The sequence below is a fragment of the Chiloscyllium punctatum genome, chromosome 18, assembly GCF_047496795.1.
Source record: "Chiloscyllium punctatum isolate Juve2018m chromosome 18, sChiPun1.3, whole genome shotgun sequence".
NCBI classification, from domain to species: domain Eukaryota; kingdom Metazoa; phylum Chordata; class Chondrichthyes; order Orectolobiformes; family Hemiscylliidae; genus Chiloscyllium; species Chiloscyllium punctatum.
The window spans coordinates 99887880-100176237 of record NC_092756.1 but is presented as its reverse complement, the minus strand read 5'-3'; the positions used below and the strand labels follow the sequence as shown (position 1 = coordinate 100176237).

General features: G+C 43.1%; 9 protein-coding genes and 3 non-coding genes across 29 annotated transcripts in view; 8 read left to right on the top strand and 4 right to left on the bottom strand.

The window, feature by feature from the left end:
* The window catches only part of LOC140489423 (RNA binding protein fox-1 homolog 2-like), a 370713-nt gene extending 357933 nt beyond the window's left edge, over nt 1–12780 (top strand). For 9 of the 10 annotated variants that reach the window (XR_011963127.1, XM_072588967.1, XM_072588965.1 and 6 more), the window contains 2 exons: nt 2917–2989; nt 9528–12780. Coding sequence is in view for 8 of the 10 variants with exons in the window: in XM_072588967.1 (XP_072445068.1) it covers nt 2917–2989; nt 9528–9572 (118 nt within the window). In the remaining 2 variants the exon portion in view is untranslated. Of the gene's footprint in view, nt 1–2916; nt 2996–9527 lie in introns of those variants that run through there. The other variant, XR_011963128.1, reaches the window with a different exon arrangement.
* A 9646-nt stretch (nt 12781–22426) lies between these two features.
* On the top strand, nt 22427–27693 carry fmc1 (formation of mitochondrial complex V assembly factor 1 homolog). The gene is made up of 2 exons (XM_072588962.1): nt 22427–22620; nt 27296–27693. Exons 1-2 carry the CDS (start codon nt 22483–22485, stop codon nt 27497–27499), a joined length of 342 nt encoding a protein of 113 aa, XP_072445063.1. The 5' UTR covers nt 22427–22482; the 3' UTR covers nt 27500–27693.
* Nucleotides 27694–32226: 4533 nt separating this feature from the next.
* On the bottom strand, nt 32227–32308 carry trnal-aag (transfer RNA leucine (anticodon AAG)). Its single transcript has one exon. It is a non-coding gene; the product is annotated as a tRNA-Leu (tRNA).
* A 172-nt stretch (nt 32309–32480) lies between these two features.
* On the bottom strand, nt 32481–32562 carry trnal-uag (transfer RNA leucine (anticodon UAG)). Its single transcript has one exon. It is a non-coding gene; the product is annotated as a tRNA-Leu (tRNA).
* A 233-nt stretch (nt 32563–32795) lies between these two features.
* Nucleotides 32796–32877, top strand: trnal-aag (transfer RNA leucine (anticodon AAG)). The gene has a single exon. It is a non-coding gene; the product is annotated as a tRNA-Leu (tRNA).
* Nucleotides 32878–33681: 804 nt separating this feature from the next.
* LOC140489421 (heme-binding protein 1-like) lies at nt 33682–42651 on the top strand. The gene is made up of 4 exons (XM_072588961.1): nt 33682–33887; nt 35001–35139; nt 37675–37855; nt 42331–42651. Exons 1-4 carry the CDS (start codon nt 33810–33812, stop codon nt 42506–42508), a joined length of 576 nt encoding a protein of 191 aa, XP_072445062.1. The 5' UTR covers nt 33682–33809; the 3' UTR covers nt 42509–42651.
* A 42260-nt stretch (nt 42652–84911) lies between these two features.
* Nucleotides 84912–93552, top strand: LOC140489021 (Fc receptor-like protein 3). The gene is made up of 4 exons (XM_072588260.1): nt 84912–85008; nt 86895–86930; nt 88080–88361; nt 92457–93552. Exons 1-4 carry the CDS (start codon nt 84981–84983, stop codon nt 92651–92653), a joined length of 543 nt encoding a protein of 180 aa, XP_072444361.1. The 5' UTR covers nt 84912–84980; the 3' UTR covers nt 92654–93552.
* A 10361-nt stretch (nt 93553–103913) lies between these two features.
* Nucleotides 103914–123034, top strand: wbp11 (WW domain binding protein 11). Its single transcript, XM_072588960.1, has 11 exons — nt 103914–104114; nt 104504–104535; nt 106366–106459; nt 107408–107604; nt 110234–110367; nt 113648–113847; nt 113998–114204; nt 114593–114697; nt 116327–116608; nt 118483–118665; nt 122044–123034. Exons 1-11 carry the CDS (start codon nt 104051–104053, stop codon nt 122457–122459), a joined length of 1914 nt encoding a protein of 637 aa, XP_072445061.1. The 5' UTR covers nt 103914–104050; the 3' UTR covers nt 122460–123034.
* A 1699-nt stretch (nt 123035–124733) lies between these two features.
* cfap184 (cilia and flagella associated protein 184) lies at nt 124734–148551 on the top strand. Of its 2 annotated transcripts, XM_072588956.1 has the most exons (12): nt 124734–124797; nt 126594–126630; nt 128435–128557; nt 128957–129094; nt 130056–130087; nt 132748–132934; nt 133757–133845; nt 134248–134401; nt 135943–136136; nt 138101–138313; nt 146019–146156; nt 148297–148551. In XM_072588956.1, the coding sequence occupies exons 1-12, from the start codon at nt 124780–124782 to the stop codon at nt 148549–148551; spliced, it is 1578 nt and encodes a 525-aa protein (XP_072445057.1). In that variant the 5' UTR covers nt 124734–124779. The 2 variants fall into 2 exon arrangements, with proteins under 2 accessions (XP_072445057.1, XP_072445058.1); XM_072588957.1 differs by lacking the exons at nt 124734–124797; nt 126594–126630 and adding an exon at nt 127888–128221.
* A 994-nt stretch (nt 148552–149545) lies between these two features.
* LOC140489419 (retinal rod rhodopsin-sensitive cGMP 3',5'-cyclic phosphodiesterase subunit gamma-like) lies at nt 149546–158459 on the bottom strand. The gene is made up of 4 exons (XM_072588958.1): nt 158362–158459; nt 152050–152208; nt 150132–150172; nt 149546–149655 (listed from the first exon to the last, which is right to left on the bottom strand). The coding sequence occupies exons 2-4, from the start codon at nt 152169–152171 to the stop codon at nt 149579–149581; spliced, it is 240 nt and encodes a 79-aa protein (XP_072445059.1). The 5' UTR covers nt 152172–152208; nt 158362–158459; the 3' UTR covers nt 149546–149578.
* Nucleotides 158460–162082: 3623 nt separating this feature from the next.
* Nucleotides 162083–248646, top strand: LOC140489417 (CCR4-NOT transcription complex subunit 3-like). 8 transcript variants are annotated; one of them, XM_072588951.1, is made up of 20 exons: nt 162083–162155; nt 204163–204230; nt 206010–206077; nt 208305–208379; nt 211922–212011; nt 214027–214155; nt 215837–215881; nt 215995–216063; nt 217981–218200; nt 219464–219606; nt 220388–220441; nt 222389–222561; nt 229032–229174; nt 229616–229724; nt 230364–230520; nt 237282–237384; nt 239872–240070; nt 242862–242994; nt 245585–245710; nt 248177–248646. In XM_072588951.1, the coding sequence occupies exons 2-20, from the start codon at nt 204206–204208 to the stop codon at nt 248294–248296; spliced, it is 2181 nt and encodes a 726-aa protein (XP_072445052.1). In that variant the 5' UTR covers nt 162083–162155; nt 204163–204205; the 3' UTR covers nt 248297–248646. The 8 variants fall into 8 exon arrangements, with proteins under 8 accessions (XP_072445052.1, XP_072445054.1, XP_072445055.1 ...); XM_072588953.1 differs by having other exon boundaries at nt 162132–162258; XM_072588952.1 differs by lacking the exon at nt 162083–162155 and adding an exon at nt 172990–173097.
* Nucleotides 248647–271268: 22622 nt separating this feature from the next.
* On the bottom strand, nt 271269–278909 carry LOC140489416 (G-protein coupled receptor family C group 5 member B-like). Its single transcript, XM_072588946.1, has 4 exons — nt 278762–278909; nt 275440–276413; nt 273994–274064; nt 271269–272638 (listed from the first exon to the last, which is right to left on the bottom strand). The coding sequence occupies exons 2-4, from the start codon at nt 276410–276412 to the stop codon at nt 272519–272521; spliced, it is 1164 nt and encodes a 387-aa protein (XP_072445047.1). The 5' UTR covers nt 276413; nt 278762–278909; the 3' UTR covers nt 271269–272518.
* Nucleotides 278910–288358: the final 9449 nt, after the last annotated feature.

Below are 288358 nucleotides of genomic sequence, written 5' to 3'. Positions count from 1 at the left end.
ACACATACAGATGACAAGCAACATGAGTTCAACTGGGACAACACTACTATTATAGGACAAGCCAAACAGAGAACAGCCAAAGAATTCCTAGAGGCATGGCACTCATCCACAGATTCAATCAATAAGCACATCGACCTGGACCCAATATACCGGCCACTACAGCAGACAGCTGGAACTGACAACCGAAAGCGGCAGATTCAAACCACTATAAATGCCGGAGGAAACATCACAGAAGCGCTTCACAGGAGGCTCCCAAGCACTGAGGATGTCACCTAGACAGGGGACGAAACGTCTGCAACACAAATTCTCAGCTCGGTGAACAGAACCACAACAACCTCCAATCCAGGCTGTCATCATTGGCTCCCAGTAAAGCAACACCTTTTAACTTTTATATGACTCAAAATTTGCATAATTTCAGAGCCACTCAATTTGAAGGGTCTCTTAATTCTGCTTTTTACAAGAAAGCTTTCCGTCTCTTTGTGGCCTATATATTTACGTATAATACTTGCTTCGGTTATGATGCCTTTCAGCATGCCTTTCCTAGAATAAAACAATGGAATCAAGGATTATCAGGGGAGATAGGAACGTGAAATTCTAAACAAACCGATCAGTCATGATTTTACTGAGTAACAGAGGAGGCTCGAGGGACCGAATGTCCACCTTTTGCTCCTAATTATATAAATCACAACACAAGACGTGGCTTACAAAAATGGTGAAAGAATCCTTCTCACATGCCCTGTTGTCATGATCCTCCTGATTTCAATTAAGTAATTTTTTTAAAAATTTAGAATGGAGTCTAATGGTGACCATGAAACCATTGTTGATTGTCAGAAAAAACCCATCTTGTCCACTAATGTCCTTCATGGTAGGAAATCTACCTTCCTTGCCTGGTCTGACCTTCATGTGACTCCAGACCCAAAGCTGTGTGATTGACTCTTAACTGCCATCTGGGGAATTAGGGGTGGGCAATAAATGCTGGTCTAGCCAGGAACATTCTCATCCCTGGATGAATTTTTAAAATGGCGTCAATGGCTTGGCCAACATTTGTTTACCATCCATAATTGCCCTTATGAAGATGGTGGGGAGCTGCCCTCTTACCCTGCTGGGCCATGTGGTGTAGGGACATCCACAGTGCTGTGAGGAAGTGTGTCCCATGAGTTTGACAGCGAGGGAACGGCAATGTATTTCCAGTCAGGATGATGAGTGGTTTGAAGGAGAACTTATAGGTGGTTGTGTGTCCTTGTTTTTCTAGATGGTAGTGGTTGTAGGTTTGGAAGAAACTGTTGAAAATCATTGGTGTACCAAGCAGAGAACCAGCTTTCGTTATTTATTCTCTCAAAACCTTTCATACTTTGAAACCTCAATGAAATATTCCCTTACTCATCTTTGTTCAGGTGGAAAAAGCTGTAATACTTTTGAAAGCATTTATTCATGATGCTCTAATTAATCCTTACTGTATCCTTCCAGTGATTCTAATCCTATGTTGTGGTGCCCAGAAATGCATTCAAAGCACCAGTTGTGGCCTCAACTTGCATATAGGTTTTTCCACATTGAACATGCTACCAAAAGATGTTATCAGGCAGAAGGTTGTTCTTCACTTCCTTGTCTTTGGCACACACCTAGAGTCATCAAGTCATATTACATAGAAACAGGCCCATTGTCTGTATTTGATCTGTAGCCTACAACATGCCCTGGCATTTTAAATATTCATCCAGGCACTACTTAAATGCTGCAGGAGCACCTGCCTCCACCACCTTCTCAGGTAGCACATTCCAACTTTCTACCACTCTTTGGGAAGAAAGATTTTACTTCAGATTCCCTCTAAATCACTTACTGCTCACCTTAAACTTATACCCTCTGGTCTGTCATGGGGAAAGATTTTCACAATCTATCTTATCTATGCCTTTCATAATTTTGTAGACTTTAATCAGATACCCCTTCAGCCCACATAAATGAAACCCCAGATCTTATTTTTGTTTCTGTTGTTTTCTATTTGTAGTGTATAAAGATTTCCATTCATTTAAATAAAATATCTTGAGTGGAAAAGTCATATCAGGCCAATTTGATTTAAGTTAAAGCCATAAGAAAGTTTGCAGACCATTGATAATGAAATGCCCTGCTCTGATTAGGTGTAACTACAAAGTGAACTACATTTTTATCTTGGATTTTTTTTTCCCCCTGTTAGATCCTTTTACTTGCTGCTGCTGGGAAACCAAATAAACTGTAAAAGTATTTTGTTGCCTGCTTATGCTCTCTGAAATCAAGCTAATTCTTTATAACTTATTGGGAAAGCCATTTTTTTTAACACCTGTCTGGTGAATGATGCATTGCATTTTTTACTTTTCCTCCTCAGCATAAAAACCTTCCTATTTCGTCAAGAGAGATTGTACTATTTCATTTGTGACTTTTTGGGTACATTTCAAACGGGTCTTTGTTGAAAGTATCAATTTCAAGTAACTTGCATACCTTTATAAACCACCATTGTTGGGACTTCCTGTCAAGGATGATGTATAGCTTAGCAGGTCACTGCTGGTTGCAGCCATTAATCCAGGGTGAAGGACCATCCTCTCTGATTGTGTTATTACTGACTGATTTTTCAATGGCATATAAGCATTTTGTTCCATGATGAAAGATTACCCATTTAAAGAGGCATGTTAAGTCTTGAAGCCTGCTTATAGCAAGAACCCACACTATCATTCCTGCAGACTCTTGTGGAGGGATTTCTTGCTGATATCTGGCTATTCATTTATGAGATCCATTGTGTAGTATGCACATGACACAGACATTGTCGGAGTTTTAGGATTGAGAGGGTAACATCTGATTGCTGTTGTGCAGCAGTGGATATGGGTATAACTGTGTCTCAAATAATTTTCCTTGTCCCTGAAACTGATGCATATTTTGTTATTTTGCTTGCAGCTATGGGCGTGTTTACACTGCGGATCCCTATCACACACTCGCTCCTGCTCCCACCTATGGAGTTAGCGCTGTGGTGAGTAATCTGTGACCTTTTTTAAAAATTACCTCTTTAATGTAGTTCTAAGGAATCTGTCAGAAGTACCGAGTGCCTCAATGGACTTTAAGCCAAAGAAGGAGGTTTTAAGTTAAGCAATGGTCTAAAGCTTGATCAGGCAGGTGAGTTTTAACAAGAGTAATACAGAGAATGGGAGGAAATTGCAGATTGAGGTCTGGATTGTCAAAAATAAAACTGGGGAGCAGCACAACACGTGGCCAGTACTGGAGGAATGAGAAATCTGGAGGGCTGTAGGATTAAAGAATGTTTGTGCTAATGAAGGCCTAGACACTGTAAGGTTTTAAACATCAAGACAATGTATTGGAGGACTGAAAACCAATGGTAAGTCAAAGAGTCTTTAGATGCTGTATGAGTGAGAAATTGTACTGGTGTACAATAGCCTGCATGAAGTGGAGTGTTGCTTGAGGTAAAATTTAGAGTGTAGAGGATGACGAGAAGGGCACTGGGGGAGTATCAGATCAGAGACCATGATGGCAAGGATGACATTTTCAGCAGCAGATGACAGAAATAGAACGGCGAAGGAAGACATCATGGCAATGCAAGTCTGTAGTTATGTTATGGAGACAACATCGGTCATAATCTCAGATCAGGGTTTGAGAAAGTTTGCAAGCACTCAGATGCAACTCCTGACCATCACCGTGTCAACTGCCTTAAGTTGGTGGCAAATGTGTGGAGTATGTAGTTGGTACTTCAGACTTCACAGTGCTCAGATATTCATTGAGATGGTTTTTAAATGTTGCAGGAGTATCACCACCACACACACTCAGGGAGCACATTCCAACTTTCTACCACTCAGGCTGAAAACACTCTTACAAGACACACGACTGGGGTATGAGGGATTTGTGTTGAATCTGCATTGGCTGTGTGTAATTGAGACATGATAAACCATTCTGCAAAAAATATTGTGCACAGTCTAAATGTCTGAAGTTGCACCAATGTTAAAGCAGTCTAGGAAAAAGAGAGGCAGAATATGGGGATACGGGTACTTGTAGGTTGAAATTTCTTGGGCTGGTGGCTCAGGACTGGAATCACACGTGGGCCATGATAACGTTATCTCTATTGGACTGGGCCGGTGAATATTTAAATGCTTGACCCCTCTTTTGTTTGTACATAACATGGTAACCTAAAGGTAGGTTGTAAAGCAGCTGCTGAGTTGACTTGGTCAGGGAGTTTGCAGGGAATATGAGGCCAAACTGGAAGAAAGGCAGGTCCTTTCCTTAAGGATGTGAGTGAGACATTGCAGGTTTTGCAGCAATCACTATCTAGCCTGCAGTGAGCCAAGTTAGTGAAATCAGTTGCCATGGTGAGGTTTGAGCTGTCCCCCTCTGACTTGGTTGCTTGTACCATATTCACTCAGCACAGTAAAGTGGTAGTGAAAAGTAATCTGGTACAGTACTTGAGATGCTGGTAGCACGCCACTTCAATACTCTGACATGCTGTGCTCCAAGTGGGTGGAATGTCGCTTGCCTTGCCGCACCTTTTCTCCCACTTTACACGTTTCTTTCCCATACAGCTATCCCTGTATAGACCAGGACATTGAGGGTCGTTGAGTACTGTTTAGGAGGGTGTGAGGCACCATACTAGAGTTTGATTCAGCCTCATGATGACCAAGATGTGCATTTTCCTATGGAGAATACGAGATAGCAAATAGGGCAAGAGATCTTGCTGATTTCCCTTTCCCTTTTCCAGGCAAATGGCTTTCAACCAATTGTAACAGCTTCTTTGCCATCTTTTGGCTGAGATCAGCCATCTCCAAACTCACCAGGAATAGAGTCTGGAATCTTGTGACCTACGTAGGTCAGTGCTGTGGTGAATTCTGGAGTTGATTCCTTCAAGGCTGATGAATATTCTGAGATGGTCTCTACGTATCTTATGACTGAAGGACACAAAGCTATCAAGCTGCTCTCATTTCACAGATTGTGTATATCAGAGATACGCAAACTTGGAGAATTCAGAGTGAAATTAAAGTTTTGAAAACTTTACATTGACTAGGCTGAGCAAATTATTGTTGCTGTTTGCCTAATAAAAGCAGTCATCTCTCTGCTGTTGGTGGAATTCTCTGGCAAGCAGGAAGTTGATAAACAGTCAGTATATGAAATTGTTCATATTTAATGTGACTGCTGCCAGAACTCCATCCATCCTCCTTAATTGAATCTGTCTGCAGACACACACCCTGCTAGTGTTATCAGGCAAGCTGAGAAATGTTTTAATTTCACCATATCTGTGTGGCTGATGTCCACTCGTGCCTATCTGATCAGCAAATCTGAAACATACGAACAAGCGCTAAGTTCAATTAATGTGATTGATTAGTTTCTGATGGGTTAATACATCACTCCAAGATTCAATTGGATCTCCATGCTCCTGATTGATGAGGTGGCCTAGAACAAAGTGTTTATTTCTGCTTCTCTATAAATAAACAGGACAGATCTGAAAACTTTATACTAGCCTGCCATCAGTTCTTTGATTCCTCTCTTAAACTTCATTTAACATCTCTTGTTTGCGAGCAAGCTGACATAACAGTCAACAGGCTGATGATACGCACAATGTACATTTCAAACATCACAGCTCAGGCTGAGAAATGTGAGGTTCCTACCTGTACTTCCACCCTCCTATGGGTTTTATTGCTGTGTGCCCATATAGAGGCAAGGGGCTTCCTGAATGTATTGACCTGAGACAAAAGCATCAGGGACAAAGGAGCAAGAGACTGTTGCCTTTTGGGGAATGACTCATCCCTTTGATCAGAAAGTTCTTTAACACAGCAATACCTGAGACAGGAAATGCAGGTCGCTTTTTAAACTGCTTTACTGCAGTAGTCATTGCAGATTTAACTGGCAATCACTGCTGTATCCACCCCAGTTGATTGTTGGTGTTTCTGTGAATAAGCAGTCATCAGATCTTTTTTGATATAAACAAATAAAGGTTTCTCTCCCTTCCTTTCCTGAAGGTGCTGGTTCCACAGGCACCTGTTCCGTTTAATGGCCAATGAGACGTAACCCGAGACAATGAATGTTACCGGGCTATTTAAACATGGAAGTTACACAGTAACTGTTGTCCAGTATGCACACTTCCTAAACTGACCATTGGTTCATGTGGAGTGGGATCATTGTTCCATTCCACAGGTCCAGTGCATGAGGGCAGCTGTTAAAATCTTCCAAGTACACCATCTTATTAGTTCCTAACCAACAGCCTCCTCATATTCCAACAAAGCCACATTTGCAGTTGGCTGTTACCTTCTCATCTGTTTCCAAACCTCTTGCCAATCCCACACACCAACCAGATAAAGAGCCATTAGAACCATCTTTACTGGTAAAGGTCTTGCAACTTTTAGCAGTGAGCATTTAGACTGCCTGTATTTTGTGTTCCGTTTATATGATACTCAGGGCTCATAAACCTACTGTAGTATCAATAGGAGTTAAAATAATCTCTAGCACAGACAAAATTGAGAAGAATTCACATTTTGTTTGGAATTGTCTAAAATCTCTCTCTGATCTGGCTCGATGGGTAGGATCAGCAACAAGTTTATGAACTGCTTTCTAAATGAAGCAGTGAAAGGGAAGATTAACTGGTGTGCTGCATCTGTTAGCTCAAGGGACAAAAGGCTTCATGTTTCCAATTCTGTTGTCACAACTGTTTACATTGCAACTCATCATTTTTTAAGATAATAAAATGTTACCTGAAGTTCAGAGCTAAAGTATAAAATTCTGAATTTAGACCAATAAAGATGTGAGATTTATCCAAATCCTCTATTGGGACCCAAAATGATCAGAATTGGAAGAGGTCCTAAAAAAAATAAATCAAATAAAATCTATAAGTTTGAAAAAACTTCAAAAAGGTGAAAACAATCATAGTTGGAAGTAATCGATTTAAGAAATGGGAGTGAAGGTTGAAGTGGTTCCTGATATTGTACAGCTGGCGGAGTGATAGGAACAGGGCATCAGTGTTGTTTTTCTTTCATGGGGTGAGGGTGGTGTTGACAAGAATGGCAGTTTTTGCCCTTGAGCTGAGTCAATAGGTAACTTCAGAGAACATTGAGGCAACCACGTTGCTGTAAGTTCAGAGTACCATCTCGGCTGACTGGGTAAGGATGGTAGATTTTCTTCTCCAAAGGCCATTGCTGCACTAAATTGTTTTTAGATAACTCATCATAGTTTTCATATCCACCATCAAGAAAACTAGCTTTATAATGTGGATTTCTGAATAGGTTTAGTGAAGGCACAGAAATGTGCCAAATAGATTTCAATGTTGGCAAATAAGAGATAATTCACTTTGGATCTGAAAGTGATAAAGCTAGCATACTTTCTCAATGCTGCAAGGCTTCTAACCGATTTCATGCAGCTTGGGAGGTTGGGATAAACAAATCATTAAAATATCAGGACAGGTAAAATAATAAAAAGGTTAATGGAATGTTGCTCTTTTATATGCAGGGCATGTGGAATTCTTAAGAGGGTTGTTGAGGCTGTGCCATTAAGCATATTCAGGGCTGAAATAGATAGATGGGTTTCAAATCAGTAAGAGAATCAAAGGTTATAGGGAAAAGGCAGGAATGTGGGATTGAGGATTTGATGGGACGACTGTTTACTCTCCTACTTCTGCTCATGCTTCAAAACCTTTTTCCCACTGTGACCCCATTTTGAAGTGTTAAATTGTTGTGACTCCTCAGTGAGAATGGGAACTGAGAGTAAGTGGGGGACAAGCCTTTGAGCACAGCTGGATTTCAGAGCAAGGGCATGGCTTTTCTAACTCAGTCAGAGCTTGCTACATTAGAGCTGATGGTCCCACATTCCTGACCCCCACTTCAGAAAGCCCTGATGTCCGGTACAAGGAAATAAATAGGAGTCATACTTCAGCTGGGCAAAGACCTTGTTAGACCACACCAGTACTAATATGAGTTGTTTGGAAGGATATATTGGCCGCTGAAAATGTGTTGCTGGAAAGGCGCAGCAGGTCAGGCAGCATCCAAGGAGCTGGAGAATCGACGTTTCGGGCATGAACCCTTCTTCAGGAATCGGGCATGAACCCTTCCTGAAGAAGGGATTATGCCCAAAACATCGATTCTCTTGTTCCTTGGATGCTGCCTGACCTGCTGCGCTTTTCCAGCAACACATTTTCAGCTCTGATCTCCAGCATCTGCAGTCCTCACTTTCTCCTAGAGGATATATTTGCCACCAGGCAAGTTGATCATAACCTGATCAGCATCCTGTTCCTCCTTCCATCTTTATATATATTTTTCAGCAAAACCATTTGGATTGAGTGTAAAAAGCAGAAATGTAAGACTCTTTTTGATTGAGAGTCAAATTTGGGATATTTGGAGGTAAGCAGTTAACAATTAAATCATGGCATAGTAGTTCTGCAGCTGTCTGTTTGCACGATGCTATTCAAATATTAATGAGAGGAAGCTCAAGGATATTGAGTTTGAGGAGCTAGAAATTGTAATGAAGCTGCATTAACTGCAAACAGCTGGAACTCTGTTTACTTGAGGTTGATTCTCTGCTGTTTAGCTCCATGGTACTGGTGAACTTTGAAACTTATTTAAATCTCCACCTATGATTCCATCACAGTGCGATGCATTTTTCACAAAATGAAATAGTAATATTTTGTTTCAGGCTTTTTGCTGAAGATTTGTATGTTCATAGCCAAAGGCAATTTTCTTAAGCAGACTGAATCACCCTAGAACAAGAACTGTGCCTTTGTACATAATGCACACATGGTGACTTGTGTTGAATATCCTGACCACATTCTGCTGTCCATCCTGGAGACAATAATATGATGCTAATATATTACGTATTGCCTAAAATTTGTAAGATATATTTGCAGCTTATTTGAAGGCAAGTGTCAACTGAAAGAGTGGCTTAGTCAATTTGCGCTGTGCTGAAAAATGTGAAATAAAGATAAGCCCTTGTAAGCAGCTGCTTAAGCATCTAAATATCATTTTTTGGAGGCCTCCCACAATCATTGTAGATCAACAGTGTCAGTCTCACTTCACGCTCCTGCCAGAACTAAAAAGCATTTCAGAACTCACCTTTAATTCCATTACCCCTGAGATCTGAGGTGTATTTATACATTGCAGAAGAAGTAATTATTTGGAATACTCATATGTCACTTATTTTGGTCCTAAGTCCTCATGGTATCATGACCATGTACAACTCACTTTTTGCCAAAGTTGAAGTAGCTTAAGCAGCTTTTATCTTCTGACCTTTATCTTTTAGGTTGATTGTTCTTAACTTTTTTTAATACAGTAACTCCTCCAGTTAGCCAGCGTTGTAGAAAATCGTTCTATGTTTGTGCTCCATTAGTTAATTATTTTTGAAATATTTAAAAGAACTAGAAATCAGTCTTGTTATCCATGGGCTGGGCAGCTTAGGATTTGAGAGGATTTCTGCCTTGGCACCTCTCTCGCACATCTGTCTCGGGTTCACCATAGTACTATCAGAAGAAAAAGAAAAAATGTATCGGCCTGTACTTTGCTTGCTTACTTGTTTTTTCCTTCCTTCCTCAGGCTAGTTTATACCGAGGTGGATACAGCCGTTTTGCTCCCTACTGAAAGTGATGTGAACTCCTGCAATGGGAACAGTCCCTTCCCAAGGCCTGGGTGTTGCAATATTACAAGTAGTGGAACTTTATAGCAACTCAACATGAAAAAAAATACACGAGAAAGCGAGGAAATCATTACACAAGAGAGAGAGACCTAATTTTTTATACCTCATTATGTTCTTCTAAACATGTATTTTTTTTCCTTATGTTTCTGCCTTCATTTTTTTTTGTTCCAAAGATTGTGCAAACAGTTTTTAACTGTGGTATAAAAGTGCATTTCTTTGTGTGTGTAGTGACATTTATGAAATCAGCTTCATCCGACAAAAGAGAATCAGAAGAAACTAAAAATATTAGTCACAAAACAAAGTCAGTGAAAGCCAACAGTGAAATTAGGTGCCGATTGGAAGCTGGTCCCAGGTACTGCATTGTGTAGAACAGCAGCAACAAAGGATTGTAGTTACTGAGATTCCCAGAGCCCTGGGTTGATGTGGAATTTCACTACTGAAGATGGGTCAGTGTAGAATGAGGGAGGGAAAGGGAAAGGGATAGGGATGGAAATGACCCATGTACAAGTTGATGGAACCAGTTTGTGCTGCATTTTGTTCTCAGAGGGAGAACAGCAGCTTCCAACAGTTTACCATTTCCAGATTTGGTCAGCCAGCTAAACGGTGTCTATTTGCACCTGTCTAAACAACAGCAAGAGCCAAAAAAAAACTACAATCAAACTCAGTGAATGCATCTTTATCTTGTTTTTTTTTAAATAAGCTCCAGAAGCTGGCCACCCCAATAATGTACATTTATCTGAGTACATTTGTTTTTAAAATTATTGATTTAAATTCATGAGGATCCCAGGAGATTTACCTAGCACATCCAAATGCAGGTAGTAACCATCCTGGTGCAAATGGGATTGCTATTGTACTTAAGCTTCAGTTAGCACAGTAAGAGATACAGTCCAAAGGTGTTGGCACCTTGCATGTTTTAATTGCATCAGTCCAGCATTAGCATACATATATATCCAATTTGTTTGTATCCCTATGTTTTTTAATGTAGCCTAGGATGTGCTCTGATTGACACCCTTGCATTCAGCAGACTTGCAATTTGAAAACTGGTGACTTTTTAATTCAACCATTTTATTGCCCTTAACCATTAGTGCAGATTTAGGTTGCTTTTTATTTGCAGCCTTAATTTCACTTACCTTGGCAGGTAACAACATCAGCAATGGAGATGCTGCACAGAAAATGGTTGCCTGGCAATAGAGAAAGATGGGCCTAGCCCTGATAAAAGGAAAAAGGGTGCGTACTGAAGGAAATGAGAAATGGAGTGGTTGTTTAGTCAAAAAATTGTATTCAAAAAATGATTTAGGAGGACAGTCACCCAGTTTTACCTTGTAAGAAAGCAAGAATTTCACACTCTTTTGGCAAACATTTTAGAGGCATTCATGATGCCATTTCAGATGTTGATTTGTGTTTTTTTAAGTTCAAGTTGAGCTGGTATGTGAGTTAAAATCATTTGTTGAGGCTGTAGCTAATAGCTTATTGTGCGGGCTCAGGACTGGCCCAGACCTTTCTATTCTGCACCAGTGTTCCTGGGGCACTGGTTTATGTTTTCGAACCCCGTTTATATCCTGCACTGGGAGACGTGGATTGAAAGAGAAGTGCACTTTCATGTTTAGGACAAGTGCAGTTGCTGCCAGGGCTTCTGATCATGCAGTATCCAGTAAAAGGTGATGTGTACTGCACCGGCTTAGTAAGCTGTTTTAAAAAAAAGGGACACTAGTCATAGACACCACACTGCCGCCCTTAAATTATGATGTTGTTTTGCAAGCCAAAGCGTGGTTTGTCGCTGTATGACAATTATGTTTTTTGTATATAAAATATTTTAGTTGTCATTGTAATGGGGAAACATTCACAGAAACGTCTCATCACAAAGGAAGGAATTTAAAATGGAAACTTGGTGTAGCACTTGATGGCATCTCTTGGTAGTGCTCCTGTTAGTATAGTCTCGCATGTAAAATGTTATTATAGAGGAAGGAAAACATAGCCACAGGCAGCTTGTATTAGTGTGAGGTGTTGTTTGGTGTCACACCAGGTTTGATAATCACTTTCATTCCTATGACTACAAATCACATTCTTTTACATAGATTCACTTTTATATTATACCAGCAGAGGTTTTAGTAATTTAGCACTACAGCTGCACTCAACTTCTCAACTGCCAAATAATCTATTGGTCATGTTCTTGCAGCAATTATTCTCTTTACTTGATTTTTATTTTTGCTTTTTAAGAGTCTCATAACAGCTGTAGAATAGGCAGAATCTTTGGAGGGAACAATTTCAGGTTAGAACTTTTTTTGGATAAAATTTGTCTTGCTTCAGTCAGCAGCTCACTGTGTGGGTAAATGTCCAACAACGCTGTCCGTCAGGTCAGCTTCTATGGGACTGACGAATTTATTTTGTTTGATTTGTGTTTGTGTGAGAGTGTGTGGTGTTCATTCGGACAGTACCCATGTGCAGCTTGTGGCTGTATCCCGACTGGAATAGGAAACTCACTCTTGGGTATTAGTGACTAGGCGACATTACCACAATGGCACTGCTGATCTTTGTATCATTTGAATTTCCAGCCTTTGAAACACCATTTATTTCTTTCCATTTAATTGTAAAGCAGCTCCTCTACACAATCACTTTCCCAGCCTCCCTGTACTTCCTCCAAATAAAAACAAGAGAAATTGTCAACTTCCATTACACAGATTTTTGTTTACGATCAGTCAGGGAGAGGATTTGACCGCCCAAGCTTGTAGAGGAAAGGAGCAATAAGATGGGAGAGTTGGAATTTATTCTGTGGTGCAAAGCTTTGGAAAGGGAATAAAATAGGAGAAAACACTAAAAAGCATTGAAAAAATGTGCACAGGTGGTATTGAATCCTCCTAGAGAACTAGCATCAACACTGTCCTGACCCTGATCCACTTTGTTTTGTGAACGTTTCCCTGGAAGGTATGATATATCGTATAGTAGCTTCATCACCAAGCAGTATTCATTGGGTTATAATTAGATATAATCATGAATGTTAAGTAGATAGGACATGGACTATTATTCCTTTTGTATTACTTCCCACGTATAAATTATTGATCTTGTTGCTGGCTTTTATAAACTCGAAGGAAGGGGAATCCCTTCCTAACGGTAATAAAGCACTGTTTCTAAAATAAAACAAAAATGGTGAGAACACATTTGGACTCCATTATGTTTGTGCTGACTGGAATCTTTGATCATCAAAGAAATTGAATATTTTTGTTATGCCAAAAGGTAATATATTTGCATTTCCAGAAGGCATTCAGTAAGGTGTCACATTGCTCAAGATGGTCGGAACCTAATGTGCTTTAAGAAATAACATCATGTTACTGTACAAACAATTACGCGTGCTTGCACTCCATCACTTTAAGTATCAACCTCTTATGGAATGAACTAGAGAATTGAAGCAGACCATCATTGGCAAAGCCAGAAGAGGTAGACTTACAGGAGATTTTCAGGCACAGCATATGTAGTCAATTTTTTTAAGATGGCAGTGAAATTACTACTTAGACTATGAGCTGACTTTTACCTGAAATTGACTTAGTGTCATTGTCATTAAATTTCATGGGGGATTCCCCTGTGAAGCTTAGCATCTTTTTTTTTCCTCATGCTATTGTCCCAAACTCATCTCATTAACTGCACATCATACCCCTGTGGTGCTCCACTCGTCCAAAGCAAGCCATAGATACCCCTAGCCCCACCAGAAGAATGTGCCACAATATACTGGGAACCCTGGGGCGATATTTGATGCAAAGCCATACTCCCTGTCAAATGTCAGTCCAGAGGTACCCTTCATGAATGTAGTGGGACATTAGGAACATTCCAGTTTTCTCAGAGCACATGGGTGGTACGGTTGCTACTGCACATTCCTACACCTACTGCAGTACCAGACAACAAAGCTTACCAGGCCTCTGCCACATCCCATCTTACATTCCTAAGTCATTGCTCCAATAAAGATCATGAAATGTAAAAGCAGACGTGGGCCATTGCATGAGGTCACAGCTGATTTGATATTCCTCAACTCCACTATTCTGTCTATTTCTCACAGCTGTTGATTCCCTTACTGATCAAAATTCTGTCTATCCCAGCCTTGAATATATTTAACAACCGAGCCCTGAACCCCTCTCTGGTAAAGAATTCTCAGAAGAAGTTCCTTCTCGTTTCTCTTAAATGAAGGACCCCTTATTCTGAGATTATTCACTCTGCCACAAAAGGAAATAACTTCTATTTCTACCATGGAGAAAGTGAGGACTGCAGATGCTGGAGATCAGAGCTGAAAAATGTGTTGCTGGAAAAGCGCAGCAGGTCAGGCAGCATCAAAGGAGCAGGCGAATCGACGTTTCGGGCATGAACCCTTCTTCAGGAAGAAGGGCTTATGCCCGAAACGTCAATTCTCCTGCTCCTTGGATGCTGCCTGACCTGTGCTTTTCAAGCAACACATTTTTCAGCTCTATTTCTATCATGTCAAGTCCCTTGAGGATGTTTCAATAAGCTTGCTTATCGTTCTTGTAAATTCCCAAGATCATAGGCCTAATTTACTAAATCTCTCTTCATAAGACAGCTAATTCTATATCTGGTATCAACCTCATGAACCTTCTCTGAGCTGCCTCCCATGCTAGTCTATCTTTCCCCAGATAAGGGGCCTGAAACTTCACAGTATTCTAGCTATGGTCTAATTAGTGTCTTGTATAATTTAAGAAAACCCTCCCTACATTCCCTTTGAAATAAAAGCCAACATTCCATTTGCCTTCCCTATTACATGCTCAACTTGGATGCTAGTTTTTTTGTGATTGATCGTCAAGAACTCCCAAAACCCTCTTCTATAACTTTCTGCAGTCTCCCTTCACTCAAATAATATTCAGCTCCTCTATTTTATCTACCAAAGTCGATAACGTCACATTTACTTTGCCCATTCAAACTGTGTCCCTCTGCAGACTAGGTTATGTTCACCACTTGCCTTCCCACCTGTTTTTCTTTTTGACAGTACATTAACTTTTCCCATCTGAGTCATTTATATAATAAATAATTATAGACCCAGCATTGATTCCCTGGGACAGACCACTATACTGAAAATGCTCTTCTTATCCCAACTCTTGTCTGCTGTTATTTAGCTAATCCTCTATCCATACTAGTATAAAATCTCCAACACCATGAACTCTTGTCAAATGCCTTCTGAAAATCCAAACATACTGCATCCATTACTTTCCCATTTACCCTACTTGTTACGTCCTTGAAGAATTCTAGTGATTGTTTTCTGACATTTTCCCTTGCATGCTGACTCTGCTGGATTATATTAATGTTACTAAATGCTCTGCTATTATAGCCAGTTATAACATTTTCCCAATAACAGACTTTAAGCTAACTGGCCTATAGTTACCTTTTTTTAAACTTTGGCAGTTTTCCAGTCCTCTGGAACTGAGGGTAATACAGCATGGAAACTGATCCTTTGGTTCAACTAGACCAGGCTGACAATGTTCCCAAACTAAACGAGTCCCACTTGCCTGCATTTGGCCTATATTCCTCCAAACCTTTCTTATTTAGGTACTTACCCAAATGTCTTTCAAACATTGTAACTATACCTACTTCCTCAGGTGGTTCATTTCACATACGAACACTCTGTATCAATAAAGGTTGCCCCTTTGGGTCCTTTTTAAATCTTTTGCACCTCAGCTTAAAATATGCCTCCCAATTTTGAACTGCCCCACCTTCGAGAAGTGACCCTTGCTGTTCACCTTATCAATGGCCCTCATCATCTTTTAAGCCTCAACCTCTTATGGTCCAGTGAAAGAGGTCCCAGCCCATCCAGCCTATTTTTATATCTCAAACTCACCATTCCCGACAACATCTTGGTAAATCTTTTCTGAACCCTCTCCAATTTAATAATACCTTTCCTCCAGCAGGGCAACCATAACTGGACACTAATCCAGAAGTGGCCTCACCAACTTCCAGTACAACTTCAACATGACATCCCAACTCCTTTACTCAAAGGTCTGAGCAATGAAGCCAAACAAGCTTATTGCTTTCTTAACCATCCTGTCCACATGTGATGCAAATTTCAAAACATTATGTACTGAAGCCCAGCTCTCTTTTCTACAACCCTAGGCCCCAGTATTATTTTTATAAGTCCTGCCCTTGTTATTCTACCAAAATGCAATACCTTGAATTCATTCAAATTAAACTCCATCTGCCACTCCTCAGCCCATTGACCAATTGATCAAGAACTCTTTGTAATCTTAGATAAACTTCTTCACTGTCCACTATCATACCAATTTTGGTGTCATCCACAAACATACAAACCATGTCTTAAATTCTCATCCAAATTGTTTCTATAAATGACAAAGGTGAGCCCAATTGCAATCCCTGTGGAACAGTGCTGGTCACAGGCCTCCAGTCTGAAAATCAATCTTTCACTATCACCCTGTCTCTTAGCATCAAGCCAATTTTGTATCCAATTAGCAAACTCTTCCCAATCACAGAAGATTATTAAAATGTATTCCCATCACGTCCAATGGACTTATCAGTCTTTAGCCGCAGTAGTTTGCCTAACACTTTTTTTTAAAGACGTAAGACCATAAGACATAGGAGCGGAAGTAAGACCATTCGGCCCATCAAGTCCACTCCACTCCACCATTTAATCATGGCTGATGGATATTTCAACTCCACTGAGCTGCATTCTCCCCGTAGTCCTTAATTCCTTATGACATCAAGAATTTATCAATCTCTGCCTTGAAGACATTTAGCGTCCCGGCCTCCACTGCACTCTGTGGCAATGAATTCCACAGGCCCACCACTCTCTAGCTGAAGAAATGTCTCCGCATTTCTGTTCTGAATTTACCCCCTCTAAATTTTAAGGCTGTGCCCACGGGTCCTAGTCTCCCCACCTAATGGAAACAATTTCTTAGCGTCCACCCTTTCCAAGCCATGTAAGTTTCTATTAGATCTCCCCTTAACCTTATAAACTCCAAAGAGTACAATCCCAGAATCCTTAGCTATTCCTCTTATGTTAGACCTACCATTCCAGGGATTATCCGAGTGAATCTCCGCTGGACACGTTCCAGTGCCAGTATGTCCCTCCTGAGGTGTGGGGACCAAAACTGGACACAGTACTCCAAATGAGGCCTAACCAGAGCTTTATAAAGTCTCAGTAGCACATCGCTGCTTTTATATTTCAAATCTCTTGAGATAATTGACCACATTGCATTTGCTTTCTTAATCACAGATTCAACCTGCATGTTTACCTTTTAGAGAATCCTTAACTAGCACTCCCAGATCCCTCTGTACTTTGGCTTTATGAATTTTCTCACCGTTTAGAAAGTAGTCCATGCTTGTATTCTTTTTTCCAAAGTGCAAGATCTCACATTTGCTCACATTGAACTTCATCAGCTATTTCCTGGACCACTCTCTCAAACTGTCTAGATCCTTCTGCAGCCTCCCCACTTCCTCAGTACTACCTGCCTGTCCACCTAACTTCGTATCATCGGCAAATTTCACTAGAATGCCCCCGGTCCCTTCATCCAGATCATTAATATATAACGTGAACAGCTGTGGCCCCAACACCGAACCCTGCGGGACACCGCTTGTCACCGGCTGCCATTCCGAAAAAGAACCTCTTATCCCAACTCTCTGCCTTCTGTCAGACAGCCAATCCTCAATCCATGCCAGTAGCTCACCTTGAACACCATGAGCCCTCACCTTACTCAGCAGCCTCCCGTGTGGCACCTTATCAAAGGCATTTTGGAAGTCTAGATAGACCACATCCACTGGGTTTCCCTGGTCTAACCTACTTGTCACCTCTTCAAAGAATTCTAACAGGTTTGTCAGGCACAACCTCCCCTTACTAAATTCATGTTGACTTGTTCTAATCCGACCCTGCTCTTCCAAGAATTTAGAAACCTCATCCTTAACAATGGATTCTAGAATTTTACCAACAACCGAGGTTAGGCTAATTGGCCTATAATTTTCCATCTTTTGTCTTGATCCTTTCTTGAACAATGGGGTTACAAAAGCGGTCTTCCAATCATCCGGGACTTTCCCTGACTCCAGTGACTTCTGAAAGATCTCAACCAACGCCTCTGCTATTTCCTCAGCCACCTCTCTCAGAACTCTAGGATGTAGCCCATTGGAGCCAGGAGATTTGTCAATTTTAAGACCTTTTAGCTTTTCTAGCACTATCTATTTTGTAATGGCAACCATACTCAACTCAGCCTGTGACACCCTTTAATTTTTGGGATATTACTCATGTCTTCCGCTGTGAAGACTGACACAAAGTACTTATTAAGTTCTCCAGCTATTTCCTTATCTCCCATCATTAGCCTGCCAGCATCAGTTTGAAGTGGCCCAACGCCTACTTTTGCCTGTCATTTGTTTCTTATGTATTGAAAGAAACTTTTACTATAATTTCTAATATTACTGGCTAGCCTACCTTGATATTTGATTTGGAGATCCTGGTGTTGGACTGGGGTGTTAAAAATCACAACACCAGGTTATAGTCCAACAGGTTTAATTGGAAGCACACTAGCTTTCGGAGCGACGCTCCTTCATCAGGTGATTGTGGAGGGCTCGATCTGTGTTACGATCGAGCCCTCCACAATAACCTGGTGTTGTGTGATTTTTAACTTCATATTTGATCCTCTCCTTCCTTATTTCTCTCTTTATTATCCTCTGTTTTTGTAACCTTCCTAATCTTCTGATTTCCCAATGCTCTTGGCCACTTTATAGGATCTCTCTTTTTCTTTGATACATTTCCTGACTTCCTTTGTCAGCCATGGCTGTCTAATCCCTCCCTGGATAATCTTTCTTTTCTTGGGGATGAACCTCTGTACCGTGTCCTCAGTTATACCCACAAACTCCTGCCATTTTTGTTCTACTATCTTCCCCACTAGGCTCTGCTTCTAGTCGATTTTCGTCAGTTCCTCTCTCATACCCTCATAATTACCTTTATTTAACTGTAACACCATTACATCCAATTTTGCCTTCTCTCTTTCAAACTGCAGACTGAACTCTACCATATTATGATCGCTGCTTCCTAAGTGTTCCCTTACTTTGAGATCTTTTATAAAGTCTGGTTCACTACATAGCACTCGGTCCAAAATAGCCTGCTCCCTTGTGGGCTCCATGACAAGCTGTTCCAAAAAGCCACCCTGTAAGCATTCCAAAAATTCCCTTTCCTTGGATCCACTGGCAACATTATTTACCCAGTCCAGCTGCATATTGAAGTCCCCCATGATCACCGTTGGGGATGCCTTTCCAACATGCCTTTTCAAAATTTTGTTCTTAACTAAATTGGCCACCCTGCCCCCCTCTGCCCACCTCCCTGTCTTTTCGATAAGTTGTAAATCTTTGGATATTTAACTGCCAGTCCTGAACCCCTTGCAGCCATGTCTCTGTGATGCCTACCACATCATAATCATTCACGATGATCTGTGCCGTTAGTTCATCTCCTTTGCTCGTAGTATTCGTAACATTCAGGTAAGGTGCCTTAATGCTAACATTCTTATCATTAGAGATATTGGAAGTCATAAGATGTCCTAAGTAATCCTTCCTTTTTATTGCATTCCTAATCTGCTTCAAGGTTAAATCCACCTGCATACATGCTATCCTCCTGCTTATCTTTCCATTTAACTCCATAGTCCCTGTCGCTTTCACTTTCCCTTCCCCCCAACTCAGAAGTTTAAAGTCCTACTGACCAGCCTATTTATCCTCTTCGCTAGAACACTGGTACCTGATCAATTCAGGTGGAGACCATCCCAACGGTACAGATCCCCCCGGTTCCAAAACTGATGCCAATGCCCCATGAAGTGGAATCCCTCTTTCCCACACCAATCCCTTAGCCACGTGTTTACTTCCCTAATTTTCTTATCCCTATGCCAATTGGCACGTGACTCGGGCAGTAATCCGGAGATTATGACCCTTGAAGACCTGTACTTCAATTTCCTTCCTAGTGCTCGATAATCCCCAAACAGGTCCTCCACCCTAGCTTTGCCTATGTTGTTAGTCCCAACGTGGACCACAACAACTGGATCCTCCCCCTCCCGCTCCAATATCCTTTCATGCCAGTCGGAGATGTCCCGCACCCTGGCACCGGGCAGGCAACACACCATGCGAGACTCCCGATCCGGCTTGCAAAGGATTCTATCTGTCCCCCTAATTATAGAATCCCCTGTAACAACTACTTGTCTATTAGCTCCCCCTCTTGAATGGCCTTCTGCACCATGGTGCCTTGGTCAGCTGGCTCATCCTGTCCAGAGCCCTTTTCCTCATCCGAACAGGGAGCAAGAATTTCGTACCTGTTGGACAAGGTCAAGGGCTGAGGCTCCTGCACTCCTGAACTCAGGTTCCCCCTACCTGCCTCACTTACAGTCACACTCTGATGTCCCTGATCACTAACTGAATGTGAATTCCTTAATCTCCCAGGTGTGACTGCCTCCTGTAACAAAGCGTCCAGGTAACTCTCCCCCTCCCGGATGTGCCGCAGTGTTTGAAGCTCAGATTCCAGATCATCAACTCTGATCCGGAGTTCTTCCAGCAACCAACACTTGCTGCAGATGTGGTCACTGCCTTTCACAATGGGATCAGCCAGCTCCCACATCATACAGCTATAGCACATCACCTGCCCAGCCATCTCTGCTTACATAATTACTTTATTACTTTGTATGAGTTTCAGTTAAAATACTTTCTGATACCTCTCTGCTATAGTCTTTTTCTAAAAACCAATTAATAGATAAACCATAAAAAGTAAATTTTTAACCATTCACCGATAAAGAAATAGAAAATCCTTACCTTAACAAACCAGAGTCCTATTTTTGGTTGGGGGGGGGGGGGGGGGAGGGAGACACAACACGTGTAGTGTCTCGGGTTCAGCCACTGCCCAGATATATTACCGGCAGTCCCCTGGTCGTCGCTCCCACTCTTCCTACTTATTAACTAGGTTAGAGGAGGAGGGCGGGTGGGAGACACTACAGTAGTAGAGTCTCTGGTTTAGCCGCCTTGCTGATATATATGGTCATTGCTTTCCTTCCTGGTTGCCCCTCCGGTCCACGTCACGTCCTCCGCTACTCCCGCTCCTTCTGTGAAAGAGAAAAACACCACTGCCCGCTACCAGTAAGTAATTTTAATAAACACTGCCTTGCCTTATCTGCAGTCTTCCGAGTTCGTCCTACCTCCACTGCTGCTCGCACTAAAAATTTTTAGTGGTAGTTGTTGTATTTATTTCCTCTTTGCCTTTTGCATATTTAGTAATTTTGGAATGCTATTAGTGCCTTAGAGTCATAGCATTCTACAGCATGGAGACAGGCCCTTTGGCCCAAACTGGTCCATGCCAACCAAAATGCCCATCCACGTCTATTTCCCTGCACTTGGCCCATATCCTTCTAATCCTTTTCTATCCATGTATTTGTCCAAATACTTTTAAATGTTGTTAGTGTATCTGCCCCAACCACTTCTGCTGGCAGCTCATTCCATATGCATACTACTCTGTGTGTAAAAAAAAAAGTTGCCTCTCAGGTTCCCTTTTATTCTTTTCCCTCTAGTCCACAATTCCCCAACCCTGGGAAAAAGATTAAGTGCATTCACCCTATCCATGCCTCTAATGAACTTATACACTTCTATAAAGGTACCCCCTCAGTCTCCTATGCTCTAAATAAAAAAGTCCTAGCTTGTCCAATCTCTCCCAATAACTCAGACCATTGAGTACAGACAACATCGTTGTAAGTTTCTTCTGCACTTTTTCCAGTTTAGTAATATCATTCCTATAACAAGGTATCCAAAATTGAACACAATACTCCAAGTGTAGCCTCACCAACGTACTGTATAACTGCAACATAACTTCCCAACTTCTATACTCAATGCCATGACTAATTGAAGGCCAGTGTGCCTTCTACTGTGAAGACTGACGTAAAATATTTACTCAACTCTTCTGCAATTTCCTGATTGCCTATCACTTCATCAGCTTCTTTCTCTAAGGCATCTGTTCACTTTGGCTTTTTTTTCATTAAAGAAGCTCTTCCTGTCCATTTTGTTGTTACATGGTAGTTTACCCTTAAATTTTATTTTCTCCCCCTTTTGTTTATAATTTTTATTTTTCTAATCATTTGGCCGACCATTAATTTTTGTCACAGTGCATGATTTTTCTTTTGACTCGATGCTCTCCTTACTTTCTGTGGGTTACTCAAGGTTTATTTATCCCCTTCCTCACTGGGATATATCTCTCCTGTTTCCCTGATGTTCAGTCTGGTCCAGTGTCTTGTTTCTGTTCAATGTGGCCCACGAGGATGCCCTCAAACTGCTTCAAAACATTGACTTTTATTCTCCAAGATCCAAGGCAGACTCTGTCAAACACCCAGAAGCTGGTGTCTGACTCTCAGATTGAGCACCAACAACAATAAATAATCATTTATTTCACCCAGTTCTCACCTCCTGGGACCAGCTGGGACCTCAGTCTTCACAAACACAAACAAACATGACAGGAGAAGCTCTGTGGAGAGAAAGCAGAGTTAACCTTTGGGCCAGTGACCCCGACCCCCGACCCCCGACCCCCGACCCCCGACCCCCGACCTCCGACCCCCGACCCCCGACCTCCATCAGGGGCTGGGACAAGGCGGCGATGACCGTCCGACCCCGGGGCCCCAAGCCCGGCCTGTCCCGTGGAGCGTTGTCGTTTCTATGGATTTGTTTAAACCGGAAGTTCGGCTGGGATTTGAACCCGTGACCCCAGGGCGTTTCCGCTCACGATTCCGAGGCCCCTGTGGCTCCCCCCCCCCCCCCCCCCCCGCGGCAGCGCGCGGGACTGCAGCCCATCGACTGGCTCTCCCTGTGATCGATGGGCGATTGCTCGGGGTTCGATTGCTCGGCCTGAACAAAATGGCGGCGCTGAGGTTGGCGCGGGGCCTCCTGAAGGAGATTCGGAGACAGGGCCCGGGCCCGGCCTCGGCCTCGGGGCACAGTTACCGCGAGTCCGCCGCCTACACCTACATCCTGCAGCAATTCAGGAAGAACCAGGTCATTGAGTGGATCGGGGGGGGGTGTAGAGGGAGCTTTACCGTGTCCCGGGGGAGGGGGAGAGTGTAGAGGGAGCTTTACCGTGTCCCCGGGGAAGGGGAGGGGGGGAGTGTAGAGGGAGCTTTACCGTGTCCCGGGGGGGGGGGGGGAGTGTAGAGTGGGCTTTACCATGTCCCCGGGGAGGGGGGGGAGTGTAGAGGGAGCTTTACCGTGTCCCCGGGGAAGGGGAGGGGGGGAGTGTAGAGGGAGCTTTACCGTGTCCCCGGGGAGGGGGGGGAGTGTAGAGGGAGCTTTACCGTGTCCCCGGGGGGGGGAGGGGGGGAGTGTAGAGGAAGCTTTACCGTGTCCCCGGGGAAGGGGAGGGGGGGAGTGTAGAGGGAGCTTTACTGTGTCCCGGGGGAGGGGGGGGTGTAGAGGGAGCTTTACCGTGTCCCCGGGGAAGGGGAGGGGGGAGTGTAGAGGGAGCTTTACTGTGTCCCGGGGGAGGGGGGAGTGTAGAGGGAGCTTTACCGTGTCCCCGGGGAGGGGGGCGGGGAGAGTAGAGAGGCTTTACCATGTCCCCGGGGAGGGGGAGGGGAGTGTAGAGGGAGCTTTACCGTGTCCCCGGGGAGGGGGGCGGGGAGAGTAGAGGAGGCTTTACCATGTCCCTGGGGAGGGGAGTGTAGAGGGAGCTTTACCGTGTCCCCGGGGAGGGGGAGGGGAGCGTAGAGGGAGCTTTACCGTGTCCCCGGGGAGGGGGGACTGTAGAGGGAGCTTTACCGTGTCCCCGGGGAAGGGGAGGGGGGAGTGTAGAGGGAGCTTTACTGTGTCCCGGGGGAGGGGGGAGTGTAGAGGGAGCTTTACCGTGTCCCCGGGGAGGGGGGCGGGGAGAGTAGAGAGGCTTTACCATGTCCCCGGGGAGGGGGAGGGGAGTGTAGAGGGAGCTTTACCGTGTCCCCGGGGAGGGGGGCGGGGAGAGTAGAGGAGGCTTTACCATGTCCCTGGGGAGGGGAGTGTAGAGGGAGCTTTACCGTGTCCCCGGGGAGGGGGAGGGGAGCGTAGAGGGAGCTTTACCGTGTCCCCGGGGAGGGGGGACTGTAGAGGGAGCTTTACCGTGTCCCCGGGGGGGGGAGGGTGGGAGTGTAGAGGGAGCTTTACCGTGTCCCCGGGGAGGGGGGCGGGGAGAGTAGAGGAGGCTTTACCATGTCCCTGGGGAGGGGAGTGTAGAGGGAGCTTTACCGTGTCCCCGGGGAGGGGGAGGGGAGCGTAGAGGGAGCTTTACCGTGTCCCCGGGGAGGGGGAGGGGGGACTGTAGAGGCAGCTTTACCGTGTCCCCGGGGAGGGGGGACTGTAGAGGGAGCTTTACCCTGTCCCGGGGGGGGGAGGGTGGGAGTGTAGAGGAAGCTTTACCGTGTCCCCGGGGAGGGGGGGAGTGTAGAGGGAGCTTTACCGTGTCCCCGGGGAGGGGGGGAGTGTAGAGGGAGCTTTACCGTGTCCCCGGGGAGAGGGGTGTGTAGAGGGAGCTTTACCGTGTCCCCGGGGAGGGGGAGGGGGGTGTGTAGAGAGAGCTTTACCGTGTCCCCAGGGAGGGGGGGGGAGTGTAGAGGGAGCTTTACCGTGTCCCCGGGGAGGGGGAGGGGTGTGTAGAGGGAGCTTTACCGTGTCCCCGGGGAGGGGGGAGTTTAGAGGTTGCTTTACCGTGTCCCCGGGGAGGGGGGGGGGAGTGTAGAGGGAGCTTTACAGTGTCCCCGGGGAGGGGGAGGGGGAGGGGGGAGGGGAGTGTAGAGGGAGCTTTACCGTGTCCCCGGGGAGGGGGAGGGGTGTGTAGAGGGAGCTTTACCGTGTCCCCGGGGAGGGGGGGGGCTGCTGTAATGGGGAATGGTGAGAGACCGTTAACATGAAGGAACACAAACAAGACCATCTGGGAGTAAGTGAGGACTGCAGATGCTGGAGGTCGGAGTCAAGCACAGCAGGTCAGGCAGCATCAGGGGAGCAGGAGAATCGACCTTTTTGGCATAAACCCTTCATCAGGAATGTAGAGAATGTGAGGTTATGTCACTGAAACATATAAGACGCATGGGGACCTTCACAGGGTAGTTGCTGAGAGTTTGCTTTCCATGTGGTAGAATCGAGGACCAAAGGGAAAACCTGAGAGGAAAGGGTTGCATATTTAAGACAGAAATAGGAGGAATTTGTTCCCTCCGAGGATAATGAATCTGTGGGATTTTTTTACTGCAAAGAGCTGTTGCGGCTGGGTCATTAAGGACATTCAAGACTGAAACAGATTTTTTAATCAGGAAGGGAATCAGGAATTATAAGGAAAAGGGAAGAAAGTGGAAGATTATCAGATCAACCATTCCTGATGAAGGGCTTTTGCCTGAAACATCAATTCTCCTGCACCACACTCTCGATATTCAGCCGGTTGAGTCTACTCCATCATTCTTTAAGATCGTGGCTGATCTGATAATCCTCCAATGAAGCACACGGCAAGCTGCAGGAACAGCACCTCACCTTCTGCTCTGGTATTTGCAGCTGTCAGGACTCAACATTGAGTTCAACAACTTTCTTACATTCTTCTCCCTTTCCCACACCTACAGGCTAGGCTTGTTTTATTTTCTGACCAATCTGTTCAAAGCCATAGAGTCAAACAGCATGGAAACAGACCATATGGTCCATGCCGATCATGATCCCAAACTGAAAAATTCCACTTTCCTGCTTTTGGCCATATCCCTCCAAACATTTCATATTCATGAACTTATCCAAATGACTTTTAAACATTGTAACTGTCTGTGTATCCACAACTTTCTTTGGCAGTTCATTTTACATAAGAACCATTCTCTATCTTTTGCCTCTCACCTTAAAAAAATGCCCCCTAGCCCTGAAATCCCCCACCCTAGGGAATAGACACTTGCCATTCACCTTATCCACATCCCTCATGATTTTATAAACCTCTGTACGGTCACCCCTACGCTCCAGTGGAAAATGTCCCAGCCTTTCCTTATAACTCAAACTCTCCAGTCCTGGCAACATCCAGGTAAATCACTTCTGAACCTTCTCTAATGTAATAATATCCTTCCCATAACAGGGTGACCAGAACTGGACAGTCCTCCAGAAGAGGCCTCACCAACATCCTGTACAACCTCAACCTAACGTCCCAACTCGTACTCAAAGCTGTGAGCAATGAAGGCAAGAGTGCTACACCTTTTCCTTACATGTCACAAACTTTAAGAAATTTTGTACCTGAATCCTGAGGTTTCTCTCTTCTATACACTTCCCATGGCTGTACTTTTAATTGTATAAGTCCTGCCCTTGTTTGTTTTATCAAATAGACAATAGATGCAGGAGTAGGCCATTCAGCCCTTCGAGCCTGCACCGCCATTCAATATGATCATGGCTGATCATTCCCAATCAGTATCCTGTTCCAGCCTTATCTCCATAACCCTTGACTCCACTATCTTTAAGAGCTCTATCCAATTCTTTCTTAAATGAATCCAGAGACTGGGCCTCCACTGCCCTCTGGGGCAGAGCATTCCACATGTTATCAAAATGTTGTTATCACATCTCTGGACCAGGTGGGACTTGTATCTGGGCCTCCAGCAGGATTGTCTTATTTACTTTGCTTTTAGGAGAGAGGAACCATATTCTCCCTTTCACATCTTAACTCACATCAATTTTACATCTCTGTTTATTTTGCAGTACAATTAACAAGTCTTCTACCTTGGGCCTGCACACTGTTTCCCTTGGTCTGTCTTCACCTCAGTCAAACGTATAAAAGTCACCATTTTTCAATCCCTTTCAGTTCTGAAGAAGTCATACCTGACTCAGAACATTAACTCTGCTTCTCTCTTCAGACAATGCCACCAGACCTGCTGAGTTTCTACAGCATTTCGCGTTGTTTCAGGTTTCCTGCATCTGCAACATTTTGCTTTCTATTTGAGAGATTAAATGGCATTTCTATCCAACCCCATCCTCTAGTGCCCACCCCCACCCACATTTCCCAACCATCCAATCCCTCTCTCGTTCTCCACCTGGGTAAAGAGCAGAAAAAGCTGGAAGGATTACTTGCAGTCTTTAAATATGACAAGAATTTCTTGTGTGACAGTGACTGATAAGCTGCTCGTCCAGGTGAGGGGATGTTCAGGAGCTTACCTGTAACAAGTTGCAGAGACCCTGACACCAGACTATTCACAGTTCTCAAGCTGCTTTACCAGGAGACCTGAGATGACACTCCTGGTTCCACCAGTGGGTAGTAATTCACAGCTAAAACACTGCCTTGATCTGATCAGATCAGCATTTTCCTGGGTGTGGGTTCTTTTGGAAATGGATTTGGCCGACAACATTGCTTTGTTAATGGGGATCCTTACTGCAAACTGATTATATGAAATGAAGTTTTCAGCAAAGTTTATTGAACAATGTTACTAGCCATAAACAAAGACAGAAATTGTTGGAAAAGCTCAGCAGGTCTGGCAGCAACTGGGCAGAGAAATCAGCTAACATTTCGGGTCAAGTGGGGAAGCAGTTCTGAGGGAGGTCACCAGACCCAAAACATTGCTTTGATTTCTCTTCACAGATGCTGCCAGACCCGCTGAGCTTTTCCAACAAATTCTGTTTTTGTTTCTGATTTATAGCATCCACAGTTTATTTTTTCGGTTTTTATTGAATGTTAATACCAGTTGCTCACTCTGGTTTGGTACAGGTTACCAGTGAGAAACTGTGCCGGGCTCAGCATGAACTGTATCACCAAGCCTCCACCTACATGTGCCTCCTGCAGAGTGTCCGACAGCACCTAGCTCTACACCAGGAGTACCACAGCAAGGGAGAACGGTCACCCCATGAAGTGGCACAGCTTGTTGGCCTCAAACTGCCACAGCAACCTGGAGGCAAAGGATGGGAAAAGTGAGGAGGAGTAAAAGCATCCTTACTCCTCGAGTACACTGTGTGGACAAACACATTAGTCTAATTCCGATGGTCTTGGTTATTCACTGACGATGTAAATATGGTCCTAGGGCTGTTTGTGTTTCTTGTGTATAGTGCAGCTCCTCAGAATCTCAATGGTTCATGAAGTAATTAAAAAGAGACTCCAATTAAACCCAATTTGTGACTGTCACATTTATTATCATTTGGAGATGCCGGTGTTGGACTGGGGTGTGCAAAATTAAAAATCACACAACGCCAGGTTATAGTCTAACAGGTTTAATTGGAAGCACTAGCTTTCGGAGCGTTGCTGATGAAGGAACAGTGCTCTGAAAGCCAGTGCTTCCAATTAAATCTGTTGGACTATAACCTGATGTTGTGTGGTTTTTAACATTTATTATTGAAACAGAGATTGACCTGAGGACTGGAGGGATGAGATTCAGAATTGCAGCCTTGTATTTGAGGCCTGTTCATTCTGCGGTGATTGAGTTTCTCGGTCTCCTGTCAACTTTGAATGATTCTGTTCAAAGTACCAATCACTGACCCTGTGTCTTTTCCCTCCCCAGCCTGAAAGTGCTGACTCTGTGCTGTACAATCCAGACAGTAATAGCTATCATTCTCTGCTTTGCCTCTGACAATCCAGCAGCTGATTTTCCCAGGCTATTTCATTAGCAATGCCTGTCTGACTCTATCATAGCGTTTCTCCTTTAAAATTCTCCTTAAATGCTCGTAAACCTCCAGCTCCTTACCCTAAACAGATGGATCAGTTTTTGTCTAATGTGTACAGGTGGGTTTCCTGACACAGTATGTCGAGGGGCCAACAAGAGGGGGGGGCCATACTGGATCTGGTGCTTGGTCATGATCCAGGCCAGGTGTTTGATTTAGTTGTAGGTGAGCACTTTGGAGAGAGTGACCATAATTCAGTTACGTTTAGTTTAGCGATGGAAAGGGATAGATACATGCCACAGATCAAGAGTTATCGATGGGGCAAGGGCAATTATAATGCGATTAGGCAAGAATTAGGATGCATAGAATGGGGTAGCAAAATGCAGGGGATGCAGACAATCGAAATGTGGAGCTGGTTTAAGGAACAGATATTGCGTGTCCTTGATAGGTATGTCCCTGTCAGGCAGGGAGGAAGGGATAAGGTAAGGGAACCGTGGTTTACAACAGAACTTGCATAGCTTGTTAAGCAGAAGAAAGAGGCTTATGTGTTGATGAGGCAATGGAGAGTTACAGATCCGCGAGGGAGGATTTAAAGAGAGAGTTAAGAAGAGCAAAGAGAGGAAATGAGCAGTCTTTAGCAAATAGAATAAAGGAGAACCCTAAAGCTTTCTATAGGTATGTGAGGAATAAAAGGATGATTAGGGCCAGTCAAAGACAGAAATGGGAAGTTGAGTGTGGATTCTCTCGAGATCGGAGCGGTGCTAATTGAATATTTCTCACTGGTGAGCACTCAGGAAAAGGAGAATATTGTAGAGGAGAAGAATGAGGTATGAGATATTAGACTAGAAAGGATTGAGGTTAGTTATGCACAGGTGTTATCAATTCTAGAAGGAGTGAAAGTAGACAAGTCCTCTGGGCCAGATGGGATTTATCCAAGGATTCCCTGGGGCTAGGGAGGAGATAGCAGAACCTTTGGCTTTGATATTTGAGTCATCATTGTCTATAGGTTTAGTACCTGAGGATTACAAATGTGCCCTTGTTCAAGAAGGGCAGCAGAGATTACCCAGGTAATTAGAGGAAAGGTTTTGGAAAGGATTATGAGAGATAAGATTTATAATCATCGAGCAAGCAACAATTTGATTTCAGATAGTCAACATGGTTTCGTCAAGGGCAGGTCATGTCTCACAAACTTCATTGAGTTTTTTGAGAAGGTGCCCAAGCATATAGATGAGGGTAGGGCAGTTGACGTGGTATACTTGGACTTCAGTAAAGCCTTTGATAAGGTTCCCCATGGTAAGCTGATGGAGAAAATTTATTCCTGATGAAGGGCTTTTGCCCAAAACGTCGATTTTACTGTTCCTCAGATGCTGCCTGAACTGCTGTGCTCTTCCAGCACCACTAATCCAGAATCTGGTTTCCAGGATCTGCAGTCATTGTCTTTACCCTGATGGAGAAAATGCAGAGGCATGGAATTGGGGGTGATTTAGCAGTTTGGATTAGAAACTGGCTTTCTGGAAGAAGGCAGTGAGTGGTGGTTGATGGAAAATATTCAGTCTGGAGTCCAGTTACTAGTGGTGTGCCACAAGGATCTGTTTTGGGACCACTGCTGTTTGTCATTTTTATAAATGACTTAGTCACCGGCTTAGGTGGATGGATTAGTAAATTTGTAGATGACACTAAAGTCAGTGGAGTAGTGGATAGTTTGGAAGAATGTTACAGGTTGCAGGGGGACTTGGATAAACTGCAGAATTGGGTTGAGAGGTGGCAAATGGAGTTCAATGCAGCTAAATGTGAGGTGATGCACTTTGGGAAGAATAACAGGAAGGCAGAGTACTGGGTCAATGGAAAGATTCTTGATAGTGTGGATGTGCAGAGGGATCTTGGAGTCCATGTACATAGATCCCTGAAAGTTGCCATCCAGGTGGATAGTGCTGTTAAGAAGGCATACAGTGTGTTAGATTTCATTGGTAGAGGGATTGAGTTCCGGAACCGCAATATCATGCAGCAACTATACAAAACGCTGTGCGGCCACACTTGGAATATTGTGTACAGTTCTGGTCCCCATATTTCGGGAAGGACATGGAAGCATTGGAAAAGGTGCAGAGGAGATTTACCAGGATGTTGCCTGGTCTGGAGGGAAGGTCTTATGAGGAAAGGCTGAGGGACTTGGGTCTGTTCTCATTGGAAAGAAGGCAGCTAAGGGGGGATTTGATAGAGACATACAAGATGACCAGAGGATTACTTAGGGTAGACAGACAAAGACTTTTTCCTAGGATGATGACGTCAGCTTGTACGAGGGGGCATAACTACAAATTGAGGGGTGATAGATTTAAGACAGATGTCAGAGACAAGTTCTTTACTCAGAGAGTGGTAAGGGTGTGGAATGCCATACCTGCTAAGGTAGTCAACTCAGCCACATTTGAGAGATTTAAACGATCCTTAGATAAGCACATAGATGATTTTGGGATAGTGTAGGGGGACGAGCAACATCAAGGGCCGAAGGGCCTGTTCTGTGCTGTATTGTTCTATGTTCTAAACCTGTGTGTCTGGCTGTGTGTGTGTGTGTGTCCCAACCTAAGCTATTAATCCCACTGCTAAAGGGAACTATCTATTTCTTTCTGTTATAATTTTGTACTCCTCAGTCAGGTCCCCCTGAGATTTCTCTGTTCCAAGGAAAACAACACCAACTTATCTCTCTTCATAGCTGAAACACTCCTGGTCCAGGCAATATCCTACTGAATCTCCTCTATACCCTCTCTCGTACAACATCCTTTCTATAGAGTGATGATTACGTCAGGCACCTACTTAATGACTTCAGTTCCAACACCATAATTCTAACCAAACTAAACTCCAAACTCTGAGACCTCGGTCTCTGTTCCACCCTCTACAACCCGATCCTCGACTTCCTGACCCATAGACCACAATCAATGAGAATAGGCAACACTTTTTCCACGGGAATTCTCTACACCAGTGCCCTGCAAAACTGTATATTCAACCCCGAACTATACAAACAATCTGACCTAGTCTACCCACATGGATGCTATGGTCAAGAAAACACAACACCTTCCTCAGGAGGTTACAGAAATTTGTCTTGTCTGTAAAGATTCTTTACCAAATGTTATTGAAAGCATTTTATCTCTATTCATAATGACTTGGTACGGCAACTGCTCTTCCCAGGATATAAGAAATTACAGCGAGTTGTGAGCACAGCCCATTCCATCTCACAAACCAACCTTCCATCCATTGACTCCATCTACAGTATACTTTTCGCTGCCTCAGGAAGACAGTCAACATGATCAAAGGCCTTGCCCAACCTGGTCATAACCTTCTATCAGGCAGATGATGCAAAAGCATAAACATACGTGCCAACAAATTCAGGAGCAGCTTCTTCCCCACTGTTATTAGACTTCTAAATGGATTGCTCAAATTTCAAATTTAATGTTGTTCTTGCTCTTTTTTGCACCTTCTCTGCAGCTGTCACATTTCCTTGCTCTGTTCTATTACTCTTGTATGGTATGATCTGCCTGTACTGGATGCAAAACCAAACTTCACTGTTCCTAGGTGCATGTGATAATAATAAAATCAAATGAATTCAAGAACTGCACACAGTGCTTCAGCTGTGGCCTAATTCAGCTCCATCATAACATACCTGCTCTTGTTGTTGTGGTTCTGTTCGCCAAGCTGGGATACCTGCTCTTGTGTTCAATGCTTCAACTATAAAAGGCTATATGCTTTCTCAAGTAATCTTGATCTGTCTTGTTGCCTTCAAGGATCTGTGAACATGTACATCAAAGTCCCTCTGATCCTCTTGTACTTCTGAGGGTCTTGCCATTCATTGATGACCTTGCACTTTTCAGGATTGAATTTCATTGACCATTTTTCTGCCTAGCTGAGTCATCCTGTATGTTCATATTCAGTTCCAAATCAGAATTTAAAATGAAGAAAAAGCGAATTTCTGCAGATTAGTTAAAATTGCAGCAACTGAAATGTCCAGTGGTGAGTCCTGACCTGATCAGGGAAGGGAAACAATTTACAAAAGTCTACATTTGGCAGCGGTGGGATTCGAACCCACGCCCCCGAAGAGACTGGAGCCTTAATCCAGCGCCTTAGACCGCTCGGCCACGCTACCTGCTGAAGTAGCCTGCTCACATAACTAACCTAAAACCTTTTAATATCCTCTGAGGTAAATCAGAATTAAATTTTGGAATCATGAAAGTTAAATTGCATTCTCTCCCAATAAATTGACAATTGAGGAGCCCGGAGGAAATAAAACATAAAATTGAATAAATAAAAGCTAGGGTTGGCAGCGGTGGGATTCGAACCCACGCCCCCGGAGGGACTGGAGCCTAAATCCAGCGCCTTAGACCGCTCGGCCACGCTACCGACACGGAGCCGCTCGCCTCCCGAGGCCCTGCTGCTTTCCGTGACGCCGCGGCAGCCGCTTCATCTCCAGGAGGCGGGTACCGCCCAGAGCCCGGGGCAGCTCCTCCACTCGGCCTGAGCTCTCTGTCGGCCTCGGGCTCCTGGTGAAACTGCCCCCCGCTCTCCCCCCGGGAATCTCGCCGCTTCCTCTTGCAGCTGCCTCTAGTGAGTGTTGGTGGCGCCATCGCTGACGCGGTAGCGTGGCCGAGCGGTCTAAGGCGCTGGATTAAGGCTCCAGTCTCTTCGGGGGCGTGGGTTCGAATCCCACCGCTGCCAGCCCCAAACTTTTCATCATTAACTGAATATTTTAATGTATTTATTGGCGCCCGTTACAATTAAGAGAGCACTTGTGTTGATATTAAATACTTCATACTCAATCAGCCTATTTTATTAAAACAGACAAGATTCAGAGGGATAAACGATGAAATGATTCCACTGGGGACATAATTAGGCCACAGATCATTGAGTGATGGAACAGGCTCAAGGGGATGAATGGCCTACTTCAGTTCCTATGCACTTCAATCACCAGAATAAATTGAAGAATGTAAACTTTCCTCTTTAAAGAAGAAATGGTTGACGAGAAGATTCAATAGAGATGTTCAAACTCATAATAGTTGGAGGGTGGATAAAATTCCAGGGTCAGGAAGGGGAGGACAGCCACATGAAAGGATTATAATGGAATCAGTGAGATTAGGAAATGCTTCTCTACTCAGGCAATGTTCAGAATTGGTGATGCTTCACCTGACATTGAGGTTGAAGTTGATGCAATTCCCTTGAAAATGGAAAGAGAGACATTTGTGCAGGACAGAAAAAGACAGGGGCAGATAGGTTCTTGATTAATAAGGAAATTAAGGCAGGAAAATGGAGTTGAGAAATGTACCAGACATGATTAAATGGTGGAGCAGATTCGATGGGCTGAATGATCTAATTCTGCTCCTAAATTTAATACTAATTTTGTAATTGTTAACCTGCTTCTCCCTTGCCCAGTACTCACTGGTTAGTGATGACGAAAGGGTCAATTCGCAGGCTCCTCCCAGTTAATGACAGTGCATTTTATTAAATTAATCTGATAACCGTCCCAAAGTACTGAACTTTGAATCATTTAACAACTTGGTAGTTCATTCCTGAGTGAAAACTTCACTGAAGGTCGCTTTTGAGAGCACTTCGGATTTCATAACATATTGACTCAAATTTCAATAAGAGCGACCATGTTTGGGATGATAACAAACTCACTGTTCAGTCAAACTGAGAACCGACCCTGTCAGACCCTCAACTCAGAAACCAAGGTAAGATCTTCAGCAAATATTCAACGTCTGATTGAGTCCCTGGGGCAGTAACCGAGGGGGAACACAGACCTCTGGGGTATTGACCCCATTAATCTCCAGTTCTTGGCTACAATGAGACCTATACCTAACTTTATTAAGTAGCCACTCTCCCTGTCTCTGAGGAGTGCGGGGTGTTGTCTGTCTCTGACCAGGAGCAGTTAGAGTGGAACTCTGTACCCTGGTAAAAGTTGCAGTCATTTGGCCTCAGCACCGATAAGGAGGAAAAATAGGCTAGAAATAGAAAGTGAGTGTATGTGCATGTTTCTGAGCGTGTCTGTATCTGGATATGTGACTGTATATGTGTGTAGTTCGGAGTTCAACCCGGCCCGATCAATCCCAAAACTCGGAAAAGTGTGCAACTTTCCAACTGATTAAAATTGGTTTAAATACTGGGGAGGTTAAAGATTTGACGAACCAGAACGGAGTGAATGTGCGATTTATAAATTCTTCGTGTTGCATGGCAGATGTGAATGTGCCTGACAACTTGTCGCCTTGAATTTTAACGATTTATTTTGAAGGATTCATCAGGGCAAAGTTTGTAGGGTCTGTTAAAGATTATTTATTTACACTCGAAGCTGTTATTATTAAGCAGTGCCCCCAGAGGGCAGCAGAGTCCCACAGAATATTCCCATGTCAGCCAAGGACTGTCCAATAATATTAGATAATATACTAGAATACAGCACTGGCATTCCTCACTGCGGCTTGCACTGGTTGGGGGGGGGATGGGGGTGTTTAGGACTGGCATTCCCCACTGGGAGATAAAGCACTGGGATTCTGCATTGTGGCATGCACTAGGATGAAGGGCTCTTGCCCGAAACGTCGATTTCGCTGGTCCTTGGATGCTGCCTGAACTGCTGTGCTCTTCCAGCACCACTAATCCAGAATCTGGGAAATATAGCACTGGCATTCCCCACTGTGCCATGCATTGGGAGGTATAGCACTGGCATTTCCCACTTTATGAAACATTGGAATTTCCTGCTGTACATTAACATTTAACAGTGAAATTTACATACAAATTGTATATTCTACTTCTAAGGGAGTTTTGTGAATGACAGATTTGGATTTTTTTTGCAGGGAGACCTGACCTATGAGGAGCGCAGGTATGAGGGTGGTAATTATGCCAGTGTCACCATAAGTGGGAAACCATTTGATGAGGGGTCAGGAGAAGGGGCACTGAAACTGCTCAAATATGTCGGAGGATCCAATGAGCAAGGTATTGGCATTTTGTGAGAGTCTGATGTATAACATTTAGGAAAGGACAGGGCTTGGGTTTCATGCTTTCCAGACTGCTACCAACCAAGGATCAGCTAACTCACCGCAGTCAGTAACCAAATCCATTAATCCTCACAACACAATAACTAGCACTTACATACCACCTATAATGCATTGAAGCAGTCAAACCTGCTTCTTGAGTGATTACAAAACAAATTGTGAGACTGAGAACTGGTTAAAGAGGTCAATTTTAAGGAACATCATAAAGAACAAAGTAAAGTATAAATACCACCCCTCCAAGCTACTCACCATCCTGACTAAGAAATATATCACCGTTCTTTCACTGTTGCTGGGTCAAAATCCTGGAATTCCCTCCCTAAGGGCACTTTGGGCCAACCCACTGCAGTGGTTCAAGAAGGCAGGTTCACCCCCACCTTCTCAAAGGTCAACCAGGGACCGGCAATAAAAGCTGGCCCCAGAAAGAGACCCCCACACCCTAAGAACAATCTTAAAGTTATAGAGTCATACAGCATGGAAACAGACCCTTTGGCCCAACATGTCCATGCCAATCACTTTTCCCAAAATGAATTAGTCCCGTTTGCCTGCATTTGGTCCATATCCCTCTCAACCCTTCTAATTTATGTATCTCCTCAAATTTTTTTAAATGTTGATGTGTTTAAGGATGTGTTTTAGAGTTAGAGAGGAGCAATGCCATGGAGGGATTTCGAAATGAGGACTAATGTTTAAAATTTAAAAGTGAGGTCATAGAGTCATAGAGATGTACATCATGGAAACAGACCCTTCAGTCCAACCCGTCCATGCCGACCAGATATCCCAACCCAATCTAGTCCCACCTGCCAGCACCTGGCCCATATCCCTTCAAACTCTTCCTATTCATATACCCATCCAAATGCCTTTTAAATGTCACAATTGTACCAGCCTCCACCACTTCCTCTGGCAGCTCATTCCATACACATACCACCCTCTGTGTGAAAAAGTTGCCCCTTAGGTCTCTTTTATATTTTTCCCCTCTCACCCTAAACCTAGTTCTGGATTTCCCCCACCCCAGGGAAAAGATTTTGTCTATTTATCCTATCCATGACCCTCATAATTTTGTAAACCTCTCTAAGGTCACCCCTCAGCCTCCGACACTCCAGGGAAAACAGCCCCAACCTGTTCAGCCTCTCCCTATAGCTCAAATTCTCCAGCCCTGGCAACATCCTTGTAAATCTTTTTTGAATCCTTTCAAGTTTCCGATAGGAAGGAGACCAGAATTGCACTCAATATTCCAACAGTGGTCTAACTAATGTCCTGGAGAGCCGCAACATGACCTCCCAACTCCTGTACTCAATACTCTGAACAATAAAGGAAAGCATACCAAATGCCACCTTCACTATCCTATCTACCTGCAACTCCACTTTCAAGGAGCTATGAACCTGCACTCCAAGGTCTCTTTTTTTTAGCAACACTCCCTAGGACCTTACCATGAAGTGTATAAGTCCTACTAAGATTTGCTTTCCCAAAATGCAGCACCTCGCATTTATCTGAATTAAACTCCATCTGCCACTTCTCAGCCCATTGGCACATCTGGTCCAGATCCTGTTGTAATCTGAGGTAACGTTCTTTGCTGTTCACTACACCTCCAATTTTGATATCATCTGCAAACTTACTAACTGTGCCTCTTATGCTCACATCCAAATCATTTATGTAAATGACAAAAAGTAGAGGACCCAGCACCGATCCTTGTGGCACTCCACTGGTCACAGGCCTCCAGTCTGAAAAACAACCCTCCACCACCACCCTCTGTCTTCTACCTTTGAGCCAGTTCTGTTTCCAAATTGCTAGTTCTTCCTTTATTCCATGAGATCTAACCTTGCTAACCAGTCTCCCATGGCGAACCTTGTCAAATGCCTTACTGAAGTCCATATAGATCACATCTACCGCTCTGCCCCCATCAATCCTCTTTGTTTCTTATTAAAAAATCTTAATCAAGTTTGTGAGACATGATTTCCTATGCACAAAGCCATGTTGACTATCCCAAATCCGTCCTCTCCTTTCCAAATACATGTACATCCTGTACCTCAGGATTCCCTCCAACAACTTGCCCACCACCGAGGTCAGGCTCACTGGTCTATATTTCCCTGGCTTGTCCTTACCACCCTTCTTAAACAGTGGCACCATGTTTGCCAACCTCCAGTCTTCTGGCACCTCACCTGTGACTATCGATGATACAAATGTCTCAGCAAGGGGCCCAGCAATCACTTCTCTAACTTCCCACAGAGTTCTAGGGTACACCTGATCAGGTCCTGGGGATTTATCCCCCTTTATGCGTTTCAAGGTGTTTCCAGATAGGGAGCAAACCTCGGTCAGTCAGCATGAGATTGATGGGCGAATGTAGACTGGTGTGAGTTTAGATCTATGCAGCATTGAGACCCTGTCCAGAATGTTGTCTGGGACGCGGCTGGAGGGAAGGATGGACAGTATCTGTTTCTGAGTAGAGGTGACCCTCGCTGAGTGTGAGGGGTGTTTTTTGCAGGTGTCCAGATGGGGATGACTGCCCCGGTCAGTATGACTGTACAGCCAGGTGAAGGTAACAGCTTGCAACCCAAGGTCGAAGTTCAAATCCGTATCCCCAGCAAATTCCAGGATAACATTCCCAAACCAACAGACGAGAGTATCACAATCAAACATCAGGATGATTTCACCGTCTATTCCACGTAAGTGTTAATGAATCCAGGAAAGGGTTAAACCCAGCGTTGTGGCCATAGCTCAGGCTAAGTCCCATCAGTGAGGAAATTAAACATGGGCTAGCCTGCTATATTCTGTCACCTTGACCCAGCTGCACTGTCAGACTGGGCTCTGATCTCCAGAAAAATTCTCTGTCACTAAGGGGAGGCAATGGCTCCATGGTATTACCACTTGACTATTAATCCATCAACTCGGCTAATGTTCTGGAGACTGTTTGAATCCAATAGATTTAAGAATCTACTGATGACCATTAATCCATTTCTGATTCAGTAAAATCCCATCTGGTTCACTAATGTCTTTCAGGGAAAGAAATCTGCCATCCTCACCTGGTCTGGCCTACATGTGACTCCAGACCCACAGTGATGTGGGTGATTCTGACGACCCTTTGAATGGCCTAACAAACCACTCAGTTGTACCAATCACTACAAAGTCTCAAAGAGATGAAACCAGATGGATCATCTGGCATCAATCTAGGCATCAGAAAAGACAGTGGCAAAAAATGCCTGACGTTGTCATACTCTCAGAATCATAGCTTACAGACAATGTCCCAGACACCACCATCACTGTTCCTGGATATGTTCTGTCCACTGGTAGGACAGACCTGGCAGAGATGGCATCACAGTGGGATATAGTCCGGGTGTTAGCCTGTGGAAATTTGCAGCATTGACTCCAGACCCCATGAAGTCTCATGGCTTCAGGTTAAACATGGGCAAGGAAACCTGCTGCTGATTACCACCTAATGTCCTCCCTCAGCTGGTGAATCCTCCTCCCATGGAAGTACTGAGGGTGACAAGGGCACAAAGTGTATTCTGAGAGAGGGATTTTAATGTCACCACCAAAACTGGATCTGCAGCAGGTGATGAGGAAACCACTGAGCGAAAAGCCTACCTGATCTCATCCTTACCAATCTGCTGGTTGCAGATGCATCTGACCATGACACTATCATTAAGAGTGATCCCCGCACAGTCCTTGTGGAGATGAAGTCCCACCTTCACTGTGAGATTACCTTGCATTGTGTTGCGTGGCATGATCATCATGCTAAATGGGACAGACATCAAACAGATCTCGCAGCTCAAGGCTGGGCATCCATGAGATGGTGTGGGCCATCAACAGCAGCAGAATTATCTTCTAACTCGATCTGTAACTCAGGAAGCCCAGCAAAGCTGGAATCAACGGGTATCAGGGCATACTCTCCAGTTGGAATCAAATCTGGCACATAGAAAGATAGTTGTGGTTGTGGAGGTCAGTCATCTCAGCTCCAGGACATCTCTGCAGGAGTCCCTCTGGGTGGTGTCCGAGGTCCAATCATCTTCAGCTGCTTCATCAATGACCTTCCCTCCATCATAAGGTCAGACAGGGGGATGTCTGCCGATGATTGCACAATGGTCAGGACCACTCGTGACTCCTCAGATACCGAAGCAGTCCATGTTCAAATGAAACAAGATCTGGGCAATGTCCAGGCTTGGGCTGACAAATGGCAAGTAACATTCATGCTACATAAATACCAGGCTATAGTCATCGCCACTAAGAGACAATCTAACCACCGCCCCTTGAAATTCAATGGTATTAATATCACTGAATCCTCCACTAGCAACATCCTGGGAGTTATCAGAAACTCAGCTGGACTCTCCTATTATAAACACAGTGACCACAAGAGCAGATCTGAGACTAGGAATACTGTGGTGAGTAACTCACCTCATGACCCCCCAAAGCCTGTCCACCATCTACAAGGCACAAGTCAGGAGTGTGAGGGAATACTCCCCACTTGCCTGGATGGGGGCAGCTCCAACAGCACTCAAGAATCTTGACACCATTCAGGACAAAGCAGCTCCCCCCACACTCCACCCTTGATTGGCACCATATCCACACATATCCCCTTCCTCCACCACTGATACTCAGTAGCAGCAGTGTATACCATCTACAAGATGACTACAGAAATTCACCAAAGATCCTCAGACAGCACCTTCCAAACCCAGGATCATATTCATCTAGAAGGACAAGGGCAGCAGATACATGGGAACACCACCCCTTGCAAGTTCCCTTCCAAACCACTACCATCCTGACTTGGAAATATTTTGCTGTTCTTTCAGTGTCTCTGGGTCAAAATCTGGGAATTTCTTCCCTGAGGGGATTGTGGGTCTACCTACAGCACATGGACTGCAGCGGTTCAAGAAGGCAGCTCACTCCACCTTCTCAAGGGGCAACTAGGGACAGACAATAAATACTGGCCCAGCCTGTGATGATAACATCTCACACATGAATTTTTTTAAACAAGTCTCCTGGCTGATCCAGTCAGCTTCCCTTATTTTGTGTTGGGATGATACAAACACACATTCAGATCAAGAACACATTGAGGCCACTCAACCCCTTCAGCCTGTTCAGTGAGGTGATGGCTGATCTGACTACTCCATATTCCCACCTAACCCCTGCTCCAAGAACCTTTTACATCTTTTCCACTCCCCCCCCCCCCCCCCCTCCCCCTCCAATTCTGCTACTCCCAGGACAAGTCTGCTGAACTGTCTCCAACACACTGATATTCTTCCTTCGATAAGGAGACCAGTCCTGTACACAGTATTCCAGATGGTGGTCTCTCCAATGTAACCAAAGCATTAGTCCTTTACCGTTTGTTCAATTGATAAATAACAACATTCCATTTGCTTTGTTAATTACTTGCTGCACCTGCACACCAGCAGTGCAACCGTACCCTCAACACTGACCCTCCGACAGTGCAACCGTACCCTCAGGACTGACCCTCCGACAGTGCAACATACCCTCAGGACTGACCCTCCGACAGTGCAGCGCTCCCTCAGGACTGACCCCCCGACAGTGCAACCGTACCCTCAGCACTGACCCTCCGACAGTGCAACCGTACCCTCAGCACTGACCCTCCGACAGTGCAACCGTACCCTCAGCACTGACCCTCCGACAGTGCAACCGTACCCTCAACACTGTCCCTCCAACAGTGCAACGTACCCTCAACACTGACCCTCCAACAGTGCAACCGTACCCTCAGCACTGACCCTCTGACAGTGCGGCACTCTCTCAACACTGTCCCTCCGACAGTGCAACGTACCCTCAGGACTGACCCTCCGACAGTGCAACCGTACACTCAGCACTGACCCTCCGACAGTGCCACCGTACCCTCAGGACTGACCCTCCGACAGTGCAACCGTACCCTCAGGACTGACCCTCCGACAGTGCGGCACTCCCTCAGGACTGACCCTCCAACAGTGCGGCACTCTCTCAACACTGTCCCTCCAACAGTGCAGCGCTCCCTCAGCACTGACCCTCCGACAGTGCAGCGCTCCCTCAGCACTGACCCTCCGACAGTGCGGCACTCCCTCAGGAATGACCCTCCGACAGTGCAGCACTCCCTCAGGAATGACCCTCCGACAGTGCAGCGCTCCCTCAGCACTGACCCTCCGACAGTGCAGCGCTCCCTCAGCACTGACCCTCCGACAGTGCGGCGCTCCCTCAGCACTGACCCTCCGACAGTGCGGCGCTCCCTCAGCACTGACCCTCCGACAGTGCAGCACTCCCTCAGGAATGACCCTCCGACAGTGCAGCGCTCCCTCAGCACTGACCCTCCGACAGTGCGGCGCTCCCTCAGCACTGACCCTCCGACAGTGCGGCGCTCCCTCAGCACTGACCCTCCGACAGTGCGGCGCTCCCTCAGCACTGACCCTCCGACAGTGCGGCGCTCCCTCAGCACTGACCCTCCGACAGTGCAGCGCTCCCTCAGCACTGACCCTCCGACAGTGCGGCGCTCCCTCAGCACTGACCCTCCGACAGTGCGGCGCTCCCTCAGCACTGACCCTCTGACAGTGCGGCACTCCCTCAGCACTGACCCTCTGACAGTGCGGCGCTCCCTCTATATTGAGAATCTATGTTAAGTTTCTGGAATGGAACTTCAGCTGATCAAAGCCAGCTGAGTGAATGAGCTATCCTGAACTGGGGCTGGACAATGAGAGCCTTCTCCAGTGTCTTACACCTGAGCTAGGAATTGGTTATTACGTAAATCTATCGCCCCAATCAAAAAAACAATTGAAGTGTTTTCATGAATCAACTTGTGAATGTTAATGTAACATTTAGTTCCCAAAATTCGAGCTCCATTAACCAGGCTACAAATGACATCAACATTTCAACAGAAGTTGTTGAAGGAGAAACTAGGGTCATTGGGAGTAAATTGGCCATGTCTCAGTGACTGGGTTGTAGTTGTTTTGGCTCAGTTCCCCACTCTCAGCTGGCCACTCTCCTCTTGTAGACAATAAGAATGTGCTGTGCATTGCTCCTGGGACTAGTTATCCAGCCTTCCCCTTGACCATTTTTTCCAATGCTGCCTCTGTGGGTGGGAAATGGGCTGGTGTATGTGATGAAGGGCCAGTAAGATTGGGGCAGCCTTTCAGCTCCATCTCAGTCCTAGTAACATGTTTCCTTCTTGCAGTCAATTTGGAGGCTACGCCAAGGAGGTTAATTGGGTTGAACATGCAGGCAAGTTGCAAGGAGCACTGGGAGAGGCTGTGTCCTATCACCAAGATTTTTACATCTGTGCTGGGTATGATCCACCCATGAAACCTATTGGCCGAAAGAACGAGGTGTGGTTTCTGAAGAAGGAGGAATGAGGGAGCGTCGTGGACCATTCCATTTGCACTATGGACACTGAGACAGAGAGAGAGAGAGAAAGGAAACCTCCATGAAAGCTTCTTGAGTACTTCCTAACAAGAAACCCCTCTCAAATCTGTCATTAAATATTCAATAATTACAACAGCCTCGTCTCATTGTCTGAACAGATGCAGGACAAACCTCTCGCTGTGTTAGCCTGAACCTTCAATCTCAATATTTCTCTCTCTCTCTCTCTCTCTCATATATGAATGTTCCTCTCTTCCCCTGTTTCACAACCTGGCACACACTCCACTGTCATCACACTCTTTCCTCTTGGGAGGAGGAGCTCCCCTAGTGAACTCGTCTCCTCTCTGGTGGCTGGGTTGTTATCGCTGTAAATTCTTTAACCTGTGATTTAACATCTCATAGACTGATTGATGCTAAAAGCCTGTTACACTTCAATTTTAATCTTTAAATTGGTGGAAACAGATCTTCCATCTTTCTCAAAATAATCAGGGTTTGGAAGTGATAAGCCAGGTGTCACCATGCTAAAGTAACACAGGACTCAGTGAATATTTAACCTCTCTTATTGTCAGAATCATCGCACCCAACACATTCATTTGACCAAGTCTGAGGGGTGACGTTATAGAGGTTTATAAAGTCATGAGGGGCATGAATAGGGTAAATAGACAATATATTTTCCTGAGGGTGGGGGGTGGAGTATAAAACTAGAGAGCTTAGGTTTAGGGTGAGAGGGAAAAGATATAAAAGGGACCCAAGGGGCAATTTTTTCACACAGAGGTTGGTGTATGTATGGCATGAGCTGCCAGAGGAAGTGATGGAGGCTGGGACAATTCCAGCATTTAAAAGGTATCTGGATGGGTATATGAATAGGAAAGGTTTTGAGGGATATGGGCCAGGTGTTGGCAAATGGGACTAAGACTAAATTAAGATATCTAGTTGGCATGGACAATTTGGACTGAAGGGTCTGTTTCTGTGCTGTGTATCTCTATGGTTCTCAAGCTCTGCAGCTCTGTCTTAAATTTCTCCATCCTCAACGACTCAGGAGCCCAGTGTGAAGTGCAAATCTCAAGGGATTTCTTCAACATTGACATTTCTAATCTGCTCAGTAATGCTATCACACATCTCTGGAACAGGTGGGACCTGGCCCCAGATCTCCTGACACAGAGGGAGGGATACCAGCAGCGCACCACAATAATCATGAGCTCTTAGCTAAGTGTCCTAAGCCCAACCACCTTCAGCTGCTTCATCAATGACCTTCCCTGCATCGTTAAGGTCAGGAGTGGGGATGTTCGCTGATAATTGCACAATGTTCAGCATCATTCACAACTCCTCAGATACTGAAGCAGCCCAAATCCAAACACAACAAGATCTGGACAATATCCAGGCTTGGGCTGACAAGCGATAAGTAACATTCCCATCTTAAAAATGCCAGGCAATGACCACTTCCAGCAAGAGAGAATCTAATCATCGTCTCTTGATATTCAATGATGTCACGATCACTGAATCCCCCACTATCAGCATCCTGATGGGGGTTACCACTGACCACAAACTGAACTGGACTAGCCCTACACAGTGGCTACAAGAACACATTAGAGGCTGAGAATCCTGATTCTCTGGGTCATGATAGGTTCTGGTGTTTAACAAGGAATTTTTTCCAATACATTGTAATGAAAGGCAAAGAAATAATATGATTTTAATAACTTGTATAAAAAGTGACATGCTAATATTTCTGGATCAGCTGTTAAAACGAGTGTGTGTAGGAGTTGTAATTACATTGTCACATTGCAGCCAGTAGTCAGTCACAGTCAGACATAATGGCCTGCTCTTTGTGGATCCACATTATTCCAGAGATTGTACCTTTCACTAAGACAGATGTGCAGGAGTTTGATAATCAGCAGCTCCATTTTAACAGCAACTTGCAGTTATACAACTCTCCATGACTTTCTCAACCAATCCCACAGTGCCGTATCAACTGTGATTCACAGACAATGCTGTTATCAACATGGCCACTCTTTTTCGGTAAAGGAAGATCCCACAAAAATAGGTGATTGGCTGATCCTGCTGTTGGTAGCATTGGTGATTGTTTAATCTGCTCTCGCTGCTGTGGGTGATTGGTTAATCTGCTCTCTGTGCAGTTGGTGATTGGATAATCTGCTCTTGCTGCTGTTGGTGATTGGTTAATCTGCTCTCTGTGCAGTGGGTGATTAGTTAATCTGCTGTTGGTGATTGGTTAATCTGCTCTCGCTGCTGTTGGTGATTGGTTAATCTGCTCTCTGTGCTGTGAGTGATTAGTTAATCTGCTGTTGGTGATTGGTTAATCTGCTCTCGCTGCTGTTGGTGATTGGTTAATCTGCTCTCTGTGCTGTGGGTGATTAGTTAATCTGCTGTTGGTGATTGGTTAATCTGCTCTCGCTGCTGTTGGTGATTGGTTAATCTGCTCTCTGTGCTGTGGGTGATTAGTTAATCTGCTGTTGGTGATTGGTTAATCTGCTCTCGCTGCTGTTGGTGATTGGTTAGTCTGCTCTCTGTGCTGTGGGTGATTAGTTAATCTGCTGTTGGTGATTGGTTAATCTGCTCTCGCTGCTGTTGGTGATTGGTTAATCTGTTCTCAGTGCAGTGGGTTCTGAATTGAGTGGTGACCAGATGCCAGGCAGGAAATCCTCCTTCCACTGGTGTTCGTGATGGGACCTTTTGCATGGGATGGGCCTGTCATGTGAAGGACAGTATTTCAGGTAAGGCTGGATATGCTTAAAGCTGCTCATGGTGTTAGTTATGAGAGTAGCTGTCCTTGGCTTAAAGAGTAGAGTCTCGGTTGTAATTTTGAGTCAATTTTCTGAAGTGTCAGATTATCTACTCATAGAGTCATAGAGATGTACAGCATGGAAACAGACCCTTCAGTCCAACCTGTCCATTCTGATCAGATATCCCAACCCAATCTAGTCCCACCCACCAGCACCCAGCCCATATCCCTCCAAACCCTTCCTATTCATATACCCATCCAAATGCCCCTTAAATGTTGCAATTGTACCAGCCTCCACCACTTCCTCTGGCAGCTCATTCCATACATATACCACCCTCTGTGTGAAAAAGATGCCCCTTAGGTCTCTTTTATATCTTTCCCCTCTCACCCTAAACCAGGGACTGACCAAAAACCCAAATTCTACTGTCGCTTGTGTCACATATGAAGCCAGTAGCGGACACAGGCAATCTCTTGGAATTGGCTTCTTTCCCTTCATTCCTGCTGGAATCTCCTAGTGTCTATTCTTTGCTCTTTCCTGTTCCTTATTTACCTGCTGCCCTCAGCAACAGCAGCAGATTCTGTGAGCGTTGCAGTTCCCCACCACCATTTTTTGTTGACAGCTCATAGTTTGGATTTATCCAGACCAGTTTTTCCAGGATAAGCAGAATTCTCCTTCAATTAAATATTGTCTCCCGTCCTCATCACAAACTTCATTCTCCAGCAAAGCTCTTCATCCTTCTCCCTGGTTACTGTGTGAGGGCAAACCACACAGTTAACAATCATGGTGTTATACTGGAGCTAGAAATGAACCACTAGGGGGAGTCTGAACAGGCTGGGGCTGTTTTCCCTGGAGTGTCGGAGGCTGAGGGCTGACCTTATAGAGGTTTACAAAATTATGAGGGGCATGGATCGGGTGAATAGACAAAATCTTTTCCCTGGGGTCGGGGAGTCCAGAACTAGAGGGCATAGGTTTAGGGTGAGAGGAGAAAGATATAAAAGAGACCAAAGGGGCAACTTTTTCATGCAGAGGATGGTACGTGTATGGAATAAGCCGCCAGAGGATGTGGTGGAGGCTGGTACAATTGCAACATTAAAGAGGCATTTGGATGGGTATATGAATAGGAAGGGTTTGGATGGATTTGGGCCGGGTGCTGGCAGTGGGACTAGATTGGGTTGGGATCTGGTTGGCATGGACGGGTTGGACCAAAGGGTCTGTTTCCATGCTGTACATCTCTATGAATCCATAACTAGAGTTCAGTTCTGGCCTTGACTCAGCTCATTATGCCAAAATTGGTCCCTGACCTTGACCCTGACCCTGACCTTGACCCTGATCCTCCCCCTGTCCCTGTCAATGTCCCTGAACCTTTCCCTGTCCTGACCCTGTCTGTGACCCTGACCCTGTCTGGGACACTGACCCTAACCGACCCTGACCATGTCCCTGACCGTGTCTGTGACCCTGACCATGACCCTGTCTGTGACCCTGACCCTGTCCCTGACCCTGTCTGTGACCCTAACCCTGTCCCCATTGCTCTCATGTCCAACCATACATTTCCCACCCCCCCATAAATGTAATCTCAGCCAAACCCCTTCTGCCCATATCTTGCACCATGTTCTGGTCTCCTGTCACTCCTGTTCCGGCTATTCCAAATCTGGTCCCAGGCCAAGAATCTTCAATTTAAACATTCACATCTTTATTCTCAAATCCCTCCATGACCTCAGTCTTTTCTCTCTTCAATCTCTTCAATCAAACATTCTGCGATTTCTGTTCTCCTCCAAATCCAGTCTCTGACTGTGTTTGGTTCCCCCATTCAGTGGTGGTGCCTTCAGCTGCTTGGGCCCCAAGTTCTAGAATTCTGATTCTAAACTTTTTTAATCACTCTGCACCTCGCTCTCTCTGCCCCTTTAAGCTGCTCCTTAAGGCCTACCTCTGACTAACTGTATGATGATAAATGTTGGTGGAGAAATGAGAAGCCACACTGAGCTGAAGGTATGAAAAGAAGAAAGCTTACTGAGGATTGAGGAAGCAAGGATCAGACAGGGATTGAGAGAGGTACAAGGTAGCCAGGAAGGAACTGAAGAATGGACTTAGGAGAACTCGAAGGGGGCATGAAAAAGCTTTAGTGGGTAGAATTAAGGAAAACCCTCAGGCATTCTCCACTTATGTGAGGAACAAGAGAATGGCCAGAGTGAGGGTAGGGCTGATCAGGAATAGTGGAGGGAACTTGCACCTGGAGTCGGAGGAAGTAGGGGAGGTCCTTAATGAATACTTTGCTTCAGTATTCACTACTGAGGGACGTTGTCATTTGTGAGGACAGTGTGAAACAGACTGATATGCTCGAACACATTGATGTTAAGAAGGAGGATGTGCTGAAAATTTTGAAAAACATGAGGAGAGATAAATCCTCTGGGCCAGACGGGATATACCCAAGGTTATTGCAGGAATCGAGGAAGAGATTGCTGTAATGATCTTTGCTTCCTCACTGTCCACTGGAGTAGTGCCAGATGATTGGAGGGTGACAAATGTTATTCCCTTGTTCAAGAAAGGGATTAGGGATAATCCTAGGAACTACAGACCAGTCAGTCTTACGCCGGTGGTGGGCAAATTATTGGAGAAGGTTCTGAGAGGCAGGATTTATGATTATTTGGAAAAGCATAGTTTGATTAGAGATAGTCAGCATGGCTTTGTGAGGAGCAGATCATGCCTCACAAACCTTATTGAATTCTTTGAGAATGTGACAAAACACATTGATGAAGGTAGAGCAGTGGATGTGGTGTACATGGATTATAGCAAGGCGTTTGATAAGGCTCCTCATGGTAGGCTCATTCAGAAAGTAAGGAGGCATGGGATACAGGGAAATCTGTCTGTCTGGATACAGAATTGGCTGGCCCATAGAAGATAGAGGGTGGTAGTAGATGGAAAGTATTCAGCCTGGAGCTCGGTGACCTGTGGTGTACCACAGAGATTGGTTCTGGGACCTCTGCTCTTTGTGATTTTTATAAATGACTTGGATGAGGAAGTGGAAGGATGGGTTAGTAAGTTTGCTGATGACATGAAGGTTGGTGGAGTGGTGCATAGTGTGGAGGGCTGTTGTATGTTGCAATGGATACAGAGCTGGGCTGATAAGTGGCAGATGGAGTTCAACCTAGAAAAGTGTGAAGTGAATCACTTTGAATTTGAATGCAGAATACAGGATTAAAAGCAGGATTCTTGGCAGTGTGCAGGAACAGGGGGATCTTGGAGTCACGTCTATAAATTCCTCAAAGTTTCCACCCAGGTTGATAGGGTTGTTAAGAAGCTGTATAGTGTGTTGGCTTTCATTAGCTGGGGGATCGAGTTTAAGAGCCAAGAGGTTATGCTGCAGCTCTACAAAATGCTATTTAGACCACACTTGGAATACTGTGTTCAGTTGTGATCGCTTCATTATAGGAAAGATGTGGAAGCTTTAGAGAGGGTGCAGAGGAGATTTACCAGGATACTGCCTGGATTGGAGGGCAGGTCTTATGAAGAAAAGTTGAGGGAGCTAGGGCTTTTCTCATTGGAGCGAAGAAGGATGAGAGGTGACTTGATAGAGGTGTACAAGATGATGAGGGGCATAGATGGAGTGGTTAGTCAGAGATATATTCCCAGGGCAGAAATGGCTACCATGTGGGGACATAATTTTAAGGTGATTGGAGGAAGGTTTAAGGGAGATGTCAGAGGTAGGTCCTTTACTCAGAGAGTGGTGGGTGTGTGGAATGCACTGTCAGCAGTGGGAGTAGAATCAGAGACATTAGGGACATTTAACTGACTCTTGGATAGACACATGGATGATGGTACAATGAAGGATATGTAGGTTCGTTTGAACTTAGAGTAGGATGAAAGGTTGACACAACATTGAGGTCTGAAGGGCCTGTACTGTGCTGTTCTGTTCTAAGTTCAATGTTCTATTTCAAAAAGGGTACAGGGGCAAGATCAGACGGTGTTTGCATAGAAACCTTTTGAAGGTGATAGGACAAGCAAAGAGCAGATGGGACCCTGGGCTTCATGAATATAAGCATTAAGGTGTAAGTCAGGAAATGATGCAAAACTATTCTGACCCACTGATTCAGGGACCCCTCCCCACTCCACCCACCCCACAATATTGGATTCCATGCTGAGCAGAATGTGCCAACTGCACAGAAAGTTCAGGGATGAGAGACTACAGATCCTTCAGCAGGTTGGAGAAAGCTGTTCCCTTTCAGCGCACAGGGCTGAGAGGTGTCTTGCTACTGAATTGTTTAAAACCATGAAGGCTATGGACAGAGTAAATAATGAAAATCTGTTTCCAATTACATAAGAGTTGACAATAAGCAGAGAAAGTGACACAAGAATGTTAGAATCAGGAGGAGGCCATTTGGCCCTTGGGTCTGTTCACCATTGGGTAAGATTGTGGCTGATCTGGTTGTGGCCTTAATTCTACTATCCTGCCACTCCCCGTAATCCCTTGTATATCGAATATCTGCAGCTCAGTCTGGAGTGTGTGCAATGAGTCAGCCTCTGGCTCAGAGAATCCATAAACGAAACACCCTCTGAGTGTTTTAACAAGAAATGATTTATGCTGACTGAGGATTTGGAGTGTGCTCTCTGATTGGGCAGTGAATACAGATTCAGTGATAACTGAACTAAATACTTCAAGGAGAAAAACTGCCAGGTCATCATATGAAGAAAGAGCAGGAAATCAGAATAACTGGAATGCCACTCAAAAGAGCCAGCAGAGATTTAATAGGTTGAATGGCCTTTTTACACACGAACATTCTATGAACTGCTGGAATATCTCCTGATGTCAAATTTTGGTTGAGTTTCTGTCCTGTGTGCTTTTGGATATGTGATTGTGTGAGATGTGCTATGTAAGTGCAGTGGTTGTTGCAAGGTTTAGACTCGGAAATGTGATTCTAACAGAAGCGTTCAGAGTGGGAGAGGGCAGTTCGTGCATGTCACAGGATCCTGGAACACAATCTGTAGCAGCATCCCCCACTCTCTAGCTCACTGCCTCCTCCTGGATAAGGGCCGCAGTTGTTTGGGGACTGGGATCCGCTGTGGGATCTGGTACACTGATACCTTCCTTGGTGCCTTCCTCATCACCACACGTTTGATCTTCACCGGCTTCCCATATCCGACCTGGCTGAAAACTTTCTCCAGAGCTGCCAAGTTCTCGGTCAAATCTGCAAGTCGCTTCTTCATAGTTCGGATCTCCTTAAACAAATCATCCAGAGCTTCAGAAAGTGGCTGGATCCTGGAGACAGTGAGACAGAGAGTGAGGGGGGAGAGCAGTCAGAGGCTGCTGATACGTTCAGGACCTACCTCTCTCACTTTCTCCCCGTCTCTCTATCTCTGCCTCTCCTCCTCCTCCCAGATCTCTCGCTCTCTCATTTCCTTCCTCCCTCTATCTGCTTTGATTTCTCTCTCTCTCTCTCTCATATATATATATATCGCTGCCATCCTGTGTCTCTCACTTTTTCTTTTTTCTGTCACTCTTTGTTCTTCTGCAGATCTCTCTCCCTGCTGAGGACATCTCTCTGTCCTCCTCTCTCCCTGTTTTTTGTTTACCCTCTGTCTGTATGACTCTCTGTGGTGCTATTACTGTTTCTGTGATTCTGCTGTTAGCCCCCACCGTCTCTGTCCTCTCTACCTGGAATAGTCAGGCAAAACATTGGATGGTTGGTTGATCATTGTATCCTTCACTTGCTTGAAGATTCCATTTCCCCAGTAGTTCAGGAGACGAGTCACACTATAGATCCCATTAATGTTCACTTTGTCTGCTGGCAACAAGAACAGGATACCCGGTCAATACAGGGATTGGGCCCCACTGCATCCAAACATTCCTCGCTCCCAAAACATTCCCCACTCCTATACATTTCCCAGTGCTAAACATTCCCCACTGCATCCAAACATGAATCATTCCCAAGACATGATCCACAAACATCTCCCACACCCCAATTATACCCACATGCACCGCTGACCATGTTGACGGGTCGGTGCTGGTACCAGGTCATTGTTTGGACAAAGTGAAGCTCCCCACTCTCAACCCCACCCCAACCCCACCATTGAAATCTTCCCCCCAGCCAAACCCTATTACCCTGTCCCGCTCCATCCTACCTCCATCCCGGTAGTTCCACCTCCATCGCTCACTGCTGTGAGCCAGGACTAGGAGTACACTCAGGAATCCGAGAGACACATTCATCCTGAGGCCAGAGCCTGAAGGAGCAGATACAGGAGGTCATAGGTAGTACCAGCCAGCTCAGAGGGAGATGACGGGGTGGTGGGGGGGGTGGGGGGGGAAGGGTGGGGGGCGGGTGAGTCCCATCGGGGGGGATAATCAGGGTGGGGTCCGCTCAGAGAGACACAGGGTTCCCATCAGAGAGAGAGGGGGATCCAGTCAGAGAGACACAAGGTTCCTATCAGAGAGAGAGGAGAGTCCAGTCAGAGGGACAAGTAAGAGTCCAGTCAGAGAGAGGGGTCCCATCAGAGAAAAAGAGGGGGGTGGAGGGGTCCCATCAGAGGGCAGGGTTCCTATCCAGGAAGAGAGGTTCCGGTCAGAAATTGGGGGGAGCGGGGTTTAATCATAGAGAGACGATCCCGTCTGTGATGGGGGGTGTCCTGTCAGTGAGAGGAATCCCAGGGTTACGTCAGATAAAACATTTCATATAAAACCATGGTACTGAGGAGGGTGACAGAGTGTAAAGGTGAGTGAGTATGACTGTAAGTGAGGATGTGAGACAATAAGTGAGTGTGTGTGAGTGTGAGGGTGGTGAGAATGAGTGAGTGTGAGTAGGTGAGAGAATGAGTGTGTGTGTGAGTGAATGTGTGAATCAGTGAGTGAGTGAGAATGAGTGTGTGAGTGAGGGTGTGAGAGAATGAGTGAGTGTGTGTGGGTGAGGGTGCGTGAGTATAAATGTGACTGAGTAAGTGAGTGTGACTAAGAGTGTGTGTGTCTGTGAGTGATTGAGTGAGGGTGATGAGAATGAGTGAGTGTGAGTCAGTGAGTGAGTAAGAATGAGTCTGTATGAGTGAGTCAGTGAGTGAGAATGAGTGAGAGTGTGAGTGTGTATGTGAGTTTGAGTGTGTGAGTGTAAGAATGTGTGTGTGACTACAGGAGGCTGTGCCCTTCAGAGTATGGGGTTAATAGGAAAAGCCCAAAAACCTGGAGAGCAATTGCTATCTGGATAAAATCCAACAATTTACGCTTTAAAAAGTTATCAGCTTCTGAATCTTAGTAAATTATAAAATAAAGTTACACATTTTTAAAAGAACCTATTTTCATTTATTGCTCTTAGTAACTAATTACCAGTCACTTTATAAATCCATGCCTAGAGATTGCATATTATGTAACGTTTTAAAACCAAAACTCATTTTCAATTTAAAATTAATTATCAAACAAAATACTTGACATGTCATCATCCAATTATTACTGTGCAGTTTGAGCTGTTTGAACATTTTACCTTTTACTTTTTTGTTGTTTGTTTATTCCAAATGAGAATTCCTTCTGCTCTCCTGTTGCAGTATTCCCAGACAGACGTGTTTCCTCCTCAAGTTTCTTGCTGTTTCTCAACGTTCTCTTCTCGAGAAAGTTTGCTGCCAATTTGATCAAAGTTTGTCCACACTGTTTTTAGCTGCGAGTGACGTGTGAAGCAGTCTGTGTTGTCCAGATGGTGAAAGGACGTGACTATTCATGGAGTTTCAAATTGATGAAAGTGAGGGTGTGTGATTGAGGGTGTGTGAGTGTGATTGAGGGTGTGTGAGTGTGAGTGAGGGTGTATGTATGGTGTGTAAGTGAGGGTGTGTGAGTGAGAGTGAGGGTGTGTGAGTGTGATTGAGGGAGTGTGATTGAGGGAGTGTGATTGAGGGAGGGTGATTGAGGGTGGGTGAGTGAGGGTGTGTAAGTGAGGGTGTGTGAGTGTGATTGAGGGTGAGTGAGGGTGTGTAAGTGAGGGTTAGGGAAGATGAATGTGTGAGGTTCTGTCTGAGTGAGGGGGGAGTGTGAGTGAGGGTCGGTGTGAGTGAGTGTGTGAGGAGGGAGTGTATGAGGGGGAGTGTGATTGAGGGGGAGCAATCAAGCAGTTAAATAAACATGTGAACTGATTGAATATTATTATGTGGATATTTTATAATAATGTCCTCACTGGTGTAGTTTTGTTTAATGCTGTGACTATTTGAATCTGTGCCTATCTTTAGGATGAGATGCAATGATTGGTTGTCTTTTAGTTACATGACAGTCTGGAGGAATTGTGCCATCAATAATTTACTACAATTAATGAAATAAACTACACCCATAATCACAGGAAACAGAATTTCCCAATCAGTGAGTCTTCTTGCAAATATTGGTCCTCATCCAGATTCCAATGTATGATCTTCTCCCTGGGTCTCAGAGTACACATATTGCCCTCACCTTGACATGCTGCTAAATGCACGTGTTAGAGAAATGTCAGTGCCCACAGTTCAGTCTTGGAGAGATAAAGGAATCTCTCACCCTCAGACATAGAGGAGTTGAAGAGCAGCAGGTGTTGGAGACTCTAGAAAAGATTTACAGCTGGATCTGCTTGATCATACCAGATGTTGTAACTGAACAGAGGCAAGAATCTTTCACAACATCAATCATCCAGTACCTTTAAAAAAAACTATCTTTCCATTCTCTTTCATTCAATCACTTCTCCCTCCCACTTCAGTTCTTTTCTACTTTTGCATATCCCATTTCTCTTTATCATATTGTTCCCAACATTTTTGTCAGAAATTCAAACTTTTTTCCCACATTGGCATTTGGGAATAAGCAGCTCCACATAAAACAAGCCTCACCTTTGCTGTTTCAGAACAGTCAACCCTAATAACAGCACAGAGAGCTCATTAACTGCTCAGCTGCAAGGCTCAAGTTTCACATTGGGTGTGTATGTATCACAGAGTATATACAATTCACTTCGCATAGAATCATGGTGAGTTTCTAGTTGCATGTCAGAGTTTACAGATTGAGTGTTTGTGTAGGTGCACATTGTAAGAACATTGAAATTAGGAGCAGGAAGAGGCCATTCAGCCCCTTGAGTCTGCTCTGCCATTCAATTCGATCACAGCTGATTGCATCTTGGCCTTGACTCCACTTTCCTATCCATTCTCCATAACCTTTTAATCCATTATTAATTAAAAATTTGTCTCTCACCTCCTTAAATTTACTCAATGTCCCAGCATCCACCGCACTCTGGGGAAATGAATTCCACAGATTCATGACCCTTTGAGAAAAATAATTTCTCCTCATCTGTTTAAATCTATTGCCCCTTATCCTAAAACTGTGACCTCTAGATTGCCCCACATGAGGAGACATCCTCTCTACATCTACTTTGTCAATCTCTTCAGCACCCTATAGACCACAATTAAACCTCCTCACATTCTCGGCCTGCACTGCTAAATCTGTCCTCACAAAGACCCAGCTGTGGCTGTGTGAAGCCTGGATGGTGAACATTACCTGTTGTTGATGATCAGGTATTCAATGGGCCAGTTCTATGGTTGACTAGTCAATAATATTTGGGAGAGCCCAGAGCCCTCTGCAGTGAGCATAATGATCTATGTTTTGCTCCAAGTAATAATCAGTGACCCAACCTCCAGCATCTTGCAGGAAGAACCTGGACTGTGTAATGGAGGGGGTGATCATTGCTTTTATGTCATAGAAAAATGCACTAATTGGAAATTTTCATTTTAATATTGAGAATTTGAGAAATCAAGAGTGATATTTCAGAGAAGAAGTCATCAGTGAAAACATGATATGTTAGAGTGACAGCACACTGTGGTTACAAGATATCTGACCTTGTCCTACTCTATTCATCTTTCCTGTTTCACTCCCACACACCCCGCAGTGAAGGGGCTGAGGGTTGAATGCAGCTCTTCCAGCAAAGGGCATGGATGGTATTCAGTTGTAAATGTCAGAAAAACAATAGGATAGTGGTCAGCACCCACACTAACCCCATTCTCACCTGGGGTCTGTTCAGTTGCTGCAAAGTGAGCTCTCAGCAGCAGGATGTTTTGTGTGATTACCTTCTTAACCAAGGGGCCTGGGCATAGTGGCCTGGGATCCAACAGTCCCAGCAATCCAGGAGTCAAAGACGGGGTGTAATGTGGAGCTCAGCACAGGCTGGGCAGTACCAACTGGCCCTTTTTGCCATTTGTGTCCAACAACATGTGTTCAGCTTGACAAACAACTGTAGAGATGCCAAGGGTTGTGTCATCATAAAGTCATCCTGGCCAGTGTGGGTAGAACTGTGATATTTTTATATTTTGGACACGTTATTGAAAATTGGAAACAGGCTGTCAGTGAAAAACAACACAAGGAAACATTGATAGAACCCAATAAGCAGGACAGATGTTGTTTACCCAGGGTTAGGATAATTGCAATGATTTCCTTTCCAATAATTCTAAACTTGCAGATTTTTTCATCCTGTTTGAAAAAAACAAAATAAATTTCTGTTGCACTTCCACTATTTCAGATGTCCCAAAACATTAAATGAGACCAAATGTGGGGACAAGGACATTTTTTCAGAATGGCAACCTGTAATTAGTGGAATGCCACAGGGATCATTGATGGGGCCACTGTTATTTACAACAGATATTAATGATTTGGATGAGGAAAGTGAAGGTTGCTACAGGGGACTTTGTGATGACACAAACATTGGTGGGAGGGCAAGTGGTAAGGATGACAGAAAGAGTCTACAGAGAGATATAGACAGGCCAAGTGAATAGGCAAAAACTTGACAGATGGAATATAATGTGGGGAAATGTGAGGTTATGTAGTTTGGCAGGAAGAATAGAGGAGCTGAATATTGTTTAAACAGAGAAAGACTGCAGAAAGCTGTAGAACAGATGGATTTTGAAGTCCTCATTCAATTTCAACAGGTAATAGGGAAGACAAATGAAATGTTGTCCTTTGTATTCCATTCCGTTTTGAAATAGAAGTAGGGAGGTTTTGCTAAACCCATACATGGCAATAATCAGGCCATGGCTGGAATACTGTGAACAGTTTTGGGCCCCTTACTTAGGGCAAGATATATTGGCACAGAAGGTTCACTCAGCTGATACTGGGTATGGACGGACTATTCTGGGGGAATGCTTGTTTATATTGGTCTGTATACAGACCATCTGGTGTTTGAATACAGAAGAATAAGAAGCAACCTTATAGAAATATATAAGATTATTAGGTACTTGAAAGGATAGATGCAGAAACATTGTTTCTCCTTATGGGTGAGAGTTGGACCAGAGGGCATCACCTCAGAGTAAGGGGTCGCTCATTGAAGACAGAGGTGAGGAGGAATTTCTTCTCTCAGGTGCAAGTAAATCTGTAGTTACTTCAAAGAGCTACTAAGGCTGGGACATTGAGTATATTCAAGGCTTGAGGTAGACAGATTGTTTTATCAGTAAAGGAATTAAGGGTTGTTGGGAAATGGCAAGAAAGTGAGGTTGAGGATTATTAGGTCAGCTATGATCTCAATGAATGGTGGACTATTCTGTCAATACTTACTCTCTGACAGTGGGGCACACATTCAGCACAGACCCTCTGACAGTGGGGCACACACTCAGCACCGACCCTCCAACAGTGCGGCACTCCCTTAGCACTGACCCTCTGACAGTGTGGCACTCCCTCAACACCTCGGCACTGACCATCCGACAGTGCAGCACTCCCTCAACACCTCGGCAGTCCCTCCGACAGTGGGGCTCACAGTCAACACAGACCCTCTGACAGTGCGGCGCACATTCAGCACAAACCCTCTGACACTGCAACACTCCCTCAGCACTGACCCTCCGACAGTGCGGTGCTCCCTCAGCACTGATCCTCCAACAGTGCAGCACTCCCTCAGCACTGACCCTCCGACAGTGCCCACTCCCTCCGCACTGACCCTCTGACAGTGCCCACTCCCTCAGGACTGACCCTCCGACAGTGCGGTGCTCCCTCAGCACTGATCCTCCAACAGTGCGGTGCTCCCTCAGCACTGATCCTCCAACAGTGCAGCACTCCCACAGCATTGACCCTCTGACAGTGCAACACTCCCTCAACACCTTGGCACTGACCCTCCGACAGTGTGGCACTCCCTCAGCACTGACCCTCCAACAGTGCGGCGCTCCCTCAGCACTGACCCTCCAACAGTGCGTTGCTCCCTCAGCACTGACCTCCGACAGTGCGGCACTCCTTCAGTACTGACCCTCCAACAGTATGGCACTCACTAAGCACTGACCCTCCAACGGTGCAGCATTCCCTCAGCACTGACCCCCGACAGTGTGGCACTCTCTCAGCAATGACCTCTGACAGTGCGGCACTCTCTCAGTACTGACCCTCCGAAAGTACGGCGCTCCCTCAGCACTGACCTTCCAACAGTGCGGTGCTCCCTCAGCACTGACCCTCCGACAGTGCAGCACTCCCACAGCATTGACCTTCTGACAGTGCAGCACTCCCTCAACACCTTGGCACTGACCCTCCGACAGTGCGGCGCTCCCTCAGCACTGACCCTCCAACAGTGCGGCACTCCCTCAGTACTGACCCTCCGACAGTGCGGCGCTCCCTCAGTACTGACCCTCCGACAGTGCGGCGCTCCCTCAGCACTGACCCTCCGACAGTGCGGCGCTCCCTAAGCCCTGACCCTCCGACAGTGCGACACTCCCTCAGCACTGAACCACCGACAGTGCGGCGCTCCCTCAGCACTGACCTCCGACAGTGCGGCACTCCCTCAGCACTGACCCACCGACAGTGCGGCACTCCCTCAGCACTGACCCACCGACAGTGCGGCACTCCCTCAGCACTGACCCTCCGAGAGTGTGGCTCTCTCTCAGCACTGACCCTCCGACAGTGCGACACTCCCTCAGCACTGACCCTCCAACAGTGCGGCATTCCCTCAGCACTGACCCTCCGACAGTGCGACACTCCCTCAGTACTGACCCTCCGACAGTGCGGCGCTCCCTCAGCACTGACCCTCCGACAGTGCGGCGCTCCCTCAGCACTGACCCTCCGACAGTGCGGCACTCCCTCAGCACTGACCCTCCGAGAGTGCGGCACTCCCTCAGCACTGACCTTCCGAGAGTGCAGCACTCCCTCAGCACTGACCCACCGACAGTACGGCACTCCCTCAGCACTGACTGTCTGACAGGGCAGTGCTTTGTCTGTACTGGGCATGTTAACTGACTCCCAGGAACACAGTAAGCTCTTAATTGCCTATTTACATGCCGTGATTATCCTGACCGTGTGTAAATACAGCCATTATCGTACACACCTTTGTCGACTCTTAACTGGTTTAGTTTTATCCATTTCACTCTGTGGCCATCAGTTAAAGTGGTCAGAGCCAGTTTATTGCGGACTGGAACACCATCAGAGAGGGTGGAAAATGGTCCCAGATGTTTGCAGGAACAGATGGTATTGATTAGGTCTAAATTCCTAGCTTTATTTAGTGAATGTGTAGATGAATTATATTGTCTGCTCTTTACAGACTACATTTCAGATCTTGCTGTGATATATGCTGCTTTGGATGAGGAACATCTGGACACATGTTGCACAGGTGTTGGATGTTTCACGTCAATTGTCAGCCAATCCCTGACATAATGTTCTATCATGTCTTATGAATGGTATCACTCTTCATCGCAATAAAACCTTCTGGAGTTCCTTCAGATTGCAGGGGCACTCACCAGAGGGAGGTCTCACCAGAGAGAGGGTCTTACCAGAGGGAAAGTCTCACCAGAGACATGGTCTTCACAGGGAGAGGGTCTTACTGAAGGGAGGTTCTTACCCGGGATGGTCTTATCAGGGACAGTCCCTTATCCCTCAGGCACACAGTAGTTCAGTTTTCTTTCCACTCATCGAAGTGAGTTGCCTCCTTGACCCTCATCTTGAGCAGACAAGATACAGGAGGTTACGTTTATTATCAACAAGGGTGTGTTTGCAGCTGTTCCAATGTCATGTCCTCATGATCCAAGTCACAGGACACCTTCAGAGAACAATGATCACTGGCCCCAGGTTTTATACTGAGCTTCTGATGGTCAAAATGGAATGGAATAATAGATGGATATATAACTTGGGTCAAGCACAGAAACCATGGTGTTCACTAACTCAAAAACAACACACACTGGACTGGCACTGCTAGCACACATTGAGCACAGTTTGCATACACACTGAGCACTGAGCCACATTGTGAGAACAAGCTTTTGTTTGTCTTGGTCTGTTTATGAAATTTAAAATTTGAACAAATAGAACGATGAGTTTTCTTTCCTTCTTTCCCTGAAAATCCTGAATATTTTCCTTGAATCTGTAACTGACTAATCACCCACTACTTGTTAACTAAGATGGATTTATAGTCATCTTCTTATAGTTTTTCCTCATGTCTCCAATAACAGAACAGCAGCAAATGCCAATTCACATTACCTACAGCTGACTCACCCACTGGCTTCGACACAATGTTGAAATGGAGCTTCAAAGTATTTGAAATAATTTCTTCATGTTCCATGGATTTTCAATCCCACTGACATCAAAAACATTGTTGGATCTGATTTTCATGTTATATACTGGAAGAAAAATGGGAAACTTTGTACTTTCTCACACTCTTTTCTGATGTCACTTGTCATGCAGAGCTAATGAACAAATTCCCAAGAAATCTGAAACATTGATAGCCCACGGATAAAGTGCCAGAAGACTGGAAGCTGGTTAATCTGGTGCCAATATATAAGAAAGGTGGTAAGGAAAAGCCAGGGAACTATAGACCAGTGAGCCTGATGTCAGTGGTGGGCAAGTTGTTGGAGGGATTTCTGAGAGACAGGATTTACGTGCATTTGGAAAGGCAAGGACTGATTAGGGATAGTCAACATGGCTTTATGCCTAGGAAATCATATCTCATGAACTTGATTAAGTTTTTTGAAGAAATGACAAAAGAGATTGAAGGCAGAGCAGTGGATATTGTCTATATGAACTTCAGCAAAGTGTTTAACAAGGTTCTCATGGTAGACTGATTAGCAAGGTTAGATCACATGGGATCCAGGGAGAACTAGCTACTTAGGTACAAAATTGTCTTGAAGGTAGGAGACAGAGGGTGGTGGGGGGGGACTGGAAGGCTGGGACCGGTGGTGTGCCACAAGGATGGGTACTGGGTCCTCTACTTTTCATCATTTATATCAATCTTTTGGATATAAATGTAGGAGGGTTGGTTAGTAATTTTGCAGGTGACACCAAAATTAGTGATGTAGTGCACAGCAAAGAAGGTTAGTTATCAGTACAACAGAACATTGATCAGATGGGTCGATGAGTGGCAGATGGAGTTCCATTTAGATAAATGTAAGGTGCTGCATTTTGGTAAGAAAAATCCAGGCAGGATGGTAAAGTCCTGGAAAGTGTTGTCAAACAAAGAGACCTTGGGGTGCAGGTTCACCTTGGGGTGCAGGTTCATAGAACCCCCTTGAAGTTGAAGTAACAGGTAGACAGGATAGTGAAGAAGGCATTTGGTACGCATGCCCTTATTGGTCAGTGCATTGAGCATAGGAGTTGGGAGATCATGTTGCAGCTGCACATGCCATTGTTTAGGCCATTCCTGATGAAGGGCTTATGCCCGAAACATTTACTCTCCTGCTCCTCGGATGCTGTCTAACATGCTGTGCTTTTCCAGTGCCACACTTTTCGACTGATTCTTCCAGAATCTGCAGTCCTCACTCTCTCCGAATTGTCTCGGCCACTTTTGGAATATTGTGTTCAATTCCAGTTTCCCTGCTCCAGGAAAGATGTGAAACTTGAAAGAGTTCAGAAAAGATTTACAAGGATGTTGCCAGGGTTGGAGGATTTGAGCTAAAGGGAGAGGCTGAATAGGCTGGGGATGTGTTCCATGGAGTGTTGGAGGCTGAGGGGTGACCTTCTAGAGGTTTATAAAATCATGAGGGGCATGGATAGGGTAAATAGACATGGTATTTTCCCCAGGGTGGGGGAGTCCAAAACTAAAGGGCATCAGTTTAAGGTGAGAGGGGAAAAATATAAAAGGGACCTAAGGGGCAGTTTTTTCACACAGAGGGTGGTAATGGTACGTGTGTGGAATGAGCTGCCAGAGGAAGTGGTGGGGCTGGTACAATTACAGCATTTAAAAGGCATCTGGATGGGTATATGAATAGGAAGGGTTTGGAGGGATATGGGTCAAATGCTGGCAAATAGGACTAGATTAATTTCGGATATCTGTTTGGCATGAACAAGTTGGACCGAAGGGTCTGTTTCTGTGCTGTATGAGTCTATGACTCTAAATGTACAAGTGGAAACTGAAATGCAATACTAAGGAACAGGTGATGGGATATATTGCAGCTACAAACGAAATAGTAGCTGGGTCTCCATGCGAAATACAGGTGGTGAGGCCTGGGATTTGTAAGAACCATCCTTAAGTCTGTTCTTGTTGAGCTAGCGGATGCACTGTTTCAGTCTGTTTCACAGAATCAGCAGTCTGCTCCTTCATTGTGCCTGGTTGCTACAGTCTGGTGTTTTGAGATTGACGGAGCTTTAATAAGGAATGTGCTATGGTGACCAGGATCATCCCACTCCTGAAATGAAGGAAATCCTGCTGTACCATCTCTACTAAAACATGCGCATGTCCAGGATTCAATGATATCTATTGGCTAAGGAGTGGAGAACCATAGTGGACATGTCTTCCTGTCTGGACAGAGTGGATTATTACAGGATCTGAATTAGTACCACTGCTTTAAGTAAACTTTGAAAATTTGTGGGTGACCAAAAGCTTGTCAAAGAAGTAAGCCTTTAAGCGTGTCTGAAAGGAGTTTGAGAGGCTTTAACAAAGGACTTCCAGAGCCCCGGATAGCAACTACTGAAGGTAAACCTATCTTTGGAGCATTTAAAATCGAGGGTGGTTGAGAGACTGGAATTGGAGGAGTTCAGATTTCTCAGAGGGCTGTATGGCTGGAGGAGATTACAGAGATGGGGAAAAGTATGAGGCTCTGGAAATAAGGTAAGTTTGCGAGTGAATGTTGGGTGAAGTGAGACATGATGTTGCATGTGATGCCCCTTATGCATAAAGAATTGACTTGCAGTGGGGGGGCGGTGCGCGGGGGGTGCGGAGGCGGGAGTACTTAGCTGTTTGTACATTCTTTTGCTGCAACTGGAGAGAATTGAAATGAGGTCAAAGCTGCTGACCTCCATAAGCACTCACACAATCACAGGAGGAGGCCATTCAGCCCATTATGTCATTCATTCAATCTTTAATTTCCAAACTCCAGCAATGACCTCAAGGTAATTAGTGTCAGATAGATGGCTGTACTGCTTTTTCCCAGATAGGGAGAAGGAACACATACACACACACACACACACAGACAGACACACATATGCATAGTGTAGGACCCTTTACTGCAGATGCTGGAATCAGTAATGAAAACAACACATACTGGAAATCACAACAGGTTAGACAGCATCCAGTGAGAGAGAGCAAGCTAGTGTTTCAAGTCTAGATGACTCTCCCTCAGAGCTGACGTGAAGTGTAGAGGGGGCAGCATTTTATGCTATAGTTTGGGGGTGGTGAGTGTAGGGTGCTGATGGAGAAAAGGTGTTGATAGTGGAGGCTAAGTGATCAGAATGTAAGAATGGCAGAACAATGGTGTGTCTAACTGGCAGACTTGAAAGGACAGAGGCAAAAAAACTGCAGATACTGGAATCCAAAGTAGACAAGCAGGAGGCTGGAAGAACACAGTAAGGCAGGCAGCACCAGGAGGGGGAAAAGGGTTATACCCAAAATATTGACTTTTCCACTTCCTGATGCTGCTGGCCTTGCAGTGTTCTTCCAGCCTCCTGCCTGTCTACTTTCGACCTGAAAGGACGGACAGTCCCACTGGGATGGCAGAGGGGGGGGATATACCAGAAGGTTGTAAAGTGCCTAGTCTGAAGATGAGACATTGTTCCTGCAGTAAATGGTGTGATTCACTGGAACACTGCAGCATGATGAAGCCAGACATGTGGGCGTGTGAGCAGGATACTGTGTTAAAATGACCAGCTACAGGAAGATCGGTGCACATAGACTAGATGTATTGCGCAAAGCAGTCACCCAGTGTAATGTAGAGTAGGCCACACTGGGTACAACAAATACAAGACTGGAGGAGGTACAGGTGAAATGCTGCTTCACCTGGAAACACTGTTTAGGCCCTTGGACGGTGAGCAGGGAGGAGGGGAAGGAGGAGGTGGTGCACCTTCTGTGGTTACACAGGAAGGTGCCGTGGAGATGAAGGGGATGGTGTTAGTGGTTGTGGAATGGACCAGGGTGTCCTGGAGGGAATGATCCCTGCAAAATGCAGACAGGGGGAGTGAGGGGAAGACGTGTTTGGTGGTGCTGTTCAGCTGGAATATCAAAGGATCATTCTCTACCATTTCAGACAATTCCTGTAGAATCCACCACCAAATACATCTTCCCCTCACTCCCCCGTTCAGAAATTGTAGTGATTGATACAACTGAGTGTACACACTCAGCCATTTCAGAGTGAGGTAAGAATCAACCACATTGTGGTGGGTCTGGAGTCACATGTAGGCCAGACCAGGTGAGGATGGCAGATTTGGGCAGTACAGTGGCTCAGTGGTTAGCACTGCTGCCTCACAGTGCCAGGGACCTGGGTTCGATTCCAGACTCAGGCAACTGTCTGTGTGGAGTTTGTACATTCTCCCCGTGTCTGCGTGGGTTTCCTCTAGCAGTCCGAAAATGTGCAGGTCAGATGAATTGACCACGCTAAATTGCCCATAATGTTCAGGGATGCACAGGTTAGGTGCATTAGTTAGGGGTAAATATAAGGTAGGGAATGGGTCTGGGTGGGTTACTCTTCGGAGGGTCGGTGTGGCCTTGTTGGGCCGAAGGGCCTGTTTCCTCACTGTAGTGATTCGAAAATTTCGTTCCCTGAAGGACATTAATAAGTTGAATGAGGGACAGGAAGATAGCCACCTGATGAAGGGGCAGTGCTCCGAAAGCTAGTACTTCCAATTAAACCTGTTGGACTATAATCTGGTGTTGTGTGTTTTTTAACTTTGTCCACCCAGTCCAACACCAGCACCTCCAAATTGTGATTGTGTAAGGGACTGACTGCTCTCCTGCTGTGTTGGGGAATGGTGGTTGAATTTCCTGCTCAGTCCTCCCAGTTTTTAGTGACAAAGTTTGGGTGTAGAAGTGGCACATACAGTTAGCGGAGAAACTCGGCACAGGTGTAAAGCTGGTGTTATTTCTGGGAAAAAGACCAGAGCATCCTGCAGATTTCTCACATTTCTTAGCGAGAGGTGTCACATTGGGGTGAGGCACCAGTTCTTTAGAGAGTTGAATGAATTGCTAATTTCTGCAGGAGGTTCCGCTGTTTCTCTGTCATGGAAGAGCTGGTGAAACTTCAAGAAAGTAGATAAAACAGCGAGTAGACCTGGGCCCTGGTGGAAAGTGTATCCAAACAGTGAGACTGTCTCTTGCCTGCCCAGCGCTCCTCTTGACTGGTGTGAGCTCGATTTTGTCATTTGTGACTCACTCGGGAGCGGTTCTACTCTCCCTGGGACAGGGTGACTTCCCTATGAGTCTGTGTCTCTCTGCGTGAGGTCAAGCAGTGCTCTGTCCCCAGCATCTGGTGACTTCTCTCGGAACTGGATCACTTGGTCACGTTGCTACTTCCCCTTAGTCACCACGTTTACATCCGTCCACATCCTGGACAAACCACACATATACTCCATGTCATTGTATAGAGTATATTGGTGAGCTGTGATGGGTCTCTATGCAGCAGAATGAAGGACCCACCCAATCAGAAGTTGAAACTTCAGGATCTTTGGGGGAGACAGTTGATCAGGAAGTCTCCAATCAGGAGTGAACCCCAAGGAATGATTCAGATGCTGAAGTTGTGCACAGATAAAAATTGGCTCACTGGGGAATTGGCAAATTTCCAACATTTCCCCTGTTTATTGTCCTTCCTGAAATCAGTTAGGAAAGCAGTGTCCTTCCTCCAAGGAGGAAGTAATCCCACCAACTCGCCACTGTCCGGAATGTTGTGGGAAGTAAGAGAAGAAACTAGGAGACCCTTGCAGAAATATTTGCATCGTCTCTAATGACAGAGAAGGTGCCTGATGACTGGAGGGTGGCCAATGTTGTACCTTTGTTTAAGAAAAGTTGTAAGGAGAAACCAAGGAACTATAGACCTGTGAGTCTGACTTCGGTTGTGGATAACTTGTTGGTGACTTTAAAAGATAGGATTTATTGACAGTTAGAGAGGTTAAAATTGATTAACAATAGTCAGCATGGTCTTGTGCAGGGAAAATCGTGTCTCACAAACTTGATTGAGTTTTTTTGAGGAAGTTACCAAACAGATTGATGATGGCAGAGCAGGCAGACGTTGTTTGTTTGGATTTTAGTAAAGCCTTTGACAAGGTTCCACACAAATTCAGGGTAAGCTTGCTGAATGGATACATAATTGGCTTAATGGTGGGAGACAGAGAGTGGTGGTGGAAAGGTGCTTTTTGGGCAGGAGGCATATGATCAATGGTGTTCCACAGAGATCGGTTCTTTTTGTTTGTTACTTATATAAACCTTTATATGTCACTTTTATATAAACCATTTGGATGAGAGTATAGAAGGTATGGTTAGTAAGTTTTTGGATGACACCATAATTGGTGGCATTGTAGACAGTGAAGGAAGTTTTCAAAGATTACAAAGGGATCTTGATCAAATGGGTCAATGGGCTGAAAAATGGCAGATGGAGTTCAATCTGGATAAGTTCAAGGTACTGCATTTTGGTACAACAAAGATAGAACATAGAAACATAGAAGAGTACAGCACAGAACAGGCCCTTTGGCCCACGATGTTGTGTCGAGATTTAATCCTAATGTAAAATATAGTAACTTGACCTACACACCCCTCAACTCACTGCTATCCATGTGCATGTCCAGCAGTCGCTTAAATGCCCCCAATGACTCTGCTTCCACCACCACAGTTGGTAACGCATTCCATACATTCACAACTCTCTGCGTAAAGAACCTAGCTCTGACGTCTCCTTTATAATTTCCTCCTAATACCTTAAAACTATGACTTCTCGTACCAGTCAAACCTGCCCTGGGGAAAAGTCTCTGGCTATTGACTCTATCTATTCCACTCATTAGTTTGTATACCTCGATCAGGTGTCCTCTCTTCCTCCTTCTCTCCAGAGGGAAAAGTCCAAGCTTATTCAACCTTTCTTTATAAAGCAAGCCCTCCAGTCCAGGCATCATCCTGGTAAACCTTCTTTGCACCCTCTCCAAAGCCTCTGTATCCTTCCTATAGTAGGGTGACCACAACTGAACACAATATTCCAAGTGTGGTCTTACCAGGGACTTGTAGAGCTGCAGGTAAAAACAAGGGCTGCAGATGCTGGAAACCAGATTCTCGATTAGAGTGGTGCTGGAAAAGCACAGCAGTTCAGGCAGCATCCGAGGAGCAGGAAAATTGACGTATTCCTGATGAAGGGCCTTTGCCTGAAACATCAAATTTCCTGCTCCTCGGATGCTGCCTGAACTGCTGTGCTTTTCCAGCACCACTCTAATCTAGAATCTTGTAGAGCTGCAGCAAAACCTCCTCATCCAAGTTATTTATAAAAACTACAAAGAGCAGAGGCCCAAGAACAGAGCCCTGCGGGACCCCACTCAATACTGACCATGCAGAATATTTTTCATTTACAACCACTCTCTGCCTTCTGTCAGCCAAACAATTCTGAATTCAGATAGCCAAATCTCCCTGTATCCCATACTTCCTGACTTTATCAATGAGCCTACCATGTGGAACCTTATCAAATGCCTTGCTGAAGTCCACATACACCACATCCACTGATCAACCTATGTCAACCTGTCTTGTCACCTCCTCAAAGAACTCATAAGATTTGTGAGGCGTGACCTGCCCTTCACAAAGCCATGCTGACTGCCTTTAATCACACTGTGCTTTGCCAAATAGTTATAAATCCTATCCTTCAGAATTCTTTCCAAAACTTTGCTGACCACAGATGTAAGACTGACTGGTCTGTAATTGCCAGGGATTTCCCTATTACCCTTCTTGAAAAGAGGAACAACATTTGCCTCCTTCCAATCCTCTGGTACGACTCCATGGAGAGTGAGGAGGCAAATATCCTCGACAGCGGCTTAGCAACCTCCTCTCTCACTTCCCGGAGCAGCCTAAGATAAATCTGGTCTGGCTCTGGGGAATTATCAATCTTAATGCTTTCCAAAATTTCCAGCACATCAATTTCATCAATCTTAATCTGCTCAAGACTGTATCCCAGCTCCTCAAAGTTTTCATTTACAACAAATTCCCTTTCCTTGGTGAAAACCGAAGCAAAAAACTCACTTAGGGCTTCCCCTGTCTGCTCAGACTCCATACACAAGTTCTGTCTGCTATCCCTGATTGGCCCTTCCTTCTCCCTGATCATTCTCTTATTCCTCACGTATGAGTAAAATGCCTTTGGGTTCTCCCTAATCCTTCTTGCCAAGCCTTTCTCGTGCCCCCTCCTGGCTCTCCTCAGTCCATTTCTGAGATCCGTTCTAGCAAGCCTGTAATCCTCTAAAGCTGTGCTAGATCCTTGCTTCCTCCACCTTACGTAAGCTGCTTTCTTCCTTTTGATGAGAAGTTCCTCTGTTCTTGTCATCCAAGGTTCCTTAATCTTACCACTTCTTACCTGTCTCAGAGGAACAAATTTGTGCATCACTCACAACAATTGCTCCTTAAACAGTCTCACATGTCTGCTGTGCCCTTTCTGTGGAACAATTGCTCCCAGTCTGTACTTCCCAACTCCTGTCTGATAGCATCACAATTTCCTTTTCCCCAATTAAATATCTTCGCTTGGTAACTGCTCCTTTCACTCTCCAAGGCTATGCTGAATATGAAGCAGTTGTGATCACTTTCACCAAAGCATTCTCCCACCGTGAGATCTGACACCTGTCCTGACTCGTTGCCGAGTACCAAATCCAAAATGGCCTCTCCCCTCATTGGCTTGTCTACATACTGAGTAAGGAAACCCTCCTGAACACACCTAACAAAAACAGCTCCATCCAAACCATCTGCACTTAGGAGGTTCCAGTCGATATTGGGAAAGTTGAAATCACCCATAACAACAACCCTGCTAAATCTACATTTTTCCAGAATCTGCTCGCCTATGATATCTTCAATCTCTCTACTGCTATTAGATGGTCTGTAGAAAACCCTCAATGCGGTGGCTGTTCCTTTGCTGTTCCTAACTTCCACCCATACTGACTCATAAAACAAACCTTCCTCAACAACCTTGTTTTCTGTAGCTGTGATGCACTCTCTGATTAGCAATGCTACACCCCCTCCTCTTTTTCCACCCTCCCTGTTCTTTTTAAACTTTCTAAACCCTGGAACATCTAGCAACCATTCCTGCCCTGTGAAACCCATGTCTCCGTTATGGCCACAACATTGTAGCCCCGAGTACTGATCCATGCTCTAAGTTCGTCACTCTTATTTCGGACACTCCTTGTGTTAAAGCAGGCTTACTTTAACCGATCCCTTTGTTTCATCGCATGAACAACCTTCCTGATAGATTCAATATATCCTGTCACTGCCCCATCTGCAACTGACCCCCTCTCAGACAAGTGGCTTTATAGAATTCATGGTATGGCCTTAGGTAGTGTAGTAAACAGGGGGACTGGGGCATGCAGGTACATAATTCTTTGAAGTTTGCACCACATATAGACAGGGTGATTAAAAAGGCGTTTAACATGCTTGCCTTCATTGCTTGCCTGTTGGGTATTGAAATTGGGACATTATGTTGAGGTTGTATAGGACATTGGTGAGGCCTCTTCTGATATACAGTATCCAGTTCTGGTCACCCAGTTATAGGAAAGATATTATCAAGCTGGAGAGGGTTCAGAAGAGTTTTACCAGGATGTTGCCAAATGCAGAAGTTATGAAGAAAGGCTGGATGGGCTGGGACTGTTTTCGTTGGAGCATTGGGAATTGAGAGGCGATCTGAAAGGAGCTTATAAAATAATGAGAGGTAATAGTTAGAGTTAATGGTAGTTTCTTTTCTCTAGGATGGGGGATTTCAAGACTAGGAGGCACATTTATTTTATAGGTATTTTTATTGAGAAAAGGAAATTCTTAAAGATTTTTTTACAAAATTACAAAAGTAATACAAGCAAGTATAAACACCAATATAAAATTAAATAAATAAGAACAAAGAAAAGAAATAAGTAATAACCAAAACAAAACAAGAGAAAACCCAACTAACTACTGATCTATCCTACAAACAACCAAATCATAAAATAGGATAGTGATAAACAACAGAATAATTAAATAACTAAGTACACGCTCAAAATAGATTTCCATCAAGTCATAATGAATCCCGTATTTATGCGGGATTCCTCCTCCCGGGGGTCCCCGGACCAGCCAGAACCATTACCACAGCCAGACTAAAGCCCTGGTCAATATGGCCGAAATATCTGTGTCAATATAGTTCAAAAAGGGCTGCCATATTTTATAGAATAATTCAGTTTTTTGGTGCACCATATTTGTGAGTAAATCAAGAGGGATATATTCCATGATTAACCTGTGCCAGTTTGAAACTCCTGGAGGGCCTTCAGCTGCCCAATTCACTAAAATATGTTTCCTTGCACAAAAGGAGAGAATGGCAAATAGTTTCCTCCCATGCACATCCAGGGAGGGAAAATCTGAAAAGCCCAAGAGTAGAGACACTGGATCCAATCTAATCTCCATACCCAAGATCTCTGTCAAGGCATTCGCTACTCTGTCCCAATACCTGCGGATCTTATGGCATGTCTATAGACAAAGCGTGAGAGTGCCCACTTCTATTTTGCATTTAGGACGCATTGGGGATGCTCCTACCTTTAAATTTTGAGAGTCGTTCAGGTGCTATATGAGCCCTGTGGAGTATCTTTAATTGAATAGCTTGGGTTCTATTACAAATAGAGATCTTTCTGACATTTTCCCAGATGTCCTCCCACATTTCTAAAGAGATTTCTAACCCCAATTCTTGGTTCCATGTTTTAAATAATTATTCCATGTCTTTCAATACCTCGTTATATAATGAGTGATAAGGAGTACTGACTGAGGGTGGACCCATCAGCCATAGCACTCTTCTCTCCCTACCTAATTTGTAGGGGTTGTCTGTCAATGTGGTCTTCTTCTGTATATAATCTCATATGTGAAAATACTGAAAATGGTCCCTGTTAGGCAGTCCAAACTTCTGGTGCAACTGCTCAAAAGACATCATAACCTCCCCATCAAACCCCAAGCAAGAGATACCTCTGGACTTCCAAGTTTTAAATGTAGCGTCTGTCAGCCCTGGTTGAAATCCCAATGCTCCCACTATAGGAGTATAAGGGGAGGTTTTTTTGCAGGTTACCCTCATCTTGTCGCATTATCCTCCAGGCTTTAATTGTATTTAATAGAATAGTCCATAATAGCTCTCATCTTATCCATAAATAAAAGATTGATGAGGGGACACTTTGCTTAGGAGGTCGCAATGTCTAACCAAATTGATTGTGGGTCACAAGAGACCCAATCAGTTATATAAGATAATAAAGAGCTCAACTGGTACCTCCTAAAGTCGGGGAAGTCCAGTCCTCCCCTTGCCTGTGGAAGCTGCAGCTTTTCTAATTTGATAAGGGGCCATCTATGATTCCAGATAAAGGAACCAAGCCAGCCATGGAGCTTATGTAACGCCAGTCTCGGCAATATCAGGGGGAGCATTGTCATAGGATATGGAAGACAAGGTAGAATATTCATTTTAACTAGAGCTACTCTGCCTAACCAGGATATTGGGAGATCTCCCCAGCATTGAAGGTCCTGCCTTATTTTCTCTAATAGGTGCACAAAATTGGCTTTATACAGCTGACCAAATACTGAGGTGATAAAAATACCTAAGTATAGAAAACCTTTCAGTGACCACTGAAAGGGAAAGCAAGATCCGTCCGGTAAGTTGGATATTCTGGCGAGACCACACAACGGCATGGCCTCTGATTTCGTAAAATTGATTTTATAGCCTGAAAACCTACTAAATAGATTGATTACTTGAATTAGGCGGGGCACAGATATCAAAGGATCACTTAAGAAAAGGAGGACGTAATTTTTAGATTAGATTACTTACAGTGTGGAAACAGGCCCTTCGGCCCAACAAGTCCACACCGCCCCGCCGAAGCGCAACCCACCCATACCCCGACATCTACCCCTTACCTAACATTACGGGCAATTTAGCATGGCCAATTCACCTGACCTGCACATCTTTGGACTGTGGGAGGAAACCGGAGCACCCGGAGGAAACCCACGCAGACACGGGGAGAATGTGCAAACTCCACACAGTCGGTCGCCTGAGGCGGGAATTGAACCCAGGTCTCTGGCGCTGTGAGGCAGCAGTGCTAACCACTGTGCCACCCAAATTTGCATAGAGAGTAATTTTATGTTTATCTGAACCAACCCTCGAAGCCACTATGTTAGTGTCAGTTCATATAACTTCCGCTAGTGGTTCAATTACTAGCGTGAATAATAATGGTGAGAGAAGACATCCCTGACAACAGCCCCTACCAATACTGAAGCTATCCAAACCTGTTAGGTGAATTGGCCATGCTAAATTGCCCGTAGTGTTAGGTAAGGGGTAGATGTAGGTGTAGGTGTAGATGTAGGGGTATGGGTGGGTTACGCTTTGGCGGGGCGGTGTGGACTTGTTGGGCCGAAGGGCCTGTTTCCACACTGTAAGTAATCTAATCTAATCTAATCTAAACCATTGGTGATCACAGCTGCTTTGGGGTCATTGTATAATACTGAGACCCATTTAGAAAATACCTCCCCGACACCGAACCTTTCCAGGTATAAAAAAAGATATGTCCATTCTACCCGATCAAAACCCTTCTCTGCGTCCAAGGAGACAACTATCCCCAGCATTCTTCCCTGTTGACAGGTTTGTATCATGTTTAAGACCCTTCTAATATTATTAGTTGATCTGCAGCCCTTTATAAACCCCTGTTTGGTCCTATTTTATGCTATATGGTCAGACCCTCTCCAATCTTAATGCTAACATTTTAGAAAGGATTTAAAAATCCACATTTAGCAAGGATATTGGTCTATATGATGAGCAATCTTCTGGGGCCTTTTCTTTTTTAAGAATGAGAGAGATATTTGCTTCTCTCAATGAAGGCGGGAGGCGGCCCTGGCTATGTGAGTAATTATAAAGTCTATCAGTAGCCCAGCCAGTTCCCCTATAAAACTCAACCTGGAATCCGTCTGGTCCAGGCCACTCTGAAGCTGTCTAATTGCGTTGAGTACTTCTTGGGTTGTCAGGGGGGCATTCAAGATCGACACCTGCTCTGAGGTTAAGCCCGGAAAAGCCAAGTTTTAAAAGAAGGACTCCATCTTCTCAGTTCTATCCTCACAGTCCTGTGATTTATACAGTTCAAAATAGAACTTTCTAAAGGCATATTGATCTTTTTATGATCACAAGTCAGTACCAGCACTTTCTCTAATGGATGTAATAGCTTGAGGAGTCTTTTTTTTTCCCTAGCAAGATACGCTAGGTATCTGCCAGGCTTGTCGTTATATTCATATAATCTCTGCTTTGCAAATAATATTTCCCTCTTTGCTGTTTGAGTAAGTGCGGTATTCAAGGCTGCCCTAAGGGCTGTGATCCTTTGTAGCTTAGTAATAGAGGGTCTATCAACATACGCTGTCTCAGCTGCCTTCAAGTGAGCCTCAAGCAGGCGCTGTTTTTCTCCCTTTTGACTTTTCTGGGTTGCAGAATATGAGATGACCAAACCTCGTGCACAAGCCTTAATGGTCTCCCACATCGTCGACAGGTTACTGGCCATACCTGAATTAATTTCCAAAAAGGTTTTGAATTCCTGAGAAAAATATTTTATAAATCTGCTATCCTTCAATAAGAAAGAATCCATATGCCAATGCCAGGGCCTATCCCAATGTCCCTAGTCTTGACTTCCATATATACTGCGGCATGATCAGAAGTACCTATATTACCTATTTTGCAAGACAATATGGAATTCAAAAGGGTCGAGGGAGCAAAAAACATATCAATTCTAGTATGGCACTTGTGTGGGTTAGAGTAGAAAGTAAGGTCTCCACCCTGGGGATAAAGGCACCTCCACACATCTACTAGCCCAAGCTCCTTATTCAGATCCGCCAGTTGTCTAGATCTAAGAGATATACCCAAGTACTCTTAGGTATCCTATCTGTCTCTGGGTCCATAATACAGTTAAAATCTCCACCTATAATTGTATGGCGGACCCCAAAAGCCATCAACTTGGAGAACGCTTCCATTTCAAATTTGAAAGGGTGTGCCGGGGGACAATAAAGATTCAGAATCCCATATTCCTCTCCATGTATTAGGGCTTTGATCAGTATATACCGTCCAGACTCATCTTTCATCTGGCTTAAGATTTGGAAAGGAAGATTCTTCCGAATGAGAATGACTACTCCCCTACTTTTTGAACTGAAAGATGAGAAAAGAGCCTGATCAAAACCACCCTGTTGTAGCTTTAAGTGCTCTTTGTTAAACAGATGTCTCTCCTGTAAGAGAGCTATGTCAACCCTTTCTTTTTTGAGACTTGATAATATTTTTTTCCTTTTTGATTGGTGAATTAGTCCCCTTGACATTCCAGGTGCACCACCTAAGCGAATGGCTAGCCATGATTGTCCAGGCAAGCCTGAGACCCCCCCCAGGAGGAAGAACCCCACTCAGAAAACCTTGAATAAAGACCATAGAAAATTCACGAATGCAAAAATTCTTTAAAACATTTACAACAACACAATTAAAAACTATTCATAAGTTAAAAAAAAACACATTTGAAAGGAGACTTTCCCACTTGCTCCCAGGGGGCATGACTACCTGTCAATAACCCCACCATAACCTCTGCTAACTAGGGCCCTGCCCTCAGCCCCAGCATTATAGAATGGAGTAGACAAATTCAAATATTCTATAAACCAAAGTTAAAAGTGAGTGACTGCAACCACCCCTCCCCTCCAACACCAACACCTAGGTGCGTTTAGCAAGCATAATACAAAATATAAATATATAAACTACAAAGTTACAATCCCAGCAAGTATTAGCTAACTAAATAAAATGACAAAAAGAGAGGCAGAACAAAACAAACCCCCCCTCACACACAAATCGAATAAGCCGCACGTCCTGTAAAAAAGAAACCAAAGAGGGAGTAAAGAATAAGCTCTCCCCCACCCCAGAGAAAGATACTGGAAAAGAGATAAAGAACAAAAAAAGGGTAAATGGGGGAGGGGGCAAAATAAAATCGTTATCCATACGTTTTAAGTCCCGCAATCTATTTAACAGAGTCTAAGAATAGCTTTTTCCAGTGATCCAAAGTTATATACGGATCCTTCATGGCTGAAGCGCAGCATTGCTGAGTAACACAAGGAGTATTTAGGTCTCTTAGATGCTTCTTCGCCTCATCCAATGCCCTCCTGTTGCGGACCACGGCTGGAGAGAAATCCTGAAGTAACGTTATCCTGGAACCCTTGAGCATCATGGCCTGGGGATCCTTCCCCAGGACTCTGGACGCTTCCAGGAGCATTTGTTTTTCTCTATAACATTGCAGTCGGAATAGAACCGGGCGGGGACACTGGTCCGACCCTGGCCTGCGTACAGCAACCCAGTGAGCCCACTCCACCCGCACCTGGCCTGGTCCCGACTCCAACTTTAATATTTGTGGGAGCCATTGCTCCAGAAAGTCTACCAGCTGACCTTACTCTTCCCGTTTGGGAAGGCCCAGCAACTGAATATTTTTTCGACAGCCCCGATTGTCGAGGTCGTTGATGCACTCCTCCAAGGTCTAGATTCGCTGCTCGAGAGCCCAGACCTGACCCACGGATGACTTGGCAGCCGTCTCCGAGGCTGCGGCCTGTTGCTCCACCCCTCCAACGCACTGTTCAAGTTTTTCGATTTCTCAGTCAAGCTTCTGCAGCATGACCGAGAACAACTCCCACCTGGACCTGGACTCCTCAATAAAAGTGTCAATCTTATCTTGAAGTTTGTTGATCCCGGAGATCAGGCTCGCCTCTGCAGGTAAGTCCCCCAAAGCGGCTGCGGAACATCTCTGCTGCTGTGGGAGGGGGTGGGGGAGGGGTCCCTGCCTGTTGCGAACTGTGGGAATTTTGGCCCTTAGTCATTTTAAAAACAACACCAAACTGTCCAAGTTTGAAATAAAATGACTTACTACGCTGGGCAAAAGCTATCTTAAATGGTTTAAAGAGTGAGGTGAAGGCAGGTGCCCTACTTTGCCTGAGTCTTAGGCAGAGCACTACAGACTCAGATTTGCTAGGTCGTCGCCATCTTGAATCTCCCCAAAGGCACATTTTTAAGGTGAGAGGAGAGATTTAAAAAAAGATGTAAGAGACAAATTTTTTACACAGAGTGTACTTCGCATGTGGAATGAACTTCCTGAGGAAGTGATGAATGTGGTTACAATTACAACATTTAAAAGATATTTGGATAGATAAATGAACAGGAAAGGTTTGGAAGGATATGGGCCAGGAGCAGGCAGGTGGGACTAGTTTAGTTTTGGATTATGTTTGGCACGGACTGGTTGGGGCAAAGGGTGTGTTTCCGTGCAGTATGACTCTATGGCCTCGCACACTGGTGTGGGCAAGGAAATGATGCTAGGCCAGAATCCCATCTACGCAATCTAGTGTTAGCATAATGGGAATGAAGCAATACTCCCCATGGTTGTGATGTGAAATGAGAGATACATCTGGACCAGGTCTCCACTCTTCTTCCAGTAGGCACCAGGCACCATTTACACCTCGCGCCATAGACAGTTGTAGTGTCTATACAAAGCAGTGGCATTTTGTATATGAAGTCTACATGAACATCAATGGAATGCATATTTCTGACTGTAAGTACATAAGATCTCAACGCAGGAGTGGGTCAATAGGTCCAACAAGCCAGCTCTCACTCAATGACCACAGCTAAATTTCTGCATTAACTCTCCTCCTTTGTCTTATTCTTCATTCTTTTCAGTGTCCAACAATCTACTAATCTCAGTCTTAACTATAATCATGATCAACTGAGCATCCAGCATCCTGGTTTGAGATCAGTTATTTTCTGATTTCTAAGTGGTTTGAATAACCCCCAGATCCTTGGTTCTGAACATTGGACTTAATAAGGGTCTGCAGAATTAAGAAAGCAGTATACAGAGTTTCAGGCAAAAGAAACTGTGTGTGTATTTAAAACACAAAAGATAAGTATAACACAAGAAAAATAAGTAAATGCAATAAATAGAGAAATTGACAATTAATTATGCAGAGAACAATAGTACTATTAAATATACTTAGCTAGATTAACACTATTCGAACCTTAACTTCTGACACACACAGGAAACAACAGTTTTGATCACACAGTCTTTCATCAGAATTCCTACCCTGGGGTTCCAGTGCACTGTCACCACCTGCTTTCCCTTCCGTGTTAGCTAGGTCAGAACTTTGGGATCTCGGATGTTTATACTCACCACTCAAAATGTGGTTTTGAAGTGCTCCCGTTTGCTGAGGTACTTGCCATCGGTTCTCTTGGTTTGAGATAGGTCTGTGTCTGGTAGCACTTGTTTGGGAAGCTTTGGTTGGCTTCCCCCTTTCAGATGTGTTTTGTTCCCTGTTCTTGGTTCTCGGTTCAGCTTCTGTGGCCCTTGTTGGGGTGGAGGTCGTGGGGAAACTTTGCAAAAGCTTGTTGTTGAAAAAAGGCTCTCCAGTGAGTTCGCGCTGGAAGTTATATTTCTCTTCTGAAGCTAATCAGCTTTCCAATGGTTAGAATATGTGTGAATGTCCAGTATCTCTGTTGGCCCCTTAACTGTCTGTGCTGGGTATCCCAAGGTATAAAAGCTGTCTTGGGCTAGAAACTGTTAGTTTTGGTTGATTGTCCTTTTAGAGAGGAAGTGTAAATTGGAATTCCAGGTTCAACAATTGTCCCAGACAGCACGCTCCATTTTGCTGGCTGGGTTGTGTATTTGACATAGTCCAGGATTTTGCCCAGTATTTTAGATGATGGGATTGTTGCTCAATCTTACAATCTTCTGGGAACTCCATCTCAGTCCAAATTAGATTAGATTCTCTACAGTGTAGAAACAGGCCCTTCGGCCCAACAAGTCCACACCGACCCTCCAAAGGGCAGCCCACCCAACCCACTCCCCTACATTTACCCCTGACTGATGCACCTAATACTATGGGCAATTTAGCATGGCCAATTCACCTAACCTGCACATCTTTGGATTGTGAGAGGAAACCGGAGCACCCGGAGGAAACCCACACAGATATGGAGAGAATGTGCAAACTCCACAAAGACAGTCGCCCAAGGCTGGAATCGAACCTGGGTCCCTGGCGCTGTGAGGGAGCAGTGCTAACCACTGAGCTACCATGCCACCCTAAAAATAGTTGGTGTCTCATCCTGAAAGCATGATTCTTGGCTCTCTAGCCAGATTAGATTCTTTGCAGTATGGAAACAGGCCCTTCGGCTCAACAAGTCCACACCAATCCTCCAAAAAGCAATCCACCCAGACCCATTCCCTGTATTTAATCCTGACTAATACCCCTAACACTATGGGCAATTTAGCATGGCCAATTCACCTGGACAGCACGTCTTTGGATTGTGGGAGGAAACCCATGCAGAAATGGGGAGAATGAGCAAACTCAACACAGATAGTCTCCCAAGGTGGGAATTGAACCCAGGTCCTTGGTGCTGTGAAGCAGCAGTGCTAACCACTGAGCCACCATGCCACTCCAAGCCACTGGTGAATGGTTTGTAGGGAAGCTTAGAGGTGGTGCTGTTCCTATGTTGCCCTTATCCCTGTAGATGGTAAGTGTCATGGGTTTGGAAGGTAGTGTGTAAGGAGCCTTGGTGTATTTCTGCAGCGCATTTTGTGGATGGGACCCACAGATCCAAACCATGTCAAGGCTCCAATGAGATTGCTTCTCATTCTTCCAAACTCCAGAAAGCAGGTCTATTCCCCTCAACCTTGCCTCATAGGACCACTCTCTCATCCTAGCAATAAATTCAATGGTGGGTTAGAGTATTCTCCCTTAGATACAGATATAAACACAGTGCCAAAGATCTATTTAACTGCAGCTGGACTTGCATACTCTTAAGCTCCACCTCCCTTGCAACAAAGACTAGTATGTCATCTTTCCAATTGCTCGCTTACCTTCAGCATCACTGCATCCTCCTCGCATCTCATTTTACAACCAAGTTTCGTATTGTCAGTGAACTTGAATGTGTTGTACTTAGTCCTCCATTTAAGTGAGTGATGCAGATGATAAATAACTGAGGTCCAAGTGCTAAGCCTTGTGGCATTTCCCTAGTTACATGCTGCCATTCTAAAAACATTTTCTTCTTACAGTCTTCTTTCCATTAAATCCACTATCTATGCTTTATATTAGTCACAATCCTATAACACTTAATGTTCAGTAACAATATTTTGTGTGCTTCTTTGTCAAACACCTATTCAATAACCAAGTATGAGATATTCATTCATTCTCTCTTATCTACTCTGTTGTTATTTAAGTCAAAAGGTTTTAATAGATTTGCAAAATACAATTTCCCTTTCATAAAAACCATGTTGACTCTGCCTTTTCATATTTTTCAAGAGCTTGTTATTTTCATGATGTGGAGGAGCTGATGTTGGACTGGGATGGAAAAAAAATCACAATCTTTTTGCATTCCTAACTGCTTTTATAATACTTTTTTGTAACATCTGTATGACTTTACATTTGGGTGATAGGCTATTTCTCAACTTTCCATTGGGGCAATATTTATCAGGAAGGAAACAAATATGACATCAGTTTACTGCGAAATTAGAATTGCTGCTCCAGTAAAAATAATGCAATAAAAACAACATATTGTAGACACAGCAGATTTGATAATAAAAATATCAAGTGCAGGCGAAATACAGCAGGTCTGGCAATATTTGTGTCAAGTCCAATATGACTTAATCAGAACTTTGGACTTCAGAAAATTGTCATGGAACTTTGTATACATGATCTCCTACTCTAAATATACTGTTTTACAGGAAACTTCCTTTTACTGCTGATAACATAAGTGGTTGCTATTTGTACAATCTGGATTAATGCAATGGTTTTATATTCTGTGACCATAACTTTTTCTAATTGTTTCATGGGATTTCTTTTATTCATTAATTGCCCTTGAAGAGCAGTAGTGAACTGCAGCAATCTATATGCTGTAGGGACAGCAGCAGCGAGGGGGTTCTAGCATTTTGCCCAGCAACACTGAAGGAATGTCAATACATTTCCAAGTCAAGACAGTATGTAGCTTTGAGGGGAACTTGTGGTTGTGGTGTCCCCTTGCATCTTCTGCCCTTGTCCTTTAAGGTGCTAGAGGTTGTGAGTTTGGAATTGCTGTTGGATAAGACTTGGTGACTTACTGCAGTGCATCATGTAGTTGGAAATCTGAAATAAAACAGAACTTGTTGGGAAAACTCAACAAGTTGTTTAGTATGCTGGCCTTTATTTGTTACAGCATTGAGTATAGGAGTTGGGAGATCATGGTATGGCTGTACAGGACATTGGTTAGGCCACTTTTGGAATATTGTGTACAATTCTGATCTCCCTCCTATAGGAAGGATGTTGTGAAACTTGAAAGGGTTCATAAAAGATTTACAAGGATGTTGCCAGGGTTGGAGGGTTTGAGCTATAGGGAGAGGCTGAATAGGCTGGGACTGTTTTCTCTGGAGCGGCTGAGGGGTGACCTTATAGAGGTTTATATAATCATAAGAGGCCTGGATAGGGTAAATAAATAAGGTATTTTTCCTGGAGTGGGGTAGTCCAGAACTGGAGGGCATAGATTTAGGGTGAGAGGGGAAAGATTTAAAAGGGACCCAAGGGGCAATTTCTTCATGCAGAGAATCGAGTGTGTATGGAATGAGCTGCCAGAGGAAGTGGTAGAGGCTGGTACAATAACATCATTTAAAAGGCATCTGGGTGGGTACATGAATAGGAAGGGTTTACAGAGATATGGGCCAAGTGCTGGAACATGGGACTAGATTAATTTAGGATATCTGGTCAGCAAGTTGGATCAAAGGATCTGTTTCTGTCCTGTACATCTCTATGAGTCCATGACTCTAGGTCCAGTAGCATTATGAGATCAATATGATTCTTATAGAAAATTTCTATGTCCTCTGGGCTCAGTAAGAGTATTAATGTTCCATTGAGCTTTAAACATTGAAGTTTCTCACCTATATCCTCACGACCTTGCCACTCCCAGTGGTTCTCCAAGATGGAGAGCCACTAATTCATCAGTTCAGGAATAGCTGTACGTGGTAATTGTAATGACATAATGACACCAAAATTGGAGGTGTGGTGGACAGAGAAGAAGGTTACCTCAGAGTAAAACAGGACCTTGATCAGATGGGCCAATGGGCTGAGGAGTGGCAGATGGAGTTTAATTTAGATGAATGAGGGGTGCAGCATTTTGGAAAAGCAAGTCAGAGCAGGACTTATACACTTAATGGTAAGGTCCTGGGGAATGTTGCTAAACAGAGACCTTGGAGTGCAGGTTCATAATTCCTTGAAAGTACAGAAACAGGTGGATAGGATAGTGAAGAAGCCCTTTTGTATGTTTACCTTTATTGGTCAGAGTAATGAGTACAGGAGTTGGGAAGTCATATTGCAGCTGTACGGGACATTGGTTAGGCCACTGTTGGTATATTGTATGCAATTCTGGTCTCCTTCCTATAGGAAGGATGTTGTGAAACTTGAAAGGGTTCAGTAAAGATTTACAAGGATGTTGCCAGGGTTGGAGGATCTGAGCTATAGGGAGAGGCTGAATAGGCTAGGGCTGTTTTCCCTGGAGTGTCGGAGGCTGAGGGGTGACCTTATAGAGATTTATAAAATCATGAGGGGCATGGATAGGATGAATACATAAGGTCTTTTCCCTGGGGTGGGGGAGTCCAGAACTAGAGGGCGTAAGTTTAGGGTGAGAGGGGCAAGATATAAAAGAGACCTAAGGGGCAACCTTTTCACAGAGGGTGGTGTGTATATAGAATGAGCTGCCAGAAGAAGTGGTGGAGGCTGGTATAATTACAACATTTAAAGGGCATCTGGATGGGTATATGAATAAGAAGGGTTCAGAGGGATACTGGCCAAGTGGTGGGAAATGGGACTAGATTAGGTTAGGATACAGAACAAAGAAAAAAAAATACAGCACAGAACAGGCCCTTTGGCCCACAATGTTGTGCCAAGATTTAATTCTAATATAAACTATCGTAACTTAACCTACGCAACCCTCAACTCACTGCTATCCATGTGCAGGTCCAGCAGTTGCTTAAATGCCCCCAATGACTCTGCTTCCACCACCACAGCTGGTAACATATTCCATGCATTCACAACTCTCTGCATTAAGAACCTACCTCTGACATCTCCTTTATATCTTCATCCTAATATCTTCAAACTATGATTCCTTGTACCAGTCAATCCTGCCCTGGGGAAAAGTCTCTGGCTGTTGACCCTATCTATTCTTCTCATTATTTTGTACACCTTGATCAGGTCTCCTCTCTTCCTCCTTCTCTCTAGAGAGAAAAGTCCGAGCTTATTCAACCTTTCTTCATAAGGCAAGCCCTCCAGTCCAGGCAGCATCCTGGTAAACCTTCTTTGCACCCTCTCCAAAGCCTCCGTATCTTTCCTATAGTAGGGCAACCAGAACTGGACACAATATTCCAAGTGTGGTCTTACCAGGGACTTGTAGAGCTGCAGCAAAACGTCGCAGCTCTTAAACTCAAACCCCCTGTTATTGAAAGCCAAAACACCATATGCTTTCTTAACAACCCTATCCACTTGGGTGGCAACTTTGAGGGATCTATGTACTTGCACATCCAGATCCCTCTGTTCCTCCACATTGCCAAGAATCCTGTCTTTAATCCTATATTCAGCATTCAAGTTCAACCTTCCAAAATGCATCACTTCACATTTATCCAGGTTGAACTCCATCTGCCATTTCTCAGCCCAGCTCTGCATCCTGTCTATGTCTCGCTGCAGCCTGCAGTAGCCCTGTATACTATCGATGACACCTCCAACCTTTGTGTCATCTGCAAATTTACTAATCCACCCCTCAACCTCCTCATCCAAGTCATTTATAAAAACTACAAAGAGCAGAGGCCCAAGAACAAAGCCCTGCAGGGCCCCACTCAACACTGACCTCCACACAGAATACTTTCCATCTACAACTACTCTCTGCCTTCTGTCAGCCAGCCAATTCTGAATCCAGATAACCAAATCTCCCTGTATCCCATACTTCCTGACTTTATGAATGAGCCTACCATGCAGAACCTTATTAAATGCCTTGCTGAAGTCCACGTATACCACATCCACTGATCAATCTTCGTCGACCTGTCTTGTCACCTCCTCAAAGAACTCAATAAGATCTGTGAGGCATGACCTGCCCCTCACAAAATCATGCTGACTGCCTTTAATCACACTATGCTTTGCCAAATAGTTATAAATCCTATCCCTCAGAATTCTTTCCAAAACTTTACTGACCACAGACGTAAGACTGACTGGTCTTAGGATGTGAAAGCTTTGGAAAGGGTGCAGAGGAGATTTACTAGGATGTTGCCTGGTAAGGAGAGAAGGTCTTACGAGGAAAGGCTGAGGGACTTGAGGCTGTTTTCGTTAGAGAGAAGAAGGTTGAGAGGTGACTTAATAGAGACATATAAGATAATCAGAGGGTTAGATAGGGTGGACAGGGAGAGCCTTTTTCCAAGAATGGTGACAGCGAGCACGAGGGGGCATAGCTTTAAATTGAGGGGTGATAGATATAGGACAGATGTCAGAGGTAGTTTCTTTACTCAGAGAATAATAAGGGTATGGAATGCTTTGCCTACAATGGTAGTAGATTCGCCAACTTTAAGTACATTTAAGTCATCATTGGACAAGCATATGGATGTACATGGAATAGTGTAGGTTAGATGGGCTTCAGATTGGTATGACAGGTCGGTGCAGCATCAAGGGCTGAAGGGCCTGTTCTGTGCTGTAATGTTCTACATTCTATGTCTGTAATTGCCAGGGATTTCCCTATTACCCTTCTTGAAAAGAGGAACAACATTTGCCTCCTTCCAATCCTCTGGTACGACTCCATGGAGAGTGAGGAGGCAAATATCCTCGACAGCGGCTTAGCAACCTCCTCTCTTGCTTCCCGAAGCAGCCTAAGATAAATCTGGTCTGGCTCTGGGGACTTATCAATCTTAATGCTTTCCAAAATTTCCAGCACATCAACTTCATCAATCTTGATCTGGTCAAGACTGTATCCCAGCTCCTCAAAGTTTTCATTCACAACAAGTTCCCTTTCCTTGGTGAAAACTGAAGCAAAGAACTCATTTAGGGCTCCCCCTGTCTGCACAGGTTCCCTCCGCTATCCCTGATTGGCCCTTCCTTCTCCCTGATCATTCTTTTATTCCTCACGTATAAGTAAAATGCCTTTGTGTTCTCCGTAATCCTTCTTGCCAAGCCTTTCTTGTGCCCCCTCCTGGCTCTCCTCAGTCCATTTCTAAGCTCCTTTCTAGCAAGCCTGTAATCCTCTAAAGCTGTGCTAGATCCTATATCTGGTTGGCATGGACAAGTTGGATCGAAGGGTTTGTTTCGTTCAGTACATCTCTATGACTCTATGTTGGGCTGTTGCCTGGAATTCCATGGGATAGCTTAATCTTGTCACAAACCCACTGATGTTGATAAGGGGAACTTTGCAGGGTGGACCCAGGGTCACATTTGCCATTGTTGTTTTCAGTGCTTAAGTCAATGCAAGGTGATTCATCCTGTTTTGTTCCTTTATTTAGATTTTGTCAGGTTGCAATGTATGTTTTGGATAGTTTAGAGTAATTGGGGGCAGCCTTTCAGGGAAAGGAGCTGCCCAGTTTAGCTGTATTTCTGAAAAAACTCCTGGGTGCGGCTCCACTGTGACAGCTGCATCTCTGATCCAATTGCTCTCACATGAGAAGCTTCTGAAAGAGTTTGTTGATATTCCCTATGCCTGCAAAGGTGTCCAGCAACAACTGGGTGATAGGTTCAGCAACATCAGTCTTTGTGCACCAGAAGGACAAATGACATCTGAACAGCTCGGACATTATCCTATTTCTCTTTCAGAACTATAGCATCTTGGCTGAATTTTTGTTTTAAATAAGTGAATCTTTGCTGGAGGTTAGATTTAGAATGGGATATTGTGAGCAATAGGGGAACAATTGAATATTGTTTAAGTCCTTATTTGTCTGCTTTTTCTCTCCGGTTCCTACCATTTGTTTGATTCACCATTTTTATAATTGTGGGTTAGATTTAGGGCTGAGTTTAAGGATGAAGTTTGGTTTAGAAACACATTTATAGTTGGGTTAGGTTAATGAAATAATAATTGTGAAATAGTGAAACGAAAATGGTGTATTGGTAATTTACAACAATATGTGAATAATGGGAATGGTGTACTGGCAGGAGATTTGTGATGGTCTGAATACTGTAATGCTCAATTACACCTGTAACTTACAATCCTTTTCCTTGGTGAAGTGATTCCAACAGAAGAGAAAAAGAACCTATGTACAGTAAATAAATATTCAGACAGTTGTTGAAGTAAAAGCTCATAGTTCCCCTGACCAATACCCAACTTGTATAATAGTGAGCTCAGTTCCGTGATTGCGAAATTGCAGTTAGTCTATTTTTGAAGACATACTTGATCATTGTGAAATTTGAACAGCTTACAGTTGAATTGAAGAACGCCAAAAGTAAAAATGTTGCTCTTCAGTATTTTTGTGATTGGTGAGTATTATGTCTTCATCAATAACTAACAGTAAGTGGATGTTGAATACAATGTATTATATTCTTCGGCAGTTGTGATTATGCTGGTTTGTCTCATGTTTGCTAACTCTGGAGAGGACACTCCATTTAAATACAATGTACTCATTGGCAAGAGTTTATGGCGACCCTGGTCAGGGTCCATCTTGAGTTCCTCAGGTAGTTCCAGTAATGGAAAAGTATGACATTTGGTACCTGTCTGGTTGCAGGTATTGCCAGCAAGACAATAAGCATCAGTCCACCAGGTGTCAGTGGGCTCCTGATGGACTTTGTTTTGTCCGGGATTAGTCCTTTACCTTTGACTCTCCTGAGTTACCCTCAATGATAAATGAAGCTCTTGATCCAAACCGATTTAGTGCCTCAATGATGAAATGTGGATGTATGCACACTGAATGGGGTGGGGCTCTGAAAGTTTAGCCCGGGTTCTGGAGCCCATTTCCCTGTGTCTTTCCATGGAGACAGGGTGAAGAACTTGCCCCTGGAGAGGCTGTGTATTGACAGGGAGTGGTTGGTACTTTTGACCATGGCTTTTGGTATCACTGGTGTGTCCTGGAAATGGGATACAAACTAGCAGAGAGAAAGCATGGACTGTCTTCACCTAGGTCAAAACCAGGTTATAGTCCAACGGGTTTATTTGAAAACACTAACTTTCGGAGTGCTGCTCTTTCATCAGGTGTTAGTGAGAGAGGAAGACCTTACACACAGAATTTATAAGGAAAAGATCAAAGGGTTTGCATCAGTTGCATGATTTGAAGGTGCCAGTGTTGGACTGGGCTGTACAAAGTTAAAGATCACACAAGACCAAATTAAACAGGTTTATTAGCAAGCATTAGCTTTCCCAGTGTTGCTCCTTCATCAGATGGTTCATCAGGACAACCACCTGGTGAAGAAGCAGCGCTTCAAAAGCTAGTGCCTCCAAATAAACCCATTGGATGATATCCTGGCGTTGTGTGATTTTTGACTTTGTCCAAGCCACTCCAACACCGGCTCCTCCACATCATGCCCCACATCAGAGTGAGCTGCTGGTGCTCAACAAACATAAACAGGAGCAAACTCTTCAGGTCTCCGTGCCCTTCTCTGAGATTACAGACAAAAGAAAGCGCGAACCGCTGCCCGACACCTTTTTAAAGCAGCCGACAGTCTGTCAGGACCAGCTGATCCAGGGAAGGCTCCCAGCAGAGCCGGGAGACCTGGGTTCAAGTCCCATCTGCTCCAGATCAGACTGATTAGAAAACAAAGACAGAAATTGCTGGAGAAACTCAGCAATGAAGAGTCACTTGATCCGAAACGTTAACTCGCTCAGATGCTGCCAGAGCTGCTGAGTTTCTGCAGCATTTTCTGGTTTTGTTTCAGACATCCAGTTTTTATTTGTTTTACAACTGGGAAGTAGCGGCCGCATCAGCAGAGGGACTGGCCTCGCTAGCATCAGCGGAGGGAGTGGGGGTGAGAGGGAATGTTTAAATAAAGTTACCATTCTGCTATAAACGGGCGATTATTATGTAAAACAGGACACCTATGACACAGCTCCCCCTCCCGCACCCCGATCGGCAGTCCCTGAGCTCTGTGTGTGTGTCGGTAATGGGACGGAGCAGAGTTTAGATCAGAGTGGTGCTGGAAAAGCACAACAGGTCAGGCAGCATCCGAGGAGCAGGAGAAATCGACTTTTCCCTTCCTGACTGTGCTTTTCCAGCACCACTCTAATCTTGACTCTGATCTCCAGCATCTCTAGACCTCACTGCCGCCTGCCTGATGGAGCAGTTTGGTGAACAGACCTGACCCTGAGCACAGCTCATTCACTGAAACTGGTGAACTCTGAGCCTCTGAATGGTTCAACCTCTTTTCTGTTGCAGGTCATCTGTTTTGGACCAGGATGGTCGCCACGGCAGGTCAGTGCCCAGATCGAAAAGGGGGAACCATGGGAATGAGTCAGTTTCAACACACCAAGGATCATGGAGGCGTTTCCTGACGTTAAACATTGCTCAGTCAGAGGCAGCAGTGCACTAGGCTCGTTTCGTTTCTCACTCCTACCACAAACAGCAGAAACTGTTGGAAAAGCTCAGCAGGTCTGGCAGCATCTGTGGAAGGGGAACCAAAGTTAACGTTAACTCTGATTTCCCTGCACAGATGTTGCTGGACCTGCTGAGCTTTTCCAGCAGTTTCTGTTTTGTTTCTGACTAACAGCATCCGCAGTTCTTTCGGTTTTTATTTCTCATTTCTACATTTGATTTCAGCTCCAATACCTTAGAAAATACAACAACTGGATTTATAATATACTGTACAATAGAAAGATGCACTTCCATACCAAAGGGACACACTTAAACCAGAGACAAAGACAAGTCTTACTGGTGGGATGGGGAAGGGATGCTAATTCCTCAGTTTAGAGGTCAGTATAGAGTGGGGCCACTGCAACAGGGTCTTCCAAACCTGCTGGATACCATGTATACAGCAGACACACAACTTACACAGTAAACACTCATGTACACACAGTATGGGTATCTTTATTTATTTGTTTTTGGAATGTTGCCAACAAGGCTAAACAAGCCAGAAATCAGTAGTCCTCTCTTTACATTGATGAGCAGTCCAGGGAAGGTTCATTAGTTTGATCCTGGGTATGGAGGGACTGTTTTAGAAGGAGAGGTTGAGTAGATGGGGCCTGTACCATTGCAGTTTAATAGAAATAGCTCTTAGAGATATTTACAGGGTAATTGTGAGAGTGTCTAGGAGTTTTACATTAACTGAAGAAGCACTCAGCTCCATGTATCAGGAAAATGGGATTGAGGTACAGTTCCACCATGAGTTGCAGCAGCAGGGTTTGAGGGGATGAGCGGTCTTCTCCTGACTCCCATGGGCAGAAATCAGTACTTCACCAGCACCAGGGAGGGGGTTCTGAGCCTTATGAACCCAGAGAATCCAGATTGAGTCCTTGTCCTGCTCTGGGAGTGAAATTGGGCTCAGAGCGACTTTATTGAAGCTGCTGCAGTTGAAAGGAAGCCTAGAGGAGGGCCAAGGTTCATTCTTGACTCCATGTGTTGCAGGTGACCTGAAACTGTCAGTGGAGCCCCAGTCAGGCTCTGTCAACACTGGAGACCAGGTGACGTTTCTCTGCACTATAGCTGGCTCCGAGGCTGGAATCACATTCTTTCTGTACAAGGAAGGCGACAAGCAGCGGCGAATGATTAATTCATCGGAGAAGGCCATAGAGGGCAAGTTCCAGTTTAGAGTCCAGGGCTCGGATGAAGGCACTTACTACTGTGTCTATGACACTGAACAGTTCACATCAGTAGCTTACAGCAATCGAGTGAAAATAACAGTGAGAGGTAAGGCTCCCACCTCATGGCGGGACGCAATCATGGTCCAATTGTGCAGGGTACAGATATCCTTTCACTGTTTTGAAGAGGGATCTCAGACAGAAAAGCAAAAAAAACCCATTAGATCAATTCCCAACCAACCCCAGCCAACAATAGTTTGGGTTACAAACAGCAGCATCCCAGAAGAAAGACAAATGCATGATGTTAAAGGGTTAATAACTGGCTCAGGGACAGGATACCTTACTGGAAGGGCTCCAGTTGTGTTTCACCACTTGTTCAGACTGTCACTAAGACTACCTATCCTTACCTCCAAAGCACACCACCTGCCCCCCCCCCCCCCCCTCCAATCCCTCCCTGCACAAAGCCTTTGTTAATCCAGGCTCCACCATTCAATACTCAAAGTTTGGGAGAAGATTTGTAGCTCGGGTGCTCGTTGTTGTGGTTCTGTTCGCCGAGCTGGGAATTTGTGTTGCAGACGTTTCGTCTCCTGTCTAGGTGACATCCTCAGTGCTTGGGAGCCTCCTGTGAAGTGCTTCTGTGTTGTTTCCTCCGGCATTTATAGTGGTTTGTCTCTGCTGCTTCTGGTTGTCAGTTCGAGCTGTCCGCTGTAGTGGCCGGTATATTGGGTCCAGGTCGATGAGCTTATTGATTGAATCTGTGAATGAGTGCCATGCCTCTAGGAATTCCCTGGCTTTTTCTGTTTGGCTTGTCCTATAATAGTGGTGTTGTCCCAGTCGAACTCATGTTGCTTGTCATCTCTGTGTGTGGCTACTAAGGATAGCTAGTCGTGTCGTTTTGTGGCTAGTTGGTGTTCATGGATGCGGATCGTTAGCTGTCTTCCTGTTTGTCCTATGTAGTGTTTTGTGCAGTCCTTGCATGGGATTTTGTACACTACATTGGTTTTGCTCATGTTGGGTATCGGGTCCTTCGTTCTGGTGAGTTGTTGTCTGAAAGTGGCTGTTGGTTTGTGTGCTGTTATGAGTCCTAGTGGTCGCAGTAGTCTGGCTGTTAGTTCGGAAATGCTCTTGAGGTAGGGTAGTGTGGCGAGTCCTTTGGGTCGTGGCATGTCCTCGTTCCGTTGTCTTTCCCTTAGGCATCTGTTGATGAAATTGCCAACCTGCTGGACATACAGAACAGACAACAGGACGGTGAATCTATCAACAAGACGGCATACTCAAACTACTGGACCTATGCCTCACAACACAGTTCACATTCAACAACCAAATATATGAACAAATCAACGGCACACCCATGGGCTCACCCATCTCTGGACTCATAGCAGAAGCGGTAATGCAAAGATTAGAACAAACAGTCTTACTGCAAATTCAACCCAAACTCTGGGTCAGATATGTGGATGACACCTTTGTAATCATTAAAAACACAGAAATAGAGAACACACACCGGATCATCAACGCCACACTCACAGGAATCCGATTCACGAGAGAGGAAGACAAGGACAACCAACTCCCATTCCTAGACGTGATGGTACAGAGAACACCGAACGGAGAATTCACCACAAAGGTTTACAGGAAAGCCACGCAAACAGACCAAGTCCTGAACTACGAAAGCAACTATCCCAACACACACAAAAGAAGTTGCATCAAGACACTGTTCAAAAGGGCCACAACACACTGCAGTACACCAGAACTGCAAAAAGAGGAAGAAGAACACCTCTACAATGTATTCGCCAAAAACGGATACCCTCGCAATTTCATCAACAGATGCCTAAGGGAAAGACAACAGAACGAGGACATGCCACGACCCAAAGAACTAGCCACACTACCATACATCAAGAGCATTTCCGAACTGACAGCCAGACTACTGCGACCACTAGGACTCATAACAGCACACAAACCAACAGCCACTCTCAGACAACAACTCACCAGGACAAAGGACCCGATACCCAGCATGAGCAAAACCAATGTAGTGTACAAAATCCCATGCAAGGACTGCACAAAACACTACATAGGACAAACAGGAAGACAGCTAACGATCCGCATCCATGAACACCAACTAGCCACGAAACAACACGACCAGCTATCCTTAGTAGCCATACATGCAGATGACAAGCAACATGAGTTCAACTGGGACAACACTACTATTATAGGACAAGCCAAACAGAGAACAGCCAGGGAATTCCTAGAGGCATGGCACTCATCCACAGATTCAATCAATAAGCACATCGACCTGGACCCAATATACCGGCCACTGCAACGGACAGTTGGAACTGACAACTGGAAGTGGCAGAGACAAACCACTATAAATGCCGGAGGAAAGATCACAGAAGCGCTTCACAGGAGGCTCCCAAGCACTGAGGATGTCACCTAGACAGGGGACAAAACGTCTGCAGCACAAATTCCCAGCTCGGCGAACACAACCACAACAACCATTCAATATTATTTATAGACTTGAGTTCACTGAGAATTCTGCTGCTAATGTATTAAGTCAAACCAAATCCTGCTCCACATTACCCCTTGTGCACAAAGAGCTGCACCGGTTCTCAGTTCAGAAGCATCAATTTTAACATTGTCATTCTTGTTCTCAATTCCCTCCATGACCTATCCCTCCCTACTCCTGTCATCTCCTAGGCTCTCCAGCCATTCCTGGAACTTGTCATTCTGATTCCAGCCTCTTGCTTTCCCAATTCTCATCACTCCACCATTGCAGGTTGTGCCTTCAGCTGCATAGGCCCTGGAATTCAATTGCTAAACCTGTCTGTCTCTCTATCTCACTTCCCTCCTTTCAGATCCTTCTTCAAACCCATTTCTTCGACCAAGCCTTTGGCCACTTGTTCCAATGTATTTTTTGCAGGTTCAGTTGTTATGCTTTTTGTGAAGCATTCAAAACACTCTGAGCTGTTTAGACCATAACATGTAGGAGCAGAAGTAGGCCATTCAGCCCATCGAGTTTGCTCCACCATTCAATGAGATCATGGATGATCTGATCATCCTCAAACCCCACTTTCCTGCCTTTCCCCATAATCTTTAATTCCTTTCCTGATTAAAAATGCTATTATCATAAAGGTACCTTACAAAATGCAGTTATTATTAGTTTCTTTATTACAGATAAGTGATCTGGACTTTTGTTTTGGAAATACAATTTCAAAGTTTTAGAAAAATACATTTGACCAAATAATAAATAGCAAGCAGGATTGCAGCAGCAAGGACAGAGTAAAATGGTGAAATGGGGAGACAGGCAGCAATTTATTACTAATTATTGAGGGAGAAATAGAAGAGGTAGTGTCATCGAAATGATAGTATTCTGGGATGGGAAAGGAAGAGGGAATGAAGGTGCAAGGACATGGACGTGTATATTCACAAATCTGAGGTGACAGGACAAATTGATCAACTGAAAATACATGTTGGGACACTTGGCTTTGGAAATAGAGGCCATTGAATAGAAAACCTTCCTAATACTGGCAAGGCTTCAATTGGAGTACGACATACCAGTCTGGACAGCATCGTCAGGAAGTCAAAGCCTTGCAGACGCTGCAGAGGACATTTTATAATTGGTATGAGGAACTTCAGGATTGTTCTTAGAGTAGAGAAGGGTAAGAGAAGATTTAATGGAGGTGATTACAATAATGAGGATTATTGAAGGAGGGCAAAGAAGGCAAATTGTTTTCCACTGTAATGCCATTTTGAAGTTGAAAATTATTGTGACCTTTGAGTTAGGATGGGGATAGGGTGGGTGCAAGGGGAGGTGGAGGCTAGAGTTGTGAGAGTGAGGTGGGGTTACAGTTGTATGGTGTGGAGGTTCCATCATGGAGGTGGAGAATAGAACTGTGAGAAACACTAACGGAGGAAGCTGTGGGAAGTACAGGAATGGAGAAGGAGGAGTTGTTTAGTGAGATAGAGCTGTGAATTGGTGTGGGGGAGAAATGGGGAGAAAAACAGTTTCCTTTGGCAGGTGAGAGTTAACCAGAGGTCATAGATTTTAAAAGGTTGACAGAAGAACTAGAGGAAACACAAGTGAACTGATTGTAAATAGCAAATTGTAATCTGGGACACAGTGAATGAATATGCTAGAAGGAGATTTCTTTGGACTGTTTGAAATGTAAATGTACAGAGTTTTGCCTGATTACCTTCCTGTTTCCTACCCTAGTGTGGCCCTGGGTGTTAATACTGGCTATTCCATTGGCTGTTATTGTTATCCTACACCTGGTTGTGATCTTGGTGTGGTGCAGGAAACCTGGCAACAAGAAAGATCTGAAGGTTCAAGGGACCTACATGCAAATGAGTGAGCTTATATCAAGTGAACTGAAACAATCTGAAAATGAATACAGCATAATGACTAAATAGTTAATCTCTTTAAATGTTTGTTGATTCTGGTGGCACTCACAATATGCCTTCAAGCTGAAATAATTTAACAAACATTTAAAAAGTTCAAACAGTATAGTGCTGTAAGGCTTGGCGACAGTATTATGAAATCTTCCTGTCTTAACATTCGCGCTGCCGCTCTGTTCTTCAGAAGGATAAGTGTGGCTGAATGGCCCAGCAACAGCTAACAAAACTGAAAGCAAGATGTGAATGTTCAGTGTTTGTGTTTTACAAAAAGATTCAATTCTGAAAAGCTGTCAATAACATTCTCAATGTAACTGCTAGCTTGGTCAATAACTTGGAACATAGGAATGCATTAATACTGGAATATCATGAAGAAAAATGTGCCCAAAACTGACCTACTCTAATATACATCAAGGTCTAGTTAGAAATTGCTGGAGAAACTCCATTGGTTAGGCAGCATTTGTGGAAAGAAATCAGAAGTTTCTCAGAAGAAGTTCTGAAGAAGAATCACTGGACTTGAAATGTTACCTCGGGTTTCTCTCCACAGATGCTGCCAGACCTGTTTCTCCAGCAACTTCTGTTCTTGTGTTTTCAGAACTTCAGTATTTGCAGTTCTTTGTTTTAGTTTAAAGCCCATTTGGTGTCTGTGAAGATTGACAATGGTAACTATACCATAAGCTTAAGTAATTATCACACTTTTCAAAGATTAACTGAGATATAATCATTTATGATGTTGAGCTTGATATGGAATAAAATGACATTACTGCATAATTAAATCATATTTCTTCAATCACAATTGAGAGGTAGAAGTTTACAGTATATTCATTATACAGCACTGTGGCAGGTTGTCTATGTAATCTGGACTAACAGTTAATTTTGGCTTTTTTTAATCATTAAGCAATGAATAATTGATTAAAGTCCTGTCCATACTCAGTATTATTGACTCAGTGTTCTTGTTTTTGGAGACAGTGTACAGTCATGGCAGCGCAGGTGGTGGAATGTTCCTCCTGCAGGATGTTTCAGGTAGGGGTGACCACCGATACTCCTGCCGACTTCGTCTGCAGGAAATGCAGTCAGATCCTGCTCCTCACCGAACGAGTTAGGGAACTGGAACTGGAGCTGGATGAGCTGAGGATTATTCGAGAGGCTGAGAGGGTGATTGATAGAAGCTACAGGGACATAGTTACGCCGGAGAACAGAGGTAGCTGGGTAACAGTTAGAGGTGGGAAGGGGAAGAAGCAGGCAGTGCAGGGTTCCCCTGTGGTCGTTCCCCTAAAAAATAAGTATACAGCTTTGGAAATTGTTGGGGGGGACAGCCTTGCAGGTGTAAGCTGCAGTGAAGTGGTCTGTGGCTCTGAGACTCAGAAGGGAAAGGGGGAGAGGAGGAGAGCGCTAGTTATAGGAGACTCTCTAGTTAGAGGGACGGACAGGCGGTTCTGTGGACATGGGCGAGACTCTCGGATGGTTTGTTGCCTCCCGGGTGCTAGGGTCCGAGACGTCTCAGACCGTGTCTTCAGAATCCTTAAGGGGGAGGGTTTGCAGCCAGAAGTCGTGGTACACATTGGCACCATCGACATAGCTAGGAAGAGGGGTGGGGAGGTCATTCAGGAGCTCAGGGAGTTAGGCTGGAAGCTAAAAGCTAGGACAGACAGAGTCGTCATCTCTGGGTTGTTGCCGGTGCCACGTGACAGTGAGGCAAGGAATAGGGAGAGAGTGCAGTTGAACACGTGGCTGCAAGGATGGTGTAGGAGGGAGGGCTTCAGATATTTGGACAATTGGACTGCATTCTGGGGAAGGTGGGACCTGTACAAACAGGACGGGTTGCACCTGAACCAGAAGGGCACCAATATCCTGGGGGGTAGGTTTGCTAGCACTCTTCGGGGGGGTTTAAACTAATTTGGCAGGGGGATGGGATCCGGACTTGTAGTCCAGCAAGTAAGCTAGCTGTGTGTCAGGATGCCCAAGACTGTAGGGAGGCTGTGGAGAAGGTAGCACTGACAGGGACTACTTGCGGACACGGAGATGGGCTCAAGTGCGTATACTTCAATGCAAGGAGTATCAGAAATAAGGTGGGTGAACTTAAGGCGTGGATCGGTACCTGGGACTACGATGTTGTGGCCATCACAGAAACGTGGATAGATGAGGGACAGGAATGGCTGTTGGAGGTTCCTGGTTACAGATCTTTCAGTAAGATTAGGGAGGGTGGTAAAAAAGGAGGGGGGGTGGCATTGCTAATTAGAAATGGTATAACGGCTGCAGAAAGGAAGTTTGAGGGGGATCTGCCTCTGGAGGTAGTATGGGCTGAAGTCAGAAATAGGAAAGGTGCAGTCACCTTGTTGGGTGTTTACTATAGGCCCCCCAATAGCAGCAGAGATGTGGAGAAACAGATTGGGAAACAGATCTTGGAAAGGTGCAGAAGTCACAGGGTCGTAGTCATGGGCGACTTCAATTTCCCAAATATTGATTGGAAGCTCTTTAGATCAAGTAGATTGGATGGGGCGGTGTTTGTGCAGTGTGTCCGGGAAGCTTTTCTAACGCAGTATGTAGATTGTCCAACCAGAGGGGAGGCCATATTGGATTTGGTACTCGGTAATGAACCGGGACAAGTGGTGGGCTTGTTACTGGGTGAACATTTTGGTGATGGTGACCACAATTCTGTGACTTTCACCTTGGTTATGGAGAGAGATAGGTGCACACAACAAGGTAGATTTTACAATTGGGGGAAGGGAAATTACGATGCTGTAAGACAGGATTTGAGGAGCATACGTTGGGAGCATAGGCTGTCAGGGAAGGATGTGGTGGAAAAGTGGAACTTTTTCAAGGAGCAGATACGACGTGTCCTTGATATGTATGTACCTATCAGGCAGGAAAGAAATGGTCGTGTGAGGGAGCCTTGGTTGACGAGGGAGGTTGAATGTCTAGTAAAGAGGAAGAAGGATGCTTACATAAGGTTGAGGAAACAGGGTTCAGACAGAGCAGTGGAGGGATACAGGATAGCCAGAAGGGACCTGAAGAAAGGGATTAGGAGAGCGAAGAGAGGGCATGAAAAATCCTTGGCAGATAGGATCAAGGATAACCCCAAGGCATTTTATGCGTATGTGAGAAACCTGAGAATGACGAGAACGAGGGTAGGTCCGATCAAGGACAGTAGAGGGAGACTGTGTATTGAGTCGGAAGAGATAGGAGAGGTCTTGAACAAGTACTTCTCTTCAGTATTTACGAACGAGAGGGACCGTATTGTTGAAGAGGAGAGTGTGAAACGGACTGTTAAGCTAGAAGAGATACTTGTTAGGAAGGAAGATGTGTTGGACATTTTGAACAACTTGAGGATAGACAAGTCCCCCGGGCCTGACGGGATATATCCTAGGATTATGTGGGAAGCAAGAGAGGAAATTGCAGTACCGTTGGCAATGATCTTCTCGTCTTCACTGGCAACGGGGTTGGTACTAGGGGACTGGAGAGTAGCGAATGTTGTGCCCCTGTTCAAAAATGGGAATAGGGATAACCCCGGGAATTACAGGCCAGTTAGTCTAACTTCTGTGGTAGGCAAAGTAATGGAAAGGGCACTGAGGGAGAGGATTTATGAGTATCTGGAAAGACACTGCTTGATTAGGGACAGCCAGCACGGATTTGTGAAGGGTCGGTCTTGCCTTACAAGTCTTATTGAATTCTTCGAGGAGGTGACCAAGCATGTGGATGAGGGTAGAGCAGTGGATGTAGTGTACATGGATTTTAGTAAGGCATTTGATAAGGTTCCCCATGGTAAGCTTATGCGGAAAGTCAGGAGGCATGGGATAGAGGGTAATTTGGCCAATTGGATAGAAAACTGGCTAACCGGTCGAAGGCAGAGAGTGGTGGTAGATGGTAAATATTCAGCCTGGAGCCCGGTTACAAGTGGAGTTCCACAGGGATCAGTTCTGGGTCCTCTGCTGTTTGTAATTTTTATTAATGACTTAGATGAGGGAGTCGAAGGGTGGGTCAGTAAATTTGCAGATGATACGAAGATAGGTGGAGTTGTGGACAGTGAGGAGGGCATTTGTCGTTTGCAAAGGGACTTAGATATGATGCAGAGCTGGGCTGAGGAGTGGCAGATGGAGTTCAACCCTGCCAAGTGTGAGGTTGTCCATTTTGGAAGAACAAATAAGAATGCGGAATACAGGGTTAATGGTAGGGTTCTTAGTCAGGTGGAGGAACAGAGGGATCTTGGGGTCTATGTACATAGATCTTTGAAAGTTGCCACTCAGGTGGATAGAGTTTGTAAGAAGGCCTATGGAGTATTATCGTTCATTAGCAGAGGGATTGAATTCAAGAGTCGTGAAGTGATGTTGCAGCTGTACAGGACTTTGGTTAGGCCACAGTTGGAGTACTGTGTGCAGTTCTGGTCGCCTCACTTTAGGAAAGATGTGGAAGCTTTGGAGAGGGTGCAGAGGAGATTTACCAGGATGTTGCCTGGAATGGAGAATAGGTCGTATGAGAATAGGTTGAGAGTTCTCGGCCTTTTCTCGTTGGAACGGCGAAGGATGAGGGGTGACTTGATAGAGGTTTATAAGATGATCAGAGGAATAGATAGAGTAGACAGTCAGAAACTTTTTCCCCGGGTACAACAGAGTGTTACAAGGGGATATAAATTTAAGGTGAAGGGTGGAAGGTATAGGGGAGATGTCAGGGGTGGGTTCTTTACCCAGAGAGTGGTGGGGGCATGGAATGCGCTGCCCGTGGGAGTGGTAGAGTCAGAATCATTGGCGACCTTTAAGCGGCATTTGGATGGGTACATGGATGGGTGCTTAATCTAGGTTAGAAGTTCGGCACAACATCGTGGGCCAAAGGGCCTGTTCTGTGCTGTATTGTTCTATGTTCTATGTTCTATGTTCTATACTGCTGAAGATGTGTAACACATCTTTTGAAGGTTCAAAAACTGCATAGTCCTGTAATCATTTTAATGAAAGAAAACACAAGAAAAGGAACACAATCCATGTGGTTGATCGATTCCCTTTTTTGTGCCCCCCACTGCAGCTGAGTTTCACCATAACTGTACAGTTTATTAACAATGACCAGAAGGACATAGATGGGAAAGACTACTGACAAAAATGGAATTATAACAGATGTGTTCAAATTTAGGATGGATTTGCCATATTGATGCAGCACTCACATCAGATGCTAGAGCATTTATTGGGTTAATGAGCAAAGTATGATGATCACAATGTCAAATACGTCACAACATATGTGTCTATTAGCATTGGGGAATAGCACAAGACAGGTTTGTTGGTCAGGTCGATAAATGGTGGTAAGAAAATGCAGCAAACTAGATTAAAGAGTCAAGATGATCAATTAACCCCATGATTTGATTTGATCAGTGTTCAGAGACAGGAGAGTGCACAGAAGCCTCAGGGTTTTGCAACTATCCAACAGGTTTGAGGCTCTTTCAGCTTGTCTGGATGAGAGGGGCATGAGCTAACTGACCATGGCACTGTGGCACAGGAAACTACTCAGAAGAGGGCAGTAATAAGGAATGTAGCGGTAGTTGGAGCAGTATAGCGTGGGGATTGACATTGTTCTCTATAGCAAACAACATGAATCTAAATTTTAAACATGAGTCTGAACAGCAAAGTACCTGTCTGGTGCCCAAGATTCGGGACATTGGCGCAGGGCTGGAGAGGAGCTTGGAGTGGGAGGAACAGGATGCAGTTGTCATGGTCCATATTGTTACTAACAACACAGGCAGGACAAAGAAAGAAAGACACAGCATGAGGAGCTAGGCGTCAAGTTAAGTATCAGAAGCCAGAGGTAAACGTCTTGATTACAACCTGACTGACAAGTTATTTAGCTTAGGGTAAATCAGATTAGAGAGATGAATATGTGGCTCAAAGACTGGGGTCAGAGGAGTGGGTTCTAGTCCATGAGACATTGGCACCAATACTGGAGGGAGTGAGATGTTCCAATGGGATAGTCTTGATCTGAATCATGCTGGGACCAATGATCTGGTTGATTGCATAACTGGAAAGTAGCGAGGATTTTAAATTGAATAGTGGAGGCAAGCAATTAAATTTAGAAAGATGTGATCAATCAGAATACAGTCAAGGCCAAAGAGAAAGGTCTTCATAATGGGAAATGATAAACAAATCATGATAGGAAGAGATAGAGAGTTTTAACCAACCAATAGATAAGACCAAAATTTACAGACAGTGAAAGAATAAAAGCAAAGGCTCTGTATGTGAATGCACACAGCATTAAAATAAAACAGATGATCTCTCAGTGCACATTGAAATAAAAAAGAGCAAACTGGTCACCATTACATAGACATGGCTGCAGGATGACATGAATTGTGAACTGAATCTTGAAGGTACAGAATATTAGAAAATGACAGGAAAGTAAAAAACGTGGAGGGGGTAGCTTTGTTACTTAATGATTGTATTAGTACAAGAGGGAGGAATAACCCAAGTTCAAGAAACCAATGGGTGGAAACAGTTCAGAAATAATAAAGCTGAGAAGTCATTTACGGGAATAGTGTACAGGCCCTTTAACAGTAACCACACCAGGCTGCTGCATAAGGAAGAAATAATGACTGCTTGTTAGAAAGGTATGGTAATAATCACAGGAAAATTTAATCTGTATATCAACTGGAAAATTAGATGGACAAAGGTAGCTTAGGTAAGGAGTTCAGAGAATGGTTTCAGCAGAGTTTCTCAGACCAGCACGTTCTGGAGCCAACCAGAGAACAGATCTTACTAGACACAGTGTTGCACAGTGAAATATGATTAAATTTTGACCTCACAATGAAGGTGCCCCTAGGAAGCAGTGATTATAATATGATTTCACATTCAATTTGAGGAAGACAGAAGTGGGGATTATCTCTTCAAATTTAAATCAAGGTGATTATGAAATCATGAAAGCAGAGAGACTAAAGTGAATTGACAAACTAGGTTAAAGAGTAGGTTAGTAGAAATGTAATGTCAGTCATTTAAGGGGACATTTCAGAATAAATAGAATAGATACATTCCATAGAGTGAGAAAAATCACAAGGGACAGACCCACCGTGCATAGTAACTACAAATGTTAAAGATAGAATCAAATCAAAAGGAAAAGGAAATAATTTGCAGACAGGTGGCAGGTCAGACAGTTGGACAAAATATTTTTAAAAAGTTAAAAGAGGGAAAATCTAGAGTACAACAGAAAGCTAACCATTAGTATAAAAGCAGATAGTAAGTGTTTCTATAAATATTTAAAGAAAAGTTATCAAAATGAGTGTTGGTCCTGTAGAAAATGAGAATGGAGAATTAATAATGAAAAATAAATTCATGACAGATGAATTGGAGAGATATTTTGCATTAGCCTTCACTATGGTGGAGTCAGGAGTGTGGTGCTAGAAAAGCACAGCAGGTCAGGCAGCATTCGAGGAGCAGGAGAATTGACATTTCGGGCATGAGCCCTTCATCAGAGTTCCTGATGAAGGGCCCATCAGAGGCAATGGCAACGGATGAATGGACACCGCACAACAACCAACAGACAGGAGTGTTCCCTCCCAGTCGGACAACACTTCAGTGCTCCAGGACATTCGACCCTGGACTTTCAGGTGACCATCCTCAAGGCGAGCTTCAGGGCAAGCAACAACGCAAAGTGGTTGAGCAGAGGGTGATAATCAAGTTTGTTACCTTTGGGGATGGCCTCAATTGGAACCTTGGGTTCATGTCACACTTTCGCTGACCCCACTGCACTACATACTCACTCACTCACATACAGACACACACACACTTCTACAGACCCATACAGTCACGCAGACCCTCTCTCATACACAAGCTCTCTCTCATATGCTCACACATACACACCCACACATGCACCCTCTCGCAGACTTATACCCCTTTACACTCACACATAAACACATACACACACTCTCTCACAGACACTCATACTCCCCCAGACACACACACCCACATGCACTCACACACATATACGTTTGTGGAGTGAATTTGTACTTGCAGAATTAAATTTTATTTTGCTCAATGTAAGATTATGTAAATCCCTTTTTTAGAACCAGAATCAGGCTGAACATTGGGGCACAGACAGCCTCACACAGGGCACCTCACACCTTCAGTGCGTTATTTGAGCTGACATGGCACCTATTGTTGAAGTTCACTTGAGAATGTAACTTTAAAAAAATATTTCTGGGATGTACATATGGAAGAACTGAAACCAACATGGTCATTCTAAAAGATGAGAAAGTTAACAAACAATCCAATTATTTTTCAATATACAATTTCAGTTGTGTTACGCGGTAAACTTTTGCTATAAATTTTGTCTCTTCCGATCCTTTACTCCACAACCACCTAACAAAGGAGCAGCACTCCAAATGCTAGTGCTTCCAAATAAACTTGTTGGACTATAACCTGGTGTTGTGTGATTTTCAACTTTGTACACTCCAGTCCACCACCGGCACCTCCAAATCTTAATTATACGGGAGAGTGATGAGTTTGTATCTGGAGTACGGTGTACAATATGGGTCAGCTTATTTAAGAAAGGAAGGAGAAGTAAATGCTTTGGAGCCAATTCAGGTAAGTTTAATTAGATGAATATACAGAATAGGCAGGTTGTCTTATGTGGACAATAAGGGCAGTCCAGGCTGTATCTGCTCGAGTTTAGAAAAGAAAGAGTGAGATTGAAACATGTAAAATCCTGCAGGGTCTTGACAGGGTAGATGTGGAAAACGTGTTCTCTTGTGGGAGAATCTAGAACTTGGGATTGACGGTTTAAAAAGTTGGGTAGCCCATTTAAAACAAAGATGGGATGATATTTTTTCTCCTCTCAGTGAGTCATGATCCTTTGGAACAAGGTGATGGAAGGTTATCAGAGATAGGCAGCAAGGTGGATTGGATGTTACAATCAAATCAGCCAGACTCTTATTAAATGGAGGAGTAGGCTCGAGGCGATGAATAACGAACAACTGCTCCTAATTCATCTGTTCATTTGTAAGTCTCTAAAACCCTACTTCATTCATGAAAAAGGCAAAATTATAAATGCGCTAACTACAAAACAGATTTGTTGGCGAATAGGATCACTGCAACAAGTGGAAGAAGTGGAGAAGGCACTTCATAGAGCATATCCCTCCACTACACAGGATAACACAATGTTATTACAATATGCAAGAGTCTGATTCTTTCTTGAGATTCTACCCTAATTGGTTGCTCTAACTAGGAGGAAGTGAGGACTGCAGATGCTGGAGATCAGAGTCGAGAATGTGGTGCTGCAAAAGCACAGCAGGTCTGGCAGCATCCAAAGAGCAGGAGGATCGATGTTTCGGACATAAGCCCTTCATCAGGAATCAAGGGCTTATTCCCAAAATGTTGATTCTCCTGCTCCTCGGATGCTGCCTGACATGCTGTGCTTTTCCAGCACCACACTCTTGACACTGGTTGCTCTAACGACAAAGCTAAGAAATAAAAATTCTATTAAGAAACTCCATTTCATTAAGGAAGCCTCAGGTTAATCCACATTGAACAACCAACTCTGAAAACTCTGCCCATACATTGACAGCTGTAACAATTTTTATCACAGCAGCCAATACAGACACAACATTCTAAAATAATCAATAACACCCGAATAAAATAACCCACATCATCCTAAAAATAATTCAATTTCACCTTATCTCATAATGTTAACGGGTCCTTTAAAAATTTCAAGTTCTAATCTGCATCCAGATCAGTATATTTGATAAAAACTAACTCGTGTAGTCCTTTCCCTAATTTGTGTAGTCAAAATGTGTCCATTTGCTTTTGAGATATACTGTTTACAAAACAGAAACAGGACTCAAAGCTTTATCTCTGCCTCCCCTCCGTGGTGGAGCAAAGGACATTTGCTTGGGGCTCATCCTATGACTGAGCAAACTGGGCTATGTAAAACAGTTTGCGTATGAGATAAATAAGAACACTTCCAAGACAACATACGGTGCAAAGAAATTCCTTGCTACAAAAGTGTGGCTGAATTGAACTCAGGGATATTACTCAGCTGTCAGAAAAAGTGACCATTTCTAATGGTGAAGTTTCTCCCAAAAAAAAGAGACTTTGTAGTTTGCAGATTTTGTCCCATATTAGATAATCTGACAGAAATGGACAACTCTTGTGCTTCACTTCATTATTTATCATGTATCCATTTAAAGTATTAGCATTATATCAGCTAACAATTTATATGTAAAAGATGTGCTGACCAAAAAAAATGCTGGTATTTTTTCACTAAAATCTGTAGTTTAAATTACGATCACTGAAGATTAAAAAGAGCAAAGGAGAAATCTAAAGGAACAACTACAGCACTGTCTTACATAATATCCTTGAATATTAAGCATTTCCAAAACAAACTTTCCTGCCACAATTGTCTGACTTTTACAATCTATTTTAAACATTAACTGGAATATATTATGGCAAAACTATCACTTATTAACCATTTAACAGCTTAGTATTTTATATAATTAGCTTCCATACAAAAAGACATGTCAAGAATCTGTTGAGCTATTTTGAACCTGATTCCTACAACTTGTCAATAAAAGCTCCGGGTACATCTCTATGACTCTATGACTTTATCTCTGCTTCTCACCACTACTGCTGATTCATGATGGCTTGATAGATACTATAGTGAACAAGTCCCCCAGAAAGAGTTTTTTTCAAGAAACAGATACAAAATTTTGTTTGCACCCTTTCACAATTCCTATCTTAGGGCTGTCTTGATGATTTGATTTTGCAATATAGACATACATCCTGGAATTTCAGCAAAAATCAAACATCGCTGTCAACAAAATCATAGTCCAGATACTAAGTTAATACTAATGATGCTTTTAGTATTCAACCATAAAATATTAAATCAATCACTGTTATTACCTCTCACCAAAGTACTTGAGTTATGCTCTTAATTTGTAAGAATGACAAAATCACAGTCATTTAGCCCATTAGGTGTATGTTGGTTCACTGAATGACCTATTCACTTACTGCCATCCTGTAATCCTGAACATTATTCAGTTTCAAATAATAGTCTAAATCCATTTTGAATGTCTCAACTGTACTATATTCTCAGATACCTGTTGCATTCAGATTTGGGTAGTTCACTACCACTAATCCCCCTTTCTTTATGCTGAGGCAAGGACATGCAGAACCATTCCAATTAATATTTTGTGAATTGTTTCCATCGGGTTTGACAAAGTTTGTGTATCTTGGCATGTTATTGTTGTTGATGACCCAGGGGATTCTGGGATAACGTGAGACATTGACTGTGCCTGATGAACCGGAACCGGAAACGGAAAGAGCCGGGGAGGTGAAAGGTCGTCACCAGGCAGAAGATGGCGGCGGGGATGTTGTGAGTGAGGCTGAATTTGAACATTGAGGCGGATTACAGTTACTCTCGTATTCGCGGAGAAAGAGTGAGAGATACACCGCCAAGATGGGGCGGCGGTCTACCAGCTCCACTAAGAGCGGGAAATTCATGAACCCGACAGACCAGGCCCGTGAGTACCGGGGACGGGGGGAAGAGAGAGAGAGAGAGAGAGATACGGCGGGGGCTGCTTTAGGGAGATGTCTTGAGGGGGGAGGTTTTTTGGGTGGTTGTTTTGGGAACAGGCGTTTTGGAGCAGATCAGACAGGGGCACAATGGAAAGAGATACATGTTCCCACCATCCCCACAACATCACAGGACAAGAGGAAAATCTGAATTCAAAGGAAATGCCTCAGATCTCCTTTAATAACTGAATTCAACATTGCATCAGTGAGTGCATTTCAAAGAGTGCTGTATTTGCTGGAAAGAGCTTTGAAGTGATTTGAGGTTGCAAAATATGTTATCTCCCTCTCTTACTTTCCTGCCTAAATCTAACCTGGGCCACGTATTTTTTTTAAACAGGAAAGGAAGCCAGGAAACGGGAACTGAAAAAGGTGAGGCATTTGCTTTACGTTGTTTGCAGCATGCTTGTTCTTTGCTACTTCAATGTCTGCCTGTTCTGTTCTTTATTGCTTTTTGTTTTCCTCTCTCTCTTTAATCCTGTAACTTAATTTCTTCTTTTCTATTGTCTTGACTTCCGAAGGTTTTACTGTGATATCTCTCTACCCACCCCCTTCATCTTAGTTGCTCTTCTCATCCTCATGCTCTCAAACAGTAAAGAGAAGATATAGGATCAAATATGTAATCAAATTTCAGAGAAGTGTAAGAATAATAGGGCAGTAATAGTAAAGAATTCTATCTATGCAAATATTAAAAGGGCAAGTTTTGGTGTGCAAGATAGGGAGAAAGCAAAATTCTTAGTCAATCCAGGGGAAGATCTTTAGTTAGTATGTAAAACAAAAAGCAACAAAGGTCGGGGGGAATTTTGGACCTAGTATTTGTAAGTTGAACCTGACCATTGGAAGGTATTTAAGTGGGGGAACATTTTGGAGATAGTGACCGTAATTCAATTAGCTTTAGGATAGTTATAAAAAAGGATAAGAATAGGTTGGAAATAAAAGTTCTAAAATGAGGAAAGGCTAATTTTATTGAGGTGAAATCAAAGTGCATTAGATTATACTTGCAAGTAAACCTGTAGAGAGTAGTGAGATCTGTTCAAAGAGGAAATCAAGAGAATACAGGGTGCACTATGCTCCCATAAAGACAAAGGGTGGGAGGGAGACTAGATACCCTGAATGCCAAGGGACATAAAGATTAAGCCAAGAAAGAAAGAAGCCTTTGGCAGGTACAGATGGCACATCTTTGTAGGGTCCCTAGGGGGATATAAAAAGTGGAGGTGGAACTTAAAAAAGAAACAGTTAGGAATGCTAAGAGAGTGCATGAGAAAGAATTGGTGGCAGAATAAGTGAAAATCAATTCACTCTAATTCATATGCAAGTTACAGCAAAGGAATGTGCCATTCATCCCATGATCAAGGTCATCACTTTCTTTGTATGCTTGTAAAGGTTCTAGTCTAACTTACTCAGCATATATCCAGATCCCTGAACCTCTTTTCAATCTCCATTTTTCCTGTATAATCTTGTGTTCATATTGCTGCTGCCTCAACTAATAACTTTCTGTTCTAAATCTGTCATATTTAATGTTGTGTCTGTGCCATTCCTTTTTAAACCTCCAGCTATATAACATTCTGTTCAAACTGACAGCTTAGAGGCAACTAACTGGCATGATTCTGAGCCATTCCCGTTGTGAAGATTGAAAGCTTACTCCTTCCATTATGCTGAATTACCTGATTTGAGCTTGAAAAGCAGTCAAGGACTTAAGTTGTCCTTCATCTTCCTAGACATGAATGGTTAAAATAGATTGAGCCCGTGTTCTCACTCCTGGTTGTTATTCCAATGATTGCTACTAGGTGAGGACAGAATCAAACTTGACTGCAGTCTCCTCCAGATACTGTCTTCCCTATCATTGTCATGAAGAGAAGGAACTTGCTATCAGCCTCAATTTCAAGGTCGTGGTGGGAGATAGCAAAGTCCTTAAGTCAATGCTCAGGAGAGAGAATTACAGGGAAGAAATGCCATTGGTGTATGGAGAGCAAAGAAACTAGATACATTATAAATGGAAAAGAAGAGATTGAGATTAAACAGTTGCCTATCAGGTTAAATAGGCTAGGTTTGTTGAACACAGAAGAATTAGCCATCGTAGCTTCCTGTTTCTTCAGTTAAATTGCCAGGGCTTCTTTTGTTAAATCAACTGCAAATCATGAAAGTGTTTTTGGTGTAAATTTGAATTATTGATTGATTCCTGTGTAACTTTTATGCCTACAGAACAAGAAGCAGCGAATGATGGTGCGAGCTGCTGTGCTCAAGATGAAGGATCCCAAACAGATAATCAAAGATATGGAGAAACTGGATGAAATGGGTAAAGCATAGGAATTAAGATATTCCAGATATTCCTTTTTAAAGTTACTATTGTATTGGAAAACATGGTTGCTTCCCAATTGCATTCTTGGGGGTATAGGGGTTTAGTTTTGATAACTTTGTGTGCAATTCAATATTCCAATCACCTTTGAACTACGCGATTCCAATTGGTGACTGAGCAGCATCCTTTTTGAAACTGGTGGTTTTAGAATTTCAAATGTTCCTATATGTGGACATAAGACTTATGAGCAGTGTAGGCTTTTTGGCCCTTCAAACTTGCTCCACCACGAAATAAGATCTTGACTGATTTGTGATGGTCACATCTCCACTTTCCTGTCTCACTACACAACCCTTGACTCCCATGTCTATAATCTTGAATAAATTTAAGGACCCACCATCCATTGATATAGAGAAGACAATTGCGCACCCTTAACAACCTTTTAGTGAAGGATAAGAATCTCCTATTATTGGAGAGCTTTCATTCGTAGACTGTAACCCATTGTTTTAGCTCTCCTCATGAGAAAATGTTCTACTGATATCTCACCACATCCAATCCCCTGAATATCTTGTATGTCTCAGTAAGTCACCTCTCATTTTTTTAAATTCCAATGGTTACAGCCTAACTTGTGTAACTTTTCTTCATAAGATAAGCCATTCATCCTGGGATTGTTTCCTGTTTGCTTGTAATTGAAAATATCAATATGTTGATGAATTTATATCAAATCTTTGTGTGAACCAAAATGCATTAGGAGATCAAAGGGATTTATCACATTTCTGGGCAAAGATTAAGATTGGAATTTAGCAAATTTTATTTTATTTTAATATGCTGCAGGAACTTTTAAAAATTGTGTCTAATATTCAGTGTGATGCTCAGTGCTGTGAATATGCTCAAGTGATGTTGTGAACTGCATGCTCTGCTTTTGTTTATTCCTTCACTCCCTTTTGTCAGAATTCAATCCTGTGCAGCAGCCACAACTTAATGAGAAGGTGCTGAAAGACAAACGGAAAAAGTTACGAGAAACATTTGAGCGGATCCTGCGTCTGTATGAGAAAGAAAATACTGATTTTTATAAGGAACTGCGGAAACTTGAGACCGAATATGAACAGAAGCGATCACAGCTGTGCCAGTTCTTTGATGCTGTCAAGGTGAGGGTAGAGTTGAACTATTTGTCTTCTGTATCATAGAAATGCTTGTGTATAAATCTTTTATTAACAAAAATATCCCTCTTAATTTCTGTGGAATGAATAATAGTCCTTCATTGCACAGTTCAGAATAGATAAGTAACAAAGCTTGATTTGTTGCATTAAATATGGAAGTGGCAATGTTCAGTAATTGACGATCACTCTGGTTTTGTGCAATTCCACACGTGGTCTTGATCTCCTAATGTCAGTTGATTCGTATGTTGGGGTGGAGTGCATTAATTCAAGAAAGGTGTGAAACAAATGGGCTGGAGAATGCTGGAGAAACTCAGCAGGACAGGCAGGTCTGTGAGAGAGAAACACAGCTAACATTTTGAGTCTCATCTGACTGATCATACAGACTCAAAACAATAACTTTGTTTTGCTAACCATGGATGCTTCCAGTCCTGCTGAGTTTCTCCTGCTTTTTATGTTTGTTTCAAATTTCCAGCATTTGCAGTACTTTGTTTTTAATTGAAGAAATGTTTGAGTTTGCTGTAAAGTTTCTAAGGAGTTTAGGCCAAATTTGTCACTAACAATTTTGCTGACAAAAAAGGGCACCTGATGTGAAAACTTTCTGCCCTAGTGCAGTGAACTGTCTCTCTTAGAGTTGGGCAAGTAACAGAAAACTGCTGTGGCAATATTTTTGGGTTCATGCACAGGATATAGGTATCACTGACAGGACTAGCACTTATTGTCCATCCTGATTATCTTGGCAAAGGTGGTGATGAGCTGTATTCTTGAATCGCTGCAGTTCATTTAGTGTGGGTATATCCATAATAATGTTAGGGAGGAGTTACAGGATTTTGAACCAGTGATGCTGAAGGAGTGGCGCTATCATTCCAAGTCAAGATGGTAGGTGCCTTGGGGAGGAACTTACAGGTGATTTAATTTTAATTTTATTGTCATATATTCAAATACAAAAGTACAGGAGTACAGTAAAAAGTATATAATGTTTCCACACAAGGTGCCATCTTCTGTACAAGTACCTAGGTACAGAATCTTAAGAACAAAGTCAAAAGTTAGACGTTGCGGTAATTATAGTATAATGTAACACATATAAAATAAGGTTAAAAGTTGCACATTGCAGACCCTCTAAGTTTTAAGTGGAAATTAAAGAAATAAAACTGGTGATTATGGTGTTGACTGAGAGATGATGATATTTTCTTTTAAATCTAGTGCTCTCCCTTTTAAGTGTCTGATTTCATCTTTATATAAGCTCGTTATTACTGTGCTCTAAAAAATACTTTTTAAGCTAAATGCTGCTTGGTTGAGAACACCTTGGCTGGATGTTCCATTTTCTCTTGCTTATGAAGCAGTATTAATCCTTTTATCCAAACAGGGAAGTATCTGAAATTTAAGTGGTAGTTAAAATCGGAGAGTCACTGGCAAATAGCTGGTGTCCTCTGATTCTATTATCAACAGTTCCCAGGGATGTGTCACTACTGACCCTGAGTCTAGTCTGTCCAGGGAATGTGGAGCTTTGGTCTGAATTTGTTCCCTTTGCCTTTTGTTTTGCTTTACACAAATTGTCAATTAAACAACTACCATTTACAAAGCAGCTGCGGTGACACAAACAGAGCTGCTGAATGGATCTCTTGTTACTCTGTCAGCAGACAGCATTTTGTTAATGCATTTGCTTCTGTTCATGGTACTCCCCTCCTTTTCCACTATCTTTTGTTAAAAATGGGTAATGCTTTAAAAATTGAGATGTAGATTTCCAAAAAAAAGATTCATGCTGATCTGTACTGGTGAAAGGTGATAAGTCCATGGAAAGATTGTCTCTTACAGTTACTACCAAATGGTCCTTTGGCAGAGCTGTCAACTGAAGTGCAGGAGCTACAGAAAACAAATCCTGCATGAGTTTCACTTGCATCCTGGGGGTTGAAGTGCTGACCTATCTTTTGTTACCTTTCAGTTCAAGACAGTTATAAACAGACTTGGTGTTTGAAAGAGGAATTACACTGAAATCAGTGAGATGAGTGCAGCTTTCTGTAGAATGGCTCTGCTGAACACAGTTCAATGCTGAGAATTCAATAAACAAAGACATTTCAAACAATCTCGGGGCCTTGTATGAAGTAGCAAGAACTGGGGAACTTCTTAGGTGATGCTGTGATAAAAGTGCAGGAAAGTGCTTTCTTCAAAAAAAAAATTTCAGCTGACATTATAAAAACAGAACTAAACTGTACTTTCTGTCTGAGAAAAGGGTAGATTAGTTCTAAGGTGTCTATTTAAAACAAATTATCTTTTGTTTGGGGAGTCTGTAACAGTATCAAGTGTCTGGACTCGTCTGAATATTTGCTATTTAACTTGAGTTATTTTCTGACAAGAAATTTGCAGTGCAATTGGCAATTCACAAGACTCCTCAAAGCTGACCTTGCTGCCATCAGATATTTATAATTCCAAGTGCAGCTATTGTTAGGGGTAGTGCACACATGTCTTTGTCTCTTTTGTAATTGTCTATTGACTAAAGACATAACTCTTCTTGCAGTAGGAAGCCAAAATAGATGAATGAAGGACCATACTTATTCAAGATGCTGTAATTCTGTATTCATTCATACTCTGTAAACATGCAGGTGTTTTCTTGTTTGTACAGAATGCCCAGCATGTGGAGGTAGAGAGTATTCCACTGCCAGACATGCCTCACGCTCCATCAAACATCATGATTCAGGATATCCCTCTCCCTGGAGCACAGCCACCGTCCATATTGAAAAAGACATCAGCTTATGGGTGAGCAGCAACTTATTTTGTAACAAGAACCTCTTTATATACAAAATACGGAGACGTGGGATCGGGGGTGATTTAGCCTTTTGGATCAGAAGTTGCCTAGCTGAAAGATGACAGAGGGTGGTGGTTGATGGGAAATATTGATCCTGGAGTTCAAGTTACTAGTGGTATACTGCAAAGATCTGTTTTGGGGCCACTGCTATAGATGAGGGCATAGAAGGATGGGTTAATAAACGTGGGGGTGTCATTGAGGTTGGTGGAGTTGTGGATAGTGCTGAAGGATGTTACAGATTACAGCGGGACATAGATAAGCTGCAGAGCTGAGCTGAGAGGTGGTAAGTGGAGTTTAATGCAGAAAAGTGTGAGGTGAATCACTTTGGAAGGAGCAACAGGACCAAAGAGTACTGGGCTGATGGTAGGATTCTTGATAGTGTCGATGAGCAGAGAGATTAGATAAGATTCCCTACGGTGTGGAAACAGGCCCCTCGGTGTAACAAGTCCACACCAAACCACTGAAGAGAGGTTTCCCTCTGACTAATGCAGCTAACACTATGGGCAATTTAGCATGGCCAATTCATTTAACCTGCACATCTTTGGAAAGTGGGAAGAAACCGAAGCACCCAGAGGAAACCCACACAGACACGAGGAGAATGTGCAAGCTCCGCACAGACTGTCGCCCAAGATTGAAATTGAAACTGGGTCCCTGGCACTGTGAGGCAGCAGTGCTAACCATTGAGCCACCGTGCCGCCCCCTCTGTGTCCGTGTACATAGATCCCTGAAAGTTGCCACCCAAGTTGATAAAGTTGTTAAGAAGGCATACGGTGTGTTAGCATTTATTGGTAGATGGATTGAGTTTTGGAACTACGAGGTCATGCTGCAGCTGTATGAAACTCTGGTGCGGCCGCAATCGGAGTATTGTGTACAGTTCTGGTCGCCACATCAGGAAAGGATGTGGAAGCTTTGGAAAGGGTTCAGAGGAGATTAACAAGGCTGTTGCCTGGTATGGAGGGAAGGTCTTATGAGAAAAGGCTGAGGTACTTGAGGCTGTTTTCGTTAGAGAGAACAAAGTTGAGAGGTGACTTAATTGAGGCATAGAAGATAAGCAGAGGGTTAGATAGGGTGGATGGTGATGGCTCGCATGAGGGGACGTAGTTTTTAAATTAGGGGTGATAAGTATAGGACAGGTGTCAGAGGTAGTTTTTTTACTCAGAGTAATAGGGGGTGTGCAATGCACTGCCTGCAACAGTAGTAGACTCGCCAACTTTAAGGAAATTTAAATGGTCAGTGGGTTCCAGAAGCAGAAGCCAATGAGTCACCATGAGTAGAACTACGCAGCAGTCTCTCCCCTCAGAGGGAATGTTGACTGTGGATGTACCTATTCCAGCAACTGCAGCGTTTCATGTTAATTATTGGTTTCTATCATATCTACTGGTGGGAGGAAGGAATTACAAGGTACGTTTACATGGGCAATTTTCTATTATAAATGAAGACAAAAATTTGTAATGAAGACGACAAATGTAAAATGCGGATCTAGATTTATAATCTCTCCTGACCCAATTGGGAAAGGTTACTGATTCTCAAGCCCCACTACTCACAAGGTCTATGTAGGAGTTAATGATCCAATCAAAGTGCACAAAGTCCATTGGATTTAAGCTAATACAAAATGCTGAACAGGTCCTTGAATTTAACAAGAATTACTGGGTTTCCTCCCACAATCCAAAAATGTACAGATTAGGTGGATTGGCCATGCTAAATTGCCCGTAGTGTTAGGTGAGGGGGAAAATGTAAGGGAATGGGTCTGCGTGGGTTGCATGTCAGCGGGTCAGTGTGGACGTGTTGGGCCAAAGGGCCTGTTTCCACACTAAGTAATCTAAGTAATTAATGCTTAGTAGAAATAAGTAAATTGTAATCACAAGTAGACAATAAGAGTTCTCCCAACATTTGGCTGTGTTTGTTAACACTCTTAACCCCCTTTTTAAAACCCCTACACATATAGCAGAAAAATTGAGTTATGGATAGAGGGAAAAGTCTGGGACCAGTAGTTCTATAGGGTTCACTGAGAGGATCATTTGCTGACCATGATTTTTGGTTCTTCAGTTTCCTTTCTCCAGGTTCATACACTTTCCACAGGAAGCACACCAAGATCAATACATTTGCAAAGCTCTTTTCAGTTTAATAGTGACAGTTTTACTGAAATTGGTGGAAAAAATAACTAGCTTTCTCCAGGTGTATTTTCACTATAGAGAGATACAGTAGCTTTTCAGCAGTCTGAATGTTTCTCACTGTATCATTCATACCCACAGGCTGTTCAGCTACCCAGGAACCAGTCAGAGCTGCCACCAGGCTGATGACTTTCGGCATCCTCCCCTGGTTACAATTGCGCAAACCAATCTGCTGCATGTTGCTGACCAAATCTTGTTCTGCATTCCCCCTGGTGCTGGGCTATCCACAAACAGAGCCTCAGTATGAACACTACACGCAATGAGGTTCAGTGACTTGTTTTTAATAGTGCAGCAATTCCTTCCACGATCTTGGTTTTAGTCCTTGTTCCATTTCAGTTCGCAGTCAAAAATGCAAAAAATAAAATGATACAGTCTTTACAAATGTTGCTTCAACAGTGTCATAGAGATATACAGCACCGAAACCGACCCTTTGGTCCAACTTGCCAGTACCAACCAGTTATTCTAAATTAATCTAGTCCTATTTGCCAGCATTTGGTCCGTATCCCTCTAAACCCTTCCTATCCATATACCCATCCAGGTGTCTTTTAAATGTTGTAATTGTACCAACTTCCTCTGGCAGTTCATTCCATACACGCATCACCTTCTGCCTAAAAATGTTGCCCCTTAGGTCCCTTTTAAATCTTTGCCCTCACCTTAAATCTCTGCCCCTGGTTTTGGACTCCCCTACCCTGGGGAAAAGGCCTTGACTATTCAGCCTATCCTTGCCCCTCATAATTTCATAAACTTCTATAAGGTCACCCCTCAGCCCCCGAGGCTGCAGAGAAAATAGCCCCAACCTATTTGACCAATTTCAATAGTTCAAACCTTCCAACTCTGACAACGTCTTTCTAAATTTTTTCTGAACCCTTTCAAGTTTCACAGCATATTTGTGATTTTGGGTTTAAACTTCCTCATTTAAGATTGTGCTTTGGTAATATGTATCATGTTTGTTTGAATTTTGGAAGTTAATGATGTGTATCAAAGTGTTGCAAAATTTGGATTGATACTTTTAGTGGACCTTTATTGAAAAGAAATGCACCTTGATTCTTCTTCCCTGTAGGCCACCCTCTAAACCTGTCACACTCATGCCTCCTCCTTCTCATGGCGTTCCTCGATTACCACCTGGTAAGAAGCCTCCTGGCCCACCTCCAGGGCCGCCACCACCTCAGGTGTTAGCGCTTTATGTAAGAAGGATGGGCCCTCCTCCAGGCTTACCTCTGAAAGGAAAAGATGAAGATAATATTTATGATCCTGAGACTGGTAAGGTATCATTTACAGGTGAAACTGTACATTTCCAATAATATCCATTTTGTATAGCAACATTTGAGTTACTATAATTCTGTGAATGTAGTTCCACAATGAATGAAGAGAGTTGTATACACAATCCTGATGTTTACTTTGTCATTTTAGCGATTCAGGATATGCAAGAGGAGGATGAGGATGACAGTGCGGATGATGATTACCCTATGGGCATGGAGCAGGATCAAGATGGAAATCGAGAAGATCAGGATGAAGACAGTGAAGATTCAAAGGATAAAGATAGTGATGATGACGATGATGATTTTCGGCATCGCGATGAAGATGATGAAAATTTAAGAGGAGATGATGATAAACCCGGTATGCTGTTGTTTTATTTGGTTTTTGCCAGGTGCGGTTCATGCACAGAATCTGGTCATGACCTGAACTGCTGCAGTAACGCACAATGTTCTCAATATACTGCAGCACTATTCTGTCTGTTGGTTGTTCCCAGCCCGTAGATTGATTGATATCCAATATTGTTTCTGTAAACTTGATTTTTGATCAACCTCTTGTTAATGTAGACTTTGAGGTTGTTTGCTGAATTAATAAATTTGTTGATATCCTTGCTGACTAGGTTGCTATTCAAAAACATTGAGAAGGATAAAAGATTCAATGACTATATTAAGATATAGACGTGTATTTCCTTGTGTTGCTATTTACCAGAGCAAGAAGACATGTTGTTTGAGCGTGTTTTGCTTTCCCAAAGGGCGCATTGTGCGGTTTGCTGATGTGCAAGACAAACAAAAGAGAAAGAAGAAGAAAAACCTGAAGGAGCTGACTCCTCTGCAGGCAATGATGCTTCGAATGGCAGGTGTGTAATCGATGGGCTTTAAGAGCTTCCATTTAAAGCTGTTCCACTACAGGCAAAGAATGCAAATGATCTGTAAATGATAAGGGTACAACACCTATGTCATCCACATTAGAGAAAAATATGTCTTAGATAAAGAGTCTAGTTTTCTTCAGAAGCTTAGAAAGACACTGTACTGTTAGTTTTTATATTGGTGGTTTGGGCGCCTGAGCATCCTCAATTTTAATCATTCCATCATTGGTAGCTATATAAATAAATATGTTGCTAAGCCATATAGCCCAGAGGGGTCCGACGCTTAATCCACAGCATATGCTGTTTTAGCTGGCTTATGTAAGGCAGGACTGTTAGGCATTACAAATCAGGAAAATTATAAAGAAACATTTGCAAATAGAAGTAAGCAGGAACTTATAAGCAGATAGAATGGTCTTCCTTATCTTACCTATTGTTAAGTCAGGTGTGTCTATGTCCAGGGGCTAGAGATTTAAAGTCATTGGCAAAAGATCTGGAAGTGGAGATGAAGAAAATTCTTTCACTTAAGCAGATGTCATAATCTGAACCACCTTTGCCTGAAAGCAGGTTGGAGTTAATTCCACAAATAATTTCAAATGTAAGTCAGACATTTATTTGAAGGTGAAGAATTTAACAGGGTTGTGGGCAACAAGCAAGGACATGAGACTGAACAGGACTGCTTTTTTGAAGAACTAACAGAGTCATGTGTGACAGGCTAAATTTCCCTTCCTGTGCTGTAATTTTCCATTTTACTAGGAAATTTAAAGTCTGTCATGGTTTGAATGGAAGTTAACAAATTACAATTGAGAAATGGCCTCAGTTCCCCAAATTCTAGAAGTGTACAATCAGCTGCTGTTCAATATCTAGTAACTCTTGTTAGAAATTGTGTGAGAGAATGTTGCTGAAAGTGAGTTTAAAGTCCAACTGATAATCTCACCATGGTGAACCATTTGTAATTCATGACCAAAACCTGAGGAATGTCCGATTATCCCTGCTGCCAAAGGTTTTCCAGGATTGGGTGACTGTAATGAGATGATACTTGGTCTTTTCAGGACGAAATATGGTTGGACGGGTCTACGATGAGAAGAACTGAATGATGTATCAAATTATCCTGAGCTAGATACCTACAGATCCCGTTCTGAAGTGGCTGACATAAGACCCAGGGTCCCTGGGTTTTCAGATGATTGCTGTGAATTTAGCAGCTAAATCACCAAAGATTTATTTTTAAAATGCAATTTATGTTGCCAGTATTACAGAGGAAGCTCCAATGTGATTTCAGTGTAATGGCACTTTACACTCATGAAAAACTACCTCACAGTATATACCAGGACAGCATGTTTGAGAAAATGCCCAGGTGGCAGGATTGAACTTGGGGTGACAGTTTGTCTTTTCTATACTAATATTTCACTGGTGCATGCTGAGTTTTAATTTTCTTTCCTGTGTTGCTCTAATGATCAGTGACTCATCAGTAGCCATGTTGTCTCTGTAAGAGGAATGTGTGGTTAACTTGAGTGGGGGCCTGTGTAGACTCTTGATTCTTTGGTAGCAAATCCATCAGTTTTGTATTTTTCAAAATTTTGTGTGCAGAATATGAAGTTGAATTGATACTGTACCTTCTAATAGGTCAGGATTTCCCCGATGAAGAGGAGGAGGAGGAGGAGGAAGCACATACTGAGGCAGCTGCAGAAGAGGAAAAAATGGATGCTGAAGAGCAGAATCGAGAAAAGCGGCAACGAGAGGAACCACGGCCAGAAGGGCCGCAGGTTCCACCACCGACTCCGATGCCCCCTCGGGCACCAATGCAGGCCCCACCCATGCCTGGGCCTCCACCTCTCGGTCCTCCTCCTGCACCTCCACTGAGACCCCCAGGACCACCATCTGGTTTACCACCAGGACCACCTCCAGGTAAGAAAATAAACACAATAGGTGCTCCTCCAGTGTGATAGTATGATTAATGTCATTTGGAAAACAAACACTTAGAGGGTTAGTATAAAGATATAATTTGGAAGCAGAGGTGGGCTATTTGGCCTCTCAAGTTTGATCTGGTATTGAGTGTGATGTTGCCTGATCTATTTATGCTTTGAATTTTTGAATACCAACTAACCCCAATAATTTTTAATTCCTTAGCCTAACATGAATCTGTCTACCATTGCCTTAAAAATATTCAGAGACCCAGCTTCCACTGCCTTCTGAGGCAGGGAGTTCCAAAACTGTACAACTTTTCTGAGAAAAGATTTCTCTTCCTCTGTCTATAAAATGGCAATCCCTAACTGTAGAGCAGTGCTGGATAGCTCTGAACTCACCCTCCAGAAGAAATGTCTGTTTTAGATCCACTTTATTTTACACATTTCATTTAAGTCACACTTAATTAAGCTTCTTTTGTAAACTGCAGTGACAACAAAGCACGTCTTTCCAACCTCTTCTCATAAGACATACCAGTCATTCCAGATATCAATCTAGTAAACCTCTTCTGAACAGGTGTCCAATATATTTACATCTTTTTTTCAAAAAAAAGACCAAAACTTCAAATTCTATGAAATGTGGTCTCACTAATGTCCTTTCTAATTGATTCATACCATCATTACTTTTATGTTCAATTCTTCTGATAAATTCTATTTGTTGTCTTAATTACTTGCTGTACCTTGAAAATGCATGTTTGTGACTTGTGCATTAGAACATTTCTATTGAAATAATATTCTGGTTTATTGATATTTCTGTCAAAATGAGCAACTTCACATTTACCTACATTATTTTCCAGCTGCCAGTTTTTTGCCCATACACTCAATCTATTGACAGCTTCTGCAACCTCCTTGTTCTGTTCACTACCTATGTTCCTATTTATACTTATGGGATTTACAACTTTAGCTATCATGCCTTTGCTCCCTTTATCTAAGTCATTGGCATAAATTGTAAAAAGCTGAGACCCCAGCACAGAGTCACCGCACTTGTCACATCCTCCCAGTCAGAAAGAGACCCATGTATGGATACTGATTACTGCCAGCCAATCTTACCATCCATTTTTGTGCAGCCTCTTAGTGGAATTGGAGTAATTGTTCAATTTGACGGAAAATACTTGCCACCGATGAGTTTAGGACATTTTGCAGAGTACTTGGCCTTGAGTAGCTGAAAGAAAACTTTTCAAAGTAGTTTCTTATTCCCTCCATGGAGATGCTGAAAACGGAAGGAAAAGATTTTGTCCTGTCTTTCAGAGAAGTAGGTGAGAATCCGTTCTCTACAGTGGGCTAAGGGATACTAAGGTGCGAATATTTGAATGGTGAGATAACTAATTGGATGGCAAAATGAGGGAGTGTTTTTAAACTTTTTTGTTCTAAGTTGAATTTTATATTGCAGTTCTAAAGCTAGGGATTGTTGTAGGAGCAGGGTGGAGGGATTTGTACTTTGCATTACTGATTGCACATGATGAAGAACTGCATCTTGCCAGAGGTGCTTAAAATAAAGCCCCTTGCCTTACTCAATTATCACAAAATTATATTAATCGAAAAATTTCCTGTCCCTAATAACTTGCATTTGTTCCAGGATTAATAAATCACTTGGACTCTCAGGCTTTGCCACAAATGCAGAAACAGAATTTGTTTTCTAATTTGGTCTTCTTTGAAATAAACTTGAAATTTTGAAAATGTGTCAGAATTGTCATGGAACACTGACACTTTGTGAATATTTTTTTGAAAAGGAGGTCCAAAATAATACCTCTGACAGGGAGGAATTTACTGTGATCAGTTATGTGCAGTCTGATTGTAATTGTTTGTCATTGATTACAGGTGCACCTCCATTCATACGACCACCAGGATTGCCTGGCATTAGAGGACCAATTCCACGATTGCTTCCTCCTGGGCCACCACCTGGGCGACCACCGGGCCCACCACCAGGACCCCCACCAGGCCTTCCTCCAGGTCCACCACCACGGGGACCTCCTCCCAGATTACCACCACCAGCACCCCCAGGTAAGATATTAAACTGATATTGATTCTGTTTGTATAACCTGTAGTGACAGTACTCTAAGGGTTTACCTGTAGGTGGGGCTGCATAACCTGCATGAATCAGTTGACATAGTGAGACTGTCTGAAATGTTTTATAGTGGATTGCTGCATTTGTTTCAAGGTCCTTCTTCCATGACCCTCTATAGAATTTAGGGAATCCCATATAGAAGCAGAGATTTTTCCTACAGCTGTACTAATTTTCAGTAACCTGAAAAAACTTCAGAAATTCTCAAATCACCTTAAACATTGTTAAATTGACAAAAAGGGAAAATATTCAAGTGTACTTGCTGTTATCATACTGGAAACACGGCATCCAATTTGCACGCAGCAAGCACCCACAGACAACAATTTGATAATGACAAGATTTTTTTTTGTTAATTGAGGGTTAGAGAACTTCTTTGAAGTAGTGCTATGGGGTCTTTAGCATAACATAAGCTAGCAGATGTGACCTTGCTTTAATGTCTCATCTCATCTGAGAGACAACATTTCCAACAGTGGCAGCATTCTCTCGGTGCTGTATTGGAGTTGGTAATCTTGATTTTTGCATCAAAACCCGAGAGTGGACTTTAGTCTGAGGTGACAGTAGTATACGTTATACTACAGCTGATGCTTCAGGAATTTGTAAAATACATTGAGAATTTTGAAAATGCACGGAGACTCACAGTATTTATTCTTTTAATTTGCTGGGGCTGTAATATGTCAGGAATTACTGCTGTTTTCCAAAGATCATATTTTATTTCATTTTTTTGAAACTTCAATTTTAATAACCCTCCTTGGGGAATCTTAACAAAATCACTGATTTGATGACTCCTGCAGTTTATCAGATGTACATCAAAACAGCACCCTGACTGATGATTAACTGTTCTTGATAAACAGAGCTAGGCACCTATAAAATGATCTGTGGATGTAAATAGGTCATAGACTCAGAGATGTACAGCACGGAAACAGACCCTTTTTTCCAACTTGTCCATGCCGACCAGATGTGCTACCTGTCCATATCCCTCCAAACCCTTCCCCATCCAGATGCCTTTTAAATGTTGCAATTGTACTAGTCTCCACTACCTCTGGCAGCTCATTCGATACACTTACCTCTGCATGGAAAAAGTTGCCCCTTAGGTCTCTTTTATATCTTTCGCCTCTCACCCTAAACCTTTGCCGTCTAGTTCTGGACTCCCCCACCACAGGGAAGAGACTTTGTCTATTTACCCTATCCATGCCTCTCATGATTTTATAAACCTCTATCAGGTCACTCCTCAGCCTCTGACGCTCCAGGGAAAACAGCCCTAGCCTATTCAGCCTCTTCCTATAGCTCAAGTCCTCCAACACTGGCGACATCCTTGTAAATCTTTTCTGAACTCTTTCAAGTTTCACAATGTCCTTCCTATAAGAAGGAGACCAGAATTGCACGCAATATTCCAACAGTGGCCTAACCAATGTCCTGTACAGCCGCAACATAATCTCCCAACTCCTGTACTCAATACTGTGACCAATAAAGGAAAGCATACCAAATGCCTTTTTCACTATCCTATCTACCTGCGACTCCATTTTCAAGGAGCTATGAACCTGCACTCCAAGGTCTCTTTGTTCAGCAACACTCCCTAGGACCTTACTATGAAGTGTATAAGTCCTGCTCAGATTTGCTTTCCCAAAATGCATCACGTCGCCTTTATCTGAATTAAACTCCATCTGCCACTTCTCATCCCATTGACTCATCTGATCAGGATCCTGTTGTAATCTGAGGTAACTTTCTTTGCTGTCTACTACACCTCCAATTTTGATGTCATCTGCAAACTTACTAACTATACCTCTTATGTTCACATCCAAGTCACTTTTATATAAATGACAAAAAGTAGTGGACCCAGCACCAATTCTTGTGGCATTCCATTGGTCACAGGCCTCCAGTCTGAAAACAACCCTCTACCACCACCCTCTGTCTTCTAACTTTGAGCCAGTTCTGTATCCAAATGGCTAGTTCTCCCTGTATTCCATGAAATCTAACCTTGCTAATCACTCTCCCATGGGGAACCTTGTCGAATGCCTTCCTGAAGTCCATATAGATCATGTCCACCGCTCTGCCCTCGTCAATCCTCTTAGTTACTAATTCAAAAAACTCAATCACATTTGTGAGACATGATTTCCTATGCACAAAGCCATGTTGACTATCCCTGATTAGTCCTTGCCTTTCCAAATACATGTACATGCTGTCTCTCGGGATTCCCTCCAACAATTTGCCCACCACCGATGTCAGGCTCATTGACCTATGGTTCCCTGGCTTGTCCTTACTATTCTTAAAAAGTGGCACCATGTTAGCCAACCTCCAGTCTTCCGGTACCTCACCTGTGACTATCGATGATACAAATATCTCAGCAAGGGGCCCAGTAATCACTTCCCTAGCTTCCCACATAGTTTGAGGATACACCTGATCAGGTCCACTACACAAACATAGTGCTGATTGGGAATGGCATCGTTCTACGTGAAAACTAGCCTCAAAGACCAGTAAGATCCTAAATCCTCTGGGGCCTACAGACTTTGCTGAGTAAACTTATCCCACATAAGGATGTAGCAAGAGCTCTCCAAATGAACTCTTTGCGTCAGGCTAGCTATTTAGATATAACAGAAACGTTCAACATAATCAGGCAGAGTCGACATGGTTTTATGAAAGAGGAATAATCTATTGGAGTTCCTTCAGGAGGTAACATGTGCTCCAGATAAAGAGAAACCAGTGAATGTGTTAAACTTGGATTTTCAGAAGGCATTTGATAAAGTGCCACATAGGCTATTGCAGAAAATTAAAGTTCACGTGTAGTGGGTAGCTTTTTAACATGGGATAGAAGGTTGGCTGGTTAACAGGACATAGAAATTAGGCATAAATGGGTCTTTTTTTAGTTTGGCAATATGTAACAATTGATGTGTCTCGGGGATCAGTCCTGGGACCTCAACTGTTTACAACTCATATAAATGACTGATGAAAGGACTGAAGGAATGATTGTGACATTAGCTGATGACATAAGATTGGTAGAAAATTAAGTTGCAAAGAGGACATAAGGCTACAAAAGGATAAAGATAGGTTAAAGGAGTGGACAAAGTTCAGTTAAATAAAGTTTTAAACACAAACTTATGTCCATTTTAGTGTAATTTATTTTTAGTCATAATTGCATCTCACTGAAAGGTCTATGAATGACCCTTTTGCATCTTTTGGTTGTTGAAATGATATTAATTAAGAGAACAAGTGAGATACATCTGTTCAGTTGAGCATTCTAAATGTTCTTTGAAGGGTAGTGAGATTCTAATGATTTTCTGAAACTTTGTTGCCCAAATCTAACAAATTGGCTTTCTCCCCAGGTATCCCACCTCCTCGACCAGGTATGATACGTCCACCAATGGCCCCTCCATTGGGACCTGCACCACCAGGATTGTTCCCCCCAGCGCCAGTGCCAAACCCTGGTGTCCTCAGTGCTCCTCCAAGTCTCATCCAGCGTCCAAAAATGGATGAGACTGTGACCACCATCGAGAAGAAAGCAATTGCCACCATCAGTGCGAAGCCCCAAATCACCAACCCCAAGGCTGAGATCACTCGCTTTGTCCCCACTGCGCTGCGTGTAAAACGAGAAAGCAAGAGTCAGGCACCTGTGAAGAAGGGAGAGGAAGAGATTGTTGTCCCAACAAAGCCAGTACCAAAAACCACACCTGCTGTCTCTATCCAAACAAAGGACGATATCTACGAATCATTCATGAAAGAAATGGAAGGACTTTTATAAGTAACCCAGATGTGTGCTCTCTTCTTGTCCTAGACCTACCAACGTCTTGGTATTTGTTTGAGATTTGTGTATATTCATTTCTGAGCCTGCTGTGTATTCTTTTCAAACATTTATGAAATCTGCTCATGTGATGTACAGACTGAACAAATATTATACGGTAAAGCTCAGCCTGATGATATTATGGTTGAAGTTCAGTAGTTGAGGGTGTACTCCCATTTGTGACTTTATAAACACTGTACCTGAAGATCAGACTTGCTGCCCACTTATAGACTTCAAATGAGGGAAGAACTGGGGTTCAGTACATGTCAGCGTATATAAAAATGTTTGTTCTGAGAATGCTCCTCCAGACATAGCCTAGTTTACTTAGACATTGTATGAGCATTTTATGTACTTTCCCTTTCATATTATGGAAATTCTGGTGACAACATGCATTAGTCCATTATTCCATGGACCTGAACAGTAAGGCACTGCAATCTTAAAGAAGTTCATTGTGGGGAATTATTGTTGTATTATTTGATTCCTTTGGGTTTGTTTGAATAATATACATGATGAAGTAAACCGAATTGGTCCAATGATGGTAGCTGTCAATTTTATTTATTTAAAGAATCAGGAGTTGGATCGCTCTCATAAAGTACTTGCCGTTTTTTGGTAATAGTATATTTATAACTTTCCTATGGGCGGTGTACTATACAAATATATTTTTAACTTTTCATTCTAACTGCACTTAAAATCTGGATACCTAGAATATTATTTATAATGTAGGCTGTGATGTTGTCTTTCATTTGTAATATTTTCATCAAATAAGGGCAGGAATGTTACAGTAAAATATAATTGCACTACTTTTGTTGCATCTGTGGCACCTTTTACAATCTCAGCATGGCCCAAAGTGTGTTGCAATCAGTGAAGTATTTCAGCAATAGTTTGGTCGTACAGAAATTCGGTACTATTTTGTTGAAGCTTTTCATCTTGAACTCTCCAGGATCATTTGCAAGAACACCAGTTTAAGGATAATACCAACATTTGCACTCTCTATGAAAGGAGACTGCTGATTTGTTGGCAAGTGTGTTATGACTGGTAGAGTTTTCCAATGCAACTACTGTAGGTGTCGCTAAACCCAATCAATTATAATGGTTCAAGAAGGCAGCTCATCACCACCTTCTCAAGGAGCAACTAGGGTGGCAATATATTCTGACCCAGTCAATGATACCCATATCCCATAATGATTTTAGAAGGTTCTAGTCCAACAAAGGATAAACATGTAAAGAAACTCAACAGGTCTAGCAGCATCCATAGATAGAAAGCAAAGTTAAGTTTCAGGATTGGGTTCTGAGGAAGGGTCACTTGACACAAAATGTTAACTGCTGCCAGACCTACTGATTTTCATTAGCAACTCCTGCTTTTGTCTTGGATTTCCAGCATATGCAATGCTTTGTTTTGTTTTTAAAATTTAAGATTCTGTCTGTGCTGCTTATTCTTGGAAAGTGTAGTTCTTCTAATACTGTGTCGATGTTACATTGCAAACTTTTGAATGGTGAGGAATATTTAGGGCTTTTTGGGGCCTTTATCTTCAAGACATTTAAGCAGTATTTAGTGAATACTTGAAACACCATCAGCTAGACCATAAGAAATAGGAACAGGAGTAGGCTGCTCAGCCTCTAGAACCTGTTCAGCTACTCGATAGTCTTGTGATAATCTGAGACTTCACTTCCAATTTCCTGCCTTTCCCAGTAACTGTTGATCTCTCCCAGTGACTGAAGACACAACGCTGGAAAAAGGGGTGAGGATAGTTCTGGTCGCCCTGCTCGAGTAAGGGTGTTCTTAAATTGGAAAGGGTGCAGAAAAGATATACAAGGATGTTACTAGGACTTGAATTATAATCAGGATCTGGGAGCTTTTTCCCTGACTGTAAGAGGCTGAGGGGTCTTTTTTAAGAGAGATTTGCAAAATCATGAGTATAGATAAGGTGAATATCAATCTTTCACTCGGTAGGGGAGTTCAAACCTAGAGGGTGTAATTTTAAGGTAAGTAAAAATATTAAAGAGGGATGTAAGAGGCAGAGAGTGGTTAGTATATGGAATGAAATGCTAGCTAGGGTCTTTGTTCTGGTGGGGTGGGGGGGTTGGAGGGAATATGTACCAATTAGTTGGGGGGTAGGGTGGGGTGGGGCGGAGCGGAATATCCCAAAGAGGTGGTTTGGAGGGGGGATATACCTCAAGGTGAGAGAGGTGTGTGTCCTGGGGTCAGGGGAGGGGGAGGGGTATAGCCGGGTGTGGGTGTGGCCTGATGACGCCGCGGTCTCCTTGGTAACGGAGACGCCGAGATGATGGAGCTCCGTGAGGTAAAGGGTGGCGGTTTACAGCCTTTTCACCGAATTGTTGACTTGGAGCGGAAAGCAAAGCGTCATCTGTGGCATGCGGTGACGGCGGGTGTTTCTCTCCGCTCGGGATTAACGAGTTAAATCGAATCCGCGGTTTCATTTCCAACCGGCAGGCCTCAGGCCCTGGTCCCGCCCTCGCTGTGCTCCTATTGGTCCGAGCGGCTGTCCATCGGATTCCGACCCGCCCCATCTTGTCCCTATTGGTCACATTCTGTGAATGGCGTCGGTACCTGTGTTCCCATTGGCTGCCGCCTGACTGAACGTTTTATTCTTGTTTTGAAATTTCATCCAAAACCTCCACCATCCCCCACCCACCGACTGTCCCCCAATTACCCTCCAAAACCGCCAGGAACAGTCCCCCAATTACCCTCCAAAACCGGCAGGGACTGTCCCCCAATCCCCATCCCTCCTGCCTTTGTTGGACTAACCGCCAACCTCGCCCTCCTGGGGGCGGTCCCTCCCTCCCCCTCCCCTTGAAGTCTTATCCCCAGTTTTGACCCCCCTCCCAAGATTGACCCCAATCCTCCACCCCATCTCTGGGGAATCGCCCCCAATCCCTGGACACTGCCCCCTATTTCCCAGCTCCATCCCGTGGTCTATTCCCCAATTTTTCTCCCCCCAACATGAAGTGTCCCCCAATCATGTTCCCATCCCCCATGCTCAGGAAATCACCCCCACCTCAAGGGACTGTCCCCCAATTCCTCCTCCCCTACCGAGCCCGCCTCCACAGGACTGTCCTTCACCCGAGTAGTCCCCAGGGCATTCCCCTAGCACCTGGCCTCCAATGCTCATTGAATGGGATTGGGATCAGCCACTGCCATCCGACCTCTTCCTACCCCAGTTGGGGAGACCTGACTCCAGGGGACCAAGGGAGGGCATTGGGAGCGTGGGATCCATTCTGAGCTCCCAGCCCTGGGGGGAGAGGGGTACCTGCCTTAGACCTCAGCTCCCAACCTAAGCTCAAGTACAATCTTTGGGAAGCTCGGTTCGATAAAACAGTATCTTCTGACACCATCTCGGTCTGTCTGCATCTCATTCTCTATGAACACATGTTTACATTCCAGTCACTGCATGTTCACCGGGCAGTTTTAGCATGTTTTTTAAGTTTAGGGAAGGCAAGAGTTGATACTGATGCACAATAAATTATTGTTACTTGGCACAGAATGAATAGTTTTCTTTTGTGGCAGAGACAGATATAAATAAATACATGAATTGCAGGAAAAGCTCAGCAAGTCAGCGTCTGTGCAGAGAAATCAGGGTTATCGTTGCGGGTCCGGTGACCGTTCCTCAGAAAAGAGGCAGATAGATTCTCATTAAGCAAAGAGGTAAAAGATTTTGAGTGGAAAAGTAGGGTTGAGATTACAGTCAGATAAACCAGGACCTGTTAGGCGGAACAGGATGGAAGGGCCGAATGGTGTGCTCCTGTTCATATCCATTTGTTACAGTATTGCAGAAGGCAGAAGATATAAAGTTACATTTTTATGGCGTCAGATTCCTGCTCTAAGGCCTTCGCATGTAAATAACTTCGGCTTTTACGGGGGATTCGCCAGATTTTACCGGCTCGTACTCAAGGTCGTGAGCAAGATATGCAGTTGTTTTTGGCTACAAGTGAAACTAAACGAGGTTTACGATGGAAAGAAAATCATGAAGTTACACTGGTGATCGCCCAACCCAATCAACAGTGATGTTACCAGCAGTGTTACCGTCTCCATCCGTTCCAATACAACTTGTTAACGCTTTCATTTCCCCCCCAATAGCAACAGCCAAGTCCACAGCAATCTCACATAGACCAAGGTGAGTTATTGTACTACCTTTAATTTTGCCTTGGTTAGCATTCTTACCGATTGGAAGCGATACTTTTAATAATAAAAGTGTGATTTGCAGCAAGTGCTACAGTGTAATTCATTCTTATTTTATTTAATGAAAAAAAAGTTGCTGTCATTTCTTGGGGTTCCTGCTGATCGTTAATTTCGGTGGGTGATCGGATTAACGTTGTCAACAGTGGTGTAGCGTTTGTTTTACCGTTACTTGTATATTCGTTGTTGAGGATATTATTGTAACAAAGTTTGAAAAAAAAACCTCCACTGGTTTTAAGAGGAGGTAACGCTGTTTGGCAGCTTTGCTGTCCAGACTTTCTCCAAGAACAATCTTTGTGTGTGTGTGTAGGGGGGGCGGGAGGTGTTTGTGTGCGTGTGTATCTGTGTATGGGTGTGTGCGCGTATATGGGGTGTGTGTGGGGGGGGGGGTATGTGTATGGATTTGTGTGTGCGTGTCTATGGGGGTGTGTGTGTATGGTTGTGGGGGTGCTGGCGTGTCTGTATGTATGGATGGGGATGTGCGTGTGTGTATATATATGGTGGGGTGTCTGTGTATATGTGTGGGGGGAGGTGTGTTTGTGCATGTGTATGTAAGGGAGTTATCTGTGTTTGTGTATATATGGGTGTGTGTGGAGGGAGGGTTTGTAAGCGTGTATGGGTGTGTGTATGTGTGAGTATGTAGGTGTGTGTGTGTATATGCGGTATGAGTGGATGGAGGTAGATGAGTGTGTGTGTGGGGGGGTCTGTGTGTATGGGTGTGACGTGTATGGGGGTATGTAGGGGTGTGTGTGTATGGGGATGGGGATGTGTGTCATTGTGAGTGTATGTGTATATTGGGGGGTGTCTCTGTGTGTGCGTGTGTATGTCTGTATATGTGTGTGCAGAGGGGGTCTCTCTGTGTTTGTGTGGGGTGTTGTCTCTGTGTGTTAGTCTCTATGTGTGTGGGGGGTGTCTCTGTGTGTTTGTCTCTGAGTGTGTGCGGTGGTGACTCTATGTATATGTGTGTGTGGGTGTGTGTGTGTTTGTCTCTGTGGGTGTTTGTGTGTGTCAGGGGAATGTTTCTGTGTTTGTCTCTGTCTGAGTGTGTGTGGGGTGGTGACTGTGTGTTTGTCTCTTTGTGTGGGGGGTGTCTGTGTGTTTGTCTCTCTGAGTGTGTCTGGGGGGATGTCTGTGTGTGTGTGTGTGTGTGTGGGTTGGGGTTGGGAGGAGGGAATAGGTGTCACTCCCAGTTCGGAATCCCAGTCAGCGCAGTGCTGCCCTGCGGAGGTGTGTGTGTGCGGGGGTTTGACCAGACCATACCGTTCTCGACCACGTAACACAGCTCCGATTGTTACGGGAATCCTGGTAGCGACGGCTTCAGGGGAGCCCCTGCTCGTCCCATTGCTGTTGGGTCATTTACACTGAACAGGCAGAGGGGAGCTGGGCTTATTGTATTTCATCAGACAGCATCCAAAGCTCGATCAAGAGACGTCTAACCTTCCTGCCCGGTGCCTGCTCCTCTTAGTAACCAACTGCACAAACATCAGGGCTTAGGGGCTGTCTGCCGTTCTCGGTCCATGAACCTGCAGGTATCCACACAATCCAACAACACAAACACTTCGGAAAGTAATTCACTGGCTGTGAAATGTTGTGGAATTGTACGAGGTGTGCTAGACCTGGTGTGATAGTGTTCTGTGTGGTGTGTGGTTTTTGAAAAGGCATCTCCTGTGAATAACCCCCTGAAAGGGTTGCTTCATACCTCAATCCGAAAGGATGCAAACTGCAATATTTCTTTCTCCTAGTCCCAGCCGCCCTTATTGAAGAGGAAGATGAGGAGGGGGCTGCAGGAGACCCACCAGTCCACACACCGACCACAGGCCCCAGTCTGAGCCAAATGGGGATTGAAACAGCAACACAGGAACCAGGTGAAAAGGGCACAGGGGCTTGCATGTGAATATTAGCTGTGTATGTTAACAGTGGCAAAGACTCTGCTGAAAGCACCACTCCTCCCTCAGCTCAAATCTGTTGTCACTCACTCATTTCAGAAACTTACGAGCATCTTTTTGAGTAAGTTTTGTTACTTTGTGTGCATCGACCAGCCTGAGAGTTTGAGGCTGGAGTGGAGTGAGTGCCAGGCAGAATGGGGCTGCCTGATTATAGACAGGGAGGTAGGTCTCACCAGCAGTCATGGAGCAATCCTTGCTTCCATTGGATGTTCCAGGCAGTAATGGTGCCCTCGACCAGGGAGAGCCCCTCTCCCTCATCGTGGCGACTCTGTTCTGCTGAAAAGCACATAATTGTTTCATTTCTCTACGCCGTTGCAGGGATCAATCCTGGCACTCCTGCAGGAGAGGAGAAACATTCTGAAGCTGTGCAAGAGGAGGAAACTGTCAGTGATGTGAAAGAAATAAACTTTCCTCCTCCCAGCGATGGAGCAAGCCCAGATATTCAGGAACAGAAAGGTGATGACATACCTGAAGAAATATTAAAGAGAAAAAAGGAACCAAGTAGCAATATAGATATGTTTGTCTGAATAAAGACAGAGAGCATTCAGAACCCCATCAGAGCATGGCAGTGGCTGAGTGGTTGCTTTCTGCTGGTGACTTTTCCCTCCAAGTTTAGCTGTCAAACCAGCTAATGAAGGAGAATGTATTGACAGAATTCCCTTTTCCACTTCGGATGCTGTTGATGTTCTCCTGTAAATCAGAGTGATTCCTGAGTTATAATAATGACTAAAGTGAAGGAATCTACTCGAAGATGTGCGCAGGATAGGCAGAACAAAAAGGGCAGAAAGAGTAAAAATAATAGATACAGCACCTTGCGTTCTCTACTGAAGGGACAATCGGTTGTTTAAATTCAGAATAATGACCTGTTTGGTTTTTTAAAAAGTTAATGAACAAAAAAAAAGTCTTATATTAGTGAAATGTCATAATTATGATAACTTTATTAAAAAAACTATAATAAATCTTTAACTAAGCCTGCAATCCCAGGACCAGCTGCAAGGTCCATGCTGTCTGTTCTCTGGAATATTTTGAAGCCACCAGGCTGAAGGTGAAGGCCAAAGGTATGATCTCGGCCACCAGCAAGATTGAAAAGACAACACAGACAGACCTAGAGAGCTATGATTAAAATATTAACAAGGCTTGAATCTTCTAAACATGTATATTATGGGGGAAGGAGAGGCTAAGTGAGCTGAGGAACTCTATAGTATTGAGATGCGTGGAGAGATGTTAGACTGGGATGTAGAATGGTGGGTCTTGATTTCAGTGTTGGAGACATCACAGAGAGGAGACAGAGAGCATGGTGTCAGGAGAGTAAGGGGCAAAATTGATTGGACAAATTTTCCACAATATGATTTAATTATCTTTCGACTTGATTAATGTAAAAATAAAAATATTAATTGTGAGTCTTTTAATTCTGAAGGATTAACGACTGCTGAGCTGGAAATGACTGCTGTGAGTATTTGCTCTTGCTTTTACAACATGTTCAAACAGTGATATCTTATCATCTATAAACAAATTCTTGTGCCCATGTTTATAATTACCTTGCCCATGATGGTCTACCAGTCTATAATAATATTCAAGTGCCATTGTCTGCAACTCCTATCTCTTCAGTCAGTTGCCACCAGTTCGATCTCCCTAACCTCTGCAAGTTATGTCTTGCTGTTTCTGTATTTTTGTCTGATATCCACTCCTGTATGAGCTACAATTCTCTCCAATTAAAAATTAAGAAGAACAAAGCTATTGCCTTTAGTATCTGCCATAAATTGTGTTCCCCCTTTCTGGCCACTGCCTTTGTCTGAACCAGAACAGCCTCAGGGACCCATCTGTCCCTGACTGAACTGCTAAGCTGACAGGCCAATTCTTGACATGAAGAACTGCCTAATTCCACCTCCATAATATCACCCGTCTCAGCCGATCTCCTGCTGAGATCCTTACCATTTCTTCTGCTAAAAGTAAAAATTTAAAAAAGTTGGAAATTCTGAGCAGATCAGGCCGCATCTATGGAAAGATGTTTCAGGTCATTGAATTTTCATCAGAACTGTTTTCACACAATTTTCATGATGAGAATCCCAACCTGTTTAGCCTTTGCTCATAAGACAATCCCTCCATATCAGGGATCATCCTGATGATCCTTCTCTGAACTGTCTCCAATGAAATAATATCATCCCTTAAATAAGGGCATCAAACCTGCTTGCACGACACCAGATGTTGTCTCAACCAGCATCTTGCTCAGTTGCAGTAAGACTTCCCTAGTCTTTCTTGAAGGTTTGCACCTTCTCCCCATGTCTGCATGGGTTTCCTTCAGGTGCTCCATTTCCTCCCACAGTTGAAAGATATGCAGGATAAGTGGATTGGCATGGGAGGTGCAGGGATAGGATAGAAGGAAGGAGTGGGTCTGGTTGGGATGCTCTTCGGAGGGTTGGTGTGGACTCGATGAGTTGCTTCCACACTGTTGTGATTCTATGATTCCACTAACCCTCCTGATTACCTGCTGCACCTGAGTGTTCATTTTCTTTGTTTTGTGCACAGTGCCCTCAAGTCTCTTTGTGTTGCAGCTTTCTACAGTTTCTCTCCATTTAAGTAATACCTTGTTCTTTTGTTCTCCCTCCCAAAATGAACAAGTTCATATTTTCCCACCTTTTATCTATTTGACAACTTTTTGCCCACTTACTCAACCTATCAAAATGTCTCTGTTAACTGTATCCCTCTTGCAACCTGACTTTCCACCTATTTTTGAGTATTCTGCAAATTAGCTCAGTACAATCACTTTGTTCTTCCAAGCCATGAATGTATATATTGCAAACTGTTTGTGGATCCAGCACTGATCTCTGCAGAACCCTACTGGTTCCTACAGGTCACCAACCTGAAAAAAGAACCTCTTGGCCCCACTTGCTGTTTTCTGCCCACGAGCCAATTCACTATTAATGCGGATATGATTCCTCCAGCACTGTGGGCTCTTATGACTTAACCTTTTGTGAGCTACCTTGTTGAATGCCTTCTAGAATTCCAAATGCAACACATCTACTGTTCCCCTCTACCCAGTCTAGTCGAGAATTTGTCAGATGCGACACATGCTGGCAGTATATAATTAGGTTGTGATTTTCCAAATGTTCTACAATTACTTCTTTAATAATTGGTTCCAATATTATTCCAACAATCCTGTTTACCCATCACCCCTGATCACTGGCCCCACAAGGCTTCCATATTTTAACTTCTCATCCTTGTGTTCACATCCCTCCATGACATTGCCCTCTGTACCTCTCTAATCTCCCCCACGTCTATAACTTCTGAAATTGCTAACAATGTCTCACTTCATTTGTGAGGCAATTAGTGGACATGTATTCACACTTCTTGGTCTTAAGTTTTGCAATTGCCCCTCTAAGCTTCCCTGTCTCCCACTTCCTCATATCTTTTAAAATGCATTGTAAAGTTTATTGCTTTGCCTAATCATTGAGACTCACTACATCATTGATTGGCATCACATCAACAAGCATCTACTGCCTCCACCATCAATATTTCTTTCTTAGTTCAGTTGCATGAGATTCCAGAATTTAAATTGGCCTTTAAGAGATCCTGCTCCAAAATTCTATTTGTCTGAAATCTGCAAACTGGTCGCTTTGAACATAGTTGCATCATTAAAGCTATTATTGGTTTTAATTACCAATGCATAAGCAGTGGCCATTGGTTTGCTAGTAACTAACTTTACTATTGAAAGTGTGCCTGACGGACACAACACTGCCACTGGTGGCAATGCATCCCTTCAGTTTAATAACTGTGCATGGCTGTAGAAATTAACCCCAAGGTTTAACACCCAAAAAATGCTGTATGAACAAAATAGGCAATAGTTCAATAATATGTAAACTTCAAAAATCAGTATTCAAATGTGGTTGCTATGTATGTGCCAAGTATGAACACTATGCTAACATTACTAAAATAAAATGTCAATTTTTATATAAAATGCCCTAAGATGGTCATTGATCATTATTATACCCGATTGGAGAAAGCCTGATATTCACTCCAATTCACACGCTGCAAAAGCATCTTTCAAATTCAGATTTCAACCCTGCTACCATTTCACATTGTTTCACTCAACTTTTTCTATCATTAACTAGCCTGAAGAAACAAAAGAAATGGAGAAGACCACATCACCTTTACCCACTAGCATGACTTTTTCAGAAGGGGAAAAGGAAGAACCACTGACTATAATCGGTGAAGATTTAGCACGTGATGATGGTCTTGCAAAAGAGGAATTTTCAAATGGTCCACCAATCTTAGAACTTGGAACACCAGAGAGACAAGGTATGATTACATGGCAGAGGATGGTACACTGAAAATTACATCAATGTAAAGGTATGTCATACATTTGGATCAGATGGTAAGATTATCATGAAAACCAGAACCACAATGATTGAATGGCATTAAGTTAAGTAAGGAAGGTACAACTTGCAATGAATCGTGAAGGAAAGGGGATAATGTCTTGCACCTGGATGAAAATATCAACTTGTATTTAGAAGCACTATGGATATTGGGAAGAAATCAAGAGCAAGCCATGATTAATTTATTGGGAGCTATAACTTAGGAAAAAATTGCTGCCACAGTGATTTATTAAAAATGGATATTCTACCCATTAGCAGGTTTGAATGTAGGACCAGCAATAGGAGAATGATTTCAGGCACTTGGATTTTTAATAATCTCAGAGTGGATTTTCCTAGTTCTTTGTCTGGTGTAGCGTAGTACACAAGACTGTCAGGCAGTAAGAAGCTCAAACACATATGGGAGCTTATCTGAGATTTCATCCATCTAAATTAATAAGCACACATTGGTTGGGCTCCCTTATTGGCATAGGTTGCTCCCTGATGAGGTGTTGTGTACAAACAAATGAAGCTGAATACAGGATCAGGAGAATTCATCATCCCATTTTGCTGAGCTTTGTAAGTTTGTCACTCATCTCCTCCACACTTGTTGAAGCTCTCCAGAAAAGAGTCTGACTTTATTTTACAAATCAGAACAAATGTTTCTAATGCTATTGCAAGGAACACACATTAGAATTCAAAAGAATTCTGATCAGATGCCATGACGGAAAATATATAATTTTAAAGGGTGTCTTTCATCTTCTGTTAGCGACACCCATTAATGAAGAAAAGATTGATGATGAGGTTGAAGATGAACAAGCAACTTTTGAACGAATGGAGATGGAATACAAATATCAAGTAAGTCCTTTGTTTTTGATTTGTTTTTCTCTTCTGTTTACATTATTTCCCAGTCTTTTACTCTCTCAGTAGTTTGTTAGGTTCCCTATTTCACTCTCTATTTTAAACATCCTCTACTGTAGGGTAGTTGCGTGCGTACAAGATCACTAGAGCATTGTGAGTCACCATGTGTTTAAGTCCCAGTTCCTCCTTGAAGTAATGTTAGAGAATCAGCTGGCATACATTTCCAAATGCTCACTATTCTCTTTGCCTAGGAAAATGAAAATGCCTAAAGTTCAGTCTATTCTTATTCTTACCTTGGTTATCTATAAATAGTGTTAAACGACAAGAGGTTATTATGAAACAGATTCATAATAAAATGCAAAGCTGATTAAAATCCTTGTTCCTCCCATTGTTGCTCAGGCATTATTTGTGGAACGGCAGACATTGAGGAACCATAATAACCAAATACAGAATAAGTTAGCAGATTACTACCGAAAGAAGATGACAGAGGAATCAAAGGCCGAGTTAAAGAAAACCCATTCAGACTATGAGCAACGATATGTGAAGTTCATGGGTAAGGGAGATTGAGGTGTGACGAGCATATCTGACATCAGGTCAATTCTAGAAACGAATATAAATCCAATATTTGCAGAGAAGCCTACATTAATAGAGTATTTGTTCCCAAACAATAGATAACCGAGAGTGCTGCCATTAAAGCTAGTCAGTGAGATTGAACTGTGCATGCACAGTTGCATTGGTGAACTATCTATATGGTGAAGTGCAGCTTGTAGTTTAAAGATTGCACAGTTTTGATACACTTTTAAACATTAATGTGCTTTTAAACAGAAGCAAACCCCAAGTTGTCTTTACTGCAATTTCTCTGAAAATGTCATGGATTTTAATGTTAAAGATTTCATGTAAAATATGGTCAGACTGATTTCAGCAGAATGTACAAGTAGCTGTCTCCCAGAATAGCCTGATGTCATAAAATTAAGGGCAAGGTGCAGAAATTGGGCATTTGCAGGACAAATAGGGCAGCCTCTTAATTGAGTTGGGAAATAAGAGTAAAGTACAGAATGCCCATAAAACACGGTTGGTACAAAATTCTAAACATGGTCCACACTTCAAAAGATACTTTCAAGGGCTCACCCCAAATTGCTTTAGCCCTGGTGATCTTAATTACACTTGCCTATGATCCACAAGGTGTTTGTCCTTTAAAATTAGGGATCACCCTTTCAGGTTTCAGAATCCTGGTCCGCATGGACGAGTTGGACCAAAGGGCCTGTTTCCATGCTGTATACCTCTATGATAGATGAGAAGAATTTTTTCTCTGAGTATTGTATGACTTTGGAACCCTTTGCTTTAGATGGCAATGGAGATGGGTTTTTGAATATTTTTAAAGTAGATGTGGGTAGATTCTTGTTAGACTAAGGAATCAGGGCTTATTGGGTTAAATGGGAATATGGACTTTGAAACACAAATGTGCAGGCATAACCTTATTGACCGACAGAGTAGGTATGAGGGTTCTGATAGCATGTATTGAGTATATGGTACTCCACATTGTGCCAAAATGAAACTATCTTGTGATGCTTCAGAATGCCAAAAGTAACCAGCTGAACATGAACAGGAAGTTGGTCACATGCACAGCCTTAATCTAAAAATCCAAGAACCAACTGATGTGCTAAGTAAGGGCATGTCTATGGGTGTTATTTATATGGACTTTTTGAAGGCATTCAATAAGACATTCACATCAGAGAGTTATACTCCAGTTAAACAGTCCTAACAATGACTGCACTTCCTTTCAATTATCCCACCCCACCTAAGTCCACATCTTACTTAGACCTTTCAGTAAGCAGTTGTTTCTCATGTTCAGTCAAGACCATGTTCAGCTGGTTACTTTTGGCACTCTGAAGCATTGGAGGGTAGTTTCATTTTGGCACCATAAACCAAAGGGTGCAATAATAACTGGGCTGCAGGAACAGGTAGACCCAGTGGTGTAAGTTTATAGATCTGTGGAAATGGCACAACAAGTTATGATGGCTGTTAAATAGCACCAAGGAGTTAATGAAGAACCTGAACGAATGACACTAATTGAAGTTTGCTTGTTGGGCACAGACTCTCTGGCTAAATTGCAGGCCATGTATAGAGAGGAGGTTGAATCCTACCAGGAACAGGTCGCTGATCTCTCTGCTCAATGTGAGGAGAAGCAGCAGTTGACAGAATATGCATGGAGAATGTTTATGTCTAGGAAGAGATCTGTGGCAAAGACCATAATAAACAAACGGCCCGGAAGACATGCAGCATTACTGGTAGGTCAACTATTTTTTTTCTAGTGTGTAAAACAAAGAACTGTGGATGCTGAAGATCTGAAACAAAATCAGAACGTGTTGGAGAAACTCAGCAGGACTCGAAACGTTGACTCTGCTTTCTCTCTCCACAGATGCTGCCAAACCAGATGAGTTGCTGGTTTGCTGGAAAAACTCAGCTGGTTTGGCAGCATCTGTGGAGAGAGAAAGCAGGGTCAATGTTTCGAGTCCTACTGAGTTTCTGCAGAAATTTATATGAGTAATTTGCAGGAGTGATATTGCTTTTTAAATAGAAATTGGACAAATTCTCAGCTGCTTGCAAATATCATCTTATGCACCTATCCTTTCCTCTTCCCACCATTCCCAACTAGACAACTTCTCAAGGACCAGCTAAGATGGCTTTCTACATAAAAGCTCCATGTAATAAAATCAATTCCAGTGTGTCTTTTCAAATTCAGAAAGTCAGATGAAGGGACAAGGTGTGTGATAAAGGACATCACCGAGGTTGAAGAGAGAAACCAAGATGCATTAAAAGTGGTATTAGTTTGGCTGATGGCTTAGGTTTTAAACATTCCGTGGATGAAGGGCGAACCTAAAGATGATATGAGGCTCCACTGGTAGTCACAAGTCAGACTAGGCCTCACCTGGGCCTTCATTGTGTGGCAGTCTTTGTACCTGCTTTAACTTAAATGATTATTTAAGTAGAAAAATGTATAGAATTATGGGGAAAAGGCAGTAGATTGGCACCAAGCCAGGGAACTGGTGCAGACACAATGGGCTGATGACATTCTGTGAATTAGACAAGAAAAAACAGCAAATGCCTTATGGGGGTGCACTGCTCAGATATGCACCCAAACCTGAACCTCACTCAAATTCCCTAACAGTATACTGTAATTTGAATCAGATATTCACCTTCTCGTTGGGATTAGTCTTTTGTTTACCAACCAAGCTGCCCAGTCTGACAGTTAAGACTGAATGAATGAGCACATGTGTCTGTACTGACTCTGTGAATTTGTGAAAAGCTATAAAAGCTGCTGCCTCATTTTTTTTTTCTGATCATTCCCTTCTGATCATGTACATACGAGTGTGCCCAATGAGATGGTGTACTCCATTCTTACCAAATCAAATTTGAATGCAGTGACAAGTCGGAGAGTGTAGTTGGAACTTAGTAGGAATAAGACTATAGCAGTGCAGAGAAGTTGGAAAAAGACAGGAACTATTGAGATAAAGATAGAATGGAGACAAGATATGAGAGAACAAGACTTTCTTTGAATGTTATCATTGTTACTGAAGATGGTCCTGGTTATGGGTCAATATATTATCATTTAATGCCACCATTTAAGCTGTCTTCAAGGGGAGCAGAATCCAAACTCTAACATAGGAACCTGCATTCCCTTACCTGATGCCCACATGGATGTGAGTTTCTGTGAGGGGCAGTAGGTCATGGAATCTCCCTTACTTGGTCTTCCACTGAATAAACCTATTAGAGAGTTGACTGTTCTTGTTGAGGGACAAATTCAACTCCAGTATTTTCATTTGGGAAAACTCCAAGGGTATTCACTGGTAATTTTACAATCTCAAGGGAGTTGCAGACTAATGGGAAGCTATTTCAATTAGCTTCCCATTTGTTCACTTGCAACCTTCAACCAAGAAAGTATAATAATGAGACCTAGACTCTTTGACATGGTCTCAAGCTGATCCTAGAACTAGAAGCTGCAAAATTTCAAAATTTAGTCATTAATCTTCAAAATTGATTGGGATCTCTTTGCCAGGATACTTTTTCTTTTGTTAATATTATGCTTATCAGCTGAGAATGAGGCAGTCTCTATTGTAGACTCCACTGTCAGTATCAAACACTCTAAGCTCAAACAATACATGAGTGAGACCAAAGCTTCAATTCTCCCCCCACACCAATATTCATTCATTGTAAACGCATAAAAAGTAACTTACACCATTTGTGTCTGTAGGAATTGGAACGCATTCAGAATATTGAGGAGCAGAAAGAGAAGGAGATGAGGCAAATTCGATTCCTAACTATCAAGATGAAGAATAAACTGAAGTATTATGAGTATCAGCTGAAGGCGAAGGAGGAGCTGGCAGGTGGATTAAACCTGATTGACTACGAGCAGCTGAAAATCGAGAACCAGTCTTATGGGGAGAAAATTGAGGAGCGCAATGAGGTAAGCAGGAAGACAGCTGTCAATGTCCTCCTCAAGCTGGATGGACTGTTTAAATTGCTGTTGTGGAACACTTGGATCAATACTCTCCTTACTTAATCAACAACAATTTCTTGCCCTAGGCCATCTGAACATTAAAGATAGTTTCCTAATTGAAATGTCAGCTGATCTCAGCCTGACATTTGGATTGTGGAGGGGAAGCAAAATCTGCCTGAATTTCCACTGTCCACTGATGGGATTTGTTGATGTCAGGTGGGGGTCAAAATTGTGAGTTTCCTTCCATCTGCAAACCATCTATTCACATTCACTCTATTCCATCTCGCCTTTGAAGTACATCCAGATGAACAGAAGGACATGCCAGACAACCAGGGTTAACAAATTTAGGTGAACGTAAGGATTGCAGATGCTGGAGATTAGACTCAAGAGTGTGGTGCTGGAAATTTAGGGACAGAGGAAACAGATCATAAAAGAGCATTTAATGTTTTCAAGGAATGTAAATATACAGATTGATACAAACAGGCTGTTCAGATGGGCTGAATGGTGGCAAATAGAATTTAATCCTGAGGTGATGCATTTGGAAGGACTAACAAGACAAGAGAGTACACATTGAATGATAGGACTGTGGGAAATCTAAAGAAGTTTAGGTTCCTTGGTGTGCATGTCCACAGATTCCTGAAGACAGAGGACAGGTATATAAGGTGGTAAAAAGGCCTTATGGGATTCATGCCTTTATTAATCAAGGCATAGAATAGAAAAATGGTTAGTGGAAGAGGGGGATGGGGGGGATGGAGGGGTGGGGGGGGGGAAGGGAGCGGGAGAGGTGGTTATGGCAGAGTTGTGTAAGACATTAGGCCACAGCTGGAACACAATGTACTGTTCTGGATTCCACACAATAGGAAGGATGTGATTGCACTAGAGAGGGTGCAGAAGAAATTTACCAGAATGTTGTCTGGAGTGAAGCATTTCAGAGATGAAGAGAGTCTACACATGCTGAGATTGTTTTCCTCACAGCACAGAAAGCAGAGGGGAAATATGTTGGAGCTGAACAAACTTCTAAGGAGCATAGTTGGGTAGATAGGGAGAACCGTTTCCCCAGGGTAGAGAGTTTAATTCCCAAAGGGCACAGTTCTAAGGCATGGATCAGGAGGTTTAGAGGGAATTTGAAGAAAGTGTTTCACCTAGAGGGAACTGGAACTCATTATCTGAAAGGCTGGTAGAGGCCAGAGTTCTCATAACACTTAAGACACATTTAGATGAGCGCATGAAACACCATTGCAGACAAAGTTATGGGCCAAATGCTGGAAAATGGGATTAAAATAGATAGATGTTTAATGACCAGAATGGACATCATGGACCGAAGGACTCTTTTCATGCTGTAAAAATCAACTCTGACTCTAAGTGTTGGATTAATAGTGAAACTCTGCTCACTTTTAGCTCCTTTCTCTTTCGCTGTTCTTAAAAGTTCTAATGCTAGTGTTATGAAGATGTGGGTGTACTGCACCTTTAAGAGAGTAAAAGCCAGCAGTGACAGCACCAAGTGATCTCAACAAGACACAATGCAACATGTGCTCCAGCTACTGAAGTAGCTGGTTGCCTGGAAATGACAAAACAGATTTTAATTCGGCCAATCAGTTTAAATTATTCCCTGAAAAATTCCAAATTCCAATCAAGTTTGAATTGAGTATATTGACAACTTGAAAAGCTAATGACACAATCCGATACTTTGGGGTATAAGACTGGGGAGAACTGAACAGGTGAAGAGGTGGGTGGAGCGGCACAGTGGCTCAATGGTCAGCACTGCTGCCTCACAGCACCAGAGACCCGGGTTCAATTCCCACCTCGGGCAACTGTCTGTGTGAGTTTGTACATTCTCCCTGTGTCTGCGTGGGTTTCCTCCGGTAGCTCCAGTTTCCTCCCACAGTCCAAAGATGTGCAGGTTAGGTGAATTGGCCATGCTAAATTGCCCATAGTGTCAGCTGCATTAGGCAGGGGTAAGGGTAGGGGAGTGGGTCTGGGTGGGTTGTTCTTCGGAGGGTCGGTGTGGACTTGTTGGGCCAAAGGGCCTGTTCCACACTGTGGGGAATCTAATCTAAGCTAAAGAACTGCCACCAGACCAACAGCTGTAGACCTCTCTCTGAGAGGTACCTGTCTAGAGAAGGAATTTGCCCAGAGAAAAACCTCAACACTGACTTGGAGAGCCAATCCACTGACGAAGATAAAGAGAAGATTTGACTGCTAGCTGGTTTTAAATATTGAATTTTCCCGTTAATCTTAATTGTGTGTTTTATCAGGTCAGTACTATAGAAGGGAAAGTAAAGATAGGTTAGATAAAGGATGTATAAATAGCTGTCAGTTAATTGTTCTCTGATTTACTTTAAGGAAGAAAGTTGCAAATTCTCACTTTAAATTGTTCTCTGCCTATCAAATTTTCACAGGTTACTGCACGGGATAAATCCTTTCTGTGTTGCAGGTTTAAATTAAGCAGGAGGGTTTATCCCGTGTTGTAACACTAGGGAAATCAGGTGAGGTTTTTTTCTCTCTCTTTAGTTTCTCAGTAAGGGATGGCAGTGCAGGCAGTGCGATGTTCCTCCTGTGGGATGTTTGAGGTGAGGGACACGACTAGTGTCCCAGCTGAGTACACCTGCCAGAAGTGCACCCAACTCCAGCTCCTTGAAGACTATGTTAGGGAATTGGAGCTTAAGCTGGATGAAGTCAGCATCATTCAGGAGGCAGAGACAGTTATAGCTAAAAGCTACAGGGAGGTAATTACTCCTAGAAATGAAAATACTTAGGTAACTGTTAGAAGGGCTAAGAAGCATTTAGTGCAGGGATCCCCGTGGCCATTCCCCTGTGAAACAACATACTGTTTTGGATACTGTTGGGTGGGGGGTGGTACTTACCAGAGGTAAGCCATGGGGTGCAGGTCTCTGGCACAGAGTATGTCCCTATTGCTCAGAAAGGAAGTGGGGAGAGGAGTAGAGATTAGTCATTGGGGACTCTATAGTTAGGAGGACAGATAAGAGGTTATGTGGGAACAAGAGAGACTCACAGTTGGTGTGTTGCCTTCCAGGTGCCAGGGTTTGTGATGTCTCTGATCGTGTTTTCAGGATTCTTACAGGGTAGGCGGAGCAACCCAAGTCATGGTCTACATGGGCACCAACGACATAGGTAGGAAAAGGGATGGGAACGTAATACAGAAATTCAGGGATCTAGGGCGGAAGCTTAGAGCTAGAACAAACAGTTGTTATCTCTGGTTTGTTGCCCATGCCATGTGCTAGCGAGGCAAGGAACAGGGAGAGAGAAGAGTTGAACACATGGCTACAGGGATGGTGCAGGAGGGAGGGGTTCAGATACCTGGATAATTGGGGCTCATTCTGGGGTAGGTGGGACCACTACATACAAATGGTCTACACCTAAACCAGAGGGGTACCAATATCCTGGGGAGGGGTGGGGGGAGGGTGGGAGGGGGAGGTTTGCTAGTGCTCTTCGGGAGGGTTTAAATTAATTCAGCAGGGGGATTGGAACCTGAATTGTAGCTGCAGTGTAGAGGAGGTTGAGAGTAGTGAGATCATGAATAAAGTTTCAAGGTTGCAGGAGTATACCAGCAGACAGGAAGGCAGTTTGAAGTGTGTCTGCTTCAATGCCAGGAGCATCCGGAATAAGGTGGGTGAACTTGCAGCATGGGTTGGTACCTGGGATTTCAATGTTGTGGCATTTCAGAGACATGGGTAGAGCAGAGACAGGAATGGTTGTTGCAGGTTCCAGGGTTTAATATTTTCAGTAAGAACAGGGAAGGTGTGGCATTGTTAGTCAAGGACAGTATTACAGTGGCAGAAAGGATGTTTGATGAGGACTTGTCCACTGAAGTAGTGTGGGCTGAGGTTAGAAACAGGAAAGGAGAGGTCTTCCTGCTGGGAGTTTTCTTTCGGCCTCTGAAAAGTTCCATCGATGTAGAGGAAAGGATTGCAAAGATGATTCTGGATAGGAGTGAAAGTAACAGGGTAGTTGTTATGGCGGACTTTAACTGTCCAAATATTGACTGGAAATGCTATAGTTTGAATACTTTAGATGGGTCAGTTCCCTGACACAGTATGTGGATAGGCCAACAAGAGGCGAAGCCACATTGGATTTGGTACTGGGGAATGAACCAGGCCAGGTGTTAGATTTGGAGGTAGGTGCGCACTTTGGCAATAGTGACCACAATTCGGTTATGTTTACTTCAGTGATAGAAAGGGTAAGGTATATACCGCAGAGCAAGAATTATAGCTGGGGGAAAGACAATTATGATGTGATTAGGCAAGTTTTAGGAATGCATAGGATGGAGAAGGAAACTGCAGGGGGATGGACACAATTGAAATGTGGAGCTTGTTCAAGGAACAGCTACTGTGTGTCCTTGATAAGTATGTACCTCTCAGGCAGGGAGGAAATGGTCAAGTGAGGGAACCATGGTTTACTAAAGAAGTTGAATCTCTTGTCAAGAGGAAGAGGGAGACTTATGTAGGCTCAGTTAGGGTGCTTGAGAGTTACAAGTTAGTCAGGAAGGAGCTAAATAGACAGCTAAGAACCAGGAGGGGACATGAGAAGTCATTAGCAGGTAGGATCAAGGCAAACTCTAAAGCTTTCAACAGGTATGTCAGGAATAAAACAATGACCCGGGTAAGATTAGCGCCCGTCAAGGACAATAACACGTCAAGGAAGTTGTGCGTGGAGTCCGAGGAGATAGGAGAGTTGCTGAATGAATATTTTTCATCAGTATTCACATTGGAGAAAGACAATGTTGTCAAGGACAGTACTGAGATACAGGCTAGTAGACTAGATGGGATTGGGGTTCACAAAGAGGAGGTGTTAGCAGTTCTGGAAAGTGTGAAATAGCTAAATCCCTGGGCTGGATGGGATTTATCCTAGGATTCTCTGGGAAGCCAGGGAGGAGATTGCAGAGCCTTTGGCTTTGATCTTTATGTCGTCATTGTTGACAGGAATAGTGTCAGAAGAATGGAGGAAAGTAAATGTTGTTGCCTTGTTCAAGAAGGGGAGTAGAGATAGCCCTGGTAATTATAGACCAATGATCCTTACTTTGGTTGTGGGTAAAGTGTTAGAAAGGATTATAATCATTTAGAAGGGAATAATTTGATTAGGGATAGTCAACATGGTTTGTAAAGGTCATGCCTCACCAACTTTTATTGAGTTCTTTGAGAAGGTGACCAAACAGGTGGAGAAGGGTAAAGCAGTTGATGTGGTGTATATGGATTTCAGTCAAGCGTTAGATAAGGTTCCCCATGGTAGGTTATTGCGCAAAATATGGAGGCATGGGATTGAGGGTGACTTAGCAGTTTGGATCAGAAATTGGCTAGCTGAAAGAAGACAGAGGGTGGTTGTTGATGGGACATGTTGATCTTTGAGTTCAGTTGCTGGTGGTACATAGAACGTAGAACAGTACAGCACAGACAGGCCTTTTGGCCCACGATGTTGTGCTGAGATTTAATTCTAATGTAAAATATAGTAACAACCTACACACCCCTCAACTCACTGCTATCCATGTGCATGTTCAGCAGTCGTTTGAATGTCCCCAGTGACTCTGCTTCCACCACCACCGCTGGTAACGCATTCCATGCATTCACAACTCTCTGTGTAAAAAAACCTACCTCTGACGTCTCCTTTGTACCTTCCTCCCAATATCTTCAAACTATGACTTCTCGTACCAGTCAATCCTGCCCTGGGGAAAAGTCTCTGGCTATTGATTATCTATTCCTCTCATTATTTTGTACACCTCGATGAAGTGTCCTCTCTTCCTCCCTCTCTCTAGAGAGAAAAGTCCAAGCTTATTCAACCTTTCTTCATAAGGCAAGCCCTCCAGTCCAGGCAGCATCCTGGTAAACCTTCTTTGCACCCTCTCCAAAGCCTCTGTATCTTTCCTATATTAGGGTGACCTGAACTGGACACAATATTCCAAGTGTGGCCTCACCAGGGACTTGTAGAGCTGTACCACAAGAATCTGTTTTGGGGCCATTGCTCTGTCATTTTTATAAATGATCTGGATGAGGTCGGAGAAGGATGGTTTAGTAAATTTGTGAATGACACTAAGGTCGGTAGAGTTGTGGACAATGCGGAAGGATGTTGCAGGTTACAGAGGAACATAGATAAGCTGCAGAGCTGGGCTGAGAGGTGGCAAATGGAATTAAATATGGAAAAATATGAGGTGATTCACTTTGGAAGGAGTAACAGGAATACAGAGTACTGGGCTAATGGTAAGATTCTTGGTAGTGTGGTTGAGTAGAGAGATCTGGGTGTCCATGTGCATAGATATCTGAAAGTTGCCACCCAGGTTGATAGGGTTGTTAAGAAGATGTGCAATGTTTTAGATTTTATTGGGAGAGGGTTTGAGTTTCGGAGCCATGAGGTCATGTTGCAGATGGACAAAACTCTGGTGCAGCCGCGCTTAGAGTATTGCTTACAGTTCTGGTCACCACATTATAGGAAGGATGTCGCCTGGTATGGAGGGAAGGTCTTTTGAGGAAAGGCTGAGGGACTCGAGGCTGTTTTCATTGGAGAGAAGAAGGTTGAGAGGTGACTTAGTAGAGACATACAAGATGATCAGACGATTAGATAGGGTGGACAGTGAGAGCCTTTTTCCTCAGATGGTGATGGCTAGCATGAGGGGGTATAGCTTTAAATTGAGGAGTGATAGGTATAGGACAGATGTCAGAGGTAGGTTCTTTACTCAGAGAGTAGTAAGGTGGTGGAATGCCCTGCCTGCAACAGTGGTGGACTCACCAACATTAAGGGCATTTAAATGGTCATTGGTTAAACATATAGATGATAATGGAATAGTGTAGGCTAGATGAGCTTTAGAATGGTTTCACAGGTCAGCGCAACATTGAGGGTTGAAGTGCCTGTACTGCCCTGTAATGTTCTATGTTCTAATGCTGGGGCTTATTTCCAGAACAGCTGAGTTTGAGCCTGGAAAACATGAAGGGAAAATAAAAGGTGTGTTTTTTCTCAGCAGTATGTGTTTTTGGTAACAGATACCAGACTTGCTGTATGTAAATAAAGTTTCAGCAGTACTGTCTCAATAAAGACGGTTTCTATAATTAAACTAAGGTCCTGCAATTCTTCCAGGAGTGAAACCTAATATGTCAGGAGGACAGGAAATCAGGTCGGATTAGGTCTGCACTGGCCTATCAACAAACTGTGAACCTGAGGGCCTGGCATGTAGGAAACCTGTATCCATTGTGTACGTGACCTGATTTGGACACTTTGACTTTATATACCACAAATAAACCAAGTTAGAACAATCTTTAGATTGTACTTAACTTCAACTGCTGCCTATCATCCTGGAACAGTGCAGTACTATCTATGTGTAAAGATTAAATGGAAAACAACAGACACACCTTGATACAAGGATTCCAGCGTGGCCAGCACAGGACAATATAACTGGTGTCAGTGGAGCAGATGAAGCCAACATTGTTGTTGCTGATGCTATTCTTGAATTGCTACTGGTAGAAGTATGTTCAGTCACTAACTCTAACTCATTGTCAGCTGGTAACTTCTCCAAAGTAAGAGAAAAGGGGAAGGATGGAAAATTAGATGAGGTATGGAACATTTAGGTGTAAGCTGGAGTTCAAATTCTGAAGTGTCGAATTCGGACACAACTGTTTCATATGTTACTTCACTTTTAAATGGACGTTCAGAACAATGTGTTCATTTACAGGAAGTCACAAAGATGCGGAAGAAGATTGCAGTTACCGTTGGGATTATGACCCATATCAAGGAGAAGCTGGAGTATGTGGAAGCTGAGAATGTCGAGAAGAAAAACCAGCTCATGGACCTTGAGGCTGTCGTTGCCCAGGTAGCAGGATGGGGCTGGGCGGGGACCACTGCTGAGGTGTTAAGGGTAGATATTTCAGGGTGGGGGCTGCGAGCAAGTATGGCACTGTGGCGTGGGGGCATTGGGAAGCAATGAAAAGCAGGTATTGGGATGAGGGAATCAATGGCAAGGAGTGGGCTGGCCAAGAGTCTTCATTGGTCTACTCCTGTTCCTGAGTCCTAAGTTCCAGTATGGAATGAGCAGTATGGAATGGAGTGATCAAACACAGCAAAAACATGAGGTTGTCATGCAGTATGTATGGGGATTGTTTTTGTTATAAACTGGGGGTGAGGTGGACAATGGATCATGCACCACTGAGCACTGAATACTGTGTATAGACAAAAGCTTATACCTGAGCTCTTTGATACAAGGATATGCCATTAACATATATACCTCATTTCAGAGCAAGAACAGAACTCAAACAGTTGCCCAGAGCAGAATGGGAGAGAACATTCAGCATCGAAAATGTATACCCAGTGTGCAACATTAGCAGAGACCCACATGGAAAGATTAAGAATTGCAGCTTTACTTTTTGACCTGTCTGAATAGTTTGCTCAAGAGGAAGAGTGCTAGAAATAAAAACAGAAAATACTGAAAAGACTCAGCAAGTCTGACAGCATCTGAGGAGAGAGGGAAATAGAGTAACATTTCAAATTGATGAGTTTTCACCAGAACGTTTGATGAAGAGCAATTGACCTGACACATTTACTCAAGTTTCTGTTCAAGAATGCTGCCTGACCTGCTGAATTTCTCCAGCACTTTCAGTGTTTATTTTAGATTTTCAGCATCCACAGTATTTTGCATATGTTTTAGAGGGAGGGTGCTTGTGCTAGGAATGGACCACTTCCCATTACTTCCCAGTGTCAGCAGCAAGCGCTCCCTGGATAGCTACAACTGGTGAGATGGAGAGTGGAATTCCATCATTCTGCTCCAACAATATTCCTCCTTGTCAACTTCAGGAGAGGCTGACATGTTACTTCACTTAGTATGTCACCAACCATTGTTGTGGTTTCTCCGAATCAGCTGGAGTTGTTAGCAATATTAACAGGAAAACATTATTAAATTGTCAAAAATAAATCCTGTTCGAAATTTCCCAGAGAATGTGGCACTTATGCCCAGAGAATGGCTTGATGTGAACAGCAACTGTATATTTAAGTTGTATAAACATGAGGGATAAACACACAATGGACAAAGCAATGGAAGGAGATGCTGATAGATGATGTGAAGTACATGGAAGGAACCTCATGTGATCATAGAGTGATTGGGCTAAATGCCCTTTCTGTTTGTAAACTTTGTCTAATTATCTGTGCCACTGAATGCGAGTGGAGCTTATATTCTTACCCCTATTTGTTAGTCTATTTGTCTATAAAACAAAATCACAAAATCTTTTTGATGGACTTCAGTGAAATTTAATACACAGATCAGGAAACATGGCCCAAGGAAAAACTGATTACTTTTTGCAAAGATGCACACCTGGATTCACTTAAAAAAAATTGAATTAGAAGATTGCAAATTGAGTCTTTTTAAACAAAAATTAAAGATGTCTTGGTGAAACTTGTTACAGTTGTCAAAATATGAACAGAGTTTTAAGAGCACATGGTTGGATTTAGATTGGCCTGAACCCTCCCCAGTAAGATAGATGCACTTAATAAAATGATTTCTTGTTTCAGATTTAAGATTTGAGAGCATCGACCAGGGAAGGGCTCAAGCTACAGCTGCCCAGTTGTCACTTGGAAATATGATTGTTTTTCAGGAAGTTTTAATAATCCTTTTATCTTCTCTATGTTAATATCTGTGATAAAATCAAAGCCTATGCTAAGTGATACTGAAATCAGCCCAATCATATTTCAATTTTAATGTGAAGGAAAGGGTCTGCATTTCTACAGCATCTTCCATGAGTACTGGATACTCAAGAGCACTTTGCAGCCAGTACAGTACTTTTGAAAGATAATTGTTTGAAACATTGGAAACACTGCTTCATTATGAACAGGTTTGAGCAAAGATCAGACCTAGTCATTTTGGATAGCAACTGTATTTTTTTTCCAACATTATCCATTGATGTTTGATTTGGGGTGTGGCTTTGCCTGCTATGACTCTGTAACTCTATTTGTGTTTGTTATAGAAACGGGAAATTCTGACCAAAACCAAACAAGCGCGGGACAGAGTCCGTGCAGCCAATTTCAAACTGAAGGAGAAGTGTGGCCTCCTGTGTAACAAAGTGCTCCTTCGTGACTATGAGGATAATGTAGACACCAGCGACAGACTGCGGCAAAAGCTGGAGGTGCTGAAACGGCAGCACGCTGATCTGACACTCGACTCCTATGGTATCAAGAAGAAAATTGAATGGGTGAAGATGGGACAGTTACAGACTCAGTAACAGCCCCTAGAGGGGAGCTTTTCCGTTTTATTCTGTTATGATAAATATTAAATCAACTGGCATCTACACATTGGTGTTTCCTTTTGTTGAAGTAAGAAACAGAGACAATGGGGCAGCTTCTAATGATGTTCATGATTTGGAAATGCCAGTATTGGACTGGGGTGTACAAAGTTAAACATCACACAACACCAGGTTATAGTCCAACAGGTTTATTTGGAAGCTCTAGCTTTCAGAGCACTACAACCACCTGATGAAGGAGCAGTGCTCCAAAAGCTAGTGCTTCTAATTAAACCTGTTGGACTATAACCCAGTATTGTGTGATTTTTCCTTCTATTAATGTTGTAAGCCATGAGCACAGCTCCAAGAGATCAGCTTCTAAACACACTCAATGCTCTAGATTTGTAGATGGAGAAACAAACACCACCATCTCATTCAATCTGCAGTTTTCTAACCTGATAATTACCAATTCAAGCCCAGCATAAAATGTAAAGTTCATTCTTAAACTTCAGTAGATGTTAAAAATCACACAAGACCAGGTTATAATTCAACAGGTTTAGTTGGAAGCACTATCTTTTGGAGTGCTGCTCCCTCATCAGGTGGTTCGGTAGATGTGAATGTAATTGTCTTGACCGAGTGCTTCTTCCTAGTTAGTTATAGTCACTGAATCAACTCATTGAGAAATTATATTCTATCTCTCTCATCTTGCAGGAGAATCTAAACTGACAGTTTTACAGAATGAATACAGGTGATGATGATGATGCAAAGATGAATGTTTTGCAGTAGCTAGGAGTAGCTGTTTAAGCTCACAACTAAATGTCACATAAGCAACATAAACGCACTTAAACTGGACAAATATTGTCTAAAAACTGACACTGACTTTTATGTTCATGCTAATGGAATTGAACAATAATGTGAAGTACTGTGCACAGCGATGTTAATAGTAATCCAGCTTCATCTGCTTCACTGTAGTTGCTGTTTCAGCTGAAATGTGGGCCAGTTACTAAGGCCTGTTTAGCATTACCCAGTATCAAACGATACCATACTGAGCCAGTTCATGCAGCTCCAAGTGGCTGAATGCCTCCCAAGGACAGATCACAGTGATATCTGTAAAAATTAGAGGTACTATTAAACACTCTTTTCTATATCCATTTCTCCGTGCTGAATTTCAAAAGTGAGGACTGTAGATGCTAGAGATCAGAGTCAAGAGTGTGGTGCTGGAAAAGCACAGCAGGTCAGGCAGCAGCCGAGGAGCAGGAGAATCGATGTTTTGAGCATAAGCCCTTCATCAGGAATTACTGAGGCCTCATTCCTGATGAAGCGCTTATGCTCAAAACATCGATTCTCCTGCTCCTCGGATGCCAGGATCCTGACCAGCTGTGCTTTTCCAGCACCACACTCTTGACTCTGATCTTCAAAACCACCAACTCTGAGGCACAGAGCTCTCTACTGCCCTGTCTCAGGGGTCATTTAACATGTTTGTGTGTAAATTCAGCACTCACCTGACCTACAGAGTGAGCGTGAGATCAGATTAAAATTCAGTGCTTTTGAGGGAGGGGTTGGGAATGATTTCTGTAACATACCTGTGCCAAGCCCCTCCATTCCAGGAATATCATCTCCAAACCTGCAGGAGAATGACAATCAGAGGCTGAAACCCCACTTAGCACAAAGCTGCTGAAAACAACATCGCATTGCAAAACTATTACATGCATTATTTTCATAAATTGTAAAGACTGAGCTCATTCTACAACTTATTTGTGTGATGTAACTTTATCAAGTGGGGTCCCTCCTCTAGTGAAGTAACAGGCAGAACAATGTCATGCAGGCAGTTTAAATATTTGTCCATCGATATTGCAATCTTTTCTAGGTTAATGGCTGTATCAGTGTTTGGTGTTTAATACAGTTAGATTGTTCTTTTGATGCTAGAAATTGGAATCCTGCACTGTCCCAGTTTACAGAAAACAATCATTTGCACTGTGCTGTTTCTAACACTGGCCCAACTCCTTGTGATGTGTTTTTACTGCTGGTGTTAACCCAGTTTATCTCTCTCCTAGCCTTAAAGTGAGCTAACAGAAAAATTCATTGATACACCACAGTGACAATATGTAACAAACAGTTAATAACACTGTTAATAGCTCTGTTACTAGGCAGACACAACCCTGACTTCTGAATGGAACAGAACACATTCCTGTTCCATTCTGGGGGAGTTGAGTGGTATTAATCCAGAGACCCAGATAAGGTTCTGAGGACCTGGGTTTGAATCCCAACCATATTAGTTGGTGGAATTTGAATTCAATAATTTTTTTTTAAAAATCTGGGATTAAGAGTCTAATGATGATCATAAATCAATTGTCAATTGTTAGAAAAATCCATCTGGTTTAGTAATGTCCTTCAAGGAAGGAAATTGCCATCCTTATCTGGTCTGGGCTACATGTGACTCCAGACCCACAGCAATGTGGTTGACTCTTAACCACCCTCTGGGCAATAAATGTTGGCCTACACCAGCGACACCCTCATCCTGTGAATGAATAAAAAATACTAAGTAAACTCAGAGTTCAATTTTCATTTTAGTCTTAATGCTAAACATGGTTAGTGGAACAACAGACAAAATGTTACAACAATAATTTTAAGGAAAACATTACTGGTTATGTCTGAGATTATGGAGATAGTGGGAGAGTTTGACCAGCTAAATTTCTGTTCCCTTTGCTGTGATTTGCACCTTTCTGATACACAGGAGATGTTGGTGAAATAGATAGGGCAGTCATTTCCAGACTGTCCACAACTTCAAAATTGGCTTTCATTGAGTTAGAGACACCAAGGGACGTTCAGAATGTGGGCAAAAAAAGCAAAAGTTCACCAATGCCCCTGTATAAAGGAAGCTGCAACTTGGGTAGTACTGGTACACGGAGAAGGGGCAGTTTCACTGGAACAGAGTTCAGTTTCACTGCTAAAGGGGTTAAAGAGACTCTGCCCAGATCAACGATGCCGTCTGTCTGCTGTGGGTTGTGGGTAACCCTCCAACAATCTCATTCTGTCAGTCTGCCCACAGAGAGTGGGGCAGAAAGGCTGGCACTGACTCCATTCTGTGTGTGTGTGTATGTGTGTGTGTGCGTGCGCGCACGTGTCTGTCTGTGTGTGTGTGTGTGTGTGTGTGTGTGTGTGTGTGTGTGCATGTCTGTCTGTGTGTGTGTGTGTGTGTGTGTGTGTGTGTGTGTGTCAGTGTGTGTGTGAGGGCTGTCTGTGTATTCCTGATGAAGGCCTCCGGCTTGAAATGTCGATTTTCCTGCTCCTCGGATGCTGCCTGACCTGCTGTGCTTTTCCAGCGCCATACTCTCAACTCGTGTGTGTGTGTGTGTGTGTGTGTGTATATGAGAGTGTCTGTGTGTGTTTGTGGAGAGAGGAGAAGATCCTAATGTTATTTCTATTAAAACTCCGGCAAAATAGTTCTCAGACCCTTGGATTCCAAGGCTCAACCTGTAAATCAAAATTTCTCAGTTATACCCTTTCACGCCTGCTTTGGGGGGTTTGCTCTTGAACTGTCGAGTCGCTCTTTGCTTGAACTTTGGTGGCCCCTTCCTTGGGGACATGGCACCTCCAGAAATATTGGTTGGTGAAATATTCATTTCCACAGAACAGAGTTACTGAGACAGGAAACACTCACTGAAAGACAAAATGTCACAGTTAAACCAAAGATTCTGGACACACCATCCCTGGTTAGAAGGGAGGAATTTTCTGTCAATTATTTGTGGAGATTGAAGATGCAATAGCTACTGTCTGATCCCTTCAGTAGCCACAACAAAGAGTTTATTCACGACTTACAAAACTGTCAAGTCAAGAACAGCCACCCATAATGTCCGTGAAGTGTAGCAGTATAGTACCAAAGAAATGCACTTAGACCTTGCTCAGTCATTTCAGCTGCAGCAGACCCTAACACTTCCAACAAAATGAATCAATGGCACAGAAACATCTGGAGTGAGCCTTGACTCCACGGTAGCATTCTTGCCCAGAGTCTGGAATCCATTCCCACCATCAGACATTGGGTAGGAAAGGTCTAATTCCTAAACACTGGGAAGGTATTCAGCAGATCACATCAACAATGTCAGGAAGTCCATCTCTGTCCGGCACTGTAACACTTCCAGTCATAGAGTCATAGAGATGTACAGCACGGAAACAGACCCTTTGGTCAAACCTGTCTATACCGACCAGATATCCCAACCCAATCTTGTCCCACAGTCGAGTTGTATTTTTGCCCTCCTGACCTAATTTGTAGATAATGAGTGGTAAAACTTAATACTGAGAAAGTTATTCTGCAAGCTGACACTTCCAAGTCCCACAGCCCCTCGTTATATTGGAAATGGACAGGCTGCTTTGTTTAAGATTCCTCTGACAGATGACATTGAATCCTCTTACAGGATGAGCTAAGTGATTGAATTGGGCTTAGCCCAGTTGATCTCAGTGACATCTTATTCTGGTTCTTTCTTATTTTGCAATATTTTTCAAGGTGGGTCTCTGGACAAATAGCAACATTACAGAGTTAAAGTAAAGGGAATGTGTTTGGGAGACAGTGAAACATTTTCTTTTTGTTTGCCAGCATGGGGTATTGAGCCCATTGGCTGTTTCTGTGCCACATCCCATGCATTCTATGTATAATATTTGGATCCCATTGAATCTGTATACAATATGCTATACAGATCCTATATACACCATACATTATATATTTCCTTGGGGTCCTGTGGTTCATTGAGGGCCTGGGTTCAAGTCCCACCTACCTCCAGAGGGTGTCACAACCTCCTTGAACTGAATGATTTAAATTATTTACAATACTATCTGTACGTGCTGGGAGAAATTACATTGTACATCTTGGCTTACAATGATTTTGTCTTTGATTTTTTTTCTGTGTCATTGAATTACAGCAAAGGCTTACATTTATGTAGCACCTTGGAAAATTTTCCAAAAGAACTTCACAGCAAAATGATCAAACAAATATCACCATGACCCCGAAGGTGGAGTTATTGGGGATGGGGAGTTCACTACACGTTCGGCTAAAAAGGTGTGTTTTGTGGAGGTTGGAGGGATCAGATAAGGGACAAAGAGATGGAGTGAAGGAAGGGACTTTAGCGTTGAGACTGCAGGGGATTGGTCAGTAAAGGAGTGATGGGAAGAACTGCATAAAGGCTGGTTTTAAAGGAAGGACATGTTTCTGGAGGTTTGTGTGTTGGAGAGATTTGCATAAATGCAATTTGCAATCTCCTTGGGAGAAGGAGAAAATGTGATGGTCAGTGAAAAGTCACTTCTAACCTGTTTCATTACACACTGGGGATGTTTAATGAGGGGAGAGAAGCTAATATCAGGGAATGAATGTGTTTAGCTATTTTAAAAAGATTATTTAAAAGAAACACAGACACAAAAGCATACACACACGAACAAGCACTGATGGCTACACAGAGACAGAGATATGCATGCACAAACACACATCATTTTACTTACTAAAGTATAAAACCTCAATATCTACAAACTGGCTGGAAAAATATCATAAATCCCTTTGCATATATCACTGTTTGTTGAGAAGCTCTCAATCTAATGCATTTGTTCACTTCTTTGTATGTTCACACGTAGTAACTCTCTATTTAATCAATTGCTTATGGTGGTACTTACAGATTATGTAGCAGATTCCATCCCTAGTAAACCGCTTGAATGTAAACTGACAGCTACCCCTGCTGTACATTGATACTACAAGCTGATTTTCTCATGGAAGCAATCTCTATAAATACCAATGAAGAAAGAGCACACAGGAAAATATGAACATAGAACATAGAACAGCACAGCACAGGATCTTCAGTCCACAACGTTATGCGAAGCATTTTTCTTAATCTAAGATCAACCTAATTACACGCTCCTCAATTACTGCCGTCCATGTGCTTGTCCAGAGGCACGATTCATCACAAATCTACTTCTCACGCAACTACGAGTTGAATGTTCGAGAAAAGAGTATGATGTTCAAAACATGTTACACTCTGCATAGGTGTTATTTTTCACATGAGCCCCAGTCTAATCTCATCTCTATCTCACTCAATGCAGCCTTCAATAATCATGAGAAAGTCAGAACCAGGAGTAGTTCAGCTGCATGAGCCTGCTCCCCCATTCTATACCATCATGGCTGATCTCATCTCAGCCTCAACTCCATTTTCCCCTCTACCTTCCATAACCCTTCAACCTATTACTGATTAAAAATCTATCTCCTCCTCAAATTTACTTAATGTCCCAGCATCCACTATACTCTGAGGTTGTGAATTCCACAGATTCATAACTCTTAGAGAAATAATATCTCCTTGTGTCTGTTGTAAATCTGATACCCATTATCCTAAAACAAGTCCTTTTTTTGTATCCATCCACAGATGTATGTATCACTGGCTGGGCCAGCACTTATGGCCCATTCCCAATAGCCCACAGGGCAGGAGTCAACCACATTGCTGTGGGTCTGGAGTCATATGTAGGCCAGATCAGGTAAGGACAGCAAATTTCCTTCTCTGAAGGACATTAGTGAACCAGATGGATTTTTCCTGACAATGGTTTGATTGTCATCATTAGACTATTATTTCAAGCATAGCCCCTTCATCAGGTGAAGTGACAAAGGAGCAGTGCTCCAAAAGCTTGTGATTTCAAATAAACTTCTTGGACTATAACCTGGTGTCGTGTGACTTAAATCACAGAGTCATAGAGATGTACATCACGGAAACAGACCCTTCAGTCCAACCCATCCATGCCGACCAGATATCCCAACCCAATCTAGTCCCACCTGCCAGCACATGGCTCATATCCCTCCAAACCCTTCCTATTCATATACCCATCCAAATGCCTCTTAAATGTTGCAATTGTACCAGCCTCCACAAGACTTCTGACTTTGTCCACCCCCCGTCATCTCCACATCAAAATTATTACTAAATTCAAATTCCAGCAATCTGCCATGGCTGGATTTGAACCCGTATCTCTGGATTAATGATATAATGCTAATATCACTAGGCCATTATCTTCCCTGAGGGGAAGAGTTCCATTCTGGCTCACCAAGTTTTTGTCCATATTTTAATATTCCTTATGCAAGTGTCTAATTGCATTTTCTTGGGACCATTGAAACTGCTGGCAAGAATTTTAAACAGAAACTATAAACCATAGAACAGTGCAGAAAGCTCACACAAACTACAAATCAACACCAAATTAATCCCACGATCCATTCATAATTTACTTAATCCATACCTGGATATGCTAATGTTACAAGTAATGATAAGTTAAAAAAAAAATGCAGTAAAAGGGAATGGGTAGTGCAGTGGTAGTGTACCTATTTCTGAGCTGGGAGGTCTGCATTCAAGTCTCACCTGCTTCAGAGGTGTACAACAACAACTTAGAGAAGGATGATTAGGTAATAAATGTGAAGCATCACAGGGGTGTGATTACAAAACAATCTGATGTTAGGAGAACCAAGTGGACATGTTCTGTGGACTTGGATCTCGTTTCCCAGCCATTCACATTGCTTCAGATTTTGATTTGATTTGAATTGAACAGAATCATCAGCCCCCTCCCAGTTTGGTATACACAGCACTTCATGTTTCAGTAAAATTGGATTTACTAATCTTCTCACACAGCTTCCCATTCAATATCTCAGGAGCACATGTTTGCTAATCGACTCAGTTCCTGATGATCTCAATTAACAGCAGTGAATCCAAAAAGCTCCTGATGAACAGATACACTTGGATTGGGATTACTGCTACAGGCTGTCACTTGCAAACCTGAATGTCACTGACACAAAAAGATGGAACACGTTGGAAATGCTCAGGAAATCAGGCAGCAGGAGGAATTCCAGTCTTTACCATCTTCTGTTAGACACACGGCTGATCAGTGGGAATTTCAGATACAGGCACAGCAGGGATGGTGTATTCCTCTAAGTAGTCCTGAAAACCATTTTGGAAACAAATCTGCAAAACGTGCTACAGCTTATCATCTGAAGTGAAATCATAGACAAGTTCTGAGAATTAAACCCAATGTTGCCGCTTCACTGAGCAAGATTGATTTGGAGGTGCCAGTGTTGGACTGGGGTGTACAAAGTTAAAATTCACACAGCACCAGGTTATGGTCCAACAGGTTTATTTGAAAGCACTAGCTTTTGGAGCCCTGCTCCTTCATCAGGTGGTTGTCGTATCCTTGGCTTGTTTTGCATTTCTACACAACAAACAGACTCCCCACAAATTCCCTGGGGAATCTCAGTGGAATTATGAAACAATGGGACAAACAGAGTTGTGAACAAATTCTCAGTTAATGCTTTCATTGTTCATGAGCATTTCAACAATACAAGATTCTTTGGGGATGCGACAGGTTAGATGTGGAGATGTTATTTCCCCTTGTGGGAGCGTCTAGGACAAGAGGCATAATAAGGAGTCAGCCATTTAAGACAGAAATAAAGAGGAAGTTCTTCTCTCAGAGAGGATGAGTCAATGGAATTCTTTACTGGAGAGTTGTTGAGGCTGGGTCATTAAATACATTCAAGACTGAGATAGAGAGATTTTAGTCAGGAAGGGAATCAAAAGTTATGGGGGAAAGGTGGGAAAGTGGAGTTATCAGATCAGCTTTGGTCTCATTGAATGATACAGCAGACTTGATGGGCTGAATGGTGTAGAATCCTAAAATGTCTTCAGTGCAGAAAGACCCTCTGAAGAGTATCCAGACTCACCCACACACCTTTTTAAACTATGGCTACCCCACCAAACCTGGACTGCACCATTCATACATCTTCTGGTCTGATTTCAATATTTGCGAATCTTGAAATCAGCATTTGACCCTTCATTGTTAATTGTTGATATTATATAATAACTGGCAAGTGAACAAATTTAAGTCAGTAAACGTGGGATTGCACTGATATTCCACTGACTGGTCGGTGAGCTGAAGGGTACTGAAGGGTAACAGGATCCCAACACTGCAACCTCAAGGAGAACAATCAGAGGCATTGCAAATCCTCTCAAGATCAGCTGCTCAGGTCCCAGGAAACTGACCAAACTGAAGTCACGTAATCGATAGTCATTCAATACCAATAACATCTGTACATTACAAACATCATCACTTGAGGAGTCCTGCAATTTCAAAGGGTCAGTACCAAGGGAATTCTGCACCGTCAGAGTCAGTACAGAGGGAGTGCCGCACTGTCAGATGGTCAGTACTGAGGGGATGCTGCACTGTCAGAGGGTCAGTACTGAGAGGGTGCCACACTGTCAGAGGGTCAGTGCTGGGGGAATACCGCACTGTCGGAGGGTCAGTGCTGAGGGAGCGCCGCACTGTCGGAGGGTCAGTACTGAGGGAGCGCCGCACTATCGGAGGGTCAGTACTGAGGGGTTGCCACACTGTCGGAGGGTCAGTGCTGAGGGAGTGCCGCACTGTTGGAGGGTCAGTGCTGGGGGAATGCCGCACTGTCGGAGGGTCAGTGCTGAGGTAGTGCCGCACTGTCGGAGGGTCAGTGCTGAGGTAGTGCCGCACTGTCGGAGGGTCAGTACTGAGGGGTTGCCGCACTGTTGGAGGGTCAGTGCTGAGGGAGCGCTGCACTGTCGGAGGGTCAGTGCTGAGACAGTGCCGCACTGTCGGAGGGTCAGTGCTGAGACAGTGCCGCACTGTCAGAGGGTCAGTGCTGAGGGAGCACTGCACTGCAGGATAGACTACTTCCTGTGACAATGTTCTGTCTATCTGCCAATATTTCAAATGATGTCTGCAAGTTTGTATTCTGAGCCAATTCTTATTCTTTTATTGAAAAGTGGATGAAAGTATCACTTTACTTACAAGAAGCAGCAGCAGACAGTATTGAGGATGGGCTCTGTCCCTTTCTCGCTGTCCCTGCAGATTCTCTGATTCCCTCTCCTTAAATCCTCTCTCAGTCACGCTGTGCTTTCACAATCCCCTTCCAGCCGCCTTATTGGCTACACCCTGAGCTCTCCATCCCACTTCAGGACAAGCTTCATGAACCTTTCCAGAGAACGTCCTCCACCCCCAGCCCCTCTGCTGCTGAACATGAGCAGAAAGCTGTTCTTAAACAGAGCAACGTGGAGGTTGGGCTGAGCCCCTGATCTTGGGGTTTGATACTCAGTGCTGCCCAGTTTCCCCTCCGCATCCACACTCCAGTTTTAGGGATCAGTCCTTGCCTTTCAAAGTCTGAGTGTATTAGAAGTGGGCTTTGACTCTGCTTTGATTGAGTTTCTTGGACTAGGTCTGAATTTTGTGAAATAGATGTGTTTTTGGAATAAAACAGTCAGATCCAGTGCTGGGAAAGCACTGCTTCTGTGTCCAGATGTAACTCTGAATGTTTGATTTGAAACTGGAGACTGCAGAATGACATTACCAGGAAAGTGGTCCACACATCAGAGGCTGAATGTTTTTTTAAATCTCGGGGTCATTAAGTTTAGTTGTACAATGTTAAAGTCACAAGGATTAGCAGTGAAGCTTAGAAGTGTTCTGACTGCAGTGTGTATGATGTCACAGTGAGTTGGTGTTGGAATGGTGTAACACATCCCATACTCGGGAAAGTGTGACACTAATGGGTGTGACGCTGATGAGTGTGACACTAGTGACACAGACAGTCCTACACTTTGCTATACATTTGACAAGATCAGTACATCTGCACTGAAGTGTAAGTGAATTCTGCACACTGTTACCTGTGTAAATGGGATGATTATTAGAACAGTACTGCACAGAACAGGCTCTTCGGTCCTCGATGTTATGCCGACCTTTTATCCTACTCTAAGATCAGACTAACCTACGTACCCTTCATTGTACTATCATCCATATGCCTATCCAAGAGTCGTTTAAATGTCCCTAATGTACGACTTTGCTATCACTGCTCTTAGTGAATATTCTGTTGGATGTTCTGATGGAGCCTCTGTTAGTCCGTTTACAGAGGATTATTGTTGTGACAATCGCCTTACTGTTCAGACAGATTAGTGAGGTGAAGCTGCTACTAATCTATTTCAGCAGGAGAGGACATTACTGATTAGACAATCCCCAGCAGATTAAATCATGTCTCTGAGAGATTGGTTCATGCGATATCTGGCCAAGTCACTTTGCAAACAGTTGGTAACAAATCCAGAATGATGCTGCTCAGGCGACTCTATTTTACTGTGTTCCTGCGAGAAGATGAGTAACTGATGGAGATTGCCAGAGACCGTGGTGATATCAGGGCTGACCATTTATCAAAAAATCACTCCCGAGCAACATTAATTTCACAGATTGACTGACAGGTAGCCCCTCTGACAGTGCAGTATTCCCTCACTGTTGGACAGAGCCCCTCTGACAGTGCAGTATTCCCTCACTGTTGGACAGAGCCCCTCTGACAGTGCAGTATTCCCTCACTGTTGGACAGAGCTCCTCTGACAGTGCAGTATTCCCTCGCCATTGGTTGGAGCTGTCATCTTAGAATCTAATCTGTCTGGCAGTGGGATCGAAACAGATGACCGTCCGCTCCACAGCACCAGCTGACTCAGGAAAGAGCCATGCAGCAAACAAACTGATCCATGCAGATGTTCCTAGAACAGGAAATGGCTCTGGATAAATTCAAACTGCAGCAGTTCATGGAAGAATATAAACATGGGACTGAAATCATCTGATTTGATTTGAATTATTATTGTCACAGGTACCAAGATACAGTGAAAAGTACTATTTTGCATGTTATCCAGACAATTCATATCTTAGATAAGTACTGAAGGGTAATAGAACAGAATGTACTATATAGAGAAAGATATTTGAGAGGTCTGCTCACAAGTCTGATAACAGCAGGAAGAAACTGTTCTTAAATCTGTTGGTACATGTATTTAAACTTTTGTATCTTCTGACTGATGGAAGAGGGTGCAAAAGTGTATAACTGGGGTGATTGTACTGGCCGCTTTCCCAAGGCAGTGGGAAGTCGAGATGGAGTCGATGGATGGAAGGCTGTTTTTCAGGATGGACTGAGCTGTGTTCAGGACTCTCTGTAATTTCTTATGGTGTTGAGCAGAGCGGTTACAATACCAAGCTGTGATGGACCCGGATAGGACGCTTTCTATGGTGCATCTATTAAAATTCCTAAGAGTCCTTGCGGACATGCTGGATTTCCTTAGCATTCTGAGGTAGAGACGATGGTGTGCTTTCTTAACCATTGTTGCAATCACTCTTTCCATGCCACCCAACCTGCTGAGTATTCCTGACATTTTCTGTTTTATATTTCCCAATGCTCACCATTTGGTTCCGGGGTGAGGTGGGGGGGGGGGAGGCTGAACTCAGTCTCAGGTGAACTCTCCTCCAACTTAAAGAGCCAGGTTTAGTCAAGACAATCGCTTTGGAATTTTTTAAACGCCAACAGTAAACTCCCAAAGTACCACCACTCACTTGGGTAAAGACACCGCTATTTCCCGAGTTGTCGCAAAAGTTAAAGGTTTCATTTCAGCGCAGTTTTTAAGTGAAGGTCTTGCAGCCTCAAAGAGAGAGTGACAACTCTATGGCAGAGTTAATCCAGGCTGCAGAAACAAGCAAAATGCTGAAACCAGTTATTTATTACATTATCCAGCATTATTTGAATTTCCGGAGGTTTTTGCTATAATTGTCAAGGGGATTGTTCAGGCCAACATTGAGATAAAATGCAAAAAAAACTACAGATGCTGGAAATCTGAAAAATTGCTGGAGAAACTCCGCAGGTCTAGGAGTCTCTCTGGAGAGAGAAAGATTCTATCGAGCTGCGGAGTTTCTCCAGTAATATCTCTGTGACTCTAAGCTGGTGGGGCTCCTTCTACCTTCATTCCCAGGACAGTCCCAGAGTCACAATGACCCCAACACGGCGACAGGCTGCAGTGTCCTGACCGTCCGCTGGATGGCAGACGTGAGACAGGCTGCAGTCCTCTTTGTGGCCGTGGGAGGCGGCTGTGAGGCCGGGCTGTGGTTCCCCCGATGTCCGCAAGGAGCGGATGTGAGACCAGGTTGCAGTTCCCCCGATGGCCACAGGGAGCGGGGCTGAGCCGAGTTGCAGTTCCCCCGGTGGCCGCGGGGAGCGGGTGTAAAGCCGGGCTGCAGTTCAGCCGGTAGGCGCGGAGAGCGGGTGTGAGACCGGGTTGCAGTTCCCCCGATGGCCGCGGGGAGCGGGTGTGAGACCAGGTTGCAGTTCCCCCGGTGGCCGCGGGGAGCGGGTGTGAGACCAGGTTGCAGTTCCCCCGATGGCCGCGGGGAGCGGGTGTGAGACCGGGTTGCAGTTCCCCCGATGGCCGCGGGGAGCGGGTGTGAGACCAGGTTGCAGTTCTCCCGGTGGCCGCAGGGAGCGGGTGTGAGACCAGGTTGCAGTTCCCCCGGTGGCCGCGGGGGAGCGGGGCTGAGACCAGGTTGCAGTTCCCCCGGTGGCCATGGGGAGCGGGGCTGAGCCGGGTTGCAGTTCCCCCGGTGGCCATGGGGAGCGGGGCTGAGCCGGGTTGCAGTTCCCCCGGTGGCCATGGGGAGCGGGGCTGAGCCGGGTTGCAGTTCCCCCGGTGGCCGGTGGTGTCGCGCGTTCCCCTTGGTACAGGCACGCCGCCATTTTGTGACCGTGTCTCCGCCGTGGCCCCGGATCCGGCTTCTCCCGCTCGGTAAGTTCCGACGCCGCCACCCCGGGCCTCGCTTCTCCACGGTTCCAATCCCTTCTGCACCCTGGTGGCCATCTTGTGCCCGAGCCTGGCTCATTGGTCGCAGGTCAGTGCTGCCCGGACGGGGCTCTCGAGTAGAGAGAATGGCAGAGCCTGAGGCCTGGGCCCTGGTCAGTTTGAGGGGCTAAGGCGGAGGGAGGGAGGGGGGTGGAGATGGAGCGAGGCCAAGCCTTGGGTTTGGCATTGACTCCGATACCGTCTACTTCTGGATCCTGAGTGTGAGCAACACGATTCAGCCCTTTATGCCAGCATGGTGTCGCCTTGGCAACGGTGCTTTCCAATCTGGAGTTATTGTTACCGAGAGCATCGCCGATGGGGGGGGATGGGGGGGGATGGGGGGGAGGAGGGTGGGGGGGTCGGGTCGTCCCACTGCCCGGTAACGGCAGGGACCCGTGCTGTAGAAACGCCAGCACACACACACACACAAAAAAAAGGAAGGCCTCGGCCCCTCAACCAAAATCACCCGAAAACGGCCACTTCTCATCCGCCCCCCGGCGCTGCCTCAGTGCTGTGTACCTCTGGCACTTCGGGTTTTACTTTATTTCGATGAGCGATAGACCCTCGGCCTGAGGAAGAGGAATTGGGGGGGAAAGTAGAGAGTGCCCAAGCTGTGCACTGGGAGCCTGAGGGTCTTTGTGCGGTTTGTGCGTTCATGCTGGCTGCTTGAGGGAAGCTGTTGACAAAGGAAGATTCCTAGCCTGTGCATTCGTATCACATCTTGCTGTCTGCAGAGATCTCGAAGTCTTTCATACAAAATCCATCACTTTCTAGACTGCAGGTTGCTATCATAGGAAAATCAAAGTTGACAAAATCCTTTCTGTGCATCAGCAAATCACTAAATGTGATACTGTTACTTTCACAATAGCTCAACATTTTCACCAAGTGTTTCATAAACAAGCCCCTTCTTGTCAAATGTAATGAGTGGCTAGGAACTTTGTGATTTGGTTCAGTAAATTGGAGTATATACCTATGAAACCGTGCTAACAATACTGCTGCACATCACAGGCCCCACAAGTGAATTGTGTTGTTCGGCATCACTTATCCCTCTCCCCTTTTATGGTATTCAGAAAGCTTGTTGTCCCTGTAATGCATACTTGGCGTCACAACATTCTTAGATGTGTCCCTGCTTCTGTCGACATCTTAGCATCAAGGCTAAAGTGAAATTGGTGCTTTTCTCTCAGTTTTGTAATTTTTGCAACAGACAGCAGTTAGTTTTACAGCATTGAGAAGCAAGATTTAGATTTGATCACATTCAGGGAAAGGGAAGTTGGTGAATCAATACAGAAGCTGATACTAGCTAGATTTTGTACTGATAGAACATACACATGGTGAGTCAAGTGCAACAATATTCAGAAGGGACTCTCAGTTCCTGCATATTCTACACTGAAAGCAGATGGTGGTAGGGGGTGGGTGTGATGGCGATGCAAGGCACAAAATACTAACCTGTGGCAGTCTATTGCATGGCCAGTAACCAACTTGACATTGTGACCCTCTTAATGCCGATCTCTCATTGTTTTATAGAGGTTTTTCAGATCAGAGAGTGCTTTCTCTATTATCACAGAATTCTCCACAGAGTAGGACAAGGAGTGACTGCCCTAGTGTTTTTGTGGGTGGCACGGTGGCACAGAGGTTAGCACTGCTGCCTCACAGCGTTCAATTCCCGCCTCGGACAACAGTTTATGTGGAGTTTGCACATTCTCCCCGTGTCTGCGTGTGTTTCCTCCCACAGTCCAGAAATGTGCAGGTTAGGTGAATTGGCCATGCTAAATTGCCCGTAGTGTCAGGTGAAGGGGTAAATGTCAGGGAATGGGTCTGGGTGGGTTGCTCTTTGGAGGATCGGCGTGGACTTGTTGAGCTGAAGGGCCTGTTTCCACACTGTAAGTAATCTAATCTAAAAAAAAATGCCAGTTTTCAGGGCAGAGTTGGAGATTTTACTGGGAACTGAAATGAACAACAGTCTTATCAATGGATCTGTGATTACCTATAGCCTATATCAATGAGACCTGTGATTTGGTTCACACACACACTGTAAAATATGATGTGCAGGAACCGTTGTTGGACTAGGGTGGGCAAAGTTAAAAATCACACAACACCAGACTATAGTCCAAAAGGTTTATTTGGAAGCATTTGCTTTCTGTTATGACACACAGTAAACCACTCAGCTAATTTAAACCCGACACACAGAGAAGCTCATCTCGTGCTGTAAATTTCGAGAGGCAAAAAACTATCTCAGAGGTCGCTATTTAATGTAAAAATTAACAATTTTATTCTTTAAGTCCAAAAGAGAACTTTAGATAACTATTTACAACACCTTTCTCTTAAACCTATCTTTTACCTGCCCCTCTACAATACTGGTCTGATTTAAAAAAGAATCCCAATTCAATTTTACAAAAAAAATCACGTTTCAAAACCAGTCAACTTTGTCGATTCGTCTTTATAGATTTTCCTCTGTAGACTTTTCTAGGTCAGCTTTTCTTCGGTCTTCTGCTGCTCAACTTTTCTGATGGATAGGTACCTTTCAGAGAGCTATTCAGCTCTCAGTCTATACTTGTTGGTGTTCTTGACAGTTCTCCCCCTAACTGTACAAAATGTCTGGTTTTATACCTCAGCATTAGATAAGTTCGTTGGTTTGATGTCATCAAAACATTCAATTCAAATTCGATTGGATTTCAGTATTTGAGGCATAATTTAATCTGATTGGCCAAATTTGAATTTGCTTTTGTTCCATGGCATTTGAACCCCAGCTATTTGTTTCAACCAAGTGTTACATTTTAAAATTGTTCAGTACACTGCTTTCAGTCAGTCCTTGCTAGCTTCCTGTCTCTCTTGAAGGTATAATACACACCTACACCTTCATAACACCTCCCTCTTAAGAAAAATTGAACGATCGTAATGAAAAGATGGCTTCATTTTTTTCTCTATTCCTTAACCACATTACTATGACATACATAAGACTTAAAGTTCGTATTAACTTCTTCCCACCTATATAACATTGAATAGAAATCGATCTCATCTATACTTCAGTTAAATCCATGATAACGCATCTGCGATTACATTCTTACGATCCACTAAATGTACGATTTGTAAATTAAAACTCTATAACATAAGACTCCAATGAAATAGTCTCATATTCTTGTCTTTAAAGCGTTCCAAGAATATAAAAGGATTATGATCCATCTCCGACACATTGTTTGTGATGTACACATTAAAATGTTGTAAGGCCAGAACCAAACTCAATAGCTATTTTTTGATCGTGGAGTATTTCCTCTGGTGGATGTCGAATTTCTTCGAAAAGTGCTCAACTGGCAGTTCAATCCCATCATCTTCCTGTAGCAGTACAGCTCCAACTCCTGTGTCACTAGCAGCGATGGCAAGTTTAAAGGTTTCAAAAAGATTGGTGTGGCTAAAACTGGTGCAGTGATTAATATTGCTTTTAACTGGTCGAATGCCTCCTGGCATTGTTCTGTCCTTTGTGTTGTTCTTCAGCAAATCAGTTAATGGTGCCACTACACTGCTGAAGTTTGGAACAAACCTCCGATAGAATCTGCTTAGTCCCGAGAATCGAAGCACTTCTTTCATTGAGGTTGGTTGTGGAAATTCCTCTATGACCTTCATCTTTGTGTTCCATGGGGTCAACCTTCCATGACTGATGTTATGTCCCAAGAACGTCATTGCTGCTTTCATGAATTCAGTTTTATTTATGTTTATCACCAGTTTTGCTTCTCATAGGCGTTCAAAGAGTTTAACAACTGTACCATGTGATCTTTCCAGGACTTAGTAAAGATCACTACATCATCCAGATGTAACCCAGCCATAACTCTGTTCATAAGTTTTTGGAATGTGGCGGATGCATTCTTCATTCCAAAGGGCATCACTTTGAATTGATATAGCCCATTTGGGGTTACAAATGCAGAAATTTCTTTCGCCGTCTCTGATAAAGGTACCTGCCAATAACCATGCTGTAAGTCCAACTTGGTGATGTAACTGGCTTGTCCAACTTTCTCGATACAGTCCTCCAATCTTGGTATTGGATATAAGTACAATTTTGTAATGGCGTTGACCATCTGATAATCCACGCCAAATTGTCCTGTCCAGTTTGGAAACTCCGCTCATGCTGGCTTGGTTCAATGATATCCTCATTGAGCATGGCTCCACCTCCTAGACCTGTCCGGCTTTGAAAGGATTAAGCCAATAGGGGTGTTGTTTTATTGGAACAGTATTCTCTATGTCTACATCATACACAATAGCATTATTCCTCCCCATCTGTTTCCTACATATGCCCTCATACTGCAGTAACAAACCTTTTAACTATGTTCTATGCTCCTGAGACAGATAGTTTACTAACCTATTCCACTCCTCAAGGACTTCATAATTTTTTAACATATTTTGAGGCACATCAAACTCCACAACACCTGGATTTGATCCTTCACTCTGCGGGGCAGTAACTAACACATGTTTCTCCAGTTCTTTCTTCTAGTTCTCTGGAGGGGACCTACACAATCAACTATTACCCGCGTGAAAGGTTCTTCGAATGCAGAAATTGGCAACAAAGGTGCTGGTTTATTACCGTCTGTGGCTTACGTACCATTTGGTATGTATGACACTATGGCAAAAGTTAACCACATCCTTGTGCATTCCCAGCCAATAAAAATGTTTTTGTATTTTAGCCTGAGTCTTTCATACCCCTAGATGACCTCATACTGGTAGTTCATGTGCTACCTATAACATTTCCTGTCTGTATGCTACTGGCAACACAACCTGGTGCATTCGGCCCATTTTACCTCCGCACTGACCTGCTGTGGTCTCCATTTTTGTCTTAGGATTCTATCTTTCAGATAATAAAACTCAGGAATATTCTCTGCCTGCTTTTTGGAATACACAGCCACATATACATCTTTTATCATCTTGCCTTTCTGTTGCAAGTGTCTTAGCTCTTAAGGACTAAACACTTCAGGCTGACCCTCTGCCTGTTCAGGTTTTTCCTGCACCATTACGTCAAATAGGTAGTCTCTTAACTGAACCTCAACTCCTTCATCTTTCTCTTTAGTTTTTGCTTCATGGTGTGACTTATGATTTTGGGATCTTGTTACTACACAGTCTGGGAAAATACCAGAGTATTTTTATTTTAACTCCTCAGTTTCTTGATTTTCCTTGGGCTTCTCCACAACAAGAGATGTCACTCCCACCTTGGACCCTGCTAAATCGTTCCCAAGAACAAACTGGATTCCTGGAACTGACACTCTGTCAATCACTCCCACTGTAACTTCCCCAGTCTTGAGTTGGCACTCCAACCTGATCTTACATAGGGGAATGCTAAATTTCTGTACATCTATCTGACAAATTACCACTTTCTCGGGTAACGTCAGAAAGAGTGCAGATTCACTCATCTCTTACTAGTAGAGACTGGTTAGATTCTGTATCTCTCAAAATTTCTTGTGTTGTTGCCTGCCCTCCCCACACCCAACTGTTCTTTCTCAGTAAACTTTACCCACCGAGGTGAATTCTTTATAGAGATCAGGTACTAACTCTATACCCAGCCCTTGCCTAGGCTGTGCACTCTCCTGCAGCTCCTCGGCTCTTCTTGGGGTTTCCTTTACTACTTTCACTAATGCCACTGGCTTAGCTTCTTTTACTACATCTTTTCCCACTATGCCTTTCTTGAACGGCCAGCACTGTGACTTTACATGTCTCCCTTTACCACCATGGAAACATGTGAGGCCTTTCACCTACTTGCCACCCTCTTGGGCTTCTTTTTTAACCTATTGTAAACACTTAGCAGTGTTCTCTATTCTTTGTTTCTTGTGTAGGATTTCCCCTTCTCCCAATTTCTATCCCTCACAGGACAAAATTCTGCCCGGAATCTTGGCTTATGTACCAACATGTATTCATCTGCGAATTCTGCTGCCCTTCTCAGTTCCTGAACTTCCTGTGAATTAAACTACCCCAGCAGAATAATCTGTCTTAGAGCCTCATAGGTCTTATCTATCTTTAATGCCCACACCCATCTATCAAAGTGACTATGTTTAATTCTTTTGAACTGAAAATAAATCTGACCTGGTTCCTCCTTTGTGTTTCTGACCTGCTGTGTGTTTGCTTCTGGTACCAATTCATAAGCACTTGAAATAGCCTGTTTGACCTCTTCATAATCTCTTGACCCCCTCATCTGACAGCATGGCAAATATCTCACTAGCTCTGCATACCAGTTTAGTCTGAACTAGCATTACCCATGAATCCTCGGATCACCCCGTCTGCCTCGCCAATTTTTCAAATGAAATGAGGAAGGCTTTGATGTCTTTCTCATCAAAATGTGGCAGAGTTTTGACATATTTGTATATATCACTATCTTCTCTTTTAATCTCCATCCTGTTAACTTGACTTTGCTGACTAAGTTGCAACTTGTCAAGTTCAAATTCTGTCTCCTTTTGCTCAGCTAAGAACCTTCTATCTCTTTCTTTTATCTCTCTTTTCTCTTCTCTCTCTTTCTTCTCCTTGTCTTTCCCTTTCTTCTCTCTCTCTCTTTGCTCAACTAAAAACCTTCTCTCTCTTTTTCCTCTCTCTCGCTTTGTTTATCTTCTAACTCCATTTATCTCAACTGTAATTTAAGTTTTTTTTAACTCTACTGTACTTATCTGTTTTTCTGGCATGCCTAAGTGTTTGAGTAATTCCCTACAATTTCAGCTTTGTTTTTGTCCTTGGTTAAACCCAATTCTAATCTCTTTGCTAATTATACAAGTATGTCTTTACTTTTCTTTATAAACTTTCTTGGCAAATTTGGGAATCATCTTCAAACCCCAGAACTTCTTTAGCAATTTTAACAGCCATTTCTCTCACTTTTAATTGAACCAACCACAAGTAACCGAAATTAAACAAATTGTCCCCACATTTTATTTAAAGATCTAGGACACTAATTGGCAAGTGTTTAAACGTGCTGGGCTTTTGTCAAACCCCAAATCTATTAAAATCTGTCCAAATCTCAGACTGAATCTGTCTATGCCTGTTCAGATCACGAATCCGAGACCCAAACTGTTCAAATCCTGGCATGGAGCCCCCAAACTGTTATGACATGAGGTAAAACCCTCTGCTAATTTAAACCTGACACAGAGAAGCTCACCATACGCCATAAATCTGTTAAATTTTGAGAGGCAAAGAACTATCCCAGCGGTCACTATTTAAAATAAAAATTAACAATTTTGTTTTTTATGTCCAAAAAAGAACATTAGACAGCTATTTAAAACTGCTTTCTCTTAAACCTATCTTGCCTCCCACTCTACAATACGGTCTGGATAAAAAAAAATAAGATTTACAAAAAAAAAACGTTTCAAAACCAGTCAGCTTTGTTGACTTGCCTTTGTAGGTTTTCCTCTGTAGATTTTTCTAGAGTTAAGGAGATGTACAGCATGGAAACAGACCCTTCGGTCCAACCGGTCCATGCAGACCAGACATCCCAACCCAATCTAGCCCCACCCGGCCCATATCCCTCCAGACCCTTCCTATTCATATATCCATCCAAATGCCTCTTAAATGTTGCAATTGTACCAGCCTCCACCACTTCCTCTGGCAGCTCATTCCATACACGTACCACTCTCTGTGTGAAAAAGTTGTCCCGTTGGTCTCTTTTATATCTTTCCCCCCTCACCCTAAACCTATGCCCACTAGTTCTGGACTCCTGACCCAGGGAAAAGACTTTGTCTATTTATCCTATCCATGCCCCTCATAATTTTATAAACCTCTATAAGGTCGCCCCACAGCCTCCGACGCTCCAGGGAAAACAGCCCCAACCTGTTCAGCCTCTCCCTATAGCTCAAATCCTCCAACCCTGGCAACATCCTTGAAAATCTTTTCTGAACCCTTTCAAGTTTCACAACATCTTTCCGATAGGAAGGAGACCTGAATTGCACGCAGTATTCCAACAGTGGCCTAACCAATGTCTTGTACAGCCGCAACATGACCTCCCAACTCTTGTACTCAATACTCTAACCAATACAGGAAAGCATACCGAATGCCGCCTTCACTATTCTATCTACTTGTGACTCCACTTTCAAGGAACTATGAACCTGTACTCCAAGGTCTCTTTGTTCAGCAGTACTTCCCAGGACCTTACCATGAAGTGTATAAGTCTTGCTAAGATTTGCTTTCCCACAGTGCAGCACCTTGCATTTATCTGAATTAAACTCCATCTGCCACTTCTCAGCCCATTGGCTCACGTGATCAAGATCCTGTTGTAATCTGAGGTAATCTTTTTCGCTGTCCATTACACCTCCAATTTTGGTGTCATCTGCAAACTTACTAACTTTACCTCTTATGCTCGCATCCAAATCATTTATGTAAATGACAAAAAGTTCTAGGTCAGCTTTTCTTCAGTCTTCTGCATAACTTTTCTTACGTGCAGGTACCATTCAGTGAGCTATTCGGCTAGTAGTCTATACTTGTTGGTGTTCTTGGCAGTTCTCCCCCTAACTTTTCAAACTGTCTGGTCTAAACCCCAAAACATCAGATCATTTCATTGGTTTGATGTTATCAAAACATTAGATTCAAATTTGTTTGGATTTTGGCACCTGGGGCATAATTTAAACTGATTGGCCGAATTTGAATTTGTTTTTGTTCCATAGCATTGGAACTCCAGCTACATGCTTCAGCCAAGTGTTACATTTTTAAATTGTTTAGTGCTGACTGTGCTTTCAATCAGTCCTTGCTAGCTTCCCCTCTCTCTTGAAGGTACAGCACACACCTACACCTTCATAACACTTTTGGGGCGCTGCTCCTTCAGGTAGCTGTTTAGCAGGATCATGGACACAGAATTTATAGCAATGCATTACAGTGTCATGCAACTGAAATTATATGTTGAACAAACCTAGATTGCTGTTTAGTCTTTCATTTTTTAGAATGGGTTACAGGTTCGGTTCTTTAATATGTAAATCCCAGAACTTTTTTTAAGTCACATTCTCAAGATAACTTAAAGTTTTATAAAACAAAGTGTCATCTCAGCTCAGATAGTGCATTAAAGGTATGCAGTTAGAGTCTGTCTGTATCCCCATCTTGAGTTGGATTGGTTCTATTTCCAAAGTAGGAATTTATAAAATATTGCATGGATTGATTGTGCCTGCATTGACTGCTTGTAGATTATGTGCTTTTTGAGCAAAATAGAACATATCTGCAAATATAATTCTGCAAATGCAAAACCCCATAGACTTATATGTGTGTGTGCATGCATGAGAGACTTGAGAGTGTGTGTTTGCGTGTGTGCATACTTGGTAAAGTGTTTGTGAGTGTGATGGAGTATAAGCCTGTGACAGGGTGTGCGCATGGATGTGAGTGTGGAGGGTGGGTGTATGTATGTATGCATGTGTGTGTGTGAGAGAGAGCGTGTATATGAGAGAGTCATGTATATGAGTGTGTGAGAGAGTATGGTACAGTGGGGTCACCTGTAATGTGACATGAACCCAAGATCCTGGTTGAGGCCACTCTCATGGGTTCTGAACTTAGCTATCAGCCGCTGCTCCATGACTTTGCGTTGTTGCTTGTCCTGAAGTCCGCCTTGCAGGATGGTTACCCGAAGATCTAAGGCCAAATGTCCCTGACTACTGAAGTATTTCCTGACTGGGGAATACTTCTGTCAAGCAATCCGTAGTCATAGCGTCTGCTTGGTCTTGCCGATGTACCATGCCTCAGGGCTTCCTTGCCTGCAACGTATGACATAGACAGCATTGGCCAAGCCTCATGAGTACCTGCCGCATACATGGTGGGTGGTGTCCCCACATGTAATGGTGTACATGTGGGGGCGCCACCCACCATGTACACTGCAGGTACGCATGGGACTCGGCTAACCTTGTCTATCTCATATGCTGCAGGCAAGGATGCCTTGAGGAATGGTACATTGGCGAGACCAAGCAGACGCTATGACTACGGATGAATGGATACTGTACAACAATCACCACACAGGGATGTCCCTTCCTAGACCTTGGATCTTCAGGTGACCATCCTCCAAGATGGATTTTGGAATACGCAACAACGCAGGGTGGTCAAAGTTCCAAACCCATGAGAATGGCCTCAACTGGGACCTTGAGTTCATTCACACTACAGGTGACCCCACCACACTATTTGCTCTCTCTCTCTCGCGCGCACACACACCCTGTCACAGGCTTATACTCCATCACACTCTCTCAGACACTTTACCAAGCATGCACACAAGCAAACACACACTTTCTCACACACACACCTCTCTTGCTCACGCATGCACACACATTTATAAGTCTGAGGTAAATTTGTATTTGTAGAACTATTTTTGTAGATACATTCTATTTTGCTCAAAAAATGTACACGTCTGCAGGCAGTCAATCCATGCAATATTTTGTAAATTCCTACTGTGGAAATAGAATCAGTTTGACTCAAAATTGGGATACAGACAGACTCTAACCTCACACCTTTAATGCATTGTCTGAGCTGAGATGTCACTTTGTTTTATAAAACCTTAAGTTATCTCAAAAATATGACTTAAATGAAGTTCTGGGATTTACATATTAATGAACCGAACCTGTAACCCATTCTAAAAGATGAAAGACTTAATAGCAATTTAGGTTTCTGTTGCATGACACTAATCTTTTGCTATAAATTCTGTCTTATGATCCTGCTCCACAGCCACTTGATGAAGGAGCAGTGCTCTGAAAGTTTGTGCTTCCAAATAAACCTGTTGGATTATAACCTGGTGTTGTGTGATTTTTAACTGTAAAACATACCAATACACTATTTAAATGTCTAAAAATTACAAATTATCTGTTAGTTTATTTCAGCATTACTTATGGGAGCTTGATGTTTACAAACTGACAACTGCTTTTTCTACATGACAGTAGTGACTGAACCTCAAAACAATAACATCTCATTGGCTGAGGTAGGATTTACTGAAGCACTATATAAACAAATTCACTCTTTGGTCTTTTATCCAGTGTAGTATTTGTGTTTATTTAATAATATTCAGTAAAGCCAGTTCTGCTTACTTACTGTTATTTGGTAAAGTGATTGTTGACTGAAGTAGTGAAAGTGAACTTCATTTGCTAGAGACAGCAGAGTTTAGAGATGAATTGACTGTTTGTTTCAAGAAAAAATATTAAGAATACCAGAAATGCTTCATTGCATTCATTGATCTGATCAAAACATTTGATTTATTAAAAATTAGGAGGTTCTATGGATTATGTTCCCGGGATTAGGATGTCTAACAAACATCCTCACAATCTAGCAGCAGTTTCATGATGATATGACTGCAACCATCTTGATTAGGAGATCTGAAACAGATGGCAAACTCTTTAACCGCAATCACCTCTGTGTCCCAAATTGAAATAACTACCGTGGACATACATGATTTACAGTTTGTGGATGATTGCTGTGAAGCTGCTCATTCTGCACCACGTTTGCAGGTCACTCTGAATCTTTTCAACTTTGCACACAGGAAGTTTGGTTTGACCATGAGTGTTTCCAAAACAAAACTTATGTCAACCCATACCTGGTCAGACAAATATTCTACCTTCCAAATGTGCTCAATGTGGGAAATGTTGACCATATGCCACCTTTGATGAAGAGATCCAACATAGGAGCGGTTGTGTCTGTTCAATCTCCTGCAAATTACAACAAAAGTGCTGACAGCAAATACCTCCACAAATTAACAGAAGTTCTAGTGTACAGAGCAATTGTATTCACCAAATCCCTATACTGCAGCGGGATTCAGATAGCATATTAGTCACGCACAAAAACATAAAAGAAATTCTGTCAGCAATCTCTGCCACATCCTTCAAATTCAATGGAAGGATTGTTGAATAAATGCAATGTCCTCCTTGAAGCCAGTTCCACAGCATTGAGTTAAAACTCTTGCAGAATAATTTTCCATGGGCTGGACATTCTATCTGAGTGACTGGAAACTATCTTCCAGATGAGGTTGAGGAAAATGCTTCAAAGAGACTCTGAAACTCTCTTGAAGAATGGCAGCATTGATCACCAGGTGGGGCTTTCTGCCAATCACTGGTGAAATTCATCTCTCACTGTATCAGGTGTTGAGGCCAAGGTGATGGTGAAGGAAAGAAAAGGAACAACCAGGACTGTGGTTTACTTCGCTCGTTTTGTAAAATATTCTGTGGCACCTCTCTTGACCTCAAACCTAAAAATGATTAATTCAGCACTCTGGAATCTTGCTGTACATGGATTGACCACTGCAGTTCCTATGTTACAATATCTTTGCTACTGCTCCCACATGGATATCCTACCCTGTCTGTCCAAAGATTGAAGGGTTGCGAATTGACCTGTGAAGTCAAATGAAAGCATCATCCACAAATGGAGGGACAACTAATGATGGCATCATGTGGTTGGAATTATGATAAATCATAATGTGTGGTGATCAATGATTTATTTACCAGGCATATTTATTTGGGGTGTTGACGACTGCTGCTCCATTCAGCACCTCAAACTTTCATTTCTTCCAATGTTTGCCCTCCACAAGATATACAGCAACAACTCACCAAGATTCTTTTGACAGTGTCTATATCATCTGGAAGAACAAGGCAGCAAGCACACATGCCATGTTACCTTCATTGTTGCTGAATCAAAAGCCTGGAACTCCTTCCTTAACAGAATTGCACACACAACTGCATCAATTGGACTGCAGTGGTTCCAGAAGTTAGGTAATCCCCAACTTCTTAAGGACAATTAGGGATGGACAATGAATGCCTACAAGTGACATTGACATTTCAAGAACAAATAAAGTTGAAGCTAAAGATGGGACGTATGGATAAGGATGTTTAAAAAAATGAGGTGAAAGGTTAGGACAATGAAAGGCAGGAAATTGAGGTGAAGGAGAAAATGGAGGTGAAAATACTAATGTCTGAGTGAATGAGACAAAAGATTTGTTCATTCCTAGCACCTCATGGGAATGAAGTTTAGCATTGTTTTAGCATGAGACATTGAAGGATTCCTTGCAGCTATCGAATTTCCTTGAGAGATTAGGTCATATGGAATATTTTGTCCCCAAATAAATTTGAGCAGAAGTTTAACCTGGATCCTATAATGCATCAGCACTGTCACAAAACTAAACCCTGTTTGATACTAACAGGATATGTATCACGCTAGTTACTTCTAAGGGGAATTCTCAATTCCATTGAACTGTGCTGGTCTGTTTGTGAAGTGGGAATATTTCTTGAATTATTTGGAAAATCCGTCACTTCAACCCTCAAGTGGAGATGCTGTGTTGGACAAGGTATTGGACAAGACCTTGTGTGATTTTTGACCTTGTTGAACCCTGAAGTAAGCTACTAAATGACTTTTGTCTATGCTAGGAAGGTTATTTCGATGATTTGGAAAGTGACTGTGTTATATCTGGAGATGTTGACTCACCTTACCCACAGCATGTACCTGTACCATCATTGAATCAAATTATTGTTTAGGTATTATGTTACCACTTAAAATGAGTAGTTATTTTTACAGCACCACTGTGCTTTTGACACTACTTATAATACAGTGTAAATGTGTGTGCACTTTGTTACACAGAGATGTACACGGATTGGTGACATAGCAGCTGATACTCCTATCATACTGCTCAAGCATTTCACAGCGTAAGATCACTTTTTACATTCTTTGCCATTCTTAACCAAAGTTCAGTGGTTAGCATTCTCATCTGAGAGTTGCAGCATTTAAGAGGTCAAGTCCCACTCCCGGACCTGAGTACAAGAATATATACTCTGCTCGTAGCTGACGTGAGAGAGTGCTGTACTGTCATATCTCAGATAAAATGTTAAGCCAAAGCCCCATCTGCCCATTCAGATTATTGTAAAAATTCCCATGGTAGTATTTTGAAGAGAAGCAGGGAAGTTCACCCTTGTTCTGATCAGTACTTATGCCTCAGTTACCGTCACAATGTGACAAATTATTTGAACATGGTTAGATTGATTATGGGATCTTGCTGTTTGCATATTGGCTGCTGCATTTCCTACATTGCACCAAACAGGGATTACACTTCAGAAGTACTTATTGGCTGTAAATGATAATGAAATGTTTAGTGGCTATGAAAGTGCTGTATAAAATGTATTTGTTTCAATTGCATTATATGCAGGGCTCTGTTTCTGTTTGGTCCTGCCCCATGGAATTCATTTGTTCCTCCTTTGACTTGATGTTTTCTTCCCTTGACCAGTCCCTTTTCACTTTAATTCACAACTCCTCTGATGTTTTATATCAGTTTCAGAATGTCTAGATCCAGCTGCCTTCTCTTTACTATGAACATCCAAGCCCTTTACACATCCTTTCCCTCATCAGGATGGTCTCGGGCTGTCCGTTTTTTCCTGGAAAACAGGCCTGAACTGTCCCCATCCACCACCACCAACTTCCTTCACCTGACCAAGTTTGTCTTCTCTCTGAACAACCTTTTTTAACTCCTCTCGCTTTGATCTGGTCTAAGGGATGGCCATGGGTACTTGGGCCCTAGTTATGCCAGTCTCTTTGTTGGTCATTTAGAACATTTCTTGTTCCAGTCTTACTGCAGCCCCCACTAATAACTCTTTCTGCAGCATATCGATGATATCATCTGTGCTGCTTCCCTCTCTTGTCCAGAATTAGAAAAGTTTATCTATTTCCCTTCCATTTTCCCCCTTGCTCTCCCAGCTTCACCTTCTCTCTCTGGAGAGAAGAACAGTTGGGCAGACAAAGGAATTGGTAAAAGTCAGCTTGGGAGAATCAGTAAGTGTCAATGGGGACCAATAGTGGCTTGTTTGTGAAGGCAGCCCATGTGATGACAACGTCTGGTGTGTGGCACTTGGGTGAGCAACTTGGAGAAGATGCTCAGGCCCTAAAATTATTGAACTCACTATTGTGTCCAGAAGACTCAAAAATCGGAAAATGAGATGCTTTTATTCCAGCTTATGCTGAGCTTTGCTGGAGTACTGTAGCAAGCCTGAGACAGAGATGTTGGCCAGGGAATGTGTTAGTGGGTTGAAGTGGCAGGCAGCAGAAAGCTCAGGATTATTTATTTATTTATTGCCACATATATTTTGCTACAAGATACTGTGAAAAATGTTGTACAGTATCGTTCCTCTCTTACGCCATCTTAAAACACACAAATAAACCAAAAAATAGAACACAAATGCAGAAAATAAAGAAATAGTGTTCAGCTTTACAGTCTTTCACGTTAAGTGTTCTGCCATGATCCTGGTGGCCACGCATGAGTTCCCTTCACTACACTACTGCTGCTCTCGCAAGAGTCGCCACTCTTTGATGCCATCTCGCCTCCACTGATGCCCTTGCCACACTCGGTCCTCACTGGACATTGCCAATACAGTCGTCACTGATGCCGCTGAGTACTGCACCAGCCCAAACTTGACTCTGCTGCTGTGAGTTCGCTTCATGCCCACCTCGTGATGCAGCCTCTGCCATTGGTTCTTGTATTGGACCTAAACCCATCTCTGCTGTCTCCTCCATGAATCTGTGTGGAAAGCAAACGCCACCAGGGACCCAACTTGTCTCCGTCACACAAACATGAATCAATGCCAGGTCCACCATGTCGATGCAGAAACTCTGGGCTCACTTTGAGTCCGCGCTGGGCTCACTTGCCAATGTCGTCTCCTCGACTGAGCAAGAGGTAAGTAAGAGAAAGGAGAGAAAAAGGAAAAGAAACGAAAACAGAAGCCGACAGAGCAGGCAGTCCCTGAGCTCAGGAGCCCTACTCTACTGCCATCTTGGACCTATTTGCATTTTTTTTAGACAGAACATAGGTGTTCTGCAAAACAGTTGCCCCGTCTGAATTTCACCTCCCCAGTGGACAGCAGACCACATTACAACCAGCGAATACAGTAGACTAGATTGAGTGAAAGTTCATGTAATGCTGTTGGAGATTGTGTACGTTTTTCTAGAACCTTGATAGCAGGAAGCTCATGACCAATATATTCATCACACTAACTTCAGTTTTTTGCCTCAACTTTGTGCAAATTTCGGATTAGTGGTGCTGGAAGAGCACAGCAGTTCAGGCAGCATCCAAGTAGCTTTTATGCAAATTTCAATAACTTCAATTTAAAAGTACTGAAACTTCAGAACTCACTGATTTTGAGCAGACAGAGAATCAGCAAAAAAAAGGCTGCATGCTTGAAAGTCAAACTTCATTCTACTCATGCAGGATAAATAAAGAAATAATGAAAAAGTGACTCTTCAGTGGAATGCAGTTAAGATTTGAGAGTTCTGAAATGAAGCATCCTGTATTTCTGCCCTCCACCGTCAGCAGTTTGCATTCGGACAGTACAGACGTGCTTCACAGATGTGAAATCAGGCAAGAATGAATGGCAAAACAAAGAGGAGATTAACTTTAGGAGCAGTGGTTGAAAGCTTCATGAACAAGATGGATTTTACAGGGCTTTAATAGAGAGGATTGAATAGGGGAGGAGTTTTAAAAGAGATTCACAGCATGTGTGGCCTAAACCTGTGAAGGAACAGCATCAAAAAATCCAGAGGTCTGAAGATTACAGATAAAACTGAAGGGATTTATACGTGCGAATGAGAATCCTAAACCTTTGCAAAACTGGCAACTATTGTTCCTTAACAGAGACAGTAATGGGTTGTGAGCAGGCTGGTGTAGTGTAAGATAAAGACAGCAGAGGTTTTGATGAAATGCAATGTTGAGGTTAGGGAATGGCATTGTTGAGTGTGGGAGATAATATAAATCTGGAAGATAATATAAATCTGGAAGAGATTTTCAGTGGTAGTTGAACTGAAGCTAGGGTATGGCCTACGAATAAATTGGAGCTGGATATTGTTGAAGATTCTCTGGCTACAATTGGATTGAGAAAAATGGAACCAAGTGTGAGCAGTTTCACTGTGCTGCATTATGGAGGAAATGATTGGTATGATCGAGTATGTTAGAGACTGCAGAGAGGTTCAGATGAGATAGTTCACCACACTCACAGTGGGTATCGTGCTATTATGATTAGGACCATTTCAAGGCTACAGCAGTAACAGCACATTAGTTAAGTTCATTGGTCACAGGCACTGTGATTTTGAAGAAGCTAGGTTGATAAAGACCTTTGTGGTGATCAAAATATTGGAGGTGAAACATTAGTTTGCGACTTGTTATTGTCTGCATGCATACTTTGCTTTAAATCTGCTCTCTAACCCACTATACCCAAAGATTACTGTTGGTCATGTCATCCTGTGTGGAGGGTCAAATGAGGTCAACCAGTACATTGACAAAATCAATCAACAAATAGCATAGTTTAGTGTGGCTCTTTATCCAATTGTCAGAATGTCCTTAAGTAGTTGTTGAAGTGTAGTCACTTTATAACAGATAAGGTCCTATAAATCGCATTGCAGTGAAAGACCAGATGTATTTATTTTTGGCAATGTTGAAACAGGGGAAATGGAGGTCAGGACAGTGGAAGAAGTCCCTGGTCTACAAACAGTACTGTATGAGCTTTATCATCCATTTAAATCGCTGGTCCAGGAAGATGGTCTCTATTTAAGGTTTCAACATTACTTCCTTTGTATTTCATTGGAACATCTGTCAAGATAATGTGCTTCAGTTTTAGAACACAACATTGCATCAGTATAACATTCCTATTTCTCAAGCCACTACTACTGAGATCTCTCCAAATGAGTGATCGTTTTGATTTAATTCTGAACAACATAGAAACATAGTATATAGGAGCAGGTGTAGGCCATTCGGTCCTTCAAGTCTGCTCCACTGTTCACTATAAGAATGGCTGATCATTCAACTTAGTCTCCTGTTACTGCTTTCTCTCCATATCCCTTGATGCCTTTAATCCAAAGCACTAAAACTACGTTATTCTTGTGAGTCTTCAAAACTTCGGCTTCAACAGTTTCCTGTGGCAGAGAATTCTACAGCACACTCTGGGTGAAAAAAATTCTTCCTCATCGCTGACCGAAAAAACCTACCCTAATCCTTAGCCTGTGATCCCTTGTTCTGGACTCCCTGCTCATTGAGAACATCCTTCCCGAATCCAAGTTGTCCAAGCATGTTAGAATTTTACAGGTTTCAATGAGATCACCCACCCCCTCCAACCATTCACTAGTGAATGTAGGACTAACCAATCCAGTCTCTCTCCAAATGCCAGTTGTACTATCTCAGGAATCAGTCTGCCTAAATCTTCTTTGCACACCCTCAATAGTCAGAATATCATTTTCAGATAAGGAGGCCAAAACTGCACACAGTACTTCAGGTGTGGTCTTGCCAAGGCACTATACAGTTGCAGCAAGACTTCCTGGCTCTTGTACTCAAATCCTGTATGAAGGCCAACATACAATTTGCATTCTACATCACCTGCTGCACCTGCAGGCATAATTTCAGCCAAAAGAACGGCGAATGCAGTAAAACAGAAACAAGAATAGAAATTGCTGGAAAAGCTCAGCAAGTCTGTCAGCATCTGTGGAGATAAATCAGAGTTAACATTTTGGGTTGAATGAAGGGTCACCCAGGTCTTGTTGCATTTCCCCCTTTCCCAAGATATCTCCATTCAGATGATATTTTGCCTACTTAGCTTGTCCACATCTCACTGAAGCAGCTCTGCATCTTGCTCTCAAATCACCCTCTCATCCAGCATTGTATCATTTGCAAAGTTGCAGATATGACATGTGGTTTCCTTATCGAAGTCATTAATAGATATTGTGAAGAGCCACGGCCCAAGCAAGGATCACTGCAGTACCCCCACTAGTCACTGCCTGCCTTTTGGAAAAAGACCCATTTATTCCTACTCTGTTTTTTCTCTCTCTGCCAGCCAGTTCTCTCCACATTTCAGTACATGACCTCCAATCCCATTCACTTTAATCTTATATGGGAATCTCTTATGTGGGTCCTGTTTAAAAGTATTTTGAAAATCCAAGTAGATCACATCTATTGGCTCCCCCCTTATCCACTCCACTAGTCACATCCTCAAACGATTCCAGCAGATTTGTAAAGCATGGCTTCCCCTTGTTAAATCCATGCTGATTCTTTCTGATCTTGTCACTATCTTCCCAATTGTTCTGCTATTATATCTTTCTAATGAACCCGAGCATTTTTTTCCACTACCAATGACAAGCTAACCGATCTACGATTGTTTTCTCCATGCCGCCTTTCTTAAATAGTGGGGTTACATTAGGCATTCTCCAATTCATAGGAACCCTTCCACAATCTAGAGAATTTTGGAAGGTGATTACTCGCCCCTCTGCTATTTCTCTGGCCACTTCCTTAAGTACTTTGGAATAAAGCACAACAGACCCTGGGGATTTATCTGCCTTCAATTCTGTTTGTCCTCCAGTACTATTTCACTACTAATATTAACTTCTTTCTGTTTCTTCTTCCAGTTAGATCCTGTAATTCCCCCATATTTTTAGTATGTTACTTATGTCCAAGTTCAGTATGAGCATGTTTGAGGGTTATAAACCTACCTTTTCAGCCAGAAAAGAGAGAGAGGTTTTCACATTTTTTTTTGTTGGAAGTTATAGGTTCCCAGTTCAATTTGTATTTGACCAAAGACTCCGAAATGAAGGTTACGTGCTGATCCACCATACCAACCAGTGCCTTTGTACCCAATGTCACCCTACTTGTCACCTCTGTGTCTCTGTAACCCATACTACATCATGTCTGTCTGACTTGTGTTGCCCAATGTCTCTGTGACCCCTGTCACCTAGTGTTTTTAAATCAAAACAGACAAGTAATGATTTCTTATCGATGTGGGCTTTATGATCAGTGTGTTAGGGGAGAATGGGCTCAATTGCTAATATTCTACTAAAGCTCAGAGCTGAACAGGGAATGAACTTCCTGATAACATTATATAACACACTGTCCGGATCATTTTGAAAGGAAGCCAAGAATAAGCTGAGTTTTCCTGCCAGATCATTACATGAATATGGAACTTTGCTGTTTCACTTGTATATCCATGGGTAAATTTCACTACACCAAGAAATGTATTTCACCCACAGTTTCATTTCTTTCAGTCAACTGTCTGTGTTGGTTTGTGGTGTTTATCCATTTCAGTATGTGGAAATGCTAGATGTAATGCAGTATAATGTCCCAGACTCCTATTCCAAGCAATAAGAAATGTGCAGCAGAGTGTTGTAAACAAGGGTGAATGAATAGAGCTATAGAGTCATACAGCAAGGAAACAGAGCTATTGGTCCAACTGGTCCATGCCAACCATAATCTCAAACTAAATGAGTCCCATCTGCCTTTGCTTTGCCCATATTCCTCCAAACATATCTTATTCGTGTACTTTTTCAAATGTCTTTTAAATGTTGTAGCTGTACTCTCATCCGCCACTTCCTCAGGAAGTTCATTCCACACACGAACCACTCTGTGTAAAAACATTGCCTCTCATGTCTTTTTAAATCTTCGTCCTCTCACCTTAAAAATATGACCCTTTGTCTTGAAATCCCTCACCCGAAGGAAAAGACACCCACCATACCGTTAAATGATCTTATAAACCTCTGTGAGGTCATCTCTCAACTTCTTACGCTCCAATGAAAGAAGTGCCAGCCTATCCATCTTCACCTTCTAAGTCAAAACCTCCATTCCCAACAACATTCTGACGCATCTTTTCTGGACCCTCTCCAGGTCAGTAATATCCTTCTTATAATAGAACTAGTCACAGCACTCCAGAAGATGCTTCACCAACACCCTGTACAACATCCATGTGACTTCCCAACTCCTGTACACCAAAGGACTGAGCAATCGTGCTAAGCACCCGATTGACATGTGACACAAACGTCAAAGAATTATGTGCCTGAACCCCTATAGGTCTCTCTGTTCTACAACACGACCCAGGGCCTACTTTTAATTGTGTAAGTTATTTGCCCTTATTTGTTTTACCAAAATGCAATACCTTGCATTAATCCAAATTAAACACCATCTGCCGCTCCACAGCCTATTGAGTCAACTGATAAAGATCAGTTTGTAATCTTAGATAACCTTCACACCAATTTTGCTGTCATCCACACACTTACTAACCATGCCCTCTATATTGTCATCTAAGTCATTTATATAAATGACAAACAAAAGTGGACTGCTACCTGTGGAACACCACTGGTAGCAGTCCTCCAGTATGAAAAACAACTGTCCACCACCAGTTTCTGTTTCCTGCCGTTAAACCAATTTTATATCCAATTGGCAAGCTCACCTGGAATCCTATTTTTTAAAACTTTACAAATTAGTCTATCATGTGGAATTTTGTCAATGGCTTTACTAAAGTCCAAGTAAACAATGTTTACCACTTGTCCTCATTAATCTTCTTGGTTACTTCCTCAAAAAACTCAATCAAGTTTGTGAGACACGGTTTCCCTTGCACAAAACCATGCTGACTATCTCCCACCATTCCATCCTTCTACCAAATGCATATAAATTCTATCTTTCAGAATCACATCCAACAACTTGCCCACCACCAAAGGTTCCCAGGTTTTTCCTTACATCCCTTCTTAAACAAAGGCACATCATTTGACTCCTCACCAATATTTATAGATGATGCAAATATTTTTGCAAGAAGCTTCACACTTTCCTCCCTAACTTCCTGCAAAGTCCTGGATACATTAGATCAGGGCCCAGAGAATTATCCACCTTTATATTTTCTAAAATCTCCACAAATTCCTCTTGTGTAATGTGAGCTATTTTCAAAACATCAATGTTTATTTCCCCAAGTTCGCTAGCCTCCATTTCTTTCTCTGCAATAAAAAGTGACACAAAATATTCATTTAATATTGCCTCCCATGTCCTAAGGTTCAACAAAAAGATGACCACTTTCATCTTTAAAAGGCCCTATTTGCTGTCTTGCTCTTAATGTATTTGTAGAATCTCTTTGGATTTTCCTTAAACTTATTTGCCAAGACTGTCTCATATTCTCTCCTGCCCTTCCTGATCTCCTCCTCAAGAATGCCAATACACTCTATACTGTTCAAGCGATTCATTTGAAGCCAGTTGTCTGTTGCTAAATGTGGTTCTTCTTTATTCTTATGTGATGAGCTCTTCATCCTTATGGTAAATCTTGTGATTGACCCTCTGGACTCCCTCCAACACCAGCACGTCTTTCTTTAGATACAAGGCCCAAAACTATTCACAATATTCCAAATGAGGTCTGACCCGAGCCGATTATAGCCTCAGCAGTACCTCTCTGCTCTTCTTTTGTAGCTGTCTTGATATGAATTCCCAGATAAGGACAGGGATTGGTCCATTTAAAAAAATCAAGTGAAAATTGTTTGTTCTTTGTGAGATTCTGGAAAGACGTTTGAGCATTTGGTAGAGTTTGATGGAATGGCACCATTATAAATTCTTTGTAATTTTGAACTGTTGGAGCAAACAAAATTAAACGACAATGCAAGTATGTTAGCATACCAGGATTAACAGTGCCAGAATTGATAATGAAAGTGTATATAAAATACAAGGATTGACAGTGTGAGTAAAATCAGGATTGACCATAAGGCACAGGAGCAGAAATAACCCATTTCCAGCCCATCGAGTCTGCTGCACCATTTGACATTGCTGATATGGTTCTCAACTTTTTTTCCTGCCTTCTCCCCACCCTCAATCCCCTCACAAATCAAGAACCTATCTGTCTGAGTCTTAAATACATTCAAAGATTTGGCCTCCACAGCCCTCTGTGGCGATGAATTTCATAGATTTACCACACTTTGTTTGAAGAAGTTCCTCATCTCAGTTCTGAAGGGTCTTGCCTTCATTCTGAGGTTGTGTCTTGGGTGGAAACATCTTCTCCATGTTCACTCTATCATGGCCTCTCAGTATTCTGTAAGTTTCAATGAGCTCCCTCCCCTCAGCCTTCTAAACGCCAGAGACTATGTATTTATTAACCAGGATTGAAAGGCAGTGTATGGTATTCCAGGATTGATAATGAGAATATGGGATGTACTGTGATTAACAAACAGTATGGCATAATGAGAGTGTGTGTTAATAAATGAGAATTGACATTTATTGGTAAACCACCATTAACAATGAAGTGACTTGGAAATCCAATACAGGGAGCTCACATTTTGTATGATTTTTGCATTTTATTAATCAAGGAAGTATTAGGCATGTGATTGACTGGAAGTGTTTTCACTTGAAGTGACTCTGAAAAAAATTCTCATATTTCAGTATACAGTGACTGCAGTAAATTGTGGTAACATAAATTCAATAAACCACAGGCACAGGAGATGATGTTATTAGATATCTCATATATTTGAGGTTTATCGAGCCTTATGTTTATTTGGGACTGAGGGAACATGAGATATTTTAAAGTTTCAAGAGAAAACAACTCTAAAATCATGAGCAGCACACATGAGCAATTTTCCTTCACTCCTTTTACATGTTTGATTGTTTAAGGAATACTTTTAATGTGAACATTGCACAATTTTCATTGACATGGGGAGGGGGGATCTTTCTGGGGTAAAGGGGTCCTGGACAAGGAGTGGGAAAGAGGACTGGGTTTGATGGCTGAGAGGAGGGTCTGGCCATGGGAAGACTTGGTTTTTTTGGGTTTTTATTTCCAGACAACTCTTTGTTTTAAGTAGCTGCAGACAGGAAGAAAACTTGAGGCTGCGTTTGTTTACAGAAAAGTTCCCTCTGGAGTTGAGCTAGAGCAATAAATGCGTATTATCTTGCTTGCAATTGAGGAAAAGCCAATCTGTGCAAATTAACCCAACTTTCCGATGGAGTCTGCTTTGTGGACAAAGACTGGTATTTCTGACATTGTTGGTGTATTTCACTCATCAGATATGAGCTTTAAAACACGTATACTTCACAAGCATGCTCTGTAATCAGTGCAGAGCAGACAATCACCTCGAGCAATAAAATAGCTGCTTCACCTGGGAAAAAGATTGTAGAAACAAAACATGCTAAAGCTTGCTTAACTACTGCAAAATAGGATTAGAATAATTAGGTGATTGTTTTTGACCAGCACAGACTCAATAGGCTGAAGGACCTTTTTCTGTGCAGTAGCCCTCTATGACTGTATAAGCACTCTGCAGTTTATCATTTCCCCTTTCAGTTGGATATTGTTCAGGAGATTTGGAAATATATGTAAGTCAGATGAGGACAGGAATGTGCTATTCTCATGGTTAAATAGCAATTGTAAATAGGGGGGACTTCATTCAGATGTTGGTTGATTCATAGTAGCCATGGAACTATAAGCTTGCAAGGAATCAGGTTTGTAAGATCAAGGAAGGGAAAATAGGGATGCATTTAAAAATATAAGCATATAGTGGATGAAATTGTACAAACTGTTGTGTGTCAAATCAGATTTTAGTGGCCATCATCACTGAAGAATTAAAGGAAATCAGAAAGGAAAATGTACAATGGTGATTATGCTGTGGAGATTTCATTAAAAGTTGTTGCTGGAACAGGGTTAAGGATATTTTGTGAACAGAAATAATGCAGTTTAGTTTCAGGTGCTTTGGACCAGATGGTTCATGTGGAGAAAATGCTGGCATCTACTTCAAGATTATTGGACGATGTGTGTAACTTGATCCAAGTTACAACGTGTAATTAATGAGATGCTGAAGTTAGTTTACCTTAAAAGTTGTTTATCTTATATGTGTAACCAGACTTTCAACAGTGTTGTTTTTAACTGAATTCTGGAGACCTGTTTAAAGTGTTAATTAAAAGCACTAACACATCTCCGAGAAGAACTGATAATTGTAAATCAGCTAACAGTGCAAAACCAGCCATAAATATATGCTTGTGAAGAAAACTGCTGATTTACAGATGAATAATTCACATTCCATTTGTATTAAGTGGGGAAGGGGGGGATTTTGCAGGTGTTTTGGAATTGTAAGAGAAAGTGGTTCGTAAGCACAGACAGAGCTTTCTACATAAACAAATTGGATGCACTCAATGGCTCCTTGTTCCTAATGTTCACCCCATTATATACAGTCAGAGATCTAGAAATTTCTCAGTGTGAGCTTTGAAGGAATAAGATTTCTCATTACCCCAGCTTTACTTGCCCCACATCTAAAAAATATTTCTCTTGATTCAGTTTGCAGTAGATTCAGATATACTTGCGCACACACACTTCACCATCACAACAAAAGAATTTGCTAAACATAGCTGGCAGGAGGGAATTTTCTGGTCAGTATTACTGTGGATTACATTGGAGCACTGGTCTCCACCTGTCCATCAGTCAGAGATTTCACATCCAAACCACAGGCCAGACTGCTTTACAAATAAGGAATTTAAAGTGCAAGCTTATAATTTGAATATTAATTAATGGTAAATGACTTATGTAGTATGAGTACAATGCTAGACCAATGCACATTTTGAAATTGTGACAAGTTAGCAATCTTGTTTTAATAGTTTTTAGTGTACTTGAATAAAGTATAGGAAATGCAATGAGTTTACAATGACAGAAACTGAACTAATACCAGGAAATAAAGAGACAATGTAAATCGATGTTTTAAACGTGAAAATGTTTAAACTTAAAAACAATCTGTTGTATATTTTGTAGAATATCTGTGTATTCTTCCAGAATCCTGTAAGTAAGATGTGAGGTAGTTGGCTGGACCTCCAGTACAATATTACTGGGTTCACATACTTATAAGTGGATTGAGTTAAAATTCACACAACACCAGGTTATAGTCCAACAGGTTTATTTGGGAGCACTAGTTTTCTGAGCGCTGGTCCTTCATTAGGTGGTTGTGGAGTATAAGATCGTAAGACACAGAATTTATAGCAAAAGTTCACAGTGTGATGCAACTGTAATTATATTTTGAAATTACCATGTTGATTTCAGTTCTTGGTCATTCTAAAAGATGAGAGACTTAACAAACAATCCAGGTCTTTTTCAAAATATAATTTCAGTTGCATCACACTGTAAACCTTTGCTATAAATTCTGTGTCTTACAATCTTGTAGTTCACAACCACCTGATGAAGGAGCAGCGCTCAGAAAGCTAGTGCTTCCAAATAAACCTGTTGGACTTTCAACTGGTGCGTGAATTTTAACTTTGTACACCCCAGTCCAACGTTGACATCTCCAAATTATAAGTGGATTGTAATTCACACAGACAATTGACATTCTATTCAGTATCTTTCTGCACGTATATTGACTGGGAAAAAAAATCAGAATAAATTTAAATGTCCCAGTCTGGTTATTTCAAAATGTCCTCTACTGTGTCATTTTGGAGGGTGAAAAAGTCTAAAAAAGTAAACAGAAGATTAAATTGAAATCTGTGCTGAGATGGTGGGGTGAAATGGCCAGGGCATCTTTGGAGGACCCGATGAAAAGAAAGGATTGGATCCAAATGGAATGACGACTGATGTTTTATTTGTATGGTTGAGAAAACAGTTGTGTTTTGAGATCAAATCCAGTCAACAATTTCAGCTGGAGTGTGACTGGTTGTGATGTCATCAGAGTGGAACTCTCAGATGCACGAGCTCTGTCTGTGTATAATGGTGTGATTTGATAGCTACCATCGTGGTTTGAGCTATTGAGATATTCACCATCTTCCCGGCCACATCCTCAAGTGGTTAAGAGTTGTCCATAATTTCCTTAGAAGGTTGAAACCTGGATCTTCACTATTCAGTTCGGTTACCAGGTTGTGACTGGTGATGTTTGTCGTCACCTAAATGGTAGGTCATGGAAAGGCTGTCAACAGTTTGTAGGGTGAGGAGTATATTCCAATAAAAGCTCTGGGAATTCAGATGAGATCATGATTTTTTTATGTGTTTCTGGATTATTGGGAGTGTTTTGTTAGCTGTGGCTGGTTGTGCTTTTGAAGAGGATGTTTCCCCCTTTGCACGAATGTAATTCACTTTGATAAATACACAGATATTAGAGTGTCAGTTCTCCTGAAGTTATCACAAAAGTTAAAGATTTAATCAAATTACTCAGTTTAACTGCTAGATGGGCTTAGATTAATAGAAAACACGGTCCAGCTTTCTGTATTTACCATGGTGATATAGTGGACAGTGAAGAAGGTTATCTAAGATTACAAAGATATGTTGGTCAATTGGGTCAGTGGGTTGACAGGTGAAAAAATTGAGTTTAATTTGGATAAATGTGAGGTACTGTTGGATTTTGGATTTTGGGTAATACAAACAAGGACAAGACTTACACAACTAATGGCAGGGCCCCAGATAGTTTTGTAGAACTGAGACACCTCTGAGTTCAGGGACATAATTCTTTGAAATTTGTGTCACAGGTACACAGTGGTTAAGAAGACATTTAGCACATTTGTCTTCATTGCTCAGATCTTTGAGTATAGGGGTTAGGATGTTGTGTTGAGGTTGTACATGATGTTGGTGAGGACTCTTCTGGAGTACTGTGTGCAGTTCTGGTCACCCAGTTAAAGAAAAGATATTATTAAACTGGAGACGGTTCAGAAAAGCTTTATGAGGATGTTGTCGAGAACTAAGGGTTTGAGATAGAAAAATAGACCGGAGCATGGGAGATTAAGGGATAACCTTATTGAAGTTCATAAAATCATGAGGGGCATAGATAAGGTGAATGATAAGGTATTTTTCGTAGGGTGATGGAGTTCAAAACTAGGGATATATTTTTAATGTGAAATGAGAAAGATTTAAAAAGGACATGTGAGGCAACTTTTTTTACACAGAGTGATTCATGTGTGGAATAAACTGCCAAAGAAAGTGGTGGATGCAGCTACAACATTTAAGAGAAATTTGGATAAGTTAATGAATAGGAAAGGTTTGGAGGCATTTGGGCCAAGCGCAGGCAGGTGGGACAGCTTCAGTTTAGGAACATCGTTGACATGGACTGGTTGGACCAAAGGGATTGTTTCTGCATTGTATGACTCTATGAGCTACTATTTATTGCAAGTAAATCAATTCTAACCACAAGCAATCACAAATGTGAGTAATCAACATATAGCTCTATGAGTTGAAATTCTTAACCTCTTCCTAAACCCTTACATACATGCAGACAAGCGCAATAAACATATTTTTATTTGAAATGGAGGGAAAAGTATTGGGAAGATGCAGGTGACAGGATTTGATAAGGCACCACTTCTGTTTCTAAGTCTTCTGATCTTCGATCTCCTTATTTCTGGATTTTTTCAGTTTTTGGCTGAAGGCACACAATGGTTGATGCATTAATTGCTCAGTTTTCTGGTCACTGGATAGTCAACAGCTTACAGCAAATGGTGGAAGAGTATAGCTTGCTATCTTCCAGTTTTTGATAACTTCACTGCAGGGAGAGAGTAAGAAAGATGTAAAAAGTGCAGCAGCACCTTCCATAGTCCTTGGTTTGCAGCTGTTTCCTATGTCCATTTTGATTCACAGTCAAAAAAAAATACAGAATTTACAATATCAGGAGGCTCATTGCATCCTCGCACCGGAAGCTACACAATCTGTCTTGGTCTCAGAACTCCAGAAATAATCTTCGTGACTTCCTGGAGAGAGTTATCCACCATGTTTATGTAACCATTCCTGAGCCAGATTGAGCAACAATACTCTGCTCTTGGATAAAACAGTGCAAGTGAAGCAGAGTGTGTAGTGTGTTGATTCACTGTCCCCTATGATATACCTATAAACCTCCCAATATGACACGCTATGGCGATAGGTAATGTCTGAAGACAATATGCCCATTGCTCTTTAATTTAGACAATTAAGTACAATACACTTGAAACCAATAACAGATCTGCTCAATGAGGGAGTCAGCATCCTCGTCTCCCTCCAGGATGGTACAAGCTTCTTCAGATTTGTTCCTGGCCAGGTGACTAAATTGCTTCATGTAATCTCATTCATCAGGGATGATGTGGAGGTGCCTGTGTTGGACTGGGGTGGGCAAATTGAAAAGTCACACAACACCAGGTTATAGTCCAACAGGTTTATTTGGAAGTACTAGCTTTCAGATGAAGGAGCAGTGCTCTGAAAGGTAGTGCTGCCAAATAAACCTGCTGGACTATAACCTGGTGTTGTGTGATTTTTAACATTTTAAACCATACTGTGATTCTGTCATAATACATCCACTATACAACACTTAATTTCATGATGTTGAGCTGTTGTGAATAGTAACATGGTATTGTAGTCACACAATACTCCATTGCTTTAAATATAGTCAAGATGTTGCAGGGAGCAGTTGCAATTTAAATTTCTGTATGGAAAATGGTATAGTCACTGTGAGTGAGAATTATTTACAGCCTTCCTGTGGAGAACCCAGTCTGGTTAGAGCATTGTATTAGGTTTCATTTCACTGGTTTCTGTGCTGCTAAATTCAATAGTGATTGCTCTATCTCTGCATTGCACATTCCTGTGCCTTTCACTTGGCTATCTGCCAAAGACAACTGGTCTCTCCACCAAGTGCAGCAATTATATAGTTCAGTAGTGTGAATGAAATAGAAAGCAGTAGCTCAGGAAATGTTCTGAACAGAAAGTTTGTACTTGTGTTTAGCAACAAATGCAGATATTAGTCTGATATTTGCAAGCACAGATTCCATATTTAACTGATGCAATTGTTTATGGTGTCATTCTAAGTAGAACTGTTTAACTAGTGATTCATGTTTAATTGGATACCTGTTTCTTTTTCTTTGTAGTAATGGAGAGATTTTTGATTGTTATCTGGCTGATATTGATTAAAGATGTTTGCCAAGATTCAACTTTAGAGCTATTGCTCTTTCTGATATTTCTAAAAGCCTGACTTGGGTTTACAGGGCATCATTGCAAAGTTTGTAGGTGGCACAAAAGTTCAGCAGTGCAGTAAGAAATGAAGATGCAGTAAGAAGATATTAACAGACTTTAGGAATACATAAATGAGTGAAATGAACATGCAAGTGGCAGATGTGATTCAGCACAGAGGTTTGTGAAGTGACATTTATTCATTGGAAGAATGGGAGAGGTAATATTAACTAGATGTAATGATTTTAAAGTGGGAGGCAGGCATAGAGAGACGTGGATTATGTATACAAATCTCTGAGGTTGGCAGCACGAGTTGAAATAGCTGTTTAAAAAGTAGACACGGATTTTGGAAGTTATCCTAAACTTTTATAAATTATTGATTTAGTTTTAGCTGGAGTATTGTGTCAATTTCTGAGCACCACAAATGTGTGAAGTCTGAGGGAGGTTGCAAAGGAGACTACTCAAATGGCGTCTGGGACTTGAATATGTATAGAGACTGGGTTGTTCTTCTTAGCAAAGAGCAAGTGAAGAAATTTAATATATTAAATTTAAATCCCTAATTTAATATAGGGATTCAAGCTCCTTTTTTTTGACTGAGTAAATAAGGGCAACCTGTTTTTATTCAGAAATCAGAAAACACAGGTTTTGATTTATGTTATGCTAAAAGGGTGGTCAAAGCAGATACAGTAGGAACATTCAAAATGGAATGGGATAAATGCTTGAAAGGAAAGAACAGGGTCATGGGACTAAATGCATGTATCTTTCAAAAAACTGGTAGAACCACGATGGGCTGAATGGATACATCTTGTACAAATTGATAGTCAATGCAGAAAAATTATACTTTCAGGAATTTAGTTCCTGATATTGTAACAAGGAATCTCTGATATATTGTGCTTTTCTGATTTTCAATGGTAGATCTGATTCCTGGGCGTAATGCTGATTTGTTAATATTAGATAAGTCTGATCCTGGAGTGAAATGTGGTCTCACAGGCTCTAACTTTGTTTTTTTAAAACTGCGGAGACAAGCATACTTAGAATAAAACATATATTACACTAGACAAATAGTTTGGAAAGATTTAGTTATAAATACTGAAAAGGTTTCAAGCTCACACAATTCCTTTTGTCCTGTGTCCAAAGACAATGAGATGTGGACATCATTCAGGCTTGGGCTGATAATTGACGAATAAAATCCACACCACACAAGTGCCAGGCAATGACCATCTCCAATGAAAGTGAATCTAACCATCGCCTTTGATGTTTAATGGCATTATTATAGCTGAACCCCATACCATCAACATCTTGGGAGTTATCTTTAATCTGAACCTGAATTGGACCAGCCATATAAATAGTGTCCGCAAGAGTTGGTCAGAAGCTAGAGATTCTGCAGAGTAATTCACCTGTTTCCCCAATACCATCCACAATCAACAAGGGTACAAGTCAGGTGTGATGGAATGTTCTCCACTTGCCTGTCTGTGTGCAGTTCCAACAACACTTAAGCTCAAGACAATCCAAGCCAAATCAGCCTGCCTGATTGACATCGAATCTGCCAGCTTCAACATTCAGTCTCTCCACCACCAATTGACAGTAGCAGCCATTTAGAAGGTGACTCACTATCACCTTCTCCAAAACAATAAGGATGGGCAATAAAACAAATTAAAAATAAACTCTCTGTCACTTAAGATGTTAGGCATACATGAGTTCAAACAGTGTCAGTTTCCAGTAGTCTTGCAGGATTTCTTACTCAGGAGTTTAACATTTGTTCTTCTACTCTCATTAGAAATTGAAGTGTCAAACTGTGGGCAGGATTGGAAGACATAAGTCAGGTTTTAATGAATCTTTTACACTTGTAATCACGATAGAGAACAACGATGTATGTTTCAAAGTCATGGAAAAGGCTGTGATATACTTGACCAAATTACATTTGGGAGGAAGGAGCTATTAGCGGTTTAGCAGACGCCCCAGATCCAACTGAGATGTATTCCCCACTGCTATGTGAAGAAAGGGAGGAAGTTGCAGGGGCTATGACATTAATTTTCAAATCCTTACTAGACAGAGTGGTACCAGAGAATTGGGGGATAGCTCGTTCAAGGAAGGTGATATGGATCTATAGGCAGTGAGTCTAACATAAGTGGTGTGGAAACTCTTGGGAAAATAATTTCTGAGTGACAGAATTAACTCGAATTAGAGAAGCAATAATTAATCAAGCATAACTTTGTTTGGGGAAAATCATGTTTGATAGATTTGAATCAGTAGTTTGTGGGGATGCTAGATGTGTACACGAGGGTAGTGTAGTAGATGTAGTCTACATGGTCTTTGGTAAGGCTTTTGGCGAGGTCTTGCATAGGAGACTGGTCAATAAAATAAGAGTCCATGGGATCCAGGACAGTTTGGCAAATTGGATCCAAAATTGACTCAGTAGCAACAGCAGGAAGGATGTGATTGTTGAAGGTGGTTTTTGTGACTGGAAGCCTATGTGCATCGGTGTGCTGCAAGACTTGGGACTGGTTCCTTTACTGTTCGTAGTGTATTTAGACATGAATGTAGAAGGTTTGCAGATGACACAAAAATTGGTGGCGTGCTAAATAGCAAAGAGGAAAGCCTTAGACTACAGAATTATTTAGACAAGCTGGTCAGTTGGGCTGAATAGTGGGAAATGAAATTTAATCCTGAGAAGTGTGAGGTAATGTACTTTGGGAAGACTAACAAGCCAACAGAGTACATGAAAAATGTGAGACCCTAAGAAGTGCAGAGGATCAGAGGTACCTCGGTGTATGTATCCACAGATCCTTGAAAGCAACATGTAAATAAAGTGGTTAACAGGGCATATTGGGATATTTGCTTTTGTTAGTCAAGCCATTGGAGGTTATGATGAATCTGTGTAAGATATGAGCTAGGCCACAGCTGGAGCACTGTGTGCAATTCTGGTCACCAGGAGAGGAAGAATATGATTGCATGCGAGAGGGTATAGAGGAAATTCCCAGGATGCTGCCTGAAACTGGGCGATTCAGCTATGAAGTGTGATTAGGTAGGTTGGGGTTGTTTTCATTATAGCAAAGAAGGCTGAGGGGTTCCTGATTGTGGTGTACATTTTTTTACTGTACCTTTTTAAGGACGAAACTACTAATTCGTCTCACTTCATTTTAAGAGTTGAAAAACCTCATTAAAAATGAATGTAACCAAACTGCCCTCAGGTTTCTCACCAAGCTCACAAGAGCAACTCTCAGAAGTAAAACTATAATCTTGCCCCCCCCCCCCCCCCCCCTGCTATTTAATACACACAGTACAAAATACAAACAATGTTGTTGTGGTTCTGTTCGCTGAGCAGGGAATTTGTGTTGCAGATGTTTCATCCCCTGTCTAGGTGACATCCTCAGTGCTTGGGAGCTTTGAGGATGTCACCTAGACAGGGGATGAAACGTCTGCAACACAAATTCCCAGCTCGGCGAACAGAACCACAACCACAAGCGCCCGAGCTAAAAATCTTCTCACAAACTTTGAACAAACAATGTTCCTAATGGTACTCCAAACACAGAGTACACATACCCAAAACAAATCTGAATAAAGCCCAGTGTCAGGCAGTTTGTTTATGTGGTTATGTATTGGTTCAATGTCACAGATTCTTGCATCAACTGAGTCAGAATGTTTAACGTCACTGGAATGCTTATCAACATTAAAGGTGCAAAACAAATTAAAATTGTGGTGTATAGGCCATTGGACCAGGCCAGTCTTTCAGCTGTGAGGCCATGCATGTTCAATAGAGACACATTATTTCTTTTCACTGTTTTTGTGAAAAGTAAAATATGCAAAGATTTTACCTGTTTAACTTTACTGCATGGCAGATAAAATTATCATCAAACTGTGGAAAATTTGGTATCACTGAATTTCCTGTTAATTTGAAACTTTCCTGTTTTTGAACTGTCAGCCAAGAATGCAACCTTCAGTTTCTACATTTATATGTTTCAGAGAAAACATAAATCTCTGTTGTATGACAGTATTGTTATAAGTTTAGAACCAAGATTAATTGGAGAAACGTCCATGACTGACAACAGCCTGGTAGAGTAAATTGAAATGGTGCTCTCACAACTTTTGTTACATAACGAGTTCCAGTATTCCAATCCAGTGATGATTTTATTCAAGTCCTTGGGGTAAACCAGAATGGGTTGGTTCATTTTTTTGTTTTGTTGTCAACTTTACTGCATTATGTGGTGCAGTTACAAATTTAAGATTCCACATTAGCGACTAATTATTTCTCTCAGGACAGGTTTGGTATTCCACATGCAGACATTTTTTAAATTTTCCATCTTCTGAAGTAAAAATATAAAATAACATTTTGATGTTTTTGAAGATGGCAATACATTTAAAAATATTGCTTGCAGGTTGCAATAGAACCAGCCACTTCTGTTGATAATTGCTTCTTCAAAAGAATTGGAGGATTTGAGCTAAAGTGAGAGGCTGAATTGGGTGGGGCTGTATTCCCTGGAGTGTCAGAGGCTGAAGGTGACCATATAGAGGTTTATAAAATCATGAGGGGCGTGGATAGGATAAATAGACACATGCTTTTCCTTGGGGTGGGATAGTTCAGAACTAGAGGGCATTGGTTCAGGGTGAGAGGGGAAACATGTAAAATGGACCTAAGGGGCAACTTTTTCACGCAGAAGTGATGCATGTATGGAATGAGCTGCCAGAGGAAGTGGTGGAGGCTGGTACAATTACAGCATTTAAAAGGCTTCTGACTGGGTATGTGGATAGGAAGTGTTTAAAGGGATATGGGCCAGGTGCTGGCAAATGGGACTAGATTAGGTTAGGATATCTGGTCGGCATGGATGAGTTGGACCAAAGTGTCTATTTCTGTGCTGTACATCTCTGTGACTCTATGATTGCTCAGGCAGTGGTCATATTAACCTTACAGGATCATTTGAAAGTCTATGATGGTCCCTTAAGAGGCAACAACTTTCCAGGATGACCAGTGAACGTCACGGCAGTTTGGAAAGGCTGAGATAGGAAATGCTGTAGCACAAGCCACGTTCAGTCTTCCATTCTTCTGACAGTTCATCCATATCAGAATGGCATTGATATCTTTTAAAGACGTTAAAGTCTTGTAGGGTCTTCTGTACGCCACGGGCAACATCATAGTGTTGCAGTCTATAATATGTTCATTCATGTAGGGATTCTGAATGCACTTGTCAGCTCCCAGCTCCTGACCTAATGTAAAAGCTATGGTGATTGATGAAACAGCTTTCAGTGGTTGGGGCACGGAAGCTTTGCTGAGGAATTTCTATAGTGATGCTGTGTAGATTGATGTTTGAAACATTTTCCTTTGGTTTAGGTAATAGCCCATGCCAAAAGATTTTACTTTGATCTGCATTGACTTCATGTTTGAGATGAAGTGTTTTAGATTAGATTCCCTACAGTGTGGAAACAGGCCCTTTGGCCCAACAGTTCCACACCGAAGAGTAAACCATCCAGACCTATTTCTCTCTGACTAATGCACCCTAAGACTATGGATAATTTAGTATGGCCAATTCACCTGACCTGCACATCTTTGGAATGTCGGAGGAAACCGGAGCACCCGGAGGATACCCACACAGACACGGGGAGAATGTGCAAACTCCACACAGACTGTCGCCCAAGGCTGGAATCGAACCTGGGTCCCTGGCGCTGAGAGGCAGCAGTGCTAACCACTGAGCCACCGTGCCGCCCATTGAAACTGATTTTTTTTCTGTCCAGTCAGGTGACTATAATTGATTCTATGAACAACAAGAAGAAAAACAAAGGAGTTGTTTTAGAATCTTGGCTAGCATTCTTCCCAAATTGAATATCACCAGAGCTTTTCATCTGATAATTCAATTTGTTTCTGTTTATGGGATTTTGACTGTCACTTCTACTTTGAACTGCTGCACTCTGTTTGGTGTAGGTGCACCTATGGTGCTGTTAGGCAGGATTTTGCACCACAGATTCTGAAGGAATGGCGATATCATTCCAAGCCAGGATAATGTGTATTTTAAGAGGAACTTGGCGGTGATGGTGTTTTCATGTATCTGCTTCCCTTGCCTTTCTTGATGGTAGTTGTCATTTGTTTGGGATATGCTATTAAAAGAGTCTTGCTGAATTTCTGCAGGGCATCTTGTGGTAAACACTGCTACTACTAAGCATCAGTGATGCAGGGAATAAATGAATGTGGATATGGTATCAGTCAAGCGGGTTGCTTTGTCCTGCTTGGTGTCAAGCTTCTTAAGTGATCTTGATCTGAACTTATCCAGGCAAGTGGGCAGTATTCCATCATACTGTTATTTGGTGCCTTACAGATGATGGACAGGCTTTGAGGAATTGGGAGTTGAATTACTTGCTGCAGTATTTCTAGCCTGTAATATGGTCTTGTAGCTGCAGTACTTAGAGGCTGGTTCAATACATTTTCTGGTCAATGATAACTCCATGGATATTGGGAGATTTAGTAATGGTATTTCTACTGAATGTCATGAGACGTTGGTTAGGTTCTCTCTTATAGGAGATGGTCATTGCCTAGCACTTGTGTGGCAGAGATATTATTTACTACTTATAGGCCAAACCTGGATTGTCCAGGGCTTGTTGCATTTGGACAGAGTCCACTTTCGTACTGAAGAGTTGTGAATAGTGCTTATCATTCTGCAATCATCAATGAAAATCCCCACTTCTGACCTTATCACAGAAGGAAGGTCAGTTTAGGCAGTATATTCTAAATGACATCTTTATTACATGAAAAAAATGATTCCTCATGATTTCGTTAATCTCCAAAAATATGTAATCTGATCCTTCTGCTACTGAAGACATTTTCTTCTTATTTACTCTTGAAATCATTCAGGATGTTGAACTCCTTCATCAAATTCTCTACTCCAAGCAGAACAACCTGAGCTTCTCCAGTCCCTCTTTAACTGTGGAGTGCCTTATCCCGACTAAATCCCATCAGCACGGTATCAAGGTCTTGATATCCTTCCAAACTTGTATTCCCCAAAACTAAATTATTTTAATTCATTAAGAATAGGTTATGTTTGATCAATGAGCTTATTACGTATAATTACCCAGAATTTGGGATCAAGGAACTGTTTGAAAGGAACAGTTAACTGTGGGATAATTTGCCTACACATTTCGTAATTATGATCTCTCAATGTCAAAATGCCTGTTTATAACGTACGTTATGTTGTTGAAAAGAGACATGTTGCCATAGGTTTTTGTCATGTCGCATCAGGATTACACAAGAATGCAAAATTTCGAATGATCATAACAATTTATACTCGAGGAGAAAAGGTGCTGTTTGATTGATAGCCTGACAGCGATTGGCTCAGATGTTGCCACGGAGAAAGCAACATGTTCCTCAAGCTCCCAGGTAATTCTCACAGAAATTGCAAGTTGAGAACATATTCCTTGAGAATATATGTCACTTCCAGAAGTGTAAATAAATTATGTTATGAGCTCAACTAGTTGTCTAAATAGATTGTTAGCACATTCCGGACTACTCAGCAAACGCAGCCAAAATGCAGAATCACATCCAGCAGTGCATGTTGTATTTTGGGTTTTGATTTTGCACTTGTGGGCTAATTGAACCAGGCTGTTGCTTATGAACAACAAAAGGGACCGGCAATAAAATGAAGAACTGTGGATGAAGACCTGAATCAAAAACAGAAATTGCTGGAGAAACTCAAGGTCTCAGTAGGACCTGCAATTGGATTTGACTCATGTACATGGTACTGTACACGTGTCAAATATGTATAATATTTGGTAGGATCTGGAATGCATTGTCTATCACAGTGGTAAATGCAGTATTAATTCTGGTTTTTAAGAAAGAATTTGACAATTATCTGGATAAGTTATTTACAGAGCTACAGATAAAGGACATGATAATGGGGATTAGGTGGGTAACTCTTCGCAGAGAGGATAAGTGGCCTATTTTTCTTTACTGTGGTCATTCTATGAAAATTATAAAAGCTTGTAACTATTCAAGATGCTCTGGAAATAACTGCAACATATGTTATGATGCTGTGCAACATAACTGAGATTTACTCAGCATTTATAGTGTAAACGTAACTGAAGGACAAAGGGAATGAATGATAAAAGTATTAGTCACTTGGCAGGAAGTCAATGCTCTTGTTCAGTTGCAGGATTTAGATGAAAGTCATTGTAAAAGTTCGAAAAAAATCAATTAAGGAGGCTCAGGTCGCATCATATTCCAGGTTTATGATGCAGTTGATTCCCTGGATTGATTACCAAATCCCAGGAGACAGCATCCTTCTGTTTATTCCCTCCCCTTCCAGTTTTAGGCAATCATGCTCTGCATGAGATGAAAACCTATACGTGTACTTTCAGAGTCATCTCTCACGCAGCTTTCCTTTATAGACCAGTGTTATAGTGCTTCTGATTTGTACATCAATACCAAACATGTTAAATCTTTTTTCTGTTAGCATATATCTGATTGAAAATCTCTTCCAATCAATGCCATTGTGTAATATGTTTCCCTAAATGTAATCTCCCCACTAACTCCTGTTTTCATCGAATCATGGCAGGCATCCCAATGGAATATCACAGTGTTTAAGTGGTAGAACTCATGTCTGTGAGGCTGGAGGTTGTACGTTAAAGCCCTGCTCGAAGATTCAGACAAATAACCTGAGCTGGGACCTGATACATTGCTAAGTTCTTGTCTTCCTTCTCTGGTGATTTTGGTGAATGTGAAAGTCTTAAAAAATAGTTTGAAGATGGTCAGGGTGTTCTCATGCTGACTTGACCAATGTTGTTCCCTCAGTGAGCACCTGTATGATTTGCAACGTGTTGCAGTATTTGCTCAATTGACAATCACTTTTTGCAGTGATTAGATTAGATTAGAATAGATTCCCTACAGAAATGAAACAGGCCCTTCAGCCCAACAGCTCCACACCAACCCTCCGAAGAATGACCCAACAAGACCTACTTCCCTACCCTATATTTACCCCCGAATAATGCATCTCACACTATAGGCAATTTAGCGTGGACAATTCACCTGACCTGAACATCTTTATGTATTGCGGGAGGAAACTGGAGCACCTGGAGGAAAGTGCTGGAAATGTGCAGCAGGTCAGGCAGCCTCCAAGGAGCAGCAGAATCGACGTTTCGGGCACAAGCCCTTCTTCAGGAATGAGGAAGCTGTGCCAAGCAGGCTTAAGATAAAAGGTAGGGAGGAGGGACTTTGGGGAGGAGCATTGGGAATGCAATAGGTGGAAGGTGGTTAAGGTGAGGGTGATAGGCCGGAGAGGGGGTGGGGGCGGAGAGGTCAGGAAGAAGATTGCAGGTCAAGAAGGCGGTGCTGAGTCCGAGTGTTGGGACTGAAATAAGTTGGGGGGAGGGGAAATGAGGAAGCTGGAGAAATCTGCATTCATCCCTTGTGGTTGGAGGGTTCCGAGGTGGAAGGTGGGGCACTCTTCCTCCAGGCGTCGTGTTGCCATGGTCTGGCGATGGAGAAGGCCAAGGACCTGCATGTCCTTCGTGGAGTGGGAGGGGGAGTTAAAGTGTTCAGCCACGGGGTGGGTGGGTTGGTTGGTGCGGGTGTCCCAGAGGTGTTCTCTGAAACGTTCTGCAAGTAGGCGGCCTGTCTCCCCAATGTAGAGGAGGCCACATCGGTTGCAGCGGATGCAGTAAATGATGTGTGTGGAGGTGCAGGTGAATTTGTGACGGATATGAAAGGATGCCTTGGGGCCTTGGGGGGATGTGTGGGCGCATGTCTTGCATTTCTTGCAGTTGCAGGGGAAGGTGCCGGGAGTGGAGGTTGGGTTGGTGGGAGGTGTGGACCTGACAAGGGAGTCGCGGAGGGAGTGGTCTTTCCGTAACGCTGACAGGGGAGAGGAGGGAAAGATATCCCTGGTGGTGGGGTCTGTTTGGAGGTGGCGGAAATGACGAAGGATGATATGATGTATCTGGAGGTTGGTGGGGTTGTGGGGTTCTGTCCTTGTGGTGATTGGAGGGGTGGGGTTCAAGGGTGGAGGAGCGGGAAGTGGAGGAGATGCAGTGGAGAGCATCGTCGACCACATCTGGGGGGAAATTGCGGTCTTTGAAGAAGGAGGCCATCTGGGCTGTTCGGTATTGGAATTGGTCCTTCTGGGAGCAGATGCAGCGGAGGCGAAGGAATTGAGAACATGGCATGGCGTTTTTATAGGGGGCAGGGTGGGAGGAGCTGTAATCTAGGTAGCTGTGGGAGTTGGTTGTTTATAGTAAATGTCCCTGTTAAGTCGGTCGCCCGAGATAGAAATAGAGAGGTCTAGGAAGGGGAGGGAGGAGTCTGAGACCGTCCAGGTAAATTTGAGGTCGGGGTGGAAGGTGTTAGTAAAGTGGATGAACTGTTCAACCTCCTCGTGAACAAGACTGACTGAACTGGTCCTCACTCTGAACAACATCGTGCTCCCACGAACATTTACTATAAACCAACTAACTCCCACAGCTACCTAGATTACACCTCCCACCCTGTCCCCTGTAAAAACGCCATCCCATATTCCCAATTCCTTCGCCTCCGCCGCATCTGCTCCCAGGAGGACCAATTCCAATACCGAACAACCCAGATGGCCTCCTTCTTCAAAGCCCACAATTTCCCCTCAGACATTGTTGACGATGCTCTCCACCACATTTCCCACTTCCCGCTCCTCCGCCCTTGAACCCCGCCCCTCCAATCGCCACCAGGACAGAACCCCACTGGTCCTCACCTTCCAACCCACCAACCTCCAGATACATCGTATCATCCTTCGTCATTTCCGCCACCTCCAAACAGACCTCACCACCAAGGATATCTTTCCCTCCCCTCCCCTATCAGCATTCCGGAAAGACCACTCCCTCCGCGACTCCCTCGTCAGGTCCACACCCCCCACCAACCCACCCTCCACTCCTGGCACCTTCCCCTGCAAAGGTAAGAAATGCAAAACTTGTGCCCACACCTCCCCCCTCACTTCCCTCCAAGGCCCCAAGGGATCCTTCCATATCCGTCACAAATTCACTTGCACCTCCACACACATCATTTACTGCATCTGCTGCACCTGATGTGGCCTCCTCTACCTTGGGGAGACTGGCCGCCTACTTGCGGAACGTTTCAGAGAACACCTGATTAGATTACTTACAGTGTGGAAACAGGCCCTTCGGCCCAACAAGTCCACACCGCCCCGCCGAGGCGCAACCCACCCATACCCCTACATCTACCCCTTACCTACACTACGGGCAATTTAGGATGGCCAATTCACCTGACCTGCACATCTTTGGACTGTGGGAGGAAACCGGAGCACCCGGAGGAAGCCCACGCAGACACAGGGAGAACATGCAAACTCCACACAGTCAGTCGCCTGAGGCAGGAATTGAATCCGGGTCTCTGGCACTGTGAGGCAGCAGTGCTAACCACTGTGCCACCGTGCCGCCCACTCTGGGACACCCGGACCAACCAACCCAACCGCCTCGTGGCTGAACATTTTAACTCCCCCTCCCACTCCGCCAAGGACATGCAGGTCCTTGGCCTCCTCCATCACCAGAACATGGCAACATGACGCCTGGAGGAAGAGCGCCTCACCTTCCACCTCGGAACCCTCCAACCACAAGGGATGAATGCAGATTTCTCCAGCTCCTCATTTCCCCTCCCCCCACCTTATTTCAGTCCCAATCCTCAGACTCAGCACCACCTTCTTGACCTGCAATCTTCTTCCCAACCTCTCCGCCCCCACCCCCTCTCCGGCCTATCACCCTCACCTTAACTTCCTTCCACCTATCGCATTCCCAACGCCCCTCCCCTGAGTCCCTCCTCCCTACCTTTTATCTTAGCCTGCTTGGCACAGCTCCTTCATTCCTGAAGAAGGGCTTATGCCTGAAACGTCAATTCTCTCGTTCCTTGGATGCTGCCTGACCTGCTGCGCTTTTCCAGCAACACATTGTTCAGCTCTGATCTCCAGCATCTGCAGTCCTCACTCGCACCTGGAGGAAAGCCATGCAGACACAGGGAGAATATTTGAGATGTCTGTTATAGAGATGAACTGCTGTATAAAGCAACACCTACTTTTTAAATAATGCAGTGTCTATGTTGTGTGTCAAATTGCAATGTTGTGTGCTTGTTGCAGTGTTCAGTTAGTGTGTTGAATTGTGTCTGTTGCAGTGTCAGCCTGTAGTGTCCGTTGATTGCACAGTGTCGGCCTCTAGTGTCTATGTTGCAGTGTGTCGGGCTGTCTCTTTGTTACAGTCTGATACATTGTTCAATCTAATACTTACACAGAACTATGCCTCTGTCACAGTTGTGTCTGGGTTATGTCTGTTTACAGTCCTTGTGTATTGGCTGTCTGTTTAAAATTCTACTGTGTGCTTAATCCTAATGCTTATTTTTTAATGATGTTTTCCATGGTCACTAATTACAAATGTTTTATTTGTTTCAGCGCTCTGGAGCATGGTTTTAAGGCATTGACTGGTCGTTCAGTCATGGCTGATAAAAGGAAGTTGCAGGGTAAGATATCAGTGTGGATTATTGTATTTTCTTGGGAAAGAAGGGAATTAACATTGTCAGTGTAGTCATTCTGGTTCTTGTCCTTCTGATCTGAAATCTTGTATATATGTTTGCATATCTGCATGTTGAATAGCTGACTTCTGAAGGAGGATAATATCGGATTCAAAATGTTAACTATTTCTCTTCCAATAGATGTTACCAGAACTGCTGAGATTTTCCAGCACTTGCTATTTTTGTTATAAACACTAAATCCTGAGTCTCAAATGTAGTCTTTGCAGTAAACATAAAACAGGGATAAGTATGTAAGTTAGCTCGCTGAGCTTAAAGGTTTGTTTTCAGACGTTTCATCACCATACTGCATAACACCATCAGCGAGAGTCTCCAGCAAAGTGCTGGTGGTATGTCCCACCTGAGTACTTATAGGTCTTGGTTTCTTAAGGTGGGTGATGTCATTTCTGTTTTGTTTTCAGACAAGCAGACTCAATGCAACCAAAACCTATACCCACATTACTTTACATCAAAGACATATCGGAAATGACTTCCAGACTACTCAGACTCCTTGGCATAATGGTAGCCCACAAACCTACCAACACACTTAAACAGTGACTAATGAACCGAAAGGATCCATTAGATACTACCAGCAAAGCTAAAGTCATTTACATCAGACAAAACACTACATCGAACAAACTAGCAGGAAACTTGCCACCAGGATACATGAATACCAACTGACCACCAAAAGACATGACCCATATCACTAGTTTCTATACATACAGACAAAGAAGGACACCACTTTGACTCGAACAACACACGCATCCTATTTCAGGTGAAACAGAGACATGCACAAAAATTCTTAGAGACATGGCATTCTAACCAGAATTCTATCAATAAACACATCACTTTAGATCCTATCAACCTTCCCTTGAAAAAAAAACCAGAAATGACTTCACCCACCTTAAGAAACCAAGACCTATAAATAGAGAGGTAAGACATAGCACCGGTGCTTCACTGGAGACTCTCAGGGATGACCTTACCTAGTATGGTGACAAAATGTCTGAAAACAAACCTTCAAGCTCAGTGAGCTAACTTACATACTTATCATCAACATGATCTACAAATCTTCTCAAAAATCAATAAAACAAAGATTTCAGTTGGATCCAAGGGCTCTGGGACATATCCAGGTGTGCGGCAACAGTGACGAGGGGGTGAAAGACAGTGAGCCGGGATTGAGGTGACAGTGAGGAAATGCTGCTGTTACTATGAGCATGGAGTTGTGTGGATGAAGGCCCAGAGATTTTGAGACAAAGGAGCAGTGAGGAAGTGAGAATTATTTGTGTTCCAGTGAAGAAAAGCATGGTTTGCATAAGAGTTTTAGTTTTTGGGATACTGTGGAATATTTCTGTGTATCTAAACTTTGAAAAAGTCCATTCTCCTTTGATGAAAGCAAAGTGGGCATTCGTAACATGGTTGTGTGTACCTGGGGTTTATCTGAAAGTTTCCTTTAAGCACTTGATGAGAGGTAAAGTCACCAGACTCGAAGCGTTAATTCTCCTTTAGAACATAGAACAATACAGCAAAGAACAGGCCCTTCGGCCCACAATGTTGTGCTGAACATTTGCTGCTTTTAGAATTTCCAAGTACTAATACCTCACAGTTCTTTGTTTTATTAATTTTTTTTCCATCAGTTGTAAGGTTAATGTAAAATATAATTAACGATATGAGCTCACAGTGGATACTGAAATTCAAAAGAAATGTTAACAACTTCAATTTGCTGTCATGCAGGGGAAATTGACCGCTGTCTGAAGAAAGTCAGCGAGGGTGTAGAAACCTTCGAAGACATCTGGCAAAAGGTAGAGTTGGTCAAAATTGGCTGCTTCCATTTTGCGGCAGGGTGAGATCAGATCCCTCTAGGTTATTCACATGCGGATGTGCTTCTTTTCTGTTATCGTGATTGAGAACAAACCATTAAAGGTTTTACATCTCACAATTAGTAATTTCTTATATTTGTGTGTCTCAACAGCAAAACTAATAATCAAAATTTCTTCTGGAAAGCTAATTGTATCTGTTGATCCAGTCATCTCTTGCCATCAGCAGGCACTTTTGGCCCTGTTTCTCAAGAGTCCTTTCATGAAGCAATCATTTTTGAAATTTAATAAATATTTTTGACAATTAATTGCTTACACAAACCACAGGCTTTGTTAGCAGCATTTTCTGATATTCTTGTCCCATAACATCAGGGTACAATTTGTGCTTTTTGTTGTAAAACAGAAAGAATTAACATTGCACCTATGATTTTATTTTATTAAGGAAACTAAACTAGATACAAAAGGCTGAAGAAGGAAGTGTTACCACTTTTGAAGGAATCTCTTGTGTGACTAGAAAGAGAAAATTTGGTAGTATATAGAACTAAAAGCTGGTATATAATTCAACCAAGTTTAGTTTGACAAAGGAAAAATTATTGATGACAAGAATTTCTGGAGACACTCCCAGGAATATAGGGTGTTCTTCACCTCTTTTAGATTTGACAGTTGCCCTATGATGATCAAATAATGCGCTTTGAGGGCAAAGGACACCATTATTGGTGAGTCCAGGTTTTCTTCATCTCTGTTTCTTCCTTTTCTTTCAGTTGTCTTAAATCTCTGCTCTTTTTGTTCATTCTTTTTGCTTCACCCTTTTTCTCTTCTCCAACCTGGCTTGACATTATGGTGTGGGGCCTTACCCGATGACGGTGAGATTATGAGATCTGAGGGCAGAAAGAATAATTTGAATTGTTAAAATTAAATTCTGTTTGTGGTATTTCAGTCCTCTCTTGAAACTGCTGTATGATTGTAGATGCCACAAAATTGTAAGAACTAACTGCTCCCCAGTTACCGGTGGCTATAACTTAATGGTTTTGTATGATGGTATTCTGAGGTTCTTTCCATTTTTTTTAAGTCGTGTATAATTTGTTGAGTTTGTACTTCATGGCTAATTTATTTTCATTTACCAATCTGAGTAATTTTACATAAACTCACTATTTTAAGGCTTCCAAGCTTATGTCCTTCCAGCAACAGATGCTGTTACTCCCTGATGTAGAATTAAGTTTATCCTCTCCTGTCTTGTATAGAATCAGGAAAACCTCTACAATCTCTAAACTAATGGCAGGTAAGTGACAGTGATGGAGAGCTTGAGGATTCTGATATTGAATATTAGAATTTCTATAGTGTGGAAGCAGGCCACTTGGCCTATCAAGTCCACACTGACCCTCCAAACAGCATCCATCCAGACCCACCCCCCCTACCCTATCCCTGTAACTCTGCAATTCCCATGCCTAATCTATTTAGCCTTCCCATCTCTATGGGCAATTTTCCCATGGCCAATCCACCTAACCTGCACATCTTTAGACTTTGGAAGGAAAGCGGAACACCTGGTGGAGACCCACGCAGACATGGGGAGAATGTACAACTCCACACAGACTGTCACCCGAGGGTGGATTTGAACCCAGATCCATTGTGCTGTGAGGCAGCAGTGCTAACAATTGACCCACCATACCACTGTTACAATGTGGTATTGTTTAGTGTGTATTATCAATTCATACCGCTGAACATTTCATTAGCTTGCAAAGTGAGTGATTAACTATTCAGATACAGACAGTTCAAGACTTCTGATGCAATGCAAGTCACGTGAGCTTTAAAACTATCAGTCTGATAGCTTCATGTCAATTAAAGAATCCACAATGTGAGTTTTAGACAGAAGAGCGGTGTTCGCAGAAATTGACTGTGGAGGAAATTCAACTGGAAAACTTAAATATTAGTGAAGAGACAATTCTTAAATAACCAGTTGAAGTTTTTATGATGTCTAAATCTAGCACAAACTAAAACACAGGAAACTGAATTGATCAGTTTCATGCTTTTGTGATAGAAAGTCAGTGATCTGCCGTAAGCAGAGTCTTGGTGGCTTGATCTAGGTTGTCAAAATGCGATTTAGCTGTTCCTACTTCACAGAGCAAAGCTAAATACTGAACTAGTGACACATACCATTAAGGGTTTGGTTAACAGTGACAACAGTGCCCATTTAACGGCATCTTCTTATAAACAGGTTCACAGTGCAGCGAACGCAAATCAGAAGGAAAAATATGAAGCTGACCTGAAGAAAGAAATTAAAAAACTACAGGTGAGAGGAAGGGCCCAAAGTGAAGGCTTTTATTTTACAGGACGTGACTCTACCAGAAGGAGTAATATGCAGGCAGGTCACTGCATTTATTCAGCTGATCGCTTCAAAACAGCTTGTCTCTTCGTAAAAATAATGTTTCATTACCTCCAAAGTTGGGTACCTTTTTAAATTCTTTAGGGCATTGCTGGTGAGGCCAGCTTCTGATAATCTTCCATAATGCACTTGAGAAAGTGGTACTGAGCAGCCAAATTGAATATTGCAAGTGTGGGCATTCCCATGATATTTTTGAGGAAGAGAGGTACAGGATAATTATCCAGTGACAATAAAGGAATGATGATATATTTCCAAGTAAGGGTTATGCATGTGGTTTGGAGAGGAACTTATAGGTAATGGTCTTCCCATGTGTTGGCTGCTCTTTCCTTCCATGTGGTAGAGGGTTGTGAGTTTGGAATAATGCTGTTGAAGGTGCCTTAGTGAAATACTCCAGTATATTCTGTATGTGGTATACACTGCTGCCATTATGTGTCAGTGGTGAGGGCAGTGAATGTTTAAGTGGGTGGCTGGGCTGCCAATCATAGAGTCATAGAGAAGTACAGCATGGAAACACCCTTTGGTCCAACCCATCCATGCCGACCAGATATCCCAACCCAATTTAGTCTTACCTGCCAGCACCCAGCCCATATCCCTCAAAACCCTTCCTATTCATATATCCATCCAAATGTATTTTAAATGTTGCAATTGTACCAGCGTCCACCTTTCCTCTGACAGCTCATTCCATACACATACCACCCTCTGTGTGAAAAAGTTTCCCCTTAGGTCTCTTTTACATCTTTTCCCTCTCACCATAAACCTATGCCCTCTAATTCTGGACTCCCCAACCCTAGGGAAAAGATTTTGTCTATTTATCCTATCCATGCCCCTCATGATTTTGTAAACCTCAATAAGGTCACCCCTCAACCTCCGACGCTCCAGAGAAAACAGCCCCAGCCTGTTCAGCCTCTCCCTATAGCTCAAATCCTCCAACCCTGGCAACATCCTTGTAAATCTTTAATGAATCCTTTCAAGTTTCACAACATCTTTCCGATAGGAAGGAGACCTGAATTGCACGCAGTATTCCAACAGTGGCCTAACCAATGTCTTGTACAGCCGCAACATGACCTCCCAAGTCCTGTACTTAATACTCCGACCAATAAAAGAAAGCATACCAAATGCCGTCTTCACTATCCTATCTACCTGCGACTCCACTTTGAAGGAGCTATGAACCTGCACTCCAAGGTCTCTTTGTTCAGCAACACTCCCTAGGACCTTACCATGAAGTGTATAAGTCCTGCTAAGATTTGATTTCCCAAAACACAGCACCTTGCATTTATCTGAAGTAAACTCCATCTGCCACTTCTTACCCCATTAGCCCATCTGGTCAAGATCCTGTTGTAATCTGAGGTAACCCTCTTCGCTGTCCACTACGCCTCCAATTTTGGTGTCATCTGCAAAATTACTAACTCTACCCCATATGCTCACATCCAAATCATTTATGTAAATGACAAAAAGTAGTGGACCCAGCACCAAACAGAAAGTTTTCTCATTGTGTGTTGTTGAGTTTTTTGTGGTAACTGGACACACCCAGGTAAATAGAAAGTATTCCATCACATTCCTGATTTGTGTCTTGTAGGTGGTGGACAGGCTTTATGGAGTCAATGCTGAAATACTTCAGAATTTCCAAGCTCTGATCTTCTCTTGTAGTAACAGTATTTATATGTCTGGTCCAGTTCAGTCCCGGTTAATAGTAGTCCCCAGAATGTTGATGCTGGGGGATTCAGTGATGGAAATATCATCAGGAAGATGTTTTAAATCTCTCTTGTTGGAGGTGGCTATTCTCGAGCGCATGTATGGTATGAATGTTATTTGCCATTTATTAGCCCATACCTGAATGTTGTCAAGTCTTGCTGCATTCAAACATGAACTGCTTCAGTATCTGAGGCCTTACTAATGGAGTTGAACAACATCTAATGAAAAATGACAGAGGAAAGGTCAATGACACAGTAGCTGAAGATGGTTGAATCAAGGCGCATTATGAGAATGTCTTGAAACTGATATGTTTGATCTCCAATAATCACAACTGTCTTCCATTGTGCTAGATATGACACCAACAAGCAGAGAGTTTCCCCTGATTCCTTGGTGCCATACTTGGTCAAATGCTGCCTTGTTTCAAGGGTAGTCACTGTCACTTCATGCCCCCGTCTCTTTCAGCTTTTATGTGGGGAGTTTTAAATTATGCTGCAGCTCAGTGACAGCAGATTCAAAATCATTCTCACACTTTATACAATGAATTATGGTAAAGATTTACGGTCAATTCAGCAGCTATTTCAAGCACAGCAAGCAAAATTCCAACAAAAATGGTAGAGACGGATGATGAGCTGGTACGGTTAAAGTCTTCTTTAAGTGTGACATATACTTCATTTTCTAGCATTGGCTTCTTAGTTTTCTGCCACAATGTAAAGATGCCATCATGTTACACCACATGTTACACCACATGTTACTAATGAGTAAAATTAAAGGCTGAGTAGGAGGACTCAACAATGGGACAAACAGCTAGATAGATCATAAAAGGGGTTCCTTTCTTAGAGTGTAGCAGAGAATCAAGCTTCTAGTGAGAGTATGAATTGCTTGACCTTTGTCAGAATTAGTGAATTATGACACAACAGAGCAGCCTCTCAACATTCTATGATTCTCTTGGACTCATTGCCTTTGTGTGTATCAGAGGCTGATGAGTTGTGCTGAGGTGCTGCATCTGCAGCTTTGGAGGTCTCACACACACACTTCTGCAGCCTCTGGGTGACAAGGCCAGTTACTTTGGGGGATTAAAATTGAATTGGAAATGGATTTAATAAACAGGTAAGTTATTGACTAGATAAGCTTTCAAAGGTAGTAAAATGAATAATTAATTTACAGTCCATACCAAATCATTGATCTGGTTGTATTTTCTTATATAACTTTACTAAAAATGTAAAGTTTGAATTAACCTTTTTCTAAGTTTGAACCTATTTGAAATAAATGCTGCCTCTTAAAGTCAGTTTACACAGATTGGAAAAGAATCTGATATTATGAAAATAGTTTTTGTAACTTTAAATCCTGCTTTTTTAATCTCTAATTCAACTCAAGGTGAGTGTTGAATATCTACATTAAAACAAAATGAGATGCTGGCATCATTGAAACTGTACCACAGAAATATTTGTGAATGTGTTAATGCATTTGCTAAAAATAGCACACAGTGGAAATTATTGGCATTCAAACAAAAATACAAATAAGGAAACTTTTAGGTAGTCCTTCCAGTACAGAATAGTTATCCCAGGAATCCTCAGGGTTAGACCATTCTCATCTGATTTTTCTGTTCAGCTTTAAAGTCTTGATGCAGTGCATTTACAGACTTTCCATTTCTTGAAAGCACCTTGGATCAGTCTGTTGTAAGTTTGAATACAAGGGCAGCAAGTTTAATATCATTGTCTCCCTACCAGTGGTTTAACTTTGTTCTGTTCTGTCTGCAGAGGTTGCGAGACCAAATAAAGACATGGGTGGCCTCCAACGAAATCAAAGACAAGAGGCAGCTACAAGAAAACCGAAAGTTAATTGAAACGGTAATGTACCATTGCTGCACTTTGCAGTGCCTGTTTGCTCTATCGCATCATTTGGAGTACCTCTGACACCGTTCTGTACCACACTCACATCATGTGTTCTGTACAACAGCATGTCCTTACTCCACTGCAGGTGGTCAGGGCATTTTCTGGCAAGTCTTTGTGTTGCTTTACTGTGACTTTGTTTATGCATCAAACAGTAAGGCATAGATTGGAGCACAGCGTCAACCAGAAGATTTGCTGGTTTCTGTCTGCTTTTGTGCTGAATTTTGTAATTTTTTTCCTTGCTTTTTGGCTGTTGCATAAGAATATCTTCCCTTTAGTCCCACTAGCTACGCTGATATTGAATCATTTTGTGTCATCGCTTCATTATCTCTTTTCCTGAGCTCTATTTTCTGCCTAATCAGCACTGTAGTATTTAACACAGTTTCACTCTTAAGCCAAGATACATTTTGTTGAAGTTTTTTGACTTGCACTCATCAGGACAATTCAAAAATGGACCATTAAAGGGAAAAACTAATGTTTATGCTTATTGAGAGGAGACTACTTATTGGTTGGCAAATGGATGCTGATTGGTCAAGAACTTGCCATGGACAATGTAGAACTTAATACTATTCAATCAGCATCTCTTCTCAAATCAGTGTAAATGTTGGTTTTCCCCTTTATGGTACGTTTGCAAATTTTGGAAGTCAAAAAACTTCAATGTGTCTTGTTTCTGCAGTAATCAAGTTCTGTAGGACCAAATGATTTTAAATAATCCACTCTATTCAGCCCTACTTCCTGTCTGTTCTCAGGAGATTCACATGGACTTGTCCCTGCATTCCGTATGAAGTACACTGAACGGAATGTATTAGTTAAGGACAGTAGGAGAAAGTGAGGACTGCAGATGCTGGAGATCAGAGCTGAAAGTGTGTTGCTGGAAAAGCACAGCAGGTAGCATCCAAGGAGCAGGAGAATCAACTTTTCGGGCATGAGCCCGATTCTCCTGCTCTTTGGATGCTGCCTGACCTAGTTAAGGACAGTGTCAGTTTAAGTCAAAAATGCAAACTGAAACAGGGAAACTATGGTTTTGTTGTAGATCTCACTGAAGCTGTATGAGAAAAAGCCCAGAAACACATGGGTGCTGAGTACTAATGGCAGTGATGCATGTGTGAGACATGATCACATGTGAATTTTAGTTGGCCTTAACAAGGGGAATTCTTTAATTTCTGCATGTACTTTAATGCTTACGTTTTAATGAAGGATGAGTTTAATGCGTTACCGCAATGATAATTTATGTATTTGTGTCCAGGTTTTTATTTCCATTGCACCCTCAACGAGTGATATCCAGGTTTGAGTGCTGGGTGTCATCCTGACACTCTAATCTCTTATCCTCACCTATTGAGAGTTTGGTTGGTCTCCTTATTCAAAGGGAAGATATATTAGCATTGGAAGGAATCCAGAGAAGGTTAACTAGGTTGATCCTGGATATGGGGGATTTTCTTATGAGGAGAGGTTGCATAAGTTGGCCTTGTTCTCATTGGCATTTAGAAAAATGAGAGGCGACCTTATTGAAATATATACGATTCTTAGGGGGCTTGACAGAATAGATGCAGAGAGATTATTTGCTCTTTTGGGAGAGTGTAGGCCCAGAGGGCATAATCTCAGAATAAGGAGTCACTCAGATTTCTTTCGCCAATAAGACAATCAAGAATAATGGGGAAAAGTTGGGAAGGTGGAGTTGAGGATCATGAAATCAACCATGATCTCATTGTATGGCAGAGCAGACTCAGTGGGTTGAATGGTCTATTTCTGTTCTTACATCTTATGATCTCATGGTCTTGTTCTGTATTGCTTTGAGATTATTGAGTGAAAGGAGGAAAACTCACCACTTCATTGCAAGTATAACTCCGTCAGCCAGTCGCCAAGTAATCTGTGGTTTGTCTTGGTCAGCTGATATGAGGCAGAGTGTAAAGAATGAAGAGTGTGGTTTCTATATCTCAATTTATGGTTCAAGTATTTAAATCTTCTCTATAAAGCAAATGGAAAGGTTCAAGATAGTGGAGAGAGAAACGAAGACCAAAGCCTATTCTAAAGAAGGGCTGGGATCAGCGACGAAGGTGGATCCCGCACAGAAGGAAAAGGAAGAAATCTGTCAATGGCTGACGGTGAGTGATGCCAGTGTAGTCCAGGTGCTTTTCAGTGGGCCAGTGCTGATGCAGCTCAGCCCAGCTCAATAAGTCCACTGCTGCTCCCAGTACTCTCATCTTGGAGCCGAAAATAAAACAGTGTGCCATCTTTGAAGTCCTATGTTTTTGGGAGCACTACTAGATTCTCTGGCTGCTTTTCCTTCATTTGCATCTTTTTGTTAATTTTTTTTCTATGTTTTTGGGGGTTGCTTCCTTTATTTTCTGTTATTTTGATTTTATTTATCCTCAGTTTTCTTTTATTAGTATTTTCTTTCTTGTACAAGTTTCTTCGGCATCATTGTTACCTCCTCCTTGCCCTAAGATAACTTACCAAATTAATGGTATTGCATAAATGTTTTTATGCATAGACCTGATGCCGGCAGTGCCTCTACACACTCAGCTCTGAGGCAGTTTCTTTGCTGCTGTCATTCAGGAAGTCTTCACTTCTAGTTTTACTCTGTGGAATCACTATCATCTTGTCTTTCCACAAGTGCAGCTGCAGAGGACAGTGACCAGCAGAGTGTGCATGAAGGAGGTGGTAATGAACTAACCATCAGTCAGAGTCCACAGGGGAGATGTTAGATGGGTTTTGCTGACTCACAGTTAAATGGTCCATGTCAACATTGTTATTATGTTACTTTCTAATTAGCCGGAATTATAAAAAAGTATAGATCAACAGAAATGTCAAATTTAAAACAGATTGCACAAAACTGGAAATGAAGAGGGTAGCCTGAAAGTTGATAAACCATTTCACTGATTTCATGACTAGCTGGTATATTGAGATGTTGGTTTAGTGCTTTGCCTATGATTTTGTTGCAATCATAGTTATTTTACAATTATAGTTATTTTAATCAACCTGTTTAGACATGCGATAGCACATAGGCAGGTGAGGCATGAACCAGATCTTCTGGCCCTGAGGTAAGGACACTGCTGCTGTGCTACAAGACACATCTATGTTGCAGTTATAAATGTTTTTAAACAACCTGTTCAGATATGTAATGACACCCCTGAAAAAGGTAGGACTAGAACCTGGCCTTCTGTCTTCGAGATAGGGACGTGACCACTGCAAGAGTACCAAAAAAAATCACAACAGGACCCAAATTTGCAATATTCTGATAACATCACAATCCACCCCAAAATCAGATGCATTAATCATTACGCCATGTGACATCAGATTAATGGCAAAGGCAGCAAATGTTGTTTTGGGAGTTATGAGACAGTAAGTATCAGAGGATGATTTGAATCTATTGAGCTCTGACTTATGGACTCAGCACACTCCTGCTGCACCACTCTGCTAAAGTTAACCGGCTGGTTTGGACATGTAATGACACACTCTAGGGCAGGTGGGACATGAACCCAGATCTTCTGGTCTAGAAATAGGTAATATATTCTAATTAACTAGTCTGGAGATGTTATGATACACCACTGAAGTGGGTGGGATTTGATCCTGGGCCTCCTGGCTCTGAGTTGGGGACCACTGCACCACTAGGCCCATCTGAGTTGTAATTATATCCCTACTGACTGACAGCTAAATGGCAGATCAGTGTATGGTCTGCTTGCCTTGCAAGGCTTTTTGATGAGCAGTCCTGAGAGTAAAATATGTAAAATATTGACAATTGGAGAGGGATTCTAATTAATTGTGCAAACCTGTTTTTTCAAGATCTGTCTTTCATTTCAGAATACGATAGACACATTAAATATGCAGGTGAGTCAGTTTGGCTAATTTAATTTTGAATTTCTTTTAAACACAGTTAACTTATTTTTGAGCCTCATGTAATGCCATGTAAATATGTGAAGATAATCATCTTTTTCTCCCAGGTTGACCTTTTTGAAAGTGAAATGGAAACTTTGTCTGCGGTGACAAGGAAAAAGAAAGGTGAAAAAGAGGTAGGAATTCAGTAAATACTTTAGTATGTGCCGACCATTAGTGAGAGACCCTGTGATGTATTTCACACTCCTGCAATACCCTGTGCAAAGGTACCACCTATTGAATATAACACCAGGCTTTCTGCGTTTTCATTTTGTGATTGCAGTTTTCTTTACCTTGTTAACACTGCATGTTATTAGTTATGGGTATTTTCTAGTTTATTCAGCAAGTCACAGTTGTCACAAAAATGTATTGTTGACATGTTTTCTCCCATTAAACATTGAAGAGACTGAAGTCATTATCTTCAGTCCCTGTCACAATGCTGTCGCTTCCCTTTAACAACTTTGGTGTCCATTCTGTTCAACTGAACCAGGTTGTTTACAATCTTAGCACAATATTCAACCTGCAGTTGAGCTTCTGACTTAATTCTGTTCCTCACAAAAATTAAGTACCTCCACCCTTGTAACATTGCTCATCTAACACTGAAAGCTTTTTTTTATTTCCAATCCTGGCCTTCCATTCTCCACAGTCCAAAAACTAGATGATTCAACAACCTTCTGCTCATGTGTTATCCCTCACCAAGTTTTGATTACTCATTGACCCTGTGTTACTGCTTCCAATACTTCAGTGCCTCAGTTTTAAATTTGTTACTCATGTCTAAAGCTTTCCATACTTGCCCCTGCCAATCTCTGAAATCATCACCAACTCAACAGCCTTTCCTCTCTTGCCCCTACCTCAAGCTCTTATGAACCTTTCATTCTTTGAGACTTCTCTCTTTATAAACTCCTTTAGTTCTCATCTCTCACTCCCTTTAAGGTCACTCTCTTGAATGAATCTTTCATTAACCCTCCTAATATTTCCTCGTCTATTTCATAAAATCTAAAATAGAAAGGACAGTCAGCCTAAAATGTCCATACCAGCTGTCTGTAAAAATTAGCCCAGCAAATCCCCTTGTCTTTTCCTGTCACTTTGGAATTTTTGTCTCTTCTTGAATACTCATGATGTTTGTTTTTGTCTGATTGTGCCACTGAAGCACCAAAAAATGTTTCTTTCCAGCAAAAAATGCTGTATAAATGCAGTCATTTTTTAGCTTTAGTAAGAGCAATTGTCTAAACCTTTGTTAAAAGAACCTTAAAACTTTCTTTACAAGACTTGTTTACTTCAATACTTTTAATGAATATGTTTTCAAACAGCTTTTAGGTCGGCAATGTGATTGCTGTAAATACTATTTGGTATGTCATACCAGTTTTAAAGGTACATCAGCCAAGCAACAGAGGGTTGTTCACAGAGATGCTGTCAGAAACTCGCTGTGAAGCAGAAATATGTCGTGGATTTTAGGCTGTATCAGCTTGGCACAGACAGAGGCATCCTAACCTTTAAGCCAGAAGGTTGTGGGTTCAAGTCAAGTGCATAATCTAGGCTAGCACTATATTGCAGTACCATGGAGCACTGGAGTGTCAGTTGTGCAGTATCTTAGACAAAACATTGAACTGAGTCAGCACTTCCCTATTCGGAAAGATATCTAATATTCTATGGCACAGTTTTGAAGAAGAGTAGATATTTTTTCCAGTGACCTGACCAGAATCCATGCTTCAACTAACATCTCCAAAACAGATTAACCAACCATTCGTCTTGCTGCCCTTTATGGGACCTGGTTTTGTATAATCTAGCTGTGGCTTCTGCTGAGAAAACCACAGTAACAACACTCCAAAAGCAATGGCTGAGAGAACAAGAAAAGTCGGAGAAATACATTGTTGATGTGATATGAATTGCAATCCATGGACTAATTATATTTTGATAGTTTATCTTATTACTGAGACAAAGTGTGTAAACATCCACTAATCTTGAAATAATAATGTAGTTTTTTTCAAGTGTGATTTTCTAAATCTGAACTGATTGCTTAGCCCATTATTTAACCCATGGAAATCTTTCTGCAGAAACAAGACAGGTTAGAAGAATTGAAGCAACACATCGAGAGGCACAGGTATCACATTAAAATGCTGGAAACTCTGCTGCGCATGTTAGACAACAGCACGATAGAAGTGGACCAGATTAAGAAGATCAAAGATGATGTTGAATACTATGTCGATTCTTCTCAGGACCCGGACTTTAAAGAAAATGAATTTTTATACGATGATCTTGATCTTGAGGAGATAGGTAAGAGTATTCACATTTTGCTGCATGTCAGGTGGCATGCCTCCAACCAATGGCAGAGCTGCTCTAAGCTGACCAATGGGAGGTGACCTTTACTGGCTAAAGCAGACATGTGCGGACTGTGTGCCTGTATTTAGAAGAAGATCTACAGCTTGGGTTTCTACCTGTTCAGTTTGGACTTGTCTGAGTTGGAGATTATTCCCTCAGAATTTTTATTTTAAAGATTTGGTATGTCTTATACTCTTTGTGTCATGTAAAGCTGTCAAGAAGTACTCCTTGTTGGTGGAGCTGGTAACAAGCTGTTTAGAATGAATAACAAAGGATAATCGGTGAGTTCCAAGGCTCATATTAAGTTATAGAAGCTATAAGCCCACTGATTATGGTGACTCAGGTTGGTCATAGCTTGTAGGCTGGCAGTTCATTGTATTGTAAGTAAATACAAATAGATCAATATTTCAATAAAAGTAATGCTACGGTGATAGTCTATGACTAGTCATCCCCATTAATGAGTGCAGGTGGAGTAAAGAGCAAAGTAAAAGAAGTTCAAGGGATTCACAGATGTCGTAGCTAGACATGGAGAGTGCAAGGTGTTCTCTTGAAAAGTTTAGTAATTTCTCTTTCGAATAAGAGCAGATGTGGTACAAATAAAGTATTAATTACTGAGTAATTTGAATGGAGTGGTTGACTGGACTGGATATTAATGGGAATTAGTCATTTCTAATTAACAAATGTTCACTAACATGATTAGCAAATGATTGGCAGCTGTTTGGAATAATTAATTGAGAAGTTTAAAGGCATAATGATGAGCACAAGTTAGATTTGTAAAGTGCAGTAAACCAAAGTTGGGATTTAGAAGGACAAAGAAGCATCTAAACTACCAAAGCCTGAGCACAATGTATGATGTAACAAGATTCTGAATTGGTAGGTTTGACTTGAGAAAAATCGTGTAGGCTGATTGGCTGCTGTACAGTGTCACTGACAAGCCAGCCATTTTAATCATTACAGCTGAGTCATGCTTACCAATCAGGGAAAACAATTAAGTAACTAGTTTGCCTTAGAATACCTAAATTGGTATATGGCTTGGAGGGAGTGTCAGGTGGTAACTAAAAGGTGTGTTGAGTGTTAGGCCAGTAGGCCTGTTAACACTGAGTAAGGAGGGGCATACTCCTTCCTATTATGTCTCAGTAAGACTACTATGCTTCGTGGATGCATTTGAACCTGAGCAATTATATGCTGGTTGTAATGGGTCTCATTCCATTTTTCCAGCACAAACCTCAATAATGGCAACGTCACCAGCAAGCAATAGTAACAGCAATGTGGAAGATGAACTTTTTAACCAGTGTAACAGCACTCCCACCTCTACAACCTCAAGTTCTCCTGTCCCGCTCAGTCCAGCCAATCAGTCTGTGGTGAGTAACTGTGCTTTGTGATAAATGTCAACTTTCTGCTTCCATGTTCACATTAGAGACATACTGACATCTACCCCACTCAGTCTGGAAAGAGAAGTATCTAAGTAGGAAGTGGCTGTGAAGGTCCGACAGTAATTTATGTTAATGTGCACTACATGCATCATCACCCCCCACCCCCCACCACCACTCCTCTGTGGATCATAGTTGGGCAGAGGAAAAATTTTTTTTAATTGTTGCTAGTCAATGATGCTATATTGCCAATGAAGTAATCAGCCTTGCTTATTTGTCCTATGTAAGATGCTGGTTAGATACTGATTTTTCAATGTTATGATGCATGTCCAAATTACTTCGATTTAGAATTGAGCTACTACATTTGGAGCAGGATTTTATTTCCAGCACTCCCCTAGATGGTGTTTGCTGGGCTGTCCCAGCCTACAGGCAGCAGTGTGCTACCAGAACCTAATCTGTAGAGAGTACTTTGTGTCTGAACATTGGGTGTTTGGTCATTTGATTAGGTTTGTCACTGGCAAGTCTGCTTTTATTAACTCATGGCCTTTGGCCAACATTGGAAAATCTAGAAAATTTGGCACAGTTCAACTGGTGCAGTTATTTTGAACCCCATTATGCCTCTATTGTTTGAGACAATCTAATTCCCAACGGAATATGGATGGAACTTAAGTGTTTCCTACTGTGTTCTGTATGAAGGGAGTATGTTAATCCAAAGAATCATTGTGTTGTTGAAATTTTTACCAGTGCTAACTTTGAAATGCTTCTTTCACAGGAAAATCATGAAGATGAACGCAAGCGGAGTAGGTCAGACAGCGAAATGAGCTTGGTCAGTTTGCTTTTCAAGCAAGTAATTTGCACATCTTTCACATGCGTTCTTTATAACAAAGTTCTATCTTGTGTAATGACTGCAGCTATTCCGGAGGAAGAAAAGTCATTGGATTCGATTTACTCATTCACGGGATGACAATATGGCTGGCTCTGCCAGCATTATTTGCCCATCCTAGAGGGCAGTTAATCAACCACGTTACTAGCACATTTAGTCCAGACCAGGAAGGATGGCACTTTCTTTCTCTGAAGGACACTAGTGAACTAGATGGGGTTTTCCAATTTGTTTCAGACTCATAATTCCAATTTAAAAGAAGTCAGATATGACTATCTGCATTGGCAAGATTTAAACCAACGTCTCTCGGACATTCCTGGGTCTCCCAATTAACAATCCAGCGATAATACCAAGAGACTATCACCTTCCCATAGGACTTTGTAATACACAGTACAAGCTGTAATTATATATGTGATTGTTTGGGTTGAAGCGTAAAACTGGGCGGACTTGTTACAACTTTACAGGGTGCTGATGAGGCTGCATCTGGAGGACTGTGCAGTTTTGATCCCCAGATTAAGGATGTACTGGCATTGGAGGCAGTTCAGAAGAGATTCCTTGGGGAAAAAGGGGTTGACTTATCAAGAACAGTTAAAACCAGCTAGGCCTTTATTCATCTTTTTAAAAGAATGAAGTGGATCTTAATTGAAATGTGCAAAATTCTGGGGCAGCTTGATGAGGTAAATGTTGAGATTTTTCTGTTCGTGGTGGAGTCGTGAACTAAGGGACATAGTTACTCAACAAGGCACTCAGTTAAAACTGAATTGCAAAGCAGTTTGAGGCTCTTGAATGTCTGAAATTCCCTACCCCAGAGAGCTTTTGAGATTAGAGGAGTCGATAGGTTTTTGAAATATCGGGGGTTGAGGGCTGTCAGCTGGTATGAGAGGAATTGAGACCTTGCATGAATCAGTCATGTTGAATAGCAGGGCAGGTTTGAGGTGTCAAATGGTCCACTATTTATATTCCAAATCCCCTGCCCCATCACAACTAGATTTGACGGTAATTGTGTTTTTAAATTTCGCCAGCCGCTATTTGTCTTTAGAATCCAGGCAGGGATCAAATCTTTGCCTGTAGCATACCTTAAGTGGCTACTAGGAGACGAGATGCATCCAAGAGCAGTTTGTCCTTTTAGTTCCTTTTGTCTCTGAGAAAGCATTCACTTTGCTTTTATTAGAAAATGCAGTGTATTGGAATGCCAAACACCCAAGGAAATAGAGAGTAGTAGGTCTGACTCTATCTGTGGAGAGGGAAATAGTTCATGTTTCAAGTCTAATCTGCCTCATTCTTCTCCAAAGCTTCATCTCGGACTTAACATTTTAATTCTTGCTTCTCTCTCCACAGGTGCTTCCAGACCTCCTGGGTTTCTCCAGCACTTCCTATTTTTATTTCACTGTCCATTTTCTGTCTCCTTCAAGTAGCAGGTTAATGCTCAGAATTTGCACTGAAGCATTTTAAATTAGAATGTCTGAATACCTCTCCCATTGTGACTTTGAGATGCAGCTGAAATTCCCCCTGCTCTGAGGAACTGCAATGATCATTGAGCCTTGCTATATCTTTCTCATCATATAGCATAGACAACTCATGAGCTTCACTATTTCCCAGTTTTTAATTATGTAGTAAAGTCTGCCTTAAAAATATTGTGGATGCTGGGAATCCGACATAAGAGCACGTGCTGGAAGCACTCAACCTGTCAGGCAGCATTTATAAAGAGAGAAAGAATTAATGTTTTATTTTGATGTTATATCAGAACTGGGAGGTGAAAAAATTAAGTTTTTAAACAAGTGCAGTGGCAGGGAAAAGTGAGAAAAGACTATCGTAAGGGGAAAAGTTTGCCATCGGGTAAAAATTTCTCACACTTGCATTGTATTTATACTTGCTTTTTTTTTCCATCCTCAGTCTCCTGCAAAGGTTCTTGGCAGCAAGACTCACCATGGTAACAATCTCCCTCCATCCATTTCTATTTCCCAGAGTGCGCAGGGGTTGAACAGCACAAAAACACCGACCCTGCCCTCGAATGGATCCAGCAATGGGGGAAACAAGCTGCTGCAATCTAGCAAGACCTATTCTCTGTAAGTGCAGGCATTGTCCTGTCCCAGTATTGTCCTTTAGAAATCGACGCTACTTTTAACACCTTTTTAAAGTGTCTTATTCTTTAACTTAGCTTTAATAAGTGAAGAAGGACACCACATCAGTATCATACTTTGTGTCCATTGGAGAATTTGCCTTTTCATTGTATTAAAGTGAAAGGTGTACTTGGTAGTTCTGGTCAAACCCTGCTTCAGTCAGTCGATAGTATTTTTTTTGCATCAGTCAAAAGGTCAAATTCCAACCTCACTGTTGTGCCTGTCTAGAATCTGAAGGAGCTGCTGGGAGGTAAACCTTCCTCTAAATACATACTTTGTGAATAGGTGGAGCGAAGGCTCAACAGTAGAATACACAGATATGGGAATTGCTGGGCATGTGAACAGATGTTTGGGCTGTGGCTAAACCCAAGATGCTGTACGTGTAGTGTTTCCCACCTATCCTCACCTCTAAACAAAAAAATACTGTGTGGAGGGTTAATGAGGTAAGACTTTTTTTGTTTTTCATTTATTCAATAACTCTTGGCAATTTAGAGCAGAAGAGATGGAGCCGAGGGCATTTGCCTGCTCCTCTTGCAGGATGTCGATGGTGAGGGTCACCACTAGTGTCCCTACTGACTTCGTCTGCAAGAAGTGCACCTAACCCCAGCTCCTCACAGACTGCACTAGGGAGCTGGAGCTGGATGAACTTGGATCATTCGGGAGGCTAAGGGGGTTACAGGGAGGTTGTCACAACTAAGTTGCAGGATAAAGGTAGCTGGGTGACTTTGGAGAGTGAAACGGAATAGGCAGATATTGAAGGGAACAGCCTTAGGGGCTCCTGCACTAATAAGTATACAGTTTTGGATACTGTTGGGCGTGACCTAACAGGGGAAAGCCACAGCAGCCAGATTTCTGGTGCTGAGCCTGGCTCTGTCTCTCAGAAGAGAAGGGGAGAAGAATAGGAGAGCAATTGTGATAGTGCATTCAATCGTGAGAGGAGAAGACAGGAAATTCTGTGATCGTGAGCAAGGCTCCTGGGTGCCAGAGTCAGGAATGTCTCCAGTCGAGTCTACAGGATTCTTGAGGGGGTGGATAGCAGCCAGAATTTGTGGTACACATCAGTACCAATGACATAGGTAGGGAAAGGGAGGTGGACAATATAGGGAGTTAGGTTGTAAGATGAAGAGAAGTAATCTCAGGATTGCTATCAGTTCCACAAGCTATTGGGGCTGAGAATAGAGCGTGAGTACAGGTAAACACGTGGTTGCAGGCTGGTGTAGGAGGGAGGGCTTCGTATTTGGATCATTGGAGTACCTTCTGTGGAAGGTGGGACCTGTAAAAGAAGGACAGGTTGCACCTGAACTGGAGGGACACAAATATCCTAGGTGGGCGGTTTGCTGGAGCTCTTTGGGAGAGTTTAAACTAGATTGGCAGGGGGTTGGGAGCCTGAGCTACGGATCAGATGGAGTAGGTAGCAAACAGTGAGATACAGCGTGCAGAGTCCCTGTGAGGAGGGATAGGCCCTTGATAGGGCAAGGGTTGTCAGTGTGATGGGTTGAAATGTGTCTATTTTAATGCAAGAAGTGAGAGGAATAAGGGTGACTAACTCCTGAGAGCGTGGATCAGGACTTGGAACTATGTGGTCATTATGGAGACTTGGGTATCATCGAGGCAGGTATGGTTGTTGGATGTTCACCTTTTGAAACATCAAAAGCCTGGTAGGGGTGGAGGAATGGCTTTGCTAATCAGGATCGCATCACAGCTGCAGAAAGGGAGGTTGGTGAGGAGGGTTTGTCTACAGAGTCAGTGTGGGTGGAAGTCCGAAACAGGAAATCAGTCACTTTATTGGGAATTTTCTACAGGCCCTCTAATAGCAACAGACAGAGGAGCAGATTTTGGAAAGGTGCAGATGTAACAGGGTTGTTGTCATGGGTGACTTTAAAGTTGATTGGAACTTACTCAGTTCAAACACTTTGGGACAATTTTTGATAGGTATGTCCAGGAAGGGTTCCTGATATAATATATAGATGAGCTTATTAGAAGGGAGTCCATATTGGATTTTGTGCTGGGCAATGAACCATGCCAGGTGTCTGATCTGTGGGAGAGCATTTTGTGATAGTGATCACAACTCCATGACCTTTTACAATACTCATGGAGTGGGATAGTTGCAGATGGTGTGGGAAAGTATTTAATCTGGGGAGGGGGGATTTCACTATTAGGCAGGAACTGGGCTGCCTGAATTGGGAACAGATATTCTCAGGGAAAAGCACAACAGAAATGTGAAGGTTGTTTAGGAAGCACTTGCTGATAGTGCTGGACAGGTTTGTCCCACTGAGGCAAGGAAGGGGTGGTCGGTTGAAAGAACCTTGGGTGACAAGGATGTGGAACTTCTACTCAAGAAGGAAGCTTACTTAAGGTTGAGGAGGTAATGATCAGACAGAACTTGAGGGTTACAAGGTAGCCAGGAAAGAACTGAAGAATGGAGCTTGGAGAGCTAGAAGGCGGCATGAAAATGCCTTGGTGGGTAGGATTAAGGAAAACTGAAGGCATTCTCCACATGAGGAACAAGAGCTGGCCAGAGTGAGGGTATGGATAGTGGAGGGAACTTGCGTCTGCAGTCAGAGAGTAGGGGAGGACCTTAATGAATACTTTGTTTCAGTATTCTCTCAAGGGACCTTGAGTTTGAGGACAGCATGAAACAGACTGATACGCTTAAACATAGGAAGAAGGGTGTGCTGAAAACATAAGGATAAATAAATCCCTTTGGAGCAGAAGGGTTACTTCAGGAAGTGAGGGAAGAGATTGCTGCACCTTTGCTGATTTTTTTTTTTGTATCCTCACTGTCCACTGGAGTAGTGCCAGATGATTGGAGAGTAGCAAATGTTATTCCTTAATGGGGATAATCCTGGAAATTACGGACCAGTCAGTCTTATGTCAATGGTGGGCAAAGTTTTGGAGAGGATTGAGGGACCGGATTTATGTTTATTTGGAAAATCATAGTTTGATAGCTTGAGAAGGGCAGGTCAAGCCCCTCAAACCTAATTCTTTGAGAAAGTGACAAAGCTCATTGAAGGTAGAGCAGTAGATGTGGTGTAGTGTATTATAGCAAGGTGTTTGATATGGTTCCCCAAGGAAGGCTGCTGTCTGGATACAGAATTGGCTGGCCCATCGAAAATAGGGTGGTGATAGATGAAAAGTGTTCAGCCTGGAGTTTGGTGACCAGTGGTGTTCCATAGGGATTGGTTTTGGGACCTCTGCTCTGTGATTTTTTTATGAAGGACTTGGATGAGGAAGTGGAAAGGTGATTTAGTAAGTTTGGTGACATGAACGCTGGTGAGTTGTGGATAGTGTGGAGGGTTGTTACAGTTTGCAACGGGACCTTGACAGGATGCAGAACTAGGCTGAGAAGTGGCAGATGGCATTCAACCTGGAAAAGTGTGAAGTCATTCACTTTGGAAGGCTGAATTTGAATGCAGAATACAGGGGTAAAGGCAGGATTCTTGGCAGTGTGGAGGATCAGAGGGATCTTGGGATCCATGTCCTTAACCCTTTAAACTTGCCACTCAAGTTGAAAGGGTTAAGAAAGCATATGGTGTATTAGCTTTCATTAGCAGGGGAACTGAGTTTAAGAGCAGTGAGGTTTGCTGCAGCTCTATAGATCCCTGATTAGAGCACACTTGGAATACTGTTCAGTTCTGGTCGCCTCATTGGAAGAATGTGGGAGCTTGAGAGAGGGTGCAGAAAAGATTTACCAGGAGGCTGCCTGGATTGGAGGGTGTGGCTTAAAGAAAGGATGAGCAGTGACTTCATAGAGTGGATAGCCAAGACTTTTTCACATAATGAAAATGTCTATCATTAGGGACATAATTTTAAGGTGATTGGAGGAAGGTTAGGGGAGGTATCAGAGGTAGGTCATTTACATCGTGGTAGGTGCATGGAATGCACTGCTGGTGTAGTCAGAGACATTAAGGACATTTAAGCGACTCTTGGATAGGCTTACGAAATGTAGTACAATAAATGGTTGGTCTGACCTTAAGGTTCAAAATTCGGCACAATATTGAAGGCCAAAGGGCTTGTATTGTTCTAAAGTTGAATTCCGGTGCAGTACTGAAGGAGCACTGTTTTGTGTACTCCATGTGGAAATTTCCACATTAACTTCTGTGTAATCTGAGTCAGTTGTTAACGATCTTGTACATTTGTGTTCTTTTGGTACTTTGACTAGCTTTTCCTTCAAATGATATTACAATTTTAATAAGCACACTCATTTCTGCTATTTATGTAAAGGAACTGATGCACTTGTCTATATAATGTTAACTGGATTTCGAAGTATTTTGCTGGGTATGGGGCTGTTTTGGAGATGAGGCCTGAAAGATGATACACCTGATTGCCCAGGATTTCCTCAGTATGCACTGGATTGTCAGCTTCATCTGCAAAGTGAATCCTGAAGTGTGGCTTGCATTCACCAACATTTCTCTTTATTCTCTGGTACTTGGGTTCAGAATCCAGTCCAGATAAATTATTGTAGTCTTTCCCTCTATCTGTGATTGTCTTAAGTGAAGTGAATTATGCTGAAATTTTTCATCTTGCACTTAACTGGAATAAACAGGAAAAATGCAGAATTTCAAGCAATAGCAATTTATATGCCTTGAGAAAATGGAACTGATTATTTGGCAAGTCAACTGAGAGGCAGTGGTTGCCGTAGATAAAGCAATGGAAAACTATAGACTTCCTAACCTGGGTATTTCAAAAGGCACAAGGTTGATGCAGCAATTGAATCTCTGCATGTGTGTCATTTGTAACAAGCACAAATGAGCCATGCAATTTGAAACATGTTTGAGCATTTGACCCAGTTCCTTAGGAATTTAGTCCACTCTAAACTCCTGACCAGGACAATGTATTATAAGTGGGTCTACAGCAGAGTCTGCAATTATTCAGCATTAAATGGCAGCTCTGATGATAAAAGGATGTCCTGAGGTGAAAAGCGTTTTCATTGATTTGGGGGGTGATCACTCTATTTACCTTCTGGATTTGTACAGGCCAGTGTTTTCAGAAAGCTTCCAAGCCCACCTTCCTACAGTGAATTAAATGTGCAGAGATCTGAGAAAGGAATGAATTGCATAGTGTTGTTTGTCCTCCTTGGGAGTGGTTAGATGCCCTGATGTCCTAAGAGTTGAGTATAAAATAGCTGTTTGGTGTTCTAGATTAATTAGTGGGACATAAGGCACATTTACATTAATTTTCTTTAAGGTTGTTTGGACTCTGCTCCAAAATGATCCAGGTTTGATCCTCTATGACCTTATCCTGACACCCTTTCTTCCAGCCCCACACCTGTGATCTCCCTCTGTGTATGAGGTTTTCATTGCAGTAATTCTTAATCTTGAATTACGCTTTGATTCCAATCAAGAAGAAAATAGTGAGACCGTCTCCTGATGAGAAGGATGTAAATGTTTGAGATTTAACAGTATTGTGTATTTGTAAGCTTCCTGAAACTTGAGATACAATTTGAGGACCTGATGCTGAAATTTGAAGTTTGACGCTGTTATAATTTCATGCTTTAAACAATTTTACATTTTTTTAAAATGCAGGCTGTTTCCCCAGAGTTGGAGTGTTGAGCTGTGAGCAAACACTGACAACTTAGTTCTTGTAGTCAAGGCAGTGTAACCTTAATTAGGTCCAAGTGGTTCAGCATTTCCCTCAAAAGCTCCATGAAATCTAGAAAGTTTTGCTGTTAAGGTTGGGTGTGGTTAGAAAGTATTTAATTGAAAACCTTCAGATCTGAGATCTTTAACATTTTTAGAATTTTTAAGGGTTGTGCATTATGGAGTTGCTGGCTAGGCCAGCATTTATTACCCATCCCTAATTGCCAAGAGGGTAGTTGAGAGTCAGCGCTATTGCTGTGGTCTGGAGTCATGTAGGCCAGACTTAGGTATGACAGCAGAAGGGCATTAGTGAGCCAGCTGGTTTTAAACAATCGGCAATGATTTCATGGTCATCGTTAAACTCTTAATTCCAAATTTTTATTATTACTTCCAAGGGGCAGGATTTGAACCTGGGTTTCCAGAGCTTGGATCTTTGGATTGATACCACTAGGCTATCACCTCCCTGCTCCATCTGAGCAAAGATAGAGGCACAATATCTCATTGAACGTGGCACAACTATGAGGAGCTGAGTGATCACCTTTTGTTCCTGTAGAAGGTGATGACTCAGGCAATCTCCAAGAAGTAGATATGGTTGGAAGCATTCTTTTAAGAAAACAATTTGAAGCCAAAATTCATTACCTATGGCACTGGAGCAAGGCAGAGAACAGTTCACTGGTTTACTCAGATAGCAGGGAATGCATTGTGCAAATAGGATAGACTAGGTAGGTAGCATCAGAAAATCAGCCTGCTTGAACAATAGGTTGCTAAGAATCACTCTTTCAATTTAATTCAGTAATTTGAGGCAACAGTTATTGATGGTTTTTTTCTCCTTTGCAGGACACAAGGAACAAATTCAGCTTCTGCATATGCAGCAGCTGTGGCAGCAGGAACCACCACAATCAATACCACCAGCTCATTCCAGTCAAGACCTGCCAATGCTGTGCCTATTCCCACTAACAAGCAGCAAAATGGAACTGCAAGTACGTAATGCCTGCTGTCACTGCAGTTGTTTAATGTGTTAAATATCCATTATCAGTGTTTCCTGCTAGCCTTAACGGTGTAAAATTGATTGGCATTGTCCATTGCATTAACCTTTCCCCCTCTGGATCCAATCTTGTCTGATAGGCTAAAAGTCTCTTCTGATGAGTCCCACATCAAATCAATTTAAAACAGTCTCAAGCCACAACACAACTGACCCTAATTGGCACAAAATTGACTGCCTCACTTGGGGAGGTAATGAGTTAGTGACACAGGTTCAGAGAGGAGTTTTCTTCTGAAGTTTGGGCTGAGGTATGTTATTTGGAGCATGTTGAACCTATAAGGTCTTTTAGTATTTCCTGAATATATACTATTTAGGATGTGACTGCTGTACCTATTGTCTGGGGTGATGCTTGAATTGAATTCCTTTTTTTTAAATTCAGGTTATAGTGCAGTGGTTGCTGAGAACAGTGTGGAACATCAGAACAATTACAGTCTTCCTTCCAGTACAAACAGCCAACCAACTGGTTCGACTCCAATACAGAATAATGTGTGAGTACTGCAAGCTTGTTCTTCAATAATTTGCTGTTTACTACAGCACTGATGCAGTAACACAGTGAGCTCACTGCTTCAATCACTTCTCTGATACTGTTCTCCCCATCATCTTCACACCATCCTGATCTAATTATGCTAGTCTTTAGAAACTGACCAAAGAAAGCAGAGGTTTTGCTGTAGTTTGATATCCAAGAGCTTGAAAGTCAGAAACCCCAGTGTGATTCAATTCGATTGAATTGTGAAACCAAATCCATCGCAACTTCTGCCTAAAATTTAATGACCTTTTAAAGCTGTTTCACTTGCCCCTCTAGGTCGTCTTGTGACCCAATTTGCACACTGGGTGACTGATTCTTTCTAAATTGATCTTGCAAACTGCTCAGTTGTTAGGGTGAGATAGTAAATGTACTGTTTGTATATGGAGAGCAAACTTACAAAAACATGTATTAAGGTATTGCTTTTAGTTTTGCTGAATTTGTGGCTGCCTTTGTATGTAAAGCAAATGAGGCATAGTTATCCGTGATGCTGTTGGTTGATTGAGGTGATCAGTTAATGTAGGTTAGTGAATACGAATGTTCGTGTGCTTTCATTAAAGTTTTTCTAATTTATGAATGCTAGCTTTAACTGTGTGTCATGCAGGAAAGAACCAGTCAGTGTATCTGTAGCCAGCACAACAAACATCATCCCTGTGCTTGCAGCCAGTCAAGTCAACACTCAAGCCTCAAACTTCTCTGATCTTAAACCAACACAAGCCCTGATGAATGGTCCCTTACCTTTTGTCTCCCAGGATCTAAAGGTAAGCACAAAATGAGATGGGCCAGGTGAAGACATTTCACAACTTATTTTTTTCTTGCAAAAGCTACAAAGCTCAAGCAGATGTACTGTCTTCCTAATTCATTCAAGGGGAAGCCTATTTTTGTTATACCTGGGTTTCTTTGTGGAATAGCATTCTCATCTGGTTTATATCAGTTATAAATGTATGAAAGTGGTAGCCATCATGCTACCATCTAAGCTGTGTCACTGTCAGCACATGGTAATGTGTGCCAACTCCATTTGCAGCATTGATTTCCATGCTGTGCATGGACCTTGGAGGTCTGCACAGAAGGGAAAAAACTTTAGCTGGAACACTGGTCTTGAACTCCATTGAATTTAATCTACCTTGCAACATCCTTTATTCAGCAATCCTAGTGCTGATTTTTTTATTGTTTCCCAAGTAACACATAGGAGCAGAGATAGGTAATTTAACCCAGTAAGCCTGCTCCACAATCAAGATCATGGTTCAACTGATTATGGCCTCAAGGTTAGAGTGATGCTGGAAAAGCACAGCAGGTCAGGCAGCATCTGAGGAGCAGGAAAATCGACGTTTTGGGCGAAGGCCCTTCATCAGGAAGGGCTTTTGCCCGAAACGTCAATTTTCTACTCCTTGGATGCTGCCTGGCCTGCTGTGCTTTTCCAGCATCACTCTAACATTGACTAATCTCCAGCATCTGCAGTACCCACTTCTGCCTGATGGCCTCAGCCTTTTCCTTACAAGACAAGACAATTCCTTCATCCTAGGGATCAGCCTATTGAACCTTTTCCAGAACTGCTTCCAAAATAAGTATATCCCTTCTTAAATAAGGAGACCAGAACTGTACACATCCTCTACATACAATCTTGCCAGTGCCCTATGCAGCTATAGTAAGACTTTCTACTTCCTACTTTCTATAATCTGTCTTTGCAATAAAATTGTTTTCTATTCCTAATACTTGCTAACCTTTTTTTTGTTGCTCTTGTTCACGGGTACTCTAGTTTCTCTACTACAGCATTCTGCAGTGGCTCTCCATTTAAATATTCTGCTTTACTAGTCTTCGTGCCAAAGTGGTCAAGCTTGAATTCTCTTTCATGTCATTGTTTGACTGTTTATCCAATCTAAGTCCCTTTTGACTCTTTGTATCCTCCTCATGTTTGATTTTTCCTCTCTACCTTTGCATCAAGTTTAACTACAGTATAGTCTGCTCTTCCATCTGCATTATTAATGTAGTTTAATTAGCCCTCAATACTACATTGGTTTGCCAAGCTGAAAATCAATTTATGCTGACTTTGGTAGCCAATCTTCAGTCCATGCTAATATCAATTCAGTGAGTTATTTACACTGTCATATTGAACAGCACTTAGAAATCCAGATTATACCTTTTATCCACCCTGCATTTTACACCAAAGAATTTGAATTGAATTTTAAAATTGATAATAACTCCACCTAATTTGTATTTTGATTTGTCCTGCAACTATATCCTTAATGATGGATTCTAACAATTTCCCATTGACATTTTAGACAAAATTGACTATAGTTTCCTGCTTTCTATCTCTCTTTATTGAATAGTGATATTGTTTATGGTTTTTTAATTCACTGCCTTGTCAGAATCCTAGAGTATATATGTTAATATCAAGGTTATGTCACGCGCTTGTCATGGTGCAACTGGTTTTGGAACTCCAAACAGAATTGGGAAAATTGGGCTGTGTCAATGCAGTATTGTAAGCTGTCTCCATTTTGCACAAGTTACACTCTAATTGTTTTTAGAGATGGGATAATTCAGATTTGCAATTGCATTGGGATTTCACATTCTAGGGTGTTGAAGCAGCATGGTACATGATCTACTCAATTTGATATTTAAAAGACTAGCTGTGTGCTTTTGCTTAATGTGTGGTTAATGACATTGTTATTTTTTATGATGATGTATTGGCTCTTAATTACCTGAGTGCACACAGGGCACACCTGTAATACTGCTGTTGGTGGGGAAGGAGCTGGAAGACTGAATCAATGAAGATTCCAGACTTTGTCTCAGCAACTGCTTGGATTTAAATTAATGCCTTCGGGCAAGATTCAATCCTGTATCTCTGTCATTGTACCTATAGATCATGGTACTCAGCCTGTCATCAAAGAAGGCTTTAATTTTAATGAGTAAAGTTCTTTTTATGGTTTTCCAACAGCTTTCAGTAATGTTTAGAGCATGAAAAATGTATAAAGATGTTTTGGACATAAGGTCTCATGTTAATCTGGTGCGCTTGGCTTAATTCCCTGTCAAATTTTCAGCAAGTTTGATCCCGTGGGGTGGCCCTGAATTGGAGAAAAGTGCACAGAAGGTTAATTTTGTAATGTATGTTGTCTACGGCCAGCGAAGTTGTGGTAATCACTAGGGCAGAGAGCAGTTGTGGTCTGCTGGAGAGGCCACCTTACAAGAAGGAAAATGTCCAAAATGCTTTGGACCCTTTTGTCTAGAAGTGAAGTCTGTTTGCTACTTTTTGTCTTGGATTATTCATGCAATTGAACATTTAACTTTTCCATCTAAAAATCAATCTGCCTCAGATGGTAAAACCTGGAATGCATCTTATGCAACCTGCTTCCAACAAATGAGAAGAAATGGAATATGAGGGAAAAGTTAAATATCTATAGTCACCACTAAAGGGGCACTTCTTACACCTAAAGATCCTGTCTGGTGCAAGTTAACTGATTTGGAAAAAGAACAATATTTAGTCTCTTTGTTTGATTATATTTCTTTGTAGTTGCTCTGAAAAGGGTATTCTCAATGTCTAAATGTTAACCAGAGCCAGTCGTATCTCCTCTTGGCCCATTAATGCACAAGAGCATGACTTTTAAAAATTTTACCAATTGTTGTGAACATATGAAAAGTGGGAATAGTAAATCTTTCAGTCCACTGCCCCACCTCATAGTGCACTTTAAAGTCAAGAGCGTTTGCTCAATTTAACTCTCAAATCATTCCCACAGATTCAAATATTAGTGTTTCATATCATTCATGTTTAGTCATTTTTGTCACTTAATCAATAAAATATTTGAAATGATTGTGTTGGATTGTTTTGTCAAATTGTAAATGAAAAAGTTGGTGTAAATTTAGAATGTCTAACTTGAGATGTGATTTTTCACAAGGTAATATCTCTTGCACACTCTTGCTAGAAACATCTGCACTGGCCATGTTTCAGCCTAAGACTTGTACAGTTTACACTTTTTTGACTTTATCACTATCCATCGCTACAAGATCATGTCACTGGAGTAATAATCCAAGGATGAGACTGATATTTTGGGATATAAGTTCAAATCCTATGGCACTTTTAATTTCTACCAGCTAATTAATAATTCTAGAACCTACAGTCTAGTGATTTGTAAAATTACCATAAATTGCCATTTGGTTCTCAGCCCTTTTAGGGGAGGAAATCTGCTGTGCTTGCCTGGTCTGGCCTATGTGACTTAAATCCACAATACTGGTTGTCTCGGCCACCCTCTGAACTAACCTCAAACCACATAGCTCAAGGGCAGATCGGGATGGGCAATGAATGCTGGCCTTGCAACCAGTGCCCATAGCTACAAGTTTTCTTTTTTTTTTCAGATGCTCTATAAACAAAAACTACAGTCTTTATTTGGGTATTATCAGGATTTCCTTATAGTCATCCAAGCACAGACAGAAGGCTGAATTCCAGAGCTAAACTGAATGACTGACATTGACATCAAGGCAGCATTTGACTGTGGCATCAAGGAGCCTTAATAAAATGATGGAAATTGGGCAATGGCCACAACCAGTCATCTTAGTCTTAGGATTTTGTTGTAGGATTGCCTACAGGCCAGGCATCATCGTCACTTCCCTCCTTCCCTTCATAATGTTGAACAAGTCCACTTCTGATTTTTTTTTTAAACCCTTTTCACAGCTGCTGAGAAAACAGAAGCATTCCATGTCCATGTGAAGTCAATCAGAAGTCACATTACACCAGGTTTATTTGAAATTGCAAGCTTTTGGAGCACTGCTCCATCAGGTGAAGGAGCCTGACAAAGGAGCAGTGCTATGAAAGCTTAGATTTTGGATAAACCTGTTGGACTGTAACCTGATAACATGCGACATCTGACTGTTGACCCCAGTCCTATATCAGAACCTCCACATCATAGGGTGTAAGACTGTGACTAAATTCATGCTAAGGCTGATCAGTGATAAGTAACAATCCCAACTCTCATTGATAGGAATTTACCACCTCTAGTGGATGACTAAACAGATTAGAGGTAGGTAATTCTGCAATGAGTAACTCCTTCTGTGACACCATCTGGAGGGGGCTTAGATCTACAAGGATCTTGTCTGGACTGGAGATTTGAGTACTGGAGTGTAGGAGGTTGAGTGGTGATCTTAGGTTTATAAAAATAATGAAGGGTGTAGAAAAGGTGAACAGAGGGTTTTTCTCCAGCACAGGAGAGTTCAAAACTAGGGGGTGTAATTTGAAGGTGAGATTTAAAAGGAACCTGAGGGGCAACTTTGTCATACAAGGTAATTTTGAGTGAACTGTCAGAAGTGATAGATGCAGGTACAGTAACAACAATTTAAAAGCCATTTGAGCAGGTACATGAATAAGCAAGAGTCAGGGATATGGGTCAAAAGCAGCCAAGTGGGACTGGTTTAGTTTGGGGATGAGTTGGACTGAAAGGTCTATTTTGATGCTTTGACTATCTGAAAGGCACAAAGTCAGGAATGTAATGGAATACTGTTTGCTGCATGTGTAGTTCCAACTACACTCAAGCTCTACACTGATCAGCACTACGTTCACCACCAACACCTGATGACTCATTGTGTGCTGTATTTACTGTATTGAAGCAACTGTTGGAAGATCCTTCATCAGATCTTTTCCAAACCTGTGACTTCTACCACCAAAAAAGAAAGGGCAATGGGCAAGTTGGAACATTTGCCTGTCATGTTCCCCTCCAAGTCTCAAACTTTGAAGTTGGAACTTTATTGTCATGCCTTTACTGTTGTTATCAGAATTCTGGCATTCCTTTCCTAACACCACTGGGTTTAGCTACATCACAGAATGCTAAAATGAAAAGACCATAGAACTGTCACATCTGTGCAGGCCCTCTGAGCCATTTAAGTGATGCCACTCCTGTACCTTTTCCATGTTACCCTCCAAATGTTTTTCAAATAATGATCCAGTTTGCTTTTGAAAGCCTTCAGTGAACCTGCTTCCACCACACTCAGGGTGTGCATTTTAGATCCTAACTAGTAACAGAATGAAAAAGCTTTTCCTCCTTTATTGCTTCTTTTGCCAATTGCCTTTAAATCTGTCCCCTCTGGTTCACTATCAATAGGAGCTGTTTTTCCCCCATTTACTGTCTAGTCCCAAAAGATTTGAAAGACTGCTATCAAATCAAATTCCTCCTCTAGAGGAGACCAATCCCCAACTTTTTCAATCCATCTCATAACTGTTCCTCATTGCTGAAGTCGTTCTTGTAAAGATCATGTGGACTGTAGTTCAAGAAGGAAAACGGTAACAAGAAAACTTCAGTGAATTTGAGATGAGCTTTAAGTACTATTCGTAAGTTCTATCAAGATGCTCCCATCCCAAGAATGAATTCCAAGAACTCGAGTGAGTATAGAAGCATTCAGTTATCTAATTTGTTAATTGCATGTCAACACTCTACCTTTAAAAGTGCAGGAAATAAACAAGAGTGCCTTGGACAAAAAATTGCTGCCAAAACTTAGTAGGTCTGGCAGCAAATCTGGGCAGCAAGCAGAGTTAACATTGAGTCCAACATCAGAAGCCTCTATTAATCTTTTTTCATGTCAGCCCATGTGATAGTATTATTTCTGTCTTAGCATGTTGGATTTTGTTTTCTGAACCCCTCAAAGAAATTTCCACTTTTTTTTCTGAAAGAAAAGCAATTTTGCGAGTTCAATCAGGAAGTTCTGACCAGGGATTTAGTATCCTGTGTTCATCTTTTTTTGATGTAATCCTCACACTGAGAATATTCATTCATCACCGTTGAGTTTTAAACCAAATGGTTTTACAAGTTCAGTCTCACTTTCGAGGAGGCTGTAAATAAGATCTGGCTGTGATTTTTGTTTGAAAGGGTAAGAACTGTTGGTTAGAATGTCAGGGTGTGTTAGGTCACAATCTGTGCATCCATGAGGGTTGCATTTTAAAGATAAACTCCAGATTATGCCCAACTCACATATTCAGTGTGGGCTCTCCCAGTGACCAGCTTGTTGCACCACCTTACTCTTCCAAATGGTTTGTTTTGTGCTTTTTGATGGGATATTCTTTTTGTGAATATTCATTATTTTAACTTGGTTCCTCTTTTCACCTCTTAACCCACTTCCTAATTCACTATGTAATGCTGGTTCTGATCTTCATTCTTTGCCCTCTCATCTGGGTGCTCCATTAGCATGCAGCAGTGTTCCTTTTGAGCATCTACAATGGGACTAGAGTGCAAAGTCTAGGCTGAAAAGCAGCATAATGTGGAGGATTCTGCACTGTTGGAAGTGCTGTCTTTCGAATAGTCATTAGGCAAAAGATTCCATGATCCTGCTAAAAACACAAGGTGTCCAGCTGCTAATTCCTCAAGTGATCCACAGATTGATTAATCTTAATTACTATTTGCAGGGTGATACTGTGTGCAGAAAATCACTTCACGACCGCTTCAGATTATTCATTGTATGTGAGGCAATTTAAAAATGTTTGAGATGTTTTAAGTTTTTTTAACCCTCTGGTCATTTTTTAATGTGTACTTAATTTCTGCTCATACAGCAGGCTCCAGAGACACTCAGTTCCTTAAAAAGCATGGCAGAACGAGCAGCTGTGAGTGCAGGATTGGAAGAACAGGTTCAGTCTTTGCATTTGAATGAGAGAGGTGAGCAGTTCCCTGCTAGCATTTCTTTAAAAGGTATTATTCGGGAAGGAGCACTGACATCTCTAATGTCATTCTCTAACGTCAATCTTTTAGTTCTTGTTATGTGCCCGTGGGCAGGTTGGGTCAAGTTAGCACACCGCATGCTTGTAGTTGACCATGGGGAGAGTTGAGGCAGAAGGTTGGCAAGCTGTCTGCAACTGGGAGAGTGGACTGAGTTAGCTGACAGCAAAGGTGGTACACGTTAATTGTCTAAAATAAAACCAAAGAATTGCAGTTTTTAGCAATCTGAAAATGGAGAATGCTGGAGGAAGTTACAAGGTCTGGCAGCATCCATGGCAAGCAAGTCCAGCAGCATAACATTCCAAGCCCAGTGACTCATCTTAGGAACCAGACTTGAAACGTTAACTCTCTTGCTGCCAGATTTGCTGAGCTTCTCCAGAAATTTTTGTTTATGCAATAATCGTCCTCTCTTGAGTTGAGACATTGATCTGGGAGTGAAAATTGAAAAGCTTTCCAGCCCTGATGACCAGTCCCTCCTGGATGTTGGGTGAGGACCTACAGACTCTGTTTATACCCCATCATAGATTTTGGCAGAGGAAAGGAGGGAGAAGACTTGTAGACGTATATTGTTTATGCAAAATATCCATTTCCCAAGGGCAATATCACTGGCTGAATATTTGGCAGGATTTTTCTAGGATCGAATCTGTTGGAATCCACAAAAAAGCAAGGGTGTGAATGAGCCCAATATAACGCAACATGTCTAACTGAAGAAGAAAACTGCTGAGAAATTTATGTGCAGCCCTGCCATATTCAGATCAATATTTGATTGTCCTAGTGTGCAGCCCATTAATCCTGTTATCCTGATGCTGCAAGTCCAGCTGTCAGTTTTAAAGAGTGAATGTTAAATTTTAATACTCTCCTGCAATGTGAACCACAGCAGCCTCCATCAATCTGAGCCTGTAGGATTGCAGGGAACTAGACTACAATAAAGATGATGACTTGGGTAACATTAACGTAGTAGCTGGTATAGAGGGATGACTTGCTGTTGGTTCTGTAATTTATTTATAATTGGATCGTCTCAAAAAGTACACTTTGATAATGGTCAAATTTGAAAAGAGATCATGACTGTATCCAACAATTTACAATCATATGAACATCTAGCCCAGGTTAGCATTTATCTGCTCAATTGTGCAGTGAGCGAATCATTAAATTGACCTGCAATGGTATCCTAGTCTCTGCAGGTAGTTGAGGCCCAACTCCGCATTGACTTTTCACTGGATGGCAGACTAAGATTTAGAGCACATGCAGCTGCTTTCTTGTAGCTCCAAGCAGCCTCTTCAAAAGCAGTCTAGTTAGATGCTGGGAGCTTTAAGATAGGAGCAACTTGAGCAGTGTAGGAATGTTTTTTAAATTGTTTGGTCCATGTAATTATTTACTGACATTTTATTCTCTCGATGTTGTGATTGTGGAATGTTGGTAGGTCTATATGGGTAAGACTTAATTTCTTTATTTTAAGAACAAAGAACCATACAGCACAGGAACAGGCTTTTTGGCCTTGCAAGGCAACATATTTTGCCCTTCCATATTAAAACTGTCTTCACTTAAAAAATCTGTATTCCCTCTCTTCCCTTCCTATTCAGGATTCATTCGGTGCATCTTGAATGTTGCTATTCTTGAAAGCCTTGTTAAAGGCACTATTGAAGTCCATCTAGACGTCAACATCTGCTTTTTCCTAGTCAATTGTTTTTGTTACAACCTCAAACAACATGATCAAATTACCTTGGCACAACCCCCACCTGGCACAAAACAATGTCCATCTCTAATCAGCCCATTTGCTTTTAGTACGTATAGATCTTATCCCTAGAATCTTTTCCAATAATTTTCTAATCACTGATGTGAGGCTCACTGACTTGTGATTTCCTGGATTATCCCTGTTATCCTCCTTAATCAATGGGACAATTATTAGCTGTTCTCAAGTCCTCTGGGACTTCACCTGTGGCCAAAGAGGATACAATAATGTCTGTCAATACTCCAATTTGTTTTCTTGCCTCCCTCAATATTCTGGGATAGATCCCATCAGGCCCTGGGAACTTGCCTATTCTAATACCTTTATAAGACGCTCAACACCTCTTCCTTTTTTAATAGCAACTTGGTTTAGAAATTTGACTTGACACTCTCCTCCCCTGAGATCGTCATCCTCCAATTCTTTCTATTCAGTGATTACCAATGCAACGTATTCACTTAGGACCTTTCCTATCTCTTCTGGTTCCACACATTAATTTCCTCCTTTATCCTTGACTAGGCCAACCCTCCCTGACTACACTCTCGCTTTTGATATATGTGTATCTGACCGTGATCAGACTGGTTTCGGCCATCTGCATCCATTATTAGTAATTCAAGGTGAAGGATAAAGTTGCTGTAAACTTCAAATGGTTCAAGTTTTTAATTTAAGATCTGTATTAAAAGTGGTGGGGTCTTTTCCCCCAGATCTCTTCAGCACCCCATCATCGCAGAGCAATTCAATGACTTCTAATGTTCCACAAACAACAGAAGTTCATCTTCAGCCAATGTTGGGTGTGTGCCCTCTGAGCCCAGTACATCTTTCGAAGGACCAAGAATATCAGCTGCACATGGTGGAATCAGCCTGGCTTCATATGCCTCATCCATCAGACTCTGAGAGGATACGGTCAGTAGCAGGTCGAGCTAGAAAAAGTTGAATCCAGGGAACTAGCTATAAAATGTTTGTTGGCTTGCTATCTAGTTATTGTGATAGGATTTGAGTGTTAACTGAAGCTATGCTTTTAGAAGTGACTCTATTGTATTTTATACTGTACACCCCAATTTCATCTATTTTAGTGTAATGTTTAACAGGGTGTAGTTATTGGTATTGGAGTAAGAACAGTTGATAAAACTAGAAATGAAAATTTTGGATATTTAAAAATTCTGTTTTCACTGGCTGCTTATAAAGACCTATAAATTCAAGTCTTTATGTAGCTTTGCTTTACTCTTCAGGTTATAAATTTAATGTATAAACAGGAAAAAGAGGTAAAATTATCTGAATATCATGATCTGCCTTGTCTTCTGAATAGGATTTATGAACAGAATTAGACCTTTCAGCTCCTTCTGCTTTCTCTTCCATTCAGAAAGATCATGGGCAATTTGAGGCTTTACTTCCATGTTTTGTCTGCCCTCTGTAACCCTAGATTCCTTTGTCTATATCAAAATTCAATCTAAAGCAGCTTCCATTAATTTCTTGGGCAAGTGAATTTCATAGACTACCAAGCCCTCAAGTGTTCTCCTTGTTTCCATTGGAAAGCAAGACCTCGTATGTTCTTAAACAGTGCCTCCTAATTGTAGTATCTCTAAAAAGAGTAGATCAAATCCCCTTGGGATCTTGTGTTTCAAAAGATCACTTCTCATGCTGGCCAGACAGCCAGCCAGTGACATGTCCCACAGGTAAATACAAAAAAAGCCTTCAATACTTTAGTGGGTATTAAAATTTTTGAGTCTCTAGCCCTGGCAACAGGCAGACAATTCAGCCTTCAAGACTCTCACACCACTGCAGAGAACTGTCTTTCTGACTAAACTGGCTCCTCCTAGCACCACATTGCTTTTGACTTTCACCTTCAATAGCTTCCTGAGCCATGGTGTCATGGTCAGGTCACCCATCCTCAAATGTTGCTTTCATCATTCAGGTACAAGAACCTTGAACTGTTCAGCTGTTGGACAGGCTGAGGCTACTCCACTCCTTTCTCAATCCCCATGCTTGCCTCACTTGCAGTGACACCCTCCCACCTCCTGATCATGGGCAAAATTAGAAGACCGTATCCTAGCTATGACTGCCTTTTGGAACAAAGCATCCAGGTAACTTACCTCTCCTTGATCTATTGCATTGGCTCAGCCTCCTGCTCATTGATTGAACTGAAGTTCCTCCAGCCATACGCACTCGCTGCACACCTGTGTAGAGTTTGCACATTCTCCCCGTGTCTGCGTGGGTTTCCTCCGGGTGCTCCGTTTTCCTCCCACAGTCACACAGATGTGCAGGTCAGGTGAATTGGCCATTCTAAATTGCCTGTAGTGTTAGGTGTAGGGGTATAGGTGGGTTGCACTTCGGCGAGTCGGTGTGGACTTGTTGGGCCGAAGGGCCTGTTTCCACACTGTGGGTAATCTAAAAAAAACGGTTTGCCTTGCATCATGCCAGTACCAACAAGTCACTGTTTAACCCATCTTCCCCCCCCCCCCCCCCCCCCCCAAGTTTTGTAGTCATGGCATATAATTTGGCCTGTTTTCTTTTTAATTATCTAGGTGATTAAAATAAGGTGAGTATTTCCAATGTATCTTAACCAGAGACTTTCAATTGGAGCAGAAATAATCAGCATATGCAGGACTAGAACTTTATATATATTCTCAGCCAACTTGAAGAAAAAATTGTTTCCACTCCTTCATGTGCTCATAATCTCAATTGGGGAAGAATGTTAATTGAAATATTACAAGAATCGGGCAATTCTTGTCAGCCAATCTAATAAGTTTTAGTACAATTAGTTAATATCTACTGAAAACAGTTAGAATTACTAAAATTACCCAAGGCTCTGAAAGATAAATTAGAAAGGTGCTCACCTAACAATCAACTGCCTGTTTCCTTATCCTATTCCACCTGAATTTTCCAGAATATAGTTGATAGGTTCCCTCTGGAGCAACAGTCTTGTCTCAGGATCTTCTCCTAGCCTACTTAATTGCTGACTGCCTATCCTGGGGGTGGTGCTGACATGTGGCCCTGGTTTTATAGGTAAATGGAGACCATTGGCACAAATTGTCATGGGTATAAGAGGTGTTTAAAAGATTCCAGTTTTCAGCATCCTTTATTATCTGAACGTGTGACTGCTTGCACGTTTTGCAGCTAAATGAGTAATTAGAGAGAACGAGAGGCACTATTTAATTTATAGCTGCGTATGCTGGAGTCAGTCAGATAACATGAAAACACCATTCGGTCCAACTCCATCAGACCACCAGCTGCTCTTGTGGTTAGTGATATTGGTTTGGAATTCACTTGACCTCTTTCTATCCTGAGTTTCCCTGATATTACATTTATTGACCTATTTAGCTTTGTACTTGTATAGAAAGGGAATTTGTAGGTGAAGAGCTGGAGTATTCTAGTGTCTGTAGATTGGCTTTTTGCCTGTATTGATTACTGTACCTTTTTAGGCTGGAGATGTCGTCTTTTGCAGGAATAGGCCATAGTTGGATTGGGACAGCACTGTTTAACACTTTGACTTTGGCTTTCGTCTTTTGCCAAGGCTGTGACCCTCAGATTCTGGCAATGTCTACAAGGTTAAACAATTGGGTGGTTGATATTTTTGAGAATATAATGGCTTTTTATCCAACACTTCTAAAAATGCTTTCTATATGTACTCTTGCTATGCAAGTTTTACTAAGTCCTGTAGTGTGACGCTGTTTTAATTTTGTTTTGTTGCCTGCAGACACTACCTCCCACGAAATCCATGTCCCACGCCACCTTATCACCATCAGATTCCCCCCGTCCATTCAGATACTTTGGAGTTCTACCAGCGATTGTCCACTGAAACTCTCTTCTTCATCTTTTACTACCTAGAGGTGAGTATTGGTCCGAGTTGTTCTGACTGTGCCATAAGGCCTTACTCTTAATTTATGCTGGAATCCTGCATCGGGTGTGCTTGGGTTACACCAAAACAGGGCCAAGGATTTGGCAGTAACCAGAGCCCATTTATTATTTTCAGATGCCCATAATTCTCTCAACTGTCCTCCTGCACTGTGGTGTGGAAGCCTGTTACCAGAGGTTTAACATAACCCCCGGCAAAGCTTTAAGGATCTATGTTAAATCATTCTGATAAAAGTCCCTTTTGGTTAATTCAGGATATTATTTCCTTACAGTTAACTATCCTGCCAGCACACAATAGCCAGGCTACTGTGTGAAGAATTATTTTTGTAGGGCTCCCATTACCAATATAAGTCACAATGAATCCCTTCCTTTTGAGATGAGAAAGCAGTAATGTTTAGAAAAAGGAAATGGGTGTAAGTTCCAATCTTTAAGGAGACCTCTGACATGAAGTCTGTGTAAAATGTGTATTCCATTGCTCAGCCCCCATTTGCATTCATAATCTGCCAGGAAGAATTCCTCATCTGTGCCATTTTTGGTCTTTCTATACCCTAATTCAAGCTGTGCACTGTAAATTAGCGACAGGCATTAAAGGTTAATGTTTCAGCTGCAAATATCTGGTATGCCTGTACTAAAGACTTGGTGTTGTAAAGTCCCATGTTGTCTCAAACACAACTCTTCCTATTGCTGTCGAAGAGTGTGATGCTGGAAAAGTACAGCTGGTCAGGCAACATCAAGGAGTGCAGGAGGGTTGATGAGAGATAAATGGGAGGGCAACCCCCTTGGGCCACCCTCTTCATCCAGATGATGAGCTTATGCTCGAAACATCGATTCTCCTGCTTGAATGCTGCGTGGCTGGCTGTGCTTTTCCAGCACCACACTCTTTGACTCTGATCTCCAGCATCTGCAGTCCTCTCTTTCTCCTCCCTATTCTAGTGCAGTTCTTTTAGATGAAGATGAAACTGTTTTGTGCAGGTGTTCCAGCAACTGCAGCAAGTAAAGTTGTGTTCTCAACTTAAAAATTGGCCTGCACAGCTACTACCTTTTCCGAACTGTTGCACTGTGCTCTGTTGGCCACAAGGTCTCTACACCAAAAACCTGACACTTCAGCTTGAATTCTAAAACCTTTTCAAAGCTTGAAGCTTTTTTAGCTTCCTTTCATTGCATCTTTAGCAATTTTGCTGAGAATAGGTCCCCAGGATGTACAGTATCTTGTAGGTTGCCCTCTTGTCCTACCATTCCATGTCTGTCAATAACCAGTGCTGACTAGTAGGCTATTTGACAATGGGGGCAAGGGCAGCATCATAGCTGAGCTCAGTCTGCTGACTCACTATTAATAGACACCTGTTCTAGCGGATAATGAGCTGCATTTTTCCACTCAGGCATGTACTTAGCCACCCACCCCAGACTACTGTTGTAGTGACTATGCCCAAATATAGTAGGTCAACAGCAATTTTGTTCGTATGGTTCAAGTTTTGATTTATATTCAATTTGATTAAATTCCCTACTGTATAGAAACAGGCCGTTTGGCCCAACAAGTTCACACCAACCCTCCGGAGAGTAACCTACCCAGACCCATTCCCCTACCTGATGAATTCATCTAGAAGAGCCATTTAGCATTGCCAGTTTACCTGACCAGCACATATTTGGATTGTGCGAGGAAACTGGAGCACCCAGAGGAACCCCATGCAAACATGGAGAATGTAAACCCCACACAGTTGACTGAGGTGGGAATTGAACCCAGGTCCCTGGTGCTGTGAGGCAGCAGTGCTCACCACTTGGATTTTAAGAAAAATATTATTGGAAACTTAGGATTATCATTTGGGTTCTAATGTTTTTCATGTTTATTCTTGGAGAGAATGTAACAATATTGTAGAGCATGAATCCAGTTTCAGTTCCTAGTTCAATTGTACAACTGTCAATTGGTTATTCCAGCTGTGAGGGAGAGAATAGTCACTGGGTGGAGATTTCCCCTGGATTGGTCAGTAGATATTCAGGTGAAGATGTTGGGCTGGTGAGTCCCTTCACATAGTTTAAAGACTATTGGTTAAGTATATGAGGACCCATCACTTATGGGTTTGTACCTCAGAAGGGGAGGGGAGAGAGAAGAGGAGAAAAATGACAGATTAGCTAAGAACCAGAGAAGCTGGGAATGTTACTTCAGAGCTGAGGGAGATTTAATGAACTGTTCAGAATGTCTTTACAGAACAAATAGTTTGGGAGGAACTGTTTCCAGTGTCAGGTGCCTGTAACCTGAGAATACAGATTCACAATGATTGGAAAAGAACTGACAAAAAAATTACCTTTACAATGACTCTTTGTGATCTGGAATGTGCTGACTGTAAGGGTAGTAGGAGATTTAACTGCAGTTTCCAAACACAATTAGGTAAATATTTAAATTAGGAATTTGCAGGGTCAAGGGAATTAAGCAGCCGAATGGAATAGTTTGGAAAGCTGCTTCAATTAGCTGGCATAGGCTTAATCAGCTGAATGGCCTGCTATGCTGCATCTTTCCATGAATTGATATAACTCTGCTTTCAGCTTTCTTTTATATCTCCTTTTTGTTAGGGGACCAAGTCCCAGTATTTAGCTGCTAAAGCTTTGAAGAAGCAATCTTGGAGATTCCACACCAAGTACATGATGTGGTTCCAGAGACACGAAGAGCCAAAAACCATCACCGATGAATATGAACAGGTACAGTTTGCCTCTGGGCTCTCCGGACCAATTTCAGGTCATTTGGCCTCTAACAAATACTTGTGAAGAAAATTGACTGGTTTCTGTGCAAAGAATTGTACTTTTAATAATTCCATACATTACAAATTGTGCTCATCTCTAAGGAGAGAACAGAGAAACCTGGACAACTTGTTCTCACAGTATAGGTTAAGGGAGATGGAATAAAAGTATTCAAAATTGAAAAATTTTGTGAAAGCAAATGGAGAGAAACTATTTTCATTGGTAGAATGGCCAGTAATCAGAGGATAACAAATTCTGGCAAAAGAAATGGGCAGAGATGAGGGCCATTTCTTTTGAATGAGTTGTCTTAGACCATAAGATAAAGGAGTAGAATTAGGCCATCTGGCCTATTGAGTCTACTCCATTATGGTTAATCTGTTTCTCAACCCCAGTCTCATGCCTTCTCCCTGTAATACTTGATCCCCTTATTAATCAAACATCTCTGTTTTAAGTACACTGAGTAGATCTTCACAATTTTCTGTAGCAATGAGTTCCACACATTCACCACCACTTTGAAGACGTTCCTCCCTAACTCAGTTCGAAATGGTTGTCTCTTCATTTTGCAGCTATGCCCCTGAGTCATAGTCTGTCCTACAAGTGGCAGCATAGAGTCATAATCATCTTCATGTCCAGTCTGTCCAGGATTCCCGAGAATTCTATAATGTTTATAATGAATTCCTCTTATAAAAACAGATCCAGACTCCTTAAAATATTCCAAATATGGTTTGACCAGAACCTTGTACAGCCTCAGCTATACATCCCTCCTTGTATTCTAGCCCTGTTGAAATTAATAATATTGCATTTGCCTTTCTGACTACCATCAAATCTGCATGTTAACCTTCAGAAAATCCTGAACTAGGACTCCAAGCCCCTTTGTGCTTAATTTCTGAAGCCTTTTCCCATTTTAGAAAATTGTCTATGCCTGTACACTTCCAAAGTGCAGAACCCCTCTCTTTCCCACATTGCATTCCGTCTGCCATTTCTTCTTTGCCCACTCTCCTTGTATATCCAAGTCCCTGTGCAGCCTTCCACTTCCTCAACACTACCTGTCTCTCCACCTATCAGTGTTATCTTGATCAGAGGAGCATGGCCACAATTGGTCAGTGGATGCAGATTCATTGCAACTTTGAAAAAGAAAATTGGATAAATACTTGGAACAATAAAAGTATAGGGAGTAGCTGGCAGCTTACCACCACCACCTTCAAGGCAAACAGGGATGGGCTATCAATGCTGGCCAGCCAGTAAAGCCCAAGACCCACAAATGAATAAAGAAAAAAAGTGGGTTTATTTAATCTCTTTCAAAACGCCAGTAAAAATCCACTGAACTGAACAGGCTCCTGTGCTGCATGATTCTCCTTATTCGCATTCATCCTGTGCTGTTTCTGTAACTGGGGCTTGCTCCTGTGAAAGCTGGAGGCGGCAGTCTGAGGTCTGTCACTCAGGTGGTTGTGGCAAGTCTGAAGTTTGGCTCTTTATGTAATTAGTTCAGTGGCACCAACAAAGGCAGTTTTTGTCTTCAGGATAGAATGCTGCAGTAATCATGGGTTGCTCTGGAATAATTAACTTGTTTCCTTATCTTTTCATCCATCTGAATATCAGAATCACATTTTTTCTCCTTTTTTGAATGTTCTTGTTGCTGTAAGATCTTTGGAACGTATGTTCCCATGTGTAGGATTTTTTTTCTAATGGTTAGAGTTACCTTGTAATGAGAGTTTAAATATGGCCAAACCTTTGCACTGTTGCTGAGTGATGCAATGATGCTGTGAAACTATTCACTAAATTGCAGTCTGTGAAAGGGATGCACCTCAGTTTAGTGTTCAATGGGCGGGAGGTTCTGTGGCTGAATGTGAGGGTTCCTGTGAATCGTGGAAGCAGGCCATTCAGCCCAACAAGTCCACACCAACCCTCTGAGTATCCCACCCAGACCCATTCCCCTTCCCTATTACTTTACTTTTACCCCTGACTAACACACTTAACCTATACTTCCCTGATCACTCTGGGCAATGTAGCATGGCCATTTGAATTGTGGGAGGAAACCGGAGCACCCAGAGGAAACCCACAGACTGGGAGAATGTGCAAACTCCACACAGACAGCAGCCTGAGGCTGGAATCTAACCTGGGTCCCTGGTACTGTGAAGCAGCAGTGCTAACCACTGAGCCACTGTGCTGCCCCTATGGTTGTGTATTGGGCAAGGTTTAATAGTGTCCTGATTTCTGATAACTTTAATTAGGCATTAGTACTTGCCTGAATTCCGTTCTGATTGCTCACCTCTGCACATCAGACTCTCTAACTAGTGGCCTTCAAATGAGGGATTCAATAAGTATTGAAATAGGTGATGAGACATCGTGACAAAGCAGATTGGTCAAACTTCAGACTCTTCATAACTTATAAATTTATGCCCCGTACGGATGTTTACATCTTAATAGGCTTTCTTTCTGACCCAACAGGGAACATACATTTACTTTGACTATGAAAAATGGGGCCAGAGAAAGAAAGAAGGCTTTACGTTCGAGTACAGATACTTGGAGGACAGGGACCTGCAGTAACCAGGACGCATACATCCTGTGACAGGGTGAAGTTCTCTTTCCCCCATGCTGCTGATTGACCCTCAGTAACCCAGTGTTGGGCTCACAGTCTGAACGAATGCAAGAACGCTCGCGCATGCACGCACATGTGCACATACACACGTTCTTGGAAGAGAGCTGTTGTTTAGAGACCTTGTATAATTTTGAGGAAAAAAGAAAATGACAAAGAAATCAAATGTTGTACATCATGTATTTTGTTCTAACCTGTGCATAAGATATTGTATTGGAAAATACTTTGTCAGGAATCTGTACAGTTCTGCGTTTAAAAAGCAGTTAGTGCTTGTATGAAAAAATAAAACATTTTTCATGTATACTTGTGGATGTTTATTCAATGAGGTTAGAGCACTTTTATTGGCTGTTTGGATTGTCCACTTGAACTTTGCATTTTACTGTGGGCCTTTAAAAACCTGTGCGTTTGCATCTATATAAGATCAGCTGTTGGGGCATCTGTCTGCCTATTGTCATGCCTGCTGTTAGCCATTGCATTGTTCTTTTGACCCCATCTGAGACACCACATTTGTCCATTTTCCCTTGGCTGTAGTAAAATTCTCCCTTTTTGCAGCTTTGCCTCCAACTTGTCTCCAATTCTCCTGTCTCAAGATCAGTCTTATTGGGCTTCCCCCTCATCTTGCACTGAAACTGAAACTTTTATTAGATAGAGAATCAAGAAAGCATTTTTATAAATAATCCCAACAAGGAGGAATAATGAGCAATGTCCACTGTCATGGGACTGCTGGATCGACACTGTCATTGCAGAGTTGCTGCATGTATAAGCAATGATGTCCTTCCATTTTTGGATGCTAAGGGACAGCTCTAAGTGAAAGAAGCTGGAATTGAGGATGGTCAGTTATGATCTAATTAAACTTTGGAGATGTCTTGCAAATTTTCCATGCTCCTTTTTAATTTTGTGGAAACTTCAGCTGGAAGTTAGCTAGAGGGAGATACGAGCACGACTGTCCACTCTCCTTGAATTTAGATCCCCATGTATAAGTTTGTCCTTGTTATCAATGCTTTACTGTTTTCTACCTTATAAGATGGTAAGGATTAGTGTGGTGCTGAACTAAACTACCCTAAGGAAATTCTATCTCATTCACTTGCTCAAATCTCTTCAAACTTTATTAAATCCTGGCCTGCCTTGCTTCACTGTAAACTGTATCTTGACTTTGTCCTTCCCTGTCCATTGTATCATTCTGGTAAATGCATTTACTGTCTGGTGTGAGCATCCTTCAAGTGTAACACCCAAAGCTGCACGAAACTTGCAACGGTCTGCTTAACTGAGATCAATCTTGTATTTTTGTGTAAGTGTATCCTTTCATTCTTATAGGTTTTCCCATTTCTAAAGCTATTAGACCTGTATTGTATCTACCTGTCCATACATACCTACATTACCTGTTTTATCTCCATATAACTTAAGCATACTGAATTGTATCTGCCTGAGTATGCCACTGATCCCCTTGTACAGGCCTCATCAACAAGCCCTCCATCTTATGTTTATAATTGTGCTTCTTGAGCCTGAATCGTTCATGTACACAGAAAAGAGAGATTTCTAGATGGACAGCGTTGCTCAAATCTGAGCAATTTTTTTTAACTAACTACTTATCCTGAGATAAATAGATCAGCATTAAAGGGATATTGTTCAAATCTGTTACGTGTGCGAATTACAGCCTGTTGCAGAATCAACTGCCATCAACTTTAAATATGCTCCTTCCTTTGGAAATATGCAAAGAAATAAATTATATGCTCTATCTCCCCTTGGTACCCTCTCTTGAGGCTGGTATCTTATCTACTTAATTAAAACTTTTTTTACTTCCCAGGCTGAGTTGAGCATTCTCATTGTTTTTCAAATCTGTAACAATGGTTTTTTTTTTCAAATGCTCGAGTACTATTGAGTAGTCAACAGTATAACAAGGTAACACTTTTTTTTACTCTAAAAACAAAAGCCAATGCAGAGAAACTTTGATTATCTGAAGGACCCAGGTGGGGGAGTATTTCATTCGGATAGTCAAATGCTGGATAACAGAAGTTGGCCAAGCATCGGGACCTTGCCAGATAATTGAGATTCCTTTGTACTGCAATTGTTGGAAAATACAAAATAAATGCAGGTAATTGACCTGAAGCACTAACTCTGTTTGCCTTTCTACAGATCTGCCTGACCTGAGTATTTCTAGTTGAACACTCTTCGATCCCATTTCACCTGATATTAGATGAGCAGTCTGATGTAATTGCGGAGTAGATGAGTGAGGAGTTTTTTTGTTTTTTTTGGTTTCTTTGCCAGTGTTGAGGAAGGATTGCTGTTTAAAAATGAGAAACCCTTTGTCAGAAGCACTTCTGAACAAGAACTGCAGCTCCATTGATTTCTGATGCTGTCAGGGCTCTCTGTATCTTGATCTATAAAAGGCAGTTGGAAGGAACTTCAATTTGGGGTTTAGTATTGGGGTTTGATTTAATTGGCATTTCTTGTAGCAGAACAATTTCATTGTAATCTGTTCATGGCACCTAGGCCATAGGTTGTGTAATGTGCTTTGTGTGGCTACAGCAATTAAAAAGAAGCAACTTGGTGAGAGTCGAGGTGTTAACCTCACCATACAAATACACCCAGAGACTAAAAGATTCTCTGCATGTAAGAACTGGTGAGTTAAGCATAGCAATAACTGATCTGTCCAACCATTTGTGTTCTTTATTTTATTGGTATAGAGGAGAGTTGGGGACTCTGTCCTGAGCAACAAATTAAAGTTTTGAGTATGCAGCATATATTAATCCTAAATGTTTTTTCTCTGCGTGAAAATTAGTGAATTTTAATTTTTGAACTATTCACCCACAGACTTCTCTAAAATAGTGCTACTATCTGAGCAAGTGCTGTTGGTCAAAAGTTTCAGATTTTCAGAGACCAAAACAGAAAGTGGGAACTCCTCATGCATCAATCAAAGGAAATGTCAGAGAACCTTGAGCTCATTGCGAGTCCCGAGGAAGGGAAAGTGATTTGAAAATTATTTTCTTGGTATGTTATCTGAAAGTTGAATGTATGATACACAGCTATTTCAAATCCAGTCTAATGTTTGAAATTTAACATTAGAGATGCCACATTTCTGTCAACATCCTTTTGACCTGTTACAGTATTAGTGGACCAGGAACAATCTTAACATAAGACTATAAGAGTAGAATTAGGCCTTGTGACCCATCGAGTCTATTCTGCTGTTTGATCGTGGCCAATATGTTTTTCAACCCCATTCTTCTCCCTTCCCTTTTGATCTCCTAACTGATCAAGAGTCTATCTGTCTGTCTTAAATGCACTGAGACTTGGCCTCTACGGCCACCTTTTGCAATGTGTTCCACAAGTTCTTCACCCTCCGTTTGAAGAAATTCCTCAGCTAAATTCCTTTCATTTTGAGGCTGTGCCCTCTGGTCCTAGTCTTTGAGTAGTGGAAACATTTTCTTTGTTTCCACTCTGGCCAGTCCTCTCAGTATTCTGTAAGTTTCAATCAGATCCTCCCTCATCCTTCCCAACTCCATTTGAGTATAGACCCAGAGTCTTCAACTGCACCTAAGACAAGACAAGACAAGCCTGTCATCTCCAGGATCATTCTTGTAAACCACCTCTGGAACCCTTCGAAGGCCATTAAATCTTCCTTTTTGATTTGGACCCAAAAACTGCTCATAATATTACAAATGGGGTCTGACCAGAGCCTTCGAGTCTCAGCAGTGCATCACTGCTGTCGTATTCTACCCCTCTTGAAATGAATCATTTTCTCCCCCCCACATACTATCCCAGTCCCAAACCTCCAACTTGACACCACCCTCCTGACCTATCCACACCTTTCCTATCTATCCACTCCATCCTCCGACCTATCGCCTTCTCCCTCACCTTCTACCTGTCACATTCTCAGCTACCTTCCTGCCAGCCCCACCCCCTCCCATTTATCTTTCAGACAACCCCCCCCCCCCCCCAAACAAGCCTCATTGCTGATGAAGGGCTTATGGCCGAATCGTCAATTCTCCTCCTCAGATGCTGCCTGACCTGTGCTTTTCCAGTATCTCGCACTCAATTCTTGAAATGTGCGTTAATATTGCATTTGCCTTCTTAACTGTCATAGTCATATCGATGTACAGCACGGAAACAGACCCTTTGGTCCAACCCATCAACGCCGACCACACATCCCAACCCAATCGAGTCCCACCTGCTAGCACCTGGCCCATATCCCTCCCAACCCTTCCTATGTAAGGAGACCCCAGTGAGATCAACTGAATCTGCATGTTAAACATTAAGAAAATAATGAATTGGAACTCCTAAATGCTGTTGTGCTTCAGATTTCTGAAGCCTTTCCCCATTTATAAAATAGTCTGTGCCTCTATTTTCCAAATAAACCTGTTGGACTACAACCTACTGTGATTTTTGTCCACCCCAGCCCAACGCTGGCACTTCCAAATTGCACTTTCCCACATTATATTTTATCTGTCATTTCTTTGCCCACTCCCCTCATCTGTCCAAGTCCTCTGCAGCTGCCTCACCTCTAACACAATTGTTCCTCCACCTATCTGTCAACTTAGCAACAATGTCCTCCGTTCCTTTTGTCCAGATTGTTAGTGAATAGTTATGGTCCTCACATGACCTTTGTGGAACTCCAGTACTCACCAACTGCCATCCTACAAAAGACCTCTTTGTCCATACAATCTGACTTCAGCCAGTCCTCTAAACCATGCTATTGACTTGACCCAACACTATGGGCTCCTTTCTTATCTAGAGGCTTTCTGGAAATCCTAAATAGATCATGTCCACTGGTTCTCCAGGCTTGTTACCACCTCAAAGCATTCTAACCTGTTTGTCAGGCATGACCTCCCCTTGATGAAGCTGTGCTGACTCAGCCCTATTTTACCACATGCAACTTTTATCTATAAAACCTCTTGTTGAGATGTCTCAAGAAAATACTGGTGGTCAAGACACAATATGACATTGAATCATGTTATGTCCAGGGTATTAGGGAAGATTCAAGTAAAGTGCCGTTTTTAAAAAAAAAAAAAATTGGGGGTGCATTTTGGGGGAGGTGGGAAGTGAGGTGTATAAGGAGGAAACTCCAGAGTTTGAGATCAATACTGATGCCACAGCAATGGAAATCTGCAAGAGACCAAACTGAAGGAGTGAGATTTGAAAGGTTGTAGGACTGGAGCAGATTGAGGTCATGGCGGATTTGAAAATGAGGGTGAAGAATTTAAAATGCAGTAGACTGGGTGGAAATGCTAACTTTCCCCCCCCCCCCCCAGCACAGCACAGCAGTGATGTGAACAGAAAAGAGGGCAAACAACGGAGTTTAGTATTGAAGTTTAGAGCTTGGTATGTGGAAGGTTGACTGCAAGAATTGTCAAACCTGGATGTAACAAAGGCACAGGTGAGGGCCAAGAATGAAAGCTTCTACTGATGGAGAAAGGCTAGAGAATAATATAACAATGAGGAAAGTTTGAGGGAAAAGATGGAAAGATCCAAACTGAGTCAAATAAAGACTGATCCACTGCTTTTCAGATGAGAACAAAATAAAGTATCACAAGGGGTGGTGGGGTTTAAAGGAATGTTTGTTATTTGAACATGGGATGCAGTGCCCGAAGCACATTGTAGCATCATTTGGGAATTGAATATAGAATTGAAAAGCAATGATCTTAAAGGATATAGCGAAGAAGTGAAATGTCTGTCACGAGGATAGTGTTCAGAACTGTTCAATTCTTTTTTTTTGTTCATAAGATGAATGTTGCTGGCTGGGAGAGCATTTAATGCTCATCCCTATTGGCCCTGAAGATGCTGGTGAATGCTGTCTCGTTTGCAAGTATGATAAATTGTAAACGTAAGGATTAAATATTTTGAGCCTTGTGGTGAAATGTTGAAGGATTGACGTGGCTCGTATAGAGAAATGAAACCTAACAGGAATTTGGTTGAACTTTGCTTTAAAATTTATTGGTTTAAGCTGTTCTTACATTAGACTTGGAGAAAATGGTAGTCTTGAGTTCCCATATGTATGATATGAAAACTCTTCATGATGCTAAATCAGATCCTTATTAAGGACACAGATTTGGTACACCATTTGAAAAAAATTGTTTTGACATTGTTAGACCACTGTTGGAATATTGTGTACAATTCTGATCTCCTTCCTATTGGAAAGATGTTGTGAAACTTGAAAGGGTTCAGAAAAGATTTACAAGGATGTTGCCAGGGTTGGAGGAGTTGAGCTACAGGAAGAGGCTGAACAGGCTGGGGCTGTTTTCCCTGGAGTGTCGGAGGTTGAGGGGTGACCTTATAGAGGTTTACAAAATTGAGGGGTATGGATAGGGTAAATAGACAAAGTCTCTTCCCTGGGGTGGGGGAGTCTAGAGCTAGAGGGCATAGGTTTAGGGTGAGGGGAGAAAGATGTAAAAGAGAACTAAGGGGCAAATTTTTCAGAGGGTGGTACATGTATGGAATGAGCTGCTGTGGAATTGGTGGAGGCTGGTACAATTGCAACATTTAAAAGGCATTCGGATGGGTATATGAAAGGAAGGGTTTGGAGGGATATGGGCTGGGTGCTGGCAGGTGGGACTAGATTGGGTTGGGATATCTGGTTGGCATAGACAAGTTAGACCGAAGGGTCTGTTTCCATGCCGTACATCTCTATGACTCTGACAGTTGCCTTTGTGATAACAGTTTTCATTGAATTATTCCACATCCTGATGTACCAAACCTGCACGAAATGTTCCAAGACCCAGGTCATCTGGTGAATTAAAAGATGCATTGTTTCTTAGTATAGGTATTTGCATTGTTCATTGGGATCTTCTGCTGTTCCAAGGATGGTACTGCAGAAGTTCTTTAGTAGATTTGTCCCTGCTATTTGGGGGTATTTGATTTATTTTGAATTTCTTTATTTACTCCTGGGATATTTGCATCCCTGGCTGGCCAGCATTTATTACCCATCCCTAGGTACCACTTGAGAAGCTAATGGTGAGCTACTGCCTTGGACCACTGTAGTCCATGTGTTGTAGATAGACCCCACAATGCCATTAGGGAGGGGATTCCAGGATTTTGACCCAAGTACAGGGTGGTTAGCCCCATGACTGAGAAATTGGAAAAATTTCCAGACGTTGGCTTGCATTTGCAGCAGACCAAGACCAATATTTAAATGTATTCCAGTAACTACTGTTAGTTATTCTGTTCATGTGAAGCTTTAATAAATTAACACCAATTTCTGGTCCAGTAGGTGGCACACTCAGTCCACACAATAACAATGGAATCTTCTGTTAACTCAAGAGTTCGTCCTCCAAGCTGAGCCTCATACAGCCTAAGTGGAGAGGGTAATTATGGGTAATGGAGAGAGCTGTTTGATCCATGAACCAACACCGCAACATATTTTAATTTAATTGATAGGATGTTAGCAAAGCCTGCCAGGTGGTGAGTACCGTTCTGAACTGCTGCAGCCCACGTTGTTGCAGGGGCACCCACCGTGGTTGTTAGAAGGGAGTTCTAGGATTTTTACTCGGCAGCAGTGAAGGAAAGGCAATGTATTTCCAAGTCAGGGTGGTGTACAGCTTGGAAGGCAATTTGCATTGGCTGCTCTTGTTCCTTTTAGCAGGTAGAGGTTATGGTTTTGGAAGGTACTGCCAATGGAGCCTTGGTGAGTTACTATTATGCATCTTCTGCTTCACACTGCCTCTATGCATCAGTGATGGAGGGATTGAATATTCATCTGACAGATAAGGTACTGATTTAAGTTCTTGTGGTTCCTGGATTTTAGCTTCCATTTAGTCACTTTCAGAATTAATGCCTGACTTCAGGAAGTAGGTGATCCTTTTGTATCTCTCTGAAATTTATGTTTCCATAGTATATGCCAGGATTGGAAAACTGTATACATCTTGGAGCATCGTATTGGCTGGGAGAGGTTATAGAGTTAAGGGTCTGGAGAGGTTGGAGTTAGATTATGAATAGCAGAGTTTCGGGGATGAGCTGAAATGTATTAGGAATGACTATGGGAGGATATGCAGGAGGACATCTCATGGTGGAGTCTGAACAAAGGCAGAATGAAAGTTTGGCAGCCAGGAACAGGATGATATAGGGCAGTAAAATCCTCTTCGGTTCCCTGCCCAAAGGTAGATCTGACCCAGTGTGCTGCAACCTCTGCCAAGGGTATGGTGAGGAAGGGGGAATAGTCTGGCTGGAATGTGGATTGAACCTCGTGCAGTTGGCTCTGAACTGATTTATACTGACTAATCGAGTCAGCAGGCCTCCAAGGAGTCTGAATTGCTGTGGCAACTTTACCCATGTGTTGTAGTCAGGCTATTCATGGCAAATGCTCTTTTTTTTTTCTGTCACACCAGGAATTGACCAGAAGTCTCCCATTCTTACTGCTTGCCATAGGTATTTGTTGGAAAGATTTGAGAGTTGATACTGAATCTAATTGGCTGTGTTGTGAAAACACCTTCTGTGGTGATCAAAAGGAGGGTGGGGCTCATCTGGCACTTCTGCCTCTGAGGCAGAGACATTGCCCAGTGTGCCACCAGACCTTCTATAGAGCAAAATGCAGCTGAAATTCAGGGGCATGGTGTAGATCTTTGAGAATACCAGAGCTAATGGTTTGGGAGCAAGAAGAACTATTTAGGCTTTCAAGTTGACATAGTGGAATTAGGCAAGGACAATTCTGGAGAAGTCATTTTGGACTTGAAAAATTAACTTTTTCTCATTCTGCAGATACTGCCAGACCTCCTGAATTTCTCCAGCTTTTTCTGTTTTTGATTTCCAACATTTGCAGGATTTTGCTTTTATTATAATCTCTCTATTGAGTTGGGTGGGAACACCAGTCAGACATGCCAGTCTGTAGACAGTTCAAGCAGAAGGAAAATCTTGTATTTCTGCAGGGACTTCAGGGCACTCCAAAACTCTGACACACACGGTATTTTAAAATACAATCTCTATTAGAGAGAGCGCAGCAACCAATCTGTGCACGGCTTTCTCTCAATTTCACAATGTGATCATTAACATAGTCATGTGGATTATTACAGGGGTATTCAGACCAGAACAGCTTTAGTGACTTCCTGTGATAACAAGCATTGGACCTCCTGATGTCTGCTAGAATAACATCCTCTACAAAGAACATCACTGGCTGACAGCTCATAAAACATTTCGAATAATATAGGACCTCAAATTTAACACAGCATGTACGTATCTGAAATCCCCTAGCCCCTACTGGAGCGCGTTCTACAATCTACAGTCAGTGCTTGACTGGTAACTGACCTAATTGGTCAAAACCCAACCTTCTAGAGAAACTCTGGAGAAGTCTCAACAGTATGAGTGAGCTAGGGGCGGTGTGGTCACAAGTCCGTAAATGTAATAAGAGGAACCTCTCTCTCATTGTGACTGTAACTCTCCAAGAATACTCCCCACATAGTGAACTTCCCGGAGAGGTCCATCCATTCTGTTTGCAGTTGGTTTGCCAAATTTGTTGAATAAATAGTTGGTCGAAGTTAACGATAACCTACTTCCCCAGGCACAGGTATAGGAATCTTTCAGTGATGTTCGTTGATTGATGAGTGTAGGGATAGATTAGCACTTTGCATTGGTTTGAGAGATTGGAATATGATAATTTTGGAAAAGATGGGCACAAGTTTGGGAATCTCCTGGTCCAGGATCCCATTTAACCTCTCTGATCGTCATGTGCCTGTTGTCTTCAATTAGATGCCAGTGATCATAAGTAAGCAAAATACCCAGTGCAAGTACTTGTACACAAAACTAAAATAACAATTTTACGGGTTATCATTGCCAAGGCCAGCATTTGTTCATCCCTAATTTCCCCTGAGAAAGTGTGAGCTGATCTCTTGAAATGCTACAATCCTCCATTTAAAGGTAGGTACGAAGGGTATTGCTGGGTAACAACAGGCATAAGTGAAATCAGGAACAGGAGGAGGTTAATCTGTTTTTTGAGAGAACTCTATTCACTTGGCTGAAAGTCCCATCAAAGCCTAGTCTGACTTTTTTTTGTTTTAAAAAAGTGATAAAAAGAATGCTTTTGTGTTCACTGAAATCAGTTTCCTTCCTGAGTGGTGGTTGATATTTTCTGACTCTACCTGATATGTGATTTGAACAGAATGGAGAGAATGCTATCCTCCCAAGAAGAGGCGAGCCATATTGTCTAAATTATTCTTTACCTGTTTGAAGCATGGTGAGATATTGTTAAGCTGTGTCTGGATTCCTTGCTCTCAAATATTGACTAAATCAGCAGCTGCTGATCATGAAAGAGCTACCAAGGGAAATAACAACTTTTCCAAAACAACAAAAAAATTGGCTAGCCATGCTCTACCTGTGGCAGCAGCTGCTCTGCTCCCTGTGGCAAACAGCTCCTGGTTCCAGACCAGGTGGGAATGTTTCCAACTAATGTCATACTACCAGATTCCTGCCATCATGTCATAGTCCCCTGCCATCTCAAAAGTCAATCATTATTGATTGTCATCTGCAGCATTTTACTCATTGCTGATCCTGTTGGTTTGAAAATGCCATGTTACACAGTACTGTGTGCAGTTCTGGTGGCCATATTAGAGAGTAGATATGTTGTCAGTGGAGCGGTTACAGAGAAGGTTTGAGATGATGATACCTGCAATGCATGAGTTTACATACCTGAAAAGGATTGACTGGTTCCTGCTTCTGCTTTAGTTATGTCATCATCACAGGCTAATGTGTTCTGCTGTTTATAGGAGCTGATACTGATTACTATTGCAAATCTTTGATCAAGGATGCGACACTGGTGTATTTCCAAGTAGAATTGTGCAGCACGTGCTGGAATTCTGCACACAGCTTACACCAATACCAGACTAACAAATGCTTGTTGAATTATAATTCTAACATTTTTGTTGCAAGACCAAACATTCTTCCTCAGAGCTTGGTCTCATTCTTCTTTTGAAGAAATAAGGCTGAGGGGGAACCTAGTAGAGGTCTTTATCAAAACTTTTCATAATTTTGTGTATTTTTTTTATTCATTCACAGGATTTGGGCTTCCCAAGTTGGGCTGGTGGCCCGCAGAAGGTTGTGGTGAGCTGGCTCAAAGAGCCGCAGTCTTAAAATAGAGATATCCCCACAATGCTGTTAGGGAGGGGGACATTCTAGGATTTTGACCCATTGTTATTCCTTCAGTGTCAATGTTTCTAACTTAGGATGGTGAGAGGCTTGGAGTGGGACTTGCAGGTGGTGGTCTTCCCTTATAGTTGGTGCCCTTGTTTTGCTAGATGGTAATGGGTGTGGGTTTGGAAGGTGCTGTGTAAGGAACCTTGAAGATCTGCAGTCGGTCTTTTAGAAGGCATGTACTGCTTTTACTGTACATTGGTGGGAGGGAAGGGATGTTTGTAGATGTCCCTTTCCAGCAGGCTGCTTTATCCTGGATAGTGTTGAGCTGTTTGTGTGGTTGGTGCTGCATTTATCCAAGCAAATGGCGAGTATGCCATCACATTCCTGATCTATGGATAGCAGGTAGTTTAGGAGGTGAACAATTCACTGCAGGATTCCTAGCTGCTGACTTACTCTTGTAGCCACAGTATTTACATAGCTGATTCAGTTCAGATTCTGGTCATTGGTAATGCCCGAATATTGACAGTGGCGATTGAGTGGTTTTTGCTATTGAATGAGAGGATGGAGGTTAGATTTTCTGTTATTTGGGATAGTCATTACCTGACACTGTCATGGAGAAATGTAAAGAGTCACCAGAAGACAGAGTTCTTCAAGAAGTAGGTCTTTTATTTGCAAACAAAAAACCGTGACACTGAGCAGATTCTTGAATGCCCCTGAACCTCAGGGTCTGTGGTTTTTTTATATTTTATCATGTTTCTGTTAGCTTATTAGCATGTCCAACTATATTAATCAAAGTACCTCACTCTAGCTACACAATAAACCAGTGATGTTAGTTCCCATTATCTCTTCGGTTATACATTGTACTGAAAGTTATTCTAGTGTCACAGTTAAATATTTAGTGCTAACTTTTGCAACAAGGGTCTTTCATTTCAGACCCTACTTAATATTTACCTAATGTCATGATTAGATATTTATTATCACCTCTGCTACAGTGATCTTCCGTTCCAGACTAACCTGTCATGATTTAGATATTTAGCTATTCCATCTATTTCAATAGTCTCCTGTCTCAAGCTGACTCCGCTAACTATTAATTAGATATTTTAATGTCACGTCCCAAATATTTATGGTCCCAATCTTGTCATAACGACACTTAACAGGGAGACTATGTTTACTAACTGTTACCTCATCTCTCCATAGTGACCTTTCAGCCTCAACCTTACTCTGCTAATTGGTGTAAGAGCATTCCACTATTCTTATCCCATCCTGCCTTCCACAGACCACAGATTGCCAGTGGTCTTCATGCTTTAACCCTTCCCAGGCTTTCATGCTCTTTATTTTCCATAACACTTGTCATCCCAAACCTGGATGTTGTCCAGATCTTGTTGCATTTGGTGCTTGGTATGAGGACCACAGAGCTGAATCATCAGCGAGCATCCCCACTTTTGACCTTTATCACGGAAGGAAGATCATTGATTAAACAGCCGAAGATGGTTGGGCCTATAGCATTACCCTGAAGAACTTCTGCAGAGATGTGCACCAGCTAGGATCTTCAGCCACAAATTGTCCCCCAATAGCCGCCATCAGTGGTTGAGGCTGCTTGATACTACATTTGGTCAAATATTGTCTTGCTCAAGTGCTGCTGCACTCTTCACTCACTACCCCCTCGACGTTTGGATCAAGTACTAAAGAGGTCAGTAGCTGAATGGCCCCAACTGAGCATCCGTAAGCAGGTTATTGTTAAGGAAGTGCTGCTTGATAGCACTGACGACCTGAGAGCAGACTACTGTGACTGTAATGGACTGACTGGTTTGGCTTTGTCCTCCTGAGCAGTTTTCCACATTGTCTAGTAGATGCCAATGTTCTAGCTATAGTGGAACAGCTCAATTGGGGGTCTGGCTACCTTTTTAAAGCAGCAGTCTTCATGACTATTGCAGGAACATGGTCAGGGCCCATAGTCTTAGCTGTGTCCATTGTCTTCAGCTGTTTCTTGGTATCTCATAGAGTGAATGAAATTGGGTGAAGCTGTGAGGGTGGGGGTGGTGTGCAGAGGAAAGATAATGGAAGCAGTTGTATTGTCCAAGGGAACTATAGCAATTTTACTGTTTTTTTTAAACAGGTAAATGAGAGAGATCATCCACGGCTGCCTGAAGATTATTGTGACTGCAGCAACCTTCTGTTTTGCACTGATGTGCATTGAGGATGAGAGTATTTGGGGAGCCTGTGTTGAGTGAGTTGTTTAATTGTCCACTCCCATTTAAAGAGCTGTCGCAGAAATGATGGGTCAAAAGGTCTGCGTTTATGCTGAAAATGTGTTGCTGGAAAAGCGCAGCAGGTCAGGCAGCATCCAAGGAACAGGAGAATCGACGTTTCGGGCATAAGCCCTTCTTCAGGAATGACAAAAGTGTGCCAAGTAGGCTAAGATAAAAGGTAGGGAGGAGGTACTCGGGGGAGGGGCGTTGGAAATGCAATAGGTGGGAGGAGGTCAAGGTGAGGGTGATAGGCCGGAGTGGGTTGGGGGCGGAGAGGTCAGGAAGAAGATTGCAGGTTAGGAAGGCGGTGAAGAGTTTGAGGGATTTGACTGAGACAAGGTGGGGGGAGGGGAAATGAGGAAACTGAAGAAGTCTGAGTTCATCCCTTGTGGTTGGAGGGTTCCCAGGCGGAAGATGAGGCGCTCTTCCTCCAACCGTCATGTTGCCATGGTCTTGCGATGGAGGAGTCCAAGGCCCTGCATGTCCTTGGTGGAGTGGGAGGGGGAGTTGAAGTGTTGAGCCACGGGGTGGTTGGGTTGGTTGGTCCAGGTGTCCCAGAGGTGTTCTCTGAAACGTTCCGCAAGTAGGCGGCCTGTCTCCCCAATATAGAGGAGGCCACATCGGGTGCAGCGGATGCAGTAAATGATGTGTGTGGAGGTGCAGGTGAATTTGTGGTGGATATGGAAGGATCCCTTGGGGCCTTGGAGGGAAGTGAGGGGGGAGGTGTGGGTGCAAGTTTTGCATTTCTTGCGGTTGCAGGGGAAGGTGCCGGGAGTGGAGGTTGGGTTGGAGGGGGGTGTGGACCTGACAAGGGAGTCGCGGAGGGAATGGTCTTTTCAGAATGCTGATAGGGGAGGAGAGGGAAATATATCCCTGGTGGTGGGGTCCGTTTGGAGGTGGCGGAAATGACGGCGGATGATACGCTGTATATGTAGGTTGGTGGGGTGGTGGGTGAGGACCAGTGGGGTTCTGTCCTGGTGGCGGCTCAAGGGTGGAGGAGCGGGAAGTGAAGGAGAGCATCATCGACCACGTCTGGGGGGAGATTGCGGTCTTTGAAGAAGGAGGCCATCTGGGTTGTTCGGTATTGGAACTGGCCCTCCTGGGAGCAGATGCGGCGGAGACGAAGGAATTGGGAATATGGGATGGCGTTTTTACAGGGGGCAGGGTGGGAGGAGGTGTAGTCTAGGTAGCTGTGGGAGTCGGTCGGTTTATAGTAAATGTCTGTATTGATTCGATCGCCCGAGATAAAAATGGAGAGGTCTAGGAAGGGGAGGGAGGAGTCTGAGACAGTCCAGGTGAATTTGAGGTCGGGGTGGAAGGTGTTGGTAAAGTGGATGAACTGTTCAACCTCCTCGTGGGAGCACGAGGCAGCGCCAATACAGTCATCGATGTAGTGGAGGAAAAGGTGGGGGGTGGTGCCAGTGTAGCTGCGGAAGATGGACTGTTCCACATATCCTACAAAGAGGCAGGCATAGCTGGGGCCCATGTGGGTGCCCATGGCTACTCCTTTGGTTTGGAGGAAGTGGGAGGATTGGAAAGAGAAGTTGTTCAGGGTGAGAACCAGTTCAGTCAGTTGAAGGAGGGTGTTAGTGGAAGGATACTGGTTGGTACGGCGGGAAAGGAAGAAGTGGAGGGCTTTGAGGCCTTCATGATGGGGGATGGAGGTGTATAGGGACTGGATGTCCATGGTGAAGATAAGGTGTTGGGGACCAGGGAAGCGAAAATCATGGAGGAGGTGGAGGGTGTGGGTGGTGTCCCGAACGTAGGTGGGGAGTTCTTGGACTAAGGGGGACAGGACCGTGTCGAGGTATGCAGAGATGAGTTCGGTGGGGCAGGAGCAGGCTGAGACGATGGGTCGGCCGGGGCAATCAGGTTTGTGGATTTTGGGCAGGAGGTAGAAATGGACGGTGTGGGGTTGTGGGACGATGAGGTTGGAGGCAGTGGATGGGAGATCAACTATGAGGTTTCCTAGACCTCTCCATTTCTTCTCGGGCGACCGAATCAATACAGACATTTACTATAAACCAACCGACTCCCACAGCTACCTAGACTACACCTCCTCCCACCCTGCCCCCTGTAAAAATGCCATCCCATATTCCTAATTCCTTCGTCTCCGCCGCATCTGCTCCCAGGAGGACCAATTCCAATACCGAACAACCCAGATGGCCTCCTTCTTCAAAGACCGCAATTTCCCCTCAGACATGGTTGATGATGCTCTCCACCGCATCTCCTCCACTTCCCGCTCCTCCGCCCTTGAGCCCCGCCCCTCCAACCGCCACAGGACAGAACCCCACTGGTCCTCACCTACCACCCCACCAACCTCCATGTTAAGCGTATCATCCGCCGTCATTTCTGCCACCTCCAAACGGACCCCACCATCAGGGACATATTTCCCTCCCTTCCCTATCAGTGTTCCGAAAAGACCACTCCCTCTGTGACTCCCTCGTTAGGTCCACATCTTCCCCCCCCAACCCAACCCAACCTCCACTCCCGGCACCTTCCCCTGCAACCGCAAGAAATGCAAAACTTGCACCCACACCTCCCCCCTCACTTCCCTCCAAGACCCCAAGGGATCCTTCCATATATCTGCCACAAATTCACCTGCACCTCCACACACATCATTTACTGCACCCGATGTGGCCTCCTCTATATTGGGGAGACAGGCCGCCTACTTGCGGAATGTTTCAGAGAACACCTCTGGGATACCCACACCAACCAACCCACCCACCCCGTGGCTGAACACTTTAACTCCCCCTCCCACTCCACGAAGGACATGAAGGTCCTTGGACTCCTCCATCGCCAGACCATGGCAACACGACGCCTGGAGGAAGAGTGCCCCACCTTCCACCTCAGAACCCTCCAACCACAAGGGATGAATGCAGATTTCTCCAGCTTCCTCATTTCCTCCCCCCCCACCCCCACCTTATCTTAGTCCCAACCCTCGGACTCAGCACCGCCTTCTTGACCTGCAATCTTCTTCCTGACCTCTCCTCCCCCACCGCCTCTCCGGCCTATCACCCTCACCTTAACCTCCTTCCACCTATCGCATTCCCAATGCTCCTCCCCCAAGTCCCTCCTCCCTACCTTTTATCTTAGCCTGCTTGGCACACCCTCCTCATTCCTGAAGAAGGGCTTATGCCCAAAACGTCGATTCTCTTGTTCCTTGGATGCTGCCTGACCTGCTGTGCTTTTCCAGCAACACATTTTCTGCTCTGATCTCCAGCATCTGCAGTCCTCACCTTCTCCTCCTGCGTTTATGCTGTACAATTCTAGTTGCATGTCCCATTTTAAATTGCATTGTTATCTCAGTGGTATTGTTAGAATGAATGCAAACAGAGTAGCAGCAGAGTGGATGATTTTTATAGTCCCAGGTTGGATTTTGCTGATTTTAGCATACACTTATTTGGCATTTGCTTATGTTGTAGATAATTTACTGGATCATTTATTAGAAAGACCGATATTAGTTCAGATATATAAAAATCTAGAAGTAGAAGTTTTGGATCAGTAAAAAGGAAGCTGCCAAATTGTTCTTACTTTCTCTAAAAATCCATCTGATCCATAAATATTCCCTTTCTTGAAGGAAGTCAGTCCATCTTATCCAGTCTGGCATGTGACTGTGGTTCCGCACCAAAGTGCTTGAGTCAACTGCCTTCTGAAGGGGAACAGTAAGTGGCATCAAACTGCTACAAGGTGTTCAAGCTGACTACCCATAATTAGTTCCTCAGGACTATGAGGGATGGGCACTCCCCCTCAAAATGAAGAGAAAATCCAAGCAACAAAACATTTACTAAATAATCAATGACATGTTTGTCATGATCTACTGGTACCAAGGCTTATTCTATTTTAAGTTGAGTCTTTTAAAAAGTTTGTACCTCTTGATATTTATTGAGCTAAGAATGTTAGCTAGAACCTGTAGAGCAATGAAATAGTTTCTGTTTAGTCAATAATTAATCTGCCTTTTTAGTTTCCGATTATTCCAGCTCTCGTCTTGAAGGTGCTGAGTTTTGATATGCCTACAAAGTGGATTTGGACAGAGCTGATCCTATCTCAAAATTGTTCACACCCTGTGAGCTCCAGTGGAAAGAGCAGAAGATTGAGAGATGGAACTATTGTTAAATTCCTCTTGTTTGTCACTTTGTCATTGTCTTGTTTTGATAACATAACAGTCACAATATTAATTAGAACAATATTCTGTCCTGGGCTTCCTTGTTGAGGGAGGCTGCAGAACAGTCAACATTGTCTTTATGCTTTATTTCAGGCATCATAGGATTACCTGAAGGTCAAAGTGTCCTTCACAACTTGATATCCAAATGTGCTGTTCTCCACTGCAAGAGGAGTGAGTCATTCAAAAACCTATTTGCATATAGTTATGAGCATTACTGCCTAGTGGAGGGTTTATGCTGAAATAAACATACAAACTGTTTAAACGTTTTAAAACTCTCTTCTGCTACACCATCCTGCCTGGCCTCTGCCAAGTGGAGGTTTGTGGCCCTGTCTGAACCTGATCACATTGTGTAGCCACCACTATCCACCCATCCTCTGCCAGTGATGGGGCATAACCTGGAGTCAGATGGTGAGGGCCACAGCATCCTGTCAGGATAGGTTCAAGTAAGAAATGATGTCGGAGTTCTGGGGTCACAGGTTTTGGGGAAAAATATAGATTCTGCTGATTAACATTAAGCACTGATGGGGTCAACAGATGAGATTCCTGCAGAATATTCTGGTTTACTATATAGGACTTTACAAAGGAACTTTGCAACTAACAAAGTATTTTTGAAATGCTGAATTCCTGTAATTTAGGAAACCTGATGAGCTACTTGCACGGCTCCCACAAGCAGCAATATTTTGCATCTGATTATCTGTTTTAGTGACATTGATTTGAAGAATAAAAATTGGTCAGGACACTGGGCAAAGAAACTCCCCTGTTCTTTTCAAAATTATGTACTGGCATCTTTTAACAGTCATTTGTGCCAGTGCAAGTCTCTCTCACCACGCTGGGAGATTCTGTATTCCAGTGTCTGCAGTGGGAACTGAACTGAATGCTTTGATTAGTTGTGTCTTTGTGTGTATTACCCACTGAGTCACTGCACAAATGGGAAAAGATGAACGTTTGCAGGAGTTTTTCTGCTTGCTACAGGATCAGAGGGTTGGGTCTATCTTGTCTTCAGAGTAATGCCATTAGAATTTTGTTGGAGTACTCTGTACAGCAAAGTGACTGAAAATACCTGATTGTAAAGTGATGGTTTCCTGGGAAACAACTGCTCACATTATGGAGATTTCCAAATTCTGAAAATATTTGAGTGAGAGATGTCACCAGTTGGAAAACCTTGAGCAGGTGCTAATGATAAGAGGTGTCTGCACCGACAGCAGCTAAATTATCTCAAAGTCTGGATGATATGGGCACTAAGACTTTCTTTTATTTGTGGAGACCTCCGTACGTGAGGAATATCGATGCTTGGGGGGTACAAAATGGAAAAAAATTGCAAAACTGCAATTTTTAAAAATAAACTATTTGCAACAAGCTGTGCCTTTATTTAGATTCTGTTGATTCTGTGGTTCAGTTTCTAGCAGTGATTCGCAAAGGTTTTCCATGTTCCCAGGTGTTTTCACGCCACTATTGGCAGCTGTGCCTTCAGCTGCTGAGGGTCTAATCTCTGAAGTTCCCTCTCTTTGTCCCTCTAAAAGGGTGTCAGTTGCCTCTGGGTGATGTGTAATACAGGATAATGCCAAGCGTGGGTTCAGTTCTTGTACTGGCTGATGTTACCATGAAGGACTCCTCCTCCACCTCTGCCCTCAGAGATATGCTCCTCGGGTTAAAACACCAACACCTCCACGTCTAATAAAAGAGCAGTGCTCTGGAGCTATGGTGATTTTTACTTTTTAACTTTACCTGTCTTGAAAGATTCTTGTTAAAACCTAAAACTAACTTCTGCCATCTGCTCTACTATCCCCTTGTATGCCTTAGTGTATTGAAGCTGCTGTGTAAATGCAAGTTGTTCGAAGTCATGGGAATCCTGCACTCAATACTGTCACATGTTTCAGTAACTCCCTAGCTTTCTGAAGTGGTTGGTTTACATTTATTTATTTGCAGTGATTGTTCTGTGGCTAGGCGTGATACACACAAATTGGGAAGTGTTGAATTATGAGGATTACTAAAGGTGCAGGCATGAATCGGGCAATAACTTCAGGGTTTTTTTTTCCATGATCCTGTTTTCCTTCATTGTTCTGTTTGTTTATGCTGTGCCCTGTGCTGATGTTTGTGTTAAAACAGTGTGTTTTTGTGGCTGGGAGACCTAGTCACAAAGGCACATGGTGCAGAATATGCAGGTTTTGGAGTCACTAAGGATCCGAAGTGCTTTCAGGCAAAATCCCCTTGCGGAGATACTCTTGGCCTTTTCTTGACAGAGTAAACAAATCAAAAAATAGGCATTATGTTGGGATTTGACTGTAATTATTCTCCTTTTAAGGGCAACTGATAATCTGATAGCTAAGCAATGCCCTCTGCACAGTTTTACTATTTTAACCCCTGCAGTTCTCTTATACCAACTTAAAAATGTTTTCTGTAAAACCACTTGCTTCCCCTTCGCTGTTTCCTACATTAAAGGAGTGAAGCCCCAATTTTAATTAAACATTTAACCATTACCAGAAGTCAAACCATAACTGAATGAGAGTCTTTATAATGAAGCTACAACTGGATCTGGCTACTTAGTCAAACCAGTGCACTCTGATCCTGTTTATTTCTGAAAACACTGGGAGCAAAATAAAAGACAGGAAATGAGCCTCATTCCTGATGAAGGGCTCTTGTCTGAAACATCGATTTTCCTGCTCCTCAGATGCTGCCTGACCTGCTGTGCTTTTCCAGCATCCCACTCTTGACTCTGATCTCCAGCATCTGCAGTCCTCACTTTCCCCTAGGAGATTATCAGAATCAAAGTATAATACCAGTACGTAGGCCCTGCATTTAACAGGTGGGAGAGCATGCAAAAGAAATGAACAGTGGTGCTCACATTCTGTACAAGAATAAAGAAAAAATACATTTCCTTCTCTATTGTTGACCAGTGTCCATCTCTCCCAATGTGAAGTGAAATATCTTTGCCTTCGTTCAAAATGCTCCTTCCTCCTGCGATATCAGTGTTCAACTTGGAGTATTTCTATGGATTTCTGTCAATGTGGGATTTCCCTTTACACATGTGATTTCAAAGCTTTTGTCGACTCATTCCTGCCCTGCCAACAACTCCTAACCTGAGTTCTACTCCAACCTCCATTATGTTCTGATTACGCAGGACATGAAAGCGAATGACTCAGTTTGAAACTGACTGGTTCCCCGCCTGAGGGTAATCAATCGACTTGTGCTCATTGGGTTGGTGGAGTTTCAGGGTTGGTTAATTGTTAATCACTGGCCAGGCTGGAACTGAATCTTTTCCACTTTACAATCAATAAACAAGTACCCTACCCACAAGCAAATCTTGGCATGAGTGAACATCAACATTAGTAACTATGGTAACTGCTATTTACAGTGCAAGGTATGTTAACGTTAAACGTGATAAGTGATTAAGACTGTGTGTTATAAATGCTGTTTCTTTGACTTACAGCACTTCCTGAAGTATGATGTCTGCACAGATTCTCCCCTGGCTCATTCAACCAGTTCCTATCTGTGGAAAATGAGATTTTTTTCTCCCCCCCAAACGTTTCCTTCAAATCCTGTGAAACAGTTTCAATAAGCAGTTTCAATAATGTGGATAAATGAGAGGTTATCTGCTTTGGTGGCAAAAACAGGCAGGTAAATTATCTGAATGTAGATTAGCTTGAGGAAGGTGCAGCAAGACCTTGGTATCCTCGCACACTAGTCACTAAAAGTAAACATGCAGGGGCAGCAGGTGTTGAAGACAAATTGTATGTTGGCTTCATCATGACAGGATTTGAGTACAAGAGACGGGAAGTCTTGCTGCAATTGTATAGTGCCTTGGTGAGACCACACCTGTAATACTGTGTGCAAGTTTGGCCTCCTTCTGTGAGGATAATGTTCTGGCTATTGGTGTGCTTTGACTGTTTACCAGCCCGATACCTCAGATAGCAGGAATGACCTAAGAGAGACTGAATCAGTTATGACTGTATGCACTGGAGTTTAGAATGAGGGGGACATCATAGAAACCTAAAATTCTAAGTGGACTAGACATGGTAAATGCAGGAAGGTTGTTTCCAATGACACAAGGGAGTGAGAACCAGAGGTCACAGTTTAAGGATAAAGGGCAGGCCATTTAGGACTGAGATGAGAAAAAATGTCTTCAGCCAGAGTGGGAGCCTGTGAAGTTTTCTCCCACAGAAAGCAGTCAACGCCAAAATATGAAATGTTTTCAAGGAGTTAGATATAGTTGTTAGGCAAAAGGGAATGGGGAGAAAGCAGGAATGAGGGGCTGAGTTGGGTAATCAGCCATGATTATATTGAAGGGTGGAGCAGGGTCAAAGGACTGAATAACCTACTCCAGCTCCTGTTTTCTGTTTATTACAACTCTTCTCCACCCCATGCCTCACTTTCATATCCACTTCACATTAAATTGATCTTTAAAGTTCTGATAAAGGTATGGACAACGTTTCCAAATGTGAGATGGAGTACAGACCTGTCAGCTTTGGCCTGTAGCTGCCAAGGGTTAAACAACCATGGTGGAGTTATATAAAAAAAATTGAGGATACATTTTATTTCTTACTGGGGCACAGTTTTTGTAAAGGACAAGATGAGAGAGAAAGCAAAACATGGTGAGATGGTGTGGTGAATTTTACACACCTTCATTAAACCCTGTCTCCTCCAGTATCACCACATTCAAGTGTCTCTTCATAATTGCTGGAATCACCAGCTGTCAATCTCAGAATAAGGAGAAGGCTGTTTTGGATGGAGATGGAATTCCTTTATTTAGAGGGTGATGATTTGATGAAATTATGGAAACTCACCCTGAGTAAGACTCAGATTTATGTTCTGTCTGTAAATTTACTCCCAGAGCTTACATCCAGAACTTTGACCTGAGCTACAAATCTTCTCAAAATTTGCTAACTCAGATTTCAACATATCATAGGCATTCAGGGATACAGGGATGGTACAGGAAAATAATGTTGAAATAAATTAGCCATGATCTCAGTGAATACCAGAATGGTATGAGGGGCTGAATGGCCACCTCCTGCTGTTATTTCCTACCTGAGCAAAGTAAAGAATGGGGAGTTTGAATGAAGACTTTTTAATGACCTGTTTCCAACAAGGAGGTTTCTATTAGAAAAGTGTGTCCCTCAACCACTTTATACAGAGACCACACAGTCAGAGATCTCTAGTCCCTGAAGTGACCAACTTTCTACAGTGGATGGTTTAGTCGCTGTGCAGGGCTTTAAACAGACCAGCTTTCACCATTGCTGTGTTAGTCTGATCATGGCTGGTGCAGCAGATGGGGATTGCTGGTTAATCAGTAATGCCCCAGACCCTGTGCATTTAAGTGGGCTGCTCCCAAGACTGGGGGTGGAATATTACTCCAAGATAGGAGAGTACACAAAGTGTAGATAGAGCAGCTGCCTGACCATCAGCTACAGAACAATCCAACCCCACATGCTTCCCTGTTCTATTAAGAAACCGATAGATACACTACACAATTTAAATAAACTTTATTAAATCTACAAAAATGCTCTTTAGCTTAACAAACTAAAGTCATTTAAAATAAATATTTACATCAACATTACAAAGAATTGACAGTTATACATTAAGTATATTCCATGAATTCTCCAAGTGGAGGGGTACTGAGAGCATGAGTGTCAGCACAATGTCACCTCTGACCTTCCATTTATAGAACTTTAATTTGGTTTGTGATCCCTCCGTTTGAATCACTGAAGGGAGAATGTTCACAAGGCCTTAGTCTTGAGCTGGTAACCCAGTCCCCAGGGATGGTTCTCCTGTGATAGTTATAGTGCAGCATTCAGCTTCTGAACATGGAGACACCACGAATCAACGTTCAGTTTTGTCTTTTCAGTGCATTTGGTGGGTCAAATGGGTGCTTCTCCCTCTGACCCATAGGCAGTAACACACAAACAGTGACATATGGGAAATAACACTCAGGCAGACAGAGCCAGCACCAATGAGAGGCTAGTTTCACTGATTAAAAATATCTGGCAGTTATGAATTACAAATCAAAGTAGAGAAAAAGGTAAAGTTCCTAAACACAGCAAAGTTATCAATGCCTCCACTGTGGGGACTTGGGCAATAAGGCACTATGGTCCACCACTGCTCCTCTGGGGTTTAGGGGAATGGTCAGAGACCAGGTACAGCGAAGGAAAAAAAAACACAGTAAAGACTGGATTTACAGCCAGAGAGAAACCGAAGGTTTGTTAGGGAGCAAGAGTGAGAAAAAAAATTGTAAAACTAAAAAGGTTATGCTGCTTAGTGTTTCTAATCGATACACACTTGAATATCACCACCAGTAGCATATCTACTTGAATGAGTGCAATGCAGCAAAATACATTTCAGGGTAGATAATCAAAGTCATTGTAGATTAAAACATTCATTTTGATCAAGTTTTTTGGTTATTGATAAATAGTATTGGATATATAAATGAAGCTTCTTGCCAGAATATTCAGCTATGAACAAAGCCATGCTTTTAGCCATAGGGTTCACAGTTCCAGCACTTCCTGCCAATGAGCAGCAACCAGGAAACGAGTGAATGATTGTTGGCAGCTATCTAAATACTCCACGCATTAAAGGAAAGAGAGGTTTCCCATTTCAATAAGTTGATATCACCAGGAACTGAAGAATTTTGTTGGAATCCAGCTGGAAGTAGTGACCGAGTGGCATGGGAAGCTCTGTAACAAAACCAGCCTGCTACCTCGATGTGAGGCTGTAATATACTAGAAGGTGGTCTGTCTGTTCTGGTAGTTGAGGTAAGGGTCTTGTAGGAGGGGTGTAGGAAGGTAGCTGGATCTGGTATGAGGGCGTGGAATTGTGAAATCCTGTGGTGCAGAATATACCTGAAAACAGAGATCAAAACATTCAGTCAGTCATGGTGGGACATGTAACATTGGAACCACATCCCAGGATTCAGAACTTCTGACCTTAGTTCATCATCTGACAGTTGGTTTGTGATCCCTCAGTATGAAGCACTGAGGGGAGAATGAGTTTGTTCACAATGCATAGTTCTTCATTGTTCTGAAGACTGGGTTACCAGCTCCAGGGATGGTGCTCCTGTGATTTGGAATCAGTTACAATGCACCTTTTAGCTCCTGAACATGGGACGCACCATGTATCAAACAGCCGGATCTTTAGTGATCCACTTTAGAGGCAAGTGCCAGCGAGATTTACTAATGCTTTTCAAAGTTAACAAGGAGTTTAAGTAGATTGGATACAGAGAAATCTGTTCTACTGATTGGAAAGTCAGTAACGAGAGGGACACAGATTTAAGAGATATTGTAATTGGTAAATGAACCAGTGGAAAGATAATTTGATTTAAATCTAAACAGAGTGTGTATTGAACAGAATCAACAATCAGGCTGGTCTCCTCCTGTGCTTCTGTAATGGAATACTTTAAGACTGAGAAATCGGCAAGTGAGAATCTCCATTTAAAGCCAGCATTTTAAAAAAGACACAAACCAAATGGTTTTTAGAATAGCCCACCTCCTCCCCATAGAGACACAATGTCCCAATGAGGGTTCATTACAATCAGTTTTATTCTTTATTCATCTTGTCTGCTGTCATAGAGTTAATGATTGGGTGGAAAGGTGAAGGATCTGAATTTGGTCTACAGCTATCCTGTTGTTGACTGTATTTGATGTAATTTCAGGTCTCTAGTCCCAGTGTGAACAATTGAGAGCAGGTGGATTATCCCATACTATTCTTGAAACACTAGACTGTGCTAACTGGCAAGTTTGGAACTCTCTGCCTCAGAAGGCAATGGAAGTGGGTCATTGAATATTTTTAAAGTGGAGGTAGATTTAATCCATTGCCCAAGGAGAAAGGAAGGCCAGTGGGAGTAGATGAAGATGTGAAATGCAAAACACAAACTGATCAGCGATGCTTTTAGTGAATGGTGGAGCAGGCTAGAGGGGCTGAATGGTCTATTTCTGCTCTTATTTTACACGTGTATTCCTCGATCTGGTAAATGTTGCATTGACAGAGACAGAGACAGACACATTGACTGTTTGTGCAATAAATAGACATTAAAAGGGACTCTGGGACAACTAGTAACCCTCCAATCGTTTAGTTTGATGTGCTGAGCAGATGAAGATTTTTGGATGACCTGCTGTGGCCAATTAAAATCAATCCATGTGGGACAATAGGCACAATACACAAGATAAAACATTCAATGACATTCGAAGGTAGCACTTACGTTGTGATTGATTGGTGAGTGACTGCGGTACGAAGGCGAGGGAACATTATCGTCAAAATTCCCAGAGAATCCTATGGAAGCAAATAAAATCAGGTGAGCAAGAGCAGTTTTTAAAACCCAACACAGCCATTCCATCTTCTTGATCCCTTCTCTACATTTACAAAGAGCCAGAGATGTCCTGCCATTCCTTCTACTCTACTAAAAGGGTACCAGGAGCAGTGGTAATGTCACAGCCCAATATAGAACCACAGAGGATTAAATCAAATCCCAATGATCCCTTTTCCACCTGCTTTTCTCTGGGATGTTCATAGCTCATCCCTTATTCCTGAGCACACCCAGGAGGATAATGTCTTGATCCAGATTTCAATTATTGTCTAATCTGCATATTAGTCCCTTGCCTGACAGCACCACAACTTCTGCTCCTTGTGCATTCTATTGTTAAAAAGTTACTTTGCAGAGACAAGTGATAAACAAGATTTAAAAAATCAATTTGCTCTCACTAGAATGTCACAGACATTTCTAAACCAGAGTGCTTTTGAAACAGGAAGTGAACCTGCTTTGATCAAGTGTTGCTGAAGCACAAGGACAGCCTGTGTCCATAGTCAGAATCCATCCTGTGGAGACTCCTTGAAATGGGAGTCAGTTTAATGCTTCTCAATTAATGAACCCTCAGATGAAACCAAATTAGGCTTGGGTGAGGAAGAAGTCTAGTTGTAGCTAATCACAGGCCAACCTGTGACTCACCTGAATTTCTTCACTACGAGAGTGGAAGAGCTATCAGGGTGGGGGTGCTCAGAAACTAATGCTTTGCCATTGTGCTTCAAAATTCAACCAGACAATCTCATGCCCCACCCTTTCCTGCAGGGCAAACATCATCAACACCTCACTAATATGCTTACACTGTACTTGGCATTGTTAAATTGAAGATTTTAATTTGCCCAATTATCCAGCATCTGCAGCTCTTTTGGTTTCTTTTTTTAATATGCTCCTCATTTTCTTTCAGTGCAGCTTGACAGTTAACAGGTTCATCAGAATCAGGCAGTGTGGAAGGCAGCTATTTGGACCATCCTGCCTGTGCTGGGTCTTTGAAAATGGGTGTCCAATTTGACCTCTTCTTGGCAGCTCTGCAAGTACTTTTACCACTAATCCCCACCCCATTAAAACACATTTTACAAAATTCTCTTCACATTGCACGTTAAAATGTTTCTTGGTCTTTATAGCAGTTTCAGTCCATTTTAAAAATACTGTACAGAGCTAAAGGAAGTGAGGGACAAGTCTTCAGTAAATGAGAAGTATTCAGGTTAAAGTTAGCCAGTGATGAAGAGTCTTTCTCAATCCTGGGAGAGGGGCTCCAATTTACATTCTTAGTTATTCAGATGGATTTTTATTGTTTTTCTCTTAATCTGGATGTACTCTCATGCTCCTGCTGCAGCAGGAATGACTCACCTCTGCTTGGCTCCTCCAAGAAGAAGACTTGGTTATCCAGACCTTTCATTCCTCCGGTGTGCCGATTTGGAGCAACACTGTCTTGTGGATCATCTTCGGACTTTGCGGGGCAGGTGATATGTCGGAGTTCCGGAAGCATGTACAACAGGATGAAGACCCAGCCATTGGCAACCAGAGCGATGCTGAGTGTGGGATCATCCCACTCAGGACTCCTGTTCAAAGCTGCATTCCCACGAACAAACATAACAATCCACACCACCCAGATAGCTATGGAGAAGAACATGGTCACGAATATGTGGGCACCATGTTTCTTCCATTTTTTATAATGGCCACAAAACGTGAAGATGGAAAGGATGAATGTCAGTGCCATCAGGAACATAACGTAGATCAATAACATGACAAAGTCTTTGTTCTCATAAGAACAGAAGTTTCTGAACCGGACAATGGTCAGCACAAGGTACTCAATGGCAATGATGACCTGCACCAGAGTCAGGATCAGAACCAGGCTGATCATGTTACAGATTGTGGGGCCTTCCCCTGTACGCACCAACCTCAGCAGCCTCCAGACATGTGTCAGCAGACAGGAGAAACAGATGGTGAAGAGAACTCCCCAGAGGAACAGCCTGGTTGGACACGTTCTTTCATCGAATTTGATAATGAAAGCAAAGGTCAAACCAAAAATTCCCAGTGTGCCGGTTAGGAACAGCAATTGGATAGGGACACAAGCTTTCTTCCTCTTGTCTAGAATGAATGGTGTGATGCCCAACAGAACCACAATTAATATCACCGTGATGACAATTCCCACGGCAGCAATGGCTTCCAAAACAATCCCCCAAACAGCATCCAGGTCACAAAGATTGAAGTAAACAGGCAGCAAGTCAGAGCCACATCCTCTGGGAGCTGTCATCATAGATACACTGTCAAATGTGGACAAGAGAAGCAAAAGCGGCAACATCATTGTCTTCAGATCCATCCTGAAAGAAAAAGATTTATTATCAGCAAAATAAGCAAATATTAACAGTGAGTTTATCTGCCTGGGCAGGTTTCAAAGTCAGTAGTAGGGCCATTGCTAATCCAATAGTTTTGTTTATATTTTACTTTCCAATGCGGGCGGTGCCTAGCCCTAATTCCCCTTGAAGAGCTGACGACAACCTTTCTGCTGGATCACTTGTTGCCTTTTGTAGGACATTTAAAACAAATAGTGAATGACCTTGGACTTAAAACACTGAGCATTGACCAAGAGAGTGCTGAGTGCTAGTCTCCTTTACTCAGTATTTCACTGCATCACTTTGTTTGGATTCTGTACTGTATTGCTATTTGCCTGAAGCTAAATTCCAGATTTAGAAACAGACTCTAGATGTATTTTTAATCTTGTCTTTGGACTGTAAATCTTTTTCTAACTAGTCAATATCATAGCCATTGTCTCTCGGCTCCCTTCTTACATAGAGACTTACATTGAGGTCCAGGCCAGGAGTCTAAGCACCTTATAGGTTCTCCACCCAGGAACCTTAACCAGGAGGGTTCCAGTATGAGAGATGAGCTAAAACAGCCACATGATCCAATCCACTTGATGCCCATTTCATGAGGAAGCTGTCGCTCGCTTTAGGAAGCAGGAATTAGAATCATAGAATTCCTACAGTGTGGGAGCAGGCCATTCAACCCATAGAGTCCACACAGGCTTTCCAAAGAGTATCCCACTCAGGCCCACTCCCAACCCTAACCCCATACTTCCCAAAGCCAATCCACCTGACCTGCACATCTTTGGACTGTGGGAGGAAAATTGGAGCACACGGAGGAAACCCACACAGACATGGGGAGAATGTGTAAACTCCACACAGACAATCACCAGAGGGTGGAATCAAACCCAGGTCCCTAGTACTGTGAGGTAACAGTGTTAGCTACCATGCCACCTCGGGCTAGTGTACTTCCACCCCCCTCCCCACCCTCCCAAAATCAAGGGCACCAAGACTGAGCCTTGGGGTCAGAAAGTCACTTGCAGGCTTGAACCGGTGACCTGCCTGGTCAGTACAGAACAAGACTCCCGCTGGTCGCTCCGACACAGATGGTAATGCTGGAGCGAGTAGGAGACCAGAAATACTGTTTGTCTAGCACCTGCTGAATCCTTGTGGGAATCATTCTGAAAAATCACTTTTCCCTTGACCCGAAATATTGCAGATGCTGGAATTCTGAAGCAAAACCAGGAAATGCTGGAATGAATCAGGAGACCTGGCAGTGTCTGACCAGAAAGGTCCAGCAAAACCACTGGCTCGAAACATTAACTCTCTCTGCACAGATGCAGCCAGGTCTGTTATGTCCAATACTCTCCAGGATATAGTTTCCCCAAGTGAAGAGAGACTTCAGTTCATTTTAATTAAAACAGAGGACAAGGAGCTGATTAATTACACTAAAACTTTACATTTGCTAATTGGATAAAACTACAACCAGAGACAGACAATCTGCACAGATCACTCTGGGTAATAGAGTGTGTCATATCCTGGATCAAACACTGAAATAGGAATCACTGCAGCAAGGGCAGACAGGTTAAGGACAGACTGACAACGTTCAATAAAGTTTAAAATCACATCACACCAGCTTATAGTCCATCAGGTTTATTTGGAAGTACAAGTTTTCAGAGCACTGCTCCTACATTAGGTAGTTAGTGGAGCAGGATCATAGGACACAATTTATGGCAAGATCATAGTATCCACATCAATATTCAATTAAATAGGTAAAATATGGTGGGAGTTGGCAGAAACAAGTAATTGGTGTAAAACAAACATGAAGGAGCTCCCCACTCAAATTGTAATGATTGTTTTTTTTCCAAAACATTACATCAACAAAAGTCTGCACAAGGACAGTGGGGAGGTGGTGGCATTATCACTGAATTGTTCATCCAGAGAACCAGGTAGTGTCGAGGAGACCCCGTACAAATCCCATCCTGGCCAAGAGTGGAATGTGAGTTCAGTTAAACAATCTGTAAGTAGGAACGAAGGAAGACTTGTTGATCAAGAGCGCGCACACGGTCCCCTACAGTTTACCCCAACTCACTGAGAATAACAAAGTGACTGAAGCTCAGATCAGCTCCGAGTTCAAGCGGACCTCTCCCTCATTATTCTTCCCTCAATCCCTCCCTCCCTCCGAGCTGTCTCTGTTTTTCTCCGGATCTCGGATTCAATCATTTGCTTCGTTTTATTTCAAGAACCACAAAACAGGCGGAAAGGCAGAATAAAGAAGAAATATCGAATCCAGCGCCAGCTTCTGAAACATTGAAAATGAACTTATTTAACAAGAAACAAGTCACTAACTTTCCGATCTCTCCTACCTGGGAAGTTTCTGGGGCACCGTCTGTTCCCGAGCAGCGTCTTTAATAAACTCTCCCTTTGCTGCTGCCTTTTTATATCCTCCAGGTGGGTCCACCTGTACGTCAGTGCTCTCTGACGCTGCTTGGCCTCAGGTCCCGCCTGGATTCTTGCTGCTGCTGCTACAGACTCCGGTGGAACATGTTGGGAATTGAGAGACCAGCCCAATCCCTCCAGGCAACACTGCACTCATCCACAACTATCACCCACTCATTCCACAAAAGGGGGAAAAACTTACATTCATGTAGCCCCTGTCGCAACCTCCGCTGTCTCCTTGTATTTTACAGACAATGAAGTATCCCACTGTGGTAATGTAGGGAGCCTGACAGCCAACTGTGCACAGCAAGCTCCCACTATCAATGATTTAATTTGATTTATTATTGTCATATACCGAGATACAGTGAAAGGTATTGTTTTGTGTGCTGTCCAGACAAGTTATTCCTTACATGAGTACTTCAGGGTAACAGAACAGAATGCAGAATATAGTGTTACCTACAGAGAATGTGCAGAGAAAGATCAACTCTAATATATGAGGTCTATTCACAAGTCTGATAACTGTGGGGAAGAAGGTGTTCTGGAAGCTGTTGATACATGTTTTCAAACTTTTGTATCTTCTGCTCAATAGAGGAGAGTGGAAGAGAGTTTAACCGGGGTGGGAGGGGTCTTTGATGATATTGGCTGCTTTCCCAAGGCAGTGGGATATGTAGCTGGAGTCACTGGATGGAAGGCTGGTTTTCAGGATGGACTGGGCTGTGTTCACGACTCTCTGTAATTTCTGATGGTCTCGGCAGAGCAGTTACCGTACCAGGCTGTGACGCTCTCTATGGCGCGTCTGGAAAAAATGTTAAGAGTCCTTGTGGACATGCTGAATTTCCTTGGCATCCTGAAAAAGTAGGGATGTTGTTGTGCTTTCTTAATTGTCGTATCAACGAGGGTGGACTAGGACAGATTGTTGGTGGCCAACACTCCTAGGAACTTGACGCTCTCAACCATCTCCACCTCAGCGCCATTGATACAGAAAGGGACACATCCTCATCTCCACTTCCTGAAGTCAATGACCAACTCCTTCATTTTGCTGACATTGAGGGAGAGACTATTGTCTTTACACTATGTTGTTAAGCACGCTATCTCTTGCCTGTATCCTGTCTTGTTGATGTTTGAGATCCATCCAACAATGTTGGTGTCATCAACAAACTTGTAAATGGAGCTGGGGTGGGATTTGGCCCCAAGGTCAGTGTCTGGGGAAGCTGCTGTGGTTCTTATGCCCCAAACATTTCACCAGGACCAGATTCTATTGGATGGTCTCCATGGCCCAATCGCAACGCTCCTCCCCCAAGTCCCTCCTCCCTACCTTTTATCTGAGCCCACTTGGCACACCCTCCTCATTCCTGAAGAAGGACTTATGCCCGAAACGTCGAATCTACTTCCCCTTGGATGCTGCCTGACCTGCTGTGCTTCAAGAGAATGTGATCGGGTCACCCTGCAGAGTGTGGGCTGGTACAACCCTACTGCTGTGTCACGTCAAGCTAACAGATCATAGCCATACATCACTTACACTCAAATTAAACCTCGATTTACAGGAGGTATTTAATAAAACATGACCAGTGGTATAAATTCAGTAGCTCTTTGGCAAAGTGCTTGGGATGAACTGTGGAATGTCGAACATTAAGAGGTGCCAAGGGAACGTCAAGGATCAACCCTTCAAGGATCAACCTTTCAAAGAAAGAGATGCATGGACTGGGGATAATGAGGGTCTGACTACTCTCTCATTCATCTCCTGTTGGTTATGTTACAAACAGCAGCAATGTTTATAGTTTAACCCTCTAGGAACATGCAAGAAAAGATGAAACATTTACTCCAATCCCTGGTCTATGTGCATTAATGGCTTGATGTGCTGGATAGGTTACAATTTGAGAACAGACATTAGACACCTCGCTCTGCAAGTCAAAAAAGATCAACTAGGAGAAAGTGAGAACTGCAGATGCTGGAGATCAGAGCTTAAAAATGTGTGGCTGGAAAAGCGCAGCAGGTCAGGCAGCATCCAAGGAGAAGGAGATTCGATGTTTCGGGCATAAGCCCTTCTTCAGGAATGAGGAGGGTGTGCCAAGCAGGCTAAGACAAAAGGTAGGGAGGAGGGACTCAGGGGAGGGGCGTTGGGAATGCGATAGGTAGAAGGAGGTTAAGGTGAGGGTGATAGGCTGGAGAGGGGGTGGGGGCGGAGAGGTCGGGAAGAAGATTGCAGGTCAAGAAGGCGGTGCTGAGTCTGAGGATTGGGACTGAGATAAGGTGGGGGGAGGGGAAATGAGAAATCTGCATTCATCCCTTGTGGTTGGAGGGTTCCTAGGCAGAAGATGAGGCGCTCTTCCTCCAGGCGTCGTGTTGCCATGGTCTGGTGATGGAGGAGGCCAAGGACCTGCATGTGCTTGGTGGAGTGGGAGGGGGAGTTAAAGTGTTCAGCCACGGGGTGGGTGGGTTGGTTGGTCCGGGTGTTCCAGAGGTGTTCTCTGAAACGTTCTGCAAGTAGGCGGCCTGTCTCCCCAATGTAGAGGAGGTCACATCGGGTGCAGCGGCTGCAGTAAATGATGTGTTTGGAGGTGTAGGTGAATTTGTGGCAGATATGGAAGGATCCCTTGGGGCCTTGGAGGGAAGTGAGGGGGGAGGTGTGGGCGCAAGTTTTGCATTTCTTGCGGTTGCAGGGGAAGGTGCCGGGAGTGGAGGTTGGGTTGGTGGGGGGTGTGGATCTGACGAGGGAGTCGCGGAGGGAGTGGTCTTTCCGGAACGCTGACAGGGGAGAGGAGGGAAAGATATCCCTGGTGGTGGGGTCTGTTTGGAGGAGGCGGAAATGAGGAAGGATGATATGATGTGTCTGGAGGTTGGTGGGGTAGTGGGTGAGGACCAGTGGGGTTCTGTCCTGGTGGCGATTGGACGTTGAACACTTCATCCACTTTACTAACACCTTCCACCCTGACCTCAAATTTACCTGGACGGTCTCAGACTCCTCCCTCCCCTTCCTAAACCTCTCCATTTCTATCTTGGATGACCGACTTAACAGGGACATTTACTATAAACCGACTGACTCCCACAGCTACCTAGACTACACCTCCTCCCACCCTGCCCCCTATAAAAACGCCATCCCATATTCCCAATTCCTTCGCCTCCACCGCATCTGCTCCCAGAAGGACCAATTCCAATACCGAACAGCCCAGATGGCCTCCTTCTTCAAAGACCGCAATTTCCCCCCAGATGTGGTCGACGATGCTCTCCACCGCATCTCCTCCACTTCCCGCTCCTCCACCCTTGAACCCCGCCCCTCCAATCACCACCAGGACAGAACCCCACTGGTCCTCACTTACCACCCCACCAACCTCCAGATACATCGTATCATCCTTCGTCATTTCCGCCACCTCAAACGGACCCCACCACCAAGGATATCTTTCCCTCCCCTCCCCTATCAGTGTTCCGGAAAGACTACTCACTCCGCGACTCTCTCGTCAGGTCCACACCCCCCACCAACCCAACCTCCACTCCCGACACCATCCTCTGCAACCGCAAGAAAAGCAAAACTTGCACCCACACCTCCCCCCTCACTTCCCTCCAAGGCCCCAAGGGATCCTTCCATATCCGCCACAAATTCACCTGCATCTCCACACACATCACTTCCTGCATCCGCTGCACCCGATGTGGCCTCCTCTATATTGGGGAGACTGGCCGCCTACTTGCAGAACGTTTCAGAGATCACCTCTGGGACACCCGCACCAACCAACCCAACCGCCCCGTGGCTCAACACTTTAACTCCCCCTCCCACTCTGCCAAGGACATGCAGGTTCTTGGCCTCCTCCATCGCCAGACCATAGCAACATGACGGTTGGAGGAAGAGCGCCTCATCTTCCGCCTAGGAACCCTCTAGCCACAAGGGATGAATGCAGATTTCTCCAACTTTCTCATTTCCCCTCCCCCCATCTTTTCTCAGTCCCAACCCTCAGACCCAGCACCGCCTTCTTGACCTGCAATCTTCTTCCCGACCTCTCCGCCCCCACCCCCACCCCCTCTCCAGCCTATCACCCTCACCTTAACCTCCTTCCACCTATCGTATTCCCAACGCGACCCCCACTCCCTCCTCCCTACCTTTTATCTTAGCCTGCTTGGCACACCCTCTTCATTCCTGAAGAAGGGCTTATGCCCGAAATGTCGAATCTCCTGCTCCTTGGATGCTGCCTGACCTGCTGCGCTTTTCCAGCAACACATTTTTAAGGTCAAAAAAGATCCTCTTGTTCTGAGAGCGGGATCCCAGGCTAACCATTGAGAACACTGTCAGAAAGGCAATAGGAAATAAGCCAATCAGCTCACTTGAAGAGCAAGAGTCTGAAAATCACCTATTTCACTATCAACGGCAACAACTTCCATATCATCCAATTTAACAGCAGCTACCATTCACCAGCAATACCTTACAGAGCTCAGAGAATGATCCTTGTTATTGTTGTGTCTACTCAGTTCACATTTCTAAACGGGGGGAAAGTGAGGACTGCAGATGTTTGAGATCAGAGTCGAGAGTGTGGCGCTGTCACATTCTCAGCTTTGATCTCTGCACCCCCCCCCGCCCCCCCTCCCCACCCCAGGTCATCTCCTCTGCCCTGAAGCAGACTTCCTACAACATCCTTCTTCAAAACCCCAATTTCCCCTCCCACATGGCCGACGATGCCCTTCAGTGCATCTCCTCTATTTCCTGCACCTCCGCCCTTGAACCCCACTCCTCCCAATGCAACAAGGACAGAATCCCCCTGGTCCACACCTGCCACCCCACCAACCTCCATATACATCACATCATCCTCCAGAATTTCCGCCACCTGCAAACAGACCCCACCCCTAGGGATATATTTTCCTCCCCACCCCTATCAGCGTTCCAGAAAGACCATTCCCGTCAGATCCATGTTCCCCACCTGCCCACACCCCTCCCTTCACCAGTCCACACCCCCCTCCACCAGCTCACACCCCCCTCCACCAGCTCACACCCCCCTCCACCAGCTCACACCCTCCACCAGCCCACACCCCCCTCCACCAGTCCACCCCCCTCCACCAGTCCACCCCCCTCCACCAGTCCACACCCCCTCACCAGCCCACACACCCCCTCCACCAGCTCACACACCCCCTCCACCAGCCCACACACCCCCTCCACCAGCCCACAACGCCCCTCCACCAGCCCACACCCCCTCCCCACCAGCTCACACCCTCCACCAGCCCACACCCCCCTCCACCAGCCCACACACCCCCTCCACCAGCTCACACCCTCCACCAGCCCACACCCCTCCCCCCACCAGCCCACACCCCCTCCACCAGTCCACAACGCCCCTCCACCAGCCCACACCCCCCTCCACCAGCCCACACACCCCCTCCACCAGCCCACACCCCCTCCACCAGTCCACACCCCCCTCACCAGCCCACACCCCCCTCCACCAGTCCACACCCCCCTCCACCAGCCCACACCCCCTCCCCACCAGCCCACACCCCCTCCCCACCAGCCCAACCCCCTCCACCAGTCCACACCCCCTCCCCACCAGCCCAACCCCCTCCACCAGCCCACACCCCCTCCACCAGTCCACACCCCCTCCACCAGTCCACACCCCCTCCCCACCAGCCCACACCCCCTCCCCACCAGCCCAACCCCCTCCACCAGTCCACACCCCCTCCCCACCAGCCCAACCCCCTCCACCAGCCCACACCCCCCTCCACCAGCCCACACACCCCCTCCACCAGCCCACACCCCCTCCACCAGCCCACACCCCCCTCCACCAGCCCACACACCCCCTCCACCAGCCCACACCCCCTCCACCAGTCCACAACGCCCCTCCACCAGCCCACACCCCCCTCCACCAGCCCAACCCCCTCCACCAGTCCACACCCCCTCCCCACCAGCTCACACCCTCCACCAGCCCACACCCCTCCCCCCACCAGCCCACACCCCCTCCACCAGTCCACAACGCCCCTCCACCAGCCCACACCCCCCTCCACCAGCCCACACACCCCCTCCACCAGCCCACACCCCCTCCACCAGTCCACACCCCCCTCACCAGCCCACACCCCCCTCACCAGCCCACACCCCCCTCCACCAGCCCACACCCCCCTCCACCAGCCCACACACCCCCTCCACCAGCCCACACCCCCTCCACCAGTCCACAACGCCCCTCCACCAGCCCACACCCCCCTCCACCAGCCCACACACCCCCTCCACCAGCCCACACCCCCTCCACCAGCCCACACCCCCCTCCACCAGCCCACACACCCCCTCCACCAGCCCACACCCCCTCCACCAGTCCACAACGCCCCTCCACCAGCCCACACCCCCCTCCACCAGCCCACACCCCCTCCACCAGTCCACAACACCCCTCCACCAGCCCACACACCCCCTCCACCAGCCCACACCCCTCCCCCCACCAGCCCACACTCCTCCCCCACCAGCCTACACCCACTCCCGGTACCTTGCCCTGCCACCACAAGAAGTGCAAACCCTGTGCCCATACTTCCCCACCCCCACCCCCCCCCCCCCCCCCACACCTCCAATCAAGGCCCCAAAGGTCCTTCCATATCATCAGAAATGTACCTATACTCCCACCAATGTCATCTACTGTATCTGCACCCAGCATCCCTACTGCCCCTTGGCTGCACACATCAACTCCCCCTCCCACTTCGCTGAGGACATGCAGGTCCTGGGCCTCCTCCATCGCCACACCCTAACCACCCGACGCCTGGAGCAACACACCTCATCTTCCACCTGGGGACTCTCCAACCCCATGGCATCAATGTGGATTTTACCAGTTTCCTCAATTTCCTTCTCCCCACCTTATCCCAGTCCCAAGCCTCCAACCCGGCACTGCTCTCATGACCTGTCCATCTTCCTTCCCAGCTAACCACTCCATCCTCCTCTCTGACCTATCACCTTCTCCACCACCGTTATCTACCTATTGTATTCTCAGCTACGTTTCCCCCCAGCCCTACCCCCCCTCGCATTTATCTCTCAGTCCTCCGGCCCACAAGCCTCATTCCTGATGAAGAGCTTATGCCCAAAATGTTGAATCTCCTGTTCCTCAGATGCTGCCTGACCAGATGTGCTTTTCCACACTCTCGACTCATATTTCTAATCTGTCAACATGGTTGAGAATACTTGGTCAGCATGGGCAATTTGGGCCAAAGAGCCTGTTTCCATGACTCTGTGCTGAGTTTTATTATCTTTTATCCTGTTTAATAGTAACTCATCCTCTGTTCAGTCAGAGACGACCGGTTACATTGGCTCCTTTACCGACATGAGAGAAGGATCAGGTTTTAAATGAACTTTGTAGTGGCCAACCAAGAGAGGGGCAGAATGAAGAGGGGGAGCCAGGAGAGAAACCCCCATCTCCCCAGTGGGGACTGGTCATGACATTGCATCAGGCCACAAAACCCGGGAGGCCATTCAGCCCCTTCGCCAACTCCATCCTAGATCCGGTCTGATCTTCAGCCTCAACATAACTGGCCAATCAGAAGCCCAGAAACCTTCATTCCCTAACAGATCGGAACGACAGGGATCTCAACCACAAATTGTTCCAGTCCAGAAAGAGAAGGAGCCCATTCAGCCCATTGTATCCTCACTCTCTCTCTCTCTCTCTCTCTCTGAGCATTTTTATTCAGTGCCAATCCCCTGTCTTTCTCCTCACTCGATTTCTCCCTAAATAACCATTCAATGCCCCTATGGAATGTATCAAATGAACCTGCCTCCCCCAAATTTCCAGGCCGTGTATTCCAGACCCTAACCACTCACAGGGTTTTCCTCATGTCACATTTACTTCTTTCACACAACACTTCGCATCTGTGCTCTTTGCTGCTCAATCATTTTTCAACTGAGAACGGTTTCTCCTGTAAAGACCACATTTTTCATTATTCTTTCATTTTGATTTTGAACTAAAATAGGAAAGGCACTGTTTTAAAGCAAAGACTGTGGAAGGAGTTGCTGCATTCTTACAAAGCTGTCCCTGAAACTCATCGGGCACTGTGTTTACACTGCTGCTTCTTTCAAACACTGGGGCAAGATCTCCAATGCACCATGACACCATGGGACTGTGAGCAGAGCAAGTTTCACCCAGAAACAGCTTGCTGATTGGTTTGTACACTCATGACCAGTAGAGGCCCGGAGTCAGCAGCATGACAACAAAACTCTGATTGGCTCCTGGGCAGGTGGACAGAGAGTGTGTGACCAATAGAGGGAGAGATACTCCAGAGACTGGAGAAAAGACAAGGTGTCTGTCTCCATCTCTTGCTCTCTTTGTCTCTGTCTGTTTCTCTCTTTCAGTTTTTCTATCCTTGTCTCTCTGTCCCTGTCTCTTTCTTTCAGCAATGGAAGTAACCAAATGGAGGGCAGTTGGCTGTTCTCTCCCACCAATTGCTTGAGACTGTTGTCTCTAATCAATGATTGAAAGACTGAACAATTAATATATCAACCACCCTGCATCTTCAGCAAAGATTTGAAAGTACCTGGAAATAAGGAAACCAGAGATGAGGAGGTCTTGGGAAGGTAATGGGACTCCTCATTGAATCCTGTGACTGTGTTTCCCCAGTGTTGATTTTCCCTGTACCCTGTATGTCTATTGGTGTCAGGGTTTAAGAAAGGGTTAGAGTTTCAGCTAGCAGAGTTACCTGGTGATAATCCAAAGTTTTGTTTTCCTGTAGTTAGAAATGATTTATTTGAAATGAACAATAGTTTCTACTTACGTGCAGAAACCTGGTCAGGTCTTTTGTTAAATTCAGTCCAAAAGGTGGGCCGGAAAGTGGAGGACTTTGGATAAATCTTTAACTTTTGTGATGTATTTGGATCAGTGCAGTGTTTCCCAAGTGGGTCCTGATCCTCCCAATCTACCTCCATCTATACTCTTCATGGTTTGGAAAAAAATCTTTCATTTCTCGTGTCCAAGGAAAACCATCTCACTTGTCCCATCTTTCCTCACCATCCCTGGAACCAGGCTCCAGGGTGTTCCCATCCTTTCCTAAGTGTGCCGCCCACAACTCTACACAATACTCCGTGTGAGGCCTAACCAGTGTCTTGTGGATGATCAGCATAATGAGGTTAATCCGAACCCTAACCTCCTTCCCATTGTCACGCCTTCAGTCTGTCATATATTATCCTGTTTTTACAGGTCAGTCCAGGCCAGTCACCAAACAATAGTTACTCAACACATTGGATATTTTCTTAAGTTTAACTCAAGGATCCTGAGCCTAATTATGTTGTAATTGAACAAAGCTAACCAGGGACACAGCTGAAATAGAATCTGGGACCTTGCTGAACTTCTGGCACTCTCAGCTTTCTGACGTTCTTTGCTGAAGAGAATGACTTGTCAAGCAGCGTGAGTTTTATTTTATTTGCAAACATATATTTTATTTATTAATGAACTGTAAGTACATTACAAAGCAATTCAAATCGACATTGCAAAAAATACAATAACAAAAATCACATTTCTCATTTGAGCATTTCACTTCTACGTGCCTGTATCCAAATGTAAAATCAAAATATCTACCAAATATGACCAGAAACCATTTAC

Bases quoted from the DNA above. Each gene is read 5' to 3' on its own strand.
- LOC140489419 (XM_072588958.1), bottom strand. From the start codon at position 152,171: ATGAATATTTCACCAACCAATATTTCTGGAGGTGCCATGTCCCCAAGG. The intron at 150,173-152,049 runs GTATAACTGAGA...ATTCTCCTGCAG, and splicing joins CCCAAAGCAGGCGTGAAAGG to GTTTGGAGATGATATTCCTG. The intron at 149,656-150,131 runs GTATGTTACAGA...TAATTTTTACAG, and splicing joins AATGGAGGGGCTTGGCACAG to ATATCACTGTGATCTGTCCT.
- LOC140489021 (XM_072588260.1), top strand. From the start codon at position 84,981: ATGTTGCTCTTCAGTATTTTTGTGATTG. The intron at 85,009-86,894 runs GTGAGTATTATG...TTTCTGTTGCAG, and splicing joins CTTCAGTATTTTTGTGATTG to GTCATCTGTTTTGGACCAGG. The intron at 88,362-92,456 runs GTAAGGCTCCCA...TTCCTACCCTAG, and splicing joins AGTGAAAATAACAGTGAGAG to TGTGGCCCTGGGTGTTAATA.
- wbp11 (XM_072588960.1), top strand. From the start codon at position 104,051: ATGGGGCGGCGGTCTACCAGCTCCACTAAGAGCGGGAAATTCATGAAC. The intron at 107,605-110,233 runs GTGAGGGTAGAG...TTGTTTGTACAG, and splicing joins AGTTCTTTGATGCTGTCAAG to AATGCCCAGCATGTGGAGGT. The intron at 118,666-122,043 runs GTAAGATATTAA...CTTTCTCCCCAG, and splicing joins ACCACCACCAGCACCCCCAG to GTATCCCACCTCCTCGACCA.
- cfap184 (XM_072588956.1), top strand. The intron at 128,558-128,956 runs GTGAAAAGGGCA...ACGCCGTTGCAG, and splicing joins AACAGCAACACAGGAACCAG to GGATCAATCCTGGCACTCCT. The intron at 130,088-132,747 runs GTGAGTATTTGC...ATCATTAACTAG, and splicing joins CTGAGCTGGAAATGACTGCT to CCTGAAGAAACAAAAGAAAT.
- LOC140489417 (XM_072588951.1), top strand. From the start codon at position 204,206: ATGGCTGATAAAAGGAAGTTGCAGG. The intron at 212,012-214,026 runs GTAATGTACCAT...TTCTCTATAAAG, and splicing joins ACCGAAAGTTAATTGAAACG to CAAATGGAAAGGTTCAAGAT. The intron at 242,995-245,584 runs GTGAGTATTGGT...CCTTTTTGTTAG, and splicing joins TCATCTTTTACTACCTAGAG to GGGACCAAGTCCCAGTATTT.
- LOC140489416 (XM_072588946.1), bottom strand. From the start codon at position 276,412: ATGGATCTGAAGACAATGATGTTGCCGCTTTTGCTTCTCTTGTCCACA. The intron at 274,065-275,439 runs GTGAGTCATTCC...TTGCTTCCATAG, and splicing joins CTTGGAGGAGCCAAGCAGAG to GATTCTCTGGGAATTTTGAC. The intron at 272,639-273,993 runs GTAAGTGCTACC...CTCTGTTTTCAG, and splicing joins ACTCACCAATCAATCACAAC to GTATATTCTGCACCACAGGA.
- fmc1 (XM_072588962.1), top strand. From the start codon at position 22,483: ATGGCGGCGCTGAGGTTGGCGCGGGGCCTCCTGAAGGAGATTCGGAGA. The intron at 22,621-27,295 runs GTCATTGAGTGG...GGTTTGGTACAG, and splicing joins AGCAATTCAGGAAGAACCAG to GTTACCAGTGAGAAACTGTG.
- LOC140489421 (XM_072588961.1), top strand. From the start codon at position 33,810: ATGTTTGGGATGATAACAAACTCACTGTTCAGTCAAACTGAGAACCGA. The intron at 33,888-35,000 runs GTAAGATCTTCA...TTTTTTTTGCAG, and splicing joins CCCTCAACTCAGAAACCAAG to GGAGACCTGACCTATGAGGA. The intron at 35,140-37,674 runs GTATTGGCATTT...TGTTTTTTGCAG, and splicing joins CGGAGGATCCAATGAGCAAG to GTGTCCAGATGGGGATGACT.